We start from the raw sequence: 243,793 nt of genomic DNA, 5'->3' as shown, positions 1-243,793 counted from the left end.
CAGCTGCTAGGGCTTCCTTGTCTATTTGGCTGTAATTTCGCTCCGTGGCCGAGAGCGTCCTGGAGAAAAAGGCGATGGGGGCCTCGGTGCCATTGGCGTAGTCGGTGACTAAGGACCGCCCCAATTCCAAAAGGGGATGCGTCTGCTGCCAGTACTAAAGGAAGGTTGGGGTCGAATTGGATGAGCACTGCCTCTGACGTAAGTAGTGCTTTGACGGCGTTAAACGCCTGGTCTTCTTTGTGCCCCCAGTGCCACGGCGACTTTTGTCTAGTAATCTGTGTAGGGGTTCGCTACTGAGGCTTTATGGGGCAAGAAGGATGCATAAAAGTTTAGGAGCCCCAAGAAAGCTTGTAGCTCCGCTTTTGGAGGTCGGTGTGGGAGCTTCGTGGATCGCCCTAACCTTGGACTCCAGGGGTGAATGCCAGAGGCGTCAATTTTATAACCCAGAAAGTCCACCTGTCTAGTGGCAATGGCGCATTTTTCTTTTTTTTAACTTGAGGCCATGCTGTCTGAACCTCTCTAACACTGCTCGCACTCTCTGGAAGAGTTGGGGTCTGTCCCTGGCCGAGACCAAGATGTCGTCAAAGTAGGGTACTACACCAGGAGGCCCTGTAAAATCCGCTCCATGAGGGACTGAAAATACCCGGGGCAACACTTACGCCAAATTGGAGACGCTTGCATCGGAAGGCACCCTGTGAGTGACGATGGTCTGAAGTTCCGCTTTGGTTATCAACAGGGAACTGTTGATATGCTTGAGACATGTCCAATTTAGCAAAAATATTGCCCGGTTCGAATGTGTGCAATAAGTGCTGAATGACGGGCACAGGGTAGGCGCTAACTTGTAAATATTTATTGATTGTTGTCTTGTAGTCCGAGCAAATTCTCAGGCTACCCATCTTTTTGAGGGGTGTGACAATGGGCGCCTCCCACTTGGCGAAATCTGTTGGCTCAATGACCCCTTGTTTTAGTAGTTTATCCAATTCAGCATCTAGTTTTGGCCTAATAGCAAATGGAACTCTACGTGGTTTTAATCTAATTGGAACTGCCTGGGGTCAACGGTGAATCCAGATGGGGTTCCATTATAACACCCAGCTCCTCGCTGAACACATCTGCGTAGTCAGCGAATAAGGAGTCAGTGTCTGAGGTTGAGACAGCATGGACTCCTGTTAGCCCTAGGCCGAGGTGGGGAAACCAATCGAGCCCCAATAAGGTGGGTAGATTGCCGTTAACTACCACTAGAGGTAGGTGGCCTTTAAAAGCTCTAAAACTGACAAAGAACTTGCCTCTGCCGATCACGGGAATGGCCTTCCCTGGTAGTCCTTCAGACCGAACTGGCATCTCTGAAGCCGGGTAGTAGATAGGCTGGGGTGGAGTCTCTTGAGGGTGTTCCACGAGATTATTGAGAGCGCTGACCCTGTGTCAACCTCCATGTGGCACGGTTTACCTTCTAGGGAAACGGAGAGAGAAATTTTACTAACAGTGTGGCCAGTACATCTGGCAAGGCGGTGCGTGCGACAGTTTAATACTTGCCTCTGTGGTCCCGAGTGCGAGGATGGGGTCTGTGTGCAGCACTTTGGGGGCTTGGCAGACTCTCGCAATGTGCCCTCTTATGGCAGTTGTTGCAAACGGCTCCTTTAAACTTGCAGGTGGCCCTTGATGTGATCCCCACAGGCTAGGCACAGCGTGATGTGCTTGGGTGGACCGGTGTATTCTTGTTTGGCCCCTACCTGCACCGCCTGTCATTGGTGAGGGCGATGGACATCGTCTCATCGCTGTGGGCTTCCTCCGCTTCCACCTCTTCGGAATGGACTGGGAACGATGCTAGCTTGGCACTTGGGCCCTGAATTTGGTGGCTGAGTTCGTTGCTAGCTCGGCTGCTAGGGCCTCCTCTACCGCCTGCGCAAGGTTGAGGTCTTTTTAGCTAGCAGTCGCTCTGTAGGTTGAGATCCTTGACCCCACAAACTAATTGATCGAGGAGCATGTCCTCCAGGTATGTTCCAAACCCGCAGTGCAGGGCTGCTGTTCTGAGGGCGGCCATATATTGATTGATGGTCTCCTTACTTGATTGCTTCCTCATATGGAACGTGAACCTCCTGGCGATTTGTGAAGGCCTGGGAGCGTAGTGGTTAGTGAGGATCTCAAGCAACTCGGACCACGGAACGTTTTTAATTCTCTCGGCGCTACGAGTGCTGCGGCAGTATCAGAAACGGTGGCTCCGCAGTAGATTAGAAATAGGATTTTTTCCGATGCTCTCCCGCATCTGCCAGGCCGACCGCATCGATGTAATGATTGAACGGTTCTTATACGACTCCCACTTCTCTTCGCCTGGTTTAAACGCTGGGAATACTGGGTTGGAACTCATGGTGCTGGAACGGCTGGGCTACCTGCGGAAAAAATCTCTCTGGGACTACGAGCACTCGTGAGTTACCAGTGATATCAGCTCTGGAGAGGTTTTTTGCTAACCTCTCTTCTCTCTCTGGGTTACCACGTTGGCTGCTAGCCGCTGGAGGTGTCTAGATTCGCGCCAAAAAGTGGGCGTTAGTGACTCTCACAGCGCTGTGCTGTGATTCCTATTGGTTCGAAATTCAAATGACACCCATTTGAATTTCGCGCCAAATGCAGAGAGCGGCTGCGGCTCGCAGCGCTTCACTTTCCCCGTAGGGCTAACAAGCGGCTACAGACGCTTCTAACTTTTTTGACTCAGACCGCTTTCTCTGGCTGCGGATCTGCGTTTGCTCTTTTGATCGCCGTTTTGTTAGCTGACCGCTCTCTGGCTGCGGATCAGCGTTTCTTATCGCCAGCCGATCGCTCTCTGGGCTGTAGATCGGAGGCTAGTGACTCAGCGGTTGCAAGGTGCATCTGGTAGCCATCCCATCCTCGCCGCCAGTGTTAAGTTTGAGCAATGAGAGGCTGACCAGAGCATGAGTGCAACAGTACTTTATTTAACAAATAAAGGGCTGACCGTGCTTGCCACGCCTGGAACTGGCTCGCAGCAATCAGCAACCAGTTGGACCCTGCAGCCTGCTTTTATAGCTGGCTGCTGGGGAGACCCAACCAATGGGGGAATATCGCCCACACAAAGTGAGTGGACCTGAGTGAGAACTCCCTGAGTCCTCAGGACATAACAGTTTTCCTCTTGTTTAATGTGATAATTGGTGCATTCAGTCTTTATCTGATGGCATAAATTTTTGTATTGACTTTTGAAGTTGGCAACGTGACCAGGTTTGTTTTTCCACCAAAGTGATCTCTTTTAGGATTGAAGCTTCCTTATTGTTATGGGTAATCTGTTTTTTTCTGGTTTGGGGAGTTGTTATTGGTACATATAGTTTGATGACTCTTTTGACTTCAAGTAAAAATATGTTGTAATGGTCTTCAACAGTATTGCATCGAGTGACTAGAAATTGCCAATCAAGGGATGAGAGATCGTTGTCTATAAGATCATACCTTGTGACAATCTAACGAGCCATAGGTTCCTTTGCCCGCTTTGGTGCATTTGTGGAGAACAGAGGTCTAAAGTGCAGTAGTGTGAAATCACTCGAGATTAGCAGAGCAAGATCTCGTGCTACTGATCTCACATGATCTCACACTACAGTAGTTTAAGCCTCTGTTTTCTATGAATGGAGGCTGTACCAAAAGGCTTTGCAAATGGAGGGAAGGCCTCTACATTTGGAAAGCCTTTTACTGCATTTGTTGTGCAGGCCTCAGTTTTCAGAGAACAGAGGCCTAAAGTATTGCAGTGCAAGATCAGGGCCGAAGAACGTTTCCAAGCCAATGAGACTCACAAATCAGGGGTAGTTTTTTTTAATTGAAGGAAGACGCCACTGTGTGTTGGAGTCCACGTCTTTAGTGTATTGTTCCCAGTTTGCTTTCCTGAAGTTCCACCTCGCTATCTGGGTTGAACCTATGAAAGATAATTGTATTCCCAGAGTAGATATGACTGGTCTGTGTTGGGTATTCAAGAATCCCAGGAGGACTTTCTTTGCATAGTGGAGGGGGATTTTTAAGTTGCCTGTGGTTATTGTTTATCCCAGGTCAGTATGGTGACTATTAAAATCATCTATATATACTTCAGGAGTGGCAATGGTGGGTTAGACCACTTTATGCTGGGAGGTTTGTAAATCAAGGCATCTGGAATCCATCAGTGCTGGTTGATTATTGTTGACACTGCAATGAGATGCACCGAATACTAAATACAAATGAAAATCATATGACAAACAGTTTTAGTCCTTTGGAATTCATGCAGCATGTCAAAAACAGTGTGCAATTAAATACATTATAGTCATTAAGGGTTTAGTTCATATTTCTTAAGATTCCTATGTGATACAGTCATTCTCAAATTATATTTGTGTTCAGTTTAAAGGGGTCTGTCATAATCACTAAAAGTTTTTCAGGCAGCAAAACTTTTTTTAAAAAATTGTCCAGTGTTCTTAGACACTTACTTTCCCTAAAATAGGCAATTTTAGGTTTAAAACAAGTTCTATAAAGAGTCATAAAAAGGACTTGCAACATTGACATTTTAATCTGTAGCAATTCAATCCAGCAAGAACAGCAAAATCAGATTATTATGAAATATGTGTTACTGTCATTATCTACTCTTAGTTAATTTTTGTTTAAGGTTCACATCATTCTGAAGTGGTCATTCATTGAGATAGTGATCTCAATACCCTTGATTGCCCAATCATAATTTTCAGATGAAATAGTTCATATAACCCAGTTACTACTTTCTTAAGGTACTAGGAAATAAATTATTAACTAGCAGAAACATCTAATCAGCTAATCAGTGATAGTTAAGTGTATAAAGCATAAAAATTGCACCACAAAAATGAAACGATATTCCAAAGATCAGAGATTAGGCCTCCCTTTCGGGGTCTGAAATTTACATAATTTGTCACATGGGAAGGTTTGACATAATCAAATTGAATGGGATCAAATTCAGAATTTGGTTTAGAATTATAAGTAATTTATTCTTCTTCTTAACATATACCGATGTATATACTGTGTGACATCAGTTCTTGTCCCAGCAAAGAAAGAACCAAGTGTCAAATACAGATGCTACTAATAAAAGTATCTTTTTAATAATGAACAATTTAGCTCTCAGAGGAATGGCCATGTTAATCTATTTCAGCCCAATCAACATCATGAAGTGAATAATTTTTAAAGCAGTTAAATTTCATAGGTCTGTTGAACCTCATTGAGAATCTGGCCAAATCATTGAGCAGCTAAAGCAGGAATCTGTAATGCAGAAGAAGGGCTGCTACGGTAACAGCAATCCCAACTAATCCTTAGAGCCCAACATATCAACATAGGTTCATATTCAGGAATTGTGGGGCAGCATCTATAACAGCCACCAGAATCTCCAGGTGACAATGGCTAATTTGTCTTCTATGGGAGGTATAGTGAACTGAAGATAGGTCTGCAAAAGTAGAGCTGACAACCGTGGCGAAGACCCAGGGAATCTCCCCAGATAAAGACAGAATGAGAGATCACCCATATGTGCTGTGTATGGCTGCTCCTCATAAGGAGACCACAGGACAGCAGTTTTCTGTGGGTCTGAATTCTAGGAGACATTGGAATCAGCAATCTTGGTCGCAACCATGGCAGAAATTTTTAAGTTCACAGCTCTTACTTTCAAAAGCTTATTTTAAGATTATAATGACCATAAATTGATCATTAAGTACTTTTAAACTATTAGAGACCTATAGAATTACAAGTTTGAGAACATGAATTTGCCTTCAATCCTGAACTAAAAGAAAATTAAACTTAAGCTTAAAGATTTCATGAATCTGAAATAAATAACAAAAAGTTAAATACAATTTTGATCTTAAAAGTTGTAAGTAGACTAAGTCCAGATGGAATTGGAAACTTTTATAATAAAATATTCAGCTTCAATTTCAACTTATAAGATTTTGGAATTAATGATAAATCACTTCTCTTGTGGAAATAGATCCTTTTTTGGTTTTTACAAGACACAACATAAACAATTTCATGATTTCAAGATGACAATAGCTAATTTGTTTTGTCTTAGATTTGTGGCTAGTGCTAAAACCTTGAATGGGCACATGCCAGGTCAAACCTTTCATCAATTAGCAGATCAGGGAGCAGGGGAACCTTATTACAACAGGGCTTCTTGGTATTAATAACAACAATCAGAAGCCCGAGCTACTGAAGATCCAATGACCAAGCACTGAGGCCAAGAACATACCAAGACTACATACCCTGACCAGCAGCCTATGTCCAACACGCACCATCCCACCCATCATTATTGTAACATTATTGCCTCCCTCTCCTCCCTTGAACATCTTTGTATGTATTTTTATTTATTTATTCAATATATATGCCACCCAGCTTACCCTTGGAGCAACTCTGGTTGCTATTTATGTACACAATTTCTTCTAATATAAGTGTTAGATGAGGTGCAAAAAAGAAGGAGCAGGACCCAGGGTTTCCAGAGAAACTTTTATTCAAGCACGGTCAAAAAGCAGCAAGCCACAGCCATCGCCGGCTTTATATAGCCAGCACAGTCCAATATTCCAGCCACTGACAGATCTTCGTCCTTCCCACCAGTGGCTGGGCCAATGAGTGGAGTCTGACATCAGACTCCACTTAACATACAATTCACCTGAATATTTAACAATAAGATATGTTCATTTTGAAGAGACTGTTTAAGTCTGATAGCAAGTACTCATAATGATAAGACAGAAGAATATAAAAGAAAGAACTGGAGAAAAAATCACAAACTACAAAGATCTGCAAATAGAAGTAGAATTGTGGTTAAAAAGAGTAAAGATTTCTAAACATTGCCAAATACCATGTTTCCAAATAGTACCAATAGTAATACCATGTTACCTCAAAAACAAATCCTAGCCCAATTTTCATGCCTGTGCCTAAAATAAGCCTGAGTTAGCCCCAAAATAAGTCCTAGTTAAGCCCCACCCACCACCTGGTTGTACGGGTGAGGCGCAGGCATAAAAATCAGGCCAGGGCAGGGGAGGCAGGGTGGAGCGGCCCCACATGCCCCACACCACTTACCTTAGGACTGCCGGAGCCCCAAAACCTGTTACGCAGCTGCCCAACTTCTGCAGCTGCTTGCAGCCGCTCGCAGCTGGAGGCCATGTGGCACATTGCATGTGGTGCCACTCATGGCGGGATGCCACATGGCTCCTGGTGCAACAAGCCTCCTGGTGTCCTGTGAGCAAAGCTATTGTCGCGACAAGTCAGTGGTGTCTGACCACGAGTGGCTGTGACCAGCCACAGAAGTCAGGCAGCAGCATGACAGGTGTTGGGGTATGGGAGGTGTGGCTGCAGTGGTCCTAAGGGAAGTGGGTAAGACATCCCCTGAAAATAAGACTTATTGCTTATTTTGGGGCTGAAAAGAAAATAAGACCAGGTCCAATTAGTTTAGTTTACTTTGTTGTCATTGCACCTCATACAGTGAAATTAAATACCATCTTCAGTGTACGTTATGACTATGAAAATAAACACAAACCCAAAGCACAAACACAAAATAAACACAAACATTTTTGGGAAAACACAGGTAGATGCTTGGCTGCAATCGCTAACACCTGGAGCACCATTATTAGCATTGATAAAAATCACAGTCAATGGCAAAAGGCAGCTTTACTTGTAACAGCTTATTTCTTGCCACAAGATCTTTAATACCATCTTATAACAATATCGTCCTACTTGGGAAGGATTCAATAGGTGGATAAAAATGCCAAACGCAATTTAAATATTTTGCTGATTATGCAGTCAACAACAACAATAATAAAAAATACTAGAGATAGGGTTTCAGGAGAAGCCATGCAAACAAAATAGATTTTGTTACATAGCAGTTAAAATTCTTCTCCAGAAACCGAAGATGCCTTCTATAATAAACAGAAGCTAGAACAATGGATAAAACGGGCTGCTATCCTGATCTACCAGGATTCTTATGTTTACGCAGTTAAAAAATGCAAGAAATTACCTATTTTCTGTAACATTTGTCATTGGTTTAATTTGTAAGGAATATTAAGTTCCACTTCTCTAACAATGGTGTACACTGTAGATGGAAGGACATTTAAAAAGAAATTTTCCAGGTCTTCCCTATAATTGGTAATTTGCTTCTTTTTTCCCCCTTTCTGTTATAAGTTTAGCTCCCCCTTGTGGTCCATGAAGTAAAATTGTAATTGCTACAGAAAATAATTACTGCATGTTTAGTTTCAGTTGGATCAATTTTTTTAAAATGGTAAGATTAATTAATAGGCACAAAATAACAATAGCCTGTAAATTAATAATGTGAACATATAATTACCATAATACATATACATACTTGTGTCCCACGTCCCACGCTCCAACGAGTATGTGGGCCCGCCCACCCCTGCTCTGTCCTGTGCTTTATTTCGTTTTTTAAGAGCACAGCTGATTCGCGCAGCAGAGAGGTTTGCTGCACCTCAGCTGTTTTATCCACAGGGGCTGCAGTTGAAGGTAAGTATTAGAGCTGAAAATGGGCTTTTTTAAACGCGGAGTGTGCATATGCACGTGCAAAGAGCACACTCACCGAACCAGTTGTTACACTGGTTGAATTGCACCACTACCTGGGGCCCATAATTGCTGTTAAGATGGCCCTGATTATACTCTATTTTATTGGATCTCATTTCAAATATAGTACTGTGATCCAGTTCTAGAACCACTTTAACTGTAGTTCAGACTGTAGAATAACAGCAAGTTCAGAGGAAGATGTGAAAAATCTGGAAGTCGTCTTATGAGGGAAGGACAGAGAAAAGACAAATAAGTGGAGATATGCTAACTCTTTTCAAATACCTAAAGGAGATAATATAAAAAGCAATCGTTTTTCTCTGTTGCCCCTGAGAGCACTAATAGAACCAAGGGAAGGAAGGAACTTTAGGCTAAAATCAAGAGGAACTTCCTGATTATATGAGCATTAGCCAGTGGAAAAGGCTGCCATATCACTGATACAGTACATTCTCCTTTGCTAGCGGTCTAGCAAAGATTAAACAGAAGATAATCAAGTTCATTTTCCAATGATTAGAAGGGCTGAATGGGCATCAGTTAGAAACACTCTAATGGATCCTAAACTGAGCAAGCATTTATATTCTGCAGGTGTCTCATAACTATAAAAGGAAATTTATCACAGTTTTTCAAGTAGTAATAACAAAAAGTGCTTAATTTAAAAAACTTATTAAAAACACAAATACAATGTTGAAGTTCTCAAACTGCTAAGTGAAACCAACCAGAAAAGACATAACAAAATATATTTTTATTCTCCATCAAAAAGCAAAAGGAGAATGAAGATGATCTGATCTGATTCATGCAAGGATCCATTCACTGTTTTGTGTGAGCAGGAGCTTATCAGCACTTTAGAGGGATTTACAGAATTACAGAGTAAGTGTTGAAAGGGACCGTGGAGGTCTTCTAGTCCAACCCTCTGCTTAAGCAGGAGATCCTAACAAATGGTTGCTCAATCTCTTCTTAAAACCCCCCTGAGATGGAACACCCACAAGTTCCAGAGGTAAGCCATTCCATTAATTAATTGTTTTCACTGACAGGAAATGTCCTCCTAATTCTAGGTTGGATCTCTCTCAAGAGCTTCCATCTATTACTACGGTACTTGTCCTGCCCTCAGGTATTTTGGAGAATAGGCTGACTCCCTCACCTCTGTGGCAAATCTACTGAATGATGAAGTGAATAATATACAGAAGTGGCCAACAGCCAACTTGCAATCTTCCAAGTATTTGTACAATTCCCCCATCCTCTTTTCACAGGAATGCTCATTCAAATTTACAAATGTTGCAGCTATAATTGCAATGTCCTGAAAGATCCTGCAAGGCCCAGCCAGTATAAAATTCCCTCAATGTCAAATAGAATTAATCTGATGCTCAGGCTTTTATACTGAGCATATTCTATTATTTCTTGTTTTTCCAAGTAATCTAGTCGGTTTCAGTGGTTATAGAATACATGTAGTCTTTGACTTAGGATCATAGTGGAGCCCAGAATTTCTGTCATAAGACATAATGGTCATAAGATAAAGCTTCCACATAACCAGACTTGATTTTATGACATTGCAGCGGTCATTAAGCAGTCATATTCTATTATTTCTTGTTTTTTCCAAGTAATCTAGTTGGTTTCAGTGGTTATAGAATACATTGTAGTCTTTGACTTAGGATCATAGTGGAGCCCAGAATTTCTGTCATAAGACAGAAATGTGAAGCTTTTTATGTGAAGCTTCCACATAACCAGACTTGATTTTATGGCATTGCAGCGGTCATTAAGCAGTCATATTCTATTATTTCTTGTTTTTTCCAAGTAATCTAGTTGGTTTCAGTGGTTATAGAATACACTGTAGTCTTTGACTTAGGACCAGAGTGGAGCCCAGAATTTCTGTCATAAGACAGAAATGTGAAGCTTTTTATGTGAAGCTTCCACATAACCAGACTTGATTTTATGACATTGCAGCGGTCATTAAGTAAATATTGTGATTGTTAAATGAATGCTGTGGTCATTTAATGAACACTATGCTTATTAAGCAAATCCTTATAGGCATTTTTTTTGCCAGAAACTGACCAAAAAGGCTGGAAACTGGCAAAAAAAGGTCATAAACGTGGCCATGTGACCATGAAACTTTGCAACCAACCATAAAGGTGAGCCAGTTGAATCTTAACAAGGAGAAAATGATTTATGTACGAATTAAATAGCACAAATAAAAATTATCTTTTCAGGTCTTCTTTTATTTTATGGCTTTCATTTTTTTTAAGTTCAATGATTTCTTTTTTAATATATTATTGGTATATATATGTACTGGATGCTTTAGCCACAAATAAGGCAGGACAACAATCCAGTAAATAGGTCAAGATTTTAAAAGAATGTATTGAAAGAAAATCTAGATGCTATCTTTATACAGAATTCACTACAAGTCTCATCTCACAAGTCTTGTAAGAGTAGGAAATTCTTTTTGTTAAGAAATTTCCAGATTCCTGGTTTAATCACATGATGACTCATGAACCCACTTAAATGACCTTCTGGAGCCATAATACCTAATTTACCAGATTATTCATATTTTGACAATTTGTCATGTGTCAGGTGAATGATATAGTCTTTCTTGTCTGGCTTTTAACTCTTTCTATCTCTGTTTCAAAGCTTGTTTTTTTTAAATGCATGTTAGTATTAGTAATTATTTTAGAATTAGATATTTCTATGTATAAGATATGTAGTAACACTGAGACTTCAGAAGGATTTCAAACCTTTCTCTGAACAGGCCATCCTCTGCAACTTATTTCATTCTTCAACATCGTGACTAAATTAGCAGACCAGTGAAATATTGTGAGCATAATATACTTAGACTTCAGCAAGGCATTTGACCAAGTAGACCACAACCTACTGTTGAGGCTCTAGAAAAAGTGCAGAGAAGAGCAACCAGGATGATTGGGAACTGGAGACTAAAACATATGAAGAATGGTTATAGGAACTGGGCTTGGCTTGTCTAGTGAAGAGAAGGACCAGGGGAGACATGATAGAGGTCTTCCAATATTTGAGGGGCTGCCACACAGTGGAGGAAGGGGTCAAGCTATTTTCTAAAGCACCTGTAAGCCAGACAAGGAATAATGGATGGAAACTGAACAGGGAGAGATTTAACCTGGAAATAAGGAGAAACTTTCTGACAGTGAGAACAATCAACCAATGGAAAAACTTGCCTTTGGAAGTTGTGAGTGTTTCATCACTTGAGACTTTCAAGAAGAGATTGGACTGCCATTTGGTATAGGGTGTCCTGCTCGGGTGGGGGGTTGGACTAGATGACCTACAAGGTCCCTTCCAACTCTGTTAATCTACATCTGTATTGCAGTGAAGTATAAGGTACTTTGACCTTATAAATTAGTTGTTCTGTTTCTTTCTGGGAATGTTTTGTATGTTATATAAGGAAAAGGGGCTGGAATGAGTTCCATGACACCATCATAATACTTTTGATATATATGTGTTTCTATTGGCCTTCAGTACATGATAATGTGGGGAAATCAGGAACTGTCATGATTGGCAACTTGTGGCAAAGTTATCAGGTAGCAAGAGGAGTAGCCATTCGCGAAATGCAAAAACGTTCTTTCCATGCTCACATTCTGCACTTGAACCATCATTAGTACTCATACAATCTATTTGTAGACTTCCAGACTAGCTGCTTTTACAGGTGAATTCAGTGATCTTAGATAAAGCTGTAGATAGCAAGCTTCACTAGAATTCTTCTAAAAGATATTGCTTAAGATGCTATGTATGCCAAGACTGATAAGGAAAAGAATGTATACAAGGACATTCACAAGCAATGAGGCATCAGTAAGGGGGCTCAATAGAAAAGAGTAGGTAACAACCTTTTCATCTCTGTGGTGGGTATAAGTAGGAAATACAGAACTGGGTGATCTTACAGGACATTCTTGATCCCCAAAACCTGCTGTGGAAATTCTAAAATCTGGACACAATGAAGGTGCGCTTTCTGGCCAGTATTTTCTTATTTTGTCTTCTGACGCTGGAGGATTCTGAAGCAGTTCCATTAAAAACAGAGGCAAGTGACCTAAAATGGCAATGTGTATAAATGTTATCATACCATTCAACATTTCAGCTTTAAATTTTAAACATTCACAGTGTTATTCAGAGTAGTTGTCTTTAGATTATTTGAGCATAGTTTGGCAACAAAATAGGAAGCAGCTCTGGAAAGAACCTTATTATGAGAGCAATTTATTATTTTGCACCAGCATTTTGTGTTTTTTTCTTGCTGAGCTTCAAATTCTGCATTTTTAAAAATTATTATTTTTAATTCTAAAACAATCATTTTCCTCTCTTAATTTTATTCTTTTAGAAAGAGAAAGATAGACTAAGAAAAGCGGTAAGAAATTGTTTTGCTATTTTTGCATGTGTGCACTTGTATTATACTGCCCATTTCAATCATGCCCATTAAAGATGTGTATATCCCAAGCAACTATCTTAATGAGATGCTTTTCCTGAAAGGCTGGTTTCTCTGTTTTTATGCAGTGAAATGATGGGAAGACTCTATCTTGATAACAGCTAAGGTAGGGCTGGTCTACCTTAATCAGCTGCCCTGCCTCACTGAAAGTAGTATTGGCACTCTGGCAAGAGTCATTGGGAGGATGCCACTACCCTTTGTGAGGTTACTTTAAAGGAAGCATACTTTAACCACTAAAGTAGAATGGGTTTGTTGGATTTTAGCTTGGCATATTGTGTGATGCTAAGTTATTAACCAATAAGAACCAATAAGCTATGGCTCCTGTAATGAAATAATGACTACCTTTAATGAGTTTGGTCCTGGTGACATAGGTATGTTCTTACTGCTCTACTGTAAATAAATAAATTATAGTCTAGTACAATTTGTAAAAATAAAGTTTATTTTGCAATAAATATATTGGAAAAATGTATATAGAGAATAAATTATTTTAGCTGCATGAAGCATATCAAAATATGATACAGCCAATAATTAACTTTCATCGGGTTTATTTCAAATTTGGCAGCCCCAAAGCTCCTGCTAAGGTGGTATTAATTGTTAGTTCTGAGCATTTGAATTGTCCTCTGGAAAACTAGAAAAACTTTATTTATGTCAAGATCTACCTATGTGTGTAGTAATCAAGCTCAAAATGAAATTTGAAATGTCCAGTATTTTTATTCATCTTGGTTAATTTTTTTCCTATTATAGATTGTAAAAGTAGGTCAGAATTGCAAAACTTCAGGTTTTCAACCCGGTGATGGCAGCATTTGTTTGAAACTTACAGTTGTGGTGAGCTTGTTTTGGATGATTGATAACTTTCTGTTACATGATGCATAAATATGTCAGGTATAATCAGTATAATTTTTTACAATTCCAGTAGAAGGGATCTCAGATCTCAAGTCTAAAAACTTTTGTCTGATATCCTAAAGAACAGCAGGCAGGCAATTGGATTTGTGATCCTTATGGCAGCTTTATTTATAGCTCCGGAGTATATCTGGAAAGCTATATATCTCCATGCTTTCTTGAATGACCAAGGAATACCTTGTTATGGGTAAGAGAAAATGTGCATCAAGATTAAGCAATTCTGTATGGAATCACCTTTGAGTCTTTACTGTGTAGACATTCTTAAAGATACTTGATTACATAGGGCAGTCTGCGTGTTTGCTCAAGAATGGACAGAAAGGAACTGAAATGAAGACTTTTCTTTATGAACTCTTTTCAGAGAGATCCACATTATATGGTGATAATTATCTCCATGCTTGCTTGGTACAGGCGTCCACCTGGGAAGAACAAGCAGAAGACATTTCTTATTGTGTATCAGTTTCTCAGTCAGACAAATCCATTTCAGTTTCAAGGCCAGGAATAACTGTTACGATTGTTTTCATCTCTTATCGTCAGATGTCTACAGATATATTGATATCTATAGTTGTCTATCCAAATTATATTTTTCAAGCCCACTAGCTATGAATGAAGAAAGCAAGAAAGGAAGGATTTTGTTTCCACTCCTTCAGAGTCTGGTAACTCTGAATAGCTGTTTCTTCTTCTCTGATGGGTGTTGCACTATCTCTTCCATTCTAATTATCTACCCTGAATGTGCCAGCTATTGCTAGATACTATATCACACACTCCCGTTATTCATGTTACCTTGCTAGTTTGAGATATCAAATTAAAACGGTGTGAAGACTTTTAATTTTTTAATTATAACTGGCTGATCTTCCAGTTTCATTAAGGAAGCACAGATGAGAATCAAGCTGCCTCCAGCTGAAACTGAGGAGAAGAATAAAAGCTCTTGATTACCATATTGAGCAGGATAGAGAAGTATAGTTCTGGAAGTTCTATTTCAATTGCAAAATTGCATGAGAATTCCCCAGGAAGAAGGAAGTCAATAGCTACTGTCTTACAGTGGATAATAAATCACTGGGGCGTCCGGTTTGAACTTCTTTGGTGGCAGACCGAAATCCGCGATCGTGCACGGTTTCGATCCATGCTTACTGCCGGAGCGCCCTGAGCTGGCTGGATTCGGGGTGAAGCCATCCTGTAGAGGTAGTGAAGAGGAGGAAAACCAGCAGCAGGGCTGAGGAGAGCCGCATCTCTCCTCCTCAGCTGGCCATTACTCCCTTTCCCAAAGGCGGTTGCAGCAGTGGTCAGAAATGGCCACTTCAAAGAAGAACTAGACTGGAAAAGAATATGCAGGAGGAAGATAAGAAGAGAAAGTTTTGGTTGACTGGGTTAAACTGAAAAAGCAACAATGTAAGGTACCCTGGAATTTGAACTATAAAAAGTAACATTGTTCCCAAAGAAGACTTTGAAGCAGCAAAGGAGAGAGGGAAGGGAAAGGGTTTGGTTTTTTTTCTTTCTTTCCTTATACTGACAGCTAAGAGATTTAAGTAAGAAATTGACAAAAATCCACTTTGACATCAATAGGCATTTAAGCCTATTGATTGTCAAAGGGATAATAAAGACTTTTGGATACTCAAAAACCTTTAAAAGCAGGAAAGGAGAGAAAAGGAAAGAATAAAAGGGCGGGATCTAGAAAAATGGAGGAGACTGCCTGGAACTAAAAGGAACTTACAGTAAAACATTAACAAGATTCCTAAAAGATACATTCTAACTGAAACTTTGTAACAAAATAATAGAACCCCAGGAAGAGAAACTGGAGAAAAGAAGCAGGAAGAAACAGCTTTGGATTATTTAGATTACTTGGTGATTTTTGGATTTTTGGCTATTGGATTTAAATGATTAAAATCAATCGGGTGGTTGTTTAAAAGTGTTTAAAATGGCATTACTTTTAGAAGAACTGAAAATGGAACTTAAAAAATAGAAAAAAGATGCACAAGAAGATGCACAATTTTTAGAAATGGAGATCTGGAACTATGACGAACAACAAGAAACACTTGTAGAAAAAGAAGGTTGGGACAAAGAAGAAGCCATCTTTAATGATCAAGTAATTTTATGTGGGGAGAAAAAGGAAAGGGGGGAAAGAAAGTGAAAAGTTTAAGATTTGAAAAAAACAACCAAAAAAAAGAATAGTTTGAAAAATAATTACAATATTAGGAAGCAACAGAAGAGAGGATCACAGAAGAGAGAATTAGAAGTAGAGAGACAAGGGGGCAAAGGGGGGAGGGAGAAGAAGAGGGGGAAGAAGGAAAGGAAAAGAAGTTATAAAAGACAGAAACGAGTTATAGAGAAGCAGGGAAAACGTATAAGGATTGAAAGTATAAGCCTATTTAATGACGTGGGAAAATACCCGAACAAAGCTGAATACCATACATGTAAGTACCCGCGAAAACTTAAGAATATATATATATATTGTATGTGTGTGTGTATGTATATACAATATATATATATTGTATATACATACACACACATACATACACACACACACACACACAACAATAGTAAATAAAACACTCATTCCATTCCAATTCAATTCTATCATTAATATTAGTTAGAATCTTAGCATCTTTAACTTTTCTTTTCAATTGAATATCATACTTCCTTGTGAACACTTATAAACTTTTCATAATTCTTTTTTTCCATATTTCTCTTCACTTATATTTTTATAAATCATTAATAATAATTTTATTAATAATAAAAATGTTCCCATCCTTTCCTAATTTCATTCTCTCATTCACTTTATTTCATTTATTTATTAACAAACATTCTACTGCATTACAATAAGTATTTTGTCCATCATTTTAATCATACATTGTTTCATATTTTCTAAAATTATTTCTAATATAACTATCATGTACTATCTGATGCACCTTTGCAGAGTCCCTTTTTCAATTAAATTTTCACCCATACACTATACAGAAGCCTGATGATGGCAGATGAGATTCTGCCGAAACGTTGCTACAACTTTAAAAGCACAACTTCAATGACGTGGGAAAATACCCGAACACAAGCAGAATTCGATTGGAAGTTATGTACTATATTGAACGTTATAATTTTAAAGGCATAAATTGAAGTTTAAATAAGAGCTGAATGGATAAAATTAAAAGATATAAAGGTGTCATACTCCAATTAGTAACTACAGGGGAAAATTTGTTTAATGAGAAAAGATAGTATGAAATTGAAACAGGACAGACAAAAGTATAAATATAATGATTGGAAAGACATTGAAACTTAGAAAAAGATATAATTGAAGTTAGATATGAGATAATTAAAAATGAAGTTGAGAAAACCAAGTGAGGGGAAAAATTATGGAGAAAATGTTAAAATAGTAATAAAATATGGAACAGAAAACAAAGATGAATATGAAATTGAGTTTGTGTCTGTATGAAGAAGTGATAACCTGGGATCATGCTATTCTCAAAAAAAAAAGATGTTTTATTTGTGTTATGTTTTTGTGAAAACCCAAATAAAATTTATATTAAAAAATGGATAATAAATCACTGAGCTTGTTAATATTTTATACATTTTGGGTTTTCATGAAATTCTGTTTATAAAGCAGATAGAATAATCCACTTTTCCATTCTTCCAGGCAGGAGTCAGTGTGAACTTTGGTCTAGTAAGTGACTTCCTTTATTTTCAAATGTTTATGCCACAATATGGTCTTTAATATTGCATAACAAAAGAGTGGGTCTGAGATATTATTTAGTCATTTAGCTACTCTCCATATGCCCAAAATTACCTGATTTTTAACTAAAAGAAATAAAAATACAGTAATCATTTTCAATTAACCCTGTTTCATAGAAAGTTGGTGTAAATGGGTCGAATTTACATTGATTTTGGCTGTGCAGAGAATTGATTTTAGCTACAGAAAGTTTCAAGATAAGATTAAGTAACTTGCAATGCAATGTTGCTGAATTTGATAAGATCATAAACATCTTGATTGATATTGTTCAAATGTGTTTGAATATCAATAGCTTGGGTTGGTAATTAGGCTGCTGGTTTGAACCCTGAGATTAGCAATTTAGTTGTAAACGTTTTGTCACCATTCAAGGAGACATCGTCAGTGTGTTTTGAGTTGTGCCCATCAGACAAACACAATTCAAAACACACTGACAATGTCTCCTCAAATGGTAACAAAACGTTTGCAACCAAATTGCCAAGCTTGGAGCGCAAAGCAACAGCCAGATATTAGACTTTCATACTGTGTTATACTGTTCTCGGAAATTAAGACATTCAGAATATCCCTCTTCTACAGGGCTATGAAGAAAAAGATAAAAAGAAAAATGTGAGTTTCTGCTAAAAAATAACTTTACTACTGAAAAAGGCTTCTATCTATAAATCGTTTTTAATCCAGTACATTGGCAGGATGAATCCTTCAACCAGCAGCTCCTTATACTGTACATTTCAGGACTGTATTCTGTAGAACTAAGTGTTCACTGAAACAGAGCAGAATGAGAGAACACAGTCTACATCGAATTGCTGTGGAAAGTCACCTCCCTATTCTTGTTGGTGAACAAGCTCTTGGGAGCACATACTCCTTTTGATGGATGGGCATTGCACAAATACTTTCAGAATATAGATTCCAAAGGAGTGTCTCCTTCCATATAAATCTTCTTGAGAACTTCAGTAAATTTTATATTTCTTTCTCTAAATGCTCCTGAGTGGAAGAGGTTTTTAATATCTGTGTAAAGCTTGTGCATATAGGATAGTCTAGTCCAGGTCTGTAAAACTCATGGCCCATGGGCTGGATGTATCATGTGCTGGCCACACTCACTCCCAGTTTAGCAAAGAGGGGAAAAGCCATGATACTTCATGTGATGACACTGTGACGATGTGAGTTTGACACCCCTGCTTTATCCAGAAATCACTCCTGGGACCCTCTTTGATATTTCAAATTTATAAGATCAAAACCTAAGATGCCTAAGAGGAAATATTAGGTGGCCATTCTTATACAGAGGCTTATATATGTTCTTTTATTTAGTATTCTTCCTGTGGTATTTCTTGCTGTATTATTTTATTTTCAGTGTTGTATTGTTTCATTCTCTTTAGTCTTTGACAGATTTACAAACTGTTTAGATAACTCCAGTTATTGGACCGAGTAGAATTGAGATCTGCTAAATATGGTGGAATTGGGTAGATGAAAGCAGGTTTTACCATGAAAATAAGGGATCTCAGTAAAGATCTTCCTTTCCATATAACAAAACTCGGTCATCCAGATCCTTATCCATGTGCATCTCAGTTAAATTAAACATAATTAAAATAATTTAAACACAATTAAACATAATTAGTATTTATTGTTATGTATTTAACCTTTGCTCTAGATCTCCTTTTAGAAGGAAGTGCTGAATGAAATACTAACTTTTTGTTCCTTCTTTTTTCAGAGTGAAAACGGCACATTTGTAAGTAGTAGTAGCACTTGCTGTGATTATTGTAAAATCTGTTCATAATCATATGAACAGATTTCTTTTTCTCTAGCCTCCCAAGCCAATGCTAGGCTGCTTCAAAAGATCTTTTTCTTCCACACTTGACCGAATAGAAGATCAACTGAAATTCTTCAGTATTCAAAAGCCTGAAACCAAGATGCTTATTTTTTGTTTGTCCAAGAGGCTCACATGCTATTCTGTGACCACACAAAGCCACAAAACACCCCCACAAATGGAGCCAGTTTGATGTATTGGTTTAAGGTGTTGGCCTAGAAACCAGAACAATGTGAGTTCTAGTCTAGTTCTAGTCAACTGGGCTTGAAAAACCTGCTGGGTAACTTTGGGCCAGTCACTCTCAGCCCATAGCCCTTTTCACAGGTTGTTATTGTGGGGAAAATAGGAGGAGAAAGGAGTATAGTTATATTCACCATCATCTTGAGTTAAATTTTAAAAAGACAAGAAAAAAAAAATCTTAAAAAAAGGAAGAAGCCAGACTCCAAAAGTGGGTTGAATTAGGAACCAAAATGGATGGGCACATTTCCCTTTTTTCAGTTTATTCTTTAGATTTATTTATTATTTACTCAATATATTACTCAAAAGTACACAGTTCCAATACTACCCTGTAAGAAAAATAATTAAATTGGTGCAGATTATTTTACCACCAGTAGAGGGCGACCTCTATAGCATTTATAATTTGGGGGGGAAACGACAAAGAGAAAGATGCAGATAAAGTCTGAAAAATGGAGCTGAGAGTAGAAGCAGATGGACAGGAATGTAGAAGGGCAAAAATGCACAAAAACCATGCAGAAAGGCAGAGAAGGAGAGAAAACAGTGAAGGGAAAAGCACTAGACAGAAGGCACAAAGGTAGAGAATAAGAGAGACAAACCGGTTATCAGAAATGCCTTCTGCGGCTCCAATGTCCATCCATTCATGCCTGGTCTGAAGCATATATACTTTTCAAACTTAATTTAAGACTGAGAATGTTTTCAATAGCATGGATTCCCTTAAAGTTAGAAGAAGGCAGCGAATCAAGCAATCAAATCTTTATTTGGTCACAGAGTAGCAAACAGAATGCAAAGGTCACAGTTAATTAAGCTAAAAAGCTCTCCTGTGGTAAGATGGGTGGGCAATAAATCTAACACATGTAATAAATAAACATATTTTAAAATATCTATAAAGGATTAGAGTTTACTATGGCATATTATGCAAACTACAGAACAGTACTTGGCTGTGGACAGAGAAATAAAATCTGATTGATTTGACAATAAATTCTTAAGATAAAACAGATTGCAATGTCCAGGACATTTAGTAAAGAGTACAAATAATAATTTCTGGCAAGCACCTGGATAGATAGTGCAATAGAGAGTAACAAAAGCGATTCAATTATTCCTCTATTCAGGGGTGTCAAACAGGTGGCCTGTGGGCTCGATGCATCACATGCAGGCCATGCCCACCCTGGCTTCACAAAATCAAAAAAGTCATGATATGTCACATGACGTGGTCGAGTTTGATACCCGTGCTCCATCTCAACTGAGATATCTAGCTGGCTGGGGGAGGAAATGGAGAGTGGCCCACTGTCCAGTGGTCTAAACAGTGGCCCATCAATGGCCCACTGTTTGAGATCAGTTAGTGCATGTTTGTAGCCCATCAAGATTATGGCAGGTGATGAATCGCTGCAATTTAGTGTGTATCATCTGGCTCCAAGAACCCTGGAAGTTGTCGGTCCTAATTAAAGGGACCAAACCAACTGATAAGAAGGAGTCCATAAGCCAGCAGGAGAAGATGTGAATCTAGGCAGAAGTTTCAATCCTAAGAAGGCAAAGGACTGTGTTTAAAACTCAGCAAGGTACTTGAAAGATGGTTCTCAAAAACTTGGACTGAACTCTTCCCAAAGGAAGGAATGACCTGTAGGGCCCAGCTGAGCTTCCCAAAGGAACTGGACTCAGGTCTCAGCACTGCAGGTCTATGATGAGCTCCTTTGAAGAAGTAAAAGGTTTATAAAGCCAACATTGGTTTTTATACATTTAAAGTGACATAGTGATTTGTGATTATAGCTTGGAAGAAAACCCTCAAATATTTAAAGGTCTTGACTTGCTCTATTAAATAGTTATTTACTCGCCAGACATCTTAAACATCTTAGGGTACCTTAGATATCTTAGGGCACTAAGAGGAAGGCAGCAACATACCCACAACATGGATCATGTTCAGCAAGGTGGGTTAGGCTACACAGATTTCCTACTCCTAATCTGCAGTTTTGTGTAGATTTTTTCCCCTGAGAAATAAAAAGGGGAGACAAATGATTTTATTTTTCTATTTTTTTTTAAGGATAAAAATGAGGATGGCAAGCAAAACCTAGAACAACAGGTGAGTTATCATATATAAATAATTTCTTTAATGTTATCCAGCACTGATTATCATATACTTCCCAAGAAAACATTTTTTTAAAAAAAAAATAATGACCTGCATAAATTAGGGAGCAGAGGAGTGTGAATTATTTGAAGTTTTTGCATGGCCTCTTTTTTTTAAAAAGTAAATCTTTCACTTATAGAAAATACCGAATAAAGAATGGGGACGGAAGCAGGAGCAGGAACAACAGAAACAAGGCAAAAAGAAAAGGCTGAAAGATCCAAGAAGTACTTAAGGTATGAAGAGAAATGGAAGTGTTAAGTGCATCTAGGCAGGCAGGCTATTTATATTTTTAAATTTGATTATTAGATAAGTATATAGTGCAACATGATAAATTGCTGTTAAAACTACTTATAACCTGAATAGAACTATCCATTAAACTGTTATGCAGTAGTCATTCTTCATTATGAATGAGCTGAGAACTGATTACTTACAGCAAATTCCACTCAGCAAAAACCATTCTATTTTCAAGGATGCTTCTCCTCTTCTGATCCACATGTCAATTGGACATAGTTAATTCACTTAGTTGCTTGAGGGATTTTTCCATCCTACCGGGGGTTTCTTTTGTCATCTTGTGCTTCTACTAGCCTCTTGGACTCTTTTCATTTTGACCACAAAAGATCTTCTAAAGAATTGAAGTTCATAATTCGCAGGTAGAATAAGAAGGCACATAGGCATGACTTCCAGGATCTGAACCCAGCACTGGCCTGATTAAAATTAGTGTAAGAATTTAAAGAATTATTTCTGTCTCCATGTTATATAGAATCAATCCTACCTTTTGGCAGATTTCTTCATTGAAGCAGAACGAAATCCACAGGAAAAACAATAACAAGGGGAGCCTCTTAGTTGTTCTTCTGAACCAATGGCTTCTTCTGTTGAAGGACAAATGTCCATATGTATGTGATATGCAACCTGTCCAAGACCCTGCAAATTAATCTGCAAGTTCAAGTGTGGTAGAAGGAAAAGTGTGGTTTCATCCACAATTGAAGAATCACTAAATAGAGATGAGCAAATAGTAGTACATTCATCAATTTTATTGTTGTATGGAATTGTCTTTATGTTGTTGTGTTTCAAATGAGAGTACAGCTGTATTGTGCAGCTGATTTTAACAGATTCATTGAATATAACCAGTCTAAGTTGGTATGAAATTGATAGGCATTTTCAATGTCAATATATGTAGTAATTGCTGTTATCTAAGAGGTATTAGTGTCTATTTATTTTCATCCTCTCCAGAATGAACTTTGAACGACAACTTCAAAATCATCACTAAGCAATGCTTGGTAATCTGCAGCTAATAATAAAGAAATGTTTGGATCAAGATATTAAATAAATATTTGGGCTAGTCTATTAACTTTTATTGAAGTGTGATTTAGCCAATTAAAAGTATACACTTATGACTGATTCAAAACCTGTTGCAGCTCTTTCAAAATTATGAATAAAACTAAAACTTCTAATACTTTTCTTGTTCTTTGAAAAAGAATGAAATATTTTTTATTTAGGTAGGATGTAGAATTTCTTTTCCTATGTGAAAGAAATACATGGTGAATGTGATACATACAAGGCCCACTATAAACACATTAGCTAAAAAGGAAATTCAGTCAGAGAATCCCCTGTTGAAAACCCACTGTTCTACTTAGAACTTCCCTAATCTTATTGTAAGGTTAATCCTGTCTCAGAACTGTTAAACATTTTGATCAAAAGGCTAAGGATAGAGAGAATTCTGAAGCAGTGAGAAATCTCTATGCTATGGAAAATGAACATGGAAACTTCCCAAAATCTCTTAATACTTCCAATTTTCTGAACATGTTATTACCTGAAGAGATTACATAAGCTATCATGCCATATTAGATTAGATATTATCAAATCATAGCCATATTTTAAAATCCACTGAGCAAGCAGTATCTCTCATAATGTATTACAGTTTATAGAAAAACCTAAGATATCAAGCTAATTATGTTGATGAAATTTTGTAGATTTGAAATGGAAATGGCCAGTCTATGTATTCACCTACCAGACCTTCTACAAATGGTGGAAGTTCCTGCTGTGCTTCACTTTGAATTTCCAGTTCTACAAAACCTCCCATCTTTCTTCCAACACATTCCAGGTTACATGCATGGGCTACTGCCTATTTTATCCTCACAAAAAACTAGGAATGATTTATGCTGTTAGGCATTATCTCAACCTGGAACAAAAGGAAGTAATATGGTCATTCTTTTTCAACATGGCATCCTCCAGATATGCTGAAATTGAAACTCCACAAAACCCCATCCTCCTAACAAGGCCCCAGAATGGAGAATGGTGTCCTGACCTAGCCCACTTGATTTTACCTCATAGTATTCTTGGTAATGTTGGCTTACCAAATGAAGTGCATGTTCCTTGTATTTGGCCTAGAATTTTCCACAAATCCTGTAGCAGAAATGGTTGCTTTAGGTCTGAGAGGAAAATCATGGAAGCTGCTCAAAGGCTTGCTAGTTTGTATATGTTGCATTAGCAAAACAACCACCACCCTGTCCCTTCAAAAGATAGAACTGGCAAGAAGCTATGTTGATTCATTCCTGACATATCCTATTTAGTTTAATTATGTATTCCATTCTTCATTTTCTCTCTCTCTTGAATGTAATAATGGTACGGTTAGGATGGCTCAAAATTCATTGCAATATTTTAGCATACAGGAAAAAATATTATTCAGATTTGCCAAGAAATTTAATGCAAGGATAACCAAGCAAAATTTTAAAGGGTATTTTGTACATTTAGGCACTGAAATATACATTTATTTATATTTTTAAACCACAAATTGAGAAATTATTTTTAAGAATATAGGACTTCAGAAATACTAGTCATTTGATATGCTTTCTTTAGAGCTTGAGAATTAGTATGTATCAGCATAATAACCATGTGTTTTAAAGAAGTACTTAATGTACATAGATAGCCCTTGCCTTATGACCATTCATTTAATGACCGTTCAAAGTCATAGAGGTACTGAAAAGGGTCACTTATGGCCAATCCTCACACTTACAACCATTACAATGTCCCAGGGGATTACAACAAGCAAAGTCAATAGGCAAAGTTGAGTTTGCTTCATGAAAGCATGATTCACCATGGTAATTCGCTTAACAATTGTGGCAAAACAATATGTGAAATAGGCATGGTCCAATTAACAACTATATTCCTTAGCAATGGACATTCCAGGCCCAATTGTAGTCACAAGTCGAAGATTACCAGTACTTGTATGTATATTTTACCCTTCAGTACTTTCACCTTGTTTTGTTACAGTATTTAAAATTGGGAAAGTGAAGTAATAATGAACAAAAATAAATAACTCAACTGAATAGCAACTTAAGAGAAAATGATTTAATAGCATATTATATTTCCTAGGTCTCTTAGCTACCTTAAATAAAAAAATATTTGTAACTGAAGTAAGTGAGAGATCTAAACTTTGTGTAATCTTTCAAAGATAAATAAGCTTTTAGAAGTTAACAACAAATAGGTAAAAAAAGTAATGTGTTCAGAAACACACACACACATTGTATTCGTTCAAAGCAGAAAAAAGCAGAACCCTATTAGTACAGCAGGTGATGTATAAACAATTTCTATAAAAGAAATTCATCTCAAAATCATGAGTGTTCTTACTGTATTCTAGGGATGTGTGCTCTTCAGTCATAATGCTAAACACATTCTACATGCAAGGAGAGAAAATTAGGGCAAACTTAGCAGTATTGCCTCCTCTATTTTCTTTGCCTTCAGCTCACGCTGGATGTTTGTCCATGGAAAATGTCCCAGTGATTTAGAGAAATATGAAAAATCAGAATTCTAAATCAAGGGAAAAATTGATATCATTTCATTTCTATTTCCTGCTATTCTTCTCATTCTACATATAAAAGGCGAGTAAAAGTTGAGGGAATGGATTGGAGGTTACATGTTCATCGGCCTGTTTACATAATACGGCTTATAGGAGGATACAGCGATGGAGATAACATCCACAGTATCTCCAGTTTTTACAGAAAAAGGTAAAATATAATTTTAATCTGATTGGAATGAACAAGGCTCCATAACTCCACCAAAAATTTGGGTGAGTTTTATGAAAGTCAAGAATACTGTATTGCCCAGAGTTTATATCAAATATGGCCGATGATACTGAATTGCTACATTTATCCTAAACTTGATAATGTTAGCTAAGTTATAACTCTTATTTTCAGGTTATCCTATTTTTGTTGTATAATTGTGTTATAAATGGCTACTTAAATTTATGGAAAAGGCAGAAAAAAATAATATCTTAGATTCAGGTTTCTTTTCACTGCAATTTTTCAAAGGAGAAAAAACACATTTAATCGCACATTAAGGTTATTAATGCTGAATAATCAGCTATTGAGAAGTCAAATTATGTACTTGTATATCTGAAATGAACATCATTAGCCTCAAAAAGTTAGTTTGAAAATGGATGGTCAATGTTTTGGGAAATTAACATCCCAAAATCCAATTATCTTAAATTGAGAACCTGTTTTTTTTTTAAGGTTGGAAGTAGCTTTGGAAACTTCGACATATTCCACATTTCATTGATAAGCTTCACATATATTGTGTACTTAAATTGCACAAGTCTAAAAATCCATGAACTTTTATCAATCACTGATCTAATTTTCCTTCAGGATTCAACAGAAATTAGTTTGGTTTTAAATTTAATCCTTTTAAAATGTATGCTTTAATTTATGAACGTGAAACTGAAGGAACAATACATATGATAGACTTCATAAAATAGTGATATATTAAAATAATTTGGTCTTTCTTTTTAGTAAATAGAACTATGTTCCTATGAAAAAAATATTCCTGGATCTTTAATAACTTTATTAAAACTTTCATTAAATTGATTATGTCATATAAATTAGAAGAGACATATCTTAATGCTTTATTTCAATATGTCTATTTAAGTCGTATTTATTTCAGACAAAATAGTATTGTTTGACTCCAGTTTCTCAAAAATGAATTCTGTAAATTCTTTGTTTGTATATAATCTGTCTTTCTTAAGCTGATTTGTACTTACCCTACAAAATGTTAGTAATGGGTTTTCCTTTCAATCATGCAAATTACAACATAGTTAAGGAGAGTCTACCACACTTAAGATTTATAGTTAAATAGTGGTGTGCTATCCATATTAGTGATTGTAAGAATTTAAGGAATTTGTTGAGATTTTTATATTAAACTCCATTTGTTAGATTGTATTAACTTAATATATTAACCTCAATATATTAATAACCACACATATTAATATACTAATTAATTAATAACCTCATATATTAATTAACCTCATATATTAATATATTACTTTTAACTATTCAGTTAGCTTTCCCCGCTTAAATATGGAAGTAGGATTTTAATCTGTTTTAGTATTCCTAGAAGGGACACCACAAATTTCAGATCATTTACCCTTAAATAGGAAAGCAAATCAGTCTCATTAAAATTACCATGTCACAGAGAAGCCTCAGTGGTGTGAAATTATTCTACTTCGAAGAAATGTTTGTAGTATATTACTGATCTGAGAACAGCACGGGTATAGCCTGCTTAGCTTCATACTGCCGGGTTCCAGGGACTAATGAAACTGCATTGATTTATCAGAAATGATACAAATAAGCTTTTGTAAAAAGATCAATCAAATGGTAGCTAACATTTTTATCAAATGTATGAGTAGGAGTGAAAAATTTAGTGAATATATATTGTTCGGTGGTTAGGGAAGCAAAGTTGAGTGTTTTCATTTGACTAATTGGGGACTTTAAAATGTTGCAAACAATAAAGCCTGTAATAACCTCACCATTACCCAACCCTACAGAAAAGCTAGCTTTGAGTTCCAGAATGGAAATCAGATTTCATAATGCTTTTTATTGCACACAATAAAAACATACTCATGCTAACTGACCTGATTTGTACCACCATCCCGAAGATAATTCAGGTTCAGAGTCTCATAAATAAGCTCTTAGCATGAGAGCTAATAAGAAAACCTTTCCCAGAAGCACCTAATAAATAAAGCTCCTGTTTCTTTAAGATGAGCTCCTTTTGCTTCTCTAAAGATATAAGGATACAATAATCTTGAGAGAAACCAGAGGATAGCTTTTACCTCATTAATAAATTAAACTGTTGCCCTAACTATAAGCCTGACCGTAGTACCAAAATAAAAACAAAAAAGTGCAAATGTTCTTATATTTACCAAAAATTTAAAAAAGATATGTGTTTTCTTTTTAACTTCTAGTAGTACTGCGGCAAAAGAAAACCACATACATTAATAATTAATATGGACAAATAGTTCTGGCAATCCAAATATTGTTTTATACATGGTTAGGATTACCAGATATCTGAACAGGCAAAGGAAGACACACTGGTTATCCTTCTTGGCATCCGCAACAAAAATTACAGTAAAAAACTGACAAAAAAGTTTAACAACCAGTTGTTAAAGTTATGCTGAAAAAATGATTTATGACAAGTCCTTATATTTATGACCATCACAGCATCCCCCATGGCCAAATGATGAAAATTGGGGTGCTTAGCTGGCAGCTGGACATGTATTTATGAAAGCTGCAGCATCTCAAAGTCACATGGTCCTCATTTGCAACCATCCCGGGGGGCTTCTGACAAGCAAAACCAATGGGCGTGTGATTCATTCAGCAACTGTGGCAAAAAAGACTGTAAAATGTGGCATGATTCACTTAACCCTCACATTGCTTAGTGACAGAAATTGAAATCCCAGTTGTGGTTGTAAGTTGAAGACTACCTGTAACTGATTAAGGTCTTGTCAGTTTGAGGCAGTTGCATAGAACTGAGGGAAGGTGCTAATTAAGGTCATGGAGCTGACCTTGTTCACTTGCATTTAGCATTAGGAAAATGCTGTGCCATTGAGAAAAGAGAAGCAGCTTGTTACATACTCAAAAACAAAAACTGGACAATATTTGATTTTAAAGCTATGTCATCCAACCAGAGGACATAAGGACAAAAAGGACATGTCCTCTTTTTGTCTGACAGCTGGTAATCCTGGACATTGTTTTTGACTGCCAGCAGGATTTGTTCTATCCTAGGCCATTCCCTGTCATAGCATTCTTTAACTTTCTTTAAAGTTACTTTTGACAGAGTTTCTTAAATGCTTTTGGCAATTCCATATTGTTTACAAACTCTGATTGTGCTTCATGAAATTCAGTCTTATGAAATTCTAGAGCATTCTTTCATTTGAAAAGCCACTCCTTAAAAAAAAAAATGAAGCTATTTTTAAGTAGCACTGGCTATGACTTTCTGATGTTGTTGGTACTGTTTTATGATACCCAAAGCAATTATTCCATTTTAAAATGAACCCTGGCTTTTTCATAGTGTAGCCTATTGATTTCATGGGTTTCTCTATTTACTATTTAATATTTTAAACAGGATCATATGTTGATTCTAATATACTGAATATCATTTTCATCTTTTTTTTTCTTTCTGTCTACATGCCCCGTTTCCAGCTTTTTCACAACTTAAGTACTCTTATAGTTTTAAGTAGTTCTATTTTAATTATATATTTCTTAAACTTTTCATTATTATTAAGGAACTCTGGACAATTTCATTTGCAGATCTTCCTCAGCTGCTACAACATAATGAGTAAAACTCAAGCATTCCCATGACAGGAAAAGTCACAGATGCAGCATATTCCCTTGAGACTTGTATTTGAGCTCAACATGCCTCACCCTGAAAAAAACAGATTTCTTAGAACAAGCAATATTAATTCAGTGCTCTGTTCCTCTCCCACACCAAGCAAATGCTACCCACTTGCTTCTCTGGTAACTTCTAGCTTTCAAATGCAACACTATTTTTTTTATTATTTACATTTAAGAAGAGGCACTATATAAAAAAAAATAAACCAGAAAGTGCCACATACAGTATTTTTTTAAAGTACTGGCCACTGACCAAAATTAAATAACTATATACAACTCAGTACCAAGAATTTTCTGAAGCAGTCCTAAAAACTGTCCACTTCCATACCACTATCTAAATGACCAGGGCTAACTAGATCTGCTAGTTACAGATCGATTGGAAATATACAATTATGATACATTAGACTACATAAAAATAATTCATATTGTGTTCTTGAGTGCTGTGCAAAAATATACATTTCTTGTTATTTAAAATACAGCAGTGGCAAATTATGCACATATTTCACACAGTGTCTAATAAAACATTATTATATATAAATATCTTCTTTGTAAACCAAATGTCCTAATGAATGTCTATTTCAGTTCCGTTTGGGCTGATTGCTTTCTCCAATCATCAAGTTATTTTCCTGCTCTTCAGCTAAAGCTTGCCATTTCTGCCGGTTCTTCCTGCAGCCCTCAAGCAAAGGGTAACAGGCTTCCGATATGTAGGTTAATGCCTGCAAAAACAGAAACATGAATTAAATTAATGGAAAGAGAATCAAGTCTTAGGAGAAAGCCTCTGTCTCTCAGTGCTTGTAAGGAATAAATTAGGCCCTGAAAACAGTGTTGTCTAGCTGTACACTTTGAAATAAAGTAAACTTCTTTGAAATATGCTTTTAAGATTTTGAAGCCTTCATCTCAACAGATAATTACTGTCATCTGCTTACACCTAAACCTTTTTAAACATAAAATACAGTTTTTAATTCAGTACTTGCAGATAACCCTGATAAAAATGATTACGGCCTTTGACAGTGTCATACAGAATACCTCATAAAGCTGTAAGCAGATAGCATCAATAAATCCAACTTGCATGCTGGGAATTTTGTTTTTCTTTTCTCTGTTCATTAAATCCTGGGGGGAAAAAATACAAATATTGGAATAAGAATAGTTCTAGAACATTCAAATATGACCGTGTCCATCACCTTGTCCTTTTCAGCCAGGAGATGTTGGTCTGCATTGAAATCCCAGTTCAGTCTCAGTAACCTATATAGTCATTGATAAGCCAGTTTTGTTGATCCCTAATTTCTTTAATTGCAAAGTAGGAATTTTACTGGAGTGGTACAATCCATTAATGCTACCATAATATTGTTAATGGAGACTCTAAATGAACCAGGTCAAAATCCCATGAAAAAAAATCAATGTAAATGGAAATATGCACTTAAATGTGACTTCATCTTGTCTTTGGTCTCATCAAATCATTTTTCATATGGCTTAAAGTTAACACTGACTGATTTATAATAAAAAAACAGACACACATGTATTTTCAAATTGTGGGGCATATATTCAGATCATCCCCCCAAACCCCAAAAATCCCTTTTATAGAAAATACATTTCATATCAATATTCTATCTCAGAGTATTCTCATTATAATAACTCAATAATTCTGGTGACTTCCTTTAATGTGCACATAGAGCATATTCTCTGGAAAGCATAAATCTTGGAATTGCTAGCTAAGTTCATAACTCTGATTTTCAGGTTCATTCTACATACGTCTTATTCTAATTTTACAATTGCCATATGAAATGGCTAGTTACATCCTATAGAAAATAAAGCACAAATTCAATATCACAGATTCAGTTTTTCTTTTCAGTTTAATTTTTCAAGGCAGATGGACCATACTGTATATTTAATTACAGGCTCTAATTGTTAAATAATCAACCACTGAGAAATCAAATGGCTTTTATGTATATCTGAAATGAACTTCATCGACCCCATAAATGCTAGTTTGAAACATGATGGTGATCACTGTTTGGAGGGCATTAACACATACAGTACATACAAACAATTGAAAGCTTGGGGTTTTGTTGCTGTTAAGGTTTAGACATTTAGACATTTCATGATTCAGTAATAAGCTGATCGGATTGCAATAAAGGATAAAGAGGGGTCCTTGATGCTCCCTGAGCTTGCTATTTTCATTTAATTACCCAATGATAAAATCATCGATGCTTTTTTTCAACCCCTCAGTTCAACACTGAGTTACAAATATTGTCCATTATTGGTAAAAGAAAAAGAATTCTAACTATATTTGATAGAAATATTTGATTCTGCCTGAAATAATAAAAATGCTGTATAAAATAAATTTCTAGAACAAAACAATCTTAAAATGTTGTGCTTCAACTTACTGTGGGTTCAATGTTGAGTTCTTTTCTTTCTTTATCTCCTTGGTCAAAGAATTCTGCAGCTACAAGTTCAGCAATCTGCATGAAGGAAAATATATGCCTGCTACCTTTTTCAGTAAACGTAAGCCATAGATAATGAACTTTGTATTTAGTGTATCATAGTAGTTAAGATATTGGTTGTGAGAATTAAGTTCATGTCTCCATATGATTATGGAGCTCCCTGACTTTTACTAGCCATTTTCTCTGAACTCCAATGGCACCCTAGGGTTTTCTGGTTTAAAAATAAGGGGCAAGCTTAGAGTCACCTTAAACTCTAAAACAAAAGGGCAGATGATAAATAAAGGAAGAGAGGGAGAGAAAGAAAGAGAGAGAGACAAATTATGCAATCTTTTTAATGCTGCCTTTCTAATAATTTTTACTCTGTTTTAATGGGTCACATTTCATTGCAATGTCAGTTGGTACAATAATCTGCTAAGCAGCAATTAATATCTGTGCCAAATGCACAGCGGATTCAGATGGGAGGAATAGCAGGAACAGTATGTTCAGGGAAATAAGGAATCTGATCAGGTTTTTGGTAGATACTTACCCGCTGCTGCACTGGCCATGGTTTTGTTATTGCCGATAAGTCACATGCAGTCATCAGCATTGCTCTGTAAAAACACAAAACAATTCTTTTACGGTATAGTTTGAAAAGCATTTCACTTCTGTAGCAAAAATAAGAATATCGGTGATACCCTAAATTTCACTGAAAAAACAAAACAACTTTGGAAACATACAAATTTATTATGAGTTGAATGGCTGCAAATGATAATATTTATTATTGTGGGAATTATAATATTAGAAGGAGGGCATAGCTCCTTTTCAAAGCACTATTTCATTTTTCCTATCATTTATTTTCTTTCACTACTAATCATCATAGATTGCTGTGTTAAGTGACCATTCCTAATTGGAAGAATATAGTGAGTGTTTCTCCAATTTAGGCTTCAACTCCCAGAATTCCCCAGCCAGTATCCAGTTAGAGATGACTGGATCTGTGGCGGACATGTTCTTAGGAACATAGCTGACATCTCCATAATGTAGTCCAGGCTTGAAGCATTCATGAATGTTCTACATCTAGCCCAGACTATTACAGTCACTGATTTACATAATTATATGTCACTGCAGATTACATCTTTCTTCGGTTGCCTTTCTCATATAATTCAGGAAAGGCAAAATTCTTTCCCTTTTGATGACTTATACATTTAATAACAACTGCTACTACCAATTCTGGGCTGCTATAAAACTTTGTCCCATTAAAAAAAAAAAACTTGAGGAAACGCTAAGGTTCAGTGTTCTGAAACCAGATCTATACAATTTACAGACTCAGCCTGTGGCCAGATCTTTATCCTCAATGGCTATTTGTGACAGCTCAGTCATTCATTTATCACTGGTATTAACAAGCAGGATAATATGTTGCAAAAACTCATGGTATGTTGATCGGTCAGTACTAACTGAAAAGGTCAAGGCTCCCATCAGGCCACATATATAAGAGCATAGAAACCACTTCCAGTATTTATATAGTGAACTATAAAGCAAAAGTGTCCTATATCCATAATGAATCTCTGATTATTGCTGAAGGACTAACTTCCTGTTGTAAATGTAAACTAACTACTCTGATGCAAAGCAAAACAAAATATTTTTTCTGAAAGCTAAGAAAACCAATTTTAACAGATCAGTGCTTTTACACAATAGACTTTCATCCAAAGAACAATATGGTATTTTGTAAAATCATGTTGGGAAATAATCTTGTTTGGCAAATAATATGAGACCTTACCAAATAATTAGAAGTGAGTAATTCACCCATATTCATATAATTTTTGTTCTGCCCAGCCCAATCACCCAATGAAAGCAAAACAATTATTGCTTTCAATAATTGCTTTCAAAACAATTATAGTTATAGGGAAGAAACCAGACTAGATGACAATAATGTTCTTAAAAAACTTACAAAAATAATTCCTTTTGATAAAGGTCTTGTAGGTTAAACTGATTATTCCTCAGAAGGTCAAAAAACTCTCCTCTTCTTCTGAAAAGCATACAAAATTTAAATAATAATTACTAAATGCCTGAAAAGGAAAATTAGTACAATTTTACATTCTTAAAAAAGAGACGAGAAAAATCACATATCCAAGCAGAAAGTATAATTACAATACCATAACTGCAACTTACTTTATGTGTAGTGCTAAATCTGTGGCAAGAATAGCTTGCTTGATGATTTTCAATGTTGCCTTGTATTCTTCAACAGAAAGAGCACTGAGAATCTGATTGCCCTTGGTCCAAAAGAAAACAATGGAACATTTATGACAATCCATTGAGTATAATGATACAGTAATTTTAATAGGCTCTTGTTAAATTCTATGCACTACTGAAAACAAAAATATAGAATTTTTAAAAACCCAGGTATTAAAACTGAGGAAGAAGAAAACATAACTAGGTAAGGACCCTAAGAAAATATAATTATTTTTTTTGAACTATTCAGTTGAGAAAATGTAAGCAGCTACTACTGAGTTTTCTTACCAATCCCTAAAAAACAAGGCTTTTTTTAGGGGTTCCATGACTGATATCTCCAATGAACTATGTATCTATATTTGTGTGCACACTGCTGACACTGCCGCATGTAGCATCAATAATAACAATAACACACACAAATATAAATCGTTGTAAATTTTCTGAGAAAAAAACAAAGTTGAAATTTCTCCAGCTACCACTTTCTTCTGTCAAAAATTGAAGTGGAGAAAATTAAACAGACCTTTATGTACACCTACACCTGCTATTAAATATTCATATTTTATTGCCATACCTTATTCCTGTACAGAAGTGAGCAGAGAAAATGCACAATTCAATTGCAATGAATAGAATCTGCCTGACTTTAATTCTCTCTCTGTGCTCTACCAAATCCTTATGCTGTTCTAAATTCATGCAGGACCTGGCACAGCTCCACCAATAAAGATGCATTATTTAAATATGTTCTGATGATATAATTTCACTGACATTTTGCAATGTGTGTAGCCTTGTAGCTTATGTATAAACATCTTGTTCCAGATTAAGAGAATTTCCAATTGACAAAAACATGGAAACAAAGGCACCAGAAGGAATAAGAGTTTCATATTAAGCTAAAAATATTTTGTAACTTTTGGTTTAGTCATTATCAAAGATCACTAGAGAGAATAAAACAAAACAGAAACGATGAACAAGTCTTGCCTTTAGCTCACTGCTTCCACAAGGTTGGAAATCTTGCTAATACCAAGGGTGCTTAAGGTTCCTTAGAAAGATTAAGCAGAATTCTTAAGCATATTTTTTTTTCTTTTTTCATTAGGATCAAGTTTGTCAAAATATTAACAAGCTTATCAAGCAGCATTGGAAAAGCTCAGTAGCACAGCTGAGAATAGGGTTGAAACATACCACTAGAAATTATTCAAAGACTAAATTGGACATCTTTTCTTGTAAACACAACTATCATTTACCGGTGTGTTTAGGATCATCAGGCACTGATCAAAATGATGATGTTCCATTATTGAGTGGCAATAAAGCTGTGCAAGAGGGTGTTCACTTCTGGGGAAAAAGAAAAGAAGGAATTAATTACAGATACAAAATAGCTTTACAAAACTAAGAATATAGCTTTGGGGAATAACATTTCCCCACTCCCATTTATAATAATTATGGAATATGGCTGAAAGAAAACAAATTCTTATTCATCCTGAGATACACACAAATGTAAAATGGCAATTCTGCAACTAAACAGATGACTAGGAAAATGAAGTCTAAAATATACATTTTAGAATACAGAATCCTTCAAGATTCAACCTCCAGTTAACTTTGAACTTCTTTCAGTGTGGGACAGGAAGGGTAATTGTGTGTTGCACAATAGAGAAGTATCCAAATTTAAAAAGCTGGACAAGTAATAAGATATGCTACGATATTACTTTTCTCCCATTTGACCTGGCTGAGAAGAAAAAAATCATCCTGTATTTTAAATTGCCTAACAAGGCTAATCAAGTCCCCATATATATGAACAGAAAGGGGAATACGCCTAGGATAAGTGTGTAAATAATACTCTAGATCATAGTTTCATATTTATAAGTATGTTGTTATTATGTAGAAAAGCTCCATGATATGAAGATGTTCATAGCTCTTATCCATCAGTTTTTTTCTTGCAATCCTATCGGGGATTTCTGATAGATCTCTGTAGTTTATTGACTCTTTGGCTAGAAGTTCATTGAGATATGATCCAATAAATCAGTCCACAATGCTCTCTGCATGCATTAAGACAACAACTCTCATTAATTCCTAGTGATGATAGATGAAATTTTGGGAGCTATCCTGATCCACCTGGAGGGAGTCAAATAGAAAAGACTGGCAAACTCATTCTTATATACTCTATTTTCTTAGAAATGGGATTGGAAGAAGAGGGGAGCCTTATATCTGGAACTATATAGACATTTCAAATAAAAATCTATTCCAGATTTCTTTATTATAAAGTTTTACTATAAGTTAGCTTCTGCTTTGCTTTCACTTTTTTATACAAATTTATTTCTAAGAATATAATTTTGAGGCAAGAAACCTCAGTTTTCTGGTTCCCACAAAAACACTTGTTTTAGTTGTACTAATCTTGGGGCTTTAAAAATATTCCTGGAAACATTTTTACAGCATATTCATCCATTTTTTTAAAAATAAAATGCTATATAAAGGTAATATGTCCTGCACTCTTCCAAATATTTTCTTAAATAGAAACCTTTCCTAACCTTGAAAGATACCTAAAAAAGAACAGAGACAGAGAAATAAGATGAAACTTTTCTTCTCATACAGGGACTAGTGTTCTTTCTACCATCATACTTCATTTTTACAGAAATTTCTAAAAGGTACATGATATACTATTAATATTGGACATTATACATGCACAGGAAGGGGGGAGGACAACATATTTTTATAATAATCTATACAGGTATATTTTGGAAGATATTGTTTTTTTACTGAAACAATGGCAATTGACACTGGACTTTACGAATAATTATCCACTCTATCCCATCTGAGACCAATTGCCACTAATTGCCTATGGAAAAGGATGGAGGGAGTCAAAAGACCTCCTGAAGCCCATAGGCTGGTTTCTCTCCTTTCTCTTGCCTCAGAATACATATAAGCAATTGTCCCATTGGAACAATTTCTGGAGGGAGGATTTGCACTGGAAATTGCTGAAAGTCTACTTAGTATAATTCTTCTTTCCCTTTATGCCACCAAGACATTGCTGCCAAATGACTTGTGGAGAAAATACCAAGGTTTGTTGTTATGTATTTTTATTTCAGATAGTTTACAATAGCATGTTTTTAAAAAGAAAAGAACAACACACTCATCCAAAACATAAAACCTCCAAAAACTCTAGTTCCACCCATAGGAATCCCTAATGCTTTACACCAGGGGTGTCAAACACATCACAACGGCGTCACATGATGTATCGGGACTTATTCCCTCTAAGGAATAAGGGCATGGGTGTGGCCAGCATGTGATGCATCTGGCCCACCAGCCGCAGGTTGACAGCCCTGCTTTACAGGATCTATCATCTCATCCACTTTGCATAATTGTTCTGCTATAGCCCCAAATAATTGCACTTCTCATAACCCAAAAGTTGGCTCTTGAACACCAATACTTTTACTATTTCCTGCTTTTGGTTTAAAGCAACCTTGACAAATACATACGCCGAATCCCTGAAAACCCTGAGAGAAGATTCCACAATCTCTCTAGTTAAAACTTCTCTAAATATTATGGCTGAAATGTCAAATCAAAATGAAAAATAGAAACATTAAACTGCAATATTCTTTCCTTTTACCTTCCATTTACTCACCTCTGAATGTAAGAATTATTCACCCCTCTGTGATCTAAATCATGGCTCAGAGCTGCAATCAGCAAAGCAAGTACCTCAACATCAGTAAGTTTGTTCTGTACAATATGAAGGAGAGATAGATTACTATATGTGCAAAAATACTTGATGTGGTACCAGTGCATTTACATGTTGTTTCTTTGTCTGTTTCAATATCTATACATTTTGACATCCACTCCTAAACAGAAAGTAAATAGATCTCTCTCTATATATGGCTATTTTGGTTGAGTAAAATAACACAGAATTCAGAATAGGTATATTATTTGGCCCCCAAATAATCATTATCCAATTTTGTATTGTATAAAATTTTGTTATTTCAATATTTCATGGTTACAAATTCAACAAATATTTTAAAAAATAAACTATGCAAAGCAATAGTGTATCATATCATGATCATTTTCTATTCTTAATAATACAAATGTAGGCCTAAATTGACCTGGGCCAAATTTGCAATACACAATTAAACATATCCAAACAGCAAAGGTTCCAGAGTTTGACTGATAAGAGAACTATTATTTGCTTTTGGGTGTCTTGAGGAGTACTTGTTCCTCAGGTTTCTAATTCCATGAAAAGTTGAGCTATATTCTCTGTATGAGGATTTCAACTTGTTTGCTTAATCACAAGCTGAACGGCATTCCACATGCAGTGTAAATGTCTAATATTTTTAGAATAAGGCAACAGATACCATAGTAGCCATCGGAAACCTAAAGACTAATTTACCCACACTTTAAACAGGCAATCTGAAGCCTCCAGGGTATATGAACTGACAGTCTGGAGTTTCATGGCAACTATTGGAAATCAGCAGCACAACTACCTCCCATTTTGAGGCTATTTTTGTAAGTCCTAAGTATGTTTACACTATTTGAAAATAGATAAAGGAAAACTAACTTCAACTCCACAAACTCTTTGAGCTATAGTGCTGGAGGAAGTTATTTAGAGTTGCCGGGATAGCGAGAAGAACAAATCATCTAGTACTAGATATAGAAAAAACAGGCTGCTTTTTGAAAGCACTGAAAATCTAAACTATTTTGGAAAAATAATATAAAGGCAAGAGAAAATCTTGATGATTGCAAAAATCAAGGCCAACTGACAAAGAATTACAGAAGACATTTTGGCTAGGTAATGTAACTGGTGTCTCAAGCATGAAAATTTTAAAGTCTGGATTAATGTTGATCACACATGCACATTTTTACCAGAATGATCCACCCCTAATTATATTCTTCAGGCCTTTCAATGGTGTAGCCCATCAGGAATGTATTTGAGTCCATTCTCCTTACTGCAGGTCATTCTCTTTGTCTCTTTCCTTCACTCTTTTCCAGAATTCTCTAGAGAACACTATAATAGAGAACTAGATCTTTGCATAGCTACCCTACCAAGTGCTATTCTGACAAATATTTTTGACTTCTGATTCCTTTGTTAATGATTGATCCTAAAAGGCAGAAGCTATCCACCACCTCCATATCTTTACTATAATTTCTAAGATGCTTCTTGATTTTCATTATTAGAGCTAGCAGAGCATTTGCATTTTTAATTATCAAAATAATGTTATCAGCACAGCATAGGGTATAAATGTTTACTTTTATGAAATATTTTCTTCTTTTAATGATGTAGTGCAGGAATACTTTACATGATGATTTTATAGTCTATGAACTAGCTCTTTGTAAAATTTCAACATATTGTGTTGCAATGCCTAGTTAAGGTTTTAAAAACAGCCTAATATAAATAAGGTTATTCAAACATACCTGAATTTTTCCTGTCTTTAAAGCAGCAAACATGCATTGGGCTGTATTAAAAGCATGTCTCCAGTTGTGATAAGTAACATTTTTCCGATAATTTTTCCTCACACTTAAAATCCATCTGCAAAGGACCTTTCAAAAATAGCATTGTTGAATTAAAAGTATAATACAGAAGAAACGCCATCATTTTTAGATAACAACCCCAAAAACAAAATATTAAAACTTCAACAAATATCATATCTGGCTTTTATACATGCTTTGTCGAACTGAGTTATAAAAGTATATTTTAACTTAGAAAGATGAATTTAAGGAAATAAAATGAAAGGGGCTCTAGGACACATGGTGACATGAATACATGAATCCTTAAACCAAGTGTGTTATTTCTTAGGTTTATATGAAAACTTCCTAATCTTAAGAACAGACTAATATAAGGAGTTGCCAGTATGTGGTTGTTTGCATCTCCAATAAGCTGAAGTATCTTGCTACTTTTAAATTTTAAGCGATAAACAAATTATTGATCAAATCTGCTGATTTTACAAGGTCTTAGTTTATTTGAAGAAATATCTAATGCATTGTTTGAAAATGGTAAGAAAATCCTTCTTTATGTACATATTTATCCAAAGATTAAAAATGTGAATGTCTAGCAAACTGTAGGCTGATTAAAGCTTATATTTCCTTACAAGGGCCTAATTGCAGGGAGGCCCATTCCAGAAAAGTGCTTTGATAACAGTTGCTAATTTATTTTTCCACCATATGTTAAAAACTTGACAATTTTTAAAATAGAAAAATGCAATCTGTTCACTAGGCATTTAGATATATATAATATATTTTGACTTAACTCTATGTTCAGGCACCTTTTAAAGCAGGAATTCCTTAGCAGGACACAATTCAGATTTCCCCAGATTATAGAATTCTGGAGAATCAGAATTTAAAAAAAAATCTCAGGGAGAATTTATAGATAGAAAAAAAATATCTTCTGTAGATAGTGACAAGGATGTAGGAAATATGGTAACAATGGTAAGAAGCACATAGCAAACCCCACTTCCTCTGGAGCTTATTTGCATGGAAAATGACAGAAAATGTTGTTCACAGATAACAATGCATTTTTCCCATGACCTCAAGGGTGGTTTAAAAACTACTATTCAATTTATATCCAGCCATATACATAAAGCACATACATATACACAAACGTGCATTACAGAATAATTGGCTACATATATGGTCATACTTGTGGCCTCACCTCATGTTTTATTTGGAAATTTTGTACAAGGTTAAGGTCAGTAAACATCCGGATTGTGCATAGAGAAGTCTCCATATCTGACAGCTCAAAGTCACTGAAGTAAAAGTCAGTGAGCCTGAGAGATTGTGCAGACGGTACAACAGCAGCCTTGAAACAAACAAGAACAGTAATGAAAAATGTTGTCTTTCAAGATATTTCAAGATATATCATCGATCATCTGTGATTGTCAAATCCCACATCGGAGGTCCTGATCTCAGAGCGCAGCCTTGCTAATTCATGCAGTAGCCTAATTTCTAAGATCGCTGACCAAAGACAAGAGGATCCGTGAGAAGACAGACCTAATCCCTAAGATCGCTAGCTGATGATCTGAAGTAACGAGTGAAAATTAACCTTCTGCCAAAAGACTTTCATCTATACTTCCAACCTATTATATGCCCTCTTCCTATACCCCCCAGGACCATGCAAACTAAATCTTCTCCTCCTCCTCCCATTATTCTCTTCCTGCCCTAATTTTTCCAAATATAACTCTGTTTAATTGATTAACTGATCTTAATAAAGGAGTAATCAATTTTTACAATTATTTATCATTAGTGAGTAATATATTATTATAGATTATCATAGACTAGTGGTTATTGATTAGTTTGGTTAACTATTTTGAATATTAGTATGATTAGTATGTTTAGTGCAAATTAATGATTAGGACAATTAATTGACTAGTGTGTTTATTGATTAGTGTAATTAATTATTAGAGTGATTATTGATTAATTGACTAGTATGATTAGTATAATAGACTGTTTGGCATGATATTACTTTATTGATTACCACAATACCTTGTTTGATTGAACAACCTAACCAACAAACCATCTCAACAAATCCACCATGCCAGGAAAACAATCCAATGTCAAACCTCAACCTAAAAAGAAAGAAACCCCTACTAAAGAACCACAAGACTGTTGCTCTTGCCTTATTTGTAAGGAATCTTTAAAGGAGAATAAAGATTACATCAAATGTTCTCTTTGTAAAAATAACACTCACCATAATTGCTTAGGATTATCCAAGCAAATGGCTCTATTCCTAAAAACATCTGCCAATGCTTTTCCATATTTCTGTCCACCATGCAGACCCAAACTAGAAAAATAAATTACCCTGTTGAAAGAGTCGATACCACTGAAACACGTATAACATCCCTTGACACCACTGTAGCATTCCTGGACACTATGCAAACTAGATTGGCAAACCTTGAAAAAAAAGAGACAGCACTAAAAAACGAACACCAAACATCTACAAACCATATCTCTACTCAACAACTGCAACCAAAACCCAATCCACAAAAAACAACAAATCCTACAAATATTGATATCCCCATCCTCATCAAAGAAACTGTTGAGCGTGAACAGAAGCGACCAAATGCCATCTTATTTGGTCTAGAGATCAATGACAATGATGACATGTCTAATGTTCAAAACATCATCAGAGAAAATCAAGCATCAACCATCTCCCCTGAAGAAATACTTGATATTTCCCGTGTTGGTTCTGAGCTTAAAAACAAAGACAGCTTGATGATCCCATGCCTCTGCAGGGTTGTTTTCAAAAATGAAACAAGCAGAAAAACAAACCTGGTCACATTCCCAACTTTAAAAGCCGATACAAAAATGTATGCCACCAGATAAAGACTGAATGTACCAATTATCACACTAAAGAAGAGGAAAACCTTCTACGCACCAATTTCAACTTTCTACAATTTTGTAAACAACAAACTAAAAGACTCAAGGTCCATCCCACCCCTAAAAGAACCAAATGGTAAAGACTGCAATGATGACACCATTAAAGCCAACCTCTTTAACACATTCTTTGCCTCAGTATTTGTAAACAGCAATGGATCATGCCCAATATTTCCTAGTCAAACCACAGACAACTACAGTGATTTAATACATATCGATTTTACAGAAGACAATGTTGAAAAAGCACTACACAATCTAAAACCATCTTTATCTATTAGACCAGATGGAGTTTGTGCCTACTTCTTAAAAAAGCTATCCACTGCCATAGCTGAACCTCTAAGCATGATCTTTGAAAAATCCTTCAGGGCCAGCTCCTTGCCAAACCTATGGTCACTAGCCACAGTCATTCCCATCTTCAAAAAGGGAGACCCCAGCCTAGTTGAATATTACAGACCAATCTCTTTATACTGTATCACCTGTAAAATCATGGAATCAATTATTAACCAATCCATTATCCTCCACTTAGAGACAAACAACCTACTCTCTAACAAACAGTTTGGTTTCAGAAGGAAACTGTCCTGTAACCTGCAACACTTGCACTGTAAAAATATATGGACTACACAACTCTATCAGGGCAAAGCAATTGATGCAATCTACCTAGACTTCTGTAAAGCCTTTAATTCAGTGGTACATGATAAACTACTCCTAAAACTAAGGTCTTATGGTATCTCTGGATACCTGCATAACTGGATAGAAGCATTCCTGTCAAACAAGCAACAAATGGTGAAAATTGGAAGCATCCTATCAAATCCTGTACCTGTCAACAGTGGTGTCCCCCAAGGCAGTGTTCTAGGACCAACTCTCTTCATACTCTATATTAATGACCTCTGTGATTATATTAAGAGAAACTGCATTCTTTTCGCTGATGATATAAAGCTATTCAACACCACTGACAATGCTGCTACCATTCAAAAAGACTTCAACTATGTGTCAGAATGGTCAAACAAATGGTAACTTCAAATCTCAACAAATAAATGCTCTTCCAGTTTGAGCCTCTTTGGCAACAGAGCGAAACCTCGTCTCTGTGAGGCTTCGATCCATGCTCACCACTGGAGAGCCCCGAGCTGGCTGGTTTCAGGGCTAAGCCACCCCATAGAGGTGGTGAAGAGGGGGGAGATTGCCTGCAGGGTTGAGGAGAGCCACATCTCTCCTCCCCAGCTGGCCATTACTCCCTTTGCTGAAGGCGGTTGTAGCGGTGGTCAGAAATGGCCACCACAAACAAGAACTCGACCGGAAAAGAATGTGCAGGAGGAAGATAAGAAGAGAAAGTTTTGGTTGACTGGGTCAAACAGCAAAAGCAACAAATAAGGTATCCTGGAATTGAAACTATTAAAAAAAAAGCAATAACATTGTTCCCTAAGAAGATTTTTAAGCTGTGAAGGAGAGAGAAAAGGGAAAAGATTTGGGGTTTTTTTCTCCTTTTCCTATACTGACAGCTAAGAGACTTAAGCAAGAAATTGGAAAAAAATCCACTTTGACATCAATAGGCATTTAATGCTGAAAATAAAAAGTCAAAGGGATAATAAAGATTTCTGGATAATCAAAAGCTTTTGAAAACAGGAAAGGAGAGAAAAAGAATAAAAGGGCAGGATCTGGAAGGGAAGAGACTGCCTGGAATTAAAAAGAACTTACAGCAAAATCTCAACAAGACTTCCAAAAGATACATTCTAACTGAAATATAGCCACAAAAACCCTAGGAAGAGAAAGTGGAAAAAGAAATAAGAAGAAATAACTCGAGACTATTTGGATTACTTGATGATTTCTGGATTTTTGGTTATTGTATTTGAATGACTAAAATCAATCGGATGGTTGTTTAGAACTATTTAAAATGGCTCCACTTTTAGAAGAACTGAAAATGGAACTTAGAAAGTACAAAGAAGATGCACAAGAAGGGAGAGGTTCTTTTGGCTTCATATTTCAGTTTTTAGAAATGGAGATTTGAAATTATGAGAAACAACAAGAAATGCCTGCAGAACAAGAAGATTGCAACAAAGAAGAAGCCATCTTTAATGAACAAGTAATCTTAGATGGGGGGAAAAAAGGAAAGGGGAGAAAGAGAATGGAAAGTTTAAGATTGGGAAAAACAACTCCCCTCAAAAATAGAGTGAAAAATAAGTATAAAATCAGAAAGCAACAGAAGAGGGAAATGCAGAAGAGAGAATTAGATGTAGAGAGACAAGGAGGTAAAAAGGGGAGGGAGAAGATGAGAGGGAAGAAAGAAAGGAAAAGAAGTTATAAAGGACAGAAGCAAAATATAGAGAAACAGGGCCTATTTAGAGATAATGGGTGAAAATTTAATGGAAAAAGGGATTCTGCAAAGGTACATAAGATAGTATTGTTATACTAGAAACAGAAATAATTTTAGAAAATATGAAACAATGTATGATTAAAATGTTTGATAAAATAGCTATCGTAATTCAGTGGAATGCTTGTTAATAAATAGATCTAACAAAATGAATATTTAATGATTTACAAAACATATGTGAAGAGAAATAAGGGAAAATTAATTATGGAGATTATATGTGTCCTTAAGGAAGCATGATATTTAATTGAAAAAAAGTGTTAAAGATGTTAAGATTTTAATTATTATTAATGATAGAGCTGAATTGGAATGGAATGAGGATTTATAATTACATATATTTATAATCTTTTTAAAAAAAGAATATAGTGTGTATTATAAGAATGTACCAAGCAGAATTTGATTGGAAGTTTTTTTATGTATTATATTGAAGGTCATAACCTTAAGGTATATATTGAAGTTTAAATAAGAGTTGAATGGATGTAATTAAAAGATATAAAGGTGTCATACTCCAATTAGTAACTACAGGAGAAAATTTGTTTAATGAGAAAAGATAATATGAAATTGAAATAGAACAGACAAAAGTATAAATATAATGATTTGAATTGAGATGAGATGATCAAAATAAAATTGAGAAAATTAAAAGAGGGGGAAAACTATATAGAAAATGTAGACTAGTATAAGATATGGAATAGAACACAAAAAGGAGCATGAAATTGAGTTTTGTGTCTGTATAAAGAAGTTCAACCCGGGACCATGCTATTTTCAAAAAAGATGTTTTACTTGTATTTTGTATGTGTGAAAACCCAAATAAAACTTTATTAAAAAAACAAAACAAATAAATCCTCTATCTTACATATTGGCAAATAAAAAAAATAAAAATAAAATATAGGCTAAATAGTGATGATGATCCAAACTCTGTCAAGGATCTTGGAGTACTCATCTCTACTGATCTAAGTGCTAGAGCCTACTGTAACTACATAGCCAAAAAGGCATTAAGAGTTGTGAACCTAATCCTGCGTAGCTTTTTCTCTGGTAATATCACTCTACTAATTAGAGCATATAAAACATTTGCTAGACCAATACTTGAATACAGCTCATCAGTCTGGAACCCACATTACATATCTGATATTAATACAATTGAGAAAGTCCAGAAATATTTTACGAGAAGAATCCTCCACTCCTCTACTCGTAGCAGAATACCTTATGCCACCAGACTTGAAATTTTAGACCTAGACAACCTAGAACTATGCCGCCTTTGGTTCAATCTAAGTATAGTATATAAAATTATATATTGCAATGTCCTACCTATCAATGAATACTTCAGCTTCAACCAAAACAATACAATACAAGACCACAAAATAGATACAAACTCAAGATAAACCGCACCAAATTTGATTGCAGGAAATACGACTTCAGCAAGAGTAGTCAATGTCTGGAATACTCTACCTGACTCTGTGGCTTCTTCCTCAAACCCCAAAATCTTCAACATTAGACTGTCTACAATTGACCTCACCCTTTTTCTAAGAGGTCTTTAGGGGGCATGCATAGGCACACCAAAACGTGCCTACTGTCCCTGTTCTATTCTTTATTTTTTCTTATTCATATCCATATCATGTGTTTATAATTGTTTGACAAAATAAATAAATACTAAATAAATAAACCAAAGCACCATGTCACCTGGATGTAATTCAACCACAGGAGAGAGCTGTTCCTCTCATAACAACTAATAATGGAATAAATGTCTATGGAGATTCTCACTCATCCAGGTCATGGTTGTCCCAAGTCCACTGCCTTTTGAAAAAAGACTTTTGGGACAATATTGGAATAATATAGTCTGATTTTATGAAAGATAAACTTTTATTCCATATGCATTAACTATATATATGCATCACGTGCTGGCCATGCCCATGTCCAGTTTAGCAAAGGGGGATAAGTCCTGATACATCATGTGATGCCGTTGTGACGTATTTGACACCCCTGATGTAAAGCATTAGGGGTTCCTTTGGGTGGAACTGGAGTTTTTGGAGTTTTTATGTTTTGGATTAGTGTGTTGTTCTTTACTTTTTAAAAACAATACATTAAACCAGGGGACTAGTGTAATATTTTTAGTCATATTGCAGGACCCTAGATAGATTCCATACCATTGTATATGGGATACACCTTTCAAAATGGCTACTCAGGTGAAGAAGCAAATGCTACAGCTAAGGAAAACTTGTCCAGCCTCCCATATAAACAACTTTGGAAACATTGTAACATATGGAAAAGATGGGTTAATTTCAGATCACTGGAATAACATCTTCCTAATTTATTCAGCTTCCTAGCATATTTAAGCAAAAATATGGATTTATATGCAAATACTTGTAATTTGTACAGATTACAGTCTGTCCCCACCACTTGTATAACATTAACTATATACTTGTGATGTAGAAAAGTGCATGTTTCAAAAGAGGACACATTATCTGGTTAATATAACTGAAACCTCTTGGTTAAAAATACTTGTACAAAAAAGTTCTTTTATAAACTAGATGACTAATATTTCTCATTCAATCTAAACTCAAAGATATATATTTAAAACATGCTGGTTAAAAGTCAGAGATCTCAGGCAAAATTTTATGTACCTGAAAAGTAAATATTTGTTCCCAAATTTAACTAAGCACTACATGAGAAAATTTAATGCCAGATTTCTTCACTATTAGCCAAATGAACAAACACACTCATGAACTTGATAGCTATCTAACTCTCAATGTCTATTCTGTTTATATATTCTAATTGCTCTTGCAAAAAACCCCAACCTTATAAACATTTATTTATGTATAATATGTTTAGGCATATCATTCATACCTATCGCTCTATTTTTGTGGGGGTTAAACAATATTATTAAAAGTGCAAAAAAGAAATATGAATTATTAAGTAAAACAAATTAAATATTTAAGAAAAGAAATATAATAATGTTGAATTGAATTCATACACTTCCATTCTCTATACCCCTTTATATTATTCTAACTTTGCTTCCTAATTCTTCTCCAAGTAGAGCAGCGAATATACCTAACACTCCACTCCCCCCACCCCCAAAATAATCAATTGCAGTGTAAGGATAGCGCATGACCTGGTTGGACAAATGCTGAAATTCAAAAAAATTGGCAAGACCTATGGCCCACAGTGGGCTGGTTGGGCCTCTTTAGCATATTGCAGAACTTTTAAAATAAATTAAAAATATAACAGATACAGCATAGTTCACACAAGAAGTATACTCAAAATGCTGTGTTAATGATTTTATCTAATTGAAGATATATTGTAGGTTACCACAGTATGTTTTAAAATACAGCCCTAATTCTCACATATTATTGTTATCTACTGAAAATGGGAAATTTTGAGTTCAAGACAATGCCAAATGCATTTTAATGTGAATTTGAGGGTAGGCTCTTCTCATGCAATGGTTTCTTAGTGAACAAAGTTGCATCTGCATCGGTTATAAATTTAGAGTGTCCCTCTGGAAATAAGTTTCTGCTAGAAAATGTTTATTTTTCAACCATCACAATATGTTCCTAGATCAAGAAACTTGAGAAGGAGGGAGGGAGGGAAGGAGAGAGGGAGGGAGGGGAGGTCGATTTTCTGCCCCTCCCTGCACTATAAAAGACTACTAAATCATTAAAAAAAAAGAAAACCTGCTTTTTAATCCCTGAGCTGGAGTTAACTGGAAGAAGACCTGGATCTGAGCACTAATCCTGATTCTTTTGAAATTTAGCTGCAGTTATACCTAGAAAAGGACAAGGGGATAAATGTTGCTTCACCTGGTGCTAATCAGATCTGTACGCTCCCAATTTCCCTCTTGTTTACTTTTTAAAATTGTAAAATTGGGCAGGGATTTTCACATTGGAATAGATCTGAAGCAGTTTGTTACAAGGAAAAATGGACTTAGGATCATCTACCGAAACTTTTAAAAATATAGGAGCAACAAATGAATGTATAGATAGCTACATTCATAAATTGTCCATGGATTGCCGACTGAATGTAGCTTCCAGAATCAAAGAAGCATGCACAAGGGCAGTGCTAGCTTGTCTTGAACCTTGAAACCTAGCTCAAATTACTGTATTTTTAGCAAAGCCGCTACTTTAGGAGATCTTCATCTTGAATCTTCAAGCCAAAACCAAGAATAACTTATAACAACTGACTGAGTATATTGACATATGTTTTTAAAACATAGTTCACTCTGCTCCGCTGCATCTTCAGTACTTATGGACTTGATATACTGGAGAAAAAAGAAAATGGCATTACCGCTGTTACCTGAAGCTCCCTTGTTTCTTCTTCAGCCGCTGATGCATGGTAGGACAGCACCTTAGAAGGAAAGAAAAGACACTAATCTTTCAGAAGCACTTAAAGCTGTAATACTAAAAATCTAAAGCATTTTGTCAATAATGAGTCAGTGTAAACCCGGGGTGTCAAATTCTCATTGTCATGGCGGCATCTCATGATGTATCAGAACTTTAACCTTAGACTGTCTACTATTGACCTCACCCCTTTCCTAAGAGGTCTGTAGGGGGCGTGCATAAGCACACCAACGTGCCTACCGTCCCTGTCCTATTGTTTCTTTTATTTTTCTTTTATTTTTCTTATATGTACCCATTTCATGTATTCATAACTATGTATACACTTATACTTATTATCTTGTAAACAATTGACAAATAAATAAAATAAATAAAAAATAAATAAATAAAATAAATAAATAAACTTCTCTCCCCTTGCTAAACTGTGATACATCTAGCTGTGGGCAGGCAGTTTGACTGCTCTGGTATAAACCAAAGTAAAGGAGTAGGATAAACTGCTGATCTTTACAAACTATGGTTGTTAGACACCTTCATTCCCAAAGTTTTTCAAGAGTAACTGGCCCCCAGCTACACTTTTTTTTTTTTAACTTAAAGCAGGACTTCCCTGTTTCTAGCCTAGTGATTTTAATCACTTCACCAAACTGGCTCTTCTGCCCTCTGTGGTTAATGTTAATTGAATATTTCTTAACAAATTGAAAGGAATATTTAACATGATTTTGCAGACTAATAATTTGTAGATTTTATTTGATTCAGGTGCAATTTAAGTAATAATTTAGGTAAATTAGAGAAAGATAATTCATGCTGGAAAAGAACATTGTGTTCTTAATGATAATTTTTAAATCATTTTATTAATTACTGGCATTAACTCTGAAGTAATGGCAGTACTTTGGATGATTCATTAGTGGCAAGAATTTAGAAATGAATCTTTTATCTTTTATATCTTTTATATTGACTGATAATGAACAGTATAATTAATTTTAAATGCATAGCAGTGAAGCAGTAAATATTTAAATATTTCTTTACTAAATTAAAATAAATGTTCTGCTTAGTTTTTCTTTTTTCTTTTAGGTATTAATTTTAGATGGAGAACAGTACGATCGTATTGCTGGACCCTGCTAGCATTCAGGAATCCTGAGGTCAGCCATAGGGGGAAAAGGCACAACATTGTTTTAAATGAGCAAAGAATTTGCAAAGAACTCTTTTTCCTTTATGAAAAACAAAACCTTCCATGTACCTATATGAATGACAAATAGCTGACAACATAGCTATAATTATAATCCCAACAAAGTTGCCATAATAAATTAGATTTCTCCAAGAGTCCATAAGACAGGGCATAAAAGAAATTCTGTCTTAGGAAAACCTTGGCAGAAGTTTTGCCTGTGTAAGAGAAAATATTTTTAATTTACTGAACAAAATGAGAATTATTTACAGCCATGAGTGAAGGAAAGAAGAATTTTACTTTTTGAGTTGAACTTGTATTTAACTAGTATTTCATGCAGCTGAAATTATAACCTTAATCTATAGCACTTTTTTTTTCATAAGGATATATTTTCCCTTAAATATTAAACTACTTGAATTAGTAGAGTGCAATACACTCAAAACTGTGTCAAGTAATGTTCACACACTTTTGAAAAAGAATCCTATAATTCAATGCAATCAGAGCAACTAAATGCAGTTGCGCATGTAAATTTTCCCTTCAGCATTAATATTAGCATCTGAATTTTAGAAATACTGTACTTTGTTTACTATGTTAATAAAAGAGTAGCCAATGTCTAGATCAAGGGTGTCAAAATCAAGGCCTGGGGCCTGGATCCAGCCTGTGGGGCACTTAGATCTGGCCCACAGGGGAAACAATGAAGGACCAGCCCACTGTGCTTCTGCCAGTGAAAATGAGTCCCGAGCTCTGTTTTTGGCTGCCATGGCCTCCTGCAACCCTCTGCCACTGAAAACACATGTGGCCCACCTGGGCTCCATTTTCACTGACAGAGCAGTAGGCTGTGGCAGCCAAAAATGGAGCTCGGGACCCCTTTTCATTGGCAGAGTACTCAGGCCACCACAGACACCCCTGACCAAAGTGATGCTGAGCTGGCCACACGCAGCCTGGCCACACCCACCCCAGCCACCCAAGGTCAAACACAACCCCAATGTGGCCCTCAATGAAATAGAGACTGACACCCCTGCTTTAGATTTCTCAGGTTATTTTGGAGAATGTTAAGAGCACACTGGGATCTCTTGGCTTCTCATTCATAACATGTGCATTATAATTAATGAAAATTTAAAGGCTAGGCAAGATGACACCCATTCTTAATGTGGATTTATGATATATTGCAGTGTCGAAGAATTCCATAGTAACCTTGCAGTTATCCCAGCTATGACTTGTTTGAAGGGCTGGACCAAAACCATCAGAGGAAACCAAACATAGGTAAGAGAAGAATGTCCCAGTGCCACAATCATGTCTTTTTTTTTAACACAAGAAGGCAAACCACCTACATTGATCACACTTGCCACCATGCAATATGTTTAGAGAACACAGTAGTTGTGTTCGCTGCTGGGTCTCACAAAAGTGATAATCCACTAGTGCTGTGCAAGCTCATGGAAATATAGAAGTACAGAGTCAATAAGAGAGAGCCTCAGGTGGTAGCCGAGCAACATTGGGTTTGCTTTAAAGTCGGCAAGAATTCCAAGAAAGAAACAGTGCATAAATATTCCCTTGATTTATTCTTACCTCTAATGTCACCATTTGCTTTGCCATGGCTCTTTCCACAGCTTCATACATCTGGGTGTTCTGGATCCCTAAGCCACAGAATATGACAAAAGCTTCCAAAAACTGTTCATCATTTCTATTGAAAGCTTTTATTTTGCCTGAGTTTTCTTCCATCTTATTTGCAAGTTGACAAACTCCTGAGTCATAATAAAAAAACAACAACAAAAAGATACCCTTGAAAAAGTAGGCAATTGGTTAGCATTAATCAGTAATTAAGCAGTAATTTTAAAAAGTCCAGGGATTCAAACAAAAAATTACATATTGTACTAGTCAGCCACAACATTTTAAAGAAAATTAATTCAGGCTATGTGGAAGTAGATGTTTAATTCTGAATCTTCATATACTGGTGTACAAATTTCAAAAAAATTAGCTAGCTTCATTTGAGTCAATGGTGCTTCCTTCTCCTTATATAGGCATGGGGGTTTGCTGTAAACAAAACATCAAGTTGAACATTGGAATATCTACCCCTCCCAAGTCTTAATTTTCCTCTTGGCTTTTGCTATTAATAAACCTTTAGTTTGATGAAATCCCTAAAGACAATTTGTCCTTTACAAACTCATTAAATATTTATAAGTATGCCAAAATGCTGTAATGAATATGAAGTTAGCACACCCAAGGCTTGTATATTCTTATTTGAAAATTGCAAATTATATGTATATTAATCTGCATTTCAACTACAGAGAAAATATCACTAGTTTATTAATTGGCCAATTATCTGCTACATTCAGGTAGGTCTCTTGGCATCATTCAGAGTGAGTGCTTAATGCAGCACTTCTCTTCACTTAGGAATCTATGCTGGAAACTCTATTATCTGGAAGTAGAACATATCTATAGAATTGTAGCTTAACAAAGAATTTATTCATAGGTGAACTCCTCACAGATAACTGACCACCTTTCAGTCCTGTTTCAAAGTATTTTGTTAAGAAATTGGCTGAAATTGTTCATACCACCACAAGTCACTGATAATTTAAAAAACCCTGCTAATGTAAGTACAAGAAAAGTCAGTTATAACCATCCCATAGAAGCAAACCAAATGGAAAAAATACAACTGAAAAAAAACCTATTAAAATTAGAAGTTTTAATAGTTATATTATATTGATAATATGTTATATTTAATATATCAATGCTTTCTTGTTTATTTAATACTATTCTTTTCCTTCAATAACTCAGAGGTGCTTATGTGAGATCTTGCTTCTCTTTATCCCCACAACAAACCTATGACACCAGCTGGATTGTAAAAGAATAACTGATCCAAAGTCATCCAGTGATTTTTGATAAATGACATTGGACTCGATCTGGATAGCCTCAATACTAGTCCAACACTTTAATTACTTCACTGGCATTTGGTATAGCTCAAAGATACTGGGAATAAGATAGGATCACCAAGTGACCATTTATGCTAATTTTATTTTTATTCATACTAATTTGATATGCTTGCTAATTTTTACATTTTCAAAATGTATTATTTATTTAGAATATGTAAGTGGGTCATAAGCTTCCTAACAGACAGGAAGCAGCAGCTGAAGCTAGGCAGAATCACATCTGATACCTGTACAATTAGCACAGCCCCACCCACAAGGTGGTGTGCTCTCTCCACTTCTCTTCTCCCTATATACCAATGACTGCATCTCAAATGATCCATCTATTAAACTACTGAAGTTTGCAGATGATATAACAGTGATTGGTCGCATGTATCCGCATACAGATGGGAGGTTGAACAACTTTGCCTTGTGGGTGAGACTGGAACAATCTGGAACTGAACACGCTCAAAACCATAGAAATGGTGGTAGACTTTAGGAGAAACCCTCCCATATTACCACCTCTTACAATACTAGACAACACAGTATCAACAGTAGAGACCTTCAAATTTCTAGGTTCTATCATAGCTCAAGACCTAAAATGGACACCTAAATCAAAAATGTCATCAAAAAAACACAACAAAGAATGTTCTTTCTGCGCCAACTCAGAAAGCTCAAACTGCCCATGAAGCTGCTGATTCAGTTCCACAGAGGAACTGTTCAGTCTGTCACCTGCACTTCTATAAATGTCTGGTTTGGTTCTGCAACCCAACAAGACAGACACCGACTTCAACGGACAGTTAGAACTGCAGAAAAAAATAATTGCTACCAACCTGCCTTCCATTGAGGACCTGTATACTGCACAAGTCAAAAAGAGGGCTGTGAAAATATCTACAGACCCCTCACATCCTGGACATAAATTGTTTCAACTTCTACCCTCAAAACAATGCTATAAGGCTCTGCACATCAGAACAACAAGACACAAGGACAGTTTTTCCCCGAATGCCATCACTCTGCTAAACAACTAATTCCCACAATACTGTCAAATTAACTACTAAGACTGTATTACTATTCTTCTTTTCATCCTTACTAGTACCTATCTCTTCCCACTTATGGCTATATCCATGTTGCTTGTATCTTTACAACTTATATTGTTTTTATTGTTTCCTAGTATGATTTGATTGCTTATTAGTATCCTATGACTATCACTAAGTGTTTTATCTTATGATTCTTGATGAATATATTTTATTTTTTTCTTTATGTACACTGACAGCATATACACCAAGACAAATTCCTTGTGTGTCCAATCACATTTGGCCAATAAAGAATTCTATTCTATTCTATTCTATTCTATTCTATTCTATTCTATTCTATTCTATTCTATTCTATTCTATTCTACATGACTGTCTAAGTCAAGCAATGTGGCTCTGGAGAATGTACAAAATCATTATATAAAAATACAAAAGAAAAACCATACATGCCACTAAAACAAAATAAGATAATTAAATGGCATTCAGAAGTAAAATGAGTTGTATTTTTCAAAATGGAGCTTTGCTCACCCTGACCCAAAGCATCTAAGCCTTAACTGCCTGAGTGAAGACCTGAAGGTTTGAGGCAATAAAGACCAGCGATCTAGCACTGCTTGAGTGTTTCTCAGAAAGAGCTGGATAAAGTTTGCCACTGTATGTTTGTAGCTTAATACCTGTAAGACAGCACAACAGTGCACATTTTGCTTTAAAAAAATGACAGTACTTCATTATAGTGCAATGATTTACAAGAATAAAAGAAGCATATTTGACCCAAAGATGCCTTTCATTCTCATAACAAAATTTCTCAAAGAAGAACTGTTTTGCACTTTATGTCAGCACATAATATGGGACAAGTGAAATAAAAGTCCAAACATGTTGTTTTCTTGCCCAAAATAAAGTTTATTAATAATAGATTGATCTTATCTGCAATAGTAGTCCATGAACCTTTAAGTTCTAGAAAAGCATTAGTGACTATCTTCCATAGGCTCAGGATTCTGTGAGCCCAGGCTTATTGTTGGCATAGAGTATAGTGCTCCAAGATCCAGCCCACAGAATTCTAAATTTCAGAAACCACTGCTCAGATGGAATTGTACTGAGCCAACATCATCAGCTAACTTTAGGTGCTCCACTTTGCAGAAAATGAAGTGCTTTTTCCTATAGGAAAACTACTATAGTTTGTTTCATAATTTTACACAAACCAGGACATTCTTCTATAGCCCAAAATTCCCTAATCCAAAGCATCTTATTTGGAAGAGTACATTTATATTTATCCACGTTTTTCCAAAAATACTTATTTTAGGTCAAAATTTGTCCTTGTGACACCTTAATACTAAATTCATTTCTTTTCATTGCACATGGATATGTACAAGGATAGGTTGTTAGTGAAGAATGATCTTAGAAACTCCACCTTGCTTCCACACACACCGCATTTCCAGTGGGAATAAAATCCCACTTAAGTACAGAAACTGAAGCATAATTGAAAACTTCAAAATGTTATACCTATCACTTTATTCTTCTTTCCATTTTTTATAGGCGTGCAGAGCAAGCTTTCAATGTACTGATTTGTACAGCCAGAACATTCATTCTGTTAAGGAAAAAGCAAAATATATTACTTTATTAACTACATAAGAGAGCTTAGTGTAGCGCTTTTAGAACTGACCTAGAAATCAGGGGACTGTAACTTCTAGGACTCCTTTGGACAGGAAAATCAAAACCCATTTAAAATATAGCTTGGATTGATTACAAGAAGGCACTCAGTTTCCTGCCACATGATTGGATAATCAAGTGCCTACAAATAATATTATTCACTAGAAACTTCAGAAGGTTTGTGCAAGGATCAACATCACAATACTGGTCAATGGTAATACACTGGGAGAGGTAAATATCAAGAGATGAATCTTTTAAGGAGACTCACTATCACCATTACTGTGTGTCATTGTATGATTCCTCTGTCAACAATATTGAACAAGTTAGACCATGGCTATCAAATCAAAAACATCTGTCAAGATATCCTACCTCCTTTACATGATCTGAAGCTATATGGAAGAAGGATGATTGGGAATATCCTTAGATATATATGGAAAAAGATAATCTGAAGTAGCATTGTTGCTCAATACTGTTCATTCATATAATATAGCCAAGATATTGCAATGGAGTTGGGACAGGATAAATGTGCCATCCTTACTGTTAATAGGACAAAATAATGAACACTGAAGGAATCAAAATGCCTTATGGAAATAACATAAGGGTGTGTATGAAGAAGTTCACTACAAATGCATGGACATCCTTCAAACAACATCAAGCACACTGAAGTGAATACATCATGACAGTGAAGAAGATCTCAAAGTCCAAGCTCAGTGGAGAAAATACAAGGCAATTAATACTTAAGCAATTCCAGTAATTACAGCTTAAGATATACAGCTTAAATAGTAGACTCAAGCTTACCAAGATGGTAAGGCAAAGTATTACATGGCCAGTATGCAAAAAACCAAAATTAAATCTAGCCAGCAAAGTAGATAACAAGGCCTGGCAATGACTAAGAACAGGAAAGGAGACAGAGGAGCTAATTCTGGTTGCACAAAATCAATCCTTAAGAACAAATGTATACAAAACCAGAATTGAAAAGACAACATCAGGCAGCAAATGCCACTTCTGTAAAGCTGAAGAAACAGTGGCACCCCTAGTTGGTTGCAGCAAAAGGATCATGCAGACTGACACAATGGTGATAAAGCAGTAAAAACCATATGCCCATTCAATTTTTGTATGTTGGCTCATTTTACTTACTGCCCAAGGAAATCTTTTGTCTTGGCGTACATGTGGAATATTGAGAGGCTCCATAGTATTCTTGACATACTGGGCATACATATAATTAATTTGGTTTGTATCATTGTCTCTGTTGAGATATAAAAAGAAATGGACTCAGTTCACTACATTAATTACCTACTTTTAGAAGCAAATTTAATGGTCAATTAATCATATGGAAAGCATGTTGTATCAATGGCCAATGTTACAGACAGTGCTAGATTTCTTATGAGAGCTTTGGACAGAGCTACCATGCTTGAACTCTGGGACATTAGTGGCTATGATGATTAATCCAGTAATTTTCCATTCAGTAGCTTAAGTACAGGTAATCCTCAACTTATGACCACAATTGAGCCCAAAATTTATGTTGTTAAGTGAGAAATTTGTTAAGTGAGTTTTGCCCCATTTTACGAGGGTTTTTTGCCACATTTGTTAAGTTAATCAGAGCACCTGTTAAATTAGTAACACAACTGTTAAGTGAATCTGGTTTCCTCATTGACTTTGCTTGTTAGAAAGTCACAAAAGACAATCACAGGACTCTGAGACCCTTCAACCACAATGTGAGTCAGTTGTCAAGCATCTGAATGTAAAACATGTGACCATGGGGATGTTACAAGGTCATAAGTGTGGAAAACATTCATAAATCATTTTTTTCATTGATAATATAAATTCTAATGATTACTTAAATGAACTGTTGTAAGTCACAGACTAGCTATTGTCTAATATGTCTTTGGGAAGTAGACATGATAACCTTCAACATAATCTTTATTTTCAAGAAATGCCCCTGCGTCCTATGGGAAGATGTATATACACCTGCCTCTCTAATCAGTCTTAAGCCTGACCCTGAGATCAGGAAGATCTATGCTACATCTAACTTTTGAGGTCCCTAACCATAAATATTAAAAACATCAACATTTTACATTTTACATTTTTAAAAGGTCATCTCAGAATCAGGATTGATACAAATGTATTATATACAAGGAAAAACCATTAATATACTGAATCAGTGTTTAGAGGCATTATTGGAATAGCTGAAAGCAAGTACAGAGCTTAGATATTTAATTCCTTAACTATGTCTTCCCCAAGATTTTAAGAACAAAATAAAAACTTTTTGCAATGCCCTCATCAAAATCCTGAAACATGATTTCTAATAACTAACTTGGTATTCTTTTCTTAATAGCCTTGCTGATGGGTACAAATATTTTCTTGAAAAACAGGCATTTGCTCTAAAAAACATACCAAATTCATTCTAACCCCACTTTTACAGTATCATTGTTGTTTTGGTACTACTTACAACCACTACTGAGTGGTTGTTAAAAAAGTTGTTAAAAGTTGTTAAAAAATCACTGCATTTATTAAGTGAATCATGCAGTTGTTAAGCAAATCTGGCTTCCCTCATCGATCACTGCTTGTCAGAAGCCAGTTGGAAGGTTACAAATGGTGATCACATGACCCTGGGACAGTGCAAAGATCATGAATACATGCCAATGGAAAAGTGCCCGATTTTTTATCATGTGACCCATGAGGATTTCTACAATAGCCGTAAGTGTGAAAACTGGTCACAAGTCACTTTCCTAGTGCCATTGTAACTTTGAATTGTCACTAAACAAATAGCTGCAAGTCAAAGTCTACCTGTACTCTATACTTTTGTACTGGACTGATAATCTTCCATTTAAAATTCATGCATCTATATCACTGTTCACTGGGCAGATCACGAGAGCATTTTGAAGACTCCAGATTCTAAAACTCTTTTGACTGTTATGGAAAATAAAAATAAAAATAAACAGTTTCAAAACATCTCTCTGCCATGACTAATGTTTCATAAATCTGCTATTATTAACTGTTTTCTGTTTGAATCATTCTATCCTTTCATATGTTTGTTACAAAAAAGGACTTTTTATAAGGCATAAGAGCTATTATATTAGACAAAATATTAGACTGTGTAGTTCTGTTTTTTTTTTTAGAAAAATTAATTTGCAGGCCTCCTTGAAATAAAAATTCATAAGTTTACCCAGGTTGTAAATGTGGAAACGACTCAACTAGGCTAGTTGACATTTCAATCTTAAGTGCATCTAATTGATACCTCATTTCATTCTGATAGAACACAATTAATACAATTGCATAAGTTAGTTCAGCCAACAAAACTAAACCAATTTAAATATTTGGTTAAGGATGCTGCAGAGTTAAGTAATAAAAATGGAGAAGTGGAATGGATTTCTTGGATGTCCAGATCTGATCCACAGAAGTGGTAGAGGGACAAGCCCCTTTGAATGAGTCTGTGTGGCATGGGGGTTAGCATGGTGGGCTAAGATTTGGGAAAGCCAGGTATGAGCTCTTTGGGTGACTTTGGGCCACTCATTTATTTGTCTACTCAACCTCTCCTGTAGCTTTGAGGAAGGAGTAGCACGTACATGACCTTGAGAATTCCTGGAGAAAAAGCAAGTTACTTATTTAATATATTTGTATCTGTTTATTATAGTTTTGGAAACACTCACAGCAGTGAATTTTAATAAATTGATGAATAATTGAATATCAGAAACAAGAAGCGCTTGCAAGGCGGTGAGCAACACAAGACCCATTCAGTATATGCCGAGGCACCTATAATGCCACTAGATGGCAGCCTCTCATCTCCAGCATGAAGAAAAAGAAAAAAGAAAAAGAAAGCACTGGGAAATTGTAGAAAGTAGTTATAGGTTGCCCCCCCACACACACACAAATTGTTGGTGTAAAGTGATACATTGTTCCAAAAAAGAAGAAAAAAATGTATATGCCACATCTCCAACTCTTCCATCTGTTAATGCTAATGTTCCTGTGGCTCAGGAGATGTGGCGACTGTGGGTCACGTACTCTTTGATGTTCCTTTTGCACAGAGTCGGAAAAAACGTATTCTGCCAATAATTGTTAGCTATCCTGGCCATTCCGACATTGCTTATCTCCAGTGGGTGCTTAAAGATGAAGAGTCCATAATTAAAGCACAGGTGGCTAGTTTCTGCACTGGGGATTCATCAGAAAAACGTGTCCACGTTATATAACAAATGGGGCAAACCCTTTGCACTGCTTATCCCTTTCCCTTTTAGCGTTGAACCTACAGCGGGCCACACATTTTACGGATTGTAATTTTAATATATAGAGTCTAATGTATGTAGACCATGTATAATTGACAGACTGGATTTTATCATAGATTTTAGTTGTTATTTATTATTTTATACTAGAATTTTTAATGGTACATTTACTGAGTGTTTTTATTTGTTCTGGTCTCTGGTCTATGACTGTAATAAACTAAACTGAATTGACTGTTAAAGCTGATCGAAATGAACACCGCCTCCCTTTGCTAATCTCGCTGAACCTAATGCAATGTACAAGCTAGCTATCCTTTTAAATGGGGTCAGGCTGGTCATGTTTCTGAGTGCTGAACTCTGCTGGCTTGTACTATTAAGGAAAAGTATCTGCGTAAAGCTATGAAAATCTCTTGAATCTCATCCTTTTACCTTTTGTGCATCTCACTGGAATCTTCTATATCTTCATATTCCATGTGAAAAACACTGGAAAATGAATCCTAAATATAAGAACAGAGTTTGGGCTTAGTTAAAATGTTTAGTAAAATTGTTTATATTGTAAAAAGGGTAATTCATTTATTTTCTGCCTCATGAAAAATGACTTCAAAAAACTATCAATGGTTTACTGTATTTCATAAAGCATTTTTAAGACCCAGGATAAGCAAAACCAACATATTAGAATGTTTATACCATTTTTCTAATTTATACAGTATATTAGGCTCAATTTAATTTAATACATAATGAGCTTCACCTTGTATGTTGAATATGATGATGATTCATATACTATCCTTTTTAAAATAGGCAGTTTTATACCTGTGCATTTCCCAAAGTCTGCTTTCTGTAGCTTCCATAAAAGAGATGGTTCTTTCCAATGAATCAGAGTAACAAACCTGGGAAATGACAGCGTCTTCAATAGGGCTTCTCTGGTTGACCTTGGTTGAGTAGGATCATGTTAACATTAGCCATCTCTAACAGCCAAGCCCAAATCTGTTAGGATGCAAAAGGTCAACACAATGCCTAAAATTGTACCCATAACCAATTTACAATTAATGCTGGCCTTTCAACATGGACATCATATGTTTTTAATATTATATGGTTGGCAGCCTAATTTCATATTAAGCTTCTTAATACTACCTAAGGGTATTTGTTGCCATGTAGTAGTCATGTTAGGATTTAACAAGGCATCAAAAACTGTTAATCAATCCAACTGGCTGAAACACTACTGGTATCTGTAATTGTGCAGATACACACTTTGCCATTGACACAATTGACAATTAGCCAGTTGAGAATACAGGAAGGGTCTGTACTTACTGAACAGTCTTCATCCACTATGAAAATGGTGCACTTTTGCACTTGCATGAAGGAAATTATAGTGGCAGCTATCTTCTTCAAAATGACTTCTAATGATTGCTGTTCCTCAAATATTAAACTGGCAAGATCAAGAAGTACCTGCAACGAAAGGGAAAAAATATGTCAAATTAATCATACTTTAATCATCTTGAAGGCAGATTTCCCCCTCTCCCTAGGAGTTTTTTGAGAAAACCATATGATGGCATTAATGTAAAAAATAATAATGAATTATTGCTTGCAATTTGAACAGCATAAACTTTGCAAGACCTCTGCCCACATATTGATTACAGTTTTACACTTACATTTCCTCCCCAGAATTGTGTATACATTTTGACCTTACAGAGCATCCACAGTCTCCTCCTACAGAATCTATATATCAGTTTCTCCAGAAAGAGGCCCTTAGGTTTTGCATTCTACTATAGTATTATTCAGCACATTAAAAGGAACATCTTCCAGTTGGAACTCAAGGCACCCTATGTAAAAAAAAAACACCCTCAATTTTATTCCTAAATAACAATCTTGTGCAATATGTTGGGCTGAAAGAGTAACCTTTAACTGGGCCAAATGGTACATCATAGAGCAACACATTTGGAACCAAGATACCTCAGATGAGCTAAATTACAAAATGTAATTTGGCAAATTTTATAAAACCATTTATGACATCATATGAAACGGCATAAATATTTCCTGTGGTCAATTCATGATGTTTGACAGTGCTGTACAATTCTACTTTCAAGGCACCTCTCTAATCTCCCTCACTTTTAAAAACTTTTCAATTATATTAGTATATCTGCTGTTGTTAAGAGATTGAAGAATTGATAAGGAAATATCTCTGAAAACAACAACCCAAGGAGACATTAATTTCTAATTATTCATATAATGTTAAGATTCTGAATAACTATAAATATTTACCAGATATTAGGAAGAGGAAAGCAGGAGGAAAAGGACACTAAAGAAATTAGATTTATATTTTGAATTTCTACCAAAGAAAAATAACATTCAATTTATAATGACAAACAGAACAGGTGGTTCATTATGGTCACTAACTGTACAGTTATACAGTAGAATTTACAGAGTACAAATGGAAATCTATCAAAAAAATTAAATTACATAGGAAGAAACAAGAATCCAGTGAAGCAATAAAATACCACTACTAAACTGCTAAAAGTTTGAATACTTATAACTAATAGCTACATTTTAAGGTATATGCAAAGGCATAAAAATAAAACTACTTCCAGTTACAAAACAAACTGCTGTAACGTTTTAAATAAAAATTCCCAAATTAATTTAATTTCAGTCAGGTTGGATTAATAACTGTCTTGTTTTCTCCCTAATAATATAGTTTCTGAAACAGAATTTGCATCTTCAAACTGATTGAGAAGAAAGGAAATTTGTCTTATCTATTAGGGAATTTATTTGACGTAAGTTAAATACACGAAGTGCATTCACAATAAAATCAGCAGCATACCAACCCATGTCCTTTTGTTTAACAGACAAAAATTAGGATTTACATTCCTGTAAAGTTGAAGATAGTATATTACAGCATGCTATGACTGAGATTATTACTGAGATCAGTTGATCCACAAAGGGATACTTATCTGGCAAAGCTTAAGCCTTTATGGGTTTTTATCCAAAACTTCAGAGCTGCCAATAATATTGCTTTAGGCAGAATAAGGAATCAGATGTGGTTAACAGATAACAGATAATCAGAGTTGGAAGGGACCTTACAGATCATCTAGTCCAACCCCCTGCTCAAGCCAGAGACCCTACACCATTTCTGACAGATGGGAGTCCAATCTCTTTTTGAAAGTGTCAAGTGATGGCGCTCCACCAACTTCCGAGAGCAAGCTGTTCCATTGGTTGATTGTTTTCACTGTCAGAAAGTTTCTCCTTATTTCCAGATTAAATCTCTCCTTGTTCAGTTTCTATCCATTATTCCTTGTCTGGCCTACAGGTACTTTAGAAAATAGCTTGAACCCTTCCTCTCTGTGGCAGCGCCTCAAATATTGGAAGACTGCTATCATGTCTCCTCTGGTCCTTCTCTTCACTAGACTAGCCAAGCCCAGTTACTGTAACCGTTCTTCATATGCTTCATATGTTTCATATATGCATCTATGATAAAGGTTCTATGATATTTTATACAAACAAAATTATTTAGCTGCCTCCAAAAGTTTATTTAAGGTTCCCCTAAGGAAAAATTTCAGCATTATCTCTCTACAGGTCAATAAATATTATCTGCTACATGACAATTTCTTTAGCTTTGGTAAAAACCAAATAATGCAAGCCTGTAAAAGATAGGGCAGTATTTTGTAATTTTACCTCCGAGGTCTTCTTCCAACTTGAGTAAACACAGTCTAATAATGTCAGTGGAACTAAACTATGATAGAAAATTTTAAGTTAGTAGATGATCCTACTTAACCAAATTAATTCTTCTCTGGAATTGGACCTGCCACCAATCAAAGGGATACTGATGGATTCCAATGATAGCATCCCAGAATATTTTTAATATGAATTTTATTAAAAATTACAACTGCAGGGATAAAACACCTACTAAAAGAAAAAAATAGAAATATATAAAGAAATGACTTCCCTCTTTATCACAACAAATAAACAATTTTAATAACTTATCACCTCTTCTTAAAATATAGCAAATGATCTCCTTACCACATTCTCTCTCTTATCTATAAACAAATCCTTAAAAGTCTTGTCATTTCAGCCATGACATCACAAAGGTCCATTGGGCAAAGAGTTACTAAAAATAATGTATCTATTTTAACCTTCAAATTTTACTCCTAATAATCTTGATCTTTAGTAATTTTAAATAATGTCCAAGAACTTGATTTATTTTCACTTTTTCTTTCTGTTCTCACAAAATCCTTCAAAACGTTTACAAGCCTGTTTTGTAAATCCAATTCAGGAAAATTATTTAGTCATTCTCTTGGTTTATTTATATATCCCTTTTAATTATTAAGACATTAGTGGGGGGGCAGGGGGCTTGTATATCCAGTGCAACATCTTTTTCCATGTCATTCTTGTAGTTTGTCATGTTTAAATCCACTTCCAAATTAGTCTCAATGTTGTCAGATAAAACTTGCTTCTCTTCCATAGGATCCTTTAAAAACGATCTATCTATTTTATATTCTGCATTTATAAGTTGTGTTTGAATGTTCTTCTCCTTTAATTATAATCTTTAGTTCCTACTAGTTCTCATTTTTAAAGTCCTCTTTTATATGATTGTTTTAAAGAATTCAAAACAAAAGCATTTCCCAATGGGAAAGGTTCCAAAATCTTATTTCATTTTTTTCTGGATCCTCATTCCATTTATGACTTTCAAAATTCAAAGTTACAATCACCATCTTACTGCTCATCTCCCCCCACCATTTTAAGTTTATTAAACATGTGCTTAAAATTTCTTTCAATATGAATTGAAGTTACTGACCCAGTACTGTAAAACTTGTAAATCCAAAGGTTCCTAATAGTGGAAGAGCAAGTAACAAGCAATTTCTGAAAATGATGAGAAAAGGAAGTATGCAAACTAAGACTGGTAAATATAATGCTTAACGTAAAGTCATCTGAATTCATAAGTACAGAAAACAAAAAACATTTGCCTATCTTCTGAAACAGAATATTTGATTGTTTTAATCAAATATATTCTTTACTAAATATAGTCATAAACTACTGAAGGCTTATATCTAATGATGTTTAACTCATTGACTCTATGTGTATTTCATTTCTCTGAAAATTGTAGCATGAGTGGATGAAACGATTTTTAGGGCAATTCTCAAGCTGTTAATAAGAAGCAGGAGATACTGCTTAGGAAAGCAAAGTAACACAGAATTTCAGATCTGGCAAAGATCTTAAGCTGGTATGTTGACAGTTTTTGCAAACAACTTAATCCTGGGAAAGCTTGGGAGCCCTATCCACCCATTTGATTCCTACCAATGTTTTTGCATACTGGTAAGGGCAAGCCAAGATACTTCCCTCTGTAAAAAGTAGTAGAACATAAGTAATCCTTTAACAAAGTACATAGGTAGATGTCAAAGCATACTGAAAGAACAGTTCTACCCTACCAGTTATAGTAAACACCCTATTAATACATTTTGGGGAGCCTTGGTGTCTGAACAAATTTACAGAACAGGAAGGAACAGGATTTATTCCACCTCAAATTCATTCCAAAATATGGAATTTATGACTAGGAAGAAAGAGTTGTTCAGACTGTATCTTCCTTCATTTTTGTTTCCCTTTAAGCATCTGATCTATCCCAAGAAGAATACATAAATAGAAGCAATATACTGTATTCCAAATTTCTTCTTACTTTTGTTTTCCCATTGAATTACATGGGAAAAATGCATTTTCTCAGAACACAGTAGCTCTATTACGAATCCAATCTTTCTGTTAAAAGAATCCAGAGGGCATAGTCCTTAATTGCAAGGTTAATGTAGAAAGGTGAACCCAGACTGGTGGATGATGGTGGATCAAGATGCTTTTCATGTTCTGGTTATAATAAGGATTACAGAATATAGTCAGTCCTTCATTTACCAGCACAATTAGCCCGTAATTTTGGTGGTATGTTGTTGCAGTCATAAATTAAGTCATCATATGACCAGACTTGATTTTACGATTAATTTTATGATAACTGTTTAGTGAAATATATAGTAGTAAGTCTGAATCCAGCATATCCAATTTATGTCTACCATTTTTGTTCTGGAAAACAGCAAAGAATCTCACAAAAGACAATCATCCAACTGTTGTTGTTACCTGTCATAAATGCAAGCTGATTGCCAAGCACCTGAAATGCAATTATGCAACCATGGGGGTAGTGAGGCAGTTGTAAACAGGATGGGTCATAAATAACTGTTTTTGAGTCCATTGTAAGTTTGAAGGGACATTAGACAACTGGTTGTACGTTAAGAATTACCTGTAGCTAGAATAGGTATAAACGTTCCAGCTCATTAGCGTGATGCAGGCTGCATAACTCTCCAGCCAATTGGTGCCTCACCATAGCCATTACATTTGGAAAAAAGTATTTCCGGTGAAGTCCAGCCTAAAAGTGGTCTATATTGGGATTTTGGTGGGGATTGCAACCAACAAGGGAAGAATTAAACTTCCCTCCTCAATGCCATACTACAAAGTACACTGACACATTTTGTTGTCAGGAATTGTTAGGCTTATGTATGAATCCCTTGATAGAAAGTAGGATGAAAGTAGCACGTCATCTTCTGGGAATAATTATGTTTGTAGTTCAACCTTAGTAGCTGATAACATAAAGGCTTAGTTGGAGTCTACTGCAGGGATGGGCAATTCATTTTCCCAAGGGCCACATGACAAATTGTGACTGTTGTGGAGGAAATGCTTATATACCTGCCCTTAGCTGCTAGATTAAGCTTCTGTAGTTTCTGTCATCTCCTTCTCTTATATGCGCAACCGTTTATTCCTTATCCCCAGTCATTTTTCAAAGTTAGATCTCAATGCAGGAAGACGGCAATGGATACTGCCAACATCTCCTGCTCCTTTGAGACCAGCTACCAATTATGACACCAAGTACACTCAAAACTGCATACCATACATATTGGCTATACCCAGTGGTGGGATTCAAATTTTTTTGCTACCAGTTCTGTGTGCATGGCTTGGTGGGCGTGGCAGGGGAAGGATACTGTAAAATCTCCAGTCAGAGGTGATATTTGCCGGTTCTCTGAACTACTCAAAATTTCCGCTACCGGTTCTTCAGAACTGGTCAGAACCTGCTAAATACCACCCCTGGCTATGCCCGATGCACATGAAAAAAACATGAAAGAAATGTTTTAGTATAGTATATCCCTTATACACACACCACACCCATAGAGACGACATCTTCACCTCACCTGATTGCGTCTGTTTTCAAGAAGGGAAGTCTCATAGAGCTGAGCATTGTGAAGAACAATTCCACAAAATGCCAAGTAAGCAGCAAAATCCTGTAAATTGGACATCAAACGTTATATAACTAAAGATTATCAGATTTGGAGTCCCAAACTTCTAACAGTCTGATTTGTATTTGGAAATGCACCTTTATTTAATTATGCATGAGCATTTACAAGCTTTTTATTTCCAATTCCTAAGCACTTTATTTTAAGTGCTGTTTATATGTCTTAAAATACCAATATTACATGCAACTAGATTCTAGTGTAAAGAGTTGTGGTGAATTTTGCAAACACAAAAACAGATGCAGACAATGTTCAGTCTTGTGTGAAATATTAAATGTAGGCTTCCATTTTTAAAAGTAAGAACTGAATCTTGTTGAGACCATGAGCCATTTTTGTTCACGTTTTAATTCTGATGTCCTACAAACGCTCATCACAAATTCTATTTAGAAAGGATCAATGAATTCCTACCAGAATTGTCTGGACTTTAGACGGCATGGTAACATTTATTACTAAAAATTAAATTGTAAAATATACCTTCTCATCTTGCTCAGTGAATGTTGCTCCACCACCAGATTTTTTGTTGATTGCTTGTGCCACACCAACCACCTGATTAAAAATCAATATAGGAATATAGTTCATTCAAACAGGTTTCAGATGAAAAACATAAGGAAATTAATAGTCACCTGAGATGTCCAAGACTTAAGTATGAAATTAAAAAAAAAAACTCTATGAAACAGTAATGTCCTTACTTTTAAAACTTATATCAACTCTCTTATCCACATATATTTAAGAATAAACATTTCTAAACTCCCTATTCCTTACTTTTCAGAAACCCTGTGAATCCCTGGGGCCAATCTAGTCTTATTTCAGGGTAAATTCTATGATCTTGGTTTGCCATGAGTTCTGCCAAAAGCATCTTATTCTGCTTTGAATAGATTGGAACCAAATGAAACAACTTAAATGATTTAAGAGTAGTTGTATACCTTAAGACAAATGTTGAGGCACTTACAGAAATATGAGCTATTCAAAATAGGGAGCCGTGATCAATCTTCTTTGGCTTCAGAGTACATTGATAGTAACACATATAATTCATTGCTTTTCAAATTTAATATCCTAAGCTTTCCCTATCAAATTCTAACCAATATTTGTTTCTTGCAGTGGAATGAGTTCATGATAGTATTACAATAAATTTGTTGGAGTTACATTAAAAATATGAATATAAATCCTTGCTGAAAATTTTGTATAGACATGTTGTTACCTTTCAAAGTTCAGTAAAATATACTCCACTTTAGAAATGTCATGCTATAGTGTAACCTAAATAGACAATACATTTTATTTTTTTCAAATTTATCTTATTTTATTCCCAATTTTATGTAGATATACAACATCTGAAAATTGATGTAATGCTACCCCATTTTTCCTTTACCCTTCTGGCTATTTTTTTTTGTTCGGAATAGCATCAATTTGATGTTCTTTCAGATTATATATTCCTACGTCATTTATAGGTCTTATGGGAGATTTAGTGCCCCTAAATGAACTGCCAGGTTATACCCCTATGTATCTTTAGCCACATGATCCATCATGAAAGTAGCCGAGAAAGGAAAAGGAAATCAAGGCTTATAATTTTCAACAATTGTCATGTATCTTCTATCTCAGGTTTTCTAACTGTTACCCTCCAGTTTGGTTGGACTTCATATGCCATTGTAGAAATCAAAATACGATCACATATGGAAGATACCAGAATGTATGACTATTAACCAAACCAACAAGATGTATTTGCATTTAACATTTAACATGCATTCTATTTTATAAAAAATAGAAATTATTTGGGGCTGGGGTAAGAGATCAAAAATGGAAATTTAACCATTTTGCTATGTCACATTGAAAAATCCTCATTTTATATATTTTATTTGTATTCTAGGAAAGTCCATGTTGAAAAAGAGAATTTTTTATCATCAGAGCAGAAAATAATTCAATTTTTCTCCTGTTGTAAGCCTAATAATGATCCCAATTCTCCTGCTGCTATTTGCTCAATAAAAATGTGCACATAAATGGAGTTTACTTAAATTACATCTCATTTAGCCCTGTGATTATTCCCAATAATAGATACCGACAAAAGCTATGTCAGACAGATTCTAAAACTTTATTTAGAATTTAGTTCCCCAGGCTAAGCCCGGCCAGACCATTAGTCAGTTCTTCTTGGGACATAATATGGCTTTTGATGTTACAAAAGGCATCTGTATAAATAAGAAAAAATGTTTCTAAATGTTCCCATTGTACCACAAAGCTTTATATGTCTGCACAACAGTGCTCAAAAAATAACTCTATTAATACTCTCATGAAGTGAAGAAAAAACTCATTGAAAAGTGGAGGGCTACTTTCTGAAGCTGTACTATGTTGACAAAATTACCTTACTTTGCAAACAACAAAGTAAGTAGTAAATAATCATAGACACCTGTCTGACACACACTTGTCTTTATTTCCCCCAGCAAGCGTTACCCACATTGTGGCTAGCAGTTAGCTGTGTTACCTGGACATCTTTCAATATAATTATTAGTGTGATTTGTTAAGAATGTACCATCATTTTTTTCTAAATTCTGCAACTGTAATCAGCCTGACCCCAATTATTTTTGACCTTCCTCTTCCCTTTGCAAAACAAAAAGTTACTTTTCAAAGGTGAGCAAAGGGGAGGAGGGAAGGAGGGGGGGGAGGCACATTTTTCATTCAGTCATAAAGTTACCAAAGGTGCAGAGTTTTTGCAACATTATCCAGTCTTTCTATTCATATTTAGATTGATTTGCCAACTCGATGTTCGAGAAAACTATTCCTAAAAGTAATAAAACCTATTCAATATTGAGAGGTTGGGAGCTAACATTGAAAGCAAATTTGTCACCAGATTATTCTGTTGATTCAAAAAAAAAATTATTCATATGTAATGCTCTAAGCATGCTAGGTCCTCCCAAAGAGATTTATAGAATTAAAACAAGCATATCCTTTAGTTGTATCATTCTATTATCTTATGCCTAAATGTGTCCCAAAACCTAGATGCATTTGTCCTCTTTTCTGAAAATCAGAGCAGCCAAATAGTATCTAGATAGTGTTTCTTAATCTTAGCAAGTTTAAGAATTTCAGCTTCCAGAATGTCCCAACCAGCATTCTGGGAGCTGCCAAGGTTGAGAAGCACTGATTCAGAGATAATTTCTTCTGCAATATCCAGCATTGAGTGACTGCTGATATAGTGCAAGCAGGTACCTCTTAGATGTATTTAATTCCCATAATTCACAGCAGACATGAATTTACTCTTTTACACCTCAAGTGGAGGGCAAATTATATATGTCATGCTTACGGTATTTGCCATGGGCCTTTATTATACTTTAATTAAACCCATATATGAATCTAAGAATCAATTAAACACTTGACTTTTAAAAATAGAGAAATATAGATATATATGTGTGTGTATGTGTATGTATGTATCTGTGTACATGTATGTATGTATGTATGTATGTATGTATGTATGTATATGTAGAAATGAATGAAATGGTTGTTTTATTGCAGAATTCCACACTTTTACTACTGAAAAACATGATATATGTTGAAAAAAGTCAATCTATTATAGTTAGTGGTATTTTATGATCATCATTAGTCATTCTGTCATGCATTCTAATACCTAATTTGACAGTTCTGGAGTATTTGATATACCCTAAAATAGCACATATAGCCTTCTAAAATAAAAATTAAACAGATTACAAAATTTTAAATGATTAAACAAGATTTGACATACTCAGAAGAGTGAAGGTGTTTTAAAATTTAGGAGATATTTAGGCCATTGTGTAAGACTATGATTGTAGTAGGGTTCTTTAAAAGATTGTCAACCTCTAACTTAGAGAAGTTGGATCACCAGATATTTGGAAAAATCCTTTTTCTGTAATAGCACACTTCTGAGAAACACAGGCATCTGTTCCTGATTAAAATGAGCTATGTATCATGACATCATATACATTGATTTGAAATAGGTACAGTATGCATCACAATGTATATTGTCCCTACTATGCTCAGGTCTGGATGGGAAATTAAGACTACTTTTTACTATTGGGGTTTTAATGGTATATTTTGTTTCCATCTACCTTAAAAAATGTTTTTCTCATGACTACCTTGTTTTTAATGGTAAATTTTAATTTATATTTGTGGTATATATAGCTGTTGTTGACTGCTAAGGATACAATTTAAAATTGTAATTTTAAAAATTTATATGTTGAAATGTGAAGATATGAGCAATTTTCCATGTTCCTCATGTAGAGTATTAATGGCTAGAACCCCAATCCCAACAACAGAGATGTTTAACCACAACTGGGGGAGGGAAGGAATTGTTTATTGTTGCTCATGAGTTGAGCTCCTAGGAAGCCACAAAAATATATACAATAAATACAGTTATAATTCAGTCTAGTGACTTAGCAAATTAGCAGCAAGTTCTTGCCCAGAGTTCATCCGAAATAGAATTATTTGTGGCCACTGAAATTTGGAAGGGAAACAGGAAACAAGGCTTCTATGATTAACGTAGACCTCAATAGAACATCTTTTGCTAGGCACACATATGGAAAAATGTGTTCATCTATCAAGCACCAAAGCTCCAATAGCCAAGTTGTAAAAATGAAAAAAAAAACCATTTTCAATATCTTGGTGGTTAAATGATGATTTACACCAATCTTCATTGTTCTGTGGAGTTGGCATTAAAATCATTTTAAATAAAACTCTTATTCTCATATCTATTGCATAAAACCCAAACTCTAGTCTTTCATGGTTAATGATAAACTCCTTTGGGCTTTTCAAAAAGTCATGCTGTTTAATGAATATATTCAAATGAAATAAAACCAACACTGGGTGATGATTCTGCTAAAAAAATGTGCATGAAAAATGTTGCACATTGCTGAGTTGCTCCCAAACTCCCTAACAGGATTTGCCTAAAGCATTTCACTATAAATAAAGTTTATTTTACATTATATCTCAAAGAACATTCTGTTCAGATCACTATGTGTCAAATTCTTTTTTATCTCCATAATACAGGCACCACACAGAATAGATAACCCTACATTTCAAAAAAGAAATCATCCCCCAGCTTTTCATCAAACATTTGTTATTATAGCTTGCTAAATGCACTGCAATTTCTTCCATTTTCTCCAATGTAAATCTTATATCAAGCAAACCAATCTTCCAAATGTTGCACCCACAGCTATTACTAATAGACTAGCCTTTATATAGCTTTTCCCAAAGGATCTAGTTGCATACTTTTTTTTTTCAAATGTTAGGGTGATACCTGGGCAGTTTACAAACAACAAAGATTAGTCCAGAAACTGATTCTTGATAAGTGTAATGATTACATTACTGTTAAAAGCAAAGGAGTTGACTCTTTCATCAACTTCACCAAGAATATCTTGAATCCATAGTTGTCATTAGAAATGTAGAAAGCAATGACATGAAAATGATGATGGGCAAAATGCAGTGTGAAATCACAACACCAACCTAGTTTTTTGTATGTATTTGCATCTTAATGTCAGGCACAAGTACATAACTTTATAGACTTGCACTGTGGTATCACAATGTATGTTTCATTGCTTCCCCACTCCCAACAAACTGCCTTGCCAAGAATTAGAAAAATGAAGGGAGAGATTCAATTGAATTGAAGAATGCAAGTACCTACAACTGAAGCAACTTCCTAACTTCCCCAGTGTGTTTAGTAAACATCTACCAGTGCACAGCTAACTAGCAGCTGTTGGCTCACGACACAGTATTTTTCATTTTTATTTGCTCTAAACCACAGAAATCTGAAGCCTTTCAATTGTATCACTGGCTGTCTCTAAAGAATCCAAAAAAAGAACACTATTCCTCTCTATAAAGAGCTCCTACCATGAAAGGGAGACTTGTGGTTGTTAAAGAGCTGTGAGGAAACAGTAAAAAAAAGTGGGGGAGGATGATGATGTACCGGATGTTAATTTAGACTAAAAACCCATTCAGAGGAGAATAATTACCATCAGGGTGTAAAATTCAAGCGCAGATACTTGGATTTGTTATAAGATGGCTGGTGGCAAAATGAAGATGATCTTGAGTATATTCTCACATGATTGTTGCTAGCATTATTCTACTTTAAAGGATTTATTGATTATCTGTTGTGAAAATAACCAATGTTATTTGTCAAGATATAATCCAGGTTTCCAAATTCATGGTAAGCTTTAAATACGGCTTAGTCTGAGAAAGGCTTCCAGATTCTCTTCAGATTCCAATGTAAAAGCTCATTACAACTTCATTTGATTGTTTGGATTTTTTTTTCAGAAAATCTGGATTTTATGAGATAGGTCATATTTATAATCACTTTGCAAGAAACTGTTATAATAGCCAATCTCAGTAAACATGGTTTTGTTTATTTATTTGTTATTTTCATTTATTTATTTGATTTCTGATTTAACCTTCCTGTGGAGTTGTTTTCTTGATTTAATCTACCTAGTGAGGCTGACACATAAGAGAATAGAATAGAGTAGTGAGAAAATACTTACAGTGAAGAAGCAGGATTAAAATTATGCTGATCCAAGACTGTAATAAAGATTTATTTGATTTGAAGCATAATCTTAATGGAGCAAACAGGAGGAGGATTTCTGTAGCTACGGCAGCCAAATTGCAACCTTTTATTATACTGTGTTTGCCCACCCATGATCAAAATTGTTTAAGATACCTATTACCGTCATGTTATTTACTAGAACTGTTACTATATTTTAGTGACTCTTTGTTATATATTTAATCTATTACATCCCAAGAGTTTTCTAAAATGACTCTAAAGTAGAAGAGTGGGCAAGAGACAAGACTGCTAAAGGCAAAACACAAGTTTGAATTTTTATAATCTTTTTTATTTCTCACCCCTTTTATTTTTTTCTTCTACAGTTTAATACTAAGCTACTATTTTGTTACCAAGGCAATGTCATTGCATGACCCATGTAATTATTTAAATTTATTTCAATGTTGTTATTATATGGGATCTCTCCCTCATTTTTCCCAAATGCAATACAAGGGGAGTCAGGAAATAAATCTAGATTTGCATTAGGATAATATTAAATAGTGTTCTTTCCCTTTCCTCTCACACTCATCATTGTCATTTCTGTTTATATTCCATATTTTGACTTAGCAGGCCCTGCTAATAGAGTTGTAACAAGCTGTTTTTCTGAAAATAGCTTAATTTTGTCTTTACTTAATATTAAATGTGGTTAAGGAATCCAAGAAATGTCTTCATCTGGTCTGCTTTGAAAAATTCTTTTTTACTTTCCTGATGGCAATGTCCACCAAGCTATGATGACTGTTTTCTTTCTTTTTCTCTTAAGTGAAGTATTTATCACTTTTTCCCTCCAGAAGTTTCATTTGCATCAAAAAGGAAGCTTTTCATTGTGTATCATACGCTACACGGAGCAATGCCACTTATTTTTTTGCTTAAATAAGGAAATTGATTTTTTAGCCCCCTCCCAAAAAACAACTAAAAACCCCATACTATTTTTCTCTGTTCCTCCACAGACCAGAGATACTTCTTTAGCATTGATAGATGCATTCAACATTTTATTTTATTTGGATGTTTCATGCTGCATTCTTGTACTTACAGATCTCAGATTTCATTCTTTGAAAAAAATACTTCTAATTCCAGAGGGACCATCTGTCCTTTTTTTTTACCCTATGTTATTACTGAGCTAGCATGTCTGTTTTTTTATTTTGTTACTTCCTGAGATGACTTCAGTAAAGACAACTTAGGGAAAAACTTTGCTAAATCCAAGAATGGCTTCATTGGACGGAAATACATCTTTCTCTCTTTTAAAATAAAATTTGCATTCAATCTTAAATCATACATTTTTTACAGCTGCATTGCTGCTATGGTCTTGTTGGAGATTAAACTTGAAAACATTGTTCAAACTGGTTAGATGTTTATTAATTTACGCTAAGCAGCATTTAAGAACTAAAATAATATATTGTATAACAAAGTGCTATGCTGGACATCACATTTTTAGGTTTATTTTATGCATTATTATGCCTAATAAGGAGGATAAAAGCTTAATGCAGATAGAACCAGATTTATTTGATATTCCATTTTTATTCTTGTTCCTTCAAAGTATGTACCATTCCTCTTGTTTTTTTCTCTTCACCAAAAAACGAAATATAGCCACTTTTGTCTGTTTTTAAAACACATAGTTCTCCATACGCAACAAGGTTATTGTCTTCAGCACTTTTCATGACCAAATGCACAGCATATGTTGGCACTACATCCATCCAGATGGCCAAGCCACTGAGGCATCACTTGTTAGGGAGTTAGGTGTGACAGTGAAAGGAAAATCTTTGGATGGCACTGGTGATAGCCTGCAGAGAAGCAACTCCCTTTAATTCTTCATAATACTGAACATTTTCTAGGTTTTTTGTTTCTGGTGTGATGAAGACAATGAACTAGAGTTTCTTATATGATTGTGGAAGTAGCAGAAAAGATAGCTAAAGCGTATTATAATTTAGTGGCTGGTTCAGGAATCATGCCTCATTCCAGAAATATGTCAGTTAGTTATTATGGGTAGAATGATGAAAACCTTCTGGTAAGAGAGTTGAAAGGCCAGAGGGAAAGAAAAAGCTTTCTCTTCTAAGCTTTCCAAAATGCTTCCTTTTAAAAATATACAAAAGGGAATGTACTCTTCTCATGCTTAAGAAGGCAAATGATCTGACTGTTAAGAACTATATCAATCTGAGTAATTATTTTAAACAATTCAGTTATTTCACTTTAAAAAGGTCATCAGTTTCTCCACCAATTACAAAGACGATTGACTAGATATCTGCTATTAATCAGGTTCCCCTACATGGTATGGTTCAAATATATTAGACTTTGATCGCTTTGGGATTATTGGAAAGGAAAGAAAAAAATGCCATACACCAAAGACAAGTGTCAGAATTTTAAGCTATCATAAAATTTAAACTATCATAAACATAGTCTTGCAGACTGTAGGCCTTGACACATTGTTGTTTTGTTTCAGCCACTTATCTGAATAAAGTATAGACTGAACAAAACCTCCTATCCAAGAGTTTTGAAGTCAGGCATCACTCCCAATTCTGGTCAACTCATTTGTTTTAGTTGATTTGGGGCCAGTTTTAATGATTGCCAAATTTTTGTTTTTTAATTTTTTTTGGCATAAGGGCACTTTTCCAAACAAAATGAGGTTGTAACCAATCCCATATTTTATTTTCTTGAAATCACTTATAGCCTGGGAAAGTCTCAAATACATGATTAGAATAAAAATGATGAGGTTGGAGCTTTGCTTTCTAGCAAAAAACCCAAATATCTATGGGGATTCTCAGTCATCCAGGTCATGGTTGTCTCAAAGCTGCTTTTCCAAAAGGCAGCTGGACTTCGTTTTTCTTTGAAGACCTTTCACTTTTCATCCAAGTGAAAATCAGAACTGAAGAAGCTTCTTGGATGAGCAGTGAAATATCTTCAAACAAATTAAAAAGTCCATTTGCCTTTTGGAAAAGCACCTTTGGGACAAAAAACAAATATATTTCTCATTTTTAACAGATCTACATAATCTAAATGAATAAATAAAATTAGCCTAGCAAACATCATGAAAGTTGCCCACAGATGCACCTTTCCTAGTTTGCTCTAGGATAATGAGTTGAACACAATTTCCATCCTGAATTGTTTGGTCAACTTCCTTGCAAGTTTAGAGAATAATTGCTGCAATGCAACAGACATGGACAAAGCCATAAATGTCACTTTGATAAAAAAAATTGTTTAAACCAAACAATTTGGGTAACATTACATTACATTGGGTCAGGTTTTGGAGAAGGCTGTTCTCAGCCTTCCAGACAGACTAGCCACAGTCCTCATCAAAACTGCCCAGCCTGGTGAAATTTCAAAGTGCCCCAAGAAAGCTCCAGGTAATTATATTGTTATTTTAGAGTATTTTTTTCTCGAATACCTCCCAGGAAGTCTCACTCTTGCATTCTGATCTCTATGGGACCAAAGGAGAAAAAGGCTGTTTGTGTGCCAGAGCCATCAAATCATTTCATTCTAGACTAGTTTCAGCAAGTAAAATTTAATAAATAATAATTCTAAAATAAGGACTTTTCTGCTGTTTTAACACTTTTGAAACAATATTTAGTTTATAGCTTTTATTAAAAATGCTGACATCATGATTTACAGAAACCATTGTATTAACAAATGGACCGAAACCTACCCTGATGTCATCTTTATGCCTTCAATCCAACAGGTGAGACGCAGTGAACAGCTCTCCACTTGTCTATAAAGGTGGTCAAGGAGATGACAAGAGCGTCTCTGTACTTACAGCACAAACCTAGTTTTTTCAAGGGCTGATTCCATGTGAGCTGGAAACCGGGTGAAGGAAGATTCTAGTTCACAAGGAAGCATTGTGTATATGTGATACCTTCCCACCACTGCTGAAGACAATGACCCTATATGTTTATGTCACCAGTTTTACTAGGGAATATTCTAATCAATGTTGGAAATTCTAAAATAGTCCTTTTTAATTATATCACATTTATAGTCTACTGATTTCACAATAACTTATATAAAACTACACTGGAATGCCAAATTTGTTGAACTAAAGGCAAGATGAATTAAACAAACTTGGATATTTACAGAAGGAAAATATAGACCCTCTGACATTGCCAAAAATGGCTAATGCTATTTTGAAAATGACAACACTGAAAGGAGAAACTGGCTGTATACCAATTCTTCATTCTTTATGAAGCAGATCAAAAGTTACTCTGTGGAATATATGCAAATAAACTTTTTTAACAAGGCAAACAAAAGAGCAAATGGTTTAAAGAATCAAAAGCTAGAAATGTTACAATGGAATAAAAGGAAGATGCTCCCATTTACCTCTTCTCTATGGTTCTTTATTGGCATACAAAGAATGCTTTGTGTTTTATAGCCTGTGATTTGGTCCACTTCAGCATTGAATCGGGGATCCTGCCAAAGAAAGAAAATATGTAACTGTGTACACACTTTTTCAAAAAATGTTCCCATTTATTTATTTTATAAAACCGTGGGATATCTAACTAACAATTCTTCCTGAAAATTATATTTCCATTCTGAGACAGTCTGTAAGAAGATTCAACCTATTTAGGAATTCTTGTCTTCTTCTTTTTTTTTAAACATACATTTCATATTATAGAACTGGAAGACATAAAAAGACGTAACCAGAAGGCTGTAAAGTTGTGAAAGTTGTAGCTGCATGGATTAGAAAAATATTGAAGAGATAAAGTACAGAAGTATTCAAAACAATCTGTAGTATCAAGAAAGTTGATCAAGAGTTTTGTTCCAACAAACCTCAATTGTAGGAGATTGAGGATGATGAAAAGTATAAGAAAGGGCACCCAAAATGGCTGGATGTAATTCATATGGATCTTGGTTAAAAATAAAGTTAAAAGGGACAACAGGAAACATTATAGGGTGGGTACATACAATAGTAAAAGACTTTGAAAAATGCAGATCAAGAGATGTTTTTCTTCACCTCACACCTTGTAGGAACTTGGAATTTCTCAATGAAACTAAATGTAGGGAGATTCAGAAGAAGTAAGATTAAAGCATATCAGTTAAACCACCCTTTAGAGATTGGATGATGTCTATTGGTTTTAATTCCTGTGTTTTCTGGATATACCATCTGGGAACAAAATGACTTGAATAAACAAACAAACAAACAATGAAAGAGAACTACTTCCACTGCTTGTGGTTCCTTGAATGTATTTACTTGCCCAATACTATTCTTATGTTCTTAAGGCTATACACCAAAAGAAAGAGAAGCACTGTTATTTGATTACCTTTACTTGGAGGCCATCTGCATTTACTTCTCCTGAACTGTTAGCTGGCTAACAGCCATTCTTAGAGCTTTTGATTTAAGAAAAATAATACAAACAATTGGTGCCTAAGGCTGTGGGATTTCCCCCCTTTCTTTTTCTTCTTTTTGTTCCATTATTCTTGTGTGCCCTTTGTTTTAGATTAGAAACCTGAAGGCTAAGTCTTTGGTCATTTCTTCACCTTGATTTATAGCACCTTCTAGTGTCACCCAACCATTGTGACCGTGATACAGCAATAATGAGGACAGGTTTTATATATATATATATATATATCACATCACCTCAACAGTCGCTAGTTGATGATAGCAGATGTTGTAAAACATTTGAGAAGAAATTATCTGTGTTACAACTGACATTTGTAATCCACTTTAGGGATAATTTGCAATAAAGAGTATTTTAAAATATTTAAATAAATGATACGATAACATTGTTACAAACTTGCACAACTTAAAAGGGAGTTATGAGATGCATAAAAATATAAGCTTTCAGTGGCTTCTAGAAGGACGATACTTCTTGATGTTGGTGAAAATGAACCGGTGATTACCAGTTGCTGGGTGAATGCAACTAAAGTAGTGGTTTTGTTCCCCTTTCCTTCTTGTGGTTTCCCATTGACAACTGTAAAAACATGTTGCTGAACTAAGCAGCTTTTGGTCAATTCAGTATAGCTTTCCTTACATGTGTTGTGTGCTTTTCCTGCTCTAATCTATTTAAAAAGCACCTTCTCTAGATAAAAACGTTCACAAACATATACCACATGCAAGCATCCTTTATTTACCTCATAGGCATTCTTGATATTCAAAGGCTGGCCAAAGGCTGCCACGTGGCCTACAATTCCCTTGTTCCATTCCAAGCGGATGCAGTTGTTTGAAGCTTCTTCCAAGGTAGAACCTTCTGCAACATCAAAGAGTCGGCTGATAAGAAACTTCTCATTGGAACTGTCTTCACAGACCAGAAATAGGGAATACCGATCGGCAGCTATGAGTTCATTGATGTGCAAGAAAATTTTATGACAAAGGGCTGTGACATCCAGGTGACTAGAAATATCCTTCACCAATTCTAAGAGTCTTGAGCATTGATCGCCTGCCTTGGTTCCAAGTGTCCGAGATTGGAGAGGCATCTGTTCCTTCTTTTCAGTATCTGACAAGAAACTCACTGTTCCAACAGAATCTTTGATAACAATGGGCCTAAGAGGTCTGTCAAATTCAGAAGCAGATATCTTCCTAGTTGGTGGTGTGGAATTAGTGCTTTCAGTCCGTATGGAACAAGAACAAGCTTCACTGTGATGTTTGGTCCCTTCTTTGCACACTGGAATAGTATGAACTCTCTCAGAAAACCATGCATTGACCATCTCTCTGCATAAGAGAAGAATACAGTAAATAAGAAGACAATTGGTAGAAGTAGTGTCGATACATTGAGAAAAGAAACACATCTGTACAGCCATATCCTTTTCCTCAGGATGTTCTCTATTTAAAACCAACTCAGAGACTGTCTTGAATGTTTAACATAACCTAGCAATATCTCTGAAGCCCTTGGTGGTAAAAATGGTCTGGGTAAAAAAACAAAACAGTCATCAAAACATTGAAAGATTTTAGCATCCTGTGAAATGTTGTAGATGACCATTGAAAACTTAAAATTTCAAAATATTTCATGTTTTTAAAAATTATTTTAGCTGATAGAACACAGGTGTCAGACTCGTGGTGTCATGTTGCCATCACATGACGTATTGCAACATTTTTCCCCTTTGTGAAGCTGGGATAGGCATAGCCTACACGTGATGGCTGGCCCATGAGCCGCCATTTTAACACCCCTGTTGGTGGAGACACCAATTTATAAATCCCTGATTTAGAAATGTATGCTTCATAAACTGAATGTCGTTTCACATCAAACTGAATAATTAAGTTTTTCATATTTAATCCCAAATGCTACATATATACATATCCTTCTTATTCCTAATAAATGAGAAATATAATAGATTTCAGACGCAAAATAATAGCCAACATATAAAACAGACCTATCTTCAATTCCCCTACTAAACTAAGTATATGGTGCAAAACCTTCCAAATGTTTTATTTTTGTTTTAGTTATTTATTTGTATCCTGCCTTTATTATTTTTACAAATAGCTCAAGGTAATGAACATATCCAACCTTCTTTTTTTTCCTCCTATTTTTCCCCACAACAACAACCCTGTGAAGAGGATTGGGCCAAGAGAGAGAATTCACTCAGCTGACTTTCATGGTTAAGAAGGGACTGCAATTCATGGTCTCCTGCTTTCTAGCCTGGTGCTTTAACCACTACAACAAACTATATTAATATGTTATATTATAAAAGTGGAATATATTGCCAGTGTCAATAAATTCACATTCTAGTTATTTACATATTTATTTAACATACATCTATTTATTCATGTTGCATAGGAAAATATTCAGATCGTACTTTTGGAGCACTGGATTTCAATATTCAGTGCTTCTTTCAGTCATATTTTCAGAACGGGTTGCAATGAAAGTACCCAGCCTCGAACACTTGTATGAATTAAATATGTCCAAGCTGAGCAGCTTCAATGAAAGCTGTGTGTAATCCCAAAGCAAACCAGCCTGGAAGTACTTCAGACAGCATTGGGCAAGAAGGCAGAAAACAGCCTTCTTCATGCAGCAAAGGCTCAAATTTGTTAAGATGAAATGGGCAACTTCTTTACTATGGCAAAGTGAATCAGGTCACCACCATGGTTTGAATCACTTTGTCAAAGTGAACCTTTGTGTTTTTTGCATAAGCCTACAAGATTTCACTTGGACAAGAATGAAAACAAGGAGGAGAGGTGAAATGGTGTTATTCTGGTTGACAGAAGTTTGGCTGAACAATTCTTCAGTACACGTATACATTTTGCTAAAAAATCTGTTTATAAGAATGAATTCAGAAGAGTCACAGCACTGAATTATGCAAGGAACAACCCTTATTTTGGCTCTATGGAGAAGCACGATAGAAGCTTTGAGGGTGAATTCAGACAGGAAAGTTGATAATTTACATACAGATGTATATCTTTCTGCTGTAATATGTATATCAACCATGCCATTATTAAAGCTATTTCAGGAATTTGTCACATGTTCAGAATAAAGTACAAGTGACTGCTGTTATGAGATTCAATTTGCTTTTTCTCAAAGTACAGGTCTTGGAATTCAGTAATGTTACAAGGTCTGATTGTTCAGAGCTTTATTTTTTACAGATGGTGGAGCAATGATTGCCAACTTTGCAGATTGTAGTTAGACCTAAGCTTCCATGGAAACGAAAAGACTGTGGTTTGTTGGGGGAAGAAAATAATATTAACTGATACCCAGGCTTTCTGGAGCTGAGTTCTACTTCATTTGTGCCAAATTTTAGGGGTGAATGTGAGTAGGAATATGATGCTCACCAAATATGGGTTTTTTTCCCTTCCTATAAGACAACAAATCGTCCTCTGCTTTCCTCTTTCTTTAATAAAATTCTGTAACCAAACCGGATTCTTGCCTTCTGTAAATATGAAGGTACTCAACTGATATGATTGGGCAGAGAGAAAGCTAGAAGAGAATTCAAATATTAGGGAAGGAATCTATATAGGCCAGTAATTATGGTATCAAAAACACTATTCACCTATTACAACAAAAATATGTGTTGTGTTTACGCATATGTATGGGTATATGTATTCCCCTGAAATTAGGAAAATAAAATCAGATGGGACTGGAGAAACATATAATACTCTTCCCAATTTGTAATGGGTCAAACTAAACTAGATTAATACGGATTTTTGCCTCTTTTATCCTCACATAATAAAACTATTTTAAAATTGAGCCAAGTATTTATCAATTTGATACTTTCAGCTTTCTCTGCTTGGTATTATCCAGCTATGGTTACTTTATAGCCAGAAAAATCAGTCTGACTTAAACATAACCTATACGTTATACTGTACACATTTCACAAACACAACAGAAGGTAGACCTGTCTTTTCACTAGGAAATCCAATATATGCCTAACCATAATATATGTTGCCAAGTTCACTGGAGTTTATTCCATTAAATCAATATGGAGAAATGTCGCTATAACCAGATGTTTTCCAGTGCGGAAAGCTGACATATTTCCCTCCCTAGAGTTTTGACATTTATATAAATGTCATCAGTCACATGTCATCTAACTTTTAAATAAACTGATTTTAGGAATAAAAACAAAAGATTTTTTTTTTCTCAGTGTGCTATTCCTTTCTCATGATAGCTCAATCCACCTCTCTAGCAACAAGGTTTATATTTATGCAGTACTTATTAACAATTAGTAATAAGGGCCACTAAAATCGAACTGAACTTTGGGAGATCTATCTGCTCAGTGCATAGCAAATGTAACATTGAATATTTCTTCTAACATACAAACCCTATTCTTAATCTGACAATACCAAAACATAAAAAGTTTAAAACTAATGGCATACCGGATAGCAATGGTCACATTGCTCAATTCACTACCAGGTTGTGGCAACCCAGGAGACAGAACCTACCCCCACCCAGGGGCCTCCAGAACCCAGCAGCCCAAACGTAATTCAGCTGCAACCGTCTCTGACCAAGGAACCTGAGATTCCCAGGATGCCTGCTTCAGCAACTGAAGCAGAAAGGGATGAGCATTGGTGGAAGAGAATCCCTAAAGCAATCGAGGTTGCACCGCCATCTCCCCTAGCTTCCATTGCCTCGGGCAATGCATAAGCGAGCTACAAAGACTGGAGTCGATGAAGGAGTGGGGAAAAGTCAGAACCCCATTTCCTCTAGTGGAAGCCCCAAGTGAATCATTAGAGCAATTCAGGGAGGAATTCAACCATGCCACGCTTCGCAATGAGGGGCCATCGCGCTGCCCAAAAGAAAGAGGAAAAGAGGTGGGGAGTGCAGTTGATCCCCATGAAGTGAGGACAAGTCTCATCCAACCCACCAAGCTCCAGTTAGCCAGCCCTAAGTTTAAACTGAGCCTAACCTCGGAAGAACCCTGGGATGCTCACAACCTTCAAGTCCGTTTTACTGCATTCTCTTATTGTTGCTTAAATTTAGTTTTATTTTGTGTGGTTTATGAAGTCTGCTTTAGAATTGATGCTGTCTTCTTATTTTATTATTTATTTTGTATAGTTTATAGCCCACTCTATGAGAAAGCTTCCAAGCAAATTACAGTTTGCTACAATTATAAACTCAGCAGTAAATAAACAAAATCAAAACGATAATAATGATGTCCATTCCCCTAAGATGGTCATTAGTAGGTTGATAGTTCAAAGAAATAAAACTCTCTTGAAAAATCTTGTACAAATGACAAAGGAAAGAGCTTTACATTCCATAAAATGGAGATAAAGAGTTAAAGCCTTATTGTTTTAATCGTGCCGTTCACTTCATAGCAGAAAGAGACTCTTGGACCTTCCTGAGATATTCTCACCAGAAAACTCCATTTCTGGCAAAGCAGTGCTTGGTGTTACCAGGTACTCATTTGTTTAGTTTCCATAGGTTGTTACTAATTGTTAGTAAACAGCACAGTGACTTAATGAGAGAATTAATCCTGCCGTGATGAATCAATCCATTTCTGTGCCACCTTCTGGACCAGCTATAATTTGGAAATCATTGTTAAAGGTGGATGCCCTAGAGCAATTTACAGTAAGCCAATCAAGTGGTGGATTACTCACACAGATTACTCACACCAGAGCATCCCGGTTTAAGGATTATCACTGGCCACAGCTTCCATCTGCTTTTTAAGCATTAGCCATAAGACCAAGAGGATCTCCCAAAGCATGCACCAATTTCTTCAGGAGAACATGGCCTGGTACAGAGAAAGTATTGGAACTAATATTCCTGGGTATTTTTTGAGGTACAACAACTCAGTCCGGGAGAGACTTAATCTGAGATTATTTTACCCTGTCCATTAAGTATAACAAAATAAAATAACTACACGTATCACAAGATTAGCTTATGAGTATTACAACCAGATATATTTTTATAAATACTTAGCATTCCAATAATACAGAGGTTAAGAAACCACACAGACAATCTCTTCACCCAAAAAGAATTTGATTATTTTGTTTCTGTTTTCTTCCTATCTTCTGCAGATGAAACAGGAAGAAGTCAAAAGCATGACAAAGGCACCAGCTGCATTGCACTGTAATTTGAGTTTTACAATATACACATCAGCATTCAAACAAGGAAGCAACTGAAGTTTTTATTTAATTTAAGACAACATTAAAAATTGACAGTTGCCCCAATGGACTTTACATTAACCAGAGTCAAATTACAGTCAGTACTAAATTCTTTTTGTATAAAATTATCAATTCTTGCTTCTTGCCAGCTTTTATTTTTTACTTCAGACAGTCAGTATGATCTATTTGTTAAAGAGCTAAAATGTGTCCTTGTGTTAAATTATTATTCTTGGCCACCTAAGCAAGTTAACATATATGGCTTAAGATCTAATTATAAAGATTGCAAGAATAGCAGTTTAGCAATATTAAGGATTTTTCATTGGTAAGTATTGAGACAAATGTAGTAAAAGCACAGAAACAAGGAGGTCAAGACTGCAAACAAAATAAGCAGATTTATTTATTTACTCTTCTATTTTTATTGCCTTCTGATCCCATGCTCAAAATATCGGAAAAGTAAAACAAAGCTTAAGAGTTACCAAATAGAAGTTATTCTGAGAGGGAATGATGGATCATAAGGCTGGAAAACATTTTTTTTCTTATTTCAACACTGTTCATTAGACGTGGGCAACACATGGCCTATGGGCTGAATACAAGGATTTGACTTCCAGGATTTCCCTCTCCATGGCTGGGAAAGATTGATCTAGGCCAGCATGAGCTAATCTCAGGAGACATACATTAATAGAATCAAACTAACCATTAAATATGTGCATTTATGAAACTAGCTTTCAGGCGCAGGCCAACCTTACTTTTCTGGAATTAAAAATTCAGTTCAGTGTGACTTATTAAAACTTATGAAACATTTGGCTAACGGTCAAAACAGAAGGATGAATCTGGTGTGAAACTTGTTAGCAGGATCACGATTGCTTCTCTTGTATTATCAATAGGCCCTTTTAGCAAAAATGCTGTTACTCAATCTAGTTTCACCTTTAAATCTTCTGATGTTTTTTTTTTTGCTGGCTATAAATCTTGTGATAGATTCATTAGAGTTTTAGGGATGCAAGAAGAAAGAATACAGCCAAATTAAATCTTACTGAAAGTCTGGAAAAAATAGTCACTTTTAATCCAATAATTTTTAGTCTCTTGTTTCATTTGGAAACTGCTGTGAACAAACTTATACATAGGGTACAAAAGATAAGAATCAAATATTTATCAATTGTACCCTGGGCAAGTCACAATCTTTTAGCCCAATCTACTTCACACACTTATTTAAACACCAGTCTCAACTTGACAGTTTTTAGAAAAAAACTAAGAAGGAACATGCACAATACCCAAACAGAAGTATTTCCACAAACACAATTGCACGAACTTTTCCACCTGTTTGTCACGTGTGAAAAAAGGATATGAGATAGAAACCACTGTCAAATATCTGGAAGGCAGATAAAACTGATAGAGATCTTTTGCATATAGGCACACTAGATCTTTTGCATACTAGACAGAAGTCATGAAGGATGAGCTGCACAGATGCTACATTTGACTGGAAAATTCATCTTCCATCACGAAAACTATTCCCACCGAATGGAAAATTATGTATATGTATCTTAAACATCATACAGCTTCACAAAGCAGCACATAGCTTGTAATAAAATCTTTCATACTGCGAATGTGTCTTTCTCATATTAACACTCTGTAACTCATCCCTTTAAAACATTATAACATTTAAGTTATAAAAGACTTAAACTTTAAAAATAACACTTTAAAATAGCATCACTGTCCCTTGGGTAACCAACTACTTGATACTCTCAGAATTCTGAACCATATTGCATACCTATTCTGTATTTTAAAATATCTTTGTACTAACATAGTTAAGAAAATGGTAAAATTAAGATGTTGCATAATTACTTATTAATACTATAGCTTCTAAGTTGACATCTTTAGTATTAAAATATTCTTAATTTTTAATTCTCCAGTACTAAGATAAGGAATTACTCACTTTCTTATTAAAAAGTTATTTAATTCTGGATCAGATATTATTTTTTTCAAAGTTTTAAAACAGAAAAGTGGTAGTTTAGGCATATTTCCTTTTCAAGAGTCATGATACAAACTTTTATCAAAGCACTTGAATACTTTTGAAAAAGTGAGGCATAATTCCTTCTAAGTTTTAAGTGCATTAACACTGAATATTGTCACCCATGAATTTATTTTGAGAGCCTAAATTCCAATAATCACCTGATCACGTCATTTTATATTTACAGTACTGCACATACACAATCTCTTCTGAAAGTGTACCTCTGAGAAGTGCCATTATACAATATATTTATATAATTTGAACTTTAGTACAACTCTGATATCAATGCAACCCAAATTCTCCCTTTATAAAAACTAAGTTTTGTTAGGTAGGTCTTAGGTAGATCAATTGTATGTTTTTCCTATTTTTCAACAGGTATAAATTTGTAAAATGAGATTTGAAATTTTGATTGCCATCAAAGTTACTCTCCTCTTAAAAACAAACAAGACCTTGCTGAATGCACAAAGTACAGTGTCAGGCTAGTTTCAAACAGTCCAGAGAGTAAAAACTGAGGCCTATCACATATATGATATTGTGTTTTGTAATCTCCACCCCATTACAAATCTTTCTTAAAAACATAAAATGATTCATGGTGTTAAAAAAACCCATATATTCATGATTCTGACTTTAAAAAGAAATCAACCTAATTCCAAGTATACATAGGAGTATCTATTTGCTCAGACTGCTTTTAGATTCTTATACTGAAAACTAATACAGAACACAATAAAATCACATGCATATGATTGTGTTCCTCACACTTTTTACATGCTACTAATGGATTTGTATTTAGGAGGCAATGCATATATGAAGTTATTTGTTTAAAACACTGATATTTCTCTATCCACTGGTATAAATGGATCTTCTCTATCACCAATAAATACATTTTAAAAAGGACATACACACACACACACATATATACACACAAACACTCATATATATACACATACACACTCATATTTATACATGTTAAAAAATACTAGCACAAATACAAAATTTGACATTTGATTCTCTTGTATAACAGTATAAGCAGCATACCAAAGTGGCATAATTAAAGCTAATAATGAAGATTGTTTAGTTCATGAATTGTTATCTTTCAGGCAATCCATAAATCAGATGAGTTTATTACATTTATTACATTTATTGCCACTATTGCAAATACTGGAAGAACTGGAAGAAAATGTGCCTATTTTTAGAATAAAATATATCTATAGTATTTAATATTCATTCCATACAGCTGTAATAGCCTAATTAAATATGACAACTGTGTCCATGAAATTCAGTGATTACAAATATTCCTCACTCATTAATGAACTAACATTCCATCAATTAATATAGCAATCAAAATCTGCTACCCTAGCTATTATGCATACACTAATAATAGCCACTGCCACATAAACTACATAATATTCTTTGGAATATAGCAACATTGTGGACAACTGAAGTTATGTATAGACCAGATCTATACTTACAATATAATAGGGTGCACTTCATATTTAACTGATATCAAACCAAAGAACATCCCCACTTTGTGTTTGTGGTTATAGCTTGCAAATGTTATAATTTTTAATAAATACTGTTGTGCATGAAATCTAGGCTCTGGAATATGCAGCAGTAACAAAAAATGCATGTCTACATTCTAGCTTGTAACCAATTAATTTTTAGAAGGCATGCTACTCAGTTTTGATTGTTTATATTTTTAAAAGCACATATATGACATTCTTACCCCAAAAAACCCACCAGTAATGCTGGTTTCAAGTATTTTCATTCTTTTCCTCTTGCTCAATTCAATTACCCCTCCCTCCAATACCAAATCCTATGGGACAGTAACTTCTACTGTATATTTGTCTTCAATATATATTTAAATGCTCTGGGCTGGGAGGAACCCCAAATTATGTACAAGAGTGCAGGTTCTTCCATAAGTAAAGTGCTGTGGGATACATGTGATGCCTATGGCGGGTTTTATTCCATTCTGGGTTTTTATTTTAGATCCCTCTGAGGTGGGTGGGGGAGAGAGAGAGAGAGGGAGCGCTTCGATTTTGTTTTCCTTTTGAAACAAGACTAGGCAAATACGGGAAAAGGGAGAAGGCTTCGTTCGTCGCAGCTGGGCTTCGGGAAGGCAAGTGACCCGCGCAACCTGCGAGTCAATAATTAATGGGAACCTCTCCTCTTACCACACCATCTCAGATGGAGAGGCACACTGGCGTCAAACCCATCCAAACCCCATCCATCTCCATTAAGGGGTCGGGGAAGCCAAAGGGGGCTGGAGCAGATGGTGGGAGCCGCTGGAGGAGAGGGGGAGCCTAGAGACAAGTCCGGAGGCGATCAAGCTGGGAGCTTTGTTACGGCCGGAAGACTTCATTTTGAGTTGCCGCGCTGACTTTCTAACCCCGCCAAGCCACCCTGGAGCGTTGCTGCTCTCTTTGCGCCGCCTGAACCCGTTTTCTTTCGAACGGAAACTACTCCGAACTTGAAACCTGACTCCCTTTCTAAAACCAGTGGAAGTGCCTCAGCGCCAGAGTACCTCGCTTTGTCTCCAAAAGGCAGCATGTCCAACTTGAGAGACAGGAATCCAGGCGAGCTCCTTTGATCTCCGCTTTGGATCTCTCCGAAACTCGAGCCGAGACCTCTCCCCGGGTCCCCCAAACCCCACCCTCGACTGATAAAACTTCTTTGCCCTTGGCCGACTTGGAGCCGCTGCGGTGCACCGCTGCCTCCTGGCGGCCGTGGGCGGCCGCGCCTCTTTCGCAAACGGCTCCTTTTGGGATACCCCCCCCCCCTCCTCCCTCCTCTGGAGCTGAGCTCCTAAAAGTACGCCAAGGAAGTGGAGATCGCCACAGATTACAAATTGACAGAGCTGGAAAGGACCTTGTCGGTCATCTAGTCCAACCTCCTGTCTCCTGCAGGAGACTCTACACCACTTCTGACAGATAGGAGTCCAGTCTCTTCTTGAAAGCCTCCAGAGATGAAGCTCCCACAACTTCTGAAGGCAAGGTCTGTTCCATGGGTTGATGGTTCTCACTGTCAGAAAATGTCTCCTTATTTCCAGGTTGAATCTCTCCTTGTTCAGTTTCCATCCATCCTTCCTTGTTTGGCCTTCAGGTGCTTTGGCCACTCCACCTCGCCCCCTGCCCTAATAGTGTCTCATGGCAGCTTCCTAGCCACAGCATCTTTCTTATTGCTCCAGCTCCTAAATGATCACAAACATCCTTTCATGGTTTTTTTGCTATCAGCACTGCGATGCTGCCCTTTGTCCTTCAAAAAAATAGGTGGATCCGCTTCCCTGGACCCAGACTGCTATGAATCTGATGCTTTCGAGGAAAGGGCTGAAAAGCTCCTAGCATTCGGTCCACTGGTCCACTGCTTCCACACATAGAAGCTCTATTCATGACTAATAGCTTTAAGGCGTTGGATCTCCATGGCTTTGCCTTTTTTCTGTGCAAGGGAGGTGTCCCCAATACTGAAAAGCTTCATCTGCTCTCATCTTTGCTGTAGGGAGAGGATAGTTACCTTCAATGTAATTTATTCCAGGGGTTTCCAGCCCTGGCAACTTTAAGCCTGGCAGACTTCAACTCCCAGAATTCTGGGACTTGAAGTTTGCCAGGCTTAAAGTTGCCAAGGTTGGAGACCCCTGATTTATTGTATCCATCAAAATGCTAGTGAGCGGATGGCAAAGCAAAAATCTTCCTATACTTAACAAAAGTTTTTCTTTCTCTGACTCCTTTTTCCCCCTCTCCCTTTTCTTTTTGGTTCTTATTTTTCTTGCCATTTACCCATTAGGAGGATAATCCTGCATTAACTATCCCATGAAACTAGGGATAGCCTAACATAAAATATGATTTTTTTAATGTTATACTAGGTGGCAACTTAAGAATGAACTGGATCACAAGCCAACCCATTAAATCAGGGTTCGAAACAAGCTCTTTTTGGTTTAGAAGCTAAATGGAAACTCGAATGGTTGAGCCGTTGTAAAATCCGACTTGCTTGCTCGGGTTGTCAGCCTTGTAGGAAAATACATTTATAGAGGACTTGGAGACGGGTTTTCAGCTCATTTTCGGATGCACAACCCAGTTTATTCCCAGCCAGCAGGCCTCGGGTACCAGCTGCCCCCCAACACATGTGGAAAGGCTCGACGTGGGCAAAGGAAGCTTTCCAGATTCTGCGGGCACTTTCTATGAAGACAGTCCCAGTTATCCTGAGCGCGCTGAGTTTATCCGTTTTTCGCGCGTGGGTTTAGCCTGCAGGGGAAAGATCGTGTGCCTTTCTCCCAGTCAAAGATCTCAAACAGAGCCGGACACAGAGTTAAAAACAAAAACAAGAAAAAGCGGCCAGCCTTGGGTTACACGCAAGCCCAGAGAACTATTTGCACGCGAGAACTCGGAGCCTCGACACAGAGCGCCTGTGTGTTTTGGCTGCTTTCAGCTTGGTGGAAAATCCTCGCTGCTGCTGCTGCCGCCGCCGTTGCTCCTCCGTCTCCTTTTCCAAGTCAGGGGAGGGGGAAAATAAACTGTTCTCCCTCTCCCAGCCCTCCACTTCCTCCCCAGCCCCGCCCAGAAGAAAGAAGGTGTTGCCGTCCCTTTGACTCTTGAGCTTACCTGGTGGCCTTTCGAACAAAGTAAGAGCAGGTAAAGTCTCCGTGATCGTCCAGCCACGCTTCCACCGCGTCCTGCTGCTGGCGGTGGCAGCTGCCTTCCATGATCGCCTGGGGCTCTGCCTGCTCACTTTTGCCCCACGAGGCAGCCGCGAGGCCCCGTCTGGCCACCTCCTCCTCCTCGCCGCCCTATTTGCTTTCACACCCCACGCCCGTCCCTCCCCGGGGTGCCTTTCGGATCTCTCCTCCGGTCGGTCGCTCCCACCCCACCCCTTGTGTCCGGCTCCCGGGACTCCCAGGTGCCTGGCCGCAGCAGCCGGCGACAAGCCAACTCCACGCCGCCTCCCCGGCGAGTTGGGATCCAGCCCAGCCCTTAATGTGTAATCCGGCCGGCTCCACCCCTCACTCGGTGCCCACTGCAGCGTTGGCCAGGAGGGACTCGGGCAGGCGCTCCCTCCCGGAGACTCCGCGGTGCTGCCGGCAAGCGGGCGAGCCTCTCCCGCCCTTCCGGGGCTGCCCTCGCCTTTCTCCCCCGCCCGGTCCCTTTTACTAACTAGATCCAAGTGGAAAATGCCCTGAAGAAAAACCGGGTTCAGAGATTTTTCTCCACCCGGGACGTATTAGAGACATGGGCCGTGGCGGATTAAGGCTCACCGCTGCCCTAAGCACTGACAAATCTTCCCTCCTTTGTACATACAAGATTTGTTACAAATCCTCCTTGGTGTTTTTTCTTCTTCTTTCTTTCTTAACTTTGTGGTGCCCGCTTTGGGCCTGGTGCCCTAAGCACGTGCTTAATCTGCTTAATGGTTAATGCACCACCCGACATGGGGAACAGGATTTTTAGTTTCACAGAATAAAATACTAAACCGTTAAAATCATCAAGTGAAATCAAAAGGAAAGTGAGTAAAGACCTCAATAACTCTCCAATCTAATTTTTTGACCTGTCCAAAAGTATGCTGCTGAGGCACCTTTCAAAGTACTCACCTATTTTCAACTTAACAGTCCATAATAATAATAATATAGTAGAAAGGGGCTCCACCAGGCCATCTGTCCTATTGCCAAAGAACTCTTATCCTTACATTATTTTTTCCTGAACAATTCTGGGGAAAGGCTGCTATCCAGCATTAGAGCACAACAAAACTCTTGCTGGATTAAATTCATCTAATGCAGCATTCCGTTTCCAAGAAAGCAACAGCAAGGCACTCATACACTAGGAATACTATTCTTAGCTATCTTTCTAGGTCAGGGATCTCCAATCTTGGCAACTTGGCAACACTGGGCTTTCATAGCTTCATTGGACAGTTCTGCACAGTGGTGGGATTCAAAAAATTTTACTACCGGTTCTCTGGGCATGGCTTGGTAGGTGTGGCTTGCTGGGCATGGCAGGGGAAGATACTGTAAAATCTCCATTCCCTCTCCACTTCTGGGATAAGTTTACTGCAAAATCTCAATTCCCTCCCCACTCCTGGGGGAAGGTTACTACAAACTCCCATTGCCTCCCTACCCCATTAACCTGCTTTCCAGCTCCATTCTCCTGTACAGGGCAACAAAAGAAGACCCAGCCAATCAGCTGGGACTCAGGAGGCAGAGAATAGATGGGTGTGGGGTCAGTCAGAGGCGGTATTTGCCGGTTCTCTGAACTACTCAAAATTTCTGCTACGATTCTCCAGAACTGGTCAGAACCTGCTGAATACCACTTCTGGTGCCCATGTAACATTGTTTCTTGAGTACCACTGGTTGCCACTCAAATTAATTCAAAGTTCTGATTGTCCTATACATGGCACAAGGCCTCCCTATCTGAGAGGCCACCTATGACCAAGAGTTTTTATCTATCCTGAATGATCAGATAGTGTATTCTGGGTTCTATCCTTTCGATCTCCTTCCAAGTCTCATCAGGCCACATTGATGAAGACCTTGTGGTGTTTGTTGACTTAGCCAGGGAAGACTGAACAGTTGTATTTAGTAGCCACAGGGTGATGAGTGGTTTGCTACACAGTTGCTGTAATGTTTGACTCACTTGCTTCTGCCCAGATAGATAAAGCTGCTGCAAAGTGGCATTTTTTAACAGTTAAAATGTCATAGTTTTCATAGTTAAAACTAATCCTATATATTGTAATTATGTCAAGTAACTAAAACTCCCAAGTAAGGTTTGACAACATTTTTGATCAAGTGATTGAATGTTAAGCTATCTTGCCTTGCCGTAATGCTTTCTCTAAGATGCCAAGGCTTGCTAAATTGTGGAGTTATACCTATTTGGAGGGTTTTCACAGTGGGCAAGAAGAAGGACTGAGAGACCAGGTGACCTTAGGCCACAGACAGTCCACCTGAATCTTGCTCAGTATTAGGCCTCCCATATTGGCCTTCAAAGTAGTTATGCCCACCAGAAAGTTTTAAGAGTTGAATTTTCTGTATCTCTCCAAGTCATGCTGGGTCCCAACCCTAAAAGTTCTGCCTGCTGCAGCTTTCCAACATTTCAGACAAAACTCTGGCTTTTTTCAAAGTAATCAATCAAATTGTATTTACAATTCAAGACCAAGCACAGTAAAAGACCAACATACAATACACTAAGTATAAACAGAATATTCAGCTGTTAATAATTCTAATGGCAATTGCAAACAGGAAGTTATGCCTCTTTTCCTGGATGACTACTCTTCAGAAACTTCTAAGAAAAATTGAAAAATAGCAATGCCTGTTAGAAACCACCAGGTTCTTTTCTCATACTATTAACTGTTTTCCTTTCTCATTAATTGTCTTCCTCACTATTTCTATTGTTAACTGCTAATTATTTTAGGATTTTTCTCACAATTTTTAAAATTCCAGTTTATAGTATATTGTACGCCTACTATTCTTGCAACTTCTCCTTGGCCTACTTTTGAAATGAAGTTTCCCAAAATATACTAAAGATCCCTTTTGAGTATTTCTTGATAGCACATTGAAGTTCACTGTAAAAAAGTTCAATATCATCATTTGAGTTAGAGCACAGATTTGTAGTATGGAGCAGAGATGGTATTCAGCAGGTTCTGACCAGTTCTGGAGAACCAGTAGCGGAAATTTTGAGTAGTTCGGAGAATCAGCAAATATCACCTCTGACTAGAGATTTTACAGTATCCTTTCCCTGCCACACCCACCAAGCCACACCCACAAAACCGGTAGTAAAAAAATTTGAATCCCACCACTGGTATGGAGATGTTGAGTGGCTTGCCTTCGAATTTGGATAGATATGAGATTGCTGCATGCTTTTTGATTCTCACACATTTAGACCCTTGTTTGCTTATGCAGAATGCAGTTCCTTTTCATCTGATGATAATGTTTCCAGAAAAATAAACTATAAATTCATGTGACTTGAATTGATACTGCCTGATGTCAAGGATGACTATTTTTGCTCTAATCATTTCTCTTTTTACAATTTCAAATTTCCCAAGGGACATCCCTCTTAACATTCCATGTTCCAATTTGATATAACTTTGTACAGCAAAGTCAACCTCTTTTGTCATGCCGTCAATTGTTCCTGAAAGCTTTCTTTCAACAATGTCATAAAATCCCTGATTACTAAAAGCTAGCCTTTGGTCTCCTTTAGTAGTTTGCAAGCTACCATCCAGCTTGGAGGATCTGCTGTTGATATCCACATTTGATCATGCTTAGTTATTGCCATAAAGTGTTCTGGTGAGATTTTTTTTTTTTTTTAACAGAGTACCATAGTTCACCATTGCTTTCGCTAATCGTCCCTATTAATTGCCTGCTTAGAAAAAAAATTTAATCAAAACTTTAACAGGGTAGATTTGGCATGTATGTTTTTAATCGCAATTTGTATTTTTATACGAACATACTAATGGAGCATAATTATAGAATCTGTCATATTAAAAAGTCCATAATTAATAAGATGTGTCTCACATAGCTTCGCGAGCAGAATCAGTGCAGTACAGATGCAAAGCTGTTTGATGTATAGATACCTCCAAAGGAAGCCTTTGAACCAGCTTGAAATTCAGCATTAGACCTCTAATGAGTCCACAAGGCTGGCAGAGGTCAAGAGCTAAGCTGATTTATTTCTGGCTGGGCTACAGTGTATTTGAAATCTCACTGTGATTTCCTTTTTGCTACTCTGAAGCCTTACAGCACTTATGAGCAGACTGCATTCTTTTTGGAGCCCTCTGGGGTCAGAATAGCTTCTGCCCTGCCCTAATTGAAAATAACTTGCTAAAATGCCTTGTCAAATGTGTCATTTTTAAAAACTTATATTTAAAGGGCAGCAAAGAGCAGTGCCTTCACAGATTCACAATTACTCTCAGCTCACAGCTATTGCTTCTATCGATCGATCGATCTATCTATCAATTGATAGATAGATAGCTATCCTTCTCGCTATTGAGAACAATTTTAATGTTTTTTGAGAAATCACTGGACAAATGTACCCAACATTAAACATTCAAAATGCAGTGCAACACTTACCAATTGCCACCTTTTGCATTTCTGTCATTTGTAGTGATAGTTGGGTGCAAGGTGTAGAAATGCTTGTGGTGGTGTCAACATTTTGACAGTTGGTATCAGTGAAGTTAACCACAGGCCAGAATATTTAGAAACTGGGTAGAGGAAATGGTGGCAACCTAACAATGTCTTTTGTATGCCTTTAGGCAATTGCCCCACTTCTCCAATTAATGCCAATCATAATTACTTGAGTAACATCATTTAATTTTCTATAATCCCCACCTGCATAAATCTAATATTTTAACCCTGTAAAAAGATTTTCACGTAAGCACTCTTGCTGGCTTACTTTTAAAAGGTACTACTGGAAGAGATTAAATGTCACTGCAGTGTCTTCTATCTGGGATTTGCTATAAATTGCCTCTGTATTTTGTTTAATTTGGATTTATACTTTTAATTTTTTGTTTATTCATCAAACTGTAGTTAAAGCAAATCATGACATAGCAAAAAGTAAAAAGTCTGCCTGAAGATTTAGAACCTGCCTTCAATATGCCAACTACTATGGGAAAATTTATACTTTGGCTTTATATTTTGCATCAAGTTATGATTTGTTGTGTAAGCTATCTTTACTATAATCATAGTGCCATAGTAAACCTCTTTCACAGTTGCCACCAAAGTATATTTTTAGTATAATAGAAAAGATCATTAAATGATACATCAGTTTCATTGGATTATATTAATATAACCTTTAATTTAACCTTAAATTTAAATTAAATCAAATTTAACTTTTGTGCCTGACTTTACCTACTTTTTTGGCCTAATTCAGGAAAATTGATGCAAAATATGTTGTACAATTCTGACAAAAATCATGGCCATTGGAATTTTTAAAGAAAATTGTTGAGCAACCACTGTATAAATCACATGATAAGCCAGAGAACAATAGCTTCCAAAGCAAATGGTATGAAAATGAAATGAAAACAACTCTGATGTTATTCATTCTCCACTAATCTTACGGTATTCTGTGCTTAACATTTCTAAATCACTATGAAATGTTTTAAATTTAAATAATATGCCTAAGTCTTGCTAGTAAAAAAAGAGATGATAAGCATGCACAAGAGAACTGTGAAGCATCTTTTGTAGATTGTTCTGGCTAAAAATGAAATTAATGGGCAACTGAATTATTTGAGTCAGGAAATGGTCAATAATATTAATTACAATAAGCACATCTCATTCACATGAAAAACTCAAAGGGGCAGAGTCCATATGGACAACAAAGTGAAAGGAAAGTTGCTTAGCAGCTGTGTTTGCAGTTCAAAGATAACAAGCATCATAGGCTTAACACAAAACAAATGACCGTCAACTTTGGCCTGCAGTTTGCTGTGGACGCCAGATAAGACTGTGCCTATGCAGCTCATACTGATATCTCTGACATACAAGGGATTTAAGAAATGATATTCCTGAAAAAGGAGTTTTATCTTTGTTTCACTAAACTTGATGAGCAATGGTAGGAAGCAGTTGGGGAATAGTTACACTGATCCTCTGAATTAGGAAGGCATAATAAGGTTGACAGCCATATCAGGATTTTCTAGATCTATTGGCCTCTGTTTTAAAGCATGGCTTTACATAAAGAAGTACAGAAGCCAGCACAAAATATTTCCCACATGTGGAAAAACAATTTTTTCTCCTGTATTCCTCTATCATCCTACTTATTGCTATAGTTGAAGATTAGGTCTAGTTGGCTTTAGATCTAATCTTCAACCATAGCAATAAAACAATATCCTCCATTCCACCTGAATGGACACCTCCTTGTGTTCAAGGAGCACAAAGCCAACTAGACAACACAAAGAGATTTGTCCTTCACTGCTGTCTTTCTCCCAATGCCTGACCATTGCACAAATGCTGCAGCAACAGAGCAGAAACCATGCACGAATACATAGACACACATTTTCTTCGGTGACCCAAAAAAAGAAGGCACTGCAAATCAAGAAAATTCACTGGGTGATTTTAACAAGCCACTATCTTTGAAACCCACTATCTAGCTTCGAAAACCACTAACTAGGATAGTTAACATGAGAAGAATCATTAGCAAGATCAAGGGGTTTGTAGACTGTCTTACTCAGATCCTGGAGTAAAGTTAGGACTTCAATCAATTGATCAACTAGTCAGTAATAATTATATGCTTGTTAGGGATACACCCTAGCAGAATCTGCACAGCAGTCAGGCAGGCAGGCAAAATATATGTGAGATAAACGTTTTTGTAGCTTACACTCAGTAAAACAGATACACAGTGCTAATTAAATAGTTTATTCCAGTAAGAGTTATAGCATAGTCAAACAGTCCATATATCATTCACTAGTTCAGTCCATCCAGGGATTATTCAGTTGCAAATTCCAGTGTCGAAAAAGAGAGGTCAGTAAACTTACAAATATCATTCCAGTAATATATCTCCTTGCAGTAGAGATATGAAGAAGTCAAAAACTCCTCTCTTCCTTCAGCAACTCAGCAGTAGGGGAAACACGCAGTTAACAAACCATCAATCCATGCAATCCAGTAATTGTCAGGGAATCGTCAGGTTCTCTTGCTCCCTCTTATGGTGGTTCAACACCGCACCCAAAATTACATGCTTTGCAGTTTTAAAGTGACACACACTTAAACTTACAATCATAGTTTATATATATTATTTTACCCAAACTACGTTAGGTAACCTATGTTATTCCTAACAATGCTTAATCAAGAATTTGTTTAAAAATTATAGATTTTTTATTGCTGTTGCTATCTCTAATTCATTTTTTTCACAAGAAGTCTGTTAAGCAAAATTTAATTTTTAGTAGCTCACATTAACTCAATTTAATAGATACATGACTTATTTCCACTGATTTAGTGTGATCAGTTTTTGTTTAAGAAAAATACTGAATTCATCTTCCTTCTCTTGCTCTTTTTACTATCCTTATCAGAGGTAGTATTCAGCAGATTCTGACCAGTTCTGGAGAACCGGCAGTGGAAATTTTGAGTAGTTCAGAGAACCGGCAAATATCACCTCTGACTGGCCCCGCCCCCATCTATTCTCTACCTCCTGGGTCCCAGCTGATTGGCTACGTCTTTTGTTGCCCTGCGTAGGACAACGGAGCTGGAACGGAGAATGGAGCTGGTTAGTGAGGTGAGGAGGGAATGGGATTTTGTAGTAACCTTCCCTCAGGAGTAGGGAGGAAATGGAGATTTTGCCATGCCCACTAAGCCATGACCACAGAACCAGTAGTAAAAATCTTTGAGCCCCACCACTGATCCTTATCCTTACCTATGAAGAATTTAATCATCCTGCATTCAAGGAGAGATATTTCTAGTCATTCTCAAATTCTAATAGTCTCCAGCACTGAACCCATATTAAGGAATAATTAAGGTAGGCATTTTGATAGCAAATTTGGACTTTCTTGTTTACTGTTACTACTTTTCCTTTTAGTGCCAGGTAAAATGATTCTTGATTTTAGGGAGAATGGTAAAGGTATCCTGAGCCAAAACTCAAACCAAACAGTATCAACTGCACTTAATGAATTCTCCTCCCTCTCTAAAATTTCCTGCAGTTTCTAACATCAGTTTGCACTGCACCTAAACAAATAAAGTAAGAGACAAAACATAAATACTTTATTTCTGGCACTTTCCATTAAAACTAGAGTGTATTGCCTGGCCCAAGAGACATATACATCCCATTGTACATTAGAAGTACTTTGATGTATTTATTGTATTACCTTCTTGCAAATAAAGGCAAAATAATATTTTCGTCCTTCCTCAAAGATTTCCCATGTATATGCATTTTGTTATTGAATAATGAAGCATTAGAATGAAGTCTCTTGCTGGAGGAAACATTTGTCATGATATAATTAAGAAATGACCAAGATGACAGATGAATATCTTGGACAATAGAATAAAAATCTCTAATGCTGGCTGGCTATTTATTCACATTGACCAGCCCATATCCATGTCCTAGAATGGCTACCCAACTGGCAATCATAAATCTTAGTGTGGTTTCAAACAATTCACAGTTGAATCATATACTATAAGGCAGGGCTGTCAAACTCCTGGCCTGTGAGCTGGATGTGCCACATGCTGGCCACGCCCATGCCTGGTTTAGCAAAGGAAAAACAAGTCCTGATATGTCATGTGACGTCATGACAACATGAGTTTGACATCCCTGCTATAAGGGACTAATACTAATACATGAAGACAATTACAGTTTCATTCCTGCATGTATTTTTTTTAATGTTTCACCTCCCCACCCCATGAAAAACAAATAGAATTAATCAGTTGATTTCCTATGTTTTCCAAATCATCTAGAGAGATAATTACATAGTCTGGATACAGCATCAGCAGAGTTCAATCTAATTTGGAACTGACTGAAGCAAAACAGTCAATTAAACAGCTGCACAAGTTCAAGGAGGCAATATTTATTCTGCCTGAGATAACCACTATTTGTCAAAATATGCTAGTAGCCCAAGGTAATCAGTTCCCTCAGGCCATCATCTATGGATGGACAGATTTGGCCTTGAGAGCCTATAGAAGCAGAGGAGAAATAAATTCTCCACTGCCAACAGGTTAGATATATAAAATTAACATTGGAACCACCACCAGTGGCCACATTCTACTCATATGGAACACACCTCCTCAGATTAAAGCTTGCCTCTGAGTAATGAAATGCAAAGATCTTGGATGCTAGGTGGCTTGTTCAGCAATGTTTTAAGGATTCTCACTTTTCTTTTAAACGATGGCATTTTTAAACAGTGAATAAATTTACTTTCAAAAATATGCTGGATTATTTCATATAAACAGCTGAGGAACCAGGCACCTTGTCTGGGAGAAAAATGCAATATGAATAGTGTATTCAATTTATTTTAAAGCAACAAAAGTAAGTTGAAAAAGCACAGAAGTTTATACAAGTTCAGTTTTGATATAAAACAGATTATTATTTGTGTCCAAAAAAAGTTATATAGGCCATTTTATGATTACAAACAGAGTTCTAGGCTTCAACTTTTGAGCCAAACCTTACATGTATTGTGTTAAACAATACGACGGATTTGCTTACTGACTTTTTTAGGACAAGAATATATTAAGTTATATTATAAATGGAAGCTTGAAGTCTGAAATGTCACTGAGCATGAAAAGAAGCTTTATTCAAGAGATTCTTGTTGCTATAACTGCTTAGTACTAGTTAGATGCCGGTAAGATTCCAGTATTAGTATATCAACAGTTTGTATTTACCAAAGCACTTCAAAAGTGAAATTAAAACTTTCCCCAGCAACTTATAAATCTTCTTTTCCCATTTAAAATACCCCCTTCTCCCAAAAATACCTCCAGAGATATCACGTTTGGATTTTCACAAGTGTTTTTGACTCTCTAATTTCACACTACCAAATACCTGGAAATACAGTAAAAACAAAAGCAAGACAGTTAAGATAGTGTTCTTGGAATGTAGCTTGTTGTTATATACATAGTTGCAGCTACTATGAACTGGCAGGATTGGCATGCTCCAGCCCCTTCAATTAAACAATGTCAAACTATTGGAATCCAGGATGCATATGCTTTCTCTGTTGCAGTGCCTGCCCTTTGGAATGAGGTTGTCCCTGATATCCAGATAGGTTCCACCCTGGTGGCATTCTGGAAAGCCTTAAAAGCCTGGCTGATCTCCCAGGCCTTGGGCTGGGATCAGATTTGTTTGAGGATATTCTTGGTTAGCTGGACTTGCCATTGGTTCTTATTCTTTATTTCTTCCTAATTCATTTCTACTTAGGATATTCCTTTGCCTTTAAAGCCCTACATGGCATGGGTCCAGGGTATCTGAGCAGCCGTCTCTCCATGATGAGACAAATCTGCCCACTCATACCAGCGAGAGTGGCCTACTATTGATCTCATCTGCTAAGGAATTGCACCAAGTGTGGTCAAGGAGAAGAGCCTTTTTCACTGTGGTCCCATCTTTGTGGAATATTCTATCACTGGAGATGAGAATTGCCCCTCCCTTTCAGCATTCCAGAACGGTATCAAAATCTGGCTTTGCCAGCTGGGCTGCAGCTCTAAGAGAGGCACTCACCACTGGAAGTGGCTGACGGGGTAAGAAGTCCTCATCCTTATCCCACTTGACTCTTGATTCCCCTAGTTCTGTTTTAATATAATTCTTAATAATAGTTCAATTCTCTACTGTTTTAATGTTTTAACTACTGTATTTTTACTTGGTTTATAACCTGTAAGCTGCCCAAAGTCAACTTGTAGGGGAGATGGGTGGCATAAAAGCTCAATAAATAAATATTCTAATTTTTGTTCTGCCTGGTTTTATTACAGTATGTGCTGTCTTCAGTTGGAAGTCTAAACTGAATAAATTAAATTAAAGCAATTAAATTATATTAAATCCTAATATTTGAGGGACTGATTATGATTACAGATGATGCATTATGACTCCCACTATGAGTACTGAAAGTGGTGATTCCATACATGTACCTTAATTTGTTGCAAGTTTGTCGATCGAATTAAAAATGTGTCTCATAATTCATTTATTAACTCAATTACTAGATTAACAAAGAAATAAAACTTTAATCCTAGGCTTAAAACTTTCTTATAATAGTATCAAGGATATAGACATCCTGTCTCCTACTATGTGGCACATCAATGAAAAAATAAATACAAGTATATTTGGATTTTCTTTAAGCTAATAGATACACTGTATTACTATGTAAAACCATTATGGTTTGCCATTAGCAAGAAATTATATAAATTGCACTGGGAAAGAGCTCCCTTCCTCCCCGATCAGCACCAATGCATACTTATATAAGTATGGTATTAGATTTTGTAGGGTTGGGAAGGGGGAGAAATGGAAATAGTACTCTTTTGCTATTCTACGTCAGAGGCATTAGATATAAAACTGCCATAAAGCACTAAAACAATGTGCAGAGTAACAGCAGTTTAGGTGATGATAGAAGTATGATAGAAGTCCAAGTAACAGCAGTTTAGGTGATGATAGAAGAATGAACAGAACAAAGGCTAATTGTAGAATTGACCTCGCACTAGTTGGAATGCGTAAATAATATAATTTAAAAGTCTATTTGCCATTATTGCCGTGAAGCTGGGCCACTACTTAAAATAATGCTGTTGGAACTCAGAAAATCATTACTTTACTGTTATGAAAATTATGAATTAAAATGGAGTCATGAAATAAACTTCTGAGGGATATGGTACTCCTTTGTAATATGCTTTCTGAAACCAATCATTGACTTAAGTTCTGCTTTTATTTTATTTATTTTATATTTTCAGGGTTGTCATTTTGGTATCAGCCGTTTCGCCTTTTTTCATCAACGCTAATTCAGAATTAGATTTGTTTGGACTGTGATAATTTTTAATGCAGTATTTAGCATTCTCAATAAAAGTTGAAGGATGATAAAGATTGTCTTATGAACAAATACATTGTATGTTTAATCCATCATAATTCAAACTTATTTAAAAACTAGGGCAGAGGCTAAAACCCAGTTTTTCTTTATGATGATGCTAGAAAGCAAATTCCTGAGCTGGGTGACCTGTTGTGAAGGCCCTATAGTGTGTGTGTGTGTGTGTGTGTGTGTGTGTTTTCTTAAGTTTTTGCGGGTACTTACATGTATGGCATTCGGCTTTGCTCGGGTATTTTCCCACGTCATAGTAGTTGTGCTTTTAAAGTTGTAGTGACGTTTCAGCAGAATCTCATCTGCCAATACCCGAGCAAAGCCGAATGCCATATATATATATATATATATATATATATGTATGTGTGTGTGTGTGTGTGTGTGTGTGTGTGTGTGTGTGTGTGTACAATAGGGCATTATATATAGGTATTATAGGGCCTATAGCAGTAATATGAAGATCCCAAACCGAATTTCTAAAATAATTTTGGAATGTAAACACATTCTTACATGATCTTAACTTGCACATGCTACCCTTCTCTTAAATATTGCAGATTTGGTGCAGAATAAATCTTCATCAACTTTGGGAAAACACATAATGATACAACTTCTAAATAATGAAACAAATACAAATATATTGCAAAAGTATTTTCTGCCACTAAAACCAATGGGGCTTCAGTTGTATATTTGATTCAATTAAGCATTTATACTCATGAAATCCTCTGCTTTTATAAAAAAAAATACTTTCCCTTCTTCATGCCTGTTCTTCCTTACACTATTGTTAGGAATTCCTGTCAGGATACAGCATATGAAACCAACTGTACAAGGAGAATATTCGACAAAGAAAAAAATGCAAAATAGTGAACTTTAAAAGGAGTCATACATCTTTCACCAGATTGGCTTATGCATTCTATGCATTAAATCTAATTTGGATCTAATCAGAAAACATTAAAAGGGAAAAGATCATTCAATTCATATCTGCTTCACGTTAAAAAATAAAATCAAAGCCAATGATATTATGCAGATCTTGACATAGTCCCAAGCATTCTGGGTTTCAGTTAGAAAGATATGTGGGGGAAAATCAGTTAATAATTAAATCAAAACAGTTTGAATAAACAAGTGGGCAATGTAGTTTTCCTGTATTTACCAGATGGCATGTCCTGAAGCTGGCAGATAGAATAGACTTTTATTTTGTTTTATTCATCTCTTTAAATAGCTGCAAATGAGAAAGATTTTTCATCATTCAACATGAAAGGAAATCAAAGGTTGCCATAGTCATTTGTTATGAGCAGGTTTATCTTGCCCTCCCAAATGAATATTTAATGGCTTTTTGAAGTCTCTACAGCAGATTGTTTTTTTAAAAAAACAAAAACAAAAAGTTTTAACAGTTTTTTAAAAATCGTTTTAATGTTTCAATGATTCTTATGGTTATTTTGTTGTGCCATTTTGTATTTTAAATTTTTATACCTGCCATTCAGAGTCACATGTGTGAGATGGACGGTTATATAAATTTATCAAATAAATACACTCAGGTAGTCCTTATTTATTGGCTGCCTTGTACAGCAACCATTTGCAGTTATAATAGTGGTGAAAAAGTAATGTTGTGACCAATCCTCAGATCGATGAACTTTGTAGGTATGTAAAACAAAGGAAACCTGAAGAAGAATCATAATCACAGTCATGGTTTCACTTAGCAACTGCTTCACTTAACAATTGATTTGCCAGTCCCACTTGTACTCTCTAAATGAAGACTATTTATTATAAGTCATGCTAGCTGGACAAATTTCTTATGTATAAATAAATACATTAACTAAAACAACACATAAATCAAGATAGGGAAGGACCATAAAAGCAATCGAGGGGTAAACTGTCTATTGGTATTTGAGATGAACAAAACATTTTTAGGCATCTGAGACTATATTAGGAAGGGAAAAATGAAAAATGAGTTATTCTACCTTTTCAGTAAAAGGTAAAATAACTTTGTACTAGTCTTAGTTTGCAAAACTCAAAATGAGGCTAGGTGACGAGGAAATTCATCATTTGTATGTAAGTACTACTACATAGCTATTTAAGGAAAAAATATCAAGTTAAGCTAGCTCAATTCTACTAATGAACTTCCTCCAGTCAAAGATTGGCTCTGCAGATATATTGAGACCCCAAAGCTAGCCCTTAAATTGAAATGCTTCCAAAAGGAAAGAGTACTTGCAGGTGGAATATTACACTGCCATTTTCTTACCTTGAAAACCCCCACTTGCAGAGAAGATATACAAATTGTCAATTTGGGAAAAGAATTTGAGCCCAGAGTCACATATCTCTGGACTCCACAGCACACAGTATATAATCTTTGTCCTCAAGACACCACCCAAGGTTTCAAATTGCTCTATTTTATATCCTCTGTTCTGTAATCATATGTTGATAACTGTTTGAAAAGGATAATAATTTAAAAAATCTCAAATAACATTTTCTTTAGAATAATAGGAAAAAGGAAGAGTCTGGAGGGCTTCTTGTATCATATAGCAGGACAGTGTTCCGTCTGTTAGCCATAGTGGGTGGGGAGAGGATGGAAGCTAGGATCAGAAACTGCTTGGACCCATGAACTGATATAAACAAAATGGAGATTAATAAATAATCCTGCTTCACTCTGATGTTTGAAAACATTGAATATATAACATGGTCCTGAGGAGTACAAATAATCCTCAAGCAAATATTTTTGTATGATCTGCAAAGCTTGTAAATTGGGAACATTGTTTTGCTAATTGTTTGTTTATAAATAACTCAAGGCAATGAACACACACAATATTCTTTCTTCCTCCTATTTCCCCCACAATAGCAAGCCTATGAGGTGAGTTGGGCCGAGAGAGAATGACTGGCTCTAAATCTCCCAGCCAGTTTTAATGCCTAAGCGAGGCATTAAAATTCTCGTGGCTTCTAGTCTGGGGCCTCTGTCAGGTCATAAGTCAGTTTGTTCAAGGACTTACACACTGGGATATGAAGCTTGGCCTTCTCTATGGTAGTACTTTGGAACATATTGACCCCAGAAGGATAGCTGCTCCCCTACTAGTTCCTGATATTTTATTTTGAACATGACACTAGGTTAAATTGGGTACCCAGCAGGATTTCTCCTGTGTTTTAGTAGCAGAGACATATCTTGTGAAAAAGGAAGAGGGAAGCCCTTGCATCATAATTCCTATGGGTTCTGGGTCATTCAGGGCAGCACCTGGGACAGCTCCCAGTAGAAATTTCAAGGAACCATGAAAGTTCCTTTGGCGATGAAGATCTAACTCAGTATTTCTCAATCTTAGCAATTTGAAAATATGTGAACTTCAACTCCCATAATTCTGGCAACTGAAGCCCACACAACTTCAAGCTGCCAAGGTTGAGAAACACTGGTCTAACTATACCAGAATAGTGAAGCAATCAAATTGTGAAAGCTAATGACAAATTTAGCTATAATTGAAAATGCCAAAAGACTGGCCCAAAGCCTGGAACTTCAGCACTGGTGAGCACCCTCCAGCTGTACATTCTGGTTTCATTGCCAAGAGCAATCAAGGGCACTTTATTTTATACTCCATAAATGAATGTACTTTACATGAATGAGGCATTGTTGACTGTAACCTATCTAAGACTGTTCCTCTAGACTGTTCTAGTGCAAAGGAGAACAGGAAGCACTGACTTTGGGTATTTTAAGCTATAGAACACAAGTGCAAATGAATGTTTGCAGTGGTATAATATTTAGGAAACCTGTCACGATTAGATCTGTCTGAAGTACAAAGAGATCTACACACAGGATCTAGAAACTTATTGGGACAATATTTTAAGGTACTTCAGTTTACTTGAAGTCTAGTAAGCATGAGGCACAAAGTAATCAGCAGCATTAAACAAAGTTATTAATTGTATCAATTTTTTTAAAATTCCTTGGAATTAGACACCTTGGGAGATGGATGGTTCCTTAGATCAGAGTTCTCCAACATTTCCAAGTTGGTGGCCCAAAGTAGGGAGTAGTGGGAAAGAAGGGATGTTTTTGTGGGCAAGTACATGCACGAGCACCTGTGGCTTGTGCAAGTGGGGCTGTGAGCACCTGCAATGCTTGTGCGAATGGGGCTGTGTGCGGGCATGCATGCACCAGCCAGCCACTCATGCAACCCGGTTGCAAATAGACTGCAGATGTGTAGTGAGCCATAGCTCATAGGTTGGAGAGCCCTGCATTAGATAACCCTCTGCTCTGTAGCATTTTATAGGTCACAAACAGTATCTTGAAAAACATCCAGAAGCATCCTGATAGTCAACACAGATTATGGAGTTCAAGTGTCACATAGGCATGCTCATCACTGCCCACACCACTACACTCTGGGTCAGTTTAAACATCTGAGTGGGTTTCAATGACAACTGTGCATCTTGTGCATTGCAGTAGTCAAGCTATAACATGCTAGGGCATGAATGACTGTCCAAAGAGTTTCCCAAACTAGGAAAGGATGAAACAGGCGTACTAGATGAAGCTATGCAAAGTTCTTCAAGAATAAAGTTTGGGCACACTTTATCAGATATGATAAAGGATAAATTTTATAGGAACATTATGCTAATGTAATCCACTAAATACTGCATTTACTATCTCACCCTTAGCATGGGAATGAAACTTATATTTCTAATGTATGTTAACATAAAGAACAGCTCAGTCAGAAGTTGGTTTAGATGGAAGCTATGCATGGTTTTTTTTTTAATTATAAAACCATTACTGGGGTACGAGAATGTGTGTGGGGGGAGGAGGTCAGTCATCCTTTGGTAAATCAACATTCCTTGTTTAAATAGTTTAATTTCTACATTGCTATTGTCATACAAATATTATTTGAGGCATTCCATTCTGATAAGAATGACAGGATTTTTTTTACAGGCTGAAATATTCCAAAAGATTCGTTTTTATATAATTCTCATTTTACTTATTTTTATTTATTATTAAATTTAGATGCTACCTGTATTGCTATCCATTATAATTTAGAATGATGCCTATTTCTACAAGTCTAGGACCATTACAAATATTAAAAATTGGGAACTGGCTTATGTGAAATTCCAACCTTCTCCAAAAATCCATTCAATAAAATTAAATATTTCAAGGGTTTGTGAAGGCTTATTCATTTTTTTAATGGAAAGAAACAGATTGTTTACATCAGCACTATTTTTTGTTCTCATAATGAAATTTCAGTCTGATTGAACAGTAATAGAAAAAAGAAACAGATTTCTATTTATTTTCAGACAATGGAGGTCTGAACAGTACAAATAATATTTTACAGGTTTCTATATAAAATACAAATCATGACTTATGCTAATTCTTGTTCTATCCTGACATCTTTATGTAGAATAAAAGTGATTTTTTTCTGTATGCTCCACATATTTGAAAGATCTATTCTACTGGGTACATTTCCATTTTCTACTGGGTACATACACTTCTATTTATTATAAAACAAAAAAAATTCATGTGGATGAAAAAACTAAGAACTTCAAGTTGTATCTTTGTGCACATCTACAAGATTCTGTATGGATTTAAACCTGCATTCCCTCCTATCCTAATCCTATATGCCAGGCATGAGGCCAGTGCATGAGGCTCTTGAAGGCTTTATTTCTGGGGCCACTATAAAGACTCACACTTGTCTGAAATTTCTAAAATGATTGAAAGTAGAAAAATATTTAAATATACAGAGCTGACAACTTTATGCCACATAATTAACTTTGTATGAACTGCATATAATGATTAAATTACAAGTAAATATAAAGTTAACCTAGGCCCAGGGGTGGGATTCAATTTTTTTAACAACCAGTTCTGTAGGCGTGGCTTAGTTGGTGGATGTGGCTTGGTGGTCATGTGACTGGCTGGGTGTGGCCAACTCAACATCACTCACATCGAGGCATGCATCTCCTCGCCTGGCCTCTCATGACTGTGGGGATGCTGCAACAGTCGTAAGTATGAAAGATGGTCATAAGTCACTTTTTTCAGTGCCATTGTAACTTTGAATGGTCACTCCACACAAGCAAAGTACCATCAAAAGAGGGGAAAAAACTCCAGAGAAGTTCCTGAGACAGAAAGTCTAGTCCTGCCAAGAATGTTAATAAGGGTTAACAGAGAGGCAGTTTCTGTAAGCAACACCAGAATGTTTCCTTCCTGCCTTCCTTACAGGATTAGGCCAGTAATTTCTTCTAACAACCGGTTCTCCAAACTGCTTAGAATCTTAACAACCAGTTCTAGTGAATAGGTGCGAACCTGTAGAATCCCACCCCTGCCTAGGCCCTGCCTAATCTTTAGAATAAGGCCCCTAGCAATTCAGTCAAATGCCAAATGACACCCCTCAGCTCTGATTAAGTACTTTAGGAGACTGCTGCATGGCTTTTGTAAATTGTATGTTGAGTCAAATCTTACAACTTAAAATAGGAATATATCAGAGAACTGAACTCCAGGCTTGTTTTATATTTGTGCCTCTTCTCAATATGAAGAGACAAAAGAAAAAAGAAAAAGTAATGGATGGCTAATCATGATTGTAGCCATGGACAATTCTAGTTTTATCCTCATCTGCAATGGGTGTGCAGCACCTTTGCATAATTAAGTTTAGTGTGAGTTGATCTTTAGTAAGAAACACAAACTATTTTTGCAAGACGGTCATAATTATTCTTCCCCAGCTATAGTTCTTTTCAAGCTATAATATTGTATTTTCTCATTTTCTCATATATTCTGGAATTTGCATTAGTTTTGAGCAGTCTCAAGTCATCTTCAGAAGCCTTTAAAAAAGCATTCAAGAATGACTGCTTCTTTCAGTGAATCAAAAGTCTTTATTTTTTTTTGCTTTTGAAAGGAAATATGAAATGTTTTGCAACCAAAATATCACGTTGTTACCAAATAATACAGTTAAACATTTTACTATACTAAAACTTAACAATGCTACTACTTCATCTATTCTTTTCCAGTCTAAGCTCTAATAATTGCCACAGAAAATGGCTCAAATGTCTACTTGTGTTAAAATTATCGCATTTATAGGAAATACTTTTCTAAAATGTTGTCTAAAATTTAATCTTTCATGAGGAAAAACAGTATTTAAAGTCATAGTTAAAATCATGATCAATAACTTTTGTGTGACTTATTCCTCAAACCCTCTAGAACAAAGATCCAGAAGTTAACTTTACATGCATGCAAGAATTGCTGAACAATCACCAAGAAAAGCAATAAGAAATCTGTAATAAAAAGTTGAAGATGACTCACCAGAGTGTGCTTTTTAACTTGGAAACTTCTAGCTCTGTCAGATATTATTTTAATAATGACCATCCTGGGCTTCAGCTTAGACAAATGCTGAGAGTTAGTATTTAGCAATATTTATATTAGACTGTATTATGGAATTATTGCTATAACCCTCTTTTTAATGATCAGGTTTTGCTACTAAGCTAAATGAGCAAGCTGGCACAGAGGAAGTTTGATGTGGTATTTTCTTAATATGTTAGAACTATATTTAAAGTTCCACCTGAGACCTGCAATTTTAATAGGCTATGTTCCTTGGGCTTCCTTGAGTGCTGAGGAAGATTTTATTCCCAAGCTTGCTGAGAGGCAGCTATTTTAAGAGGAATAAGAATGTCAGTCTTTATGTAGGTGCAGATTCTGCAAGAAACAGAAACATTAAATCTGTGCTTTGAGAATTATAAGAATACGAAATGAAATTTGGTTCTCTCCAAATATAAATTTAGTGCTCTCATACAGAATTCAAGTAGTTTACATTTCCTTTTTCTTTCAATATCCTTTTATTGTCAATTAGTTCATTGCATATTGCAACTTTAATAAAAATGAGAAAGATCACCATTTGTGAGCAATGCCAAACAGAAGACTCACAAACTCAGCCTAACCCAAATAAGATAATGATAAAGCCTCAATGTAACCTTAATGACCTCTACTTATAATATCTTCCTTCAAAGTTGATGTAATCCAGTTCAGATTCCATTCTTTCTATCTTCACTAATACAAAGTAAACCTGTAAGATTCCATGGAAGCTGCAGTGGAATAGTGAACAGGAAGAAATGAAGTTGGAAAGGGATATAGGACTAAGAGCCTGGCTCCTATCATCTGGATTCTGTAATATTTGAAAATATTTAAAATGTCATATTTACTTAAAGGCCTTATTGCATTCAGTAAACACATATACAAAAACTATTTTAACAGAATAAAGGATAACAGAGTTGAAAGCTCTTGAAGGTCTTCTAGTCCAATCCTCTGCAGAATATTCAATCTATTTCAGACAAAGGATTGCCCAATATCTTCTTTAAAAATATCCAGGGCTGGAGCACCCATTTTAAGTAAACTTGCAAAGGGTTAGATTATTGCATTATCAACATGAAAATTTAAAAGGTATCATTTCTGAATGTTCATGTGTTAAGACTCTCAACTGAAGTACAGTACTAATGATCACTTCTGCAAGGAACAGATTGTGCCCTAAATACATAATTAATAGCAGTGACCCAAATACAAAGGTCAATGTAAATACTTATTTCTACTCATCTTTGTATACCATATTAACGGACAGTTGTATGTAGATTATTCTTGTAATTCTACTTGTTTTACTTCAGGTTAACAGAAACAGTGTCATTATTACAATACTGATCAGCATATAACAATATGCTGCTAACTTGCTTTAAAAGCCCCACTTAGCCCCATTTGACAAATCCGATTTTCTCCTTTCTAAAAAAAAAGAAAAGAAAAAGAAAGCCCTTTTTCTGTGAACCAATTTAAATTGGTTAAAATGATTTACTGAACATTAGTCAAGTCTCCCATGGATTCACATTTTACTTCCCTGAGCAAAACACTTTACTTTACAAACATATTACTTCCAAATAAAATACTTTTTCTAATATCCTTCTTCCTCATTTATTCATACTTAGTGTTCCAAATATATATTCATTCTTACCTCTTAATTCAAAGCAATTTGCTGAGATCCCACATATAAGTCCTTCTTTTGAATAATTGGAGATTTGTAATGGTTTGCATCAACACCCATACTTTATCAATCATCCATTTGGGTGTATTCAGTACTATGTTTCTGCCCTGTAGAAGATTTCTTTTTCTTCAGTGTATGGTCTATAATATACAGACTACTTTGAATATGATGTCATGGGAAAAAGTGTCAGCTGGATAATGTGGATATTTACCCAGAGCTTTTAAAGTTATTTCTTCCTTGTGTATAATGTCATCTGCTTGAGACCTTCCTGTTGTACTGCAGTGACTCTTTCTCCTCATCCAGCTTTACTTTCCAGCCCAAATATAGCACTGGTGAAGCGAACAATCACCAAAAATGACTGTTTGTAGAAAGCACTTGGCAGTTCAACTCAAACTCTTTCCAAATCCAAACCAAACGTGTCAGCGAAGATGAGACAGATCTGTAGAATGTTTGTAACTGCCTCCCCCGCCCCCTCCATCTTTCATAGTGGGATGGTTTGCTTACATTGTTGAAAATTGTTGAAATGTTGCAGTTCTATTGGAGAGAAATTGAAAAACTGGCTCTTAAAAAATCATAGATGTTTCAGTCTGTACCTCATAATATAGGAATTATTATTAAGTTTCAGGATGGTGTCATAAGGAATACAAATACGATATTCTTAAATGACTTGTGTGGTGAAGCAAAGGGTTGCCTAACTAACAGGTGAGCAGTATTAAAATAACTTGATGTCTTCTCTTAACATTCCACATTTATTATTGTTCAAGTATTGGGTTGTGGAGAACAGATTGTTTAATTTTTTTTGCTTGCATAAATACGATTTTTGAGAGGAAGACAGATTCTGAGAAGTGCCAGATCTACTCTGATGTCCATATAATCATTTGAATAGATCTTGCAGAGGAATCCTTTTATGCCTAGTCTTTCTTACCTGGATGTTTACTAAACATTACTATAGTTATTGGAATTGCCTATTGGTAACTGGAAACTACAAAAATTGGAAGAACAAGACATTGGAAAAGACTGCTTCAATTTTAGAATAAGAGAATTGCAAGCCTTCTGGTCCAAGCCCATGCTCAAGCCCATGCTCTACCATTTCAAATAAATGACTGTCCAGTCTCTTTTTAAAACCATCCAGTGATGGAGCAGCTACAACTTCTGAAGGCAAGCCATTCCACTGGTTTATTGTTCTCCACTGAACCTGCTAAATAGATATGCTGTTCTATGTCATCCACAGTTCAATTCTAACTGCACAATTTTGAAATTCAAAAACCTGTGATTTAATATTTGGGGTGTATTATTTTTTTTATTTTTATAAGTGGAGAGTAGAGAATAATTGTATACTATTCTTAAGAGCAAATTTAGGCCTCGTTTGTACTAAAATTTACATCTGATTCATGAATATAAAAACTTACCTTCTAAAACGTTGTTTGTGCTTCTCTGGAAGTTTCTAAAATGTTCTTCAGTTGGTAAGATTTCTGTATATAATAATGCTTTTAAAATGAGATTAAGCTGGATAAACATAGTAAATCTCTTTGGCATTTGATTTTTTTTCCTGAACCAGAAAAAAAGAAATGGGTAATTGCTGAGCATCATGAACTTAACTGGTTTACAATCCAGAAGCTAAATGAAAAATAATGAACATAAATGAGAGATACTGGCTCATTTCAAGGAAGTAATTTGCTTATACCTGATAAGGCTGATGGTTTATATACACCACCTTAATCTTCCTGAAGAAAAGTGTTGTATAAATTGAACAAATAAATACTTTATTGACAATAATCAGTATCAAATGTCTGACATTTAGCTCATATTTTAATATTAATCAGGTGATCCTGGGATGCTGCAGCCATTGTAAAGATATGCCACTTGCCAAGCACCTGAATTGTGATCACATAACTGTAGGGCACTGTCATGGTTATAGGTGTGAGGATTGGTCATAAGTCACCCTTTACAGTGCCATTGTAACCCTAAACAGTCGCTAAGTGAATGGATGTAAGCTGAGGGCTATCCGTAATCTGTAATTTAAACAAGAAAAAGAAAGCCACTTGCCAGTTTTTAAAATAAGTGGAAAATGTCTTGAGAACAAAGAAGACCACAAGTTTTATCTCTGAATAATCAATACCGTTTCATCTTAAATTTTCCAGCAGTACCTGAACAAAGATGGAAACCCCAATTTCTAAAGTTTATCAGTTTGTATTGAATGCTGCCATCGAATTTTCAGTTCATACAGTTGATAATTTAAGAATTCCCAAGAATAAAATAAAAACAAATAAAAGTGGATATAAATGACAATAAATAAGACTATGCACAATCCACAGGCACCTTCAATGAGTGACAAATGCCAACATGTGGGATATGCACGCTGTTTTCTAAATGCATGGTTTAAATTCATTTTAATAATGCACTGGCACAAGCAGTATTTCAATTAATGTAAATCATAATTTAGAAAACAGCATACTTCATTTCAGACTGATTTGCTAAATCTACAGTTGAACTCAAGGGCATGAATCCACAGCACAAATGGGAAAACAATTTTCTGTCTTGCATTAACTATAACTGAAAAGTATAATGTATGTATATATACCTGCTTTTAGGAAATCTTTGATCAGCACTGAAGAATTAGAAAGCATTGGAAATAGAATCCTGGTAAAGTCATTTAAAAAAAAACAACTACAGCTTTCTTTGCAAAACCATCCATTGCTTTTATTCCCTCCCCTATATAAATCATAGTCATAGGAGTTATAGTCATAGGGCATAAGAAAATAGGTAATAGGAAAGATGAGAAGAATAATAGTAATACAGCTCTACTAGATTGTTTGACAGTGTTGTGGGAATTAGTTGTTTAGTAGAATGATGGCATGCAGGTGGGTGGGGAAAACTGTCCTTTGTCTAGTTGTTTTGGTGTACAGTATCGTTTTGAGGGAAGAGGTTGAAACAACTTATGTCCAGTATATGAGGGGTCTTTGGATATTTTCACAGACCTCTTTCTGGCTCGTGCAGTATAAAGGTCCTCAAGGAAAGCAGGCTGGCAGCAATTGTTTCTTCTGCAGTTCTAACTATTGTTGAAGTTTGTGTCTGTCTATTTTCACTTTAAGGAGCATAAATTCCTTTTTAAGGGCTTGATTATTTTGGACCATAGTAAAAAAGGGAAAATGGAAGATCAAGGACAATTTTGGCTCACATATAAATAAACCATGTCAACAATAAGTAACCAAGGCATTAGTTATACAACAATCCTAATGTATTACTAATCTTGCTTACATAAATGGCTGGAAGTTAAGATGGTATCTTAAATTAGATTAATTTCATTTTGAATTAGGTTTGAAAAGCCATGTAGGATGGACAAAACAAATTCAACCTATAGCTGGGTAGCCTTTATTCTCAGAATACATTCTCAGTGAGCAAGATAATTATAAAGAGGGGAAGTATATATGACTTTGATGTAACTCATCAGAATATACAATTAGACCGGAGTAGTATGTATGAATCTTACTTCTTTGCTGAGAATACTGATTATTCTTAAATTTGCAGCATTAGCTTATATGTGTTTACTCAAAAGTAAACCCTATTATATTCAGTTACATTTACCCAGGATTATCGCCATCATTGCTCATATAATTAGAATATCAGAGCTGAAAGGGGCCTTGGAGGTCTTCTAATTCAACCTCCTGCTTAAGCAGCATAGTACAGAAGTCCCTGAACCATTTCAGATAGGTGGCTGTCCAGTGCCTGCTTAAAAGCCCCCAGCGATGGAACACCAACACTTTCTGAAGACAAACTGTTCCACTGGTTGATTGTTCTCACTGTCCCATAATTATAATTCATTAATTGTATAATTAAACAATTCATTAATTATATATCACATTGGGCTTCTATTTACTTAATTTTTAAATTAAATGTTTAGATAAACTGCCTTTGCGTAAAAGAATACTCCTTAATTCATGCTTTCCTACTTGTCAGTTCCTTCATAATCTTGTGATCCCACAGGATCAACTGATCTTTAGAATTCCATTGCTTTGGTCGAACAACTCATAAAGCCATTAAACCTTAAATAAGATTTAACTGGCTAGATTCTTGAAAGTATCATCACCAAGAACAGTAACCAGGCTTATATATTAAAAATCAAATTTGTCTAATATGTGAACTTAGTCTGTGTATCCTGACATCTGTTGGCAGGTCTATAGTACACTTAAGCGATTGCATCCCTCCACTGAACTCCATTCTCTTAAGAAAGGCCATAACAAATGTCAAAAGTAAGATGACCATGACTCTATGCTGTAAGAATTTTTTGGTCTGAAAGGCATACAGAAGAACTCTTGACTCCTTGTTTCAAACTCGTGGTCATCCATATTTTTCCAACCGAGCTAACTAGAATTAAATTGTAGAGCCATATATTTCACATCAGATACTCCAGACTCAGTTCTGAATTAATCCTCAGAAATGTATCAGGGAGCCAGTGACTGGGGGAGAGGGGAAATTTTGAAACCACCTAGGAGTAAGAAAGAATGAAATCAGTATTCAAATGGTTCAGACATTAAAGAGGAAACAAATCCTTTCCCTCCTGTTTTTTAGTTATAAGATAATTATTATAAATTAGGGATACAAGCACAGTGAAAATAGAAAAGGAGCAGATAACAGATAGTTCTCGCTTTACCACCACAACTGAACCCCAAATTTATGTGGTTAAATGAGACATTTGTTAAGTGAGTTTTGTTACTTGTTAAAAGAGAGAGAGAGAGAGAGACAGAGACAGAGAGACAGACAGACAGACAGACTTTTCTATGAACAGAAATTATGATAAGATCAACATGCTAGTTACTTTTCACTTCAGTTCAATCTATAGTATAACAATACTATGCTTTACACTCAAATACATTGGTTATTATTACAATATTATTGTGTCCTTTTTATACGAAAATGGAATATAAACATTTGGTAAAATGTTTAAATATCATTAGAACAAATTCAAACAACAGTAAGAAAATGTCATAAATATCCTATTAGACTCCCAGCTTCAGCCAAAATTCACTTTGTAAGTCACAGACATGTCTTAAATAAATATATATATTTTAAGTTAGTGGTGGGGGGGAGGAAATCCATCCAAACTAATTGCTGGTTTATTTGTATGAAAGTTCCAAAGGCTAAGTAAGTGATAAAAAGAAGAATCTTTTATACAGTTGGGAGTAATATACACTAGTGTGGTAGGCATTTTTATTTTCTTATGTACAAGGAAATAATGTATTGCATATTGGAATGTGTGTGTATATCCTCATAAAGCCACTGTATATTTTTATGTATGTAGGAAGCACAGGTTGGCTGGATATATAGATAAGCTATTTTCTCCATAGTATCCATCTGTATTCAGCTCTTTTTTGAATATGATCTTTCTTTGCTAACTACTTTTCCCACTTCAAATCTCATGCAGAGTCCCCATGTCTTTTACATAATTCCTTATGAAAACCCATACCATCTGATTAGGTAAAGGTAAAGGTTCCCCTCGCACATACGTGTTGGTCATTTCTGGCTTAGGGGGTGGTGCTCATCTCCATTACAAAGACGAAAAGCCAGCCCTGTCTGAAGACATCTCTATGGTCATGTGGCCAACATGACTAAATGCCGAAGGTGCATGGAATGCTGCTACCTTCCACCAAAGTGCTCCCTATTTTTTTACTTGCATTTTTTACATGCTTTTGAACTGCTAGGTTGGCAGAAGTTGGGACAAGTAATGGGAGCTCACTCTGTTACACGGTACTAGGGATTCAAACCACCTAACTGCCGACCTTTCTGATCAACAAGCTCAGCATCTTATCCACTGAGCCACCACATCACTCCATCATTGGATTAGAAGCAGTAAAAATGCTTTCTCCTGATGATCTTCATGCTCAGGCAGGAACCATAGATAGATGTTACATTTCAAATAGTTTCATCCCAATGAGCAGTTTGAATTGTACCTGGAAACAGACTACCACCTTATGTATTTTAACTAATCCCATTCAACAGTTGATCACAATTTTAATTGAACTTTCCAAAACGTTTGGAACTATTGAACTTCCCAAAACTTTTTAATGATTAACTCATACAGTGCATTACAGAAGTCCAAAACATAGGTTATTATGGCAAAATCTGGCAACTCCAAAAATGTGAAAAGCTACTTCAATAATATAGCTGAGGTTATAATTCAACAGACAGAACTCCACAAGTTTTTCCTACTGTGTTATTAATGCAATGGGTTGCTTAGTCAGAATCCTATTGTTTTCAATAGGCTTCTGTGTATTGAATGATGGCCAGTGAATATCTTGTTAGATCTGTGGATCATTTTTAATGATATCCAGAATTCAATATATCCTTTTTTCAGGTTAGTTCTTCCTTCAGAAAATTATGTTTAGTTATGAGAAAGTTTGTGTTATAATATGTAGTAACATGCAGTTGTGATATGATGTTGGTTGGATGATGACACTGTGGCTACCAAACTATCATGGCAAAGGAATGTATTTTCACTCAATTAAACTGATGATGACTCACATAAAGCCATTCCAATTGCTTTTACGTTCTTAATCCATGTTGAACTATCTATTCATCTTTTTGAGGTCAGCCTTGATATATTCCTTTGTTTCAGTCTGGTCAATAAGGAGTACAATGAATATAGGGAATCAGGACATTGGAAATGAGAACACAAATAGAACATTGTGACCCCAAAATAACTCCAGTGTAATGGTTAAAGATTAAAACTGGAGATAAACTTCCTATGAAACTCTTTGGGTAGTCTTTACCCAAATTATCTACCGATATAACTTTCAAGATTGTTGTAACAATAATAGAGAACAGGAAAGTTGTGTATATCACCTTGAGTTCCTGGAGGCAATGCAGGATTATAACTAATTTTACTTACTGAATAATTTTTATAAAAAAAATTTTCCCCAACTATCCTTACAATGTTTCATTTTCATTTGGCTGTGTTATAAATTTCTATTTTCTTTATCACACACAAACACATACATATGCATACTTATATAGTCTTTGCCAAGGCCTGAATGTTCCTGGTATGATGCCAGAAAATTGCTCTGGTTGCTCTGCTTGTCCACACAGGCAATTCTTGTTTTTGCCCCCAGGGTTTCTTCTCTCATCAGGAACTTCCTGTATATTGCCTACTTCAGAATGTTCCAGTTTCCAGCTTTTTTGGGAGGGAATATAGGACAAGCGACTGCATGTCCAAAAACTAGGCAAAAAATAGTAATGAAAGGTTAGTGTGAAAATATTTGGGTACTCTGAGTAAGCACTGAGGGGAACAGGAAATCAGTTGTACAATCTTTGTTTCCTTATAATTTAATAGTTGCTTTAAGATGCAGAGTTAAATCATAGAACTGCTAGACTGGATCAGAAAGTACTTTTTTAGAATTTGCAGATCAGAAGATATCCAAGAGCATCTGTACCTTTTAAAAATATTAAAAGAGGCTCTGACTCGCCTCTTCCTTTTCCTCTTCTAAAGGTCTTCAGCAAAAGAAAGAAGATGGGCATGGCTGCAGCTTTTATTATGCACGTTATTTTTTTAAAAAATTAAATGGTTAGGAAGGAAAAAGAAATGGTGCATCCTCTAGGATGGGGAAGAAGAGGATGTTGGAAGCATTATCCTTCTGGGTTCAGTTTCAAGTGGGGAAAAAGACACTGGAAACATGGAGGCTGTTGGAGATGGTTTAATGGTGGACATGACCACATGGCTTGGAGCACCAAAGTGATAGGGATGATCACATGCTTAAAGATGTTGGGTGAAGGAAAAGAAGGGCTGAGATGCTGAAAGACCCTTAGTTTTATACCCTCTGTTGGGCCCCACCTTAGTGTTTCTTGTTCCTATGTAAGAAATGTATCCCATTGGCTGTCAGACTCTGAGGGGCGGGGGTCTTAGATAACTTTGTAGACTTTGTCTGGACCACGTGGCTTCACCTGAGTGCTGGATGATGCAATCTTCCCAGGCCATGTAGTGAGATGGATAGAGGCTTTGCTATGTAGAATACTCTGGCCCAGGCCTTAATGGCCTGCCCATTAACAATGGTGGGGGTGAGCTTCTGCTTCTGAGATGAGTTTCTGCTTCTGAGTTTCTACTTCTCTTTTAGGGGAAATATTCTGCCTTTTAAAATATATCCTAAAGTTTTTCATTTTCCTAGGAGTGGGGTGGGTGCTAACTTCCTACAAGGAGACAGTGAAGGGGAGAGCATAGGAAGACCAAGAGAAGGGCAAAACTGGGAAACAATTTGGAGTAGTCAAGAAGGGTGGCTTAATAGGCATTTTGCCCAGGCCTCCTCAATTTGAAGTCAAATTGTAATGTAAACTGAAGACAAGTTCAGGGAAAAAAATTTAAAAAAAAATTGTAATGGAGATGAAGATTCCAAGGGTTTATGATAGTTTGTATTTTTAAAAAAATCTTCATTATTGATGCATTTATACAAACTTAATTCAAGCTCTTCTATGTGTTGGAATTATAATTGTTATGCTTTTGCCTGTTTAAACTGGGGGAAAAAAAACATCTAGCCATGATTCCAGGAAAAGCATTGCCTTTCGTATGCTACCAAGTCTCAGATCTCTCCTTGCTAGAAGTCAGTACAAAGGTCAGAGACTGCCTTGGGAAATAACCTTGGAAGCAACTGGCACCCAGATTCTGTAGCCTCCTTTCCTCTGAGAATAGCTTCCATTTTTTTCATATTGTTCAGTATCTTTCCAACAGCCATAAATCCTTTTCAACCCTGGACTATCTTTTCATGCAGCTATTAGAAACATATGGAACACTTTACAAATCAATGCAGAATGTGAAATAGCTATGCTGTATGTTTATATAGCGATAGTATACAGAGTGCACAGCTGCATCTTCACAGAAACCATTATGTTTATTTTATTTTTAATCCCTTCTCTAATAATCCCTAACATGCAATTCATTTTGCATTACCTTTCTGGCATATTTAGCTTTTCTTTGCAGTCAGGATTCCATTTCCAGTTAAACTCTAGAAGTAAAGGGATTTAATTCTCATAATTTACTCTTTTTATATCAGCTAAAACTAAAACTATATAAAGATCTTAAATAAACAAACTATTGATTAGGATTGACAATCCATTAGTTTCACTTAAGCAGATAATACAATTTTATTTTCTTGTACTGAAATTATTGCATTTAAAAATCATTAGGGCAAGGAAAAAACATTTATGAATTATACTAAACTTATAATAGTTTCTTTGTAATATGTTACAAAACTTAATATTATAATTTTAACATCCAGGAAACTTAAAACTTAATTTTGTTCCTATTTCAATGTTCAAGAACATCATAGCATAAAGCAAAACAGCTTGCAGATGAAAAGAATAATTTTTGTAATAAAAACTGAATTTATCTATTATGTTACTGAATCAAAATCCTGTCATCTAGGCTGAAAAGCATAATTTAATAGTCTCATGTAACATTTACACTGTATAATCACTATTAATTCATGAATATTTGATATATGTATGTATGTATAGTATATACATTATGCACATGATACTTTTATAAATGCATTAGTAGTGTTTTGTACATTGATGACGATGGGAAAATTGAGAGATCAATCAATAAATAGGCAACATGAATGCTGTTTTAATTGTATGTTTATTTTAGAACAGAGGCTCAAGTGAAAATAAAGTATTTCATGAATGACTTCAGTGTGTATTTATCTGCTTTTTATGCCACTGGGATAAACAACTAAAACAAAAAACAAATCCTTGTAGGATCCTCTAATAAATTGTAACAGATTGTGTATCGCTGAATCCTTTACAAGATTGAATCCCAGTACACTGCATGCTAGAATAATGGATTAACCACAAAATGTGAACATAGTGAACCTACTGTACAATGTAATTAATGACACTCTGGTCCATACAAATAACACAATAAATGTTCAAACTTAAGAAACTTAAAATATATAATGGGTATTTATTTATTTTTGTCAATTGCTTACAATATAATAGGTATAAGTAAAAACATAGTTATGGATACATGGATACATATAAGAAAAATAAAAAATAACCTAAACAATAGGACAGGGACCGTAGACACATTTGTGCACTTATGCACGCCCCTACAGACTTCTTAGGAAAGGGGTGAGGTCAATAGTAGACAGTCTAAAGTTAAAGTTTTGGGGTTTGGGGTTTGGGGAAGAAACTACAGAATCAGGTAGAGTATTCCAGACATTGTCACTCTGTTGCTGAAGTCGTATTTCCTGCAATCAAGTTTGGTGCAATTAACCTTGAGTTAATTGAGTTATCTATTGTTTGCTCTTGTGTTGTTATGGGTGAAGCTGAAGTATTCATTGGCAGGTAGGACATTGCAATGTATGATTTTATATACTATACTTAGATTGGACCAAAGACGGTGTAGTTCTAGGTTTTCTAGGTCTAGAATTTCGAGACTGGTGGCATAAGGTATTCTGCAACGAGTAGAGGAGTGGAGAACTCTTCTTGTGAAATATTTCTGGACTTTCTCAACTGTGTTAATATTAGATACATAACGTGGGTTCCAGAGTGATGAGCTATATTTGAGTATTGGTCTAGCAAATGTTTTGTATGCTCTAGTTATTAGTGTAATATTACCAGAGAAAAAGCCACATAAGATTAGGTTAACAACTCTTAATGCCTTTTTGGCTATGTAGTTACAGTGGGCTCTAGCGCTTAGATTATTAGAGATGAGTACTTCAAGATCCTTGACAGAGTTTGGATCATCAACAAGGTCTTAACTATTCATCCTGTATTTTATTTTCTGATTTTTTTTGCCAATATGTAGGACAGAGCATTTATTTGTTGAGATTTGAAGTTGCCATTTGTTTGACCATTCTGATACATAGTCAAGGTCTTTTTGAAGGGTAGCAGTATTGTCTGTGGTGTTGAATAGCTTTACATCATCAGCGAAAAGAACGCAGTTGCTCTTGATATGATCACATAGGTCATTTATGTAGAGTATGAAAAGAGTTGGTCCTAGAACACTGCCTTGGGGGACACCACTGTTGACAGGTACAGAATTTGATAGGACGCTCCCAATTTTGACCATTTGTTGTTTGTTTGACAGGAATGCTTCTATATTAAAATATAGCAATGCATATATTAAAAGTTGTGGATTTATAATATTTTTAAAACTTGTTATTAAACTACAAAGTCAATCAAAGACAGAACATTTTAAATATTAACAACAACATAGAAGCAAAGAAAAAACTATATTATTCAAAAGCAGAACAGCACATGGTTTCAGAAAATAAACATGTTTTCTATAAAGACTGATATTTTTATAAGTATTTTTATTCAAGAAGACAATACATTAAACATCTGTACAGGACCTTCTAAAAAATACATGGATGCTAATTTGGTCATATATTGGGTTGATTTAATGCTCAAAATCATTTAGCTATGATTTTTTTCAACAGGCCATGTTCAACGGCTTCCATGTTTAACATTAAAGTACTATTTACATCTTACAATGTCTTATATCTCTGAATCAAAATTAGGCAGCCACATTGATAAGTATTTTAGCATTCATAACATTGCATGTATGATTTCTACAATGACATGGCATGACATGTATAATATGTATCACTATGACTTTTATCAGACATGGGTCATCATATTATGGATGTATAGTATTACATTAGGTTTCCACCTAAGCCTTCCTCTGAGATTCATGTTGACTCTTGCAGAATTCACACTACACTTGCCCCCATCATCCTGGGCCTCACTGTGCTCTTTCCATGCCTCCAGCTGCTTGTATTCCCTCCCTGGTTATTCACACTTCTTCCCCAACCACCTTTGCACACTCTTCCTCACCCAACAACAACTACATATTGGCTTTTCGGTAAATTTGGTCATTGAAAGCTAGAAGGAAGTTGAAAGGAGGTACTTGCTTAATGACCTACAATCCTCACTTTATGACAGCAGTAGGGATTACTATCACTAACCAATGCAATCTTGTGATGCTGTGCTTTATAATCACATTCCTTAGGGACAGAAATTCTGGTCCCAACTTCATAACATGAAGACTATATTTATATATATATATACCAATGAAAATGATGAGTGTTTAAAATTAAGTTATTTTATAATTTATAAAAATGTACTTTTAATAATTACACAGCAATACAACAATAATAAAGTTTAATTATTTAAATTAAATTAAATTATTTGTTTAAAATCAGTTGACTGAGTTCCATGTTTAATGAATAAAAGAGATTATTATTATTATTATTATTATTATTATTATTATTATTATTATTATTATACACAAAAAACAACAGTATACACAGCAAACGAGATAGTTATGCTGGGTTTCATATCACAAATCACTAGTTGAACACTTCCCAAGTTTTTAGGACTGAGTGATGTAATTAGTGATGGATTATGCAAGCAGATCCCAGGAAGGTGGCCTTCTGCAGCTGACCAATGGTGATCTTGTCAGCACCATTTTTTTTAAGTGCTTGCCTAGGTCTTTAGGCACAGCACCCAGTGTGCCAAGTACCACTGGAACAACCTGCCCTGGTTTATGCCAGAGTCTCTGCAGTTCAGTTCTCAAGTCCTGATATCTGGTGATTTTTTCAAGTTGTTTCTCATCAATTCTGCTGTCACCAGGTATGGCAATGTCAACAAACCACTCTTTTTTCTTCTCCACAATCATGATATCCAGGGTGTTGTGTTCCAAAACTTTATCAGTCTGTATTCGGAAGTCCCACAATAGTTTTGCACTGGGAATCTGGTTCTGGACATCATCATCATCATCATCATCATTATTATCATTATTATTATTATTATCAAAAAACAACAGTGTACACAACAAATGAAATAACTATGCTGGGTTTCGTATCACAAATCACTAGTTGAACACTTCCCAAGTGTTTAGGATTGCATAATGTATTGGTGGATTATGCGAGCAGATCCCAGTAAGGTGGCCTTCTGTAACTGACCGATAGTGATTTTGTCAGTGCCAATTGTTTTTAAGTGCTTGCCTAGGTCTTTAGGCACAGCACCCATTGTGCCAAGTACCACTGGAACCACCTGCACTGGTTTATGCCAGAGTCTCTGCAGTTCGATTTTCAAGTTGATTTTCATATCTGGCGATGAAAAATTATTATTCTTATTAGTATTAGTATTATTGTTGTTGTTATGGACTTCAGAGCTGGTTAGTTCCAACACTAATTGTTAGTTATTTTCAATTAAAGCAAAACTGGTTTTGCATGAATGCTTGTTCACATTGAAGTTTTGTTAGAAATGAAAATTAATTCTAGTCTCTTTAAAAATCATTTATACAGATGCTTGAGTATTCTTGGAAGGAAAATAAGGTATGTTTGGCTGTAGGCCAACACATACTTATGTTTGCCTAAGTTTCATGCTCATATAGCTATGCAATGAGTCAAAGCTTTCTTTAATTATAAATGAAGGCATTTCCTTTTCTAATGCTATTAGCCAAGGAAAAATTGACTGAATTTTGTCACAAAAATCCATTTAATTACATAAGATAGGAACAGCCTTCTAACATTGAGGCTCATTTGTAAGATGAAAATCAAACTCACAGTACAGAAGAAGTTGTTTTTATAGCCAAATAATACTTTATTGCAGCCCCATTTTGAAATGCTAAATACAATACTTTATTATTTTATTCTGCATCTGTTGGGTTTAACAGGCAAATGACTACCCCAAATATTTTTTTAAAAAATAAGCAGGACATTTTTTGTCATCACTATAAGAATTCACTATATGGACTGGCATATCACATTACCATAATGTGAATAGACTAAGATAATTATTTTTTCTCCTTGACTAAATATGCACGATGCCTGTGGAGGTAGGCAAGTTAAGTACATATTATTTCAATATAGTGCAAGGACACATCTCTGCCATTCAAGTGTTTGATGAACATAAAAGAAAAATGATCGCCGGTGTGACTTTTTCTTACCATATACTGGACACTCCTCATGAAATATTGAATCTAATTCATAAATCAATTCCACAAAGGCCATCACAAAGGTCCAATTCATGGCCAGAGATGTCCCTCTTATTTTTCCATAAAATAATGTTTACTGGTCCTAGACAGATTCTTGCACCTTTGCATTCCCCATAAAGGTAGTGTATAATTTTAGAAGGCTTATCCCATTTGCTGTGTAATGAACATTATGCTGTACATGTGATGTATAGCCCACATTGGTTTTTATTACTGCTAAGGTACCTTTTAAGTTGAATATAGGGTTCAAACCCTGCATTATAGAAGGGTCCTTTTTCACCAAGCTGAGTGTTCTTTCTGTTGCCAGTGAATTATTGATAACCACAACCGGGTACTGATGGAGAGGAAACCTCATAAAATAAAATATTCCTTGACTACTGCTGTGGCTATGCGGTTTAAGAACAGACTGTAGACAAATCTCATGGAAAGTCTCAGAAGTGATGTTTGATATAGACTTTTAACTTCAAAGAAAAAAAATCCATTTCTTTAAAGGAATATTTTCTAAATTAGCAGAAATTTTCCTGCAAAAAATAATACCAAGATGAATTACCATAGTTTATGAGACAAATCACAACTTGTAGCATAGAATAAAGCTCAGATTCACAGCTAGTGTGTACTGATTGTTTTTAGAAAAACACCAAATTTAATGTATGATTTATATGGGGGCTAACAGAAATCATTCTTTTCTTATGTAGGGAGGTTGGTGGTGGCAATGGGGACTATCTAGCTATTGTCCTAAAGCAAGAGATAAGAGTAGGATGTGAAGATCCAAATGGAAGAGGTGGTCTAGACATTCAGCAATCTTCCATCAGCTTTTCTGCCAGAAGTATAGAGAGAGTATTTCTACATTAAAATATACTTTAGTTTGCTGCATTCTCAAAAGATGTGCTGATGTGATAGTATTTCTTCTCGCAAAATCACTAGATAGATTTTCTAATACCCTATTGAATATGGTAGCCATTCTGATGGTCTAGTAGTGGTAGCATATCTCAAATAAGCATGGAGATATGTCTTTTTAATGGCATATGGGAATGAACTTAGTAGATAGGGCAAAGACAAATAGCCAAAGGAACAATCAGATAAAAGACAATAAAAGACAGCAGGAATGTGGGTGGGGCAAATGGCTTAGAAGCACCCCTCCCTCTCTAATTTCTTGGGCTGTAAAAGGATATCAACTTTTAAAATAAGAGTGCTTACAATTTATTTATATCTTGGTCATCTGTGATCTACTTTTTGTCAGACTATGACTCCATAATAGTTCTTTCTCTAAAACTTGAAGAACAAAAGATTAAATTTTTATAGGAAAAGAGATACAAAACAGTATTATTTTCTATACTAGAATTTAGGCTGGAGTAAAAGGAATTTCCATGTGTAAACCTTTCATACGGTCCTTGAATTTCTAAACTTGTCCTTGAACTTGTAAAACCCAGTAGAGTCTCAAACTCTTAGTTACTACAGCTGAGATGGACACAAAGCACTTCCAATTAATTCTATATCGAAATGGCAAGTATCAGCATGTTCTCTCTGCTTGTTTTCTTCACTAATTGGAACCAAGCTGTCAACGATTGTTTATTTCATACAACATAAAAGTCACACTTAAATTAAGGGCACAATTTGTATTCTCACCCATCTATTTCTGAATAATAATATTTTCTAGATCAGCCATTTTTCTTGTGTTTGTGTTATTCCATTTAACCGTACTAAAACTAGTGTTCATGGGAGAGAAAGAGACAGAAAGAGACTTGGACTGGTTTATACTGGTTTTTCTACTTGGACTATGAAGCTATTGGAAAAACAGAGGGATCAATTTAACAATTTTTGCTTGAATATTGAAGTACTTAAAACAAATGTTTACCAAAATAATTGAAGATAAATACTACTATTTCTGTCTCTGGTTTTTTTTATGGCATACAATGTCTTGTCCTTACAGATATTTTAAAAAGCTATTAGTATTTATACCATAACTAATTTGATAAAATTAGAGAACAGAAGAACCATCAATATGGCACCTATAGGTGCAAGGCACTCTCAAAAAAATATATATCACATTTTTAATATTCAAAAACAATATTGCATGACTGCATATGTACAGTAAGTACATATACATATTTCCTGCATAAGAAAGTTTATTTTTGACATTTATGCTATCTTTTTCTATTGTGAAATTTTAGGTCACCTGAAAAAGTTTGTGACTTCTGAGGAAGATTGTGTATGTCCTTAATCTGTAGTGTCTAAGCTATATAATAAGAATTTCTCATGTTTTTGCTAATTTCTTGGCTGCAATCTGTACGATTTATGCTATTTTAAATCTCCCCTTCCATTCTCTGATCTGTAATTAACCAACATATCTGTTTTCCTCACATACTAAGCTTCCAGTACTAATAAATTCACACTGAACTGAAAGAACTGATGCTCCATACTTAAATTAATAGAATTAAAGCAGTACGATACATTCGTAAACACAACGTGGATCAAAGTGACTTTTGATTTCTGTGCAGTAAATGAGGCTGTTATGGAACTAGATTCATCTTTTTTCCCTACTTAAATGGGATTGCAAGATGATCTCTCACAATGTAAATCAGGAAGAAATCAGCTTTTCATTTAGTAGTGCTTGGTTCATTAATAGGGTTATTGAGTTATTTATAAACATATGGTATTAAAGATGGGATATAAAATAAATAAATAGCCACCAGCTAAGTACTTTCTCATGAGTCTGGATACAGTGCACTTCCATTTCTATAAAAACTAATATCCCAAATGCAAAAACATCACAATTACTTTTAAAATAATATGTCAGAATAATGCCCTCTTCCTTATTTTGCTTACATTATGTAATTTTAATACTGTTCTTCTGTTAGACTGATCTGGTAAGCTCAAATGCTAATGAGAACATGTGGTAGTTTTAAGGACAGGCAGCAAGAATTGGCTATCATTTAAATTCTATAAAATGGGCAGGAAAATATTAGCATGTAGACACAATTTTTTAGTACTCTTCAATATGCTAGACTTGAAAAAATAAAAATGGATTAGGTTCAGTAATGGATCTTTCTAGAATCCTAACAATTGTCAAAAACGTCAGGGGGTGTCTGCAGTATAGATTTTCTGTAGAGGGCTACATTTATGATATAGATGATGAGAGCCCCATCCCCAACCCATAATTAATGACCATCTACACACACACACACACACACACAAATATTAAGCATATACACCTATACTTAGATGTTTAAATTGCACAAAATAGATGTTCATGCACAAAACAGTTTGATATATTAAATCATTGGATGTGTTTGAGTAATTTATGATAGATCTCTCAAACGAAGTGATATTAACTGAAGAGACTCTGCATCTGTCTATTCATTCTATTAGAATTGCTAAACTACAAAAGCTTCCACTGATTTCCAAATGAAAATAAAAGGCTCTTTTATATCTGAATTATATTAGTTCTTTCAGTTCGGTGTGAATTTATTAGTACTAGAAGCTTAGTATATAAGGAAATAGTCTAGACAAAATTAATTATGACATTAACAACTACAACTTTACTCCTGCCAGAATTAGAAGCATTTACTGTATTTAACGGATCTAAGCTTTCTTAATTCTGTGATTCTAGTCTATGATCCTTAAAATTACTTAACAGAGACATTTAATTCCACAGTATAGAATAAATGTGGTCATAGTTATAAAACTCCAAATTAAAAGCTCATTCTAATAGCACTTGGGCATTTTTAAGGACAATTTAAAAATAGAAATCATATCCAAATTTCAGTGAGTGAGATTTGAACTTCATGAGTACTGTGGAAAACAAATGCTTATTTAACACCTTCTTATGTGTTAAGAAAATCAAGGTGGCAAAACTCACCTTCTCCTGTTCCTATTTTGTTAACTGTCTCTCAGTGCCATCTAATTTAAAAAGGTATAGCAACGATTAAAATGAGTGCCCCAGCAAAAGCTGACTGCTTAAATAAAATGAATATAAACGTGGAATATGCTGTGACTGGTTGTAGAATTAGTGAAAGATACTACAAGTGCAATAGCCGCCTTAATGGCAATAAATATACAATTTGATCATATCTGACCTTCCTGTAAAGAATCATACTTTTATAGTTCTATATAGTTTTTCAGCAAATTTAAGGCCTCTACACTGATAATAAATATAATTCTGTTTACTGCATCATAAATTTTGTGGTTTTAAAATTTGTACCAATGTCACCATATAGGTATATTTTCAATAGTGCTACTCTGTATAAGTTTTTTGTCTTAGAGGAAAAGTTGAAACAGCACTGAATAATTAGATATTGAAAAATATAACTGTCTAAAAAGACATATTATGCTTAGTACAATTACAGCCTGCAGTTTAGAAATACTGAACGTAAGGCTAGATAATACTTAAGTATGAATATTTTCCCTCATGTGGTACATTAGTAATTGTTTCAGTCACTAAAATGGAACATCACATTGAAATCTGAGAATTGCATACAATTTTATATCCCAAAAGCAGGGATGGGAATCTACCGGTTCGGACTGGTTCTATAGAACCAGTTGTTATGATTCTGCCAGTTCAGAGAAGTGGCAAATTGTGCCTCTGGCTGGCCCTGCCCCTCTCTGCCCGCCCTTTCCCGCCCCACCCAATCAGTACTTAACACGCATGTGCGACATCACACGCATGTCTGACATCATTGACTGCATTCTCCCCTGCCCAGTATCTCAAGGTATTTTTTCCCCTCCTGACTATCAGCTGTTCCAATGATCAGCTGTGCCGGGATCCCCCTCACTGTCTTACTACTTTACCCAGGAGACTTTCCTGAGGACCAGGTGGCAAAAGGGGGCACCTGGGGGGGGGAGCTGTGCAGCCCCTCCCAGGCTCTGGTTTTTGCCTTCCTGGGCCCCAGAGAAACCTTCTGGGAGCAAAAACGCTCCCCTCCAGGAGTCTTCCCTGAGGCCCAGGAGGCAAAAAAAAGGGGGGGGGGGATGGGTGCTGCAAAAAAAGGAAGAAGCCACGCTCATCCAGTCACCTGGCCATGCCCACCTAGACATGCCCAACGAACCAGTTAAAAAAAATTGAATCCCACCCCTTCCCCAAAGATTATTTAAGTAGTAAACCTTTCAGAGAAATGTAAGGAATATGTGTTTACTTACACAATTGGACAGATCAAGTCTTTCAGGCATTGTCCAAAGCATACAGAATATATTTTGTTTGTAATGAATATGTCAAAATATCAATATACAAGAATAATACTCAGTTTGATTGTGACACCAGTCAAGGTTTCCTGTTTCTCAGTGTACATATATTTTGTCAAAGCTGACAGAGTTGGATATGTACTCAATATAACTTTTAGTCATAGTTATGATTTCAAAATAGGCCTATGACAGTTCCTCTAATATATATGATTTATAATATCTGTATCTGGACAAATATACAAATATTAGCTAGGTACAAGTAATCCTCGATTTACAACCTCAACTGAGCCCAAAATTTCTGTTGCTAAGTGAGACATTTGTAAAGTGAATTTTGCCCCATTTTATGACCTTCCTTGCCACAGTTGTTAGGTGAATCAGTGCAATTGTTAAGTTAATAATATGGTTGGTAAATTAATATGGCTTTCCAATTGACTTTGCTTGTCAGAAGGTCATGAAAGGGAATCATATGACTCCCTGGACACTGCAGCTGTCATAAATACGAATCATTTGTGAAGCATCCAATTTTCATCACATGCAATTATAGGGATGCTGCATGGGTCATAAGTGTAAAAAATGGTCATAAGTCATTTTTTTCAGTGCTGTTGTAACTTTGAACAGTCACTAAACAAACTGTTATAAGTTGAGGACTACCTATATTTAGTACCTTAGTATCATAAATATCTATATTAGTCTTGCAACTGTATAAAGCTATAGTACTATTTTCGCCATTCACTTTCACTCTCTGCTCTGTCTCTCCCAAACACATGCACATTTTAACTTGGAAAATGTCAATAGTAGTAAACTTGACAAAAGAATCCTAGGAAGATATATTCATTTCCTTAACATTTTCCCACCTATGCCCATTACTCTTCCCATTTTTTTCTGCCAATTGTGTTTTTCAATCCTTGCATTCTACGTGAGGTTTTTTTTTTAAAAAAAATTCAGATGACCTAACTTCAAAATGCAAACTATTTAGGAACACTGGAAGGAAACAATTGGTGTATACAATTTAGGAAAATGAAAATTATGCTTTTCACTTTTCTTCCAGCTTCACTGTCAATGAGGGATATGTGTGCATGTGCATGTATTTAATTTTTCTTAAGCTCCAATAAAAATTTACAATCATTATACAGATTACAGTAAGCCTCGTCTCACTAGTTGTCAGTTATTATTAAGCTTTCTGAAAATGCTCCTTGAATAATTATGAAAGACTGACAAAGATGATTAAATGTTATATAAGTGCTGACAACAGAATAGCTGAATAATTGTTTAATTTTTATTCCCAAACAAAGGACAATTTTAGAATGACTTGTCTGTGGAATTGAAGGTGATATTTTGTATGCAAGTCTATATACAATTAAGTAAGTGCCACTTTATGAATTTATGTAGTGAAATATCATGTGACCACAATAGGCTTAAAACTTCACATTATGGTAATTAAGGAAATCAAAGCAAGTTGTTAAGCAAGACATCATGTGACCACGAGCTATGATTTTACTATTGGCTTCTTCATTGACTCTGCTTTTTGGAAGCTCTTGTGAAGGTTGCAAATGGTGATAACATGACTATAGAATGCTACGATGCTTGTAAATATAAGAATTGGTCATAAAGTTACTTTTTCAGTGCCGCTACAACTTTGAATGGTCATTAAATAGGTCAGTCATTAAGGGTTGTGTAACTGTTATCATTTAGGATTGCTACACTTTTATAACTAAATCAATCTTAGGATGATTTGTGCTACTAGGTTGCTCCAGTTTAACTCCTCCTAGTCACTATTTCTTGAGGCCAGAAACATACAATGTGTTTTTCTGCCTTCGGGAAATGCAACTCACTTGGAAAACAATCTCTTTTACTTTTGCACATCCAAAGTAGTGTTTTTCAACTTCTACAAAGTAACACTATCTGATTTGGCTACAGCCCTTTGTGGTAGCAAATGTTTCTATTTTACTTGGGCGGTTTGCTATCTTTTCAAAGGACCTTGAATGGTGAATATACGTTTATTTCCGCCCCCATTGTTTCGCCAGTGGATTTATGAAAACTGTTGCTATTTACTAGAATAATGAAAGGTACTTTTCTCTTTATTATAAATTTATGAAAGAAAATCATGAACAGCTAATGGCTTTTTTCTTTTTCTTTTAAAGCTGGTGGAATTGACAAGAATGCTGCCACTTTCCCATTCTAGCCCAAGGGACATTTAAAATGTGATAAAATTGTAGTACAACTCTCCTCTCAAAAGCCAAAGAAGGCCTGGACCATATGAACAAGAAAATCAGAGAAAGTGAGAATGTTGATCTCTTTCTGAACATCAAAAAGGCCAAATGCATGATCACTGCAAGGAATGGAAACATCAAAATAGACTGTGAAAATATAGAATGACTAGAAAAATTCATTTTCCTAAGAACATTCAAAGCCATGAATGCAGCCCAGAAATAAAACATCAGATTGCATTGGGTTGCACAATGATGAATATGAGCTGAATATGGAAAAGCCAGGGCATCAGCCTGGCAATCAAATGTAGATTAGTTTGCTCTATTGTGTACCTATGGTTGTGAAAATTGGGCCTTAAATAAGCAAGACAGGAAGAAAATCAACTTATTTGAGCTGTAGTGACCAACATGCAAATACTGGAGCGAATAATACTAGACATGTCACTAGAAAGAAACATCACAAAACTTCATCTCATTTATTTTTCCATAATTCCAAGGGCAATCACTAGAGAAAACAATTATGCCTGAAAGAATTAGTTGTAAAAGGAAACCAGGCCACCAAAAAATATGATGGCTGGACAAAGCTGATACCAACCAGAGCATAGAAAAACTCAAAAAAGCAGTCCAAGATTGAAAGATGTGGAGAGACCTGACTCATATAATCACCAAGCATTGAACATGACTGAATGGCTAAAATAATCATCCTCATTAAAATTGTGGTTTGCACTTTCTTTTGGTTCCTTAAAAAATAATTCACCTATGTCCACTCTAGGCAGGAAGGTGTCAGGGAACACATTAGATGGTGTTCCATACAAAATGCTATCAATGGATACCACATGTCCTAACGTCCCGTCCATGGAAAGATCCTTGCTTTCCCAGTAAGGGTTGGACTAGTCAAACACCAGAGGAATGCATCAATCCAATCTATGATAAGCAGCTAGGACAGAGTGCCAGGCTATCAGCTTACCAGAAGTGGAGAAAGAGGCTGAAATCTGGAAATGGTTTTCTTAAGTCAGTTTCATTTTCAGATAATTTACTTAAAGGAATCAAGCAACTTACACAGCTGTGGGGATAAACCTTTCTGATAGAAAAAGTCAAGAAATAACAAAATCACTTCAAATGTTTGTTTGTTATAGACTTTATTAGAGAAATCTAACTTTTCAATTTGAGAAGTCCAGTCTTCCCACCACCCTTTTCTGAAAATTCTGCTAAATAAAAAAAAAATCAGACTGGAAAAGAAATCTTTATAATTTTAAGCAATTGTAAGATGTGTCCTGTTTCTGCAAAAAAAAAAAAAACACTAACAAAAAAAGAATGTTCCTTATACTGCACCTTCATTTATTAAAAGAAAACAAATATAGTATTCACAATGGAATCAATGAACACAAAGCAACTAAGTATGCATATTCATGCTGCCTTATTGGAACAGGCAGTTTAAATGTAGAATAAGGACTATCTTTGCAGATAAATTGCCATCTCTTTGGGATGTGCAATACTAATATTGAAGGCTGGGCATAAAACTTTCCTACACATTCATGGCTATCTCAGCACATTTTCAAAGTTCCGGAAACCTTGAAAACAGAGCAAAGATCTGCACTAAAATCCTAAGAAGTGGTTGTACAATTTCTCCATCTCTTATTTCCTACCGGATCTTGTTGACTACTACAAGATAAGACACTTGAATTGTAATCTTATCTAATCTGGACTAACTGTCTAGATCAAGGATCTTCAAATTCGGCAAGTTTAAGACTTGTGGACTTCAACTCCCAGAATTCCTGAAGCTAACATAACTGGAGAAGGAATTCTGGAAGTTGAAGTCCACAAGTCTTAAAGCTGTCAAGTTTGAAGTCCCCTGCTCTAGATCTTCTGGATCGTTTAGGGAGAATTATCTAAATTTGTATAACCCAGATCTGGTAGGTTTATTCTTTCTCAGCGGGTTTCAATGGGAAAACGCCACTTTCTTTCTGCCTCTACCTCCGAGTTTTCAAAGTTATCGAGAAAAGTCCCTTTCCGCAATGATAGCAGCTATTTTTTAAGGACAACTACTATAAATTGGATTACGTTTTAAACCAAAAAAGAACCAATTTAGCGTTTCTTTCGAAGTCGAGGTTTCATAATAGAGACGCTTTACGACTCCAATACGAATCATTTCTTTCAATTTTGCGGCAGTCAGTTTGCGCATGCGCTCTGCCGTTAGCGAGGATACCGGTGCTGGAGACATGGCGGAGCTCGAGTGAGTTTTGATACATAGGAAAATCCATTTCCATCTCCCAATAGGGGGCAGTTTTAGAAAGTTCGTGGGACTGTACATTCGTAAATAGAGGCTAATGGAAAGGGTGGGTGAGTTTTCGCCGAATCGGGAGAGAAAGATCGTTGCGGGAAAACCTTGATTTCTTAGCAGCTGTGCCTGAATGGGACGGGAACGTTAAATGGACCAAGATTTTGAACGGGTGGCTTAATTCGTGTTGGGCCGAAAGGTGAAGCAGAGTAAAGTTGTTTGACTTAAAATGCTGGCTTTTTCAGACAGAAAAGCAATAGATAAAACCCCTGTGGAAAATCGGGCCAAAGAAGTATACAGGTCCAGATGCATTTAGCCATAATTTCGATAGGTAAGGTACTTTCCATCCCAAAGGAGAATTTATATGTAAAGTTTCTCATACGACATATACAACCAATGGGTATTAGTGGGACTACCAGGGGCTATTGCTAAGTATGAAGGTCTGTTATTGTCGGTGGATGTATAAAATAGCTTATTTCTTTTAAATGCAAATGCACTGAATTACACTAAATAATGCTTGCTGTTTCTTTAGGCCTCCAAAGAAGATTCCTTTGGTACCAGAAAACATCCTAAAGAAGAGAAAAGTCTATCAGGCAATCAAGGCCACCCAGGCAAAGCAAGCCCTCCTTGACAAGAGAAAGGTAGGGGGGTCTCCTAATGTAGGGCAAGCCATGTTATAAGCTCGGTAAGCTGAAGAGCCTGGATTGCTTTGGGCGGGAATATTCTCAAACAGGATTGTTTGGGACTGAGATTTAGGAAAAGCAAATACCAGAACAAATTCTTTTTTTAAAAAAATCAAATTTAAAAGAGATGAAAGATGAATAAAGACATAATAAGTTGTATCATGCTCTCTTTCTCAGTTGGTTTACAAGAATTGATGTCACATCTGATACATTCTGAGGTTTGTCTTCACATTTTATGGCTCCTTCTCCAAGAATAGGAGGTGTCTCATCACTGTCTCTTGCAGATTGATGCTTACATTTCACAAAACTTAAACCCTTCCACTTTTCATGCTCCTTATTTATAAAAACCTAGTTATAATATTCATGTATTTGTACGAATCATGGTAGCTTACTGAGATCCAATTCATTATAGTAATTAGGGTCATAGACTAGAAGTAAGAAACACTGTAGTCCTCACTTAGGAATGAAAGCTTGCCAGTTATTCTTCTTTTAGCCCAATTTACTTCACAGTGTGGTAGTGATAACAGAGAAAGGAGTATTAGGTATGAATGCCACACCTTGAGTTGATCAAAATAAAAGGTCAAAATAAAAACCAATACATAAATACTGTGATTGAATGTTGTGGATTTCATAAACATAAACACTTTTTAAATATGTCAATTTTTGCTATAACTAAAACTTTTGTTTCATCAAAAACCAGACATATTTTTTTTATTTTTCACTGTCCCACTGTTGTTACTCCTTTATCCCTTATCTAACTCTTAGATCACTATCATTGGAAACTTTAAAAAACCCTTATTCTCATTAAAATTGCAGTATATAAATAGCAATGCAATGATTTAAGGTATGTGGATTTTTTAAAAAAAAAATTTTTTAAAAAAAAACTTGTTTTTGTTTTTTAACAGCATCAGAGTGGAAAACAGATCAGATTCAAACGCCTTGAAGTTTTTTTGAGAGACTCACAGAGGAAACATAGAGATGATGTCCGTCTGCGGCGCATGGAACATAAGCCTGGGCAGATGATAATGCCTGATGGACACAAACTGGCATTTGCTGTACGAATTGCAGTGTAAGGAACACTTCCTTCTTGTGTTTAATTATATTAACAGCAGTTTTCTCCTACCGTATATCTCTAACAATATGCCGCCCCCAGTAGGAAGACCCAGCATGTTTTCTAGGCATAAAATGAAATTAAGCCCCTCCCCCCAAATTTAGGCCTAGTTTAAAACATGTGAAATTGGGGGGGGGGGGAACTTGTCATTAAGAGTGCCCCGCAAGCAGCTACGCCTCACCATCAGCCATTCCTAACAGCCAATCATGGTGGAGCACGGAGGGCTCCCTTACCCCTCCCTTACCCAGGTCAGCAGGTGGGCGGCGTCAGCGTGGGATGTCCGGCAGTGTTTCAGCCGTTTCTCAGGCCTCTGTAGCTTCCACGGTTCCCACCGGTGCTGGCGCCTCTCGCCAGTGCCGTCTCCAACAACAGCGTCTGAGTCGCTCCCGCTTTTCCCCTGTCCCCGTAACAACAGGAAAAAAAACAAAACATTTTGAGGTACGTGGGAGCACTGCGCACTGCGTTTTGGTTTAATCCCAAGCGGCTGGGTGGGCGTGAGAAGAGCTGAGTGAGCGTCTCTGCTGCTACTATCCTTGGTGCTCCAGCCTTGGGCTCTGCAAGTTCGCAAAAGTCCCAGTATGCAGCCCGTTCCTGCATTCCAAGCGCCTAGGCTGAGCTGCAGCTGTCCCTCTCTTGCCAGCGCCGTCTCCAATAACAGCGGCAGCAGCGGCAGGAACCATGGAAGCGTTTCAGCTGCTTCTCGGGTGGGGAAGCAGCCTCCATAACTTCCACAGTTCCCACTGCTGCTGCCGCTGTTATTGGAGACAGCACTGGTGAGAGAGACAGCTGCAGCTCGGCCTGGGCGCTTGGAATGTAGGAACGGGCTGCACACCGGGACTTTTGCAAACTTGCAGAGCCCGAGGCTGGAGCACCAAGGGTAGCAGCAGCAGAGACGCTCACTCGGCTCTTACGCCCACCCAGCCGCTCGGGATTAAACCAAAACGCAGCGCGCAGCGCTCCCAGGTACCTCAAAATGTTTTTTTTCCCCTGTTGTTACAGGGATGGGGAAAAGCAGAAGCGACTCAGACACTGTTGTTGGAGATGGCGCGGGAAGGGGGGGGGAATTAATTCACTCCTGAAAAGACATCCTAGCTGTTTTTTTGGGGCTCAAAAAAAACAAAACAAGGCCCGGCCTTATTTTGTGAGAAACATGTGCTTCTAAATGAATAAAAATAACCTGATGAAGTAAGGGTAGTATTTTCTCACCAATAAGGGATTGTAAATTAGTTATCTTATACAGTGGCTGCTTCCTGCATTGACATATTTGTGGGAAGAATGCCCCCCCCCTCTCTCTCCCTCTCCGAGTTGGAATTGTTAAGGACTGGCAAGGAATTTTATTTACAATATTAAAATTGCAGATGACTACAATCTATTCTTTATGTAACAATTCTATTATATCTAACTATGGCTGTAATAAATGATTTGATTTGATCTTGTGGAGTGCAGATCCACTTGCTTACATAAATGACTACTTTTTATCCCTGAGCTTAGAATAGTGGAGACCATTCTGGATAGTAGAAAAGGTGACAAATGAGTAGTAATACAAAGACAAGCATCTCATCCCCCCCCAATCTCCAGATTGAGCATCTAAATGCTGGTGTAGCAATACACATCACAGTGATACTGATAATAATCTTTAGTGTTACCTAGTAATAGCATTCAAGATTATTAACTGGGTACTTGACATTGAATACTCAATTATAAGATTTATACAAGTATTTAAATATAACTTTCTGCTTTTTGTCTTTTAACGTATCAGACCTTTAAATCAGGCCATTTTATACTCAAGTTGATGCTTTCTATGTGTCTTTAACTATAATTTCTAAAATTCCAGATGACATGGAAATTCTTTGAGCCAGAGTCTCAGATCATTGTAGGTTAAGGAAAGACATGAAACCTGAAAATAATTGCATATGTTGTATCAAGACACCTATGCCTGAGAATTAACTATTGAACTAAAAGGATTTTAGCTTTGCAGTAGTATTGTGCACCATTGACAAGATATCCATGTTATTTTTTGTTGTTGGAAAATCCAAGATGCAGATTTGCCTAATGACAATGTTTACTTCTATTGATTTAGAATTAAAGGAGTCAGCTCTCGAGTGCGACTTGTAATACAGAGGCTGAGGTTAAGAAAGATTTACAGCGGCACATTTATTAAATTGACACCAGCTTCATTAAAAATGCTGCAAACAGTGGAGCCTTATGTGGCATGGGGGTTAGTATGTAATTTTTGTTACATAGAAATATGATTAATGGTGATGCCTAAAATGGATCACAGCATAGTTCACAATTTTTCTTCCATTATTTTCCTAAATAGTTGCTGTTTTTTAAATTAAGTTTTTGAATCATGCTGTGTACCTATGTTGTCTTTGGAAAAATATGGTCATCTGGAGGCCAAAAACTTTGCAAAATAATGAGTGAAGTACAATTATAAGAAGATATGAATGTTTAGTGATTATTGCCAAGCAATAAACTGGGATATGTTGTGCAAAGTTTGAACGGAGTTGTTTTTGTTAATGTTTTAATAATATAGTGTTTTTCTTGGTATTCAAAAACATACTAATAGGTTATAAGTTTACTATTTTTATTATATATGAATTATTGGGGTATTGAACATCTTCAAATTTGAATCATGGTAATAAATTGATGGAACAATCCAAATTTTAGATGATAAGTGTTGTCACGTTGGAAAGTTGACATATTAAGCTGGCAGAAAGGAAATAAGAATGGAGATTATGTGCATGTTTTTGAAAGGGCAATTTAAAATGAAATTCTCACAATTGTTCAGATTGTAAGATATAAAAATGTAATGCCTTAAAAACAAAAGCTAGGTAGCAAGAATATATAGTATAGTACTTTCCTTTTTGGATCAGTTTGGACAAATAATTCAGTTAAGATTATGTTGTAAATTGTCTAGAATTTTTTGTTATTTCCAAAATTATTACCAGGTTTATATTTACACAGGTATCCCAATCTCAAATCTATTCGAGAGTTGATACTGAAACGAGGCCATGCAAAAATCCAAAATAAAAAGGTTGCTTTGACAGATAATGTTCTAATAGAAGAACATCTAGGTAAGATAACAAACAGCATGGGATGTTGGGATAGTGTTTCTTTGCAATCTGGTGAGGATTGAAGGGGATTTCATTTCCAAAACACTTTTTTTTCTGTCCATAGGAAATCATGGCATTATTTGTCTGGAAGATGTTATTCATGAAATTTACTCAGCAGGAAAGTACTTTAATGAAGTCAATAATTTTTTGTGGCCATTCTGTCTGTCCGTTGCTCGGCATGCAGCCCGTAATAAAATGGGATTCCAGAAAGAGATTGGTAATCCTGGATTTCGAGGCAATGATATTAATCAGCTCATACGTCTTTTGAACTAGATCCAGGTAGGTACTGCACTGACTTGCCAATTGTTGGGTTCTAAACGTATCAGCTTACAGCACTAGACCGATATGTCAAAAATAATCTTCTCAAAAATTATACTGGTTAACCATTTCTGTCAAAAAGATACCAATGTGTTTTTGGAGTCAAATTAAACAAGTTTTTTTTTTCAGTCTTGGCAGTGGATTCTTCCTAAAAGTGCACTTGTTCAGAAAGGTAATTAGTTAAAGCTCATCTTTCAGTATGTTCCATTAGCCTTCCCCAACCTTCCTTCCTTCTGTATTTTGAATTAGAGTTTCAATAATACTGATTATTGGTTTTGTTTGCTGAGTTCAGACAAGAGTAGATAATAGCCAAATTAATCGATAGTGTGGTCAGTTATAAAGCAGAACTCTCGAACTGTTCATGCAGGTCCCTGGTTAATGATGGCAGTTGGGACTGGAATTTCCATTGGTCAGCAATGTTGTAAAAGTGCAACATCTTGCCACTTAGTGAAGAAAATTCCAGAACTTTCGGTTGCCTTTGTTAAGCAAATCACTGTGGGTCATTAAGCAAGGACATCACTTGGTTGCCATTGCAGCCTGCTGCCAGCTTTCTTTGTAAGGTAGCAAAGGTTGCAAATAGCAATCACATGACTGGGGCACTGCAACAACATAGTTGCGAGCTGGGCACCAAACATCCAGATTGTAATGTGACTGGGGACACTGCAGCTGAGATAAATACAAGGACTGACTAACTACCACTTGGTTTGACATTCTTATATATGTCAATTCACTGAACAAGTGATCATTAAATGAGGACTATATTCTGTTATCCTCACATGTCATGAAGATCCTAATAAACCACAAGCAGGAATCGCATAAGATTCAAGTCAGATTATTCAATTGTGTTATATTCTATATAACTCCAATGGTATAAATCACTGTACCTGAGGAGCTGTCTGACCCCAATGGGATCCTACCCCACCTGTGCCGGCTGAAGGGACTTACTTGGGACTCCTTTGGCCAAGGAATTCTGAGTGGCGGGATCCAGAAGAGCCTTTCTGCTTTGGTTCCCACCTCTGGACATCATACCGTACCTCTTGAGGTGAGATCTGTTTCCACTCTTTTGAAAGAGCCTTAAAATCTGGCTCTGCTGATCGACCTGGGTCCCAGATTTGGCTGTGCCACTGGAAGTGGTTAATGGATTAAATAGAAGATCCCACCTCCACTCCATTGTATACTCACCTTAACTAATTCTGTTAATTGTATTGTTACATTTACTTTGTAATGTTTTATTTCTTTTAAACTTGCTTTCAGTTCAATGTTAACATATTTTCTTAGCATTCCTTGTCAAAAAGTAAATTCATTTCGATGCTTTTAAAAATGACCTGTATTGTTTTTCAGAAAATTCTGGAAGGCATCTATTTTGTACTCCATGATGTACATTCATTTTCCAGAAGCTTCTAAGATAATGCAGCATAGTCATTTCATATTTGGAAGAGGAAAACAAAGGTAATCAAGCAACTAGGCTTCAAGTAAATTGATAGGATCAACAAGAGCGAAGTATGATTATGTATATTGAACATGGAAAAGGAATTTGTAAAATCTCGGACGTGAAGCATCTACAATTTTTTACTTCCAAATTAATATGTAAAGGACAATGGAGAAAACTTAAATGTAGAAACTGAGGGACAATAAGCAATGCAACTTGATGTACACAGATTTCCCTACATGTGTGTAAATACAATTTATCTAAAATTATAAAAGTAATTGTAAAATATTCTTTTAAAAGTTAAAGCTTTTGTGCTTGTGGCGAGATGGGCAGCAAACAAATTTAATAAAATAAATGAAAATATAGGTACTCAATTCCTTTGGCTCAGTTTATATACAAGTTGAACTACGGATGAACACAAAATAAAGTTTTATTTTGAACCTAGAACAAACCATTGTGTTTAGAAGAGAATAGAAGAGAATTATTTATTGGCCAAGTGTGACTGGACACAAGGAATTTGTCTTTGAGTTCTGTAGAACAATTGAGTCAGTCATGGTTTGACAAAACCAAAATAATGTGCTTTGGTGATACAAGATTCTAATAAAACAAAATCCAGAAAAGGCAAGGTTGGGCTATGTTGCTCCACTGCCCCCCCCCTTCCCAAAAAGACTTTACTCCTCTCATTTTCTCCTTTGACAGCTTTTCTCCTCGTATTTTTGGTTTTTCCTCCCTCACATCTTATCCACTACTGCCTAGAGAGTTTTTGTTTACTGCTTATAAGGCTTTCTATGCATGTTCTGTTTTAGGAGAATTTAAAACAAAAGTATTTTTATATAGAAGGGATTCCTATAACTTTCAAAACTTTATTTCAAATCAGTCTGGATCTTAGACCATTTGTAATTTTCCAGAATAAAAATTCTAATCACCTTTTGCTGTTTATTCCCAAAAATTTTTAAACGTTTTTAAACTTGTGTTTAAAACTTTTTGTTAAGGATTAACAAAAATAGCACTTTACTGTTTATTCAAAGCTTTGTTATAACTGAAAAGCAGTTAAATAATATCTAAGTGATTAGAAAATGAAATATGTTCTTTTGAAAGGTGTCAGTCTTGATTTGAGCAAAAGAGGGCTTTCCCTAATCACCCAGAGCTCTAAATTTGTAAAAGATTGCTGTCTCCTCACAAGGAGCAACTATATGGAATACTTGTGGATGATCTCAAGTTCTTTCCTCGTCCATTGTTTATTCTGTGTAGCCATATTCAAATTGCCAATTCTTCCCTGAAAGTCCAGAGTTCAGTTTTCATATAGGATTTATAAAGTAGATTTATACCATTCCAGTTACAACAAAAGACTACCACCTTGAATCTCCATTTTATAGTTGTTTACTTATACTAAAACTCTTATTTGCCCTATTGCAGTAGTCAACATTGGAATATTTATAACATTTTCAACAGGTACATTTTTAACTTGCAGGATGTGTTTGTATCCAATATGCAAAATCAGTCATTTGAAAGAGAAGTACACCATCTTTGAGTTCTATGGTTTTATGTATCAGGACATAAAAAAAATAATCTGGTCCTTAATTCTTAAAAGTAGGTAAATACAAGCTCAGAGTAAAAACAACACAAGACATATACCATGTCATCATTTATTTTACAAAAAGCCAAAATGGAAAGCCGTGTGTAAAAAAGCTAAGTACACCTTATGATTCAATATCTAGCAGCAATAACTATTTTTCCCCATTTTTTTTGATAGTTACAATAATTCCATCTTTCATATAGTGTGTTGACTGGGTACATATATCTTGTGCTAACATAATTAATACTTTTAACCAATGTGGCAATAATCACATTTTCTTTGTAAATCATAAATCATTTCCTCTTATATTTATTATCTTTATAACCATCTTGACTAATTTCTTTATATATTCATCTACTCAATTTTAACTTTGTTTTATTTTCTAACCATTTATAAAATAAATCCTGTATCATATAATATTGTTTCTTCTTTTCCTTTAATTCCAGTGTTAATCTATTCATCTCCGCACATTCAAATATTTTCTCAATCATTTTTCCCTATGCTGGTATTTTATCATTTTTCCAATTCTGCACAAGTACAATCCTAGTTGCTGTTAATATATGTATAATTAAATATGTTTCTTCTTTGCTATAACATTCAAGTACCATCCCTAATAAAAATACTTTGGATTCAAATCTGTTTCTTTATCATTTTTCCAACCATGTGTGTATTTTTGTCCAATCTTTTAGCTTCTGTGCATGTCCACCACATATGGTAATATGTTCATGATGACACTTCCAGCATTTGATTGTTTATCTTTAAACATGTTTGCCAGTTTTGCTGGTTAGCAGAAATCATTTTCTGTATGATTTTATCAGTCTCTCACATCATCGTGGAAGAATTTGGCCCACTCTTCTTCACAACATTGCTTCAATTCATTGAGGTTTATGGGCATTTGTTTATGCACAGAGGTCTCACTATGGCATTTTAATTGGGTTGGGGGCTGGACTTGGACGGGGCCATTGCAACATATTTTTCAGCCATTCTGTTGTAGATTTGAGGTGTGCTTGGGATCATTATGCTGTTGTATGACCCAATGTTGAATAAGCTTTAGCTGTCAGACAGATGTCCTCACATTTAACTAGAATACATTGGGTTAGAATACTAGAATAGAGGAATTCAGTTGACTCAGTGACTGCAAGGCATCCAGGTCCTGCTGCAAAACAAGCCCAAATCACCACCCCTCCAACGATCACTATGCTTGACTGTTGGTATGAGATGTTTCATTTCTGCCAAACATGTCACTGGGCATTATAATCAAACATCTGTTTTCTCTACAAAATTTTGTGATTTGTAGATACAACTTGGCAAACCTAAGCCATATTGCCATGCTCTTTTTAGAGAGAAGAGGCTTTGTCCTGGGAACTCTTCCAAACAACATATACTTGATCAGCCTTTTTCTAATTGTACGGTCATAAACTTTAAAATACTGAGGCCTCTAGAGTCTGTGATGTAACTCTTGGGTTTTTTGCAATTTGAGTAGTGCACCGTCTGACCTTGAGAAGAATTTGCTGGATCATCCACTCCAGGGAAGATTGGCAACTGTCTTGAATATTTTCTACTTGTGAATGATCTTCCTCACTGTAGAATGATGGACTTTGGATTGTTTGGAAATGCCTTATAACCCTTCTCAGATTGATGGGCAGCGACAACTGCTTCTCTTGATGGCTGAGGTGTTTTTGGCATTGTGTTAACATTTATCTCAATGCTAGAGGACCAGCCAACTCTTAAAAACTTCAGTTTTTATAAAGGTAGTTACACTTGATCAAAGACATTGATTAGCAGCACCTACTTAGCCTCTTCATATCTAAGGAAGTAGTAAAGGTGTACTTAGTTTTTCAGATGGTTTCTCCAGTTTTGCTTTCTTTTTGTAAAATAAATGATGGCATTGTGTAATATGTCGTGTGCTGTTCATCTGAGGTTATATTTTTAACTGCTAAGGACCAGATGATTTTTATATGTCCTCATGTCTAAAACCATAGAACTAAAAGGGTGTATTTTCTTTTTCACATAACTAGTTTTATCTGTAATACAGCTTTTTGACTTCAAACAAATAGTTACTTCACTAATTAAGATAAGACCAAATAAAAACCATGTAAATTTATTTTTAGTAAAAATGACATTTATATTATACATTCTACTACAAGGAAACCATTGACAGAATTGTAATATTGAAAGGACAGGATTCTAGTCTTAATATAGATTTACAAGATGATGCTCCAGCTCAGATAACCAGATAAGGTATTTGAAAGAATCTTAATTACTGTTGGATAAAAAATCTTACAAAAGGGCACACATACATATACAATGTTATTTAAATCACAGCAAGGTGTCCTTTTTGTAGGCCACCATACTGCTAACTTTGTGTATTGTAGTAGTGAAAGAACGAAGGCGAACTTCTTCAGAATTAGTAATGAACTGTGGTCCTGACTCCTCCCACTTTTCTGGAACAGATAGTTCTTTGTCTGTGAATATGAGTAAGTCAAATGTGCCTGGAAGAATCACAGATGAATAATTATTTTGCTACATTTACATGAATCTGGAATAAACATTTAAACAAAACTATCCGTTCCTTGAGTGCAACGTATAAGCTTACAGTAACAAAAGAACCAGTCAATTATGACTTGTTTAGCAAACCATAATTACAAATCCCAATTTATGACATGTGACCCCAGTTACATAAATCATGGGAAACCACCAAATTGTAACTCCTGAACTCTTCCATTGTCCCTTACCCATGTATGCCACCCAGAATTACTCGACTGTGAGATAGGCAGCTATTTAAACATGACAAATATTGCAACTTTAGTCAGCTTCATATTAGCTCAGATGATTTCCAGGCATTTGGCCACAGGACTCATCCTATACAGAATTTTTGTGAGAATTGCAATTAGTGAAGTGTACCAAAATCAAACTTATATTCCGTGATTAAACAATATTACTTACAGGTAGTTTCTAACAAAGGAAGGAATGTCACTGTAGCTGTTATTTGTCTGATAATAGATTTGATTTCATCCTGTATAGCTTTCTGAGATTTCTGCCTTGGTGCACTAAAATAGCAATTAAAAGTTCTCAATGTAAAAGAAGGTAAAATATAAATCAAATACTATTTACCACTAATATTACTGGCTGGCCAGGCATAATATACTAACTTCCTAAGTAATTAACATGTCCAAATGAGAAGTTAATACAAACATTACAATCCGGTCTTTCTGTACTTTTTCTAAATTATCTGATCCATTCATAGCAATTATAAGCCTTAAAACTAAATCTAATAACTTAATATTAAACCTAGTAACTGCAAATTTTGGCTATAACATGAATTCAACCTGTTTCTCTTCCTTTGCACTTTCAGTGCTATTATGGAGACAAAGAACAGGTAGTACAACTGATAATAGATGTTAATATTTGTGAAATAGCTTTAAAAATTCTTACTCTGGCAGTAAAACAGAGACACACACCAATTAATGAACAAAAATGTTTTGGGTTCTCACTAAGATGTTGAGTGGGGATCTTTGTAAGACCTGAGTAATGCTAGAGACATTATAAAGCAAAGCCTGTGATGTGGGCTGGGCAGGCTATATACTTCAGGGATAGCAAGAACTTTTGAAAAAGAAATAATGGTGGGAAAAAAACCCTACATTTTCCATTGTTTGAAACAAATATACTTACTTTTCATTTTTGGCAGTTTTGTCACATTCAATGTCAAATTGCCATCTTTCAAGAACTTCAGTGGTTTCCTTACTAGAGATCACTACCACTAGCCGCTGAACCAGGCATTCAAAAAGCCATTCTAAGAAGAACAAGAAGTTAGTTTCCTGAATTCTACAAAATACACATTCTTATCTATCTATCCCCCGGTGTAGTTGTATCATTCTCCTGTATATGTACATAATATTGCTTTGCTTGACTACCCAAACATTTAAGATAAACTGGAAGATTTCCTGAGGACAACTGAAAAACATATCAGGCAGGTAAGCCTGTTATTTATGTGGTCACACTCTGGAATACAGAGGCAACTAAATGAGACTCCCTGAGCAGCCCTTTCTTGGTCTCAGACCCTGGGAGCCTACTTGATTCTCAATGAGCTCTAGCAAATAAAAAGGCTGATGAGATGCCTAGAGCAATGCAGATGGAAAATAAAGAGCAAATGCAACCAAACATGGCAATGCAACCAATGTTTAGGTATCAGTGATATGCCTGCTCTATGGAGCCTGCAGACCCTACAAACTTGTTTATGAGTAGTTGATCCCTATTGGGTAAAGAAGTTTTACCTTAATTTGTATATTTGAAGTCAAAAACTGAGAAATAATCCCATAATACAAACAAAAATATAGGTTCTCCCGCACATGTGTGCTAGTCATTTCTGGCTCTAGGGAGCGGTGCTCATCTCCGTTTCTAAGCCGAAGAGTTAGCGCTGTCCGAAGACGTCTCTGTGGTCATGTGGCTGGCATGACTAAACACCGAAGGTGCATGGAGCACTGTTACCTTCCCACCAAAGTGGCCCCTATTTTTCTACTTGCATTTTTACGTGCTTTCAAACTCCTAAGTTGGCAGAAGTTGGGACAAGTAACAGGCGCTCACTCCATTACATGGCACTAGGGATTCGAACCACTGAACTATCGACTTTCTGATCAACAAGCTCAGCATCTTAGCTGAGTTATCGCGTCCCCAAAAAATATAATGCAAAAAGATAAAAATATTGAGAAAGATACCTACACAGAGTATATATACATATACACACATATGTATGTGTATACTCTCTCTGTGTGTGTGTGCATGTATACATATACTGTGTTGTATATAGTATATATATACACACACAGTAAATGTATATACAGTATATATGCTGTGTGTGTGTGTGTGTATGTATGTATGTTATTCAGCTTTGTCAGGTATTTTCCCACGTCATTATAGTTGTGCTTTTAAAGTTGTAGCAACGTTTTGAATACCATACATATAAATACCCACAAAAACTTAAGAAAACACACACACACATATATAAAACACTATATAGGTACACATATACTGTGTGTGTATATATACATATACATATATATACATACATACATATATATATTACATATATACACATACACGCATACACAGTAAATGTATATACAGTATATACGCTGTGTGTATAGGAGAGAATGGATGCAGTTACAGTGGCAACAAGCACAGTTGGAACAGCTGAACAGGTTAAAGCAGATTGTTATGAAAAATATGTCTCCCTACTAAGAGTTGACAATAGCTTGATGACACATAATTTAATGAAGTGAAATGTGAGCCGATGAATTAATAGTAAATACAAAGGTACTGCAAAGCAAAAGCAGATCTAGCATTGAATAGATACACTACCACTTAACACAATGACCTATGGAAAATGCAGTAGATAACCAAGATAAATGACCATTTTAAAAAAATCAGTATCTAAATGTACTTAATTACTTGTGCTTCCTCATTCCTTTTGTATTATTCCTATTAGATTACAACTTTGTATAAACATTGCAAAGCATCTAAAATTTTTGATCATTGATTAAAAAAATATACCTTTCAGTTGTCCTACAACATTGTTCAGATAATTTTTAAGTTCAGAGTCTGCAGTAACAAGCATGGTAAGCCCATATTTTTGAACACGTGTAAATGTTTCAGGAGGGTATATCCCACGTTGATATAAGATACTGTTGATACCATAGGCTGAAAGAAGAAAATATACAGTACTGTATCTGATTACCTAAAAAGCAGTATCGCAATAGCGCTTAGTTACTGATTCAGTACTTTACAGCCCTCTCTAAGCAGTTTACAGAGTCAGCATATTGCCCCCATATCAATCTGGATTCTCATTTTACCTACTTTGGAAGGATGGAAGGCAGAATCAACCTTGAGCCGGTCAAGATCAAACTGCTGGCAGTGGACAGGTTAGCCTGCAATACTGCATTCTAACCATTGCGGCTCTTTGTCATATGTTGTAATAATTATGCCAATTAACATTAGCAAACTCAAAGATATAGTACAATTGGTACATGCTGAAAAAGCTATTTATCTTGGCATTTGAGACCTTATGTTTACTACTCATGGCCTTTGTGTTGTTTTAATATTTGTCTGTTATCTAAGCCTTCCCCAAACTGGCAACTTTGGGCTATAAACTGTTTATTATGTATGGCATAGGGGCTGAATATCTGAGACATCTCAAAAATTGTTTCTGCCTACCCAGCATGATCCAGCAGAATGGGTGTTCTCTAGGTCCCTAACATTAAATGCTGCTATCTTGTAAGATTTAGGAGGTGTGCCTTTTGTTGCAGCCTCTACTTTCTGAAATAACATCCCTCAAAGATGATGTTTCTGGAGTTCCAGGTGGCTTCATGTCTAAGGTGGGACTACAACTCATAGTTTCCTGCTTTCTAGACCTGTGTCTTAACCACTGCACCAGGTATATGATTGCTTTGCATATACAGGTAGTCCTTGACTTACAACAGTTCATTTAGTGACCATTCAAAGTTACAACAGCACTGAAAAAAGTGACTTATGACCGGTTTTCAGACTAACCACAACCATTGTAGCATCCCATGATCACAATTCCAATGCTTGGCAACTGAGTCATATTTCTGATGGTTCCAGCATCCGGGGTCATGTGATCACCTTTTCTGACAAGCAGTCAGTGGGGAAGCCAGATTCACTTGACAATCGTGTTACTAAATTGACAACTGCAGTGATTCATTTAACAAATTGGGCAAGAATAGTCATAAAATGGAGCAAAACTTACTTCACTGTCTCAGCAACAGAAATTTTGGGCTCAATTGTGGTCACAAGTCGAGGACTACCTGTATCAAGGTATACTACCGGTATATAAAATTTCAGATTCTGTATATCACACCAAATCCCACGACTTACTTTCTCATCTTATCCAACAACCAATTACTGTATTCGGTATTCTGTGCTGTATTCTGTGCCTTAGAACTCAAATGCAGCCAAGATACAGACCCAGAACTGGGTCTCCCAAACCTCCACTAGATCTGCTCTTCACATTCATTTTAAGTTAAGCATTTCTTCCCTACTGAGACTGAAGTTACGGTCTTAGCAATCGTCTCCCATGCTTGAGAATAAACTTATATATGATTAAGCAATTAACTTCGTTAGGTCCTCTTGGGGCACGTTTTCTTTCTTTTTCTTTTTTCTTTTTGCACTTACTGCAAATTTACATTCCTAGCACTTTGTGCTTATTCTATAGAGCCAAGCCCGACGCAGTTTGGATAACTCGCGGCGAAGGAAGGAGAACGAAGGAAAAGAGAAGAAAAAGAACGGACCGAGTGCAGCACTGGCACAATAAGTCGTCCCCACCCCCCGACTTCATTGCCCCAAACCGCAACTCGGGAGTCATTTCCCCAGAGTCCATCTATTCGGGAACAAATTCCACCGGGCACAAAGGGGCTTGGTGTCGAACACCATCGCTGGAAATAAGCCTCACAAAACAGAAAGGAAGCTGGAAGGATGGGGTCCCGGTCTTCCGACCGAGCTGGCTCACGTTCTTAAATCAGCATTTTTATTTATTGATTGATTGATTGATTGATTTGATTTGTCAATCGCTTACAAGATAATAGGTATAAGTATATACATAGTTATGAATACATGAAATGGGTACATATAAGAAAAATCAAAGAAACAATAGGACAGGGACTCACAGAAAAATTCAGCCACAGTCTCGGCGCTGCCCCGCAAGGTAATGCCCTGCTCCCGGCTTTGCTGTTTCGCCATCGGCGTCCGAAACAGTGAGACAGAACTGAGCTGAAACTGAAGCGAAAAAACAAGCCCGTCTTTACCCTACAGGCCCAGACAGGAAACGAAAGGCGCCCCGCCACCTGTTTGAAATGTAGCTCCGCCTGCCTCACTTCTCGCGGGAGTACAAGGCGATTCACGCTACTGTGACGTATGCGCTCTTTTTTGACGAGTCAAGCAAGGAGGTTTCCACGCCTTTTATAGGAGTTAATGCGCAAGCGGGCAGAGTGTATTGAGTTCAGCCATGTTAACTATTTTTGTTTGTTCGTATTGTGTTTCGTCTGAGGTTAACTTTCTCTTCTTAATTAGTAATTTGAGAGATTGAGAAAAGGATCTGCGTCTTTGCCAAGTGGTGTGTTTGCCTAATCGTTGAATTATCACAGGACTTACTAGAAGTCCCCCAATTAATAGTTTTAAATAATATTTACAAATTAGTTTAGGTTTGCTTTTCAATGTAGTTAGCACTTCAAATGCTTATTTTTCCATAATTTTTGCTTTGTTTTTTATTACTTTTTGTAATAACTCTTGATTTATTTGGGATTCTTATTTTAGGGTGTTTAGTGGACATTTCTAAAGTTTAGCATAAGAAAAGTAGAAATTTATTCAACTCAGATTTTGTTACAGAGAAATGGCAATGCCTTCATTAGTGATATCAATGAGTCTCCAGAGTTTTAGGTAGGTGCCATTCTCACCTCTATTTTGAAAGGACAAGGAATTAGAAATGTAATACTTCATTTTCTTTCACAAAGCACTCTTTCAAACTACAAGACTAGCAAAAAGTTAGAGTCTACTGAAATGTATGTAGGACTGATACTGACTTGAAATAAATAAGCAGATGTAATAAATCATCTAATTCTTTGTTTCTCAAATTTAACTTGTTAGCTGCCGTACCAATGTGTTATCTGATTAATAAATGTTGGATTCCCTTGGTTATAAACACACTTAAAGTTAGTTATGTGTTCTTATCTCTTCAGTATGATATTTAAAGTTTCAATTAATGTTTATTATTTGTCATATTTTTTAATCTTTCCAATATCTGAAAAGGGTGAATCAGTGAAATTCTACAGTTTGGAGAGACTCAGCATAATAGATAAAGTCAGATATAAGGGCAATAAAGAGTTGTTAACTATAATATTTACTTCCTATTATAATACATACATTTAGATTTTTGTTTCCTTCACAAAGTCCAGACATACAACTTCAGAATACAAAAAAGATGTATTGCTTAGCAAGAGATTTGCGAGAGAGTGGTAGCGTTGCACATGAATTATCACAAGATGGCAGTACTAACCTTGAAAATGTTTCTGAGATTTCACTTCTTTGTGGAAAACTTTGAAGAAAAGTTAAGGGAAAACTCTTGAATATAAGTTATATTATTGAATATATTGAATATAAGTTATATAAGTTATAATATAAATAGACCTCAAAGGTATAAACTTCCTCAATTGTTGATACAAGCTGCATATTTTCCTTGAAAATATTTTCAAGGAAAAGGTGTCACTTTATTTTCTTGAAAATAAAATAGTTTGTCCATTTGACTTTACTCCTGAAATAAGTCTATGGTAGCAGTATTGTTAGTTGCAAAGACTGCAATCTGAAACTTGATTTGAACAGCATCATATTTTAAATACATTTTTTTTCTTGGAAGCCTAATCCTTTAAGTGCATTGATAAAAAAATTAAGATTTTCCTTGGCTTTTAAGAGAAGAAATCCAGAAGCTGTTGAAATATCTGGATACCAAGAGTTTTGAATGTGTCTCTGATCTTTACATTTCACAATATTGAAAGAGTTGTAGATACAACTGTTCACCTGTTAATTTATGATATCCTGAAAACAATCTTAACAAAAAAGCATAAAATATGATTTTCCCAGCCACACTCATTATCTGATAGTAGCTGATCTTCATTAGACATATCAGTTCTGAATTTACATCTTTGATAACCAAGCTACAGTGAATATGGGAAATGACTCTTAATAGGTGCATTTGCAAACGATGGACAGTTCTGCTTAATGCCAAAGGGGCTGGTTCAACAGTAGCAAAAGCTCAAGGCATCTAAGAAGAATGTAAGAAAATGTAAACATTTTGTTTCAAAGACTACAAGCTTTGGTGACTTGTTTTATATTTATTTTCATTCAATTGTATTCTTTTTTTCTGAAATACATTGTTCTCATACAGGCCAAGAGGGCTAGATTTGGCAATTTCATTGATGATCCCCTCACAGAAACTTCATTTAGAAGTGTTGACATTCATATCATATTTGTAATTTTTGAACAGTATATCACACATATTTCTTAAAAATAAAACTACAAACAAAGATATCCATTCAAGAGTTCAGTATTGATATCCATTCAAGAGTTCAGTTATCTATTCTACCATACATTCTATAAGGGTGAAATTGCATTAATGACTATAAATAGAATTCTGACATGCTTTTTAAGACTTTAAATAAGGCTATATCTTGAATTTCAAAAAGAGAACATCTGTCTAATGGTTCAATTTGATTCACCATACACCAGGTCCTCTGCATCCTTGCAAACATTACTTTCCACAATATAAGAAAGTCTTGCAATCGTGATATGGTGTAAGTGATAATGAACTCTGACTTACAAAAGCAAAGCAAAACACTTCCATTACAAGTATACCTTGTTAAAGATGAGAAGTTTTGCTGTTAAATATTACATGAACCCAATTCTCCCTGAACTCACTGACAAGACTTGGCACCCAAATTAATTGTGATTAGCAATGTTTTGTGTCTATTTTCCCATCTGAAATTTAAGGACAAATAATCAAATTCAGTTATGTTTAGAGCACCTTAAATTAGACTCACTTTAAAAAAATAAAAAATCATGTTAAATATACAAAAAGTAAATAATTCTTTGTCATTTTTCCCTTTCAACATACCTTCAATTCTTTTTTAATGAAGATTTTTTAGAATATGAGTATTATAATAAAGGCAACTTTTATTTCCAGCTGTCTAAAACTGATTCAAAAACAGCTTTGTATGCAAATTGATGAAAATTTATATATGTGTGGTATAAAATGAGTGAGCATTTCTAAAACTAAGTAAAACTAACTAAAGGCATAGCTACTTTTGCAGGAGCAAAAAGTAGGATATTCAAGTTTTTAAAATGATTCTTTTCACACTGGGAATAGGTATCTGCATGTCTAACCTATATCTGCATTGAATTAACACCTTTCTTGCAGTGACAATGTTATGGTGAAATATTCTTTGTTCTCAAGAAATTGAAATACATCTATTCTGTGGGCATTTATTTGCACATCCCCAAGTGTTGATAGTCATGTTAGATACCATTTTCATTAGCGTGAATGCTGATCTTGTTACAGCTAATTAAAGACCACATTTACAGCATTTAAAACAGTGCTTTATTGTTGCATTTAAGAAAAACAGTGCATAAATTTAAAGTTAATTCTTTAATTCACTTTAGGCAAATCTTAAAATTTGCAGGTTAAACTCAGAAAGCATTCTCTATTGCATATTACCAAATAATATGGGTAAACAATGAGGAAATATAATGTATATCTCATTTGAGATTAAACTAGTAAGAATGCACCTGGATTGTCTAACTCAGATTTTTTAAGCAATTGTTTACCTCTGTGTAGGAATGTATAGGACACTGATTTTAAATAACTATTGTCGGAGTCATTTAGTCTGAAGCAGACTAAAACTGGGACAAGAACATGATTAAAAATGAAAACTTCATGGTTACAAAGCTACAGTAGCCATTACAAAGTTGGCTGTCATTGGTAGTATATGTCTGGTCCTTAATTTATATAACTTAGTCCAAATTCAACAGCTCCTTTTTTGTGTCTCTTTATTAAATTTTATATCTTACATTTCTTGTACTATGTCTTCATTGGCAATGGCATGTTTAATTTAGTCACATTTCTGAGAGTGAGTGACAATAGATGTTTGACAACAAGGAAACAATTTGACCCTCATGTCCGTCTTCAGATTATTAACTTTAATAGAACAAGGTACATCAATGTATTCTGCTGCATGCATGGAAAGGAAGTATAATACTACATCATGTGATATAATGTGACATGAGGTTTTGTTGCACTTGCATAGTTGGAGTGGGTATGGCCTGCGCATGATGCATCTGGCCTGTGGGCTGCCAGTTTGACAGGCCTGCCCTACGCTGTCTCACCAACCTAAATGCAACAGCCAAAACTCAAAACTGCTTACAACAGTCAGGCGGATCATCTGTTCAGCAAGATAGCATTTCTATAGATCATAGGAATTCCACCTTGTCAAGCTAAAATTTCTTCCACCATAGAGTAGGCCAGCAAGCAGGTTGCAATCAACCTTATTATGAAAATATTAATTTCCATGGATGAAAATTAAGTGTTACATTTTATGTATCACTTATTTTTCATTAATGGAAATCAGTATTTCCAAATTATAAGCTATTGGAACCTTTAACGCCATGCTAAAAACAGAGGATCATGGATGTTAGTTCACCATAACTTGTAGTTAATGTGTGGTTTCTCATTATTGAATATATAGTTTGCAATGTGCTACAGACAGAAATTGCTTATTTTTATTTATTTTTAAGCCTTTTAAAACCAATCTGAGATCAGCACTATTTATTGCACTTTACCCTGCTAAGAGTCCAATTCTTGGTTATAAACAATTAGCAGCTGATTTTTTTCCAGATCTTTTCTGACCATCTGTTGTGATCCTGGAAAACAATGCTAATCAAAGTGACTAGTTGACTCAGATTCATAGAGATTGTAGTCATTTTTATAATATTTAACAAAATATAGATTCATTAAATTTAGTGTCTTGTTTTGGAAAGCATCAAAACAAATACTTTCAATGTATACTGTAGTTGTTGAGACAAGAAAGCCTTGCTTTGTAATTATTACCAATTAATTAAATTAATTAATAACAAAAGATTCAAGTATATAAAGCTCTATGAAATTATTATTTAGATATGAGAATATGATTAAAAATAATAATATGTCCTGAAGAACAGGTAGATTGTACCAAGATACTGAAACAGAAGCAACTATGTGTTTGATACAGGCAGTTGCCATTAACACCCACTAACATTAAAGATACTTTTGTTCTAATATTTTGGAATACAATTATGAACTGATAGAAAAAAAGCTTTTTAAAAAAATCATTTTCTAAGTAGTTAAAAGGAACTTGTATGGAATGCATTGCCAGTCCTCTTCAGGAAGAAAATAATTATTTCTTTATTTACCAATGTTCATTTATTGACATGGAAAGGTAACCTTATGTTTTTATCAAAATGAATTTTATGGAAATAGATGAAAAAATATGGAAAAATATAGAATGGTTACTGAAAGATTCAAAATGATGCATAGTAAAATCATTGTCTGGATGTAGCTGATTATCATGTATGTCACTGCAGGACTCCAAGTTGTTCACTGAACAAATTAATCTTCTTTAATGGGATCCCCATACATTGTCTTTATTCTAAGGCTTAGTCAAGTTTGAGAACTGGGGAAGAATCTGTGAAGGAACATATTCTTTATTCCCTCATCCCCTATGCAGAAATGGGCTTTTGATCAGGACTAATAAAGTGTTATGCCCATATGAATGATTGATTATCTCCTGTGGTGCCTTTTAGTCATCTAACTAAAGGCACTAATGTGAAGATTACCTCATCAAGTCTGAAATGGTGCACTGTCTCTATTCCACACAGCCTCATCTAATTCTTATTGTTTACATGCTTTCGGATATTTAGTAGAAATCTCGTGTGTGTGTGTGTGTGTGTGTGTGAGCTTTTGCAACTAATAATTCATGTATTTCTGTCCCAACTGCTTTTTATTTGGAATAAAACCTCCAGTCCAGTGGATAGGCCTTTGAGTCTGTTTTCTCATAAAATACTTACTCTTGGACCCCTTTCATGTATTTGCTTCCAAACATAGACCTCGCTAATAAATTAGCTGAATGTTGACCTTTGCTAGACCTTCCTCTTTGATTTATAAGAATTGCAATATTTCTGTTCCCAAGAGTAAATGTTTTGTTTTGTGTCTGTTTTTAAATCTTTAAATACCCTTACTTGGTTTTGGCTGAAGAATCTTGTTTTCCCTAATGGAAGAAACAACCCTGGAGTGTTATGCTTCTTTTCATGTGTTTACTTTGTCTAAACTGAGAAATTTCTCATTGCAAGGGTATTTAGAAAGTTTAGCAAAAAAAAAAAAACCATCTGTTTTGGCATGGAACCTACTTCAATACATATGACTCATCTCCATTGCTGTTGATTATTCCCAGTAATATAGTTCATTTTTCTCATCAGTCTTATTTTAATACCTTATTTTGAAGATAAAATAAAAATTTTAAATTAGCTGTCTTAAAGTTATAACATTGATCATTCTGCTCAATGAAGTTTACTGTACTTTTAACGAGCATTCACAATACAGCAAAGCTGTATTCTTACAAAGTCTTCTTTATGTATGCAGTATGAAATGAACATTTTAGAAATTCATTAGTAAAGACTAGTGGAAGGGATGTTTATTTGGAGGAACAAGATTGCTTAGAAACCTTTTTTAAGGTTAGTCTTTGTGATCTTCAGTAAAATGTGAAAAAGAATCCTGTCAAAAAATTAAAAGTCCATTAAAAATCTTAAGTCTGATCTGTTGTCTAGTTTTTATTTAAAACAGTAAGTGCCCAGAATAAGAGTGAGCAAATATTGTTAATATTTTTCCTCATCCTAACAGCAATGACTACTGTATTACACAAAAAGTGAACAGATGCAGGAACCCTTGCCTTCACAATATGTACATGCTTTTACCTAGAAAATCTGGGAAGAAATGGTTTTCCTGCTGTATACTGTATGCTGATTTATAAGAATCTCATTTGAAAGCAGAGTATTCTTGTGTTTAAGTTGAACCTTCCTTTTCATAAATATTAACACCAAACTCTTAGAATAGTTGTTTAGATTAGCTGACCAATATTATCTTCAAATTCAAAAGTTAATAAATAAATATTTAGTATTTAAATCAGAGGTCATAACCCTTTTTCTAAAGACTATGTCTGATAAATAGGGCACAGTCCTTGTTTCTTGAAAATTTCTTTGGTTTCTTCTGTCTCCTAAGCACATTTTTTGAATAATAGCTTCTCCTTGATCATACAATATTTTTGGAGCACAGTGTGGAAAAGGACATTACGAGAAAAGTCACTATTTTTTGAACCCATGGGCTCATCTTTTACAGGTGCCTATTTTTGGAATTAATCATTAATTCAATTTCTATGTACTGAATTATACAGTGCTTTGACACTAATTTCTTCTATAATATATTTTAATAATTCATTGTATATGAAGTTTTATTATATAATGTTGTTCTTTATAGCAGAAATTTTGAGTAGTTCGGAGAACCGGCAAATATCACCTCTGACTGGAGATTTAACAGTATCCTTCCCCTGCCACGCCCAACAAGCCACGCCCACAGAACTGGTAGTAAAAAAAAATTGAGTCCCACCATTGACACTAACCAAATCACGCTGAAATAATAATTAGTGGAATCTTAGAGGTAGCAAAATAAATTTGGAAATGCAAAATATTTTCCATATCCATAAATAGTTATTTTGATAATGGCCTCAGTCTTAATACTTTTTCTTTCAAACCTGTGTTTCTCCAAGTATAGTCCCAATATCCCTGGTGTTCCCCTAAGACCCTCACAGGGGTCTGTGAAATCCAAATTATTTGCCAGCCTATGTTGAAAAATAATATAATATTAAAAATCCACCAAACAATCATGACAAGCGGCAGCAGTGAATGCCTCCATTTTAATTTTGAATATTAGAAAGAATGTTAAATATAACCCAGTCAAACAAAAGCTCTTTTGAAATCCTCCATGATTTTTAAAAGAGGAAAGGAAACCCGAGAGAAAAAAAAACTAAGACAACATTTTGTTTTAAATTATTTAACTTCCCTTTTTCAGTTTTTCTCACAATAAGTGCTGAGGTAAGATAGCAATGTATCCATTATTAAAGAATCTGCTCTTTATTTTTTTAAAACATTTTTATAGTTGCTCATAACAAACTACTGGTAGGCTTTTTGGCCTGAATGTTTCATGCTAGAAACAATGTCCTGTTAAAGCTGTGTGTTTGTTTGTCTGTATGTTTACTAGTTTTCTCTCTCACCCTCTGTTCAGTTTGGCCACTAGGGAAGACTGTAAATGCAGCTTGTGGAAATAAGAGACGAATCCAGACATTGAGATATTTGCTTGAGGGGAAGACTCACTTTCCAGGACCGTTCAGAAGGCTTCTCCAGGTCTGCACCAGCAAGCAGAGCAGCAATGCACTAACTGGCCTATCCTTTTGTGTGTGTGTTGGGTGCTATTCCGTTGTTTCTGATTGGTATTCTATGATTGACTATTTCAATTAAACATAACTGTTTTCTGAGTGATTTGGACAAAGGCAATCTACAAATTTAATTTTAAAAATACCTTGTAATGGCAGAATTCAACAATGATGATAAGAATAATAATGTCAGTAGCAATTTAATAATGTGACTTCCCAAATGTTGAATTGTTTCAGAAGGAGAGATAATTGCACTGGTGAGGCTATCACCCCACTGACTAGGCATTTTGAAGGCCAATTGTAATATTTAGCTATCTTGAAAGAAACAGCTGTTGTGGATTTGAAATCAGCTGTTTAATGCACATGTCTAAACAGATTTGATTGTTGATTTATTACCTTAAATATTATACCTCTAAGACGGACAAAATTTTTGGATACTGTAAATTTGTTATTTAAAAAGGACAATGTTTGATAACACCTTTGGAGAAGTTCTGTCATAAAAATATTTCAACCAAACTAGGAAGTGAAGTGGTTGGGTAGTGTTTGCATGGACATTTGAAATATTTATAGGAGGATTTATGAGGGCTTCTTAGCTACTGTGCGATTATATTTTTATGGAATAAAATTATAGCAGTTTTGTAATATCATTTTAATTATGAATTTTTTTAATGTGAAGAAAGTCTGCAAACCTATATGCACCTACGTGGCAGTAAACCTAGCTGTTCATAATCAGCTGGCATAGAAAAATTATGTCTGTGCAAGGAAATATGTATTTAATAATAAAATGAATTGAAAATGAAGAATGTTATAAAAATACATTATCACTCTGAGATTATGTGGAAAACTCTGGAACACAATGATTATATATAATTCTATATCAGATCTCAGATTTTATGAATTATTACTAGACCAGTTTTTTTGAATTTTCTGACAGATAAAGCTCGTTCTAACAAGCAAATTTGTACTTGAAAATATTAGGCAAACTAGCTTTCCCAATATTGCTTCTCACGAATTTGCATGGATATTTGGGGTGCATTTTTAATAAATTTTAATAACTACTTAATATTTTAATTTTGTTGAAAGAAGTACTAGTCTGTCTGTCTGTCCATCCATCCATCCATCCATCCATCCATATCCATCAAGTTCATTTATCAAGTTCATTTATCACTGAAGATTTTCCAAGAGGGAAAAATGTTTTATTAGTTCTCAATATTTTCCATAATTAACTACAAATACAATGAAGAATTGTGGAGAGTTCATTCTTCCTTACCCAAATAGTAATTATTGAAAAATATAAGAACAGTGTCACCAATTACTAATTCCTTTTAACTGACAAATCAGCTTACCTGCATTTGACCTCCATCAAACTCAGGGAAATTCACTCACAGTGGACTTTCATAGTTTTCTATATGCTGCTATAATTCACAAGTGGCACCTCATTACATTTCAAAAGGGCTAGTACTTTTCAAAGAAATGCAAAAAAGTGCAGAAAAAGAGAATTATGCAAAATTATGGTGAATAAGTGATAGCCACTAATAAAATAGTTATTTGTTGTTTAGTTATCAGTGGCAGTATGCCTCTGAACATTACCTATTGAAGGATGTAATGGGCATGTGCTATATTATGAGTTTATGGCTGTCTCATAGATTCCTGATTGCCCTTTATGGCAGCAAGTTGTGTTTAGGAGAAACTTCTCACCCTAAAGACAGCTCAGATCTTATGAAAAAAATGAATTTGAATAGTAAATTATCATGCAAGTACTCTTGCTCTCAAATTGTTTTATTGTGATGATTTTGTCAATTGTATTTCAAGAAGGATATACGTGCATTTTTATGGAAAGAGGTCTGAAATGATTATGGACAAAGTGAGAGCCATAGATAACACATACAAAGAAACTAAACATATGTATTCATATATAGACACTTGCACACATCCACACATAGATTATCATAGATTTCTGCCTTACAGCAATAGAGTTAATCAATCTCCTAGTTAAATTTTAAGAATATGCCTAACTGTATAAACATATTTCTGAATTAAGAGGGAAAAAACGTTTGTAGAATTTATTGGCTAAATCTCTTTTTCATACTTATTTTCCCCTTCCAGATATTAAGTGATTTTCTATGAAGAATTTGAAATGGCAACAGGGAGCAATAATACTCATATACTAAATAATTGCGATTCAGTTGACCAGCCACTTTTAGAACAAATGACAGAACAGTCACGGGATACTTCCTGCTTGAATGCTGCAGAGTGGCCACTGCGGCGTTATGGCCGATTTATGCCTGGAGCTTTGGGCACTGCTTCAGGATCTTGGAAAGTAAATTGAATTCATTGTGTCTTGAGGGAGAAATTATATGTTACTGAATTAATATAAGAGCTGTGCCAGAAGCAAATCCTTCTTTGAAAAGGGATTCATTAGGGCTCAAAATTATATATTGTTCCTTAGAATATATAAATAATTGTGAATACATCATAATATGTGCAGTTTTCATGTTTTTCAACAACTCATAGATTTTCCACATCTTACAGTATAGACAGCACATCTTCTAGATCAGGTGGTGCAATGCTAGGACTTGCAATGTATTTGATCTGCCATTTTTTAGAAATTCATTTTGTTTCGGCCTCTAAAGATTAAAATTTCATGAATGATATTCAAGTTTTGTTTGTGAGTTTCCTGGGAGCATACTTTGTGAAGGCTTCCATTTTTGGATGTTTGCTAGATGGAAGAAAAAGAGATAATATCTGTCCTCTAGTAATCATCCAGATGTTTGCATTCCTAATCTGGCATCGTTGGTTTTGTCTGAAGTGCAAAAATCAATGCTGAATTGAATTATTTCTTTGACTCAGCATGGTATTTCCTATGTTCTTAAGCTTAGTTGTCTTTCCTCTGTGTTTGACTAAATATCTAGCACTGCAGAATACTAGCATCATTTTTTGTAAATAAAATAAAATAAAATAAAATCATAGTACCTCTTTTAGTTCAAACAAGATATCCAAAGTGGCTTACAAAAAATAATATATTAAAAAAGGAACTTTCATAGAAAATAATCCTATCTAAAAACAGAACAGAACAAATTCTCTGCACCCTGATAAAACCAAGCATGTTAAATCAGTATATTCTTATTTTTATTCCCTTGTTTATAATGATTAATATGGTTATATTTATTTCTTGTAAATAGATATCCAACATAAACATATTTTGTATGCAAAAATTTTTTTAGAAAAAAAATTATGCCTTTATTTTCTGGAAACCACTTCCTTTATATTTTTGCCATGTTAAGATTCTCTTTCTTAAAAGGTTTTGGACTCAAATGAAGAATCTGGCTTTCTTATTCTCAGTATAGTTATTTCAGGGCATTTCTTCATTTCCAGAGGAAAAGAAGTACTGGTAACTATTGACATATTAACTTTTATATATTTTTGTTTCTGAAACATATCCTCTCTCATTGGTATAATGCTTTTCATGAAAAGAATATTAAACAGTCTCAGTTCATTAGTGAATTAAGTCAGCGTAGTTCCCAGGCACCGTTAGTATTTATATTAGCGGTCCCCAAACTTGGCAACTTTAAGATCTGTGGACTTCAACTCCCAGAATTCTCTAGCCAGCATAGCTGGCTGGAGAATTCTGGAAGTTGAAGTCCACAAGTCTTAAAGTTGCCAAGTTTGAAGACCTCTGTTTATATGAATAGAATTTATATGAATATAATTTATATACAAATCCTAATTCAAGAAACAGTCAACAAAATATTGCACAATTGTTCATCCAGTGATGAGGTAGAATTTATCTCAAAGCTCTGTTGTAATTCTATAACAAAATTTCACAAGCCACGGGGTGGCTGAGCAGTTAAGGTGTTGGACTGGAAGGTTGGCAGTTTGAGACCTAAGTACCCTGTGATAGAGTAAAATTCCATTACTTGCTCCAGCTCCTGCTAACCTAGCAGTTCAAAAGCACGTACTCTAAATGCAAGTAGATAAATAGGTATCAGTTTGATGGGAAAGTAACTGTGCATCAGTGTATAATCATGCCAGCCACATAACCTTTGAAATGTCTTCAGATAATGCTGGCTCTTTAGGTATGAATCAGAGATGAGCACTACCCACACTCTAACACAGCTGACAAGGGAAACCTTTGGTTTAAAAGGAGAGAAAATGAAGAAGAAAAAGAAGAGAAGGATCTTATCAAGGGTTACTAAGATTAACAATATGTATCTGGAATATTTTTGTTTTATCTAGTTAAGCATTACTATTAACACAAATTCATTATATTTGGATAGTGTTATAAAAAAGATGAAACTAGTAAACCAAATGATAAATGTAAACCATTTTAAAAATCCAGCCTGTAGATATATTATCTGTCACTAATTCCCTGAAACTAACCATGAGAAGCTGACACTTTATAATCAAAAGCCATTGATGTACAAGACAATTGCCAAAGTTTTATTATTCAAGCAGAGTCATTATACATCCTGAGAATATGAACATTCATTAAAATGTTTTGAAGCATATAGTTTTCAGTGTAAGGAATCATATTCAATCCTTTTTGAAAAACTGTAACTAATAATAAAATGTATTAAAATTGTGGCACATAATTTTTGGTTCATGATATAAAATATCATTTCACCAGGTTTTATAATTTATTTCTTTATTTTAGAGCTTATTACTAATTTTCCTAAATTTAAATTATATATCAATAAATCCAAGGATTGGTGCAGTATTATTTCACTTAAATTATCCCTGATTTTCAGAACTTCTTCACCTTTATATATATTTTGCATTTATTTCAGGAAGGATTTTCATTAATTGGTGCTTCTCAGTGGTTAAAAGTAGTACAAAAAGCAGATTGCATGTTAGTTGGTTCAAAATTAAAGGTATGCTTATTCATATGTCAATATTTTACTTAAAATGTTTTTTTCATTTATATTTTTCATTGAATTATTCTTCTGAAAGTTAGTCTGGTTAATGGGGTCAATGTAATCTAATTACCTGACTGTGGTTTCCAGCAGGAAAGAAACAAGACTACTTAATTTCATACCTTCAAACCAGGTTTTGTTTGCCTTCTAACAGCTCTGCCATCATTTGAAATGCTTGGGTTTCTGTTTACTGCTTATGGAAAGCAATGCATTTTTGCTTTTGATGTGTAGAACAAACAGCTTGACTTGCAATCCCATTCCCATCTCTTTGTTCTAGGTTTTTAAAGGGTCAGGCAAAAGAGAGATTATCTACATAAATTGTTTGCCTCCCCAACCCCTTATCCCACTCCACAAGTAAAAAAATTGGAGAAGAAATTTCAAAAGAGTACTGTAACCATTTGCATGGCATAGCTCCCAGCCCCAGCTGTTGGTGCAGCATATTGCTTTTGATGTGTAGAAGACCAACCAGCTTACTGTTTTATAATCCCTTCCAGTCCAGCCCTTCTCCCTCCAAGAAGGGAGGAGATAAAGAAACACAGGTCAAGCACAGAACAATGTGTACTGACTGTAATGGCATGACTGAGGAATGCTGTGAACATCATAAATAGTTGTAAATTGGCCCTGAAGTTATTTTTTTCAGCACCACCATAACTTCAAATGGTCACTAAATAAGTGGCGGGTAAGAATAATATTCAGGCTCTGATATTTGAAGTTTCCAATTGCTTAATGTCCCCAAAAGACTATTGAGAAGTTTATTCTGAACACAATCTAAAAGAAGGTAACATTGTTTTTAAGAGCAAATCAAAGATAAATTTTATTTCCCAGTTGTAATGTAATATATATATAGTAGACCTCACAGTAGAGCTATCAGTCTACACTGCTTTAGATAGCAGCAAAGAAATCCATGAAACAGTTGTCCAGATTTTTGAAGTTCAAATCTAATAACCTTTCTTCTCACACATTATTACTGATTGACTAATCACTAATTGACTAATTGACTCCTGGATGCTCATAAATCTCTTGAAATTGAACTTAATTAATATGGTGAAAATATTCAGTCTTGGCATAATTCTTTTCCAATTATGAACTATTTTGTTGTCCTACATAAGGGCTGTCAAACTCATAGCCCAGATGCGTCACGCACTGGCCACCCCCACCCCTGGTTTAGCGAAGGAGAAACAAGTTGTGATATGTCATGTGACAACCACCTGTCCAAAATTCTATTTTCCCTGTTGTTTTTAGTCATTTAAAAATTCTTCTGTACATGAATGAATCATATCTTTTAATGGTTGTCAATAGTTTGATACAGTGAATACATTCAAAAGCTTTTAATCATTTAATTACTCTTTAAAAATTCCCTTGCTTATTTCTTAAATCCTAGGCTTCTTTTTCTAGTGGGCACTATCTTTCCTGAATTCCATTTTAACCTTTGCAGTATTTGCATTTTTATTGTTCTGTTTATTAAGTCTGGCTTGCAAAATCCTGAGCTTTAATGAGTATGTGAAATAATTTCAACTGTTTTGTAATTGAAACAATTAGCAGTGTTAGCACTGTTAGCACTTAGCACTGTTCTTTGATTATATTGGAATATATTTTCTTTTCAATTTCCTTGGCTTTTGCTGTGTTATTTATATCTACTTATAAAGCACAAGAAATTCTTCGATTACATCATCTTGTAAAATTTAAATGTATTTGATGTATGTCATCAATTCTTGAAGCATTGTCATTAGCAGTATTTTCAAGAGCCCATTTAACTTCACTTTTCAGACTGTCAGATAATACTGTGTTTCTCCAACAATATGGCCTCCACCAATAGGAAGGCCCAGCATGCTTTATCGGCATAAAATCAAATTAAGCCCCTCCCCCCAAATTAAGGCCTATATTAAACATGCGAAATGGGGGAGAATGGAGGGGGGGCTTGCCATTAGGAAGTAGTTTTGTTGCATACCCGGATATGGTGCTGCCTGCATTGACTTTGGCGTTGGTGGGGCACTTCATATCAGGAGACCTTCCTCCACCATTGCTTTCCCTTCTCCCTTGCTGCTGCAGAGTTTAGAGCAATGCCCTGGCATTTGGCACAGCCATGCGCAACCAGCCAGGGCTCCTCCCTGCATCCGGAGTCCAGCGGAGAAACTCGGCTTCAGGTGCTCCTGCCACCTCCTTCCCTTCGCCTGCAAAGGCAAAGCCAATTCTTTTAAAAACGACACCCTACTACCGGTATGACAAACCTCCCCTGCCCGAGAGGGCAGCCCAACCCCACGTGGGGAGGCAAATCTCCCGGGGCCACAGTGCAGGATCGGCCCACCCCGGGAGAAGCACCCAGCCACCATCCCTGCCTGGTGCTGGGCAGAGCGCGAAGAGCTTCTCCTGGGGCGCCCAGCGCAGCTGACAGGCAGGCCCTCCTACCCGCAGCAGAGCTCTCACCAAGGCAGAGAGCACCTCCCCGCTGGACCCTCTGCTCATCCTGCCAGGGCCGCACCAGAGCTGTGCGGGCTGGGCAGAACCAGGAAAGCAAGCCGTGGGTGTGCGCCTGCCTGCCAAGCAAAAGAGCCAGGCCGACCTGAGCTTGGCTTCCTTCCCAAGTCCCTCCAGTGTGAACCCAAAGGGGCCACCGGGAGAGGCACCCAAGGCAGTGATAGCGCCCACCCATCCATGGACAGGAAGGCAAGGTGACGGCCTGCTCGGCGTCCTCCTCTGAGCTGAGCCCCGCCAAGTCAGCGCCTCTGCCTGATGCCTGTTCCACTGCAGCGTTTGGAGCTGCTGGCGCATTTGGAGATGCATGGAGACAGGGACGGGCTGGGCAAGGGGTGAAAAGGAAGGGCGGCTTTGGACTCTCTCCGCCGGCCAGTGAAGCAGCGCTGCCATCACCTCGCCTCCCTGTCTGCGAATGGGTGGGCTCTATCACTGCCTCGGGCAGCCTCTCCCAGTGGCCCCTTCAGGTTCGCACTGGAGGGACTTGGGAAGGAAGCCAAGCTCAGGTCAGCCCGGCTCTTTTGCTTGGCAGGCAGGCACGCACCCACGGCTTGCTTTCCTGGCTCTGCCTAGCCCCCATGGGCTGGCGTGGCCCTGGCAGGATGAGCAGAGGGTCCGGTGGGGAGGTGCTCGCTGCCTTGGTGAGAGCTCTGCTGCTGGGAAGGAGGGCCCACCTGTCAGCTGCGCTGGGTGCCCCAGGCGAAGCTCTTCGTGCTTTGCCCAGCTCCAGGCAGGGATGGCGGCTGGGCGCTTCTCCCAAGGTCCTTGGGATCCTGCGCTGTGGCCCCGGAAGATTCGCTTCCCCACATGGGGTTGGGCTGCGCTCTCGGGCAGGGGAGGTTTTGTTGTAGTAGGGCGTCATTTTTAAAATAATTGGCTTTACCTTCAAAGGCAAAGGGAAGGCGGTGACAGGAGTGCCTGAAGCCAAGTGCCTCTGCTGGGCTTCGGTTGCAGGGAGGAGCCCTGGCTGGCTGCACGTGGCTGCGCCAAACGCCACAGCGTTGCTCCCTGGCGCCGCGTCAGCAAGGGATAAGGGAAAGCAACGGTGGCGGAAGGTCTCCCGATATGAAGTGCCCCACCAACGCTGAGGTCAACATCCAAGCTGTCGCTGCCCGCCCACCCGAGGATGCAAGAGGTGGAATTAAGTCACCCCCGAAAAGACGGCCTAGCCGTTTTTTCGGGGGTCAAAAAAAAATAAGGTCCGGACTTATTTTGTGAGAAACATGGTAGTTCATTGATTCATTCTTTGGTTTTGCTATTTTTTTGTACTTCTTTGATATAATCATACTATTTCTTCTTTTTGTATCTTCATTCTTCACTATATCTTTGTTTTCTTTGCATTTTATCACTCCTTTTCATATTCAAATTTTCTTTGATTTTCATAGTGTTCTTATTGCATCATCCAACTGGTTGTCTTCCCATTTTATGATTCTCCTCAATTTTATTGTGTCAGTTATCTATTCTGTCTTGTCATTCTCCCAGATGACGGTTTACTTCAGCAAATTTTCCTCTATGCTTTTAGATACTCTTCAGTTATTTTCAGTGTATTAGCAAACAGTCATTTTGCTTTCTGCATTTTTGGATACTTTTATTTGCTTCACTTTTCAGAGTATCATGAATTTAATGGCATCATAATTGCTATGCCAAATTCTTCAGGTATCCCACTTATCAAAAATAATCTATTAAAACTATTATTTATCTTTACACATAATCTTCTAGATATTTGTATTTTAGTGTTCTGATTATTTTGTGTCATTGGTTTTAAGATGTAATTTTACAAGGACAGATTTTTCCACAATTCTAGATGCTATATTAGTTTTATTTTTAACATTTCTGTCTTCTATTTTATTTCATGCCTTTTTTAATTTTTTGGGGGGAGTTGTATGGGCTAGTTTTTTTAAAATATATCATATAGTCATCATGAGATGCACAGTGACATGAAGATGGAAATATTTGATTGAACAAAATACCACCTTAGCTATAATAGTTAAAATGTAATAAAAGCAGTAATGATGTAATGAGAAAAATCAAGAAATTGCCACAAGAAAACATTAAAAAGATAATATCTAAAAAATGAACTATTGGTTAGAAATTCAAATAGCTTTTTAGATCACATATAAAAGATTCGTTAAATAAAGCTGAAATGTGCAATGGACATTAATTTAACAAATGTTTCTGTAAGTACTAATATGCAGCAATAATGAAATTTAGTTCTTATTTTCTGTTTGTGGATTCAATTTAGAGCAAACATCGTATGTTTCGTATACAATTTACTGGAGACTCCAAAACCGAGGCAGAAGAGCATTGCCATAACTGCATGCAGAAACTAGCTGAGTATATTCCAATTCAAGTGACAGATGCAATAAGGCAGGAACTACAGGACAGCCACTCTCTGCTTCTCACTGATGAAAGTCAACTGAAAGATACCGAACAAAATGTCCCATTACAAGATATTGTAAGCTAGTGAATGTACGATATGTACAAGTGATTGGGCAAAGAAATGTAAAAATTATGCACTATAATGTTTATATTGTAGTTTATTACGTAAACAGCAAAATTGTTTAACCAAAATCTTTTGTTCTGAAATTATTTGTTTTCAGCCAGTCTAGGAATGAACAGATTTCTTGAATGCATTTTAAAATAATATTATTCATGTATAGTAGATACATGTGCGTGTGTGAGTGTGTGTACATACATACACACACGCACACACACAATTTTATAGCATGGGATCCAAATTTCAGTGAATGCCAACCTATATTCATTGAATACTTTTGATGTTATCTATACTTTCATTTAAATTCCAATTATATTTCTTTTGCTATTCTTATATTAAGAAAGATAACTGTTATCTCTTATTTTATTTACTATAGTATATATATTTTATAGAAAAGAAAATAAGAAAGGGGGTATATTCCAATCTTTAAATAGATTATGGTAGAATTTTTTTGCCTTGTATCCTCTACGAATTTATTTTGAACCTTTTCTAGGTTGTAAATGTATCTCCAACACATGGAACAACGTCTGTAGCTGAGCTGGCCCAGGTATTCCTAATATTTATCTAGTAGAAATGAAAGGCTAATTTATTACCCTAGAAAAGTATAACTTTTCAGAAGCCAAAGGTTTCGTACTTTTAAGGTATTTCAGTTTTGTAACGGAAAACGTTTAAAGATGGAACCAAACTTTGTAAATGAAAATCTACACAGAAATGACTCTTGTTATTTATAGAAGTTCTGTTCCAGCCAGTTAATAATGGTTAAATTTTAACAAAAAATCTACCCTTCATTTTGTGCAGACCCCCATAGCCTTCAGGCATTGAGATAGAACCTCTGCAGCAACACCCAGACAGCCTGAGGTGAAGGTATAAAGCTGCATATCATCTGCACACAATATGCTCACACCAAACCATTGGATGTCCTTACCCAGTGGCTTTATGTAGATGTTAAATAAAAGGGAAAAGAGTCCTGAGCCCTAAGACACCACGCAAAGGAGAAGCCACTGGCTGAATCTCTGCTTTCATCAACACCAAATGGAACTCACAAGGATGGGTGGAAGGAAGGAAGGAAGGAAGGAAGGAAGGAAGGAAGGACCAGCTCAATACCATGCTGCCCACCCCCAACTGCCAGAACCAGTTCAGAAAGATACTATGATCAATGGTTTCAAAAGTCACTGAGAGGTCAAGAACTGAGTAAGAATAGAGGAATCACCTCCATTCTGATTCTGCTATGAGTGCAATCGATGCATCTCAAATCCCATACCTAGGCCCAAACCTTGACTAAAAGGGGGCCAAACAATCTGGTTCTTCCAGGGTTCTCTGAAGAAGCAACACACACTTTCTACAGTTAGAAACTGGATTAATATTGTCCAGAATGGTAAATTAAATATCAAGATAAGGAAACCTTATTGGGATTAAACACATTAAAGATTCTTACTAACAAAAACAAGTAAATTTAGCTGCAATTTATGTCTCCTAGAGAGATAGCAAATCCATATTGATTAAAACAAATCAATGAAATATATTTTATTTTAAATTGTTAGGAATTTTTAAAGAAAATTGACTATTTTGTTCTCTTTGGCAGTGTGTGCTGATACCAGATAATCAACTTCCTCTTGCATATCAAAAATCCACATGGAGTACTGAAGATTTAAGCAGCTTTATTCGCTTGTGCCTGTTGGATCAACACTTCCCAGCATTTGTGGAGGATGTAGAGAAAGAGCTAAAAAAAATTATAGATGGCTAGAAAGCAAAATATTTAAAATAATTTTTAAAAACTCAACCATAATATTGTTGTCAGTTTCTACTTCTTACCTCTTTAATTTGCCTTAAGATTTTAATATGTATTTATTCTATCCCTTATAAGCTAAAGGGCTATATTTTCAGTTGTAGTATGTACGTTGGTATGTAAGCTGCACCTAATTATTTTATATAAATTAATATATTAATAATAAATATACATTTGTTACATATGATTAGTCATTCTGTCTGTGATATATATATCTATATATATGTTACATACATATATATATATATATTTCCAATAATGCGCAACAGGTCAACTCTTTATATTTTTGTAGTAATGAATTCAATTACTTCTACCATTATAATGGCTTTAAAGCACTTCATGAAATATGTTTGGAATTGTTTAACATAAGATTTACATTAAAAATACTTCCTCTGAAAAGAGGTGCATTAGTTTTCCCTTTTGTATTAGTTTGATGAATTTGAATGTTTAATAGGTGTTAAGTTAGAAACTGAATTTCTTTTCTTAATAAAAATTAGCTTGAAAGATATTAAACTGTTGATCATATGAGGACAATATTAAAATTCAAAGTACCAAATCCAGTTTTGTCAGTTCCTCCTTTTCTGAAAAATTCTAATTCCTCCATAGTCGATTGAACTTAATGAAATCTTATGCTTATTTGCTATAAATTAGAATAATGTAACTCAGTTCAGTTGAATGTCTTATTCTGAGTCATCATAGGAAAATAAATGAGTACAAAGGATAGAACAATGATTAATAGAAGGTAGTAAATGTTGCATGGGTTACAAAACCAGTTTTCATTCCATGCAGTAAATGACAAATTAAATGCAGCCAGAAATTGCTGCTTTACCTTAACCCTGTTTTGGTGTAAGAAATGAGAACAAATGTTTCCAAGTCATGAGAAATACTTTCCCACTTCTTAATCATTCTAATGGCCTAACTAAAGTTTAGAATACGATTGTCTGCAGTGGTCAACCAGCATTGCATATAATCACTTCCATGTGAGTTGCAACACTTAAAGCAAGGCTTTTCATTGCAGACATTTGCATGGTAAACAAATATATATTCATTTATATGAACATACAGTTTTTAACTGTTTATATTGGATAAAACCTGCAGTAAATGCTTTCTATCTAAGATGTTCTCTCTGTCAATAGGACACAATAAATTCTTTGGGAAAGTTTTCCTGGGGAAAAATAAAGTTCTCCTGATTCTCAAAACAAAATCTGACAAATAATGGAGAAACAAATAATCATACTTAATAACTCTTCCACAATTCGCATTGGACCTTCCCATATAAAAATAATGAAAAATGAAAAAAAAAAAAAAGAACTCGTAATAGTTTAAAATTGCTACCAAATTAATGAGTCTTTTGCAATATTCTGTTGTATAGGCTTACAACCATAATGGTAACACAGAGCAAGATAACACAATCTTAAAGTGTACCATTAATTGAAATTAATTTTATAAGTTAATAATCTTTTTATAAAATAAGAAAATGTTTCATATACCAGAGCTCACTACCTGACAGCTGCAGATTGTATTTTGTCTTCTCACTGGTAATTGCAGCCAAGTCCTTCATATAGTTTTAGACCCCTTGTTGTAGAAAGCAGATGATTAATGTTTCTCCAAGATGACCAGAAAGACTCAGGGGCCAAGCTACAAAGTTATCTATGAAACACACATCAATAATTGTGATTTGCTCCATTCTTTAGCAAGATCATTAATTACACAAATTTTAGTTTGTTTCTTTTACATTTCTTAAAAGCCACACATTATACAGGAATACATTTTCAGGGCATATTTTCACTAAGGTCAACTTAATGGCTAAATTAAATCTAATAAAAAACCTGCCCAGACTGAAATGATTTGGCAATATTTTGAAAAGGTTACACTCCAGACTGCAGATTTCATAGTATCTCCCGGATAATTTTTCTGTTGCTGTTCACACCCATTCCTATCATTTCAACTGTTTGTTCTTCACATGTATGGAAAAGTATGAATGGCAAAAATTATTATTGAATTGCCTATTTTACACTCATATACCTCCTCCCCTAAGCAACAGTTATGGAGAATAAAATTTGTATTGAAATTTCACAAGGAAAGCCTTTGTTGTGCTGTTTTTAAGAAAAAAAATGAATTGGTAGTTCAGGTTAGTTCACTGATCCATTGCTGAAATGAGCTGACTAAAAGGCTGTCTTTCAGCCCTTCACTCCAATAACAAATGATTGAAGGTTGAAACATCATGACACAAATTGAATAAAACATAGTAAAATGTACCAGACAACCCAAATTGCCATACTTGAGGAACATAGGCACAAAAATACTTCTTTGAAAGCAGAACAAGAGCAAGTTCCCAGAATGCATTAATGGTAGCTGGGTAGAGTTGAGAACAGAAAAATTTCATACCTCCCTGCCCTAAAAAAATAGTTGCTGACCTATTTTGGAGATGAACAAAGTGGGAATTTAATTTTATATTTAGCAGATCTTTCAAATAATTGATCTTACCTAACAGAGAGAAACATTCCTCTATTTTCCACCTTAATAAACATTGATTTAAATTATCAAACATATTCTTTAATCAATTATTTGTTACAATCTTTTTCTGAAAAAGGACATTGTGCTCTTTATAAGAAACAGAAAATATTGCAAGTAGACGATATTTTGGTAAGGAATTTCTGTAAATAGAATTGAACTTTCAAATTTGGAAAGAGCTACTTGCAGTATTATGCTTTGTTCTGTCAGTTTGTGGCACATATATTGTATCTTTAGAAGCAAAGTATAATATTTTAATCTCCTGGACTGCATTAATATTTGTTTTATGATGTAAACAATTATCTTTATTAAAATTAAAGCGCTTATTTGCTTCCTAATTCCAGTTTTCTGATAAAAATATGTTACATGATTATGTTAATTTTTAAAGGGTGTACTTAAAATATAGTATTTATAAACAGCATTATCGCTAAAGGTTCATTGTCAATTTAAGGTACTGTTGCAAATTTAATTACTATAACCTCACTATCCACTATCTTTATATCAGCTTTTTCCAACCATTAAATTTCTACATTTTTTTATTAGAGCTCAACTTTTTATCAATTGCTCAATTTTAAGAAACTGTCTCTCAACTTTTTATCAGTTCTCAATTTTAAGAAGCTATCTATTCTATTTATAAATAATAAATTGATGTTGAAAAAAGCAAATATGAAAGCGAAAACTTGGTATTTCAGGAGAAACAAAAATTGGATGTAGTGGAAATAGGGTACTTGAGGTGGTATTCAGCAGGTTCTGACCAGTTCTGGAGAACCGGTAGTGAAAATTTTGAGTAGTTTGGAGAACTGGCAAAAACCACCTCTTGTTCTAACCAAGGTTTCCTGAGACAGTAACAATCACACACTGTTCCCAAAAATCCTTTGTTTTATTTCAATGGCTGCAAAGTATATGCATTCATAGCCTGTAATAAATCCCAAACAGTTTATAAATAGTCCAACAGAAGTCTACCACAGTCTTTCAGGATAAGGCTGATAAGCACCCACCTTTATCTCCCTTGAAATGCTGTCAATGACTAAATTGCCTATTATAACTATACAAGGCCAAATGGAGCACAAAGTCAACATGGAGCTTCAGATTTTAAACCAACCAGAACGAACAAAGTTGCTTCCTGCAAAGGCTCATGTGCCATTGCTCCTCCTTTATGTCTTATGGGAGGGGCCAACCATCTCCAAGCCTTACTCCCAAGTTGGCCCTTATGTCTTAACTGTTCTTGCCCTCTGGCAGCTCTGCGCAACCACGCACTGGGAACAGGCTCCCGCTGTCCCTCTCCCTTGCTGATGTCAGATTCTGGAGGCTTCGGATTCAGCACATAACTCTCAGATGGCCCTGTCCCTATCTCTGTGCTAGATGCAGATCCCTCATCCGAGCCCTTGCCAGACTCCAGGACTGGCCCATGTTCCTCCCCACTATCCAACTCTGCTGCCAGCATCGCAGGCTGCCGGCGGACCAGAACACCTCTGACTGGCCCCACCCCATCTATTCTCTGCCTCCTGAGTCCCAGCTGATTTTCTGGATCTTCTTTTATTGCCCTGAACAAGAGAACAGAACTGGAAATCAGGTTAGTGGGGTGGGAAGGGAATGGGATTTTGCAGAGACCTTCCCCCTGGAGTGGGAGGGAATGGAGATTTTACAGTATTCTTCCCCTGCCATGCTCACCATGCCACTCCCACCAAGCCACACCCACAGAACCAATAGTAAATAATTTTGACTCCCACCACAGCTTGAGAACTGTGAACAGTATAACGAAGATATGAAGTACAATTAAAAATGAATGGATTCCGAATAAATGTGAGCATAAAAGTGAGTGACTAGTTAAAAGAAATGTTTTGAGATAGTTTGTTCATATGGAAAGGTTGAATAATAATCAAAATAAAAGACAACTATATGAAAGACTAAGATAATTACTATATAAATCAACTCTTCAAAAATAGAAGTAAAATGTCTAAAGAACAACAGAGCAATGGATGAATCCTTTCATGAATGCAGAAAACCAAAATATTTTGCAAGCTTGGAAAAGTATAATGAACTATAATGGTAAACTATTTTAACTATGCTTCCTTTTTTCCTGTTGCATCATATCTTTTAAATCTAAAACATTTATCATTCTTTTTCTACTAAGGTAACACTGCTTTCTCCAAAAATGAGTAAGATGTTGGGTACATAGGGTAGCTATTGATGATGGAAACAAAGAGGATAAGGAGTTATAATTGCAATACTACCCCATGTGGTACATCGATTATTCTAGAGCAGGTGTGTCAAACTCACGGCCCATGGGCCGGATGTGTCATGTGCTGGCCCCACTCCTGCCCAGTTTAGTAAAGAGGAAAAAAGTCGCGATATGTCATGGAATGCCACCATGACAACATGAGTTTGACACCCCTGATCTAGAGTAAATGAATTCTATAGATTCAGTTTGGTTTGGAATTAAGAGATCAGGCCAGAAATCAGGATTGTGAGTTGTAATATCATTTTAGGCACAAATTACCTGTGCCAGTCATACTCAATCAGCTTTAGGAAGAAGGCAATGCAAACTACTTCCAAAAATCTTGCCAGGAAAACTGCTGGGACTGCTTCAAATTGTCACCAGGAGTCAATGCTGGCTCAAAGGAATTAAATAAATAATTGTGTGAATCACTATATAATACAATACAGCAGATTCAACATAATTTGTGAAAGGTAAACAGAATTGCAAATTCACTCTATATTTACAGACACACAGACTAAAACATGTGACCCATCTAAATAATTATAACAGTTTGAACAAAAGAGACTTTAAAATTACAGTGAAGTATATCATGTACTTTGCATTTTCCCCACAAGTCAAGACTATTTCCCTCCTGCATATTTCCCTTAGGATTTTTCAGGTCCAGATCAATGATTGGCTGTGACATCTCAGCTGACTTGAATGTTCATCAAATTGCTTGCTGGAATATCCATGCTGTTCCTAAAGCATAAAAGAAGGTGCAGGTTTAATTTTGTTTTGACAGTCCATGCTGAAATTACATTTTATTTCTATATCTGACTGCCATTACCCATACTAGATGTTATTAGTAATTGTTTATTTACAGACAATTTCTAGATTCCAGCAGTTGAGTAACATAAAATCATTTCATAGATCCTTGGCTAGCTTGTCTATTTTTAATACAAATGGACTGGCGTGCTTTCAATAGATCCAAGTGAGAGAACATGCATCTTCCCACAAATGATACTGCAGGTAACTGACCTGTAGTGCATATCATACATTCTGATACGTTAATAAAGATTGGACCAGCTTTTACTAACTATGATCTTCAGAGTTTGTTCAGCATTGTGCATAATTTAATATTAGTGGCTAAGTAGTATGCCCACAGCTGATGTGCTAAGTGATATTGCATTGTACAATATACCTAAAGTGCTCTGAGTAAAATAGCAGACCATTTTCACTCACAATTTATTGAGGCATTTTCATCCTAGCAAGCAAATTTCAAAAAAAAGTCTTGCATCTTCTTTCCCATTTGTGTGAACCAAAGCTGAACTATTATTATGGCATCTTAAAGAATTCAAGAAGGCATGTTTTGCTTGCTTTCTCTAATTTATTAGGGTCTCCCTTTGAGAGGAGCTTATGCCATCATCCTGACATTGTGATTTAATCCCTTGTTAAGAAATCCTACTGGATCTAGCTATACTGGCAACTATTACTCTGTTTCCAATCTACCTTTTTGGAGAAAGGTTATTGGGAGGTGTCTAGGGAAGGAACAACCACTGTGAAGGGCATTCACTCAGGAACTATTTCAGGCTGGGAGGCTGCAAACCTTGTTTATCTCCCCCTGGTTCTTTAATACATTTATGATGGGTCTGTCAGAGGCAATTCTTCTGTGCAAGTTCAGTAGCATCAATATCTGTGTGATACCCATTGATCTATCACTATCTCAGGCTTGGCTAGAGTACTGCTGAACTCATCTTGTATGGAGATTGTGGAAGTTCTCATGTCAAAATCAAGCAGTATGAAGCTCTAGTCTCTCTGACCTTTCTACTGAATATTCTACCCATTGGCCATGCCTGTCCAACTTCCTGTATACCAATAATGAAAGCTTTGTTTTCATTCATCATAACTCCCTAAAAGCTGTGTTTCTTTTTCTTAAATTTTGTACTGTTCCTCTTAGATATGGAGTTTTAATAATTATTAGGCTTTTTGCTGTTTTTTGAAATTAAAAATTTAGAAATATTTCCAAAAAAGTATGTTATATGCCTCAAAACATTTATTTAATATTAATCACATTTCCTTATTATGAACTAAACTTACAACTTTGCCAGAAGCAAAGTATGCAGAGATTGATCAATGCTTAAGAAATGTTGTGCTTTGTTTTAAATATCTATTTGTAACTAAGATTAGGAAATTTGTATTTTTGGCTTTGAAAATAATGGCTTTGGGTAGATAATTTCTAGGCAAAAAAAGACAAGAGTTTATTAAAAATTGTCCAGTAGATGGTAGTAGCATAACGTACTGTAGTATGTCCTTTTTTATAAAAGGGATTTTGAAGAAAGTAGCAACTGCTATTACACTGTAGGTACATATGAGTAAGTGAGAAAGTGATGCACCAAAAATATTTATTTCACACTTTGCAAGTAGAAGAAATTTAAATGGATTCCCAATTTTCTTTATCTAACTAAATCAATTAGTGGAATTAAAAAACTTTAAGAATATATAGATAAAACAACAACTATTTGTGAATTCTATAAAGCTATCATTCAATTTCCAGCTACTTGATTGCCCTAATACTGATTTTCAGGTAAGCACATATGTACACAATATGTATGGGTTCACTCTTAATACTGTCATTCATTTCCGGAAAGAAATAAAGACTTTTTTATAGCACTTTTGAAAAAAGATTTTTGAGAATTATATAATTTTCCTTCTTGAGAGGGAAAGCAATATAGACATTTTTAGGTAATTGTATTGTTACACCTCTACTTTTCTGGTGAAATAAACAAAAAATGACACAAGTAAATGGCATCTACCATTTTTTATTCCATAGTCCATAGAAGAAATAGATATGTCAGTTTCAATTGGGCAAATTGGGATTCTTTGGGAAAAGTCAACGGGTACCTTTCTTTTTCTTTTCTTTTTGTTCATTGTACTTTTAGTGTATTTTCAGTGATAGTTGTCAATATTTGTCCCCCCCCCCTTTTTTTTTTCTTTTATTTAAAGTAAAAACATGTTCTCAAATAGTAGACTTGGCTGCATATAGCAACTCAGCTGGGCTAATCTTTTTGAAAATGTGACTGATAGGTTTCCTGATTCTGACAGTTTGAAGCAGCTTTTAGATCACTTTGGAGATTTTGCCACATGTAGCAATGATTTTGCATCAGTCTATTTGCATAATCTTTCAATCTAGTAAATATGAATTGTGTCCCTATTTCTAAATACATATAGTGAATGTTTGTGTGAGTCAGTTGTTATTAAGCAAATATCTTTTACTTAATAACATTTATGTTGTTGTCAAATGTCTTTTCTTTTGTTTTATTTTAAAAAAAAAACATTTTTAATGTTTCCTTAAATACAAACACAAAAAATCCAGATTCTCAATTTGCTATAGTGGACAAGTAGAAAGATGTCTTAAGAACGTTCTATGGATTGCGAAGTTCCACACTTGATGATGTTTAAAATGTAAGCAAGTGACTTAAACATACTAGGTTGATTTAATGCAGTATACAGTATAATAGATGAAAAACAGGTCAAGCAACTGAAAGTGCTTCATGGATATTTAAGAAAAATAGTATTAATGGATCAGTTTCCAATCTGAAGAGTCACAATGGCAGTGGCGTAAACAGGAAGATTTTTTTTGTACATTTCCCACCACAATTATTTTGCTGAGTTTTGCAGTATATTGAGATGAACAAAATGGCAATTGGTGGAGTATTTCCAAAACCTGTTGTCACACTGGTAAGCTTTTGAAAGTCTGCTCAAAGAACAGAAGGAAAATATAAATAATCCCTTCATTTTTCTGGTTCATGTTTGCCACAATTGCTCTCCCAATATCTAGGTAATTTTAAAAAGGAAACAAGACTGGAATGGAAGATTCTTCATTTTTCCCACTCTTCCAAAGTTGTTTAGAAACTTAGTCCAGGGAAATTGTTTTATCTCTCTTCCCAGTCCATAAATTCTCTGGACAAGTAGGCTGCTTTCAAAGCAATAGTTAAATTTTGCTCTTATCTTTGCAAAATCAGGTTGATGTACTGAGTACATTGAATTGTGGAATATGAAAAACTATTGTTCCTATGCTATACAAATAAAATACCAACATCTCCTGCACATGTTTCACACTGCTGATATTTGTAGGCATTTCTCTTGTGGTTTAAAAAAAAATCTGAGTAGTTCCTATGATGAGAAATTATTCAATGAAAGATAGATTTGAAAAAAAGAAATGTAAACAAAAGCACTGGAATTACTCAATGGCTTCCTAGCAACTTGCCACAATTTCTATAAATTAAAAGTTGAAACTAGTATAAATGGCAGAAATTTAAAAAGCAAAACAAGACCATATCTTTTATGTAGGTTAGGAATAACTGAAATGAAAAGGCAGTTCTAATTTATTGCAGCCATAGTTTAATTATCAACTGAGTAAAGGAACAGATCTACTAGTGACAGATGCACATATAATGCTATTCTATAACTTACTGGTATTTACTATCAAGTCGAGTTTGCTTGTGTTCCAATTCAAGATGAAAAAGATTGTAATATCAGCATTTAGCTTTTAGCTACATTATTCCCCAGTGAAAAAAATGGAGAATCCTCAGCAGGAGACTAAGAGGATAAATCAATGCTGCTGGATGAGAAATAGAATGTTACTGGTTATGATCCAGTTGTTACTGCCTGAGGTTGTTTTACTCTATCATGTTTGTGAAATTATGATTGGATATTGTATATGAAGTTGAACTCTACTAGCTTAATGCTGGTTTTCATTTATCTGTTGATAGCTGAGAAAAAGGGGATAAACTAAAAGAGGGTGTTAATTTCTGAGCCAGGGATGATTACTAAAAGCAGACATGTATGATATTAACTCCTCTTCTGGGCACATCATGTATCAGGAGAAATTTGTCCTCGTTCCTTCAACCAGCAGTGCACATACATAAAATATTTTATTTTTATCCTGTGTAAGAGAATATTACTAGACACCGGAATACTTAATTGTAATGTATTTACCATGCTTTGAAATGTAAATTACTCTGTATTATAAGGAATATTAGTTCTAGCGTGGTGTATCCCAGCCTTCAGCCATTTTTGTTTTCATAACCCTACTTTTGTCTATTTCTAGCTTCTTTTATGTGGCAGAGGCTAAAGGCAAAAAGCAGTGGCAGAAATGGAAACTTCATAAGACCAGGGGATTTTCAAATGAAATCCTAAATGTTGTATTAAAAACCATATTTATATTTTCTAGAGTGTGTGGCCACAATCATAGAATGAGGATAATGGAGGAAGGGCATTCATGAAATTACTGCTGTGATAGTATGGTCAATAAAAAAAAGTTCTGTTTCAAGAAGTGGTCAGCCAGAGGCTTCTAGAAGCTGGAACTCAAATGGGAAAAGAAAATTTAAAATGCATCCATATGATTGTGCAATGTCTCAGCAGTTAAGATGCTGGGCTTGTTAAGATGCTGGGCTTTTCTGAAAGCAGACAGCTGAGGTTTGAGATCGGAGCGTTGTTCCATGGGGTAAACACCCATCTTCACTTGGGTCCTCACCATTAGCAGTAAATGCAAGTAGATAAATAGGTACCACTTTGGGGGAAAGAAACAGCACTCCATGCTGGCCACATGGCCACGGAAATGTCTCATGGCCTTGAAATAGAGATGAGCACCACCCCTGTAGTCAACAACAACTAGTGGAATAAAATCTGCAGGGGCTCCTTTCCTTTTCCATGGGACACTTCACTCATAAGGTCATTTGTTTTGTTCTGCTTCCTGGTAATGACATGAATATGAAAGACTAACCGACAATGAATAGAAAATAATTTTTGGAAATAATTTTATTGGGTTTTTTTCTCATGTTTTGTACTATGGGTCTCACCTTTGTCTTTCTTTATATCTAGTTTAGCCATTAAAATACATAGGAAATGATCACAGTGCATTTTTCTTGTTTTAGGTTGCTCAGTACATCTGTAGATTCTGCAGTGCAGACTTGACCATTTTGCCATGTCTGGGATTAAATTAAATTAAAATTACATATACTAATATTACACCCTTTAACTTTATGACAGTTAAAACGTTCTTCTAGTTAACTACTATAATTACATGGACATATTTTCATGTGTAGTTTTCTTGGCAATAACACAGACACAGTTTGCCACTGCTTTTTTATGAATTTTTAAAAACTTCCCTGTCTATCGAAATACCCTTGGTATTTCCTGCTGCTTTCCTTTCCAAGAATAACCAGATTTGACTTTATTTAGCTTTTTGAAATCAACTAAAATCAGGTAGGTTCTTCTTGCTAATTCTTCCATCTAGCCCTGTATACTGCTTAATAACAGAAATAAACATAATATATTCAGTTTCTCATAAGTACTCTCTAATGTTTCTTATACAAAAATGGTGAACTTATTGCAGAAATCTAAAAATAAAATAATGTTTCTGTAGCATTTATGCTTTTGCCCCGAAGAGCTGTTCACTATAATAAGCAGCTGCAGTTTGCTTTCTCCTTTTGACGCAATCTTTTATTAGATGCTGAGAATAAGTTCCATTGAACTCTGTGGGACTTATTTCTGAACATACATGCATAAGATTGCCTTGCTAAAAACTGTTGTGACCTTATTATAATAACAGACATTCATATGACAAGACTATATTTGTTTTCTAAAAATATATATTGGTACAGTTTATAAAAGAGATTTTAAAGTATTCAATATTTGAAAAATATTTCATCATTAATTACAATGTCAATTTTTTTACTGCTCTAATTCCACCAGATCACATGAATTCCCTTCCCAAACTGACCAGAAAGAGTCATTGCAGCATAAATTGTTATAGAGGCAAATCAAGGAAACAACATTTTAATGTTACACTAATTACTGCCTATTGAGTTTATGGATTCTTAAACAATAAAAGCTGTTCTAGGAACAAAGAAAACTTATTATTTTACTTCTTACTGATTTATTCATTTATTTTTAAAATTAATTTTCAAGGCTTCAGACTTCTTAATGATTCTGGACAACTTTTCTATTATAACTTATAACTGATAACATATTTAGACAGTATACTTAGAAAAAATAATAATTGTCTCAAAGACTACATAATACTAGTAGAAAACCAAAAACTATACGTACTACTCAGCCACCCTATTTAAGTTCTTTCTTCTGCTTAGGTCAGCAATACAATATGGCTACAACTATATAGCTACAATTATATAGAGGGACACGGTGGCTCAGTGGCTAAGATGTTGATCAGAAAGGTCAGTGGTTCGAATCCCTAAAACCGCATAACAGAGTGAGTTCCTGTTACTTGTCTCAGCTTCTGCCAACCTAGCAGTTCAAAAGCAGTAAAAATTCAAGTAGAAAAATAGGGACGCCTTTGGTGGGAACAGTGTTCCGTGTGCCTTCAGCATTTAGTCATGCCAGCCACATGACCACAGAGACGTCTTCAGACAGAGCTGGCTCTTTGGCTTTGTAATGAAGATGAGCACTGCCCCCTAGAGCTGGAAATGACTAGCAAATATATGCCAGAGGAATCATTACCTTTATGTAGTTTAGAGTTGATTTAACAAGGTATTTCTTTAGTTGATTGGAAAAATCAGTTTGTTTATACACAAGTACAAAGAAAAATCAGAAATATAATTTATTTTCAAATATGATAAGTGTAACTGACTGCTTCAAATCTTAAAACATGAATTCTTTTCTTTTTTTCTTTTAAACTAATATGAAAAGATGCTACAACAGAAAAAATAATAAATTCAGTAAATAAAGAAAAAAAGAATGATTATTCTACTTATAGAAAATATTTGGCAACAAGTGAAATTGAAAATTTCTTAGAAAAATATCATATATGATGAATATAAAGTGTGAATCAAAACTAAAAATAGAAGTATGAAATACTAGTTTTATTATTTGGCATGTAAGATAACATATACATTTATTTCATAAAACTTTGGTTCACTGGTATATTCAAAAAGCAATTAAAATATTCATTTTTGAATGTAGGCTAAAATTTGACTATTATGTTTCAATATATTAAATTGCCTTTCAGAAAAAATATCTAACTATATAGTTCCTAAATGTCAACATCGATTTTTAGGTCATAATCAATCAAAAATATTAAGTTGCTAAACTTTGCTATTAGGAAGAGAAAGTATTAAATAATCAGTAGAGGGAATCACTTAATATTGTTAAAAGGAATATCTATCAGTGTAGGCTGAAAATTTAGACTTTCATATAAAACTTTTTTTTGCATTGGAGACACTTATCAGAGTTTCGATTTATATCTGTATATAATGACTCTTCCCATCTGAGTGCATAGTGCTACAGGAAACTAATTGACTTTGTATTTGCTAGTTCTGGTCCCAGTGGGATTGCACAAATGATAATTTCTGTATTGATTTTTTTAGAGCAATTAAGAGAAAATAAATCTCCCCTAATGTAGTTCTATTACCACATTATAGATTTAAAATGTAATTTGTAGTCTAGCTGAAATAAAAAAAATTAAAATCTTCCACATTTGTTCAGTTCATGATGAGAAGCCAGAAATATTATATCATCCATGTCCCTGATAATTTTCATTCTAGTACTCTGGCAGCAGTGTTGACCATTGGCAGTATATCTGCCACTTCAGGTGCCAATTCAGCTTATATATATCTTTGCCAGTATTATTAAACCAACTGCAACTCTGAAAAGTATAAACCGCAGTTAAGTGGTATCAGTTAACCATGCTTTCTTCACTTGGAAAATACATAAGGCTTCAGGGTATGACCTAATTATTGGATCACCTGTAATAGACAGAGAATGTCATTCCCAATTAATCAAGTTCCTGGTGGGTATAAAATGTCTTTTGTTCTTGTTCTCTTCAAGGTTTGGATTTGGATTGCTTAGAGACATTAAAATGTGTTATCTCACATTCTATCTGCTTCATGAATGGCTTAGATAACAGTAGATAAACTCTTGCATAGTGCATAGACAGATTAAAAGATAGCATATTAACTGTAACATAGCAGATAAGGACTTTTTCATTTTATCTATGTATCAAAAGAAAGACTCTATGCTCTTCTTCTGCACAGAGATACATACATAAATACATATGTACCTGTGTATGTGTGCGTGTGTGTGTGTATATTTGTTTTCGTAGATTTTCACGGGGACAGGTATGTAAGTCAAGGTGTGTTCAGGTCTTACACGGGAAATGAGTTTGCTGTGTTCTGCTTGATTGGTGTTTCTAATATCTTCTGTCTGTTTTGTGGCTTTTTTTGTCTTGATTGGCTGGCAACATTGTGTTCCTGTATTGGAGGCTTTTAGTGCAGCTTGGCTCCGAGTAAATGGATGGCTTTCATTTATTAGGAAGCTAGGTCTCATCTGGGTGCCTGGTTGGGGTGTGTTTGAGCTGGAGGTATCAGGGGGGATCTGTTTGTGCCCAGGTGTTTGCCTGGCTTGTGTTTGTTTGTGTGTGTGTTAGGAAATTGTTTGGGTTTTCTTTTTCATGGGGCCAATTTCCTAACACACCTAAACAGCACATACCCCAAAATCAAGTTCACCATGGAAACAGAATCAAACAAACAACTACCATTCCTAGATGTACTAATCTACAAAAAAACAGATGGCACACTAGGACACACCATATACCAGAAGAAAACACACACCAACCGCTACCTCAACACCCAATCCCACCACCCAGCACAGATAAACTCCATGGCTAAAACACTAATTGCTAGAAACAAATGCCTGGCAGACAAGGCACACATAAAGACTGAACTATGCACCCTGACTAAAGTACTGACAGCCAATGGCTTCCACAAAAGCAAAATCACCGGCTTGATCCACAAAAACACACTGAGACATAATGGAGACCCAGAAGATGAACAGACCTATGGAACAGCTATCCTGCCCTACATAAGAGGTACTACAGACAAAATCAGTAAGATACTACACAGACATCACATCAAGACTGCCTTCAAAACAGACAGAAAAATAGCAGCCATCCTTAGAAACCCCAAAGATAAAATTGACCTGGAAAACCAAGGCATATACGAAGTCCCCTGTGCATCATGCCCGGCCACATACATTGGACAGACCAATAGAAGAATAAGTACCTGCCTGGATGAACACAAAAATGCAGTAAAAAAGCTGGAACACACTTCCTCACTAGTCCAACACATAGAAGCCACAGGTCATAGCATCAGCTTCAATGGCACCAAAACCTTAGCCACTATAGAAAACCCCAGCCACAGAATCATCAGAGAAGCCATAGAGATTGAAAAAAAGACCAGAAAGCATGAATAGAAGAGGTGATTCCACCAGACTGTCAATCATTTGGAAGCCTGTACTCACAAACAAAAAAATCTCCACACCACTAGCCAGGCAAACACCTGGGCACAAACAGATCCCCCCCTGATACCTCCAGCTCAAACACATCCCAACCAGACACCCAGATGTAACCTAGCTTCCTAACAAATGATAGCCGTCAATTCACCCGGAGCCAAGCTGCACTAAAGGCCTCCAATACAGGAACACAACGTTACCAGCCAATCAAGATACAAAAAGAGCCACAAAACAGACAGAAGATATTAGAAACACCAATCAAGCAGAACACAGCAAACTCCAAGACCAATAAACACAGACCAAGACTCCCAACCAATCAGGATGAAGAAAAAAACATTCTGGCACAGCAATAGGCTACCCCAAATTTAAATCTGAAACCACTGTAAAAGTCTGACTCACAGATGAATGCTATACAGAAGCCTGATGATGGCAGATGAGATTCTGCCGAAACGTTGCTACAACTTTAAAAGTACAACTATGATGACGTGGGAAAATACCCGAACAAAGCTGAATTATATATATAACACTCCGAGAAGCACAAAGCCAAAGACACAAGCCAGAAGATGACGAATGAGATTTCGTCGAAACGTCACCAATATACTTCCAATTTTACGCAGGAGAAAACCCGAATAACCAAAGATCCACATACAAAATACCCGCGAAAACCTCAGAAAACACACACACACACACACATATAAAGGTAAAGGTCGCACATATATGCTAACTGTTTCCGGCTCTAGAGGGTGGTGCTCATCTCCAGCTCTAGAGGGTGGTGCTCATCTTCATTACAAAGCCGAAGAGCCAATGCTGTCCGAAGAGATCTGTATGGTCATGTGGCTGACATGACTAAATGCCAAAAGTGCATGGAATGCTGTTACCTTCCACCAAAGTGGTCCCTATTTTTCTACTTGCATTTTTACATGCTTTCGAACTGCTAGGTTGGCAGAAACTGGGACAAGCAGGAGCTCATTCTGTTGCGCACTGCTAAGAATTCGAACTGTTGATCTTTCTGATCGATATGCTCAGAATTATATACACACATACACACACACACACACACACAACTAATATATAAAAGCAATATAATTGTAGAGGTAAGCAATACTTCACCATTCAGCAGATTGTGAAATACATAATTTTAATAGTTTAATTTAATCATTAAAAGCATATTCTGAAGAATGGTAAATAATATAACAGAACTGAGCTTGGAATTTAAAATAGTTTGTAAGTATCTAGAAGAAGAAACACAAATGTGTCTAAATTATGGTACCTCATTTGGTACAGTTTAATACATCAGAAAGGGGGGAAAGTGAAAGGATGCAAAATGAAATTGTGAAAGGGTCATGATGGAGTCTAGAATACACAATGTCAGCAAGGCTAACATATAACTATGCTGAAAAATATGAAGCAACATATGACTAATTTGAACTTAGTATAAAAATGTACTATGTTACCTTACAATAATAGTTTAGCAGCACTCTATTTTTATCACCCTTAAATGATAAAATACTTTATTTCATCTGTAAACAAGTTATCAATAATTTAGGCAGGAATTGACTAGAGCAGGTGTGTCAAACTCAATTTCATCAAGGCCACATCAGGATTGTGTTTGACCTCGGGGGAATGGAGGGTATGGCCAAGGGACAGGGCCAGCTCGATGTCACTCACTGAGGCTCTGTTTTTGGCTGCAACGGCCTCCTGTAGTCCTCTGCCAGCAAAAATGGAGCTCAGGGAAGCTGCACATGGCCTCCCCGAATTCCATTTTCTTTGCCAGAGGGCTACAGGGGCCATTGTGGCTGAAAACAGAGCCCAGGTAGGCTGCACACAGCCTCCCCAAGCTTAGTTTTCACTGGCAGAGGCACCATGGGTCAGTCCTTCAATGTTTCCAGGTGGGCCCATGGGCCAGAGCTAATCATCCTGTGGGCCTCATCTGGCCCGCAGGCCTTGAGTTTGACACCCCTGGGCAAGAGGGAAAAACATACTTAAGCAGAAAGTTTGAAGAATGAAATACCAAAATCTTTCATTGGTACTTTTTTCTTTGTTTAAAATTATGATTATAACTGACCAGCATTATGAGATATGACCGCAAACTAAACATCTGCTCTAAACAGGTTTTGTAAAGGTTCTCCCATTGTTATTGTTGCTATAAATACACAATTAAGCATTTTTAGGAGAACTGTGTAAATTCTATATATTCACGTATAATGAATATATCCATGTTGTTCACTAGAACACTTCTTAGATTTGTTTTCCCTTTTAACCTTGAATTGCATGGAGCTAAGATAATAATTTACTGCCTTTACTTTTATAAGATATAGCATTGATTGAAGCTTTATGCAGATGTATTGTTTTCAATTTTACTATTATCAGCACTGAATTTATCCATTCAGTATTTTGTGATATTAAAAAATGCTCCGTATTTCTGGCCTAGAATACGTATCTGCAGATTACATTACTTAATTGCTTATATCTTTAAATATTTCCTACATTTTATTGATTCCCATTAAATTTTTAGTTACTGATAAGATTAGTAATACTCTTATCTTTAAGTAATATGTTTAAAAGTTAGAATCTATGTATAGAGAGAGACAGTCTTCATTCCAAACCATCCCATAATCATTTATTTAAAATCAAATTATACCACAATTTTAGAAAGACAAAAACACATGTAGGGTTAATTGTCTTTACCCTGTGAATAGTTCATACCGGTATAAGATGTTAGCCCAAGAAGTTGCAAAGCTGTAGTTTTGTTGAATGGTTTCAACATCGAATGAAGTCAAATACGTGTGCCAGGATAATGTTGTGGAATCCAGTCTGGGTTGGTCAGCAGGACCAGAGGTTTAGTCTTCAAGATTTCAGACTCGTGCTGATGTGGATCTTCAGGGAATTTCTCTCTCACCAGAATGTGTGCTTTGGATTATTCTAGAGTATGTGTGATGTTTCTGTGGTGTCTGATTGTGTGTGGCTTTTTAGTTGTTGGTTGGAGTGTTGATGGCTGGTTATTAAGTAGTTGGCTGTTATTTCTTAGTGCTGCCAAGTCCTTGGCTCCTAAGCACCTGATAAATTGGTGGTAAATCAGCACTCCTATTGATTGACAGTCATTTTGTCCAGGCTACCTAAAGAAAGTCTCTTTCCTCCTTAGTGCACACTGTAATCTGGTGAATACATTTATTCATGTTGACCATAAACATAAAATTAATGTAATTTCCATGTGTTTTCACTCAGATACTAACATATATTTATTTTTAAGCAAATTAAGGTAGAATAAAGGCAGGTAAAGAAAACATACAATATGTGTGATTCTTATGATTTAATAAAACCAGAGTTTAGGCTGTGATTATCAATACACAATAAATTTAAAATCAAGCTTCGTTAAAAAGGAGTGATTTAAAATTCTATTTTCAAAGATATTGTTTTAAAGCATTTTTAAATACATCCACCACTGAAAATAATTTCCTATAGAAGTTCTAAAGATATATCAGGGGCTCAGGAAATATGGCAAATTCTTTAATTTCTTTATCAGGAACATATTTTATCCATCATTTTATCCCCCTCATTCAACCATCAGGATTCGTGTCAAAAAAAAGTGAAATATTCTTCTTCTGTTTATAGAACTCTCACTATGTCTCCCTGTGTGCGCTCATTCTCCTAACGGGGAATTACCTCAACAAGAATGCTGAGCACAGACTCATTCAAATTTAAGCCTAACTTTTCCAGAATGGACTCAAAATAACAAAATTAAATTGCAAGATGACAAATATAAGTGTCTTTCTCATTAACAATCTTATGGATAGCTGAACATCAACACTCTTCTGAATGCACTACTATATACAAACTAGTACATGTTTTATTCTGTGTAAGAGTTTGTGCTCATGCCAAGAAGCAAACATGTTAACTAATCAACTGAGATCTACTGAACAACTGTTTTAATTAGATGAAGCTTCTAGGAAAATATACTTATTTCCAACTGAAGCTTAAGTTACTAATGCATATCAAATTTTTGAGGTATGAAATTAGGGATATTTGATCTCCTGTCAGTATATCTTGAGAAGCAGTTCACTAAAGTACCTCTATATATATTTCAAATTTGCATAAAAATCTGTTATATATTAGACAACAATATTTGCAAATGGCTGGTGATTACTGAAGGAAGAAATTGAAATTAAATTAAGAATTTATTTAACATACACTTACTAAGTGCATAATACACAAAAAGTCTACTGCCTAGGTTTAAATTAGATTTACATTTTAATGTAAATCAGTACTAGAAAAGTTAAATAATAAAAATATTACTTTCAGTAACAGTGATTTTCAAATGAAACTGTCAAACCACCTGGGAGATGACATGGTTCTGGAATGGGCAGCTGTCCAAACACAGCTCATATATAATAATTATTTCCAAAGTAAAGCTAAATCTGTATCTTAGTGGAAGACCCTCACATCTCTGTCTCTCCCATACTGCTAACAACTTTACAAGGATGGATTAGAACCACAGAAGAAAGGTTAAAACTACATCCATGCAAGACATTTTAATTATTATAAAAGAATCTAAAGGCATACAATCAGAATTTAATCCAGATCAAAATATGCTGTAGCAATATTCACTAAAATTAAAACATTTAACCAAGGAGAAATCGTTTATTTTATCAATGCCTGTTTGCAAATTAAGAACGTTAAGCTGTCCAAGTAAAAACCACAAGAAACCTTTTCTTTCAACTGGGAGCATGTTTATCTATTCCACAGGTGTCAAACTTGCCATGTCACATTGCCGTCACATGATGTTTCACAACATTTTTCCCCTTCGCGGAGCTAGGGTGGCACGCATGACCTTCATGTGACACATCCAGCCCATGGGCTGCCAGTTTGAGACCCCTGATCTATTCTATCAGGTTAATTTATGTGCCACCTAATTTCAGAATATCTGAATAGATCACAAAAATATTTTTGCTATTATCGATTCTCAAGGGTCTATGGGGCTATCCATTCTTATTGCTGTTGTTGTCATTATTCATAGCATTTCCATACTAGTTAAAAGTATTACTTATTTATTTTTATGTAAATGTTTGAGGGTCAGTAAACAATCTAAAAGTTCATATGATTTTTATTAAAAAAATACCCTGTCTAATATAAAGGCTATAAATCATAAGTCCCTTTTTTCTCTTTTATATGAAAAGTCCATAAGGGATTTCTTATCAGCAGTAAACATTGAAATTGTTTTTTTTCCTCTAATCAAAAAGTTAATTCAGCCATCTTAGCAAGTTCCATCACCTACAAGGTCCCTTCCAACTCTGTTAATCTGTATCTTTACCAACCATTCATCCTTTGTGAGTAGTGCAAAATCTTTCCATTCTTGTACAACAGTATGCATGCAATAATCTTGTTGAAGTTACCATGCAAAAAACAATGTTCTATGAGTTTTCCCCAACTATTTGTTCATCAATACCAAATCTGGTCACAGTTATACATTAAACTTTAAAATCCTCTGTATCATTGTATTTGAATTCAGAATTTTTTAGTTGTTTTAAACATCCATCAAACATGGTAAAATATCTCTTCTTGATGTTCACATTTCCAACATACGTTTGAATGGTTGCCATACATTCAAGGCAGTTTCTTTGGCAATACAAAGCAATGATACATCATTTTACAAAAATTCTCTTTAAGATTATATCATGGTGCAAATTTCAATTATGTTAACCATGAATATTCCCACTGTTCCATCTGCATATTTTAACCAAACTGACAAACTGTCTTGCACTGTTTAAAACCATAAATACTCTTGTCTACTTTAAATTTTTCTAATAATTTTAAATAAGAAGGCCAATGACAACTATGTCCCTCTGCCACAAGTTCTTTGATTTTATTATACATTACCCTTGGCAACACTCTGAAACTTCATGTATGGGCTGATGAGCTGAAGACCTTGGGGGATCCCTGATATCAAAACAGAAGGTTAGATCTTTTAACAAGATAAAAACATACATTATAAAATGTTCAGTGGTGTAGTTAAAAATATATCTATTTTAACGCCCTTCCTAATGTAATAAGGAAGGCTCTCTTCAGTTCCAATGGTAATTTGTTTCCAGACTGAAGTTTCTTGAGCTGCACAAACCAAGCTCCTTATAGCTGCTCACAAAAAAGAAAACAATATTAACTTGTGTGATAATATTTTCCAGATTTGGAAAATGATAAACATTCTCAAAACTTATTGAATGACCAACATTAATTTTTATGTGAGAAGGAAATTTTTAGCCATCTCTAGTTTTAGAGACTTCCCTTAAATGCTTTTGATTCTATATTTCTTTTGAGGGAAAACCTACAATTTTATTCCAAATTTGTATTAAGTAAAATAAAGTAAAATTAGACACTCTATTGAGTCCCCCTCTCTTTTTTTCTTTGCTGTTTAGTTTATGTATCCAGCTAGTTGTCTTCTTATTGTTTTCTCAGCTTGCTTAGCAGGGAAGATTGACCTTCCTTTCCTTACATTACATCTTTGTGTGTGGTGGTTGAATGCACTGAATATTTTACCCCATCTGTGTTTTAATAATAGAACAATGGGTATTTTGTGTATTATGAGATACCACAAAAGATAGTATTTGGATAGTGTATTAATAAGCAATATTAACATTCAGAGAATAAATTCATTAAAATTAGCCCTGATAATTTAATATACTTGCTGAAAGATACTTATTTGAGTTTCTAAAATAACAAATGTGGAAGTTCACTTCATAGAAGAAATTCAGGCATGTCATTTCCACTGATGGACTTTTGAGATGTAAATGAGGATACCCCTTGTGCCCATATTAAAACCAGAAATGTCTCTGAGACATTTTTCTTTTTGAAAAATACTCGTTTTTATATTTATCCCCTCAAACAAATCCCAGCAACCAACTAAAACAAAACACATGATGTAGGTAAGCAAAGCTAGAGTATAATTGCAGCAATACAGAGGCGGGGGAGGGAAGCAAACATACTGCAAAAGCCCAGTAATATGCATGCAACGTCAATTTGGTCCCAGCAGCAGACAATTCTTTTATAATCCTGGAATGAGGATATCCTCTGTGTCATGGAAATTCATTCATTTCACCATGACTAAGTTCACACCATGCTAAACAACCGTGCAGTTTGGTTTGCCTTCAGTGTTATATAAACCCCCTTATTATGATTATGAAAGATGCTAAATAAAAACTCAGTATGATAACAGTAACGTGTGTGGAACAGTTAGTATATACTGCCTGAAGAAAACTGGGAATCTGAACTTTCAAGCTATGTGCTATGATTTAGTGAAGCCCGATCTACATTTGCAGTAGAAAACAGTTGAGTAATAAGGGAAAGTTAAAAAGAAAATAAAGAAGTTAATCTCCTAAACTCTACAGGGAGTACATTCTGAAGAGCTGAATTGGCAATGAACCTGGTTTAATCCCAAGTCACCAGCAGTCAGGCTTGCAATAACTAGAGGCAAACTTCCTCAAATGATCTGAGAGGTCCATATGAAAAACGATGCTTTCTCAACAGCTTGGCCTTAAATCATATAGGGCTTAAAACTAAGAAGCAGCACCTTGTATTTTACTTGGATTGGGAGAGGGGCGGGCAGTGCAGTGCTTCAAGCAAAGGTATAATGTGTCACATTCTTCCCAAGATCATGATACCTGATTTTTTTTTTTACCAAATGAACTTTCCAGATTAGATGGAAAGACATCATAATGTAGAGAATATTATGGTGAAATCTGGACATTACCAGTGCATTGTAACAGCTTTAAAGCAACATAGGTATCATATTAACCAAAGGAGATAAAAATGTTTCTATCATTGTTTCAGTCTGAGGAATAGAAAGAAATATGGGTGCAAACCATGTTTTATGGGAACAGAGGGTTAGGGTTTTCTGCATCTGCATAAAACTTGACAATTAAGTGCTTGTCCAGATGTTTGCATTTCAGATCTGATAGTCTGGTTCAAGGTGGAGTGAAAACTTCAACCTAAGTACAATATTAGTAAATGTTTCTTAACTCAAGCCACGATTTAGCGAGTAAGGAAGAAATATATTTCAAGCTCAAAGGTAATTTACAGGGAGTATGGAAGATTGACTGCAAAAGAAATAAAGGTTAAAATATTATATGCTCCCAGTTCCATTCAGGCATACCTAGTGTGAATCAGTTCTGACTACAGCAAATGAGTACTACTTGAGACCAATATCTATTACAGACCTTCCTCCTTATCATAAACCTTCTTCCTCATTATCATTCTGCCCCCTAGACTTCTTTGCTATAGCAATTGCATTTGTACCAGCCGAGTGGTTAAAAGTCTAGAATGCGGTCTGAATCATTAGTAGGACCTAACTCTTCCTCAGATGTAAAACTAGGGCCTGTCCTTCATTGTCAAATTTGTCTGATGTCCTTTCTTGATTGCCTTCTTTCTCCGATGACTATTCAAATGGCAGAGAGATAATTAAAATTCTTGTTAGCCCTCATTCATTCTCCTGGTCTAGCATCCCTCCCTCATCTTTTCCTGTACTGCCCAGTACAGTGTTTCTCAATTATGGCAATTGTTGAGCTCCCAGAATTTTTCAGCCAACAAAGCTGTCCAAGTCCACATCTTAAATATTGAGAAATACTGGTCCAGTGCCCTCTTATAAATACCAATATTAAAAGTATGTACTGACCAACTTTGATTAATTGGAGCCTGGGCTAAAATAATGATTGAGAATGTGTCATCTTGGAAGAAACATTTGAAAGAATTCCATCAATTGGCAAAGCACTGCAATATAAATTGAATAGGAGCCCTTCCCTAATTTGTTTATTATGAGCAAATTGTATCAAAGCATCAAAGAAAAAGGGTGATCCTCTGACCTATAATTATGTGAACTGACAAGGACTATGTAATATTTTCTTTCAAAAATAGTATCAATTTAAGCAACTCTAAAATCGGAAAGTCTAAAAACATGCATGCTTTGTGAACTGTTATTTTCCTAAAAGTCTTATTTTCTTTCCGGTTCTGAGACAAAAGGTTGCTAATTCATAGAAACTAGCTATGGGCTTTCAACTTAGTAATGCATGTGCTGTTTGGCAAAAAGTCAAGTAAATGTTCAGAGATTGCAAATGAAAAACATATTTTGGGAGGGCAATAAGAGGGAAGCAGACCTGTAAAATAATATTTTTTTAGATAAAAGTGTACCACAAGGTCAAATGAGGGTGTGATGTAGTTTTAATTTCCATCCTTTACCTGTATGTTTTGGTACAGACTGCTCTTGTTAATTTCGTAACTAGAGTGGGAATAGAAAGAGAAGAAAGCTGTACAGAGAGATTAATTTACAAACCAGCAAAGAAGAATTAGTTACAACAGACCAACCTCTGAGGGTCTGGCAGCCACCAGCATTCTCTTTGAAGTATACAGAATATTTCACATGGATTTATTTTTTTCCTTTTTATTAGTCTGCCTTTTAAGATTCTCAGTTTGTTCTTTCTTGTAATCCTGCAATGGGTCAGAATTAGTTGATGTAATTTCCCTTTTGATGACTTCATATTTAAAAGGACAGACTTAGAGGAAAGATTATTAATTCTAAAACCCCTATATAAAATGCCATTTTAAAAATCTTTTTAAATAAGACCATTTAAGCAAAAAGTGTTCTCAATCTTATCTACTCTGAATATTGGAATAAAGATAAGAAACATAAACATAAGTTGGTTTGTAATTATAATTAACTGAAACAGCAGCTGCTAGAAAATAAGCTGGAAGCAAAGCAAAATTATGTAACCAATTTAACCAGTTACAGATTGGTCTTCAGCCTGTTTATGAGTACATTTCTAAAATTTAAAGCTCCAGATTGGAACTTATTCTCCCATAAATTAGAACGTTTAGGAAGGTGCCTTCATTTAGTATTTGATGATTTCCCATTTCCTTTACATCACATCACAATTTAGCAGAATAGCTTTATTCTAGTCTTTGAAAGATTAGAGTGAAGAGATAATTTGCACCACTTAAACCTGAATCTAAGCTATAAATGTATATTTGTGCGGATAGAGGTGGTAATTATTTCTGTATTATTTTATTTGTATCCCACATTTATTATTTTTTTTACAAATAACACAAGGTGGCGAACATATCCAACATACTTTCCTCATCCTATTTTGATCCACAGCAACAATCCTGTGAGGTGAGTTGGGCTGAGAGAGTCCTAGCTAAGGCAGGACTAAAACTCATTCTTTCCTTTTCTAGCCTTGTCCTTAACCACTAGCCTTGTCCTTAACCAAACTTAGTGATATTATCAATGTCATATCTAAAACAAAATAAGCATCCGTAGTTATGGATGTTTAACTTGCCATTCCTCTTGTTGTTTCTATTAATTGACTCAATTTGGTGAGGTGTTGGGATGATTGCACAATAGCTTGAAGCTTTAACTTTTTACTACTGTTAGTATAGAGGCTCTTTGTACATATTAGGGGAGATGTTCTGCATATTATATTATAAAAGCTGAAGATTCACATAGATTTCAAACTGGCTATTAAAAATTATTTATTAAATAGGAAAAAAATCAAGCAATTCTGGAATGCTGAAAGTATTTAGAAATGAATTAGAAGGGTTAAGGCTGAGTTTTATAATACATTTGTCAAATTCTTTCTCTGCATAATGAAAGGCATAGCAAAAAAAACCCCATACTGCCCACAAAGTGACTGCAAAACCAAAACACCAATATAGCTTTCCATATTTTTTATGTCATAATGATAGGCATGCTGGAACCAATCTGGGTGTGTGCATAAAGGACAGGACAAAATATGGAATTATTACTTGGAAAAATATGTAACTGTTGTGTGCAACTGTTCACTTGGCTTTTCCAGATGTTCCTCTGTTTCAGTGAGATACCAAATATTTCAAGTTTACTTCTTTGAAGACAACTGTAATCCCAAAGCAGTAGAGTATTAATGGCAAATGGCAGATTTATAGACTACTTCTAGAAGGTCATAGACCTGTTATAATAATTTTATAGAGCAAACATAAGACATATAGCAATTGTTTCAATATTCCCTTGTTAATCAACTGTGTGTGTGCATATGTGAGTGCATCTATGTATATGTGTATATAGGCATGTGTGTCTATGTCTTTGTGTGTGTGTGTGTAAATTCCTCAGATGAACAAATGAATCTCCTAGCTTTCCTTTTTACTTCAGGTAAAAATAAAAAATATATACAATTATTTTTCATTATGAAGCTGAACAAAAAGATATCTGTTTCTGTTGTCCAAATGTTAGCCCTGACTTGTCAAGAATCTGCTTGTAGACACAAAATTCAAATTTCTGAGCTACAAAGTCTGAGACAATTAAATTTTCTTATTGGCACAAAACACATTAAATGACTTCTGTAATTAAATAAGCACCAAACATTGGTATTATTTGTTCACTTAAAAAACTTTTTTTATATGAAGTAATGAAGCTATTATATTAAATGGCAAATAATTTTTTATTGAATTCAGCATTTATAATGGAGATCTCTATAAAACTAACAATATAAAGCAAATATCCAATGGTTTTGTTTCCTGATCCCCAATATATAACAGATCTTAACAAATGCTCAATATTTGGGGAGAGTCAAACCAATACATTATTCAGGGTGAATGGATGTGCAGTAGGTTTGCCTCACCATCCTGTGGATTGCTAAATATTTGCAATTTCATGTCTATAGATGTGTCCTACAAAGACTTCTCTAGCCTTCTGAGAAGGCATACATATTAGAAGCCTCAAGAGAGGCCCTATCATAATATTTTCATATGAATGGATTTTTTTCCAAATCAACTGAAAATAATGAAGGAACACAAAAAATCTGAAGGGCTTAGAGCTTTGCCAAATTGCCACTAATTAACTGCACTATTTCTTTCTATTAGTGTGTCAGAAAATGGCCTATCTTTTGGTGACATTAATATTCACAATCCAGAACTGATGACATTAAAACACTTGTGCAAAGCCTTACTTCAGAGGACAATTATATGTACTTGTGACTCAAGAGTCACATGGTTTTGGCTGATGTGCAAATATCACAGTGCCTTTAGAAAACATCACATATGATATAAAACATTCATATATAATTTAAATTCTTTTTCACTCAGGAGTAAGATAGAAAAATCACATTTAAATTTCAGAAATTATATGTCTCAAGATAAAATATATGGTCCATATGTATTTCATCCTGATTTGATTTTCTTAATGTTAGATAATACATTTGCCAGGAACACTTACACTACATTTCTTTGTACTTACCAAAGTGGCTCTTAAAAAGTGTCATGCATTGTACAGATGGTTCAGTGTTAAAGTTTCACTGCTCAATCTTTAACAACAATATGAATCAAATCAAAATTTAAAAAATAAAATGAAGTTTTAATATTGAAGCTACCATAATAATGTTGCCTTAACAAGAACTACAACGGAAAAAGTATTTAATTTAAAATTAAAAATTTGAAAATACTAAAGAGAAAGCAAGCAAACAAATGCTTAAATAATATTTATGTATGTGAAAATTGCCGTAGCATTAGGAATCATATGTGACAAAAAATAAATATATAATCCCAACAATATTTGATTGGGACCTTAAACTGCAGCAACAGCAAAACTAATAGTAAACAGCAACAGCAAAACTACATATATAACAGAAGTTTAATCAAATTTAGGCAAGAATGGTTCCAATACATGCAACAAGGCAAATGTAATCACTTAGTGTAGCTATTTAGTAATCTTAAATGTCTATAATATTGTATGCATGTGCGTGGATGTGAGTGCACGTGCATGCATGTATACAGACACACTATACTACAACGCTGAAACATTTATTGTTTCAAATAATTTTATGCTTGCAATACAATATCCTAAAATATAATTAGCATTGATTGAATATTTCTTTCTCTCTATTTCCTTTTATCTTTGTCAAGTCATTTTCTTCATGCAATTCTGCACAAGGATACTTAACAACACTTTTTAAGAAGGAGCCGCAATGTGTGGCATATGAAGACCTCCATGACTATTTCCAATAACATCAAGAGTTTTCCAGCTGCAGAAGCTCAAGAATTGTTATGGTTATCTCTAGACCAGTGTTCTCATATCTGGCCCCTCTAGATGCATTGGATCACAAATCTTCTAATTATCAATCATGTGAGAAACCAAATCTTTTCTGTATAAACAGAGCTTGAATTGTATATGTTTACTTTAAATTCATATTAGCCTTTGTTAGCCTACTTAAAATATAAATATCTCTTTTTATCACATTTATTAAGTTATTGTAAAATACAAAAGCAAATAAGAGGACAATGAAGGGGAAGGGAAAAAGGGAAGAAAAGGGAGGAAGGATGAAATATAAATATGTCAATTTCATTTATAATTTATTAATTCATTTATCCTGTGATTTTTCAGGATGTTCATAATATGGGATAAAATAATGCTTACAATAGTAACTAATTGAGCCAATTTATTAACATTAACTAAAACAGTCACTTATAAAGTAGCAGTTAAGATGTTGGGGAGAAACTAGGAGATGTTAGTTTTACCTCAGGCGTAAAAACTGGCTGAGTGACTTTGGATTAGTCACTCTCTTTCAGTCTAACCCACCTCAATAACAGAATTGTTATGCTGATGAAACTAGGAAGAGGAAAAAGTATTATATACATTCACTATCTCAAATTACTTATAGATACATATAAAAACAAACAAACAAACAGCCTGAGGGCTGTTTAAATAAATGAAGTCAATTAAAAGGCACAGCTAGGACATACCTAAAACATAGCTCTGTGCTGTTTTGGCAAAATCTGATGAAGCGTACTACTGCCCATTACAATCCTGTTCAAACATCTGAGAGATCCATGTGGGATCCATCCATCACTGTCTAACATTTTGAAAGTAGTCATCTACATATTTCTAAAAGTAGTTCTCAACTTATGATCACATTTGGGGTCAGAATTTCAATTGCTAATCAATGTGATCATAAAATAAGTCATCACTTGACCAATTGAACGTTTGAATTTGATTTTACAATCATTTTTATCCCAGTGGTTAACTGAATCATGTGGTTGTTCAGTGAATATGCAGTTGCTGAACAAATCCAGCTAATCCAATTGATGTTCCTTGTTGGAAGCTGATCTGGGAGGTTGCAAATTATGATCATGTGACCATAAAATGCTGCAACGGTTGTAAATGTGAGCAGGTTGCCAAGCCTCCAAATTGCAATAATGAGACTCCAGGGTAGCATAATGGCCATAACTTTGATGATGAGATACAAATTACTTTTCCCAAAGCCATTGTTACTTAAACAATCACTAAATAAACAGCCCTAGGTTAAGGATTACCAGGTTAAGTACTGTATGAAAAAATCAAGCATAATACAATTTATAAAGTATGTTTCATGGAGTGCTTTTTAAAAAAAATATACAGTATCTATTCTACATGGCTTTTAGAGATCACCTTTCGTGTTAGACTTATACTTATTTTAGTGGGAGATGATCAGGTAGAGCCCAAAGACGATATCAAACACATCATCGGTTGGAATCCTCATGCAGCCACGAGAGACTTAAGTCTAACCAATTACACTGACTCTTATCAAGTGCTAATTTGCCTTGAGCATTAGTAGATAAGATTATTTTGTATAAGTAGCATGGAATAAACTTCTAGTGCTTTGAACTCAACTCCTGTTCCTGGCTACTTGTGCCTGACATTTTTTGGATTTTCAATATTTAATCCATGCTATGCATCTGTATTTTATATTGAGGGTGAATTAATAAAGACACAAGTATCTTCAAAGACCCTTTCGAACATCTCATTCTTCACAGCCTTTACAATGGAGAATGGGGGCATCATCTCTCTTCCAGCTTATTGATGCTGTGACTAGAAACACTGATTCACCTTGAATCTCCTGCTGTGGAAGAACCTTTAGCATTCCTGCTTGGGAATCCTACTCATAATCTTTGGGCAGACTTAGTCTGAAGCCACATCCATATAAATATATTTTATCATCGCAGTGATTGTTGAACTTCCACTTTTTAAATATTCTTTGATCTCTTGCAAATTAATTTTCTGACTGCTATTTTAAAGAAGAGAAATAAGTTTGTAGAAATAAAATTTATCTTCACTTTCCTTATAACAATGCTATTAATTTACTGTAGTACAAACAGACTGATAATGAAGTTGATAAACCAAGAAATTCAAGTATACATTATAAATTAAGAACAATATGCTTTAAGTATTTGTATTCTAATGGATTCAGTAATACCTAATATATCTGGATTTTATAAGAAGAAACAGATAACAGTTAGAGATTTGGATTGAAGCAAGTTAACTCTCTGTCTCTTTGGCCATTAAGTAATGAGAGGAACATGCAGACATCTGATCTGTATTTACATAAGGATATTTGCCATTATATTTTGAGTTAGTTAAATTTGAAGCAAGACCTGCCATTTTGTAATTGAAATACAGTATTAGCAAAACATAAATAATTATGGCTTAATATAGGTTGATTGATACATTAATATTGAAATAGTACAACTTTGTAGATGTTCCCTCAAGGATACATTGATAGTGATCTCAAGTCAACAGATGTCTATGGAGATTCTCAGTCATCCAGGTCATGGTGCTTTTTCAAAAGGCAACTGGATTTTCTTGTTTTTCTTTGAAGAAGTTTTGCTTCTTATCCAAGAAGTTTCTTCAGCTCTGACTGGAGGGTGGGAAATGGAAGGATTTATACTCCTTGCAGACAGCTGGTCATTTGCTTTCTTTTAAAAAGAAAGAAGGTTTGAAATAACCAACAGATTTTTTTTCTAGTAAAGTTTCTTGAAGGGTATAACTGTAGTTTGGCAGAGAATACTATTCTACATTTCAAAAGTCTTCTTTTTTACTATCCATGTTTTATATATTAAACAACAGATGTTTTCTTTACATGTTTCAAGGAGATAATACTGAAATAAAAGTAAGAAAAATGTGAATGGCAAATAAGAAATGCCTATTTTGTTTTGTTTATTAATACATGTCCTTCAATCATCTAAAGGAGTTTTAATATATTTAATATATTTTCATACTGTTGTCACATCCTGAACAGAACATCTTATAACACTTTCAGACATGATGAGATAACATAAAAAGCTTAACTTTCAGCAGAGTGTTCTGTTTTCAAGCATGTAATCCCCTCAAAGTCTAGACTGGCAAACATCCAATAGAAACATATTTCAGTTTAAGGTGAGACAGTAACAAAGAAGTCAGATGTAGTCAAAATTCTGAAATCACACATAGACATCCAGTTTGTACAGTTGGTATTAGGTATGTTCAAGCTGTTAGCAAGCTCTGGATATTAAATGGGCTATATTTGGCAGGGGGGCATGCTAAGCTAGTTAATCAAACATGATATGTTGTTAGCAAATGTCCTAGATTAAGTATGCTTATTTCACACCACCAACCCCATTGTCATTCCCCAGCTCCCAATTCTGCATGTGCAGTCCTTAGAGTCAATTTTAAATGACCTCTTTGAAAAATGCTGACCAGATGTAGTGAAAGCAATGGGAGCAAAACAAACCACCATCTCTTCTGTGCCTAAGGCACAGGCACAAAGTCATCAAGGTGAACCAAGAACCCCAGACAGGATGACAGCAAGAAGAATCAGTGATCTTCAGGCAGGATGACAGCAACTGCCAATTTCAAGATTCAATTCTCTGTCCTCCAGTCTTGGTGAAAGCAACATGATTTCAATAGTCTGGCTCCAGCGGTTTCAAGGCATGACAAAAGCAATATGATCTCCACAAGTTCAAAGCAACAAGTCAAGAGCGATCCAACAAATTACTTGATTTACTGCTGGTTGTCTCTAACAACCACCAGATTCAAAACACCAAGGTAAATAGGTACCAACCAGTATGCCCCCTTAGGACGGACAAGGCTATCTCCTCACAAGTAGCTTAACTGACTTACATTCCATCTTCTTCCACTCATCTCTGCACAATCTTGAATTGGGTGGGAACAGCAACTCTTCCTTGTCCATGCTGACCAACTGCAGTGGTGTCTCTTCTCTGGACCACAACCAGCTGGGTATTTGTGCTGACTGTCTGCAGCTGAGACCCTTCTCCAGACTGTGCAGTCAGTTGTTCATCTAGGCCCTCTCTTCTGAATTCCTTGGATGTTCCTGAGACTGCTTTGCCTTGACCATCTGATTCTGCTATCCAAGGGAGCCATCACATCAAAACAATCTACCTGTTAGAGTTTTGCAGAAACTTCTAAATATCAGAATAGCATAATAAATAACCATGCCTGCCACATATTCAGAAGCCCCTGCAATTAAATCTAATTCTGATTAGGGCTTCAGTTAGAAGTATTGGGAGGGAACAATACAACTCTATGAGGCAAAATGCTATATCCTGGACACTGACCTATATCTACACCCAAGCCTAAAATATATGATCCAAATTAGTGTGTGTGTGTATTTAGCAATCCTTACAGTTGCGTATAACTAGTACCAGGTATTTGAAGTACCAAATATTTGAAGAATCCCAAATTGCCTGCCTTTGGTAGCTTCCAACTGGTATTAGTTCTCTAGGTTTACAGATAGGAATATTTTCTGGGCTTGTCCAGAAATGCCACAAGTGACTGAACCTGGAATTTGCTACACAACAAACATGTTTTCCCATCACATAACATTATAGCCCCAAGTTATAAAAGTAATTGGCAGAGTTCCAGGCCACTTGAAAATGACTACTTCTACTTCACAATCACATTCTCAATTGAATTATCTATGGTTAAAGGATTTCTGATACCGGTGAGTCTAGCTTGCCATTAGCTTATGAATTGACACTGTCTGATTTTAAGTGGCTTGTGTCAAGGGTCTGTATATTTCATGAATGTATTTTCTTCTACGATGCAGAAAACAATTTGTCTTAACAGTTATCCCACTTCATCACTGCCAGTTATATCCTTCCTTCCTGTTGTAAATCACCTCTTCGCTATCTTTGGAATTTAAAAGTTCACTACTTTTTTCTGTTGTTGGAGACAATGATCACCTGGAGTCTCATGTTATTGCCTTATTAGTTGGAACTAATCTCTAAAAGATATAAGTAATTATGTGCTGTATGCAGGGGTCCGTTAAGACCTTCTGTCTGATTAAATTTCCCTGTGGGAAAGATAATTACTATTGTACATTGACTTACCAAAACTGTGTAGAGCCATTATCTCTTCAGCCAGTCCTGAGGCAATACTGATAATCATTTAAAGTGACCTTCTTGGTAAAACACTGGACTCTGTATAATATTTAAAATGGGTTTAGCCACAAGTAATACAGTTTGTAGGTGGCTATGGTGATCTTTTGCATATCAATTTATGAAATATGAAAATCTGGGTCATATTCCCCAGATATCATGAAGCTGGAAGAAGATTCATTTTCCTTCACTTTTTAATTCAAGAAAAAATAAATTCAGAACACTCAGCATATCAGAGGTAATGTAGAAAAAAATTTTTAAATGAGCCATCACAAAAAAAGAAGACAAATCTATGACAATCTGTATCTGATCTGTAAACCACTGTTTATGGGTGCAAATGCTATACAGATATCAGAAGGCTTCCCTGAAACTTGCACTGGAAGAACAAAAAGCAAACAATTTTTTTAAGCTGACGTCAAGCTATAAAACATATCCTTGACTGAGCCACAATGAAGGTTGTAAGTTGTGATGGTTGTTAAGTAGGACATTAAGTAATCATATCCAATTTTACAATCTCTTTTGCAGCGATTGTTATGCAAATGCAATAATGATAAAGCAAATATGACAGTCATTAAGTGGCAGTCATTAAGCAAATCCATTATTCCCTATGGGGTGCTTTATGCCTGAAACCAGAAGTAAATGCCAGTTTCCAGCAAAAACATTGCAAATTACAGCAAGGTGACTACGGGATGCTGCAAACAATTGTAACAACGAGCTGGTGTGAAATACCCAACATGCAATCACATGTCTGCTGGGAGGTGGCTGTTGGAACTTTGAATCTGGGTTGTAAGTACATTTTTTGGATCTGTTGTGACTTGAACAGTCACTAAAAGAGCAGTCGTAAGACCATCTTGTATAATGGGTATGTATATTTAAATAATAAATAAATTAAATGCATGCATAAATAAACATAGTGAAGGGAACTTGGCTAATGACATTCACCATAATTATCTCATATTTATATGTATTTTTAAGATCTTTCTTTAGATGGATGTATGGGCCAACCTGTTCTAAGTAAATGCATTCTTGCCAAGATAGCACAATATTGAAGATACTGCTCCCTTCCCTTTATTAGTTTCACTCATTTCCCCACTCCTTCTTTTCTTAGCAGAAAAGACAACCAATGGATAATAGTCTGAGGTCAGCTAGTGAGTACCAACCAGTATGCCCCCCTGGCTTTAGGGCTTTAAGAGTGAGTCACCTTATTCAACCTCTGAGATTATTTAAATCATTAGATGTTTATATTCCACGAAAAAAGTCATAACCCATCTTCAGCCCCTCATTTCAGAAATATTTCCTTACTTAAACAGAGAAACAGAATGACTATTTTTTGGACGGGGGAGTTTACAACAGCAAAACACAATCAAAACCTGGCTCTTCTGACTGGCCTGGGAGGGACTAACAATGTCCTGCAACTCTAGGGGTGGTTGCAGAGGTGGTATTCAGCAGGTTCGGGCTAGTTCTGGAGAACCAGTAATGGAAATTTTGAGTGGTTCAGAGAACCAGCAAATACTACCTGTGATTGGCCTCGTACCCATCTATTCTCTGCCTCCCGAATCCCAGCTGATTGGCTGGGCCTTCTTTTGTTGCTCTGCACAGGAGAACAGAGTTGGAAATCAGGTTGGTAGGATGGGGAGGGAATGGAAATTTTGCAGTATCCTTCCCCTGGAGTGGGGTGGGAATGGAGATTTTATAGTAACCTTCCCCTGCCACACCCATCACACCAAGCCACACTCACCAAGCCACGCCCACACAACTGGTAGTAAAAAAAATTAAATCCCACCACTGGGTGTTTGGTGGCTTAAAGGTGCTTCTTCTGCCTTTTTACTTTGCAATTGTCGTTATTATTTCTCTTTTCATCTTGTTTTTAACTAGGGCTTCCGTATGATTTATATATAAACCATACTAGGCAAAATAATGTCATGAATATAGAAGTTTGACAAAAAATGGAAGACATAAAGATAAAATAATTAATTATATAAGCTTACTTATTACCTAATTCTTATATATTGCTAATTGCTTATCTGTCTAAGTGCTTGTGGCCCTAAAAGGAAACATGGAAAGCTTCTGAATGAAAAGAGATAGAAAGAAACGTAAAATAGATTTCATATGAAGACCCCTGTTTAAAAAAAACAGCATTATAAAAGGACATATCCAGTGGTTTTGACTATCTGATCTACAGGGAAAGAATGTTCAATATATTGGATGTTAGTGAACTTGTCTTTCAGCAGAGCTGATGGAAGGACATTAGTTCTGACCTTAAAGAAAGCTCTCCATTATTTATAACGAAGGTCATAAAATAACAGGGTGGTTAGCTGCATTGGTTTCTATTTCTGAATCACTTGCTAGACTGATTTACATTCCACATTTGTGATGCATTGTATAAACAGTTATTAACTTTTCATAGCACATGGATATCAGAAATCCTGGTTAGGCATTAGGGTTGCCTTGAGATAAGATGGGTGGCCCATACATTTTATAAAAAAATGAATGAATAAATAAACTAACAATATTTTTAGACAAACCTCTCTTTCCAAGTTGACTGCAAACTATCAGCATAAACAAAAAGACTCAGTGCAAAGTGTAACAATTTAGTTAGCACATGGAAAACCATACTGTTTCATTCAAGACTATATTTCCAACTGAAATATCCCATTGGGTTTACATCATAGTGATTGTAGTAGGACTGCTAGAAATTTGAATTGCTCATGATCTAATGAAGTGAAGCACCTTAGCTGCAAATCATCTAAGGCCATTGTGATGATCTTACTTCATTTTCTTTAGAACAGTCTCTGATTAACTGTCTTATACTTTTAGTCAGTAAAGTATTTTGTCTGATCAACAAAATATTTTTTTAATTACTATAATTCTTTGCAGTTAGCCACATGTTCAAACTGGATTTGATATTGTTGTCCACCTATCAAGCCCTTCCTAATAACCTGGGATAGGCAGAGGTAGATTTATTTTATTTTTTTATTTATTTGATTTGTCAATCACTTACAAGATAATAGGTATAAGTATAAACATAATTTTGAATACATGAAATGGATACATATAAGAAAAATAAAAAGAAACAATAGTACAGGGACGGTAGGCATGTTGGTGCGCTTATGCACGCCCCCTACAGACCTCTCAGGAAAGGGGTGAGGTCAATAGTAGACACTCTAAGGTTAAAATTTTGGGGGTTTGGGGAAGAAACCACAGAGTCAGGTAGAGTATTCCAGACATTGACCACTCTTTTGCTGAAGTCGTATTTCCTGCAATCAAGTTTGGTGCGATTAACCTTGAGTTTGTATCTATTGTTTGCTCTTGTGTTGTTATGGTTGAAGCTGAAGTATTCATTGACAGGTAAGACATTGCAATGTATGATTTTATATACTACACTTGGATCGGACCAAAGGTGGCCTAGTTCTAGGTTTTCTACGTCTAGAATTTCAAGTCTGGTGGCATAAGTCTTATACAGGTAGAGTGTCTTATACAGGTACAGTGGTACCTTGATACTCTTTGTTAATTGGTTCTAGGAAATGCGACCAGTACTAAAAATGATGAGCACTAAACAAACCCCAGACTTATCACTGGACCCTTTGTTTTAGCTGGGAAGGACTCCCTGTCTGTCCCTTTTCCTATCTCAGCAAACTTCCCAGCACAGCCACTTCCTGTCCCCCCTCTGCAACCATCCCCTTCTTCCTTTTGCCTTCTGAGCAAGGTTCATTTCCTGTCCATTCTCCATGACTGTCCCTTTTTTTATCCTATTGCAGCACATCGAGTATAAAACAAACAAGTACCAGAACATTTTACATCAAAATGCATCAAATGTGTATTCTTATTTTGATTAATGACAAGTTGAAAATCAAAATTGCTTTTATCAAGGACCTTCATCACTTTTGAGAGGCATTTGTGATACCATTCTCTGTGTATGTAAAAGAGACAGTCACTCTCCAAATCATTCCTATATATACATTATCAATGAGTTAATATACAGTAGAAATCTCACCTGACATAGTATTTTTTGGGATTAGAACAGGACTAGAAATTTGAACTTTAGCTGGCTGGGATTTGAACAAAATTCTCTCTCTCTCTCTCTCTCTCTCTCTGCCTTAATTTAATCCAAATTTTTACTGTATTTCTAAAATAACATGCAAATTTAAAATCAATAAAGTGATTGAAAAAAAGATGTTCTGGATTTGGTGATGTATTTTTCAGTCAATGCTACAATACAAGACACAGATGTACAGTACAGCCTCATCTTCTAAAATTTCAACAGCATTATCATAAATAATAGCTTCCAAATAGGCATATCATTTATAGTTCACATGTTTTATTTAAGAAGCCTTATACAGCTACAATATAAAAATCTTCCATATTATATTTTTTATAAATGGACATGCCAGCTGCTGTACCCAAAATACTTGGCCATTATGTCAATAAAGGTAAAAAGCAGAAGGAATAAGTAAATTTTCCTAGTGTGAAAAATTACAGGAATATGCATTGAGCTGAATCTCAGATTTTCCATTTCCTTGGCTAACAATAACCATGAACAGGGGAACTCAGCCATAAATAACTGGACTAGCTCTGGTTTTATATTGTATGACTCAATTTACCCTTACATCTGGCTCCAATATGTTTTCAGAATTAGCATTAAGTTGACTGAGGGTAAATTGGGCATTCCTACAATATTTTCTCTCCTTCAGTGATTTTAGTCTGAATTACAGGGGTTTGCCTCTGCTACTATTTCTAAATGTTCAAAAGCAAAATTCTATGATGCTTAATAAAAATATTTTCCTATTTGACAATATATGATTTGCAAAACAGTTTCCATTCTGCAAAACTGATACTTAATTGTATATAATACTTAAATGGATGTACTGGAATAAAATAAGGCCAAACATATGTACCACTCTCATCATAGTGCTAATGGACTGCCAAAGCCGCACATCCTAGCTTATAGATTGCAGATAACATCATAAATCCAAATACATTGATTTTTTAAATAAAATTATTTCCATTATTCCCCCAAAATTGTCAGCCATTAGCAAAGCTTTAAAGCAATCAACAATACAATAAAATGGAGTACAGATAATGTAACTTGCAAAACTGTAAAATAAAATACAAGTAAAAACAATAAACTGATGCCATCATTCTCCATAAGCTCTCTAAATAATTCAGCTTTTAAAAGCTTACAGAAAGTCAAAAATATGGCGTTAATCTGATTTCCAGGCAGAAGCTGTTCTGCAAGAGACTGTTCTCCATAATGATTTTTCAAATATTTTACTTGATAAAGTATTTGATTTAATAAAAATGAAATAATGTCGAAGAATAGCCCTGAGCATGCTATTCTATGTGAGAACAAAAGGATGTAAGGAACCATAAGAACAGGCAAGCTTATTTTTGTGTGAAGTCCATTTCACTTTCCATCCAATCCTTTCAATAGCAAAAGGTTTTGCTTTGTGAATGGAGTGAGGAGGGCAAGTGACAAAAAATGCATCAGGATAGACACACTGTCCTGTGTCCTATCTACTTTTGGGTGATATCATAGAATAAATACAAAAAAGATGAAACTGTACCCTGGCATCGTGTTGATGTCATTGTGGCTACTGGCTTCATTTAATAAAAGAATACAAATTGTGGCAGATTCTACTGAAAGAGAATACTTTTGATTCTGTTTTGCTTTGTATACAATTTAATGTTTAAGTGATTATCAGTGATCACCAGAGTTAGGACTCTGGAAGCTAACTAGGAAGAGAAGCAACCTAGAAATAAGGAAACATTTCCTGAGAGTAAGAACAATCAATCTGTGGAACAGCTTGCCTTCAGAAGTTTTAGGTGCTCTATCACTGGAGGCCTTTAAGAAGAGACTGGACAGCCATTTGTCTAAAATGATATAAATCTTCTGCTTGAGCAGAGGTTGGACTAGAAGACCTTCAACATCGCTTCCAACTCTGTTATTCCGTTGTTCCTACTTTCCCAGAGATAATTCTTTAAGCAACTTCGGAATTCTGTTGAACAAATCCTGCTTAGCAGGTGCAATGGAGCCAGTAGGAGTATGGATTCAACCTAGTACTTATGGTCATACTTCAGAAAACCTCTCAGTTTCCACAATTCCAGTTGACAGTATATCTTTTCTTTTATGTATACTGAGAGTATTTACACCAAGACAAATTCCTTGTGTGTCCAATCACACTTGGCCAATAAAGAATTCTATTCTATTCTAATATACCATTTTTCATTTGACTTAGTTGTACTAAATCTTATGGTAGGCTCTATATTATAACATAGACTGCACAGGAAATACCAAAAAATCTGTCAACTTTGCAATTTGTTTGAAATCCTCCCTCTTAAAAAGTAGAAATGCACTTTTAAAAAAGCCAAGGACTTCAGTTGGCTGAACAACCAGAACAAACAAGTAGGTAAGTGCTTACATTTTCACTTTTGAAAGACCAGTATCAAGAACAACTTGATATTTTGCATGAAAACTGGTTCCTGGTTAATAAATAAAAAAGCCATAACTGGCAAAGAAAAAGATTTAAGTATAAAATGATAGAAATGCATGAGCTGTCCAACCATTTCCATGTGTCAGACAATTACAGTGAAGCTATTTCACATATCAATATGTCAAAGACCTTTCAATTATAAGTAGGCTTTTCCAAGCTATCCATAAGCGTCAGGTGTCTTAATTTATATTCAACGTGCAAAGAAATACACATTATTTAGTTAAAGTATGGAATGAAATACTTGTGCTATTGCACAGGTATTTGTGTAATACACAAGGCTACTAAGTTTGATGACCTCGCTTCCTGAATAACTGGTTACAACCTTAAATAATAACTGTTGGAAAGTAACAGTGAAAGGGAATTATAATCCTCCTATCCTATTTGTGTGCCTGAATACATTTCAGTAATAATGGCATAATCCAGTAGAAGTGATGTTATGTTCTTACAACATTCAGTTGAAATGTATACATGATTAAAAGCAGAATGAGTTATTACCTCTTCCTGCCTTACCTGATCTTTATTTTACCAGTAGTTTATTGGAATTTTAAGGTTAATTTGAGGCTCACTTTGTTGGAGTGAGAGGATCCTAAGAACCCTTGAAATAATCATTCGCATGGGGATTTAAGCAGCATATCTTACTGTAAAGGCATGATTTTCTCACACAAGATTGTTATTGTACAATATTAAGCTTCCATTCTACTTTATGATTATTTTTGTATTTCATTACCAGCAGATGTGATTCATTTATTGTGGGGTAATAACTGTTCAAAGAACCTGATCAAAAAAAGTGAACAAATACAACAGAATCACTGAAATAACAAAGTGACTCAGTACAAAACGACATGATATTTGTTAAATCAGCCAAAGTGTAAATGATCCATCTGCTTAATAATATCCAAATATAATACAGGAAATGACACTCTGAGTGCCTTGCTCCAGTTTTATAAAATACTATAAATTTTGTACAATTTTGAATTTAATTTCTGAATGGTCAAGCAATTGGGGTGATTGATTACTACATATCTTACTTTAGTCAAATTTCCAGCAAGATATTCACAAGGTGCAGTAGACATTAATATTTTTAATGCCTTAACAGCCAAATTTAGATTTGGAAAAGGCTGTGTTAATAATTGGCCTATCTTTTGCTCTTTCTAGCACTTGAAGTTTTACTCAAAAAATCAGAAATTGAATAGCTGATCACTGAATGTGAAAATCAATATCATTTCACACATAGAATTCTGTCTTAAACTTAATACGTCTTTATGAAAACTTTATGAACTAACTAAAACCTGTCAATCTTCTCCATAAAGGAATGTATCACTATTCTTCAATAACCACTAGAGAGATGATATGTTGATCGTGTTTAAAATAGCTTGAATGAATCCTCACACAATCAATTCATACAAGTAACTTCCAAATCTTTTACTTAGCCAGCCTGCCTGCCTGCCTGCCTGCCTGCCTGCCTGCCTGCCTGCCTGCCTGCCTGCCTGCCTATCTATCTATCTATCTATCTATCTATCTATCTATCTATCTATCTATCTATCTATCTATCTATCTATCTATCTCATCTCACTCAGAGTGATGTGCTGCTGGCTTGACCCTTGGCTCATCTAGTTCAGTAGTCTGTTCTGCAAGTAATCAACTAATTGCATAAGGAAGCCCACTAGTTAGTTCTTTACCACTATGGCTCAGAGATACATTTTAGTTCTGTGAAGATAGAAGCAAAGAATTCATTCAGCTGCTCTGCAATTTCCTTTTGTCCTCTCAATACACCCTCAACTCTGCCAAAGAATCAGTGATCTTCTTGGCTGGCTCTAATGCAGGGCTGTCAAGCTCATGTTGTCACGGTGGCGTCACGTGATGTATCTGGATGCTAAACTGGGCAGGGCATGGGCATGGGCATGGGCATGGGCATGGCCAGCACGTGACTCATCCAGACCATGGGCTGGGAGTTTGACAGCCCTGCTCAAATGTCTTTAAAAATCTTTTGTTATCTATCTTTTCACTCTAGCAATCTGCTCCTCAAATATTTTTGCTTCACTTTTTAAAAATTACTAATTCGTCTAGGGTATTTATGCATTCTTCACAGTTAGCTTCCTTAAGACTTTTCCTACTTATTGTCACTTTTATTTGGCAGTTACAGCTGAGTGTTCTCTTGATACATGTTGGAGAAACTATACTTTTTCCTAATAAATCTCATAGATTTTGTTTTCTCAGCCCCAAGTTGCAGCTTTTTCTTTCTTTCTTTTTCAGACAGCTAATTAAACTATTTATCAAATCTTTTTATTTATTCTTAAAAGGGGGTAGTGATAAATTAAACCAAAATTCATCAAGTTCTAATGCATGAGAAGATAAAGATGTGGGAGACTGTTGTTTTAGCTGGAAGCTCTTGACTATAGGTGTTACTGGGCACCAGCCCAAAATATCCGACAAGATTACAGCGGTTAATGATGGATTTAAAAACAGTAAACTTTATGGGGTCTGACAGCCAAGAATCTGCCCTTGTTAGCAAATTCTCCTTGAAAAATTACTGTCATTTGCTTTCCAATATTTTCATCTTTATGTTTTTGACTACAGTATAGAGCAAAAGAGAGTCAGTTTCATCTAGTGGTTAAGGTACCAGACCAGTAGTGGGATTCAATTTTTTTTACTGTGGGTGTGGCTTGGTGGGCGTGGCAAGGGAAGGATACTGTAAAATCCCCAGTCAGAAGTGGTATTTGCTGGAAAAAATAAAAATTAAAAAGGAAAGACCAGTCCAGTTTAAAAATTGAAAAGTTTTTACAAAAATCCAAAGTTCCAATAAAAAGAAAAAAAAACCTTCAGGTTTAATTTGTGCTTAATCTCGCACTTTTATCTTCACGTTTAAATTTAATTTTTAGTCTTTTAGGGTGTTCTCTCCAGAAAAAAATAAGTAGAAAATTATCTCACCAAACTGACACACTTTCCAGCTTTCTTCCGTTCTGGAACTGTCCCAGCTTCAGCAGCTTTAATGGCTGCCTCTCTGCTGCTGGAAAAAAGGGCTTCTCCTGGATCTATCAGGGACTTTGCGATGTCCCTGGGATCAACAGGATGTGCCCTCCTCAGTCACCATCTCTACGGGATGGTTTAGGTCCATTGGGACCATCCTACAATGGAGATATCAGCAGCGATCTTAGAGCTTAAAGATCGCATGCTGTACCGCCACGATGCCAGGTCCGCCCTCATTTTCATCTTTATGTTTTTGACTACAGTATAAAACAAAAGAGAGTCCATTTCATCTAGTGGTTAAAGTACCAGACCAGTAGTGGGATTCAATTTTTTTTACTACTGGTTCTGTGGGTGTGGCTTGGTGGGCGTGGCAGGGGAAGGGTACTGTAAAATCCCCAGTCAGAAGTGGTATTTGCCATTTCTCTACTTCAAATTTCCGCTACCAGTTTTCCAGAACTGGTCAGAACCTGCTGAATGCCACCTCTGCATCAGACTACAAACCAGAAAACTGTGAGTTCTAATCCCACCTTTGGCTTTGGCCCAGTACTGTCTCTCAGATAATCTCTCAGACTTGTTGTTGTGATGAAAAGGAAGATGGCATATTAGATATGTTATTTATAAAAACAATAAAGATGTAATTAAAAACATCTAACTAAATAAATGTAAGTATTGAACATACCAATATAACATCATCCCTTTTTCTGTATATTTATGTATCTCTCTCTGTGTTGTATAATATAAGAATATAAATTTTCATTGAAGGGTTTTTATTAGGGTTGATCCTTAGGTTTGAATTATAATCCAATTATTCATATGCTATAGATATTTCAATCACAAATTCCTCCTTCTTCTCCCACAACAGATCTCAACTTGAACTCACTGCAATTCAATTCTTACTCTACAGATAATGGGACTCTGTTTCACAGAGTCACACCAATGATGAAAAAGTAGAGAACATCTGTTGGTTCTATGACTTTATTGGCACAGAGTAGATTGATTTTACATGTTTTACAGTTGGATTCTGTGGGCATCCGGATTAACATTGAGACATTAATAAGATGTTCTGCAGCTCTTTCACTCCACATCTCCTGAGAGGCTTCCTCAATGCAAAGGTTCAGAAGGAGAGGGTTACCTAGTCATATTTGTAGTCTGCATAAGATTTAAACTCAGAGGGGTTGGAAACTGGAGATTTCCTGTGATGTGTCAATCAATTGGGTCTTGGAAGTGCTGTTGTCTCCATTGTGATTGATCTGCCTCATTTTTTTGTTCTGTCTGTTTTGGATCAAGCACCTGCCTGGGTTGTAGGTGTTATCCAGCTCAGTGAATCAGTTAATGATTGTTTTGTTGGAGTACAGACTTCAGCATCTTCTGACTTTCATCTGTTTGCCTAATCTATAATTTCAATATTCTCCAAATAAAATATGTATTTAGTTTAAACTGCTGGATATTTGCAGTTTTGCTGCTTTCTTGCAATTTTGTGTTCTTTAATTCATTGATATAGTTGGCATCCTGTTTGTCCTATGTAGCATTGTGTACTATCCAAGCAGTTAACTATATATGTGATATTGGTTCCATCTTGGTAGGGTGTGCAGTCTTTAGATTTGCACAAATTATTTGCTCTTTTTGGGGAGCCACTGTGGTACCACATGACTGGAGTAGCCTACTAGTGTGTCCCAAAGCATTTTTTAATCTATGGAAGTATTTTGCTTTCTGTTTTGTTTTAGTTTTTTTTTAAAAATTAAATTAGGAAATCAGGAGGGAAATAGTTTTTGATATACATAGCAGGGGTTCCAGAAATGCCCTTTGTGTCTGTAGGATAGAATAACAGAATCTTGAAGACATGTTACAGTTTCTGTATGCTTCATTTTGACCTAAACAAAATAAGGCAAATTATTATGAGCTTATTTCTCTCTTTTTTTTCTTTCTCAGAAATAAGAAATCTCTTCTAAAAATTCCCTCTTAACAATTTTTCCCTAACACAAGTTCTACATGACTCTGGGTGGCTTACAACTTAATAAAAACAATGTTATAAAAGATTGCAACAGTAAAACACTAAATTAGGAATTAGCTAAAATGGTGGGAGTCTACAATGGGATGGAGATAGGATCTTATATTAAATCCAATAACCCTTTCCAGAATGGCACATCTGGACTCCAGGCTATCCAGCACAGCAGTTTTTAAGGCCCTTTGGGAAGATTAAGAGGATGGGGGCAGAATTCATCTTGAAGAGTACTATGTTTGAGAGGTTGGGAATCATGACAGAAAAGGCCTCTCTTTCCCCAGCTGGAGTTAATTGGCCAATGAAGCCTGCAGTATGCCTCTTCTGCTGGCATAAATGGGACCAATTCCATTGAGGTAAGATGGTTTTAGAGATAACCTAGACTCATTGCCATAAAGGGATTTATAGCTAATAACCAACACTTTGAATTGGACCCAGAAGCAAACTGGTAGCCAATGCAGCTCACATAACAGAAGTGTTACACAATCCAGCACATGGGGCCACTCAAATTGCTTGAGCAGCTCCATTCAGAGCCAGGTGTAGTTTCTGAATATTCTTCAAGAGTAGCTCCGTGCATTGAAGGCATGGAAAGGAGACCAGTAGAGCATTCAATGCATGCAGAAATTCCAGAATCTTTTACTTTTGTTAACAGCTGGAGGAGGGAGTACTAGCTTTGACAACACTGGATTAGATAGATCAGTGATATGATTAAGAGAGCTTTCATTTTATAGCCCTACAAATTTCATTATGGTAAAACAAGTTCTAGCATCCTTCAGTTGTGGTTTTTGTTTTAGTTATAGATCTGTTTGCTTCAATTTGAAAGAAATCAATTTGTTTCAAATAATATCCGTTATAAATTATCTAAGTTTAATATACAGATATATTTTAATTATTCATTACTTTATAGTTTTTGGAAGCTATCAATGGTAAAAATAACCTTCTGTGCAAGTCCTAGGCTACATTTTACAGAGAAATAGAATCAAGATCACATGAACTGTCAGTACCACTTTATAATGCCTTGGTAAGACCACACTTGTAATATTGCATTCAGTTTTGGCTACCATAATATAAAAAGATGAGAAAGATGCTTAGGGGATTGGAGGATAAGACATATAAAGAATGGTTGCAATAATTAGGTTTTCTCAAGTTTAATTAAAGGAATGACTAAAAGTGACGATATCAGTGTTCTAATATCTAAGGGGTAGTAATTTGTTCTTATATTGTCTAGGGGATGGCTCCTCATATATCACTTCTTTGGTTTCCTTTTTTTTAAGAGCTGTAACCATTAGAGGAGAACGCTGTTATTCCCCTTAGTCAGGTTTTTGGTGGGCAATTGTTCATGATTAATTTTCCCATGTTCTTCTTTTGTTGTACTTGTGTTTTGGTCTGTGACCGCAAATAAATTATTATTATTACTATTACTATTATTATTATTATTATTATTATTATTATTATTATTATTACTATTATTATTATTATATCTAAGGGGCTTCTACAAAGAAGAAGGGCTCAACCAGTGGTGGGATTCAAATAATTTAACAACTAGTTCGCCCAGGATCAGGTTGGCTGTCATGTGAGGCGTGGACCATCCTCATCCTCCAGTTCCACTGCATATGTGGGACGAGCCTCCCACAATGGCCAACCTGACCCTGGGTGAATTGGTTGTTAAATTGTCCGCCCTCGCTATCAAAGTGGGTCCTGGGTGCTCCGCTGGGCTGCGCTGGGTTGCAATGGAGAAATGATAAATGGAGCAGCCGGTACAATGGAAAGAGGAGCAGCAGGGAGAAGAAAGAGGGAAAGCAGACTTCTCCTTCTCTCATACTGGCCAATCCATTTCCCGTTTCCACATTGCAGTGCAGTGCCCAGGATCCACTTTGATAGCAGGGGGTGGGTGGGTTTTAATTTAACAACTGGTTCACCTGAACCAGTATAAACCAGCTGAATCCCATCACTAGGCTCAACCTACTCTACAAAGTACCTGAAGGCAGGACAAGAAACTAATCAATATGGAAACTAATCTATCTAGAACTAAGCAGAAATTTCCTGACATGAGAACAATTAATCAGTGGAACAACTTGCCTCCAGAAGTTGTAAATGCTCCATCACTGGAAGTTTTTAAGAAGAGATTGGACAACCATTTGTCTGAAATGATACAGAGTTTTCTACTTAAACAAGGGATTGAATTAGAAAACTTCCAAGGTCCCGTCCAACTCTGTTATTCTATTATTCTGTTAAGTTTGAAATAAAATAATTGTTGATATTTTATGATTTGAAACAATTGGGTAATTGTTTCTTGTGCTATTACCACATTAAAAAGAAGTTGGTATTATTCCTTTGATGAATGTGAAGAAAAAGACATGTTTTGGGGTTATTCACAGTCTTTCAACATTTGTTTTAATTTCCAGGAAACTCAAGCAGTATTATGATGATGGATACCGAGATCCATAGTTCAGAAAGTTAGGAGAGAAACTGTTATGTCTTGGGAACCGGTTGGGGCTCCAACCGGGTCCAACAACCACTGTTCCTTCAATAAACGTGTTAATTGCATGCCCTGGTCTAAGCCTCTCTTTCCCTTGAAATACAACAGAAACAGTTTCTGTGACATTGCTATAGACAATGATCTCAATAACATCTTTAAGACAAGAAAAATGAATGACATGTCTTCTCTTTGGTTCTCTGATGTTCTAATGAAATAACATTAATTGTTGGAGTCTTAACAAATTAAGGACAGTAATTTTCAAACATATTTTTACTTGTGAATGTGTAAGAAATAGTGACAAATGCTTCTTAGGTTTACTTAATTAAGTGATTCTTAATGTGTAGGATGCAATGTTATATGTGGCAAGATTTCATATAGTTTTTGGAATTTGTGGTATTGTTTATTTTTATACTTGACACCTTGATTTCCACCTTCAGTAATATGTAAGAAAGAAGTTCCCAGCAAAAGACCACCCTGGAAAATGATATGTAAATTAGCCCATTTGAGATACCTTAATTCAAAAATTGTTGTGTTATGCTAGTTAATGATAAAGACAATGAAAATTTCAGTAGTATATAGCTGAAGAAAAATCCGATTGTTCATTTCTGATTTACCTTTTAAAACAATTACATCTCTTTCTCTATCCTTGTGTGCATGCATATGTGTGCACTGTATGTGTAATATTCTTTTTAGATCAATAATATTTATGACTGAGGGGGAAGAAGGATGAAATGTGTTTATACTGGCAACTGCTTATCCTTTTAATGTATTCCTAACACACCTGCCAATCTGGTTACAATATTGAATCTGCTTTATGGTTCCAGATCAAGCAGGAGTCAAGTTGTTTCTTTGGTGCTGCACATAGGTGGGCCACTTTTATGTGAACTGATCTTTTATTTGGCTACCAAAGACTAACACTGCTTTGTATTTTCACAAAGTGGAAAATATTAAAAGCCTAAAAATAAAATAAGATGAAATATTACTCTGCAGAAAGTCTTCTTTAGAAGAATAAATATGTAATTGTTTGTTGGCAGTTGGGTTATAAAATAGTAGTGGGGTAAATAAGCAGGAAATGCTTCTTTCTCTTGGTCTTCTGAAGAAATATATTTTTTTCTTGATAGACTGTTTTTTAGGATATTTCTTAAAGTGACTCACACTTAGCCCTTGATCCTATAATCAGCTCCGTGTGGCTGAAGTCTCTGAATTGTTTGTTTTCATTGAGCCATGAAAGGTATTCTGTTTTATCTGCATCCCACATGCTGACACAGTGTTATATTATAGTTTGTCTCTTTCCAGAATAACAAGGAAAGCTATATTAAGAAAATATATAGTGACAAATCTTAGGAGTGAGTTAGAGCAAAAGCATGTAAATAAAGACAAAAGAGGTGAAGAGCAATTAATACTTCAGTCTCTAAAGAAACTTAATACTTGGAAATGTTTGAACATTTATTTATGCTGGTCCACATGAAGTTGCATTTATTATGTTCGTAGGAGAACTCTTCTGCAAAGTGTGGATTTGTTTTAATAAGATGCCATTGAATAGGATGGTCATTTTTAACATTTTGGATGAACATTGAATATTTCATTTACCATTTTGGATTATCTTTCAGTGAGTATCTTATATCAAATCCAAGTGGTAAAGTGGACTTCTATTTACTCAAAAGGAGATCCTTGTCATGTCCCATCACCAGCAACCCTCATGACCACTTTAATACTACTTTAGACTGAGGAAGTTGTGGGAGCCAGAAAGGAAATGTAAAGCCAATAAACTCTGTACATTCTCTTGAATTGATGGAAATTGTTCTTTTGTTGAACATTGTGGACATTAAAGAGTCCCTCTTTGGGGAATATGGGCAGTTCAAAACTGTGAAAAACAAATTTGATTGATTATATTAAGGATTTTATTTGACTGTTCATTGAACATCATTTTTAAGTATAAGAAAATAAGTAATTTTATGTTTAAGCATTGATTTATACACATGTGCACACACATATAACTTAAAAGAAAAGTTCTTCATCTTCCATGACTTCATGTGAATTTGTTTTTAGACTACCAAACTGAGGGGACTTGTGGGTCACCTGATGTTGTAAGCATATCTAAAGAGTTCTCTGCACAAATCACCAACTCTGGTAAAGTTTAATCATTTTGTTTTAAAATGGTTGTTCAAATTAATTTGGATTTCCTAATGCTATATAACGTATAAATATTGTAGAGCAAAATCTGAGTAGTGTATAAAGAGAGCTTTGTTAATATGATTGTATACACACATGCACACACATGCCATAGACATCCAGCAAAAACGAGAATGATGTCATGCATTATCACATCAATCACCTAATATCTCCTCCTTTTTCCAGCCCATGGGTGTCTATGACACAAGCACATTTTAATAATATCCAAAGGAAATCTTACTTCAATGTTTTTTTTAAAAAAATCTGCCTTTGCCAGTTATTCTTGGAAGAAAGTTAGCACTTGGGTTAAAATTTACAGATTTATTTACCTGCAGGATAATTTCCAGTGTCATAAAGATTGCTTTGTTCTTCAACCACATTAAACACTATCTGAGATTGGGTGTCATCCAAATATGACTTAACAGCTGCAACTATTTTGGGATTGGTCTAGGGATGGTGACATTTGATAAATGAAGCTAAACAATGAACATATTTCAGCTTTTTTCAAACACAGAAAAGAAAATGACAGAAGATAACTTTTCAAAGAGATTAATGATTCTGGCTAGGTATGTAGCTTGCTATTAGGGTAGAGAGCTGGACGTTTTTATTATTATTGAATTAGTTACTAATGTCTCATACCATATTGACTGGAACTGCTCACTTGGAAAGGAGGGTAACAGTACTGTCTACCCTGAACTCTTAAATATAATCTATAAAACTACCAAGATCAGTTATATCAAAAAGAGAGACCCAGTAGGATAAAGAAATTCATACTCCACCTGCCCAGGTTCCAACTTATCTATAATATTTCAGTTCCTTAGCCAGGCCTGCTTATCAATTGAAAACGATTGAGCTAATCCAGTGGCCTAAAAAGGGACTGCTGGTGATAGGCTGATAAATTATCCAAAGCAGCTGGATCGAAGTAAAACTTCCTGACATCTCCTTTCCCAAGTAGAAGTATTCATCATTACTCAGATCTGGCTTCCAGTCACTTTCCTAACCACTTTGATGAGCCAGATGGGACAGCCTGTGACCAGGGTTGCAACAGATGGGAACAATTCCCAACCATCCACCCATTTAAACTATCCCCAAGCATATTTCAGTTTGCAAATTCCAGGTATACAATATTTTATTAAAAATTTAGAAAAACAGAGTTGGAAGGGGCCTTAAAGTTCTTCTAGTCCAACCCCTTGCTTAGGCAGGAAACCTTACACCACTTCAGACAAATGGTTCTCCAACTTCTTCTTAAAAACTTTCACTGTTGGAGAGTTTGCAACTTCTGGAGGCAAGTTGTTTCATGGATGAATTGTTCGGATAGTCAGGAAATTTCTCCTTAGTTCTAAGTTGCTTCTTCCTTGATTAGTTTCCACCCATTGCTTCTTGTCCTGCCCTCAGGTGCTTTGGAGAATAGCTTGACTCCCTCTTTTTTATGGCAGCCCTGAGATATTGGAATATAGCTATCATGTCATCTCTAGTCCTTCTTTTCATCAAAGTAGACATATCCAGTTCCAACAACTGTTCTTTATATGTTTCAGCCTCCAGTCCTTTAATCATCTTTGTTGCTCTTCTCAGCACTCTTTCTAGAGTCTCAAAATCTTTTTTCTATCATGGTGACAAAAACTGGATGCTGTGTTCCAAGTGTGGCCTTAACAAGACATTGTGAAGTAGTATTAACACCTCATGTGATCTTAATTTCATCCTCTGTTTACGAAGCCTAGAACTGTGTTGGGTTTTCTGGCGGCTGCACCACACTGCTGGCTCATATTTAAATGATTATCCACTAGGACTCCAAGATCCCTCTCACAGTTACTACTATTGAGCAAGGGACTACCTATACTGTACTGTGCATTTTGTTTTTTTTGTTTTTGCCTAAATGTAGAACCTTGTTTTTTTCACCATTGAATTTCATTTTGTTAGACAGCGCCCAATGTTCAAGTCTGTCAAGATCCTTCTGTATCTTAAGCCTAACTTCTGGAGCGTTGGCTATTCCTGCTAGCTTGGTGTCATCTGCAAATTTGAGAGTTCCCCATCTATTCCCTCATCCAAATTATTGATGAAGCTGTTGAAGAGTACTGGGCCTAAAACAGAGCCTTCGGGCACTCCACTGCATACGTCCCTCCATGTAGATGCAGTTCCATTGAGGACTACACATTGAGTGGGATTGGTCAGTTAGTTACTAATCCATCTGGTGGTGATGCTGTCTAATCCACATTTTTCTATTTTCTCAAGTAGTAGGTTATGATCTACTTTATCAAATGCCTTACTAAAGTCCAAGTAAATTATATCAACAGCATTCCTCTGTTCCACTAATTTTGTCACTTATTTTGTCACTTATTTTGTCAAATAATGCAATAAGATTAATCTGGCACGATCTGTTTTTGACAATGTTCTTCCCAATTAGGGTTTTTTCTTTTTCATTCTCTTTCTCTTCTTGCCAGGAAAAAAAATGCAGCAAGACTGCAGGGGTTGTAATAAACACATTTCCATATATCTAGTGACTACATGCTTTCACAACATAGATTTAACAGTCTGATCTAAGTCTACTGATCAAAGAATGACTTTGGGACACAGGGAAGAGAAACACAATGAAGGAAAGTGTAACTGAATCTATAGCAGGAATGTCAGAAGGCTGAGAGACTCAGAAAAGACCCTTCCTGTTTTCTTGGGCTGTAAAGGAGATGGAAGGAGAAATATACTTGCAGACTTCCAAGAGTCTATAAATGTAACTTTACAATAAAATAGGATTAATTCATTTGGTCATGTTTCCTTTCTGGTCCACTTTGTAAGGCTGACATTATCACTCAATCTGTGTATATTCGTAGATATTGTACTCTCTAATTGCAAATGGAGACGCAGGTACTCTATTTTTTAATCTTCATCTTTAAGTGCTCTGGTTTTATTGTATTGCGAACAATTGCTGGGGTGCATCCACAGTTTTGTTGTACTTGTACAATGACAATAAAGTTGTTGTTGTTGTTGTTGTTGTTGTTCTTCTTCTTCTTCTTCTTCTTCTTCTTCTTCTTCTTCTTCTTCTTCTTCTTTTTCTTCTTCTTCTTCTTCTTCTTCTTCTTCTTCTTCTTCTTCTTCTTCTTCTTCTTCTTCTTCTTCTTCTTCTTCTTCTTCTTCTTCTTCTTCTTCTTCTTCTTCTTCTTCTTCTTCTTCTTCTTCTTCTTCTTCTTCTTCTTCTTCTTCTGTTAAGAGACTTTCCAATGGAAGCCATTCCATATTATCTGTCCATAGCAGCAGTGACAAGCAGGTATCCAGCATTTTCTGTTCAAGTTGCTCTCCAGAAACACAAACTATCACACCTATCACTTCTGCCACTCATATTGTCCCTCATGTTAATCTCTAGAAGTTGTAACAATCCAGCTTCTTTCTTTTGGTTAATCTTCAGCCTCCTACCAATCAACCAATGGCTCACCCACTTTCTGTATATCACCTTATCATGTTTTCAAATTCTTTCTCACATATCTCCTCTCTCATTTCTATCCTGTGGTTTCAGCAGAATTAATTTCTTCTCCTATCACTTTGTCTTCCAATATGAATGCTTTCCATTTATGGGACATCTTTTAAAATATGTTAATGACTACAAATATATTTTTATCCTTATTTTAAGAATGCTTCTGGCACACTAGTTAAACTCAATGTCATTTCTTTTGTCCTGCACTAAAGATATAGCTTAATATCATTAAATTCTTAATTGTTTTTACTATATATTTAATCATTTAAGCTATAAGCATCTTATGCCACAATTAGCATCTGAAAGCATATTCTTAGATTTTACAATATAAATTGCTTATTTAGCCTAGGCTTCCTCATCTGTTGAAATTTTAATTCCCAAAATTCCACTCCACTTCAGTGAAGAGCACCAGATTGGTTAAGAATGATATGTAGTTTATTGTTCTTTGTGTCATGGATTTTAGCAAAGATAATCTTATAATCTTTTACCTCAGGCCAAGTCCGCTTTAGGTTATTTTTGAAAAAGGATTTTCATCCACATAAATAAGAAAGGTATGAATGCATATAATGGCAACCAAATTATATGATAAATTGTCATTTCCTCAAGAGTGAAATTAAAGGAATAAAAATGAAAAAGTACAGCAACTGACAAAAGAATGGAATGATGTGCCTGAAGTTAGAGAAATCCATCTATTACTTTTCTATTTCCTACTCTTCCTTTGACCTAAATTTTAGAAAGCTTAACACACTCCCCAGAGAATACACTTAAAAAAAAATAAGATGGCTCAAATTACTCATTTTCTCATAATATAAATCACTTTTTAGCTGTGGACAAGCTCATAAATCTAGTTGACATGTGAGTAGCCAAAGTTTGATCATTTTAGGTTTATTAAGATCATCTGACAGATATATAACCCAATCCAAACAAGTTTAAAATAAAATATTTTAATCTGTTATTTTAGACAGTGCTATCATAAGGCTTAGTTTCTTACAATAATAAACATTGAAATAAATATTGTAAATGTTTTTATGACCATTTAACTCAGGTATACTTTTTAACTGCAGTCATTTATGGAAAACCACATTAAGTTTAAATGCTTTTGCCCTTTCTATGTCAAATAATGCCAATCTAGTCCATTATTTTGCATCTCAAGTGGATTAATAAACTGCATCATGAAATCTATGGTATACAAACAGGACAGGGGAGTGATGTGCTTCTTCTTCTGATGCAGCTCCTTAGATGCTCTATTCTGTGAGAAATTAAATTTTGGTTTTGGTATACCCCACAAAAGAATATAGGAAGATAATATACAAATAGCCAATTTAAGCTTCTGAATGTATAAATGCATGTGTCACTCGTGCAATTGGGTATTGTTTGTTTTTACTACATTGAAAAAAATTACCTTAAATATTAAGATTGTTTCACATCTATCTGCTCAGCATTTATTTTTGCTAAGTCCTTTACATCCTTTTTTCTGTATGTCACAAATATGTCTAGTTTGTCACTTGAAATTATTGGGTTTGCTCCCTCCCCAACTTCCAAATTTTGCTTTTACTTTGTATTTTTTAATATAATGAAAGAAGAAAATGGATGATTATTAAATTCAGGACTTGACAGCAATTGTACTAACTTAAAAAAAATTAAATGTATGGATAAATTAAATAAAACATTCATTCACTGTTGAGGGCAGCAAAAGGAGTTTTCAACATCCAAGTAAATAATGGTCAACAACATTAAAGCAGAATAGTAACATAACCAATTTTGTTATTATTGCCACTAATAGCAAAGCATCAACAATAATAAATGAGTCAAGTTTTCCTTCTTAAAGGAGATTATGGATTCAGCAGTGCACAAAAGCAGTGTCTTCATTTCCTACAGATGTTTTTGACATTTTCAATAACAAAAACTAGCTGATTGTTTTAAGCATTTCTGTTCTATTTTTTTCCTATCCTTGTTTTTGCTGAAAAATAATTCTTCTACTATATATAATATACTGCTACCAGTCAGGATTCAGGCCTGGATTTGGGACAGAAACAGCATTAGTTGCAATTTTGGATGATAAACCCATGCAAGACCAAGTGGCTCTGGGTCTGGGGTTCATTGCTTCAGGGAGAATTACCACCTTTAGTCTTGAATGGGGTGGCACTACCCCAAACAGACCCTGTGCGTAATCTGAGGGTTCTCCTGTACTCAAGACTCCTGTTCAAAGAGCAGGTGGCATCGTGACCAGGAGGGCCTTCGTGCAACTGCGGCTTATGCACCAGTTATGCTCTTTCCTGGATCAGTGGTCCCTACTCATAGTCACTCATTTCCTGGTCACTTCCCGTCTTGATTATTGCAATGTGCTCTACATGGGGCTGCCCTTGAAGAGCATCTGGAAGCTCCAGTTGGTGCAAAATGAAGTGGCCCACATGGTTTTATGCCGATCCCAGTGTGCACATGTATCACCCCTCCTGCAGGAGCTGCATTGGCTTCTGGGTGCAATTCAAGGTGCTGGTTGTCACCTTTAAAGCCCTTCACGGCTTGGGTCTGGGTTGTCTGAGGAAATATCTCTTACCAATGACATCTACCCAGCCCATTAGAGCGAGGAGGCAGGGAATGATGCAGGTCCCACCCCTGAGGGAGATATACCTGGTGGGACGTAGAAGAAGGGCCTTCTCTGTGGTGGCTCCATCTCTTTGGAACATCATTCCCCCAGAGATTAGGATGGCCCCCTCATTAATACTATTCCAAAGGGCACTGAAGACCTGGTTTTGACAGAGGGCCTGGGGAACCCAGAGAGGGATGGAACCCATCAAATGGCTAGTGTGACCCACTGTCGTTGGGGTGGGGTGGGGGAGTTGGTTTTTGTTTTGTTTTGTTTTTCGTTAAATTCTGTTCTATTGTTCTTTACTAATTTATTTGATTCTTTTTGTTAGTTCTTATTGTTTTTATTTTTATTTTTTGTTTTAAATATGATTTTACATTGTGTAAGCCTCCTTGAGTCTCCATGGGCGAATAGGTGGCAATATAAATCAAATTAATTAATTAATTGATTGATTAATTAATAAAATACACAAAAATATACATATTTCCAGACATTTGTACTTAGTGCTTTGCAAAAAGTATGGAGTGCTGGCAAAAGGCAATAAAAATTAAGAACAATCCTCACTTCCGGCTTGTGGTGCTTCGGTGGAGGCAGGATTCCGTGACTCTGCACGGTTTCTGCCTGTGTTCACTGCCTGAGTGCCTCGAGCCATTTGGCTTCGGGGGCTAAGCCACCTTTGTAGAAGGTGGTGAAGACTGGGGGGTTCTGGCAGGGACGAGAGACATCGCATCTCTCTTCCCTAGCCGGCTAAATCTCCCTCTCCGATGGCAACTGAGCAGCGGTCTCTGGCCGCCATTTAGAAAGAACTCAGCCGGGAAAAGGAATGTGCTGGAGGGTTTGTGAAGAAATGAAACTGATTTTGCTGACCGGGACAAAGGAACAGTGAAAGTATCCTGGTATTTAACACCTACTAAAGACACCTACTCCCAGACTGAGTAAGCAGCGAATGGATATCAAAGGAAAACTTTTTCTTTTCACTCTCCTTCCAAACGGAACAGCTTTGAGAGAAATCAGAAACCCGCATTGAAGGTATTCTAAATGCTAAAGACTATGCTAATGCCGAAGGATATGGATTTCTAAATATTTAAAGAAAATTTTTCTTCTGCTGTGAGTGGGAAGGGAGAGGAAAAAAAATTGAAGTAGGTTGAAAATAAGGAGCAGACTGCCTAGAATTTTAAAGAGCCATTTGAACATTAATAAGACTTCAAAAGACATACTATAATTGGAATTTTGTGATTTAATAGCAACCCCAGAAAATGAAATGGAAGAAGAGAAAAGGAAAAAGGGATTTTAAAACCTAAAAAAACAACCAAAAAAGATAAAAATGAGTTGAAGAGTAGATATAAGGTTAGAAAACAACAGGAAGGGGAAGCACAAGAAGAAAAGGGAGGTAGAAAGACAAAGGGAAAAAGGGTAAGGAAAAGAATAAGCAAGGGAGAAAGGAAGGGGTGAGAAGTCTCAATGATGGGAAGCAAGATCTGAAGAAACAAAATTTATTTAGAGACAATGGGTAAACTTAATTGAAAAAGGATTCTGTAAAGTACATAAGATTGTGTTATTATAGGCATTTATAGAATAAAATGTTTAAGATATAAATATATAAATAAGTATCAATAGGTACGATTAAAATGGTTTTGACAGGGTACTACCTATATTATATATCTATAAATTTCTTTGTTATTGTCGTTCTTTCTTTTTCTTTTTCTTTTTATATAATATATTGTGTGACTTTAGGATGTGCTAAACAGAATCCCAATACAAGTTATGTGTGATATTAAGTATTATTAGGTTAGGGGAAATAGTTAAAGGCGTCATACTCTAATTAGTGTACAGGAGAGGTTTTGTTTAAAGAGAAAAAATGAATGGATAGCTGAGAACAGACAAAGAATGTTAAATATTATGACTTGAACTGAGATAAGTAGAATAAAACTAAGAGAGTTAAAAAAGGAAGAAGCTATATAGAAAATGGAAAACGGTAATAAGATATGGAATGATATATAAAAGGAACATGATTTTTGAAGAGGTGTCTGTACGATGAGTTTTAACCGGGATCAAGCAACTTTCAGAAAAGATGTTTATGTTTTATGTTTTATGTCTTGTTTTTTTTTTTTACTGGAAGAGAATAATGAAAATGTATAAGACAGATGGATATAAAAAATGTACACAATCTAAAGTTAAAGAGATATAATTTGAATAAATAGAAGGAAAGGAAGTAATAAAGAGAAGTTTGGGATAAGATATGAAGATGAACAGATAAGGTAAATATATATATCAAATTGTGCTTGTTTGGAAATGTGATAACTTGGAATAATTCTGTCTTTCAATAAGATGTTGTATTGGCTTTTTAAGAAAAAAAACTCTTATGTCATTATATTTTATGTTTTGTTTGTCTGTGTATTGTTTTGGAAAATCAATAAAATTTGTTCAAAAAAAAAATTAAGAACAATCATAGTAGGACAAAAAGATATTTCTTTGATTTACAAACCATAAGAGACATAAAACAGGCAAGGCCTGTGCATTTTTTTCTAAGGGTAAAGTCAGTTGTCCTAGTATTTTAAAACCTAATACTAACAACTAACATCTCTTCCGTTAAATCATTCAGTATGAGGACAATGATCAGTTCTTTCAAAATTAAGAAATATTAATTCATGTTTCATGTCAAAACAAAAAACAAAGCTAACTTTGAAAAAGGAAGTATTTTGTAAGCAAAATAATTTGTTGAGAAAGTAATTTAGGGAACCCATTCTTTCTATAGGGAAACTGCATGAAATATGTCAAATACTACATTAGTATAACCCCAAATTATATTTTGAGTCACAGAAAAGTACTTCCTCCATACTTTAAAAATGCATATTAGCCCCATTTGGTCATTCCAATTTACTGTACAAACAAAGAGAAGAAGCCATAGACCTCTAGAAGTTATGCCATGAGGAATGTCCATATGTAGAGCATGGTGTTTGACACTGTGGAAATGGTCACGCTCACAGGACAATTCTACCCCAACCTTGATACCAATGGCAATCAAGTAGCTGATCTGATATTTTATTGTTTGCCCACCATAAAGGTAAATTGGGAAGTTTTTTACTATTCCAGTCCATCGCTGTTTATTACTGATAGGCTTAAGGGACATATCCACACACTTCTTCATGCCTCAAGGCCTCTGAAATGTCTGTACCTTTTGTCCAGAGAAATAGCCAATAGAATATATATATTCACAACAATGTGCATCACAAAATAACCTTCCAATAACATTGTTGAAATTAGTAAGTGAAAAATCTGGTTAAAGTGCAGATCAGGGCAGTTCAGAACATTTGTACCCCAACTATAAGAAGTGTCAAGTTAATCCCATATTTTACAAAGTGAAGAAGGATGGGGTTTTTTTTAACTTTTTTAAAAAACTGGATAGTCCTTATTTCTCAGCAGACTTTTTAGTATCTTCTATTTCCCTATAACCAATGAAACAGAGAGATAATATTACCCTTTTGGAAAGCAGAAGCAGCAACTGGGTTTAAATTTACACTTTTAAAGGAACATCAAGCATAAAATAATGTAACATTCATTTCTGATTTATTGTTTGGGGCAATAAGCAAACTTGAACATTTCTGCCACCAGTGTTAATTATAGTTCTCTGTTTCTTTCAAGACAATTACTAGCCAAAGGAGTTAAATTCCAATTACAAATTGGTTTTTTGTTTTTTGTTTTTTTGCTCACTTGTCAGACCTCCTTGGGAGATAACGAATTGACATCATTAATGTACCAGGCTGATAGTGAATGTTCAAGGTTATCGTGACTTCTTGTGGTGTCAATTGGGTTGATGTTCTTGTACTGTTGGCATGTATTGTTCTCTTAAAGTAAGCAACCAGTGCTAAACAGCTGCTGTGGAATGGTTACCTTTATGGGACTACGCTTATAGGTAAATAGTACCACTGAAAATAGTTACAGATATAAATGCTATGTAATTCAACATACAAGGAACAGTGAGCACTCATCCACTATTGATAGTAGTATTATCCATTTTCTCTTATGGAATAGAATGGGATAAATTCATAGCAATGCTGAATTGTAATTGCCACTTTAAAATTATGTATTTGGTTTATCATATGATTTTTATTGTGTATTCCTCCATGTCATATTTTAATAGCACATTGCATATGCATTTTAGTAGATGGTCTTGTTCTGCATAAGTGTTTCAAATTCTTTCATTTGCTTTAAAAATAAATCTTTTAATTTTTTCAATATAATATGATCAGGGTGGAATACGTTATGGTAAATTCTTTTAGATTACTACTAATTGGACTGACTACAGATACAGCAAAGACACAATTAGCTTTTATTTTTATCTTCTTTCAGTAGCTGGGGCAGAATTTCATTGCAAAACATTAAATATATTGTTTTAAAAAGCGAAATTATTTATATAACCGCAATCAAACATACCAGCTGGAATAGCAGATTTTCCTGTTTAAAAGAAAATTGAATAGACAATACCATCTAGAATAGGTTTTCAAAAAACTCCTCCAATTACTTACTTTCCTGGATTCTGCAATCTTTATACTTATCTTCCATGTTTTAAAAGTATGCAATATTTGTTAGATTAATTTCAACTTCATATTTCATCTCAATAAATTTAGTAACATAAATATTTTAATCCCTGCAGAAAAATAATTTCCCCCTGGCAAGAGCAATTCCATGTGCTATCAACTACCAGTTCAGAGGAAGCTGATCATAAAATTGAGCATTGTAGATATATAATGCTAACTGACTGAATAAATAATAATTCTTACTTTGTCAACTTAAAAGTTTATATGATTAGTTTAGTCGTGTCCGACCCTTGGTGACTTTATTAGGCAAGTGGTCTCTATTAGTCAAGTGGTCTCTATCAAGCACAGGTTCTTTCAATTGTTGGATGTTCAACTTTGCATCAAGTTTGATGTTGTCATATCTGATGCCAGTGTGTTCTTTGCTTGACCATTTTTCTTTGTCCACTAACCATTCCTAGCATCATTAATTCTCCAATGAATTTGCATGTATAACATGGCCAAAGTAAATCAGATGTAGTCTTATGATTTTAGCTTCCAGAGACGTGTCTAGTTTTATATGATTTAACATGTTTAGATATTCTTATTTCCATGGTATACATAGTAATTTGTGCCAGCACAATTCAAAGGCATCAATTCTTCTTTGATCAGCATGATTAGTTTAATTAATTATTAATATCAACACTTATTAAAAGTTTCAATTATTTGATTATTAAAGTTTAGTTTAACTTTATTCAATTAGTATCACTCCATTAAACAGTTATGAAGGAGCAGAATGAACAATATGACCAGAACAATAAATGAGGAGTTCAGTATCTAATTAAATGATTATTGGATCAATCTATTATGAGTAAAAATTATATTAATCTTTTTACTTCCAAAAAACCTACTAATTTGTCACTTTTCAGAAGGAGAAAGGAAGCAAATCAAATAAATAATTAAAATAAATTGAATGGCAAGGAGACTGTAGAAAGAAAACAATTATATATACTGAAGTCAGTGTTTGCAATAATTTGCTATAGAATTTCTAAATGTCTTCCAATGTCACTGGTTATTCATTATAGTAATTCTAATAGATATGATCCTGCTATTTATTAGACTTAACTGAATGCACATTTAGCTGTATTCATTTTGAGCATTACTCTTGTTATGTTAGTTTGGTCTCTCAGAGCAATAAGGATGCACCAGAATGCTAGGAATCTCTGTGCTGTAGTTTCAGAGTTTTGTCCTGGAATAAAAATCTTCTGCTTGAATGTCCTTAGTTATGAAGTCCATAGAATAATATGGACTATTCTAACTTTTACTCTAAAATACTTCACAACTTGTGGGAATAAAGAAGGAATGAAAATGTTCCTTATAAGGATAACTGAGTTCTTTTAAATAGTTTCATATCTAATTGCTTTTTGTTAATTATCCTGTAGTTGTTTCTGAATTGGTTTTAGCTGATCTTTGTTGTGCCAACTGAATATATTATAATTTTACATAAACACATTTCTTGTATTTATTATCATGAGGGGCTAGCCATAAATTTACAGTTTACATTATTGTGCTATGGATGGTAAGGATGAAATGTATATATTCTAGATAGACTCTTCTCTGTTAGGGAACTTTGTACTTCCAGGTAAAATACACTCTCAATAGTAATAAAATAAATACAAGATATATAAAACATTGTTATGTTTTAAAGGTGGATACTTGTTAATATATAATAATCTAGTAACAGGTAAGATTTCATGTAAGCTGTTTTCTGTTTAAGTTTTAAAAATTAGTTTTAGTTTTTTTAGTTTTAGTTTACTTTATTGTCATTGCACCTTGTACAACGAAATCAAACACCATCTTCAGTGCACATCATGACCATGACCATGAAAATAAACACACACATCCTTCACCCTTCACACATTGAACCAGAAACCCCTGACACCACACCAACACTTACTATACAGCAGAATTCAAAAGAGCTACTGCCCTGGGATAGAAGCTGTTTTTCAGCCTATTTGTCCTTGTTTTTATTATTCTGTACCATCTGCCAGATGGTAATAGCTCAAAACAAGGGTTCAGGATGAGATAGAACTTTGAGAATGTTTTGAACTTTCTTAAGGCAGCGGGAGCTATAAAGCTCTTCCAAAGAGGGGAGAGAACAACCAATGATCTTCTGGGCAATGACATTAACCCTCTGGAGTGCTTTCCTATCTGCCACTGTGCAATTGGCAAACCATACAGAGGTGTAGTATGTTAAAATGCTCTTTATGAGGCAGTAGTAGAAGGTCACCAGCAGTTTTTCATTCAGTTGTTGTTTTCTGAGAAATCTCAGTTAGTATAGTCTCTGCTGGGCCCTTTTGACCATGGCTGCAATGTGGGCACCCCAGGTTAGGTCCTCTTTTAGGGTAACACCCAGAAACTTAAATCTGGCCACTTGCTCCACTCAGTCTCCATTGATAAGCAAGGGCTGGATGTCTGATCTGTTCCTTCTATAATCCACTATAAGCTCCTTGGTCTTATTGGTGTTGAGGACCAAGTTATTGTCTCCACACCATGAAAGCAACTGGCCCACCTCATCTCGGTAGGCAGAGACTCATCCCCCACAAAGATAAGTTCCACCACTTATCATTTGCAAATTTAGCAATAGTATTACTAGCATGAGTGATAATGCAGTCATGCACATAAAGAGTATAGAGTAAAGGTCTCAACACACAACTGTGTGGTGTACCAGTGTTAAGAATAAGAGCTGAAGAAGTATGATTAACTAATCTGACCCTCTGTGAGTGGCCAGACAGGAAATCCATAATCCAAAGGCAGATTGAATTAGAAAGCCCAAGGTCCAGAAGTTTAGACACTAGTCTATGTGGAAGAATTGTGTTAAATGCAGAAATAAAATCCACTAAAAGCATCTTCACATAGCCTTCTCCCTGTTCTAGATGAGTCAGAGCAGTGTGAAGAGTGATGGCTACAGCGTCCTCTGTAGATCTATTTTTTCTGTATGCAAACTGGTGTTTATCAAATGTATGCGGAAGACCAGAAATGATGTGCCGGCAGACCAATATCTCAAAGCACTTCATGATGATAGGAGTGAGTGCCATTGGTTTGTAATCATTGAGGTTATTGATAGGGAACTTCTTTGTCAGTGGAACAATGGTGGAAGCCTTCAAACAAGATGGAATAGTGGACTGGGATAAAGACCAATTGAAGATCCTGGTAAAGACTCCAGTCAACTGATCAGCACAGTCTTCAAGCACTCGGCCAGAGATACTGTCAGAACCGGCAGCCTTTCTAGGGTTCACAGCCCTCAGAATGCTCCTAGAGGTCCTGTTCCTCCACAATGAGGTGAGGGCTACAATTGGCTGGTAGGCCACACCTGCCTCATGTTATTGCTATAAAATTTATCCTCAATCTTCCTCTTATAATGAGTCTTGGCCTTCCAAATACCTTTCTTCAGACTAGCTCTGGCAGCACTGTATCTTGTCCCATCACCAGACCTAAAGGGCCTTGGTCCTATCATGCAAGAGGCGCTGGACTTCCTTGGTCATCCAGGGTTTCTGATTGGGATAGATTCTAGTAGGTTTATCCACAGTGATAGTATCTGTGCAGTGTTTGATATAGCACAGAACAGTTGCAGTGTGCACCTTTAGGTCAGGGTGGTAAAAGTTGTCCCAATTTGTGTTCTCAAAACAATTCCGAAGTTGTTGGGAAGCATCTTCTGGCCAAGATTTCACTGTCTTTATTATAGGCAGAGCCTGTCTCCTAAGAGGGATGTACGCTGGTGCTAAAAGCAGTGACATATGGTCTGATTGTCCCAAATGTGATAATTGTATAACCTTATAGCCATGTTTGATGTTGGTATATACTTTGTCCAATATGTTTGCTCCTCTAGTAGCACACTTAACCTGCTGATAGAATTTAGGGAGCACTTCTTTTAAATCACTTTGATTAAAGTCCCCTTCTATGATATGCACAGCATCAGGATACTTATTCTGCTGATTACTAACAATGTTATACAAGAATCCCAAAGCTATGGTAGTATTGGCATCAGGTGGAATATAGACTGCAGTAATCAAAACCATGATGAATTCCCGTGGAAGATATATGGGTCTACATTTAAGAGTCATATACTCCAGATCCATGGAGCAGTGGCTGTCTACAGTCTTTGTATTGATACACCAGCTTTTGTTCACATAAAGGCTTAAACCTCCCCCTTTGATCTTGCCAGAATTTCTACTCCTGTCCTGCCGGTGAGCTATGTAGCCTTCCAGCCCAACAGCTGCATCTGGAATGAGTGAATGAAGCCAAGTTTCTGTGATTAGCAAAACACAGCGGTTCTTGATGAATTTAGTCTTTGCAATCTGTAGCCTTAATTCATCCATTTTGTTAGTCAGAGATCTTGCATTGGTAAGAAATATACTTGGAACTGATGGCTTGTGTGGAAACTTACTCAGCCTAAAGAAAACCCCAGCATGGCATCTTCTCTTCCTCTTCCTGTTCTTCTTTCTCCACCTCTTCCTCCTTCCTACAGGGATAGTGATTCCTTCCTCAGAGGCCTAGCTGCCTCCTTTGGTATGTTATGAGAATGTATAAAATCGTCCGTAAGAGCCTTTTCACATTTCAGTCCAATTTGTAACAAGGCTTACCAGCTATAAATGCTCCTTGCCCCATAGGAAAGGAAAGGATCAAGGAAAGGATCCAAAACACACACAGAATCATACACACCATACGCTGAAAGAAGGAGCGGTTAGCCACAGCATCCATGTGCACAGCCATCTTGAAAACCGTATTATTATTATTATATTAAAAGACTGTGTCATGGGAGAGGGGAGATCAAAGTAATAGATTTTCTTTTTTTCTTTATATTATTGTATAAGTTCTTTTGCAATTTACATATCAAATGATTAATTGTATTAAAATATATACTAAAGTCAAATTATGAAGGATTATACTACAGAAAACGATGCTGCTGCTTAAATGTCAAATCTTTTCTTTAAGTCAAGAGTAGGACAAGAGGAAACAAGCTTTTTAGAGATGAAGCCTTAATAAACAAACCTGAAGATGAAGAACATTTACATAACCAGCGAGGATGCAATTTTAAATCTATTCCATTGTGGCATCAGTAGTATTATTTGAACACATCTTAAAATACTTGATGTGCTTCAATAATAGTCCCTCTGTGAGGAGGTGGATGGATGCAAAATGTCATAAATAAATAAATAAAATAAAATATATAATAAAATATAAAATAAAATAATGTTGACATGAGAATTACAAAATGTGAAGCCCAGAGGGGAAAATCATTACCCAATCTATTTTCTATGGAGTGGCAGTGAAGCCTCAACTTTTTTTCAGTTGAAACTAAATTGGAACTCGGACTACATAAAGAAGCAAGAATTTATATTGGTAAAGAATATAATTGGAAATTTGTATTCCTGACAGCTGAACCTCAAACTGGACTGGAGTATATTTTTTCCACTAGTATTACCATGTGTTGTCACTGTGTGCCAAAAATCACAACTCTTCCTTCAAAAAGAGCCACCCAGTCAGTCAGAGGAGACCCACATCTTATGTTTATTTGTACTACACAGATCTATGGATTATTTCCTTCTTAACTGATGAAACCAAGGCTGGGTGCCAAGAAGCAGTTCTTCCCATCATTACCATTTCAGTTTTTCATGACTTTTTATGACCTAAATGGCACAATCATATACTTAACAAATTTCAAAAGAAGTTGATTGTTTCCTCACGGTGAAGGCAGATAGAGAAAATCCAGCTGAGTGAATTAAATATTCCAGATTTCAGGTCTTTTAGCTTCAGAGGCTAGTAAGAGTCAATTGCTGGGCTGCAGAGTATTTACAGTACTTACATAGTTCTAACACAGCCTTGGCAAATCTCATATAACAAAATACACAAACTTACTATTTTCAGTAGAAATAATAGTTGTGCATGAACTACACATGAAATTTTCTAATATATCTGTCTTATCCTATCCTTTATTGGTTATATTTTTAACTTGCCCAATCAATAGGTTTAGATATAGAGTAGGTCTGTTCATCTTTCAAATTATTCAGGAGACATGTTTAAAAATATGCAGATAAAAAGTACTATACCACTTTAAAGCAGCCACATCTTTTTATGGGTCTCTATACATAATCATTGTGATTGTTTAAGTGTCATTCATTAAAGTATAATACAATTAAAACAATAGAATACATAAATAAGTATTCATGTGGGAGAGAAGATGTTATATTTTGGATAAGTAAGAAAAACAATCAACCACTTGTATTATCAGATTATATTACTCAAAGTAAGGGGAAAAATTTGAGGCCCATTTTTAAAATGAGCTTTGGAAGATAATTTTAAAAAATCCCTCCAGATTTTTTAAAGCCAAATAGACAATTTTATTTTGCTTCCTCCCACAAATTAGTAAAAAGTTGTTGTTCTGTAGAAAATCACCATCAAATTTGCACAAAGGTATAGAAGTAAATTATATTGGATGTGACAGGAAATATGAAAATCTCCTCCTTTGTTCTATGTGCACATCTGTTTTGTGTTTTCCACCTTCTGACTAGACCTGTGTTATTAAGCATTATCCAGGAACTGGTAATGTTCTCTATGATAGCTGAAGACAACAACAGATTAACAGTGGTTTACTACCTCAGAATGGAATAAGGCACAAGTGTTCTAGAACTGAAAAATTTAAAAGTTTTATTGCAGAAATAAAATCTGCAGAGGAGCATGGTGACTGAACATATTCTTGAATAGAGAAATTCTGATTTCAAGTCAGTTAAAGAATCTGGAGGCATGGGGTGGAAGGCTATGTCTGTCTGGGTTAATGACAAAATATGGTTTGACATAAAACAGTTTTCCTTAATGCTGTGTTCAAATATTAAGACATATTGGGCACTTCTGTCGAGGATGGATGGAGTCTGTGATTGTGTGTGGCTTTGATCCATGCTTACTCTGTTGGAGGGGTCCCTATGGGACTGAACCATCAGACCCACCTCGGATGGGTGGGGGAAGAGGGGGAGACCACCAGCTGGGTTGGGGGGAGCTGCATCTCCCCTCCCTGGCTTGGCATACTCCCCTGGAAGACAGGGAGAAGTGGCGGTTTTAATGGCTGCCCTGAAGACAGGAAGCTTCTGGGACCTAAGTGTGTGCTGGAGAGGTGAAGTGGTGAGCGGCATTTATCCAGACAAGAGAAGTTGAACCTTTTGTTTTAATGACCCCAAAAAGCAGAAAGAAAGATTCCTCGCTTGAGAGTACAACAGCGGCAAATAGAAAACAAGAGGACAATATAAGGTAAATAAAAATCTGGACTACAAAAGAGCTATAACGAAATTAAGGATGGAATTGGGAATAATAACCTGGCATTGGATAAAATGCTGAACTTGCTTGGAATTGATTATACTTTTTTTAAAAAAAGCCAATGGTTGAAATGCTTGAAAATTAACATTAATATAATTGAAAAAAGGAGAAAAAAAAGAACTTTGAAAAGTGGAAGTGATATAGAGTGCCACCTAATGGTACAAGGCATTTTTTCCTGGATAACTTTATAGAAAATTACTGGTCTGTTAAATGTATGAATGAGAACAGATATGAAATAAAAGACTTTAACATAACAAGATCCCCAAAAGCTTAAAAGAAAAAGGGGGATATTGCAGCAAGAGGACAAAGGAAGGCAATATCTTGGGACTGTTGGGGGTTGACTGTGCAAAGGAAACAGAAGGACCAGTAAGGAAAAGAGATATAAATGGGATCTCTTGGCAAGGATTACAATTAACTTTAATAAAATAAAAGAATAACACAATTGATTAAAAATGGAAGAAGCAAGCAAATAATTTAAGTTGGAACTGCAAACTGTGAAAGAAATGATAAAAGAAAGAAGGGGTCTATTGGATACACTGGCAGAAAAAGTAATGCAATTTATAGCAGAACAAAGGAATTCTAGAGAGGAGGAGCTAAAGGAAGAGGAAAACAGTCAAGATGGACATGAAGATTCCTTAAGATTATTAGATAATTATATATGAGAAAAATGGAAGATGGAGTGAGTGATATTAAGAGGGTTCTATTGTTATTAATCCTTCCATATATACATATACATATATGTTGTGACTGGAAGGATCGATCCTGCTGGGAGTTTTGACTCTGATGACTGTTAGATTGTGGATTGACGCCAGAACGAGAAGAACCAGGAAACGTCAATCTGAAGGGAGGCGTCAGGACAAACATTGATTGGAGCGAATGAGAAGGGCAAGTCAGTAAATTAGCACGTGGCCTTAATGAGTATAAAAGGACACAGCTGGGCTGGTACATTTCGCCAGGAACAAAATAACTATTTGAGTGAGGACGTTACAGCAAAGAGCTCTGAGGCTGAGGATTTATTGCCGGGACTGGTTTGCCAGACAGAGTAAAGATTTATGCTGTGGTTTCTGCCAGCCGTTATCTTGTAAGACTTCTTTCCGTTTGATTTAATTGTGAAATGGCTGCTTTCTGTTTTGTTGGTTTGAATTTCGAAGGGGAGTCATAACATTATTGTTCCTGGCCCAAACAAACCATCTTTTAAAGCAAGATGGATTCAAATCAACTGCAGCGTTTGGTAGAGCAGCAACAACAACAAATTAATCAGCTACTGCAAAGCAATGTGACGCTTCAGAATCAGGTAACACAATTGCTGAATTATGTTTCCAGCTTACCAAGCCCTGCTGCTGTGCCCCCTGCCCCTCCTGTGAGGAAAAGCCCAGTATCCATGCCGGAGAAATTTTCAGGACAAATGGACATGTTTCTGGCATTTCTGGGGCAGTGTCAATTATTTATGTCCTTGAGGCCTGAAGACTTTCCAAATGACCAGGCTAAGATAGGATTTATTATTAGTCTTTTGTCTGGGTAGGCTGCCAAATGGGCTACTCCCTTGTTAACTCAAGATAGCCCTTTACTGGATAATTTTCAGGGTTTTCTGCAACAAATGAGGGTTATGTTTGAAAACCCAATTAAAAGTCAAACTGTGGACAGACGGTTACGGGACATTAATCAGGGGAAACGTTCCCTGCAGGAATACGTTGCAGAATTTCGTTTGCTGTGTATGGACTCTAACTGGAATGAACCGGCTCATACGGCTGCATTCCAGGAAGGCTTGTCTGATGCCATCAAAGATGAGCTGGTCCATGCAGAGCGGGCTTTAACTTTGGATGCATTGATAGTTCAGTGCTTATGGATTGAAGCCCGTTTACAACAGCGCGGAAGCAGACGGCCCGTTGTGGAACCACCTTCTCTTTTTCGTTCACAAGCTACGGTTAAGACGGAGGAGCCGATGAAGTTGGGAGCACTCCGCCTTCGCTTAACGGCGTGAGAACGTTCGAGAAGGTTTCAGGAAGGCTTGTGCCTTTATTGTGGGGGTCTGGGACATTTTGTTAATTCCTGCAAACAGAGAGGGACCCACAGACCTGTATCTGAAACCACTCTTGGCTCGTTGGGAAAACAGGGTAGACCTGACCTCAAGGAAACCCTAGGTCGGGCACGTTTCACATCCCCACCTCAAATTGCTGAAGCAAATCCTGGCCCTCCTCAGCATTTACTTTTGGACACTCGAAATTTTTTTACAGTCACAGAAGGAGGGAATTCCCGCTGTTGCGTTGGTGGACTCAGGGGCTACAACCAGCTTTATGGACCGAGCTTTTGCTACGCACTATGAGATCCCATTGGTTGCTGTGGATCCACCCATTAAGGTGGAAACCGTGGATGGGCGTGAGCTTAAGTCTGGGCCCATTCGTTTCGCCACCCAGCCAGTGCGTATGATCATTGGGGATCATGAGGAGGTGATAAGTTTTTATATCACCTCGAACCTTCATCTCCCTTTGGTGCTCGGAATGTCCTGGTTGCGTTTGCACGATCCGTTGGTGGCTTGGTCGCAGAACGCCATTTCTTTTCCAAGTCTCCAATGTGTAGACCATCTGAGACAATTGGAACGAGAGAAAGCAGAATATAAACGTTTCGCAGATCATTCGCGTCAAGCGACGCCTCCATTGGCTGTGGGTGACAGGTTGTGGTTGTCAACGAAACATCGTCAAGTTGATCGTCAGACTCGGGGGAAGGGCCCTGCGGTGAGGGATAGTGTTGTAACTGGAAGGATCGATCCTGCTGGGAGTTTTGACTCTGATGACTGTTAGATCGTGGATTGACGCCAGAACTAGAAGAACCAGGAAACGTCAATCTGAAGGGAGGCGTCAGGACAAACATTGATTGGAGCGAATGAGAAGGGCAAGTCAGTAAATTAGCACGTGGCCTTAATGAGTATAAAAGGACACAGCTGGGCTGGTACATTTCACCAGGAACAAAATAACTATTTGAGTGAGGACGTTACAGCAAAGAGCTCTGAGGCTGAGGATTTATTGCCAGGACTGGTTTGCCGGACAGAGTAAAGATTTATGCTGTGGTTTCTGCCAGCCGTTATCTTGTAAGACTTCTTTCCATTTGATTTAATTGTGAAACGGCTGCTTTCTGTTTTGTTCGTTTGAATTTCGAAGGGGAGTCGTAACACATATACATATACATATACACATACACATACATATATACATACATACATACATACATACATATGAATATACATATTCTAAAAGATGATGATTTGGGTGAAAACCTGGTATTAATTATGTTTAAAAAGTGTGAATTAGGGTTATATAAAGCTATAGGTTGAAATTGGTCAAAGGGAAGTAAAAGGGAAAATTAACTCTGTTTTTATTTTACTTCTTTTCTTTGTGGTATACATGAAATAGAAAATACAATTGATTATACAAAGGATATGAGAAAATAGAAAATATGATGAACTAGAAGGGATTATGTGGGAATGTAAAATATTTATAATGAATGAATTATATTATAATCAAAAGCAGGGGAATGAAAATTTATTAAAATTATATAGGTAAATTTTCAAAACAAAGAAAAAATATGAAATGATTATATGAATATCTCTGGAATAGATATAAAATATGTTGTAGATGGGAGGATATACCATGTGGATCCTAAATGTATTAATCTTACTTTACTTTTACTCATTTTTTCTTTCATTGACTGTCTAATTATATATTGGTCTTGAGAAAGTTATAGATGTTAACAATACATAAGGTAACATAAAATAGGTGGAAAGCTGAAAATGGAAATAATAAGGGATAAAGAATTGAAAATATATGTGAGGATGAAATGATTTTGATATTGAATTAATGAATTGAAATATGAAAGGGAAATTTATCTAAAGATTAGTAGAATGGATAATAATTTGAAGTGATATTAATTAAGAAAGTTGAAAGTGTAACTATGACTATGTATAAATATTGTAATCTGGAATCACGTTGCTCACGTGAAGAGATCTGTAAAAAATAAAAAAAATAAAAACTTTGGAAAAAATATTAAGACATATTTATTTAACTTATCTTATATATATTTAACAGGATCATCTTATTAGTGAGAGGGTTGGCATATACATTAATAAATAATTACAGCATCAATGATTTCTTCAGTGTATGTATAGAAATGTGTAGAATTTTGGTAGAATGTATTATTTCATTTGTATGGTCATATTATCAATAAAATTAGATTTGAATAAAAATGAGTTTAAATACTCATACCT

The 243,793-nt window shown here is 35.7% G+C and overlaps 4 protein-coding genes and 3 long non-coding RNA genes across 18 annotated transcripts; 5 read left to right on the top strand and 2 right to left on the bottom strand.

The window, feature by feature from the left end:
• The first annotated feature begins 8,132 nt into the window (after positions 1-8,132).
• On the top strand, positions 8,133-18,158 carry LOC113434681 (uncharacterized). Its single transcript, XR_015744132.1, has 5 exons — positions 8,133-8,224; positions 12,836-12,862; positions 13,685-13,765; positions 17,463-17,489; positions 18,129-18,158. It is a non-coding gene; the product is annotated as an uncharacterized LOC113434681 (long non-coding RNA).
• Positions 18,159-21,516: 3,358 nt separating this feature from the next.
• On the top strand, positions 21,517-23,113 carry LOC113434683 (uncharacterized). Its single transcript, XR_015744131.1, has 3 exons — positions 21,517-21,661; positions 21,846-21,939; positions 22,937-23,113. It is a non-coding gene; the product is annotated as an uncharacterized LOC113434683 (long non-coding RNA).
• A 1,926-nt stretch (positions 23,114-25,039) lies between these two features.
• On the bottom strand, positions 25,040-112,955 carry PDE5A (phosphodiesterase 5A). Of its 12 annotated transcripts, none has more exons than XM_087936204.1 (22): positions 112,628-112,949; positions 79,885-80,461; positions 78,133-78,222; positions 67,767-67,838; positions 67,194-67,283; positions 61,294-61,431; positions 60,415-60,482; positions 56,909-57,017; positions 55,625-55,709; positions 51,760-51,935; positions 48,994-49,044; positions 41,772-41,864; positions 40,627-40,773; positions 39,393-39,518; positions 37,615-37,709; positions 35,243-35,330; positions 33,948-34,048; positions 33,727-33,804; positions 32,329-32,392; positions 31,746-31,820; positions 30,391-30,474; positions 25,040-30,080 (listed from the first exon to the last, which is right to left on the bottom strand). In XM_087936204.1, the coding sequence occupies exons 2-22, from the start codon at positions 80,455-80,457 to the stop codon at positions 29,943-29,945; spliced, it is 2,541 nt and encodes an 846-aa protein (XP_087792330.1). In that variant the 5' UTR covers positions 80,458-80,461; positions 112,628-112,949; the 3' UTR covers positions 25,040-29,942. The 12 variants fall into 12 exon arrangements, with proteins under 12 accessions (XP_087792330.1, XP_087792324.1, XP_087792326.1 ...); XM_087936198.1 differs by lacking the exon at positions 112,628-112,949 and adding an exon at positions 91,880-92,257; XM_087936200.1 differs by lacking the exon at positions 112,628-112,949 and adding an exon at positions 91,880-92,257 and having other exon boundaries at positions 33,727-33,801.
• Positions 91,536-102,592, top strand: LOC148125446 (uncharacterized). The gene is made up of 4 exons (XR_015744130.1): positions 91,536-91,909; positions 95,453-95,538; positions 99,246-99,448; positions 102,071-102,592. It is a non-coding gene; the product is annotated as an uncharacterized LOC148125446 (long non-coding RNA).
• Positions 112,956-136,143: 23,188 nt separating the features above from the next.
• RPL7L1 (ribosomal protein L7 like 1) lies at positions 136,144-143,338 on the top strand. Its single transcript, XM_026697975.2, has 7 exons — positions 136,144-136,262; positions 136,840-136,948; positions 137,896-138,059; positions 140,182-140,319; positions 141,069-141,178; positions 141,282-141,496; positions 142,877-143,338. The coding sequence occupies exons 1-6, from the start codon at positions 136,210-136,212 to the stop codon at positions 141,488-141,490; spliced, it is 783 nt and encodes a 260-aa protein (XP_026553760.1). The 5' UTR covers positions 136,144-136,209; the 3' UTR covers positions 141,491-141,496; positions 142,877-143,338.
• Positions 143,339-146,625: 3,287 nt separating this feature from the next.
• On the bottom strand, positions 146,626-152,420 carry MAD2L1 (mitotic arrest deficient 2 like 1). Its single transcript, XM_026697976.2, has 5 exons — positions 152,220-152,420; positions 150,091-150,237; positions 148,213-148,333; positions 147,487-147,590; positions 146,626-147,032 (listed from the first exon to the last, which is right to left on the bottom strand). The coding sequence occupies exons 1-5, from the start codon at positions 152,290-152,292 to the stop codon at positions 146,860-146,862; spliced, it is 618 nt and encodes a 205-aa protein (XP_026553761.1). The 5' UTR covers positions 152,293-152,420; the 3' UTR covers positions 146,626-146,859.
• A 124-nt stretch (positions 152,421-152,544) lies between these two features.
• REC114 (REC114 meiotic recombination protein) lies at positions 152,545-172,315 on the top strand. The gene is made up of 8 exons (XM_026697836.2): positions 152,545-152,665; positions 160,466-160,584; positions 162,720-162,933; positions 163,915-164,004; positions 165,401-165,484; positions 170,241-170,453; positions 170,989-171,042; positions 172,078-172,315. The coding sequence occupies exons 3-8, from the start codon at positions 162,751-162,753 to the stop codon at positions 172,237-172,239; spliced, it is 786 nt and encodes a 261-aa protein (XP_026553621.1). The 5' UTR covers positions 152,545-152,665; positions 160,466-160,584; positions 162,720-162,750; the 3' UTR covers positions 172,240-172,315.
• Positions 172,316-243,793: the final 71,478 nt, after the last annotated feature.

The sequence above is a fragment of the Pseudonaja textilis genome, chromosome 6, assembly GCF_049901715.1.
Source record: "Pseudonaja textilis isolate UNSWEBS1 chromosome 6, rPseTex1.2, whole genome shotgun sequence".
Taxonomy (NCBI): Eukaryota; Metazoa; Chordata; class Lepidosauria; order Squamata; family Elapidae; genus Pseudonaja; species Pseudonaja textilis.
Note: the sequence above shows the minus strand (reverse complement) of the source record. Positions and strands in the feature narration are given on the sequence as shown.

Excerpts from the sequence above, each read along its gene's own strand:
- MAD2L1 (XM_026697976.2), bottom strand. The coding sequence starts at position 152,292 with ATGGCGAAACAGCAAAGCCGGGAGCAGGGCATTACCTTGCGGGGCAGC. Across the intron at positions 148,334-150,090 it reads TGTTGTAGGACAACTGAAAG|AATGGCTTTTTGAATGCCTG; the intron begins GTATATTTTTTT and ends TGTTCTTCTTAG. Across the intron at positions 147,033-147,486 it reads TCCTTTGTTAGAAACTACCT|GCACATTTGACTTACTCATA; the intron begins GTAAGTAATATT and ends TGATTCTTCCAG.
- RPL7L1 (XM_026697975.2), top strand. The coding sequence starts at position 136,210 with ATGCGCTCTGCCGTTAGCGAGGATACCGGTGCTGGAGACATGGCGGAG. Across the intron at positions 136,263-136,839 it reads GGAGACATGGCGGAGCTCGA|GCCTCCAAAGAAGATTCCTT; the intron begins GTGAGTTTTGAT and ends CTGTTTCTTTAG. Across the intron at positions 138,060-140,181 it reads TTTGCTGTACGAATTGCAGT|AATTAAAGGAGTCAGCTCTC; the intron begins GTAAGGAACACT and ends CTATTGATTTAG.
- PDE5A (XM_087936198.1), bottom strand. The coding sequence starts at position 91,980 with ATGGAAGGCAGCTGCCACCGCCAGCAGCAGGACGCGGTGGAAGCGTGG. Across the intron at positions 61,432-67,193 it reads TTGAAAACAGACGCAATCAG|GTACTTCTTGATCTTGCCAG; the intron begins GTGAGGTGAAGA and ends CTTTCGTTGCAG. Across the intron at positions 57,018-60,414 it reads TCCAGTGAGATGCACAAAAG|AGACAATGATACAAACCAAA; the intron begins GTAAAAGGATGA and ends ATATCTCAACAG.
- REC114 (XM_026697836.2), top strand. The coding sequence starts at position 162,751 with ATGGCAACAGGGAGCAATAATACTCATATACTAAATAATTGCGATTCA. Across the intron at positions 162,934-163,914 it reads CTGCTTCAGGATCTTGGAAA|GTTTTGGACTCAAATGAAGA; the intron begins GTAAATTGAATT and ends CTTTCTTAAAAG. Across the intron at positions 170,454-170,988 it reads ATGTCCCATTACAAGATATT|GTTGTAAATGTATCTCCAAC; the intron begins GTAAGCTAGTGA and ends AACCTTTTCTAG.